Source organism: Carassius gibelio, chromosome B3, assembly GCF_023724105.1.
Source record: "Carassius gibelio isolate Cgi1373 ecotype wild population from Czech Republic chromosome B3, carGib1.2-hapl.c, whole genome shotgun sequence".
NCBI classification, from domain to species: Eukaryota; Metazoa; Chordata; class Actinopteri; order Cypriniformes; family Cyprinidae; genus Carassius; species Carassius gibelio.
In genome coordinates, this window is record NC_068398.1 from 11,617,951 (window position 1) to 11,820,714 (window position 202,764).

Below are 202,764 nucleotides of genomic sequence, written 5' to 3' on the forward strand. Positions count from 1 at the left end.
ATTGTAAATAGTAAAATAATGTGCATGTGCGTGAAGGACATGCACCGTCAGTTAGTATTGAAGCAGAAGTTTCAACGCCATATGCTTTGACAAACAGATTGATGTGTCTCAGAAAAGCCTGGGCAACTCTGGTTTGAACTCTACATTACTTTCAGCTCGGGGGAGGGGTCAGGAACCCTGACCTCACTTCCTGTAGTGACTTCACAAGCCGTGCATTGTGTGTGAGAATGTGACAGGGCTCCTGGGACTCCTCCACATCTGGCAGCTGTTTTGACCTCCCCCATCCATTTCCACCGCCTGGAAGATCTACGTATGTTCCTGGTACTCACCTCAGGAACTCCCCCAAAATAACTCCACAAGCCTGAGCTTCAGTCCCTTGCTGTTATGTACCTCACAGATGCTCAGTTAAGCTCTGACACATCTTATTTGGTCTGCCACAGTCTGGTTTCCACCGTCAGGTTTACCCAGAGTTCCGGTGGTTTTTTGCCAACGTCTTTTGCGTGTGTCTCAGCCCTCAGAGGGCATTGGTGGTCATTCTCTAAGATAAGGAGAACATGTTATTCAGAATCCTTTTCGTTGGTATTTCCCCATGCTTCAGGATTAATTAATTTGGAGTAGTCAGTCAATTATTTCAGCTTTTCAGAAATACCACATTTGTGTCAGAGTCTTTCTCACGGGGGCTTGACACGCATGCACTTCTGCTATAGGTGCTCAGAGAGCATGCTGCTAATTTTACACCGTGTCTTGTTGAAAAAGCCGTTGCATGTAACTTCCTGTTTTGCATTTGAATGTGATAGGATTAATATCCTCTGTCTTTCTGCACTAAAATATCGGACCTAATTCCATATATTTTTTAAAATGTAATTGATTAGTTTTTCTTTCTTCGCGAAACCTCGCTATGCAACTCTTTCATGTTAGGATGTACATTATGCTATTAATTATTTTCTACAGGGGTTCATAACTTTTTGATGAAAACCATCCCTAAATATGATCAACTTCTTGCGAGAGACCCCTTCCTAAAATATGAAGCTGTAATAATAATAAAAAGCTATATATTTATGTATTAAAAAAAGTTTATTCTGAGGAAAATATTATCTATATTATTAGTGATCTGACAACATTTTCTTCTAAAGTTAAATCATTTGCTTTTACATTACAATCTTAAAAGTAAAGGTGCTTAACGATACAATATAAGAACCTTTTTTGTCTAAATGGTTCGAAACGTTTAACATCTGAGGAACCTTTCTGTTTCACAAAAGGTTCTTTCTGGTGAAAGAAGATTCTTCAGATTATAAAAAGGTGAGATTGTTGCAGACTGTTAATATATTTTCTGTGAAACATTTTTTTCTTTTTTTTTAACTGACAGATCTAATACACATTAACCCATAGACATATGCTTGTATTGTCACAAACATACAATAAAGAAATAAAATTTGCTACATTATTTAATCCCATAATACTCAATTCTAATTGGTCAGTCACTGCATTCTGTGGTCAATGAATGATGGCTGTTACACTTTATAATTGACCATTGTGCCAACACTGTAAAAAGTCATAAATTGAACCAATTTAAGGCAACCAGTTTCAGCAGATTTTTGAGTTTGCTCAACTTAAAGGTCAATTAGTTGTACAAGCTTTTGTGCATGTGTAATCAATATAATATATTAAGCAAACTTTTAGTTAAACTTCCAACTTTGTGTTTAGTTGACTAGAAATATGGAGTTTTTATCATTTAGAAATATAAAAGTTTACAAAACCTGATAGTTGAAGTGACCATAAAAAATCAAAAGTTGAGAAAACTTCAAAATTTAATGAAACCAGCTTCAGACGGTTTTTGAGTTTTCTCAACTTCAGATTTTTTACAGTGCAGCTTCAGGACTTTCAGTTTTACTCAACCAGTTTTAAATTAATAAATGTAGTTTTAATAAATGTATTAAACACTACTCAGTACAACAACATTGGTCCTCAAAAAACAATATTTAAATGGACAGAACCACAACCTTTTTATTTAAGTAAAACTTCTATAGAATTGATTAAATTGGGAAAGCATCAAGTAAAAACTAATACAAAACTCAAATGCAATAATAACAGTGCAATAATAACAACAGGTCCAGTCCAAAATTTATTGGCCAAAGTTTTTTATATCTGTCCTTTCTTATCTATCACAAGCATCCCGATTAGGCATAGAACTACTTTCTCCTTCTAGAAGATACCTGTTAGTTTCTTGTGTCTTTTGGTTCTGCATTTTGTATAATGAAAGTCTGTAATGGAAAAGCTGCAATGTTTTTGACTTCTGTGACCACAGAATGACAAAATCAGACGTGTTTTAAAATCACACTGGCTTAAAGGGCACCTTACAGTTTCACAATTTCTTTAAATGGCTCCTAATATGTTTGAGGTAATCAGGTGTTTTTCAAATTTCTTAAAAGTCACACAATTCACAATTAAATGTTAAGTGACTCTCACGTGAAGATCTTGAAAAGTGAGACTTCAGTGGGTTTAAAAGAGCAGATGCAATCTGTGTAGAGACAGGGTCGTTGGCGGTTTCTTCCCTGGTAGTGGCGCAATCGATAATGTTTCAGAAGGACCTCCTGGGCAGGGTGTTCAAATCAGCATATCTTGCACTGCAATTGATTTAAATTTCTATTTGACTTGCTTTTCTATGTTATCTCAACTTGTTTCGTGTTAAAAAGTTGAATTAACTTTCAAAACTGAGTTTGTACTACAAAATATAAGTTGGATATTTTTTTTACAGTGAACTAAATAGCTTTGCTGTATTAGTCTCTTCTAGCATTGTGCGGTCGGTCTCTTGCCACATTATGAAATCGTTCAAACTCAAATCAATATTTCAAGTCCATTTGTGTATTTATAATGTATATGTTGTAATGTAATGTAATGTAATGTAGTTGGAAGTAAATAATGTACAGTCAGCAGGTCATTATCACAAAATAAACCCTGACAGGGTGATCAAGATGCAAAGTGGATCAGCTGATTGTGCATTAACCTTTGTTATATTCATATTGAAATATCAATTGTCACTGTAAACAGAAGTTAAACAGATTCTTAAGTACATATATAGTCAGAAGAAACCATATCCAGGCTTGAAATACAGAACTGCTTACATGTATTTCCTCTGCATAACAGAGCGAGAACACCTCTAGGATTGGCGGACTGACGTAGCCTTCCTCTTTTTCCATCTTCAAAACAGACTGTGTATATTTTTAGAACATCTGTCGATTCTCTTTTCTGTCATGTGCTCTGCAGTCCTGTGATCCAGTGAGTCTGATGCCTTGTGATGAGTCCACAGTCATAGTGGCACTCATCGATTTGTTCATTTCGCGTTGCATTGTTTGTTTGAGAAATCTTTGCCCTGTCAGGTTTGATGTGGCATTCTAAAGTGTGCAGCAAAACCACAATGTTTAAACATTTTAGAGAAATCAACCTTAGTTTCACTTTTTGAGGCCTGTCTTGCACCACACATGAAAGTAGCAAGCGAGAAGAACATATTCATGTCGACCCCCAGTGTTGCCAGGCTTGTGGTTTCCCCGCGCACTTGGGCTATTTTGAAAAACAGTCACGAAAGAAAGCAGAGCGCCTCTGGGCTTTTTTTAACAATGTATAGCAGCCACCAAAATATTCACTGTAGGCAAAGAAAAATAAAATATGTATTTTTCCTAAGGTGTGTTGATACTTGGAATGAATACCTAGCAACTTACAGTATAGACAGAGTGAGTAACATAAGTTACGTGAGTTTCACCCACGTCTGAAATTTTAGGGTTAATTTGTTTGGCATTTAGCAACAAGAAGATTATATAAAGTTATTGTAAGGAAATTAGTCCTTAAAAAAGATTTATAAGGTGAATGAACAACGTGTTTAAAAGCTAAAATTATTTTATAGACATTGCATTTTAATCGGTTTAAATCTGCTTAATCTTTGCTTAAATGCAAATATAAGGCATAAAGGTTTAAATAAATAGTAAACATTTAAGTCATGATATTCTTTAAAGCTGCCTGTAAATGATGTGTATTGTGAAAAGAGCTAAATAAATAGCCTTAATTTGACTTGAATTTTGTGGATGGTTATGTGACCGTGCCATTCATATTTACAGTTTACATCATGCAAAGTGCTGAAAATTCAAATCAAAGAATAAAAAAAGACCAAAATGGAAAGTGAATAACAGAATAATTAAACATGCACATAAACATGTCCAGCTAGCTCGACTCTGATTGGACAAGGGAAAAGGGGGGGCTAGTTAGTTTTCTTTCCTTTTGGGTGGGTTTTGAGTAAGCGTTGGACTGGAAAACATTTCTGTCCTGGCAACCACCCACATCAACACATTACAGTATCAACACCGAAACTTTGAAGACGGTGTACCGGAAGTGTCGTTTTGCACTTAGTGTCAAAACAGGCATCATAATACTCGCCTTACAGTCTAGCTGTTTTTAAACTAGTGCAAGTAACAACACCAAAATTATTCATATGTTTTCATGAATGGCTACTGTGGATTTTTAAGCTAAATGCTTAAACAGCACTTGGTAGGCCACAATCTTTGGTGGACAGGTTATGGCCATTCACACCAAGAAGGATAACTATAGCGTCCACAGCCATTCATGAGAACATTCTGTTTATTATAAGCACACGCAGCAGTTTTAGCATCTGCCTCTTTTAAATGCTCACTCCAGCTCTTAAAACTGAATTCTGATTGGCTGTGAATGTTATGAAAGGGATTTCAATGATATCACGCCTCTGTGTTGTTATCGCTGTGCTTTGGACTTCAGTATTCTCTTAGAACTAGAACGCTGTTAAAACGTCACATATTTAGAGGAATCATTACTGTATTGTCGTCAGTGTGTACAGCCTTTAGACACCATTTTGATTTTTGACATTTATCACACAGAAACATTCGATGGTGAGGTGTCTGTTCGTCCACTCCGTCCCTTTCAGACATTAGTGAAAGAGTAAATAATGGCACCTGGAGTCAGGATGGCTGATCTCTTTTCTCTCCTAATCATCCATTAGTGGATTAGTGGAACGCCCCCTCGCTCTAGCCTACCTTTTATCACCTGCTCATTTTCCTTTTTGAAAATCCCAGCTTTGTGGGGGACGGTGCTTATGCACCCTTAGTGGCTCGTTGCACAGCTGCATCCGTGACTTGTCCAGATTGTTTGTCGATGGGCGAATGAGCAAACTCATCTAGCAGGTGAAGACCTTACTTATCACCGATTTGCCGTGCTGTTTTGATTCAGATTTCAGCGACTGCATCCAAACCATTGTATATGATAATCACTAGTTTCATCTCCCCTCGATGATTTATTATTACAGCAGAGCACAGAAGTCAGTTCCCACGCTCCGATATGGGTGCTGTTTGTGTATGATGTTTACATTGGGTTTAATTATGTGAACATACTTGTTTGCGACTCAAGGCAGTTATATATACAGCTGTAATTGTACGCAAGACCCAAAAAAGTGCTCCACTAGAGTGGGGGCGTCAAGAGGGACGGGGGGAGGGTTGTGTGGCTTCCTGGAGATTAGGCCTTTATTTACAGAGGGGTACTCAAGTGTCTTTAACACAACACAATACTAATCCACAAGTCCATTTTTACGCTGTTCTTTATTAACTATATGACTGAGAAGACCATGTTTTCCCTAGGAGGGCTGGTCATTTGCATGGTAATACGAGTCCTATAATGTGATTTAGCGAGGATTTCGAAGTCCCAGCCAGTCAGGACCTGCAGTCGATTGTATCAGGGATTTAAAACGTGTGAAAAGTACAACAAGGCTGGTTTGTACTAGTTTGAGGAATCGGTAATACAACAATAGACATATGGGTTGGAAAAGAGACACCATCTTTCTGCCTATAGTTTATCTTCACTAATTCTGAAGGCAAAATCTGTTGTTTTGACCTGGAACCATATGGCTGTCATCAGGGCTGTGGCCCCTTTGGCTTGGAAACCCAGCACTGACAGACGTTCGGTATCACATTCATTATCTATCTTGTGCTGGATCAGAAGAAGGTACTTTAGTGTAGTTCCTGTTTTCTGCTTTGCTGAAAAGACTTGCATAGCTGGTCACCAGCATATGTTGTGTTCTGGATGCTGGTTTTCCCACCAAGCTTCGAGACTTCCTTGGACATCCCTATTCCCCAGAAATCCACGCTGCTGCACCAGCCAAGTTTTCAGTGACTGTGATTTTAAGTAGGATGTGATCCTGGATCAACCTCCTTGATGGTCCTAGAACAACATTCCTATTTTAGGGGTAGTTAATGGCTAGGGTTACGCCATGCTTTCACTGCACGCGAGCACTAAATCGCTCCCATTATAATTAGCAAAACTTTCTGCACTGAAAGCACCTGATAAAGCACACCACACTGCAAATAGCAGCTGAAACAGCCTTTTGGTTTTAGATGTGTTCCATAGCAACTCTAGCCATCTGTCTTAGTTCACTAAGTTAAATGATTTTTACCCTTTATTCATTATATTGCTACATCAAAGGAAGTTCTGATTTAAATGGTCTTTTGGTCAGCGCAAATAACTAAAATGTATCTGTTATGCTTTCCAAGGCTGCAGCTGCATATAATTTAGAAAATATTATTTTTTAATAATTTAAAATGTAGGCCTATTATTTCTGTGATGCAAAGCTGGATTTTCAGCAGGCATTGTTCCAGTCTTTAGTGTCACATGATCCTTCAGAAATTAATCTAATATACTGATTTGGTGCTCAATAAACTGTTGAAAAGAAAGAATTCAAAATGTGTGTGTGTATGTATAATATAGAGAAGCCTTTTACTGTTGTTGTAGTGTATCCTCGAGCACAGCAAATTTTACTTATTTTAATTCATGAGTTGGAATTTGATTTGAATTGGCCACATTCCAAAAGAATTTGAATCGGACTTGGAACAACAGGAAGTGCAGGAAGTGTAAAGAAATACAATTCAGAGATGCAACAGCTCTATTCATTTTATAGTTATTTTTTCTTTTCTTAGGTGAATTCCCTTTATCTCAATTCCAGGCATTTAAAAAGCTTTCTCAATTCCATTCTGTGGTTATTCACCATAGTAGCATGCCGTGCAGCTTCCCATTTCATGTACCGTATACACAACCTCAAGCCGCATGTGAAACAGTGACATGCCATGTTAATGTTAGAGTTACAAAATATTGCAAAACCACCACCAACCAACCACTAAAAACCAGAAGAAAAGACCTGGGACAACACTGATGCTGGTCTAAGTTGTTTATATTCAGCAGGATGCTTGTATATAGGTATTAGAGGAATCACAATATCTCCAGTCCATCCGTAAGGATTTGCACATCACTTGCTCTCCATAAGCCAAAGAGCCCAAGGGCGATTGAACGCCATGCAAGATCATGTTCACAGCGTGTACCTAACATATGGGGCACTCTTGACCCCTTTGATCTTCCAAACAAATGATCTATAACGGAGATTCTCATGTGGCCTCTCTACATGGATTACCATTAGAAATCACTTCAACAGAGACTTGTCTGCTAATCCAAAATACTCCCAATGGGACATGTTTTCACTCTTTTTTCAGAAGATAAAAAAGGTTCTAAAAGGTTCTTTGAGAAACTAATTTGGACAAACTGAACCCATATGCACCATGCATCTAATGTTTTGCTGTCTTGATGAAGCACAGCAGTATGCAAACTGAGGCATAACTGTAAAGCATTCATGCAAATTGACCCAGAACTCCAGAGAGGTCAGAGACAGAAAAAGAAGTAATGGAGGAGAGAATCAAAGAAGGTTGGGAAAGGAAATGAGGGAACAGCTGGACACAAGGTTGTGCATGTGCAGGCGGAGGAGGAAATGCAGTGATGTGGATCAGTAGAGGATGAAACAGGCTTTCATAGAGCAGGTCATGCACATAGCAGCAGAATCACAAGAACATCACAGAGATGTGTTTTCCATCATTCAGCTCTTGACGTTTTGTTTAAAAACACAGACATTCACATTTTACCCTTTGCTGGCCTTCACTCAAGTCGCCCCGAGGTCAAAGCTCAAAGTCAGAGGTCAATGTCAGGGGTCATCAGATAGCAGGAGGATATGACTCAGTCGCGTACAGGGGCTTTATTCTGTGCCTGTTGATGTAACCCATCTTCACTCTGTGCACCCAACTCCCACATACACACACCTGCCATTATGTCAAATCCAGCTTGATGTTAAATGGCACCATTATGGCAGAAGACTGTGGTTAAGAAAGTATAGCTTGATTGGCAAAGCAGTACAGAAAATATACACTTGACATACTTTGTGTGTTTAATGTGATTAAAAATTGACAACAAAACTAAGCAAATTGTTCAGTTCCTAAATAGTTTCAAGATCGATTCTTAATTATAATGCACCAAAGCATCATTTTCAAACTGAAACTGGGAAGTGCACTTTAGAGTCCAGATGAAATCAAAATGTTAGTTTTTTGGGTGTTAGTAGCAATTTGTTAGACTTAAGGTTATCTATAATGCAGTGTGGTCCAAAACAGTGACAAAAAAAATTCAAACTATCTCCAGAGCGGTATTCGAGGATTAGTGTATCCCATAATGCATCATGTTGTAGAAATAAATCATCAGACTTTTTGCCAAGATCGCAAGAGGTCAGGGAAACCTTTCCCTTGTAAGTGAAATACTGATAATAATTAGATATTACATATAATTCGGTAGTAAAACAAAGTGCTACTCGTTTTATTGCCACATAGATTTATTTTGTACAACATTTGAAACTGCTTTTTATCACTTAATTAGAAGCGCCAACAGTTAAATTGTCATGTTAAAGGGACTACTGAACAGACGTTTAGAAGTTGATTTTAGAATGCAAAGTATTTCAAATTAAAATAAAGCTATGTAAACATTTGCATTTCACTATAAGTGTGTCCCATCCGGTAATGAAAAGTTTGACAAACACAAAGACTACAAGAGTGGGTATTTGGACAAGGCTATAAATAATGCTGCATGTTTCAAGACACTTCAGGGGACCTTTAAATGCTAATTTATGTGTTTTCTGAGTGAAGGGAAATATTTGTCAGTGTTATATGTTTTAATTAGATCAGGAAAATAGTTTCTGTTGTGTTGGAGTGTTTGGGGTTACATTTGAACTTAAATGAGTGGAGCTTATGCTTAGGCTGTGGGTGGCTATATGGGGAAGTTGGTGTTAGTTGAGTCACTAACGTGAATGTGGTGAATGATCTTTGCTCACTTGATACTCCCATGCATTACATTTAGGAAAGAAAATCGTTAATGCATGCTATGTGACATTATAGCATATGTAACACTAGCTTTTTTTTACTGAAGCATTTAAAGTTAATCTGATCAACACTGAATGACTGAATCATTGAGTGAATTATGACTCACAGAATAATTCAAAAGGAAGTGAGATGAAAGTGAATCAAGACAAACTCAAATGTTTAAAAACAGGAAAGAAAAGATAGACCTGTCTAGTTATAAGGATAGTCCACTCAGATTGAAAATTATGGTTTCATTTATGTAAAATTCTTTAACCAAACAGTTGACTGTATAGCCATTAACTTCCATGGTATTTTTTTCCATGTTTGCTACCAGCAACTGTTTGGTTACCAACATTATTCAGCATATCTTCTTTTGTGCTCAACAGAATAAAATAAACTCATATGGGTTTGTGGGTGAGTAAATTATGACAGAATTTTCATTTATTTCACTCTCTTTAAATAGCTTCCTTGACTTCAAAATATGCTTTAATTTGGGACAAATGTACCGTCTACCACGATCTACCACAAAGAGTCCAAGTCCACGTCTAACATAAACAAAGATTTGTAGACCAAGCTGCAAAGTGTATCAAGTCTTCATATAAGAAAAGGCAAACCATTAAAACAGAGCTGATTCAAGCTGGCAATGATCTGCACAATTTGCACATCTTCAAATTCAAATTTAAATCAAATAACTTAAAGAAATAATACAGTTACAAATAACAGGACACTGAGTAATCAAGCTTTAAAAAATAATGCAAAAGCACCATAAAACAAACCTTTATAATTTTGCGTCCTTTTTTACTCTGAAATCATCAATCCTGCTGAGAAATCAGTTACCAACATTAGTATTTCTCCTTTTGTGTTCTAAAGAAGAGACTGTAGATGGTTCGCACTCTGAAAGACTAGGCCAAGTGTTCTAAAGAAGAAAGAAAATCAAACAGACCAGAAAAAATATGAGTGTTTGAAAATATGAGTGAGGTTTTGATTCTTAGAGAAACTATTCCTTTAATATTGATATCTCATCTGTGTGTATATGTGGGTGCAATTAAATTAAATATTTAGTAATGCTTTGTAAATGTAAACCCCCTGTTGAGCATACCAATAAAAGCTATTTGAGTCTTGCACAGACTAATGTAACTATCATAAAATAACAAAGGCACCAAAAAGAGGAGACAGCATGGTGTCTGGACTCTAAATGTCACACTATCCTTGACAGAGCTTCCAACAACTCTGTCTACACAATGAAGACCTCTTCGGGATCCAGAGAGAAATACAGAGATGTGAGTAATGCTTTGCTGCCAACTACATTCCCTGCAGTGTTTTAGTGCAGATACTTGAGAAAAGTTCTGTTGCACCAGTGGTTTTGGGCTCAGCATGCATTCGTTTTTACACAATAAGTATGATTGTGAAGGGTAAAAAAATGATATGAAGTATTGCCTAAGGGCATATGCACTTCCAGATAAGCAATGTCATCTTTATTTTTCACAGATCAGCATTCAGTTGTATCATACTTCTGCTTTTAGGGTTTTAGGGTATCCAAAAATACAACTTGTCAATGTGAATGTTGAAAGATCTTTGATCGCCGTTCATTTCAAAGACTTCAAAGACTTTTTGTATGAGTTCTGCATTTTGTGTTGCAGGGAGTGGACACAGCTCTGGAAAAAGTTTGCTGATGTTATTACAGCTGTACCCTAACTACAATATGACTTCACAGACCACAGCCAATCAAAACTAAAAGAACTCATTGGCCTGATCCAATCAACACTGCAATAACGCCAGCCATTGATGTCGAAATTATTGCCAGTGTTAGGGGGAAAGTTTAATATCTGAACATTTGGCAGTTAGGTTCCACATATAAAACTGAAACAGCAGAAAGCCACTAAGTCTAAGTGCATAACATCGGCTTTCATCAATGCCCTTTCCCCCATTAATATTTAGATTGTGGCAACATTCATCTTTGAAAAGATGACGATGGGTTAATGGTAGAGCCTTGATTAAATATGTGATTGGACCACAATGTCAACCTGAAATGACTATAGTCTATTATCAAGATCCCATGATGATTTACTTGCAAATCATTCCAAACTTTAAAGTTAAAAGCCATGTTGATTGCTATTGTTTGGGAAAACATAAAAAAGCCTTTATCTAAATCTATAGTCAAATTGCACGGATGCACTACACAATCTAAAGTGATCTAAATGACCTTGATAGAATCCCATGCATCAAACCCAGCTCTGGTTAAATGATAACCATTGTTGATGACTCAAAATGTGCAGGGAAAAGAGGCAAGTAGACTAATGGGAGTTTCCACATCTGGCAGGTCTTAGGAAGGCTGAAGTGAAAAACAAGGGATAACACCTAAAACAGCCCGGTCTGCTCAAGTCTTTGTTGAGTATCAGCCTTGTCATTCTTTTCTGTTGGCTAAATCTCTCTGTGTTTATGTGTCTGTGTGTGTCTTGTGTTTATATTATATCACAAGCTTCTTTGTGACCGTCTACTGATGAGTTGAGTAAATTCCAAAGTTTATCTGAAAGTTTGAGTTTGGCATGTTGCAGCTGCTGTTAAGAATGCTTCATAAACTGAGGAGCACCATCTCTTGTTGATAGCCCCACAGAAGACCACTTTAAATTATCTCGCACAGGAATCCTGACAGGGCTGTCTCAGCTGGTGCTAACTGAAAGCAGATTGATGCTTAGAGTCCGTGTTGAAACAGCAGAACGCCTTAGATTACTGACTGTGGGTGATTAAAAATGGGGGATTGTTATTTTGTTGCGTCATGCGTTGGCGTGAATGCTGACAATAATATTTTCTTCTTCTTCTTTTGCCTGAGATCTCAAAGGACGGGGCATAACACAAAGCGATTGGTCTTGCAAAAAAGTTCCGTGGTGGTTTCTATTTCCTTGATGCCATGTTCAAAAACCAATAAGGAATGTCCTTTGGTATTGTTTTCTAAGTCATTGTCACACAATTGCAAAGTGATCCCATTGCCAGGTCATGCTTCGTTGTATTCTTTGACGATGCACTCTTTGTCCTTCAAAAACATCTGACTCATCCTGCTCTTCCGTCTCAAGGGTGGCTGACTCCCTTGAAACAAATGATTCGAATTCAGAAGAATATAATGGTCAGTCTTTAAACAAGCAAACCTTTCACCACAAAGACCTTTACCTCGCCCTTTCTGGCCCTGCGCACTACTTTGGGTCACTGCCTGAGGCATGTTAGAGTTTACACTTAAGATCTCCAATCTCAAATGACAATCTCTTTGGCTCTTCAAGGCTTAACTCGGTGAGGGAAATGAATCCATCAGGGAAATGACTGGTATGTAACCCGAAAACAGTGGGCAAGAGGCTGTTGTGCACTCAGTAGGCCTCGGTAAACTTTCACGCATCTGGGAGCCAATTGATTTAACGGCCAAAAAAGAAATATGGCCTCCTTCTTTCTCCAGTGTGTGCTCACCCTTTGAGCCTCCCCACGCTCCTCCAAAAAGACTCTGGATTCCAGGAAAGCTGAAGTGGACTCTATAAATCAGCCTCCCCCTGTGACAGAGGAACTTGGGGTGAGACCGAGAGCCCTCCACCCCTATTTCAAGAAGGGAACGGGATGTCTTTTACACGCTCCCCGCCTGAATTGCCTTCTCAGGCTCTAGCGTGTCTAGTATCTTCAGTGTTACGGTCTGTAAAGCTTTTTATAGCCCTAGCCAAACTGCCACGCAGGTGTCAATGTCAAACCTCTTCAAAAACAGGCTATTCTTTTAGCCATTAGTGTCGGTCCATGGCCATGGTGCCGTTACTACTTTACTGCCTGTAATCAGCAGAGCTTCTTCTCCCTTTACCAGCTCTGGTATGCCTCACCGATGGGACAAAAAGGTGATGACAGCAGCTCCAGACGCAAGGGATGAAGAGGACTAGATGTGTTTGGAAGTCCAGGAAGGCTGAGGTTGATTTTAATGAGAGGTGATTGCATGATTAAATAAGGTGTGCATGTTTCCACAGGGATAATAGAGAAACTTCAACCGACACACTGCGGAAGCCAAGCCCATGTGAAGCGTAACTTGTCCTCACATGCAGATTCAATTTTGAGAAGGCGATTAGTAATGGGCAAGGTTCAACAAGTGAATGACACATCCATCAAAGCATGTGCACTCAATAACACAAGGCTGAAATTACATACATAACCAAAATTAAAAATCAGTGAACATCCATACACAGTTCTGAGGTCTTCTCGCAGTTCTTTTCTTACCAGGACATGGGGAAGGGTGGGTAGGGGGTGGTAGAGAAAGAGCATGAGACTTTGCAGCTGATTTTCTCTGTTACGTGGCCCAGTGGGGTGGAGCTGCTCTGGCCTGCCCCCTCTCTCCTATGGGACGTACTGACTGTGCAAACAAACCGACCCCCGGGCCTCTGGTCTAATGGGAACCAGACTTACCCCAGCACAAAGGCCCAGCAAACTCCCCTCGTTTTGCACACACAGGCATCATGAGCTCCAGCTGAGGGACGCAGTCCAATTATCCCAAACAGACCTGAAACTATTCCCCTCTCGTTTCCCACATAGCAGAGCACCATGGTGTTTCATCTTTTAAAGCCAATCACCCTTGTGACCGATCAACAAATGAATGCATGTACAGCCAGAGGCATCATGGCCATTCTGATCTGAGCCAAGACTATTTGCACAACTATCTATCTATCTATCTATCTATCTATCTATCTATCTATCTATCTATCTATCTATCTATCTATCTATCTATCTATCTATCTATCTATCTATCTATCTTCACTAAAAACAAGGGTTCAAGGGAGGAAACATTGTTCAAAAGATTGAGGTCTATGTGATTTTTTTTTAAAGAAATTAATATTTTTATTCAAGATGGTCACATCAATTTGGTAAGAAGTAACATATTTTTTTTTTTAGCTTTTACTGTACAAATCAGAATGATATTTCTCGATTATACTGTTTTTATGTATTTAGGTTTTTTAATCAAATAAATGCAGAATTGATTAGCATAAGAGACCTTTTTACAGACACCAACCAACTTGTGTGTGTGTATGTATATCTATATATATATATATATATATATATATATATATATGAAAATTGAGCTCAATGTACTGTGTTAATATGAAGGAATTGTCTGTATTTATTCTTCTCTGTTATTATTTTTTCTAACGGGGATTACTGCAAAAAGTTTTAGCAATAATAAAATGTCATGTTCATTTCTTTAGTCATTTCTTTTCTCACATATGAGTCAAGACCACCACTGCAGCCCCCTCAAAAAAACGAAGGTGCATGATGCCTCTACATAGAGTCGTCAATCTCTATCAGTCAGCTGTTCGAAACTTATCAAACTTATCAAACCTCCCATCTCCAGTCACACAAACACCATGTTCTTTCCTCCTTCTCTCCTTTTTTCTCTATTGATTCATCTCTCTCTAGTTCCTGTTTTCTTACTTTCTCCTTTTTCTTCAGCCATCTCTTTTTCCATCTCACTTTTTCTTCCCCTCCCCCCTACAGCTCTTTGGTCTCCTTCATCTTCCTCTCCCCTGTTTTTCCATCCACCACCCCCATGTTACAAAAATTCAGTTTCAGTTTTTATCACCCTGGTAAACTATCCAAAATGTGCACTATTGTGTTTGTCCTTGGCCCAGTGCTGCTCTTACTTTCCTGGTAAGATCATGGATTTGTGGAGGAGGCCTTGTGAGAGGGACTAAAAGACAGCAGCTGCAGAGTAATGAGCTGAGCAGCAATCTAATATCGAAAACATTTCACTAATTTCCAGTCTCCCTGGGCACAGGGTAGCACAGTCCATCATGATTTAAGATTGTTCACTGTTGGATGATACGAGCTGAATGATCTCATTGTGGGGTTATCTCAGAATGTTCAGCCAGATTTTGCACTGCTTTTTATTTGAATGGCCCATTTCGCAACTGACTGAATCACAGCACTGATGAAACTAAGTTGGAAAGTCCTCCACAACACAATAAGTCTCCACATACAGACAGAGGGTTTGTCCCTGTGTCTCATTAACAGAAAGTCTTTTATATATATTTTTTTTTTACACCAAAAATCGTTCTGCCGATCAAACATGCCACTCATACTGAATGCTTTCACTGGTTTTTGGTCTACAGCCCGCTTTTTGTACTCACTCTGTGTGTGGTACAGTTGTGGTGTGGTGTGCCAGATACGTATGTTCATATAAATGGTGTGTGTTTTCTAAGAATGAGTGTTGGATAACATTTAAAACATATTGAGGTTTTGAGGTACAATGAAATGTTTTAATGTCAATGAACTGTGAGATTATGTCTTTTCATTGAGTCCTCTGTATCAGACTTCAGACCAGTCCTGGCAAGCTCAGATAGATTTTTTTTCTTCTTTTGCTTTCTCTCTCTCAATTGGCGTGTTTTCTGGCAGGGTTTTTTTGTAAGCATGTAGGAGTGGTCTAGACCAGACTTACACGTCTGGGGAAGTGTGAATTCATATATTTGCATGTACGGTTTCTTGCAGTGTCAGTGGAAAGGCTGCATGCATGTAATCGTCACTACCTGGCTGTGATGAATTATCGAATAAAGGGCAGGTGTCTGCAAAATAACATGTGGCTTAGTGTGTTCATCTGAGCTGTGTCTCTAAGAAGGTAAAGTGTAACCTGAGGCTTTGGATACCAGTTGCCTTATTTATCTGTCTTGAAAGTATTATCATAATCTCCTTAAAGCATCTGGAAACTTGTTTGAGATCAATAAACTCCTTTGTCTCTTTCCTGTTTGTGATGCCTTTCCCTTACGAAAAAGAAGATTATTCAGGTGTGCTATTAGTATACTTTTTTTTTTTTTTACTAAAAATAGGAAAGTATGCTTTTTGTTTAGTTTTATTTTAGTTTACTTCTCAGAAATGGGCTTTGTGTACTTCTCAGAAATATACTTAAAATGACATTTAAGCAAACTTGACTTTTATGGATGCTATTATACATCTGTACAGAGTTTCCAGAAGAAGAAAAAAACACAAGAAGAAAACACATGTAACACAATCATCTGAAAGTACCAAAAGTACACTTTTATATACTAGAAAGTGGGCCAATTTAGTCCCAAGGAGTATTGAAACAGTAATCTTACAAGTATACTACTAGAACACTGATATTTGTATATTTGCTACAAAAAGTATACTTAAATATATACTTGAAGTATACTACTTTTTGTTAAAAATAAATCACATTTATTTTTATATAAACAATTAAGTACATTTTAAATAGTGTTTAATCACTGTAATGTAATGTTCACTTTAAAGAGAACTTTAAACTTGCAAAAAAATCAGTTTGGATGCTTAAAGACGAAATAGAGCTCAGGGGAGTGTTTAATAAAAGTTTAAGTTGGGGGTGTTTTCAATCTTCTCCAAACTGAGTTCCAATGAATCTGCCAAGAAAAGCTCTCATGCATGCAATGCATAAAATGTGCTTTGGTAAATAGTTTACATGTGTGTTTTTCTCTTTATCCAGTATTCTTTTTCTGCATGTATAATCCCATACTTGTCAGACTTTAGTGCATTTTAGCCTAAACCGATGCAACTAGGTCCATTTCGAATCAGTTTAACGCTCTAAAATGCAGAGACATTTCTGAGGCATGGACCCCTGGCAGGAACAAAAAAACAAAACACAAACAGTCTTGATCACCATCAGCAATAGGGAATGAAGCTCTAGAAATTCTGTTGATCTCATTAGGGTATTATTAGACCAGATGTGCTCCAATAGCACTCCGCGAATACACAGTATGATTTGTTCAGAAACGCGTCCGTCGAGAACACACCTTCATTACAACATGTCTTCTGGCCTTCCTTTGTCATTCTCCTCTTACACAGGCCTCTCTAGCTCTCACCACGTCTGCTGCCACGTTACCAGATGCTACAGAGCCCACTGTTGAAATTATTTTCTTTATGAGGTGAAGAAAAAGGAATTAGCATCCAACACTGACGATGTGGCAAAAGTGAGAAAATACAGAGTTGGGGCTTTCTAACACCCCCAAATTCATCTCCCAACGCTCTACTGGCCCCCACCACCACCAGATGAAATATTCAGGGAAGTGTGGGATTACTTTCACAAGGAGAACTTGAACCCCTTGACTTCCTGCCTGGTGATGAGGTCACTAGTCTCTGAGGGAGTGTCTGTTGAATGCCTCCCGCTCAATAACAGCCCGGCCAAGGCCAGAGAAGAGCGGGGGCTGGTATAGTCAGAGACTCTTGGGAAGGAGATGGAGGAGATGGGGGGAGGGGTTGGAGGAGTGACTGAACTGGGCTCAGCAGGGGGGTTTGGAGGTGACGGTGAGGACCGTATCGTCCAGGCTCTGGGCGTTCAGCCCAAACTCAGTGTGATTTCACATTATGGGGTGGAAATTTTCAGTAACACTGAGTGTGAGATCAAGTTGTGATCGTCCGCCATCGCAGATGGGTCCTCGAGCAACGTCTTACATGAGGGAGGGTCCATATTGCTGATAGATATATTGAAATAATGAACAGCACTGTAGTGTCTTCCCATCCACCCCTCAGGCTCAAGGTTTATTATGCAGATGGTGCGGGAGAGAATACTAAGCCTTTTGACAAATCCAAACCAGATGAAGGCCAAATTGCTTGCATGAATGTACTGTCTGTGCAATGTTCAATGAAATAAGCCCAGTTACAGATTCTGTGTGGGGCGTCCTGCCGCAGCTGGGCTGATGTCGCTGAGGATGAAGGCCGAGCACCTGCCAGGCCACTCCAGCGGGCGGCTTCCTTTAGGTGGAGGCGAGTCGAGCATACAAAGCCATCTTGTTTTAGCTCGTGGTCCAGATGGAAGAGCTCTGTTGCCAAGGATGCCCCTTTCCACTTCCTGCTCCAAAATAATAACTGCCAGTCCTTCGAACAAAGAGTCATACACAGACGCTTACATATCTCTTCATCTGTTTTGTACGCTAGCTGCCTCTCACGCACACACGTTTGACCACACACTATTTCAGACCCATGCTGCAGTGGAATAATGACGGGAGAGAGTCGCACTCTCCCCATGAGAAAGGCCTTCTCTCACAGCCCTGCATGGGCAATAATAGACTAATGTTTTCCAGATGCGCTCTTCAATGGCCGTACCCAGCATTGGAAGTACCCCTCTCGCGGGAGTCCTAACGATGCCCTGGGGGCCTTTGAGAGGGAAAGGTTTGAGTCTGTAGTCTCTTTCCCTTTTTACATACTGGTCTCCCACCACAATCACAAGCTGCTGATCCCCGATCGGCACGACTGAAGGTCAAAGGGACAGAGAGACAAATTCTTTTCTCAATCTGGTTCAGTTTGCATTCAGATTCCCATGCCATTTACACCACAAAGTGAACGAAAAGAGGTGTAGATCTGATTTTAAAAGGATGGCCATCTTTATTAATGGATTTTCAATGGGCCAGCTCTCTAATCGTCGGATAAACTCATGGGAATGTGACCTGACCACGTGACCTGTTTGTTTTATTAAGGCTCCGGGGAGGGCGATGAGAGGCTGGAAGGCAAGACATGGGTATCTGAGCTGTGCAAAGCATCCACTCAAATTTCAGGGCTCAAATGGTGTCCATTTGCCTCAAATTCCTCCAATTCCAAAGTCGACTGCTTTTGTAACATGCCCCGAGCTGATCTTTAGGTGATGCTGTTCTGGCTTTTCTCCTCCACCCATTTCCGTGAATTTTCTGAGGGCTGTATCTTCAGAGAAAAGTGCTGCATCTTCCCCGAGGGGGAATCCACAGCAACTCTCAAGTGCAGGTCCGCTTGACCTTACTTTCTCCCTCGGAGAGAGTGCAAGAGCTGTCTGAGACAGAGTGTTCTCACAGGAAGAAGAGAGGGTGGGATTTAGTCTGAGTCTGAGAAAAACAGGCCCGTTAGCTTTAATCTCTGCCTCAGCACAGGGCTGGAAAGGGCCACTGGGGAATGACCAAAGCCACGAAACCTTAGCCTGTTGGCGTACCATGGTAGTCCTTCTGATAAAAACCAGCACCTTTCATTCAATATTTATAGACATACATAACTTTGAAATGGTTGTAGAGAGGCATATCAATGAGTTTTCCTTAAAATAAGAGTTGGGCCTTATCTAACAAATGGCATTAAGATACTTTAAGGAATGTGGCAAAGTGAGGGTAAAAAAATAGCAACTCTGTGGCGTGAAAGTAAAACTCGTATTAACTGGATGGAGGGATTCTGTGAGAGTATGGCCATCTGCAGCACACATTGTGGAGCCCACCCAAAACAAACAAACAAAAGTTAAAGACACTCTCTCTGAATTTAAAATATACAGAATAAAAACAGTTCAACATGTTTAACATCCTGTGACAAAGTCCTCTTCGATAATAAGGCATTTGATTGCTATTTTGGTTAAACTTGTGAAAGTTATCTATGATATTTCCACTGGTAGATATAATCTGTTTGAACTAATGTGGGTGGTTGTGAGTACTGGAAACTGTTAAAACCTCTGCACGTAATCTCAGTAAGCCAACTGTAAATCAATCACAAGTCTGTTTTTTCAGAATGCTTACGAATTAGTCTATAAAACTTGCCCATAAAACCTGAAAATATTTGTCATGGCTGAATCACAAAAGTAGGTAAAGGGGGTTTTATGAGAAGTCTCTCAGATAGCTCATCAGTTCTCTGTATTGCTGAGGTAGAGCGTAAAAACTTTAAAGACATGAAAAACTCAAAGAGAAGACCTGAAGAAGTCTGTTTGACATCCTTAATCATGTCCTCATGAACCTAACCACACTTTCACAACCAGAATGGTTGTCTGAGGTTCTTGTGGTTGCCATTGCTGATCTTTCCTAAATCCTGGAGAAACACGAAACTGTTGGATGTTTGGATCACCCTATACTATTGGACAAACCGCCTGTTAGCAAACACCGAATTAACCAAATCACAAAAAGTTCAGCTTTCCGTGGAAAAAAAAAAAAAGTCGTAAATCTGCTACACGTGTATTGTGTTAGCATACTGGCGCCATCTTGTGTGTGGAAAATAATATCTTCTCTCTTTATTTGTAGCTTTCAGTTTTATCTACGTTTAAAGCCAAAATACAAACAAAATATTGCGTTTATTGCTAAGTTTAAGTTTGATTCAGCTGCTATATTAGTTATTGTTTTAGTGTACTGCACAGTATGCACACAATTTACTATATTTTCAAAGGAATTACAGCTCAAGGGAAGGTAACTAACTGAAAGTTTAATTAAAGGCCAACAAAATCTAAGCATGGCATTAAACTAAATGAAGGTATGAAAAAAATGACCCAAGTAAGGATCTAATATGAGCATTTTGGGGGGTAATTAAAATGAGCACACATTTAGCATTAGTAATTCCCCATCCGCTAAAAACTTAATTTAAAGGATCAAAACAATGTCCGTGTAGGTTTTGGTTGTATGCTATAAACAAAGAGTTTAGAAATACAGTTACAAAACTTTTAACATTTACATTTTTAACTGAAACAACTAGATGGCGCCATTGTTCTGGATATCATTGAAGAATGTTTTCATGAACTATTTATTCATGTGCTTTATATGAACTGCAGCTGTACAGTCCTTTTAAGGCAATGAGAGGTAGGGCTGGGATCATGTTTTGAGAAACTGAAAGATCACATTTAGCTGTAGCTGCTGGGTAGCATCTGACACAAGAAAAGTTAAACTCCTTTCAGAAAATCAACTATTGTAAATGAAGGTTGAACTATCAACTGCATGTGAACCTCTCAAGACAATGGTATCTTTCATGAATGTGAGTTTGAGGAAGATTCTCATTTACACTTAAAATTGTAAACATTTATACCATTTATTAATTAGAATATTTATTAGTCTAAACACTAATTTTGTCATTTACATTTTACTTTTTTTTTCATGAATTGTTTTGTATTAAATAATAATCAGTTGTACTTGCTTAAAAAGTGATATATATATATTTCCTGAGAAATATGCACTGGAATAAAATGTGTAAAATAATAAATAAATAAAAAGTCCCCAAAGTGCCATGATACTGCTTCAGGGACTTTCCCTATTTTTTCATAACAGACTAAAAGCACAAAAAATAATGCTTTAGATTTTAATAACATTTTAATCAAAATATAAAGCAAAAACACTTTCGTTTCGATCTGTATTTTAACAAATCTAATACAGCTCTTGAATATATGTAACCGTGTCTTTAACCTAAAACATATGAAAATGTAACTGAAACAATGTTTTTTTAAGACACTATTCTCAAAATTCATAAACAAATCAATGCATGTAATATTTCACATTTTCAAAAAATGTCCTTTGTTAACAATAAAATATGACAAATAAATTGAACAAATATTGTTACTACTGTAAAGCTGTAATAAATGAACATAATCTCCCTAACAGTGTTTCAGAATCTCATTTCTGTCATCACCACTGACCATCGCCTGTGTTGACGTCTTTTTCTTTGTTTGATGGCAAAAAAAAGAATTTCCTTCATTTGTGGAAGTCAAACCGGATTCTGCTTACAGTATAAAATGGAATCTATCTTCCATAACTTCATGTCATACATTTTTTCATTTCATTGTTATCGGTTTGACTCGTGAAAAAAGGTGAAGCATTACAATATGAAAGGGGATTTTGGCAGGATGGCCAAAGGGGTGGGCTGTGGGCTATTGAGTGAGCTTGAGTTCATATGGGAAATCACGTGACCTCCCAGCAAACCCCTTTTTTTTCTCAGCTTCTTTTTAATGCTTTAGAAGAAAAAGAAAAAGGGAAAGGGTGTAAACCTATAAATTAAAGGAATGTCCTGAAATGACACAGAAAATGAAATAACAACATCGGCTTAAATAGTTTTGTACATAATTTATTACTTCAAGGATCTTTGGCATTCACCATGGGGAGGAAATAAAACATCCTGTCACCTTAGACCTATTGCAATCTGTATGCAAACCATATTTTACAGCAGGTTTGACTGTATCCTTCTTTCCTCAGTAAATTCCATGGATGCAGTATGGAAAAAGTTGGACATTCCCAATGACATGCTGGTATGTGGAAACAGGACTTTTCCTGGAAATGATCAATTATGCTCTGGATGAATGAAAACAATTCTGTGTAAGACCTGAAATGTCCCCACCCAAGCTGATTAAAGATAAAGAATCATCGACAGCTAGCCAATATTAAAGAGCTTGGGTGTTTTAAACCCCTGAACTGTCACTCACATTTTTGAAGATAGACTTGAATGTGCATCATACAAACCTTCATTTTTATAATTCATGACTGAAAACATTTTGTAACATCATTTTGATGTGCCATTTACATGGTAATGCAATGTCTGATTTTAAAATGGGTTTTAAAGGATGAATTTTGAGATTTTATGTTTTCAAGTGATATAGAACTTCTGATGATTTCTAAAATGAAATTTTTGTTTTCCATCAGTCTTAGTACATGATGTAACCACAGAAAAGTCCAGTTTTAAATAGGAAAAATATCAAATTTCTTTGGTCATTTTTGAGCGAGATGCTAACGGTCTAATCAGACTCAACCATCTATGCTAAGCTAAGCTAAAGTGCTACCGCCAGACCTGGAGATCTGCTGAATGGATTCGAAAACATTAAAACTAAACTATTTAGGAGAGTTGGAAAATGAGCCCATTTTCAAAAATAGTGTAGTGTTCCTTCAACATTAATTTACTACCCTTATGAAAAATAAGTTTATTCAAGTGTGCTATTAGTATTCTTCTTTTAAACTAAAATAGGAAAGTATGCTTTTAGTTTACGTTATATGTACTTCTCAGAAATGGGCTTAATATACTCCTCAGAAATATAGGGGAAACCGGGGATGGTTGTAACACGGGGAGAGTTGTAACACTACCAATTCCATGAATCAGAGGCAAGATAGGAGTCATGTGACAATTTCAGTTTCATCAGGCTTCCTTTACAATCCCACATGGAGGTTTTCCAGTCTGTGTTGCTATCTCTCCTTAAGCTACAGCAGAAAATCTAATTCTATTCTAATAAAAATAACAAGATAATATAAGATAATATAAGATAATGTTGTATGAGTTATATCAGGTCAAACTGTAGTTTCTCTAGTAAAGAATGGTGTATCAACCTTCTGCCAATTTCAAAGCACCATGCTAATACAGCTTGCTAAACAGTGGGTGACAGTGAAGGGGTAGGTTGTAACACGTGTTTTGAAAGTGTTACAACCATCCCCTTACATACAACCAAGAACATTTTTGTGATTTTAACAATTCTACAGAATTACTAGAACTTGTGACTGGTAAAGAATGCATTTCATTTGTTCATTCTCTGGAGTGGGGATAAACATACGTCTGTTAATTTGCTCACACACACACACAAACACACACACACACACATTTTGTGAAAAGTGGGGACATCCCATAGTTGTAATGGTTTTTATACTGTGCAAACTGTATATTCTATGGCCCTTCACCAACCCTACACCTAACCCTAACCCTCACAGGAAACTTTGTGCATTTTTACTTTCTCAAAAAAACTCTTTCTGTGTGATTTATAAGTGTTTTGAAAAATGGAGACATGGGTTATGTCCTCATAAGTCACCCTCTTCTTGTAATACCTGTGTCATACCCATGTCATTATACAGAGTTGTGTCCTGATATGACACAAAAACAAGAACACACACACACACACACACACACACACACACACACACACACACACACACACACACACACACACACATCAATGTGCACGTACAGACATGCACACACACAAAGGCACACATGCACAAAAACACACAATATGCTCAAACACTCCCCATATTCACACATATTTATTGTTGCAGTCATTCATTTAAAATAAAACTGTTTTTGTGTCAAATCACTTGGAGTACCCTTAGTTTTTGTATATTTTGTCTACCTGTTACAACTTACCCCAGTATGTGTTACAACCTACCCCAGTAGTGGGGTAGGTTGTAACAAAGGACCACCTTGTATTTGTCATCATCTCACAAAGTCTGTGATATAGTTGAATACATTTAAATTGTTTCCATTTGTAGTATAAACATGTGGGTACTTTGCCTAGAAGTTTTAGACTTGTAGCCAAAAGAAAAAGGTAATTTTAGGCGTTGAAGAAAAAAGTGTTACAACCATCCCCGGTCTCCCCTACTTAAAATTACGTTGAAGTAAACTTGACTTATACATAAAAAAGTCTAAATATATTTGAGCTATACTCCGTGTTTTCATTATTATACTGTAAAGGGCGCTAGTACACATCTGCACAGAATTAAAAAAAAAAAAAAACAGAAGCGAAGAAGAAAAAAGAAACAATGGATGCTAACACTTGTAACACCATCATCCGACATGAAACAGCATAAAAATGTGACCCAAGCTTTTTGTTCAAAATGTTATTTATTTATTTTTTATGAAACTTACTCACATTAAAGTGTTTAAAAAAAGAATCCATGAACCTAGAATAAAAAAAAATGTTGTTTCTTTTTTGTTGTTTTTATTTGGATGTTTTGTATGTTCAGATATTCATATGACAAAATATATAAAAATTAAAACCTAAATAGGGAAATAGTAGAATACTTAAAGTATGATGTAAAGTTCACTTAAAGAAAACTTATGAGTATACCTGCAGTATAAAACTAGACTAGTAGTTTACTGAGACTATACTTTAAAGTGTACAAAGTATTTAATTAGCAAACTATCAGTAAACCTATAAGTTCACTTTTAGTATAATTGCAGTACAAACTACAAACATTGAGGTAAACTAGTGTACTCAAAGTTTGCTACTGTTATACTTACAGGATACTTAAAAGTATACTTTTATATACTACAAAGTGGGCCAATTTAGTCCCAATGAGTATTGAAACAGTAAACTTACAAGTATACTACTAGAACACTGATATTTGTATACTTGCTACATAAAGTATACTTAAAAATATACTTGAACTTTACTTAAGTATAATGAAATAAACTTGAAGTATACTACTTTTTGGTAAGGGTGAATATAAAGATCCATGAAATGTATAAAGTTGTGTGGGATGAATGCAGGTAAATGTTACATGGACTAAGCAAAAACAAACAAGAGCAGAGAAGCACACAGGGTGGTGGGGAAACAAAAATTCTGACCCTGATGGTGGCAGTTTTTATCTGAGAAGTACACTGTCACTTCTCTTCATCACTGCTACATCCTCATCGAATGACCTTCAAATGGCTTAAAAGGACATATTTGTTTTGGAATGAATAAGACTGTTGCCCAGGGTTTTGTGCTATTTTGTAGACTATGAATTTGACCAGTCTTTGAATTTTATGAAAATTCAAGTATGAATTTTTAAGAAATATTTTTTTTTTTACCTGTATTTTTAAGAATGTAGTGTAATAAAAATCTTTAGTCCATATTTGTTAATTCCCTTCATCTGTAGTTTTTTTGCTATGCAGGATAACACCTTAAAGCTGCAGTAGGTAACTTTAAAAATTATTTTTTTTTACATATTTGTTAAACCTGTCGTTATGTCCTGACAGTAGAATATGAGACAGATAATCTGTGAAAAGAATTAAGCTCCTCTGGCTCCTCCCAGTGGTCCTATTGCCATTTGCAGGAATACATCGCTCCCGTTAAGAAACAACCAATCAGAGCTGCGGTCCGTAACTTTTTTTATGTGTTCAAAATTTACAGAATGTATATAATAAGTGAGTACACCATGAATCCATTTTCCAAACCGTGTTTTTGGCTTGTCCTGAATCATTAGGGTACACCTATAATAAGTGTTTATATTCGGACTATTTTAGAGTGCTTCGGGAGCACCGCAGCGGAGTAACCCAGTACCTTTGTGATTCTTCATAGACATAAACAAAGATGTTTTCATGTGCAAGTCCTTGAATAATTAATTCAACATTTTTGTTCAAAATGCTGCGATATTGAACAGTTGATACTATTTTGAAGTAAGATGTAACTGTCAATATTATTTTCAAATGTAAGTCACTCTATTGTGTATTGAAATGTTGTAAAACAAACAAACAAACAAAACAAGCATTATCACACTAATAATCATGCTGTTGGTCTGAATATGTTAAAAGACCTCCTTTGCTGGTAAGCTGTTGCTAATGTAGAAACCATGTAGAAACTCAAGAGGAATTTTCTCTTGATCTGTGTTATCTATCCTGATGTCTCAATGCATTCCACCCATACCCCCACCCCACACCATTAAAACCCCCTCTTCCTGACATCAAATAAATAAAGCAAATTATGCTGTGAGATTTCTTATCCTGTTTGTTAAAATGGAAGTCTAATTATGAGTTGCCATTTTACTGACATTTTTTAACTTAAAGAAAAACTGTGACGTTTATAAAATAAAGTCTACTTTTGAGATGACTTGTTAGGTATTAAAGTTTGTAAAGCTATGGGTGTCTCAGTTTACTGAGAAGACACAGTGTACTCTGTTATTCAGTGAGAACTAAATACTCCAAAATGCACAATCTCAGAGACCTCAGTGCTTCCTGACTTCTTATCAGAATCAAACCAACTCAGCCCCAAATTTCCGGATTCCCATGGAACATATTTTTTCCTCCTGTAGGCTACCCATAGAAAATAACCAGAATCTACAGAAACATGTTTTGGAATTGCATGCCTTTATTAATTAATTTATTGACACAGAAAAAGCCGGCAATAAATCAGGACAAACTGCAGCAACTCTGTCTGCCCAACACTGATTTAAAGATCATTTCACATTCAGTATCCAGTTATGGACATCTTAAACATTTGTTAAAACTTGAACGAAAAAAGTTTTAACATTTCTGTATTGTCATAAAGTAGATCTAATAAATATGAAAGACCAGATAAGGGTTTTGTACTCCAGTGATTTTTTTTCCTATTTCTTGATAGTCATTTTCTCTATGCACTCACTTGTTTAAGCATTATTACAAAAGTATTATTTGGTTATAAAATGAACAAATGTTATACTTAATAGAGTTTTGAAATTAGGCTAGTGTTAGATAGTCTACCAACATACAAAACAGCCTTTTTTGTTTTTACTCACAGCCTACTAAAATCTAGCCCAAATCTAGCCCCAATCTCCCCTTTCTAATACAGTAACGTTACAAAAAAAAGTCTGGATCTCTCGGTAAATTCCCATGTGTCATAGTCATTAAGGGTCTATGTGAAAGTAGAAGTGGGAGTAAAGTTAAGTGGATTGTGAAGGAGAGTTTGATCGGATCTCTACTCAGGAAAGGGCTGGACAAACACGTGGTCATTCTCACATTTTTATCTCTCAGTGGGTTAAGAGTATCGCATTGCATATTTCCTGAGGGAGAAGGACATCTTGTTTCTGAAGCTCAGGAGTTTAACATTGTTTTAAAATGCAGAAAGGGACGTTTCCTCTCACCACATCTTTGCGGGTTACTTATATGCGACTTGTGGTACTCGGATTTTTTTTCTTGTGCTTCTCACTACTCACAGGTAAGGGTTTTCTAAATATTTCGTATGATTCGTCAACAAAATGTCGACAATAACTGCGCCACCCGCTTGTAAGTTCGCTTAGTACTGCATACGTAAATGTTCATTGACAATTAGTGCCTCTGAGAATGCCATACTATTTTAATGCTTTATGTCTGTCGAATTAAAAGTATTATCATTAAACAGTCAAACAACTAACGGTTGTGAAGTTGTGTCTGCCTGTTCAGTAACTTGAAAGCCTTATTAAGTGCCTTCTGTTCTGATCTTGCTCACATATAAGGGTGCGAACAGACGACTTTCAGAGGAGTCCGATTTATTAAAATAACTTTTACCGCCAATTAGTCTGAGTTACGTTCTAACGGTAAAGCTCGAACAACCTGTTGCTATAGTTACTTCTTCAGACGAACGCGTCTCTATTGTCTGGTGAAAACACGGGCTTGTCGGTTTTGTGGTTACTTTTAAGCGCAGTAAAAATATATAATTCGTATAAATACTTTAAAGACCGGGCTACTTTTGGTTTTGTTTACACCTAGAGTAGAGCAATTTATCTGCGTTTGTCAACAAGGACTGGCCGCTGGAGGCTGGCTGCAAAAGGGAGTCAATCCCATATAAGTTACTCCCCATGTTAGCCCAACTTTACAGCAGGGAAAAAAAAAACGTTTACAGCCTCGTTCAAAAATGATTTTGGTCTATATAGGTAATTTTGCCCTTCAGGTCAACTGTGATTTAAAAAAAAAATTTATCTGTTTAAATTATATTAAGCCTTAAAGTTCTGCATATTTAAGGGCGTGGCCACCTGAGTGACAGGTGAATTGCAGCTGCTGACAGTGCCGTTTAGCTAGGTGGGCGTGGCTTCAGCAACCAGCTCCCAACTTTTGCCCGTTTTCGATTATCTGGGAGTGACATACGGTGATGCGCTGCCAAGATGGACAGCCCGCTCCGCCCACTTTGAACTTCAAATACGCTCTTCAGAAATCTGCAGGTGACGTCACGGACACTACGTCCATGTTGTAATACAGTCTATGATTTTGACCCATACCAGAATTTGCAGAAGATCACCTGTAAATAGCTTAACGTTACCAGAGGAAGGCGCAATACACTGTTTCTAATCTCTTCAAATCGTGCATATTCAAAAGAAACAAAGGTGTTGTTTAATGATGCCACACTGACTGAGTGTAGAATCATGGGAGTTGTCGTCTTCATCCCCACAGCCGATGCAATCTGATGGGATTTGTGGAGAAATCATGTTCATGATGTATTAAAGATTTATTGATGTCGTAGTTCGAAGCAGGGTGAGGCTGAAAAGCCATTATAGTGAAACAAGGCAGCTGAATGAGTTTGACACATGGCTCAAAAGCAGTGGAGCTTTTATCATGGCACAGTCGACCACCGCTTCCGCTCCTTCTGGTCGTGTGTAGGTGGTGTAAAGCAGAGCAGTTTTATCATACTAGATACATTGGAAAGTTCTGTTAAAATGCTACACTCTGCGGTCGTCACATGTCTTATAAAACGCATAACTTAATAAAAGCGTCTTGATTTCTACAAATCAAAATCAACAGTGTATGACATCATTGGTGGGTGACGCAATGACCTGGGATGAGCTACTGGCTGCATCCGAAAACTCTCAAATGCTATCTTCGGAGGCAGCATTCCAAGGATGGAAGGCATCAAGGCACGTTCAAATCCAAATTCAGTTTTTCTTCCTGTCTCCGGAGGTACCTTCTTTAAATCGAATTTTGAAGGCAGCATAGATGTATCTATCCTTCGCTGGCTTTGATATCCCACAAGCCTGTGCATTCCATTCTGTGATGGTTGAGCTTGAGCTAAAAAAAAAAAGGCGGCATCTGAAAGTTGCGTTTGGTGGTCAGTTTGTGTGTATATGTATATTTATGACTAACTTTTTGCACTTTTGATTTTAGTTTTAGCGAGAAATCAGTATTATAGTCAATAAATATTAGTTTAGTTATCACAAAAACTCTATTTTGTTATAGATCATTAAACCCTAAGGTTGTGGGTTCGAGTCTCGGGCTGGCAATATCACGACTGAGGTGCCCTTGAGCAAGGCAATGAACCCCCAGCTGCTAATCACATGCCATAATAAAGTTTTTGTTTACATTATACATGTTTGTGCTTTGTGTATATTTATTATGTATATATAAATACACATACAGTATATATTTAGAAAATATTTATGTTTATACATTTATATATTCATATTATTATATTTTTAGATTATTATTATTAGATTAATCATTTGACAGCACTAATTGAAATTAAACTTAAATGAATACAAAAGGAAATTTACAAAATGAAGTGGTCAAAAATCTTTTCTACATTTTGTTTTACTTCCCATGGCCCGTCTCTTATGATGACCCTCTAGGTCACACCTGATCTATTTAAAAAAAAAAAAAAAAAAAAAAAAATATTTAACAAAAACTTGACTTCCTGAAAATATTTTGACATATATGGTAAAATCATTTTCTTTATTGGCTACAACATAAAGGTGTATTGCTTAAAGAAATCACACTGCCATGAGGTTTTTGTCAGTTGTCAATTGTCTCAATCTTACAAACAGATCCTTAAAATTAAGAGATATTTTGATTAATTTAGAGGGTGTGTCATTCCATGCAAATTACCATCTTTCTCAAAAGTTGTTAATTCGGCTTGATCAATACAAATTCTAATTTATAGTTCCTGTCTCCATTTCGGGGAATGTTTTGTCTTGGGCTGAGTTCTTAAGGAAACTTTTGCAAGAAGATCAGGGCAGATCAGCCAGAAAGCCTTTAGTTTGGTGTGTGTGTCTACCCTACATACTATGTATTTTCTAAGATGAGGTATTTATTTATTTATTTCAAGCAAATAGTGTGACAACAGAAGAATACACAATAATAATAATAATAATAACTTACACTTATGCTTCTTTTACTCTTAGTTCCTCCTTTCAGAATTTGATATCTTTGAATTGGCTATGTAATAGGTATAATACATATTTACCTGACTGATAATACTTTGTTACATTTTATTTTATTCTGTTTTACTCTGTAAGACTCTAGTAGATTATGTTATATCCTTGTTACCGCATTTCCTGCATCAGGTTAGTAACTGATTAAAATTCAGTTGAAATAGAGCATAGGGCACACCAACTGTAACTTTAGAGATCCAGCTAACACTTGGTATTAGTTCAAGTGTACTTAGATTGCAAGGGCTTATAGGGAATGTAAGTTTAGGTCAACTGGATGTTGTTCGACCAAAATAGGGTGAGCCTAACCTCTGTTTTATTGTAATTTTATTATAGTTAAGTGATGGGGAAACCATGGCATGACCTTACCAAAGCTACAATCAGGAAAAGTAATGTAGGTTGGCTTGCATATATAGTAGTGGTCATGACCTCTGACTAGAAATAACTTAGCTTTATTCAAGTATGTACAAATCTATTTGGGCTAATTAAAAGTACTTTTAAGAATGAGCAAGCATAGGAGCAGCCGTCTAAAGTATTAGCCAATTTCCTCTGTCTAATAACCAAGACTGACAAGAATGAGACCGTAAGATACGTAAGAACGACCGAAGTGATATCTTTGAGCAACATGAGCACCGAATGAACAAGTACAATAATATAAAAAGAATAAACCAAATAATCAGATGTCTAGATAAATTATCCTATAAATGATCAATAATAAATAGCATTCTAACTCAAATGCGAGGTTACAATAAAATGGAGTCCGATTAAAATTTAACTTAAATTAAATAACTTTGCTTTCCAAAAATACTGAACACATGGGAAAACTTCATCCACCATTTGTTACCTGCCTCCATTGGGACGATCGTGTGGACCTCACAGGATCATATCACTCCTGTCTTGGAGTCTTTACATTGGCTCCCTGTCAGATTCTGTGTTGAGTTTAAAATTATTTTTTATAAAGTTTTGAATGGTTTGGCCCCTCATTATCTCTGATCTTTTAGCCCCCTACACACCAGCATGTGTAAAGTTGACCTTTTGATCGTTCCATTTATTTTTATTTTCAAAATCTATCGAAACTTTGGATTTCTTTGCCTGCCGAGATTAGGCAAACAGTATTTTGTTTTAATTACTGTTTTAATCCCTTAGTATTTTTACATTTTCCCTTAAAGCTTATTATTTGGGGGTAACTTTTACCTGATTATTTTGTAATTGTCTTATTCTTTATTGTTAAACTTTTGATAGTCTGCATTTTATTTTTCTCTGTATTTCACTTTAATTAATGCATTTTGTATAATTGTGTGTCTTATTTGATCTTATTCTTGTGAAGCGCTTTGTTGATGTTTTGTTGAAAAGATGTTACTTTTAAAAGCACTATAAAAGTTTATTTTAAATAAGATAATTGATTTACCATTAAGATTAGTTGGATTAAATTAAAGTCAGATTTATAAAAACAAGCTTTGCAAATTTAAGTTTTATGTTAAGTGCGTTAAAAAGAAAATTCTAAGGCAATGACTTAAAGGCACTGTGTTTGTATACATGTATTGTGTAGTACATTGTGATTTTGTGTAGTTTGTCAAGTCAACTGAAAATATGTTGAAATATTTGGAGGAAAACATTTCTGGCATTTTTGCTGATGTGTTGTCCGATTACTAATGTGAATTTAGTTTATTATTACAGTATACGTGATTCAAATACTGTACATCACAGCCTACTCTTCAATGTGTTTAACAGGTGCAGAAGCTGAATGTCCTCTTCAGCTCGACCCACAGAGAGCTGTTGTGAGATACGGCGGTTCTGTTGCAGTTAATTGTAGCACTTCAGACCTTCTGCATAAAGGGATGGGATGGGAAATCAGTTTGCGAGAAGTGCTCAAGAACTACACACGGAGTCTGATCACATGGAGAGTGTCAGAACTGAAAGAATGGAACATAAATCCAATATTCTGCTACATAAACCTAAACTATACAAGAGGTGATAGTAGTCAGTGTCAAATAGAGCTCCCAGTCACTGTTTACAGTGAGTTTCTCTGTTACTGATATTTTTTCCTGTTCATTCTCAGAAATATCTAATAAATGTAGATTCATCACAGCAGATTTCAGAGTGTGTAAATCTTCCTCCACAGAGACTCCAGACAGTGTGTCCATCAGCACTGTGAATCACAGAGGACCAATGATAGAGGGACAGCAGTATGAGCTCCAGTGTGACGTTCATGATGTGGCTCCTGTTCAGAATCTCACTGTCAGATGGTACAAAAATCAGACTCTGCTGCATCAAACCACCTTCACTGACACCATCGAGACTCCAGTGAATAAAAATGTCACACTCCTGATCCGTCCAGACAGAGCTGATATTGGAGCTCAATACTGGTGTGAAGCAGAGCTGGATCTGGGAGCAGAAGGACCTCAACCTCCTCCTAAAAATTCATCAACACCTCTCAGCATTACTGTACATTGTACGTAAGATCTGTTAGCTTCTATGATTCATCTTTTTTAGAGTATGTTTTATCCAAACCGAGAAGACTTTTAGTGGTTTTAGCAATGACACAGTGTGTCAAGTTGTGTACTAATAGGGATCAGATGCAGCATGTGACTTTTTTTTATAGTGGGAAAAAAAAATTATTTGATCCCCTGCTAATATTGTAAGTCTGCCCCCTTACAAAAATCGGTCTGTAATTTTTATGATAGGTTTATTTTAATGAATAGAGACAGAATACCAACCAAAAAATCCAGAAAAAATACATTATGTAAAGGTTAGAAATTGATTTGCATTTCAGTGACTGAGTGAAGTAAGTATTTGATCCCCAAGCAAAGCATGACTTGGTACATGGTGCAGAAACCCTTGTTGGCAAGCACAGAGCTGAGACGTTTTTTGTAGTTGGTCACCAGTTTGCACACATCTCAGGAGGGATTTTGATCCACTCTTCTTTACAGATTATCTTTAAATCCTTAAGTTTTCTTGGCTGTTGTTTGGCAACTCGAAGTTTCAGCCTCTCCACATCCTTTTAATAGTATTGAGGTCTAGGCCCGTCCATGACCTTAATGTGCTTCTTCTTGAGTCACTCCTTTGTTGTCTTGGTGGTATGTTTTAGGTCATTGTCATGTTGGGAGACCCATCAATGAATCAAATTCAGTGTTCTGGCTGAGGGAAGGAGGTTTTCATCCAGATTTTACAGTACATGGCCCCGTCCATTTGCTCCTCAATTCTGTGAAGTCGTCCTGTACCCTTAGCAGAAAAACAACCCCAAAGCATACTGTTTGCATCTCCGTGCTTGACTGTAGGCATGGTGCTATTAGGGTCATAGTCAGCAGTTCTCTTCCTCCAAAAACAATGAGACGAGTTAATGCCAAAGAGCTTATCTCTCATCGGACTACATCACGTTCTCCCAAGCCTTCTCTGAATCATTTTGATGTTCTTTGGCAAACTTTAAACAAGCTTGTACATGTGTCTTCTTGAGGAGGGGGACCTTGCGGGTGCTACAAGATTTCAGTCCATTGTGGTGTAGTGTGTTACCAATGGTTTGCTTGGTGACTGTGGTCCAAACTGCCTTAAGATCATTAACAAGCTCCTCCTGTGTAGTTTTGGGCTGATATCTCACCTTTCTCATGATCATCCTTACACCATGAGGCTAGATCTTGCATTGAGCTCCAGACTGAGAACGATTTATGGTTATTTTGTATTTCTTCCATTTCCAAATAATCAGACCAACAGTTCTCTCCTCCTCACCAAGCTTCTTTTCTGATGGTCTTGTAGCCCATTCAAGCCTTGTGCAGATCTACAATCTTGTCTCTGACATCCTTTGACAGCTCTTTGGTCTTGCCCATGGTGGTGGGAAAGGTTGGAATGGAAGATACAGATTGTGTGCACAGGTGTCTTATACACCTAACGAGCTAACATAAGGAGTAACGTCTTAAAGTGACAGGACTAATCTGTGTTCCACAGGGGCACATAACCAGTCTGTGGGAGCCAGAACTCTTGGTGGTTGGTATGGGATCAAATACTTATTTCACTTACTGAAATTCAAATCAATCTCTAACCTTTATATATTGAGCTTTTCTGGGTTTTCTTTGGTTGGTATTTTGTCACTAGCCATTAAAATAAACCTACCATAAAAATTACAGACCCTTCATTTCTTTGTAAGCAGGCAAACTTACGTAATCAGCAGGGGATCAAATAAATATTTTCCCCACTGTAAATCTCTACATTTGATTAGTTTTGTTGAAAACAAATATGGATTAAAAAAAGGGAGATGCAGTGTGCAGATGCAAAAGCTCTTAACCTGTGTGTTTTTGGTTCCTTCCTGTAGATAAACCGATCATCAATGAGACCAAACTGCCCTCAGTAGTGCGTGTGTTTCGAGGCTATCCAGATGTGCTTGTTTGTGAAGCCGATGGAAACCCAAAACCAACAATCAGCTGGAGCCTCGGCACAAATGGCACAGAACATAACATATATAGTGAAAAACTTAATATAACAGAGTCAACACCTGAGAATGTGTACTGCATTGCAAACAATTCTGTTGGCAATACCACCAGACATGTAAAAGTGTCCATACAAGGTAACTATGCATTTGTGTCATTTTCCATTAACCAGGTTTCAGTTTAGTAATACTAACGGTAATACTACAGAAAGGAATTGTGTCTGTTTCACAGTTGTATATTTTGTATTTGTTAGTCTGATTTTAACAAAATATGTGTTGGTTAAATTAAATATGCCAATTATTTTGAAAAGACTATTTAATAGTATGTTGTCAGGATAGATTTTATGTGAGTTCGTTTGAAGTGCCTCTGTTAAAAATCACAGATTCATGTTTGATTCTTTTTTTTGTCTCTTACCATTTTGTCTTTGACTTATGCTAATTTAATTTTTCCTTATTAAATCAATTTACACACTTTCTGATTTCCACACAGCGTCTTTTGCGGTTAGTGCTTTGGTCTTTTACAACATATTTACGTTTTTGTAAGAAGCTTCTTGGTCTGTTGGTCTTGCTCTGCTTGCAGTGTTCGTGTCACTGTGATTACATTAGGGCTTATTTTATTTATGGCTTGTGCTGTTGTATTGCATGGGTTTTTCTAGGCTTATTTAGATTAGCATGCATGATGCCGGATACTGATCTATCCCTAGTTTTGCTTTCTTGGATTTAATTCACTAAGTTGCTGATTTACTCATATATTTGTTTTTATTTTTGACACAGAGAATTACATACCCATAATATTAGTCATTGTTGCTGTAGTGGTGGTCATCTTTGTCATCTGCATCTACATCTTCTTGACATACTACAAAAAAACCAGGATTCGCCGTTATGATGTGAAGAAGCCCAATGCACGTAAAGAACTCTTAGCGCAGCCAGAACAGTCCCCGTGAAGGAACTCTGTCAGAGAAATATCTCTGCTTTGGTTATGTTTCCCTAATTTTGGATCCATCTGCTGATCCTCACTGTCCGCAGTCAGATTAGTCGGATCAGATTGTGATGAGAAATCATATGGATCAGTGTTATTTAAATTTACTTTAAGATGCAGTGCTGTCAAGGGATTAATTGCATCCAAAATACATTTCTGTTTACATAATGTGTGTGTACTGTGTATATTTGTTTATATAAATATTAACACGTGCATGTATGTATGTATTTTAGATTTTTTTTATGTTTATGTATTAAATATATGTATATATAATAATATAAATATATTAATTTATATACATATAAAAATATTAATTTATATACATAGAAATATTTCCAAAATACATACTGTATGTGTATATTTATATATATATAGAGTACACACATTTAAACTTGTATTAAAACTTTTATTTTTGTTGCGATTAATCACGATTAATCATTTGACAGCACTATTATCTATATTGTATTACAACTATGTTGAGAAAGACACTCAAGTACTACAGGTTGTAATTTTGTGGTGACTTTGTGGTGTTTTCTTGTGCCTAAGCTGTATGATATTTTTGTGATCTGTCCATGTAAATTTCTCAGACCTTTCTGTAAAAAGAATCTATTTTTGTGTAGAATATAATCTTTATTTATTATACGGAATTCACATAGTCACCTGTCTTAATAGGAGCACAAGTGTAAACTAACATATGACATATAAATGCATTTTTTGAGAGTTTATTTTAAAGAAAATGTCACAGCATTTCTATTCACTCATTAATATGGTAAAATAAAATTGTAAAAACCGTACTAAGTACTATGACTACAGTAGTTATTAGCTAAATAAGCTACTTTTTTTTACTTTCAAAGACTGAATAGACTGCATCAAAACCTGGCTTATGTATTCCACATTTGCCAAAATATTGTTTCTGAAGTTTGCATGAGTATAGCATTGGTCAAAGCATGAAACTGGCTGCCAATTAACCAATGCATGTATTTTGGTTTATTTTTTGCTGGCTGATACATTGACATCTGTGCAAATGTAAATGTTATAGTTAAGTTGGCTTGAGAAAGCCAACTTAAATTCTTTTTAAACAACTTTTTAAACTATTTTTTTTTTAATTTATTTTTTTTTATATAAAACACAATTACCTTAAAGCATAAGTGCTGATAGAGCCTCTGAGGACCCGCGGAAAAACATGAGATTCATTTTAACCAATAAGAAATGGATTGCAGCTTGTACATTTCTATTTTTGTTTTCATAGTTCATTCGTGGCAGTTTTTGGCATTATTTAAAATGGCAAATGTCAAGAGTTTGTTATTGTAATACGAGAGGGCGCCAGCACGAATCCCTTGGCTTTCAACGGACTTGCTCTACCATATAGAGATCTTGGCTCTGCACTCCCTCAGATATTACATGTTGTGTGCCCTAAAACTTTGTCCAGTGTAAGTGAGCGAATAAGTGCTAATTGTCCAACACTCATAGAAAGAATGTACGTATTATTTGGTTACTAAATAATGTATTTGCAGGCCGTACATTTCACTTTGTAAGATAAATTTGAAGTAACTTCATCAAACGCACCAACAACCACCCTTAGTAGCTTAGCAACCGCATACCAACACTCTACCAACCACTTAAGGTATCCTAGCAACTGCACTAGCAACCACCTTGAGTACCCTAACAACTTCAAAGCAACACCTTAGCAACCACCCAAGTATTCAAGCAACGCATAGCAACAGACAAGCAACCACCCCAAGTACCCTAGCATCCACATAGCAACACCATAGCAACAACACTGAGTAAACTCACAACTGCATAACACCCCGGAAAACACCTAGAACACCATAGCAACCATCTAGCAACACCTTAGCAACTAAAGGTCGACGTTGTATCGGTTTTGCCGATTAATCTTCACCGATAGTTGATTGCTAGAACAATCGGTTATCTGCAAAAATCCATGCCGATAGTTTTCCAGGTTGCATCTGTTGCTGGACTGTCTGAGAAGGGTCTGTTTTCATTATAGAGTGTGAGAGCATCATATAGTGGCTGAAGTCACAGACAGCACATGCTGTGTGTTCAGACACGTGATGCTCCACGCTGAACAGAGCGAGACACTTCAGACCTGGATTTAAAGGCACCCGACAGGAAATCCTGTTGCGACTCAGAGCGCCAATTACGTAGTTATCCATTAAATGACATTATATTCGCCCCGAATCGTTGTTAATTCACATAATGAATTGTTTATTGAGCATTTCCATCGAAACGTTTGTCTTTCTGTGGCTCTTATAAAGTCTGTATGCTTAATTTATAGAGCTATAATGTAAAGATCACTCTTTCCGTTTGCTCCATTTTTTTTAAACAGTGAATTTCAAACTTATCTTTTCCTCATTGTTCATTCTTGAAGTAAACTTGTGTTCATTTGGTGAATAAATAAACTGTTTTTGACCGCTTCTCGAGTTGAACGCGACACGTCCAGAGTGTGTGTGATACCGGTGAGTTCTCCTATCAGCGCTGCTCTTTTATTTTGATTAGATAATCATTAAGTGTTCAAGAATAGAAGCAGTTAAAGTGTGAGAGTATACATTGTGGAAAAAAAAACAGAATGCAGAAAAATTCAAATGGAAATAACAGAATTTGTAAAATAAATAAACAAACTGAATTTAGGAAAAAATAAAACAGATTTTGTGGTAATTTCAACATTTACTATTACTATTATTATTACTACTACTAATATGATTCAGTACTGTTTTTTTTTTAAATAAAGCACTATTTTAGTTTTTGTTCAGTATCCATTTTTAAAACTATCGGTTAATTAATTGGTAATCGGCCAGTGTGGTCCAACCTAACTATCGGTATCGGCAAAATCCCCTATTGGTCGACCTCTTTTAGCAACCTCACAAAACACTCTTGCAACCACATAGCAAGACCCTAGCAACCACTCTGAGTTCCCTATCAACTGCATAGCAACACCCTAGTAACCCAGCTAACAATTTTTGGTTCCCATAATATTCCAGGAATGTTAGTTTTTGGTTCCCAGAACATTATTCTAACGTTAATCTAATATTTGTATAAGCCTACCCAGATTTTACATTCCTTCAGCACCAAATAAAAATTACTTCAATTGTATGGTTAATAAAATATGACATTTATACAATTAATATTATATATATTAATAATTTTAGTATTTTTTTTTTTTTTTTTTCTGTGGCTGAGGTGGTAGAGCATTGAGTTAGCAGTGCAAGATTGTACAGTTTGTGCTTTGATTAATCATTTAAATTTGCTTGTTTGCTTCTGATATGAAAAGTATTGTTTTTTCTGCAATATTAGCACTTGTCTGTTTAGACATCGTTGTTGTTGTTGTTGTTGTTTTGTGTCTGATCTTTTGGTGTGCTTTATTTCTCTTGACACAGAGGATTACCTGCCCTTGATAGCAGGACTTATTGCAGTCATTGTGGTGTTCATCATATTCATCTTCAGCTTCATCTACACAGTCTACTACAAAAAAGCCAAGATGGGCCATTATAGCCTGAAGAATGCCAAGCCTAGTGCACAAAATGGAAACATAACACAGAATGGCAAACAAAACCCTATTCCTATGAAGAAACTCCCTCAGAGCAGTTTTCTTGCTTAGATAATGAAATCCTTGGGTTTTGAGCATCTAGACCCAGTGTCCACAAAATGATTTGTCACACTGGAAGCCTCTAGCCATCTACTTTGTGGAGTTTTTGTTTCTTTATGGATTAATTATTTTTTATTTTATGGAGCACCTATTCATTCACTCCTCGCCACTCACAAAATAACCTTTTTAGTTTTCAGCAATCTAATGGACCAGAAGAAAATATGTGACAAACAGATGACAAAGAAATGCTAAATGATTTTTGAATGAATGGACATGATGTCTGCAGTGGATGTTTTCAGAAATCTACCATCTTGATATAAGTGAATGTTCATTAACTACAAAGTGGCATTGTTTTATTGAGTTATACTAGCTTTGTTTGTCATTGAAGGGAAGGCTCTTGTTAAATTGTGTAACAAGACTGTTCCTCTGTCTATGGCACATTGGCCAGTTTAAATATTTGTGTTTTGTCAAAAGTTGTACATTATGTAGAAATGAGAAATGATGCTGTATTAACAAAGTTTAAGAGGAGCACGTTGAGATAATCAACCAGTCAAGCATGGTAGTAAATATATAAAGCCAACTTGTGTTTCATGACAGATTTCAGGCCCCTGTCCTCCGCCCCAACACCTCACTCCCATCTATTCCTAATCCCAGTTTGGGATATGGGGAAGTTCTCTGGGAGCTCGGCTCCCTCCCTTCAGACATCAGGTTTCTAATGCTGAACCTGTGCGGAAATATTTGGATGAATTTCTGAAAATTCTCTCAGGCCTCATAGTTATTATGCTCAACCTATGCTCAACATTAAATAGGAGAGCCAGTTTTATGGTTCAAGCTGTATAATGATGTTAAAAGCATAGTTTAACCAAAAACGACAGTTCTGTCATCATTTACTCACCCTCATGTTCTTCTAAAGGCTTTTTATGAATCATAAAGGTAGCACATATAACTATATGTTCTGAAGCAGTATGGATGTTTGTCTGTTTTTGGTTTGATATGTGTGTAAAGATGATTTTAAAACACTTAAAGTCACACAAGTTTGGAATGGCATGAGAATGAAAAAATGGTGACAGGATTCTTGAATGATTGATCTAATTAAACATATTTAAGGGCTTTGTATAGGTCGTTACACATTCATATCTGCAACGTTTTCAATGGAAAGATAGTTTTATAGGGTCATAAAAATAACCTGAGAATAACCATAAGGGAATGTTCTGTATAAATTATTTTAGGTTATTTAAAACTAACCACCCTGCAACGTTCTGGGAATGTTATTCCCCCAAAAATAACCAAATGCGAACCAAAAACCAGCGTTAGGGGAACGATCTGTGTTTTCTGGGAATGACCCTGAATTACTAGCAACTGCAAAGCAACACCATACCAATCACAAAGACTATCATAGCAACCTCAAAGACTACCCAAGCAACTGCATCGCAACACCCTAGAAACCACCCTGGAACATTATCAGTCTATCTGTCTCTCCTGTTTTTTATTTAGATTTCAGACTTATACATATTTAATTATTATAAAAAATAAAAATAAAAAATAAATAACACTAGCTTTTCTAATCTTTTTGCATTATATCTATTTAGCCCTATTCAGACGGGACTAGTTTTCTAAACTGTATATCTGGACAGCACAAAGATCACGTGCTCTGTGTGTGTGCATTGTGTATAGATATTCGGATTGTTTATTATTAGTATTATCACACAAATACTACAGTGAAGCGAAATGACTAGTACAGCAAAACCATGTTAATGTCTGTTTTTTTATTCGTAGTAAACCCATGTTTAATTTTTATAAAGGTACATCTGTAATTAAAATATTATGTAATAGAGTGCAGAAATGAACAGAAATGTAAGTAATCTTACCTGAAGTCGAACAGTTTACGTGATCTGACTCTTGATTTTATTATTATTATTACATATATTTTTTTAATTATTTTTATACGTTGCCGGGAAGCAAACATATCAAACATGCATGCGGTAAGAGCATACAGTAATTCACGTTGGCCAAAACACAAAAAAGAAACTTGTTGTAAAAAAAAAAAATTGCCGCAATCAAAGACATTCGCATTAGGATGGGATTCATTTTCTCAGAGGATCACTGAGTTTACTGAATGTAAATATATACTGTTGTTTATTCAAACTTCAAACTCATTCAGCTTAACACCTTGAAATAACATGTTTTAAAACCACTTCATACAGGTCAAACTTTCTCAAGCCAACATCAAAGTTTGTTCACTAACTGTACTTGTCTAGTTACTGTTGTCATATGAATGGCCTTCTTTACAGCTGTATGTTTCACTCTTGCTCATTCTGACACTGAAACTGTTAAAAAGTTACCAAGATATTAAAAAGAGCGTAATTGTGTGGTTTTAAAATGGTGGCAAACTTGTGGACCATTCCTGTCGCCAATAAAACAACTCTGTTTTCATTGCATGTGGATGTACATCATTTCAAACTTATCAGAAGTACTTTTCATTAGCCTACTTTAGCTGGTGAGTGTCTTCTTGTGCACTTGTTTGATTCTATAGCTTCATTATTTGTAAGGCACGTTCCTGAAGAACACTACTGAATGCCCTATTCAGCTCGACCCGCTGAGGGTTACATTCTGGTACAACAGATCTGTTTGATAACTGCTACAATTCAGTCACAAGGACATTATGTGTGTTTGAATCTCATGTATTCAGACTTTTCTGCATACTGTATAGTATGCATCAGTCATGATCATGTCTGTGGGAGTCCAAAATGAGTCATTCTGACCCAGAAAGCGTTGTGGGAAGTGATATGAAACCGCATGTTTTTATATAGACCCACCCCTATTTATATCCGAGCTCGAGGTTTGACAATGAAGGGCTGATGTAAAGAGCTGTGGGGTTTTCAAAGGTGGCCTTTAAACACTCAATGCGATTTTCAAAACAACTTTGCCCTTATCTAAATTCTTAAGATAGGTGATTGGGTTCCCTCTATGTCCAGTCCCGGTTTTGTCGTGACAGGGTACAAATGAATAAAGTTGCAACGTGCACTTTTTTTTTTTAGAGAGATGTGTGGGGGAGGGATACCACTATACTTGGCAGCTGAGCGGTGGCAGACTGGGCAGTGGTGCCCTGCGATAAATGAAATATTCGAGACCGTGTGTTGTGTTAATGCGTGATCTATTTAATACCGTTAGCTGGTTAGAAACGGTTAGAGCGCAGCTAACAACTGAAAATGACGGCGGCACGGAGGGATCGGATTCTCTTCACGTGTCTCGTGATGGATCTACTGTCGCTGCGGTATGCGTTTAATGGTAGGACATTTATATAACGACTGTTGTATTTTTACAATCCGGCAGAAAAATTAAAAATTTCCAGGACAATTTTCCGTGTTAAACTGAAGAAAGGTGATTTAAATAAGCTAAAGAGTGATTGTAAGGCCCCGGTGTTTTATTTCCTCCGCTGTGACTCGCTTCTGAAAATACTTTTGACTAGGTAACGTTAACACTGTTTAAATAGTGATAGGATAACGTTGTCAAACAAGATAAATATACCGTGTTTGTTATCATTAAAAGCTGCATTTAGCAGTTTAACCACAGCCAGTCATAAAAGTAGCTGTCAGCAAATGCAAATATACTGTAGAGTTAAATTAACTGTAACGTTAGTTCCGTTAGATAAGTTAGGGGTCAGCAAGTTAACTGTGATTACTCCCATACGAAAATTAACCATGGTTTTACTGTAGCAAAAGTGTAATAACCATGTTTTTTATGTTGTTGTATTGATTATGCCCACAATTTGTCTTACCACAGTTTTACTACAAATGGTTAAACTATAGCTAGTATAGCATAACTTGGTTAATTTGTGGTTACCAGGATTTAACTATAGTAACCATGTTTTTTTTTTTTTTTTGGTTTTATTTGTAGTAAAACCAGCTAGTGTAGGCTGGTTGAAAAGTTCTTTTAGAAGGGTTGCATAGAATGATGTGATTAGAATTAATTTAATTATTTTGATTACACATGGACACTTGCTATGATTAATCATTTAAATTTGCTTGTTTGCTTCTGATACGGAAAATCATGAAGTATATTCATGTGCAATTTTAGCACTTGTCTGTTTAGACAGTGTTGTTGTTGTTTTGTGTCTGATCTTTTGGTGTGATTTATTTCTCTTGACACAGAGGATTATCTGCCCTTGATAGCAGGACTTATTGCAGTCATTGTGGCATTCATCTCAGTCATCTTCATCTTCATCTTCTTGATCTACTACAAAACAGCAAAGATGGGCCATTATAACCTGAAGAATGCCAAGCCTAGTGCACAAAATGGAAACATAGCACAGAATGGAAAACACAACACTTTTCCTATGAAGAAACTCTCTCAGAGCAGTATCCTTGCTTAAGTTATGATATCCCTGGGTTTTGTGCATCTACAGAGACCCAGTGTCCACAAAATGATTTTTCAAACTGGAAGTCTCTAGCCATCTACTTTGTGGCTTTTTTGTCTCTTCATGGCTTCATTATTTGTATTTTATGGAGCACCTGTTCATTCACTCCTCTCCTAGATCCAGTTTCTATCAACTGTTAATTATATCACAAAATAACATTTTTAGTTTTCAGCAATCTAATGGATTAGAAGAAAATATGTGACTAAACGGATGACAAAGAAATGCTGAATGATTTTTAAATGAATGGACCTGATGTCTGCAGTGGATGTTTTCAGGAATCTACCATCTTGATATAAGTGAAAGTTCATTAGCTACAAAGTGACATTGCTTGATTGAGTAATACTAGCTTTGTACGCCATTGAAGGGAAGGCTCTTGTTAATTGTGTAACAAGACTGTTCTTCTGTCTCTGGCACTTTGGCCAGTTTGAATATTTGTGTTTTGTCAAAGCTATACAGTATGTAGAAATGAGAAATTATGTTGTATTAACATAGTTCAGGAGGAGCACGTTCAAATAATCAACCAGTTTCAGTCATGGCCAAATATATCGGCACCCTTGGTAAATTGTTAATCCTTTTGATCTTTTATAAAAAAAAAAAAAACACAAAAATCGTTGAATTGGATAATGAGAATTTAAAATGGAGGGACGTATCATCATGAAATACATGTTTTTCTCTAATACTCATTGTCCCCAATTAAAAGCACCCTTTTATTCAATACTTTTTGAAACCTCCATTTGCCAGTCTAACGGCTCTAAATTTTTTCCTATAATGCCTGATGAGGTTAGAGAACACCTCACAAGAGATCAGAGTCCATTCCTTCATCAGAATCTCTAAACCCTTCAGATTCCCAGCTCCATGTTGGTGCTTCTCCTCTTCAGTTCTCCACACTCCTTGTCTATAGGGTTTAGTCCAGAGGACTAGAATGGCTATAGCAGAAATTTGGCTTTGTGCTCAGTGATCCATTTTTGTGTTGTTTTTGAGGTTTGTGTTCGGGTTATTGTACAGCTGGGAGATCTAAACATGGCCCATTAAAAGATTTCTAACAGTCAGTCACTTTTTTTCAGTCAGATTTTTTATCTGTTGGTATTTGATAGAATCCATGATGCCATATATCTAAACAAGATGTCCAGGACCTCCAGCAGAAATATAGGCCCACGACATTAAAAATGCAGCTAAAAATGCAGCTGTATAAAGTATTTAATTGTACACATGGGGTACTTTTTATCCCTGTGTGCACCAAACCCATTTTGAGTGTCTGCTGCCAAAAAGCTCTTTTTTAGTTTCAGCTGACCATAGAAGCCAGTCACATTTAAAGTTCCAGTCATGTCTGATATCTGTACATCCTGGGAGTTTTTTTTTTTTTTTTTTTTTTTTTTGGATGGGCAAGGACCTTTCGAAACCTTTCGAAACAACATGAGGCAATTTTTTAAGGTTTTCTGACCCCAAGACTCAACTATTTTCTGCAATTCTCCAGCTGTGATCCTTGGAGAGTCTTTAACCACTCAGACTCTCCTCCTCACAGTGCATTAAAACGATATAGACACGCGTCCTCTTCCAGGCAGATTCGTAACATTTTATGTCGATTGGAAATTCTTAATTATTGCCCTGATGGTGGAAATTGGAATTTTCACTGCTCAAGCTCTTTTCTTTAAGCCACTTTACTAATTTGTGAATCTCAATTATCCTTTGCTGTACATCAGAAATAAATTATTTTGTGTTTCTCATTGTGATGAATGATTAGGGGGATTTAGGCTTTGTTTTCCCTCCTATTTATATTTATGTGAAACAGGAAACCATTGCTGGATAATTTCATATTCATAATCAACCTGGATTGCTCAAAATTGTGAACATGAATGGGAATATACTTTAGAGATATTTTACTCATAAGAATTTCTAGGGGTGCCAATAATTGTGTCCAACATGTATTTGAGAAAGACATTTATTTCATAATGATATTTCCCCCCATTTTAAATTATTATTATCCAATGAAAGGTTAGATTTTTGTGATTTTTTTTTTTTTTAAATAAAAGATCAAAAGGATTAACAACACAGATTAATTTTCACAGCCGCCATTGATTATATTTACCAAAGGTGCCGATATTTTTGGCCATGACTGTAAGCTTGATAGTAAATATATATATAGCCAACTTGTGTTTCATGACAGATTTCAGGCCTCTGTCCACCGCCCCAACACCTCTCTCCCATCTATTCCTAATCCCAGTTTGGGATATGGGGAAGTTCTCTGGGAGCTCGGCTCCCTCCCTTCAGACAGCATGTCAAATAGACACACTATTTGCTCAGTCTGATTATATGTAAGCACGACTTGAAAGAAACTATGATTGAGTGTATTACTATTCCTTTGGTAAAATCCACCCTTCATAGGGTGAAAATTTAGCACACGGTGACTGTGAAGAAGTGAAAGCTTGTGTATGAGGTTTCTAATGCTGAACCTGTGTGGAAATATTTGGATGAATTTCTGACAGTTCTCTTAGGCCTCATAGTTATTATGCTCAACCTATGCTCAACATTAAATAGGAGAGCCAGTTTTATGGTTCAAGCTGTATAATGATGTTAAAAGCATAGTTTAACCAAAAATGAAAGTTCTGTCATCATTTACTTGCCCTCATGTTCTTCTAAAGGCTTTTTATAAATCATCATAAAGGTAAAAAAAAAAATCACCTTTTCAGTTTAACAAAACACTTAAAAGTCACATAAATTTGGAATGTGAGGATGTGGACATGAACGTGGACATGAGGATGAAAAAATTATGACTGAATTTCAATCTTTTTAATTTAGGCACTGGATCTATGTGTTTAATTTCAAATTCTTTATTCAGCGTTTAATTTTGAATGTGATCTCACCCATATTCTGGTGGGTTTTAAATTTTGTATGGAATTTATATCATCTGTCCTTTTAAGCACATGACATTTGAATTTGATGATTTGAATTTGTAAATTAATTTGTTGTTTAAAAGAAATGTATAGTAAAATAAATATTCTTTTCACAGAATCTTTTCAGCCTTTGGCAAATTTTATAGTATTGAACAGAAGTCGGTTAAACACAGTTCTGTTGTGTATAACTATATGGCATAATTAATAAACAACAACTACATTATTTTAATTTACCTGAGGTGCTTTTCTATTTGGTGTTTTCTTTTCTTTTATTATTTTCATTTTTATAATAGTTTTTTACAACAGTAAATCGAGCAGGTTTTTTTTAAAACAGATACTCCCTTGATTGTCTTTCACGCTTAGCATTTTTAATCTTTACGACCCGGCTCAAAGTCACAACATAAAGAGGACACTTAGACAAAAGTAGGTTTCAATACAGTTATAAATTTATTTCAAATTAATCAAATAATGTCTAGGGTCAAAGTATTAAAGAATAACCAATAAATCAAATCAAATAGCTGTTAGAAATTGGGTTTGTGGAGTTGTGGAAAACAAATGTGAACACAAAATATCAACCCACTCTTCAAACAAACAAACCAAAAATGAGAGAGAGTGATCACAGCTCCATGAGCCTCTTAAATAGGGTGCCACAGGTGCCAATAATTAACACTGGAATCCCGCCTATCCAGGAGGAACCTGCAACCTTAACCAAAATAAGAGAAAAATAGGCAGGGCTGTAACACCTCAATCAACAAAATGTTAAATAACCTAAAGTATTTAACACAATAAATTTAACAAATAATAAAATAAACAAATATGTCAAAACATTTACAAAAAAAAACAGGAGTATAGAATGTCATACACGAGACAGTGCATCGGCTAAAACATTCTCCTTTCCTTTGATGTGATGAATTTGTAAAGGAAAAGACTGCAAAAAGAGACTCCATCTCATCAACCGCTGGTTAGAGTTGCGACTTCGCTGCAAAAAAACTAGTGGATTATGATCAGTCAACACTTCAATTGGGTTGCCACTACTCAAATAAACCTCAAAATGTTGAACTGCTAAAATCATTGCCAAGGCTTCCTTCTCAATTACAGAATAATTTCTTTGGTGGGAATTAAACTTTTTAGAAAAGAAGCAGACTGGGTGTTCAATACCTTGATCATCGTCCTGCAAAAGAACTGCCCCTGCCCCATTTTCACATGCATCTACTGCCAGTTTGAAAGCATTTTTAAAATTTGGCGCTGCCAAGATAGGGGCATTAACCAACAGGGCCTTGGCATTATCAAATGCCTGCTGGCAACTGTCTGTCCACACAAAATCAATTTTTGGACTTAACAAGTCTGCAAGAGAACTCACTACACTAGCGAAATTGGGACAAAAGGCACGCTCACGCTCCCTTTCCTGGCCCTCCAATTTCCTCAACTCAAGTTCTCTGTGCAACTCCTTTTCTTTCAAAGCTATTCTATCATGTTCTAAGCGACACTTCACTGTCTCCAATTCTAACTCCTTTTCTCGTAACACCATCTCTTTTAGCTTTACTTCTGTCACGGTTTTACGCTGCCTGAAGGAATACGGAGTCGAGGATAAACGGAATAAGGTTTTTAATATATCCAACACAGGGGATATCCAACATGGAGCACAGAGGTAGACACACGTAAGTAGCAAGTGATCACAAGTGAGTAGCAAATGGTAATGCAAGTGAGAAGACCCGACCAAACAGAACTGAAGGGACAAGGCTTATGAACAACAGATAATTGGGGAAACACAGGTGGATGGAATCATTAACTTAACAGGGACATGGAACACATGAGGAAGATAATGGACACACCTGGGAACTAATCAAACACGGAAAGACAGAAACTGGGTCACGGGCAAAAACACATTAAATGAGTCCAGGTGTGTGACAGTACTCCCCCCTCCCGGTAGGTGCGTCCTCGCACCGTAGAAACAACAGGGGGAGGCGTAGGTGGGAACTTGGGAGGAGGTTCCGGTGGAGGACGGACTTCCAGGAGGGGGCCAGCAGACAGGGACCACAGAAGGAGGAGCCAGGGAGGAGACGGAGGAAGGAGCCAGGGAGGAGACAGGAGCAGGAAGAGCCAGATGGTCCACCAGAGACCAGCCAGGACGGAGATCCAAGGTGGAGTCGACGGCGGGAGGAGCCATGGTGAAGGAAGGGTCGACGACACCAGGGGGCCGACAGGCGGAGACTGCACCGGTGGGTGAGGAGCCCAAGATGGAGCAGCACAGCCGCAGACCCAGGGTGACGACGAGGTTCCGGAGGGCCTAGGTGGAGCAGAAGGCTCAGGCGACCAAGGCGGAGGCGGGGTCCTGGCAGACCGCTGTGGAGCCGGAGTGACCGAGGATGGAGGTGGAACCGGAGGGAAGGAGGAGCCTGACAGAGCCGGAGGGATGGAGTGACGAGGTGGAACCAGAGGAGTGGGGTCCCGAGGCGGCGGATGGTCGACGACTGACCAAGGTGGAGCCGGAGGGACGAGGGAGCCCGGTGGAGCAGGTGGGATGACAGGCCACGGTGGAGACGAGGGAGCTAAGAGCCAAGGCGGAGCCGCTGGGTCGAAGGACCGAGGAGGAGTCCAGGGCTCGGAGGCTGGGGGCGGAGACAGGGCCTCAACGCGCCAAGGCGAAGCTGGAGACTGGCAGTCCAGCGGCGAACCATCGCGCCCCGATGGCGCGGACTGAGGGTGAGCTGCGGGACTGACTGGCACCAGCAGGGATGACGAGGAACTGGCTGGTCTAGGAGGAGGAGAGAGGAGAAGGATGGGAGGAAGGACAGGAGGATCAGGACTGGACGGAACCAGCGAAAGAGGAGTAGAGGGACCAGCAGGTTTGGGAGGAGGCGGGAGAGGGAGGCTGGGAGGGAATACAGGAGACATAGAAGATTCAGGGCTGGGCGGAACCAGCGGAGACACAGAAGATTCATGGCTGGGCAGAACCAGCGGAGACACAGAAGATTCAGAGCTGGGCGGAACCAGCGGAGACACAGAAGATTCAGAGCTGGGCTGACCCAGCGGAGACACAGAAGATTCAGAGCTGGGTGGAACCAGCGGAGACACAGAAGATTCAGAGCTGGGCGGAACCAGCGGAGACACAGAAGATTCAGAGCTGGGCGGAACCAGCGGAGAAACAGAAAATTCAGGGCTGGGCGGAACCAGCGGAGAAACAGAAGATTCAGAGCTGGGCGGAACCAGCGGAGAAACAGAAGATTAAGAGCTGGGCGGAACCAGCGGAGAAACAGAAGATTCAGAGCTGGGCGGAGCCAGCGGAGATACAGGAAACTCAGGGCTGGGCGGAACCAGCGGAGAAACAGAAAACTCAGGGCTGGGCGTAACCAGCGGAGAAACAGAAAACTCAGGGCTGGGCGTAACCAGCGGAGAAACAGAAAACTCAGGGCTGGGCGTAACCAGCGGAGAAACAGAAAACTCAGGGCTGGGCGTAACCAGCGGAGAAACAGAAAACTCAGGGCTGGGCGGAACCAGCGGAGAAACAGAAAACTCAGGGCTGGGCGGAACCAGCGGGGAAACAGGAAAATTAGGGATTACCTCCATAGACCAGTCCATCAGATCCAGAACTTGCTCCATATGACCTTCAGAGACTGTATACAGCTCACCCTCAGTCGCAGGAGTGTGGGCAGGGCTTTCCTCCACGCCCTCGATCTCCACGAGGACTCCCACGATGCACGGTGTTGCCGGCTCACACACCTGGTCAGTCGCGCTCTCGAGATCCTGTTCCCTGTCAGTGGATGGCTCGGGCTCTGCGGCTGCGGTGGGCTCTGGCTCCGTGCGGCGTGATGGTGGCTGGCTGGTCTCTGGGTCGGGAGTGGAGCTGGCGAGGTCCTCTATGGTGCAGATGGTGAGAGATGACCCATTTCTCGCCAGAGTCCACTCCACAAATGTGGCGAAATCCTCTCGAGGACCATCTTCGGACGACAACGCTCTGCATTTGGAGTTCAGGCTGGTGTTGTAGAAGGTGCAGAGCGCGCCGTCCGGGTAGCTGGTGGCATTAGCTAATAGGAAAAACTGTCTGGTATGGTCCTCGAGAGAACGTCCTTCCTGCTTCAGCAGGAGGATGAGGAATTCGGGACGATAGAGGGGATCCATAGACACTAAGAAAAGAAAAGACTGTGAAAAAACAAAAGCAAAATGGAGGGAAGAACACGCAGTTTTCTAGTTTCTCTTTTGGGGTCGGGTCTTCTGTCACGGTTTTACGCTGCCTGAAGGAATACGGAGTCGAGGATAAACGGAATAAGGTTTTTAATATATCCAACACAGGGGATATCCAACATGGAGCACAGAGGTAGACACACGTAAGTAGCAAGTGATCACAAGTGAGTAGCAAATGGTAATGCAAGTGAGAAGACCCGACCAAACAGAACTGAAGGGACAAGGCTTATGAACAACAGATAATTGGGGAAACACAGGTGGATGGAATCATTAACTTAACAGGGACATGGAACACATGAGGAAGATAATGGACACACCTGGGAACTAATCAAACACGGAAAGACAGAAACTGGGTCACGGGCAAAAACACATTAAATGAGTCCAGGTGTGTGACAACTTCACTGTCAACGTTACTTGGAACATGTAACTTTGCAACTAGAACTCCTTCTTCCTCTAAAGTGCCCCTCAAGTTCTTTAAGATAGACTCCTTAAGTTTTTTATCACTTTTAGTGAGCTCTATATTATAATGAGCAGCAACCAACAAAAGCTGCTCTTTAGTGCACTTCTCAAGTGCTTCCTCTGAAGGTTCTTTTAGAAATTCTTCCACATTGGAAGCCATTGCTAAAAACCTCTAAGTTTTCAAACAAGTAGCCACTTTAGGAGTTCACACGAATCAGAACAATATCCTTTAAATATACTCCACCAAAAAAAAAAAAATTTACCTTATACACAACTCCATTTCCACAAAGTTACTTAATGGTAATTTAATCTACACCAACAAATCAGATTAACAAATCAGAATCAGTCCCCTTATCTTCTCTATGGAGAACGAATACAAAGGTTTAACAAAACCCTCTCCGCAAGTAGCATGCCAACAATATAATACTCTTACAAAAAGAGATTAATTCATAAGTCACGCAATCACTCCTGAACTGCTGACAATATTCAACAAGGTAGCTACCACGAAACTGCATGTTAATTAGTATATTGACTCCCTACGTTTGTTATTGGTGTAAAATTACTTACCAATTTGAAGAAAGTGGGGATGAAAAAAAATGCTCTCTCAAAAGCAAACAAACAAAATAACTTTCACAAGTTCCCAACACTAGCCATTGATTCAAAGTACCACACCAATTGGCATGGATACTAGAGAACCACTCCGGTAAAACACTACACAAACAACAAAAAAAAACAAACCTCTCTAATCTTCAAAGGCTTACCAGGCTCGGGGCCACTTTAAACGCTGAACTTCATGTCACCTGGTAAAAACCAGGCCCTGAATAGCGCACCCCCAACAGAGATTAAATCTCCACCCGGGATACCTTCAAAAATAACAAACTAACAAAACAAACTAACAAAACAAACAGTGCTCCGTTGGAAGGATTGACTAGCAACCCAGCTGGACCACTCTACCTAACCGGAGTCCTCTATTAATCCAATAACTATGAACCTTTTCCATGCTCCACTCTCAAAAAACTTGAAAAACAAGTCACAAAACCCCAACTTCAAACAAGAATTTGATCCCGGACGAGCCCCCAATTTATGTTACGACCCGGCTCAAAGTCACAACATAAAGAGGACACTTAGACAAAAGTAGGTTTCAATACAGTTATAAATTTATTTCAAATTAATCAAATAATGTCTAGGGTCAAAGTATTAAAGAATAACCAATAAATCAAATCAAATAGCTGTTAGAAATTGGGTTTGTGGAGTTGTGGAAAACAAATGTGAACACAAAATATCAACCCACTCTTCAAACAAACAAACCAAAAATGAGAGAGAGTGATCACAGCTCCATGAGCCTCTTAAATAGGGTGCCACAGGTGCCAATAATTAACACTGGAATCCCGCCTATCCAGGAGGAACCTGCAACCTTAACCAAAATAAGAGAAAAATAGGCAGGGCTGTAACAGTCATATCTCAGACATTTGAAACACACACATTATGGCCAGTGATTACGATTTTATTCTTATGTTGAATAAACATTATTAACATTATATCTAATATCTATATATGATAGGTAAACATTTCTAGCCTGAATGCACTGTAAGTCACTTTGGATAAAAGCATCTGCTAAATGCATACATTTAATATCTGAAGCATCGCTGCACAGCAGGGATGATGCATCAACTGTTCCAACATGGAGATTTTTTATTTCAATTAAATAACTTTCTGATGTGATTACCAAATAGTCAATTTTTCCACATTTTCCTGTTGAACGAACCAATTTAAACCAGCCCAAGCTTCAAGCCTTGCTGTAGCTGGTTTAGCATGGTTTTAGAGGGATTTTGACCACTTTTTGCTGTCCAGGCTGGGAGACCAATTGACCATTGTCAACTATTGTTGTTTTTTCAGCAGGTGAAAGTGTCTCTGTGCCTACTGAGAAACAAACAATAAAACGTAACACAGAAAACTGTAATGTTTTCCACTAAATATAGCAATTACAAACGTTACAAACCACCAACATTTAACCATTAAAACCATTAAAAATAGTTGTCTGTAGTGTGTTTTGGAACATCTTCCAGGATTTATTGGTTTTATCAAGACACTAATAGAATGCAACAAATGACCAGTAGAGACCAACAGGGTCCATGACAGTTTCCAGTAAAACCAATACAAGTCCCATTGTAACCAGTTAAACCATTACACATTTTGTAATGGTGTCCAATTTTTTTTTCTCAGCTGGGTCGGTAAGAAAGTTTGTATCCCTTTAAAATGTGTCATGTTCAGAGATATTGGAAAATGTTTAGGAATTAGTTTACCTCAGAAACTTGCGCACATGTTTTTCAATGTGAACTGTATAAATGGTGTCATTTCTGTAGCCACTCGTGATTTTGGGTGGGGTTTCGCTGGAGGAGCTTCTGGACAGTTCTGAAGGCAGACGCAGAGGCGACCCGTTTATTTATTCGCACGCCTCAAACGCGCTTTTGTCTGCTCGATGGTGACGGTTACCCTCAAACACTTACAATATGCTGCAGTGTTTTTATGGACTTGTTTATCTCTCGGCAGTTTTGGCGTTTGCGACTCTCAGTGGTTTGTATTCACTTGTTTCCCTGTTATTCTTTCTCGAAAACAATAATTATCTAGTAGCATACGGCAATGAATGTGTTTTGAACATTTACTTTCATGTGAGAGATTCCGGGCGTCGTTGACTTTTATTGTCTCTGCATTAAAATGTTGATTTAATTCATTACTGTACACCAGGCGTTCTCAAAGTCTACATTAAAATGTCCGGATTGGAACAATTGGTTATTACAGAACTTGTTTTTATTAAACATATATAACATGCAAAACAAGCATTATTTAAAAATAAATAAAGCCCCCTTTTCATTCCAAATGCATTAATAACAAGTGCAAGTGTGCAAGTAGGCTACTCAAGATTTTTAGTGCTGGCAAACTCTTCAGCAGTTCATGCAACCTGTGGATTGGTATAGATATGTCCTATCTATTAAGGTAGGAGAATTAGTAGTTTTACAGTTCATGTAACCTAAGGTGACCATACTCTTTCCTAGACATGTCTTCTTTTTGGACCTAAAAATGCTTTTCTAAATCGCCCAAATCGGCTTTGTATTTTACAGTCGCCCTTCATTGTGTGAGTTTTTGATCTCGCGCACCCGGGATTTTTGTATCCAGTGCTCCCGCAAACATTTTAATATTGCATCAGGGAGCCGCCATCAATATCGCGGAGAATTTGATCATCTTCTGAATGAGCAGCTGTTGTTCACTTTTTTACTTTCGCTTTCGCGATCACGTGTGCTCTGTGTAAAAGAAGATCAGATATTTGTCAAGAGCTCAGGATCAAATCCTCCATCATGATCTGTCAGCCATCTCTCCTCTCAACCAGTGATCAGTGAAATTTGACGGTTTTTTTTTTTTCATGGAATTTGTCTAATTTTAAACTGTTGCTATGGCTTGATATTCCCTCATGGGTTAAATGTTTGAAATGTTGCATAAATAACATTTGACTGAAATGCTTGTATTGAAACACTTTGCATTCTACCTATGAGAAAACTGTACTAGATGTTAAATTTTGTGAAGGAAGCCCACCTGTAGGAAGCTTTTTAGCTGTGTTTATGATCAGTATGCATATGTCATAACATTTATCTTAAAAATGTTAATTGTAATTATATTAATACAAGTGTGTTATGATGAAAACAGGGTTGACACAACCCATGGAAAATATTTTTTTTTATAAAATATTTTTTTTTCTGAATTATGAAAAAATGTTTATTTCCTGTGAAAACATGTTCTTGATTGCTAAAACAGAAAGGTTGAGAAGGCGGGGCCAGGACAGAAAAAATATTTATGGAGAAAATACTGAAATAAAATGAAAATTTAAAATTAATGATTTTTCTTTGTCGTCTTTAGAAAAGTCAATAGCACATGGTAAAAGGTTATGCCCACACTGACACACACTGTGTGAGGGACATGATTTAGAATGACCCTGCTGCGTCAGTGAATTTCTTAGTTTAATTTCCCAGATGGTAAGAACCGATGAACCTCTTGTTTTAAAAGAGTCATGGACTGTCATAGTCCATAATACAACAGCATTTTTTTTTTTTTTTGCAGTTTGTATTTTTTGTTTGATGCAGTTGGTCAATAAACTCCAACAAATCCTCAATAAAAAAAAGAAAAAAAAAAAGAACAACAAGTCTTAATAGGTGAAACTTTGTTCAGTCTTTCAGGTAATAAATGCAATTACTCTGTTCTTCAATGTGTTTAACAGGTGCAGAAGCTGAATGTCCTCTTAAGCTCAACCCACAGAGAGTTGTTGTGAGATACGGCGGTTCTGTTGCAGTTAACTGTAAAACATCAGTCGTGCATAAAGGGATGGGATGGGAAGCCAGTGAGGGAGCAGTGCCTATGACCAAAAACCAGAGTCTGATCACATGGAAAGTGTCAGAACTGACACAATGGGACATGAGTGTACAATGCTTCATAAATCCAGTTGATGGTGCACAGTGTCTAGTAAATCTCACAGTCACTGTTTACAGTGAGTTTCTCTGTTACTGATATTTTTTCTGTTAATTCTCAGAAATATCTAATAAATGTAGATTCATCACAGCAGATTTCAGAGTGTGTAAATCTTCCTCCACAGAGAGTCCAGACAGTGTGTCCATCAGCACTGTGAATGGAACAATGAAAGAGGGACAGCAGTATGAGCTCCAGTGTGACGTTCATGATGTGGCTCCTGTTCAGAATCTCACTGTCAAATGGTACAAAAATCAGACTCTGCTGCATCAAACCAACTTCAGTGACACTGACAAGACTCCAGTAAATAAAACTGTCACACTCCTGATCCGTCCAGACAGAGCTGATATTGGAGCTCAATACTGGTGTGAAGCAGAGCTGGATCTGGGAGCAGAAGGACCTCAACCTCTTCTTACAAGTTCATCAGAACCTCTTAATGTCGAAGTATACTGTAAGTTTAGTATTGCTAAGCTAGCCATATAATTCAGTTTATATTTTCTGTGTGAAGGATGTGCAACTGTCATATTTCAGACAGTGATTTGCATATTAATTGAAATTATTTTATCAAATATTAGATATGAATTGAATGAACCCAGATAAAAAGTTTTCAGTTGTATTTTTAGTGATCTGTTATTAACAGCTGCTCATCGTTATGCTGTTGTGCTGAGAAATGTATCTCTGTCCTCCTCAGATAAACCACGACACTCCAGATCAACAGAGACCATCATTAAAGATGTGAAGGTCATGCTAAATTGTACAGTGAAGTCAAACCCGGCTCCTGACTACACATGGTCCTCAGATGATCTGAAGGAGAAGATCAGCTCCTCAGTGCTCAAGTCCTCAGAACTCAGTCCAGGAAACTACACGTGCAACGCCACAAACATCCTGGGAAGTGACAGCAAAGTGTTCATCCTCAAATCTAAAGGTCAGTTTTGATCAAATAAACATTAATGACACCTTGCCTCAGATTTTCTCTCAATATCAGTTTGAAATTTGATTTAGTGTTTTTTACATCCTACAGGATGTTTTCCCATTTCACTTGACTACACTTTCATGTCTTTCTATGTCAGTGTGATACAGCTTTTGAAGCATCTTGCATGACATGGTGTTCAGAAAAGCTTAAGAGAAGTTTAACTTTTAAAAAACGCATCTCAAGACCTTGCAATTCTTCCCGTTCCAATGCCTACATCTCATCTGGAAAATATTCAAAGCCAAAATCTGTTCTGTGTGACCTAGCCCTTACTGTTCAATATATTTCTGCAGTAATCATGAACCCATGGTTCCTTTGAGAAAAAACACAGTAGAATTTCCCATGGAATTTCGATTATTACAGAAAATATATTTGTTCATCATGATAACCTTCTCAAATGAAAATACTATTCTATAAACACTATGATTCTGATGACTTTTAGTCTTTTCATAAAACATTTTCCCTATATAAAGTTTAAGTTAGACTAGTGTGCAAGAGTGCAATTATTAAACACAATGAGGCTGTAAAAGTGGACTAGTTATTATTATTAGTCCTTCTTAATGTTAAATGTCCCTGCAAACCTCTTATGTCTTTTAGCCGCTTGTTATTACATTAATTTTTTAGGTTGTAGAATAACATGAATATCTTAAATTTAAACATGAAAATATTTTGATCTTGTGTTAAACACAGATCTAATTTCAGGCATTTTAACCAAAAGAACCAGAAGTGCAAACCTTTTCGTATTTTTGCATTTTGGGCTAATGACTTCTGATAAAGGGTGTATCAGGGTGTAGTCTATTCCAGGAAGGAAACATGCATGTGTTTGTGACATTCAGTCACACAAGTCGATTATGTTAATCTCACAGTATTGACCGCTTTATATGTTTTTGTGGTCTTGAATAAGCTTGAAATTTGCATTAAATTATTCATCAGGCAGTTTTATGCGAAATGAGGAATAGTGCCACAATAGTCTCTTGTAGTCTCTGGTACACTGGTGTTGTGTTCCTGCCAGGTCGCGCCAGGACTGCTGCACTGCTGCTGGCTGTGTGTGTGTTGTACAACCAACAGAGACATGCTTCTGTTGCTGAAGCTGTTAACTGATTTCTCTGTTTGTAATATCATTGTTGTCTTTTCTCCCACAGAGAAGACCACATTCTGGGCTATTGTTTTAGTCGGCGTGGTGGTGGCAGTGGCGTTAATCTTCGCTTATCTGATTTTCAAGTGTAAGTTTTCCAAGAATTCTCTCATTTGATGGACAAGAGATGACCTTAAAGTGAGACATTCTCCTCAGGGAGATCATAAAAAACTTTATTATTATGGGTTGTTTTTAAAGGAATAGTTCACCCTCAGGCCATCTAAGATGTAGATGAGTTTGTTTCTTCATCAGAATATATTTGAAGAAATTTTGCATTGCATCACTTGCTCACCAGTGGATCCTGTGCAGTGAATGGGTGCCATCAGAATGAGAGTCAAAATAGCTAATAAACACATCAAAGTAATCCACAAGTAATCCAGTCCATCTATTAATGTCTTTTTGCATCTTTAAGGCTTTAAATTCTAATCCACCGCTTCTGGCCATATTCTATAACAACACTTCCTCCAGTGAAAAAGTCTGTCCGCTGTTGTTCTCTCACATCACAATACACCAACACATGTGTTTAGAACCATTTGGACAGTTTTGTAGATTTTTATTATCAGGGGAACTATGCCTTTAATGAATTGTTGTGATTTTGCATGTCTTGGGGTGTTGCAGTACTGGGAACTGTTATGGCACTTTTTTTTTTTTTTATCGCCATATTCAACTTGTGTGTCTAATTATTCTGGTCCTCATAGGAAAAAATCACGTCTCATAATTGGCATTTAATATAACCCCTTTTTTTTGTGAAAATCCCATTACTGTACAACGTACATTATTTTTCCATTATTACATGCTACACATGTAATAACAACAACAATATTAATGTTAAATTAGTCTGTTCCACAAAATGTCTTTTTTTGTCTTCCCAAATTGTATTATCCTCAGTGTAAAGCTTAACTTACATGTTTTTACCCATTAACGGCTTCATCTATCCACCATATTTTATACCTAAAGTGAATTTATTTGTTATACAACCTCACATTATTTTTATACAGAGGTTGGGACATTTTTGATGAATAGGCGTATTGCTATTAAATGTACAGCATGCTTTTTTCGATGTATTTTTGTAAAATATAAGGATTGATTAATTTTGTTTTTATTTTGTGGTGTATTAGCGATCAAGAGCATGTTATGAATGTAACCTTACTACCTTACTACATAAAAAGTGTTAGCCAAATGAACGTAGTAACTGCAGGCTAATGCATTAACATGAACAGGAATCCAGTTGTTGAGAGCGAAGAAGCAACAAAGATTGCTGCATTGAGAAAATGAATATTGATGTCAGTAGCCAACAACTTTCATCACAAAGACTGCACAGATTCTCCATAATGCTGATGAAATAAAAGAAAAATGTGTTACCTCAAATAATAGTAGGTACTAACCAAGGGTGTTATACATCCTTCACTGTGGTCTTCATATATTGGTATGCAAGCATATGAAAAGTTTTGATACTGAAAGTAGAGTTCATTTCCTTTTCTCTTTTCCTCTTCAGCTAATGGCATGATGAGGTCAGTGGAAAAACAATGATCATGTGCTTATTTTTCACTCTATAATTGCTCATAGCTATGATACTTTGTATGGAACATATAAAACTGAAGTTGTTGATTAAAACTTCACAGTGTTGGTAATATCGCTTTGAACACTACAAGCAAGTGAACGCAAAAGCAATAATATGACAATGTTAAAAAAGTACGGGACCTTACTGTAAAGTCTTACTGACATTTTTCATGCTCTCTGACTACTTTAACACGTCTGAATGTCTTTGAATAATGTGGTAGGACACGTACTGACAAGATGCAGTAAACCTCAACGTTTCTTCCTCTGAATGTATGGTAGCTTTTTCATGTTTGTTTGTGTGCTATTTTAATAAAACAGAATTTGTTTAAAAACCATTGCCTCAAATATCCATTTTCCTTGCTTATTTGTCAGAAAAACTAGTTTCTGCATGACTAACCATGACAACTAGTATTACAAAACCTCTTAATCTAAATTCTTTGTCCTGGTGAGGTTTTGCTAACTTGTTAGTCATTTTGCACAATGCAAGCACAAGTTGCTTAATTTCAGTTTAAATGAGATCATTTGAATCACTCAAATGGTATCTGGCTCTACATTGTTTAGTACATGTAGAGCTGCCCCTCAGAAAAACAATCCGAAACCATGACTTATGTGTCAAATGAGCTGTATTTTGTGCAGCCCTGTGTTTTACACAATGACCTGAATGGGTTTGACTGCCAAAGTATGTGTGAGAATAGTGTTGCTGTGCGACCGCTCTTAGGACGAGTTTAGAGCTGAGAGCAGGACTTCACAAACACATCTCATGCAGAAGTAAACATGGATTCAACAGTATAGTATTAAGAGTGAGGAGGCTGAATTTCTCGAAATAGTTAAGTCCAAGACAAACTAAAATACAATACATAGGAAATAAATGTGAGTCAGTAAAAAACCCCATGAATCATAGAATTTAGTATCCGCTACCTCACATTCAAGACAGCACATGTTCACATTAATGGACTAAGTTAGAATTGATATTTGTGAGGTAGCCTATGCACTGTACGCAGGAAGACCCGCTAGCATAACTGTGTAATGATGCAATGATTAATTTGGGATTATACATGTGACCAGTGAACAAACTGAAACAAGGCTGAAACCTGAAACCTGAAACCACAAGGATACTTTCTAAATGTGGCCAGACAGACTTTGTCCCTCAGGGTAGAGTATTTATATTGAGTAAAATATACACAAGGACTGCCACTGACGTTTTATAATTGGAAAATCACGTTGATACCATCAGAAGCAATTTTGTTTATATCCTGTCGAGGCAAATATAACTATTGTAGTGGTCCAAGATAAGATAAAACGAGTAACAGAAGGATCACATAGGCTACAACAATCTACATGAAATCAGAAGGAAAGTTTTGTGGGTTTAACACCAATATGCTAGTGAACTCCTAAATGTTGATGCCGTTGATTTTTTGCAGACTAGCAAGCAAATGTCCATTGCTGTTGCATCCAATTGTATCTTTTAAAAATGTCCTGCCATAATTTTATTTATTTTAAACGTTAAATATACCAAAGAACAAAATGCAACAGTCTAATTATTCCTCAAGTAATTCATTCTTTGTGTGTCCAAAGTTTGCTAAATAACGGATCTTAAAAGGGAGTTTCTTGTGACATTCAAAAATGTTAAACGCAGAAAACGCAAAAACAAACACTTTTGCGACCTCCACTGGTCATGAATGAAAATTAATAACAGCTGAATATTGAGCCACAGAATAGCATAAACAAATATATGCTAGTTTTATTATATGATAATATATTTGTTATTTATGTTTTTTTTTCGGTCATTGTGTACCTGACTCATGTGTCCTAATTTTTGTGCTCATAATAGCCCATTAATTTGTCTAGGTAACTCTCTTGGATTTGATCCCAGTCCGGAGAAATAGATTTCATAAGCCCAAGTCAAGCATTCTCAAGATAATATAATTGTTTTCAAAGTTTTTATATATGTGTTCATTATTTGGTTGTTGTGTTTCAAATCATGTTTTATGTTTCAGCTTCGGATGACCTTGACTCACATTTTGATCACACAGCTGCCAGTTCAACATTTCCTGTTTTCTTGTTAGTGCGCTATAAATATAGCAAGAGAGCGCAGTCCAAAATAAATCAATAAATAAAACTGAAATACTCCATTGTTTTCTCTCAGACAAGTTTGAAAACATTCAAGAATCAAAAACTGTGCTTCTGCTAGATGTATTTTGATTTCATACAAAAATTTTAAACAGCATTTTCAATATTGCTGTGCATTTTTTATAGCATTAAACTTTAACTTCCCAGTTTAACTAAACACACACACACATTAGGTCTTTTTATTATTAGGTCTTTCGACATATTTGATATATGTTTGACCAAATAAAAAGGACAGCATTTTTATCCCACTATTTGATGTGAGCATAAGTATTGGAACAGTTGAATTTAAGGCAGATTTAAAAGATTAAAAGCTAGTATTTAGTTTTTAGATTCCTTGCATGCAATCAGAGCAGTGAGTCTGCAACCCATAGACATCACCAGACTCTTGGTCTTATGCTTTGAAATGCTTTTCTCCAGCCTTTAATGCAGCCAATTCCAGCTGTTGTTTGTTTTGGGGAGTTTCTGTCTTTAGTCTCCTCTTTATTCCAAAACTCTGGCTCACATGTGTGAAGAATTTTGTCTTTCTATTGTTGGTGTTCAGAGGTTTGCATCTTGCTGTGTAGCTTCTGTAATTCTGTGTCCAGTTCTCCTGCGGACTGTAGATTGACAGAACATAACCCCAGCTTTCTGGAGGACATGTTTTTTAGAGTTCATTTTCACAGCTTTTATGATTTGTCTGTCATCAACTGCTGTTGTTTTTCTCAGCCGATCAGGGCGTTGTTGGTTGCTGATGTCACCGGTAGTTTCCAAACTCTTGATTTCTCCATGTCCTTTGTTTTTCCTATAATTCTAACTGACTTCCTCTTTTCTTTCAGCATCCAAATTGCTTGCTTTTTTTCAGAGTTGGCTTCCTCGTCTTCATCCTGGTTTTGTGTGTCATAATTGAATTCAAGACTTAGAATGCAGAAGCGATGGACATAACTGATAAGACACATTCCCTGCTTTTAATATCTGAAGAATGAATGCAACAGGACACACCTGAACATATTAGAAACACCTGTGAGGCAACTGTTCCAATACTTCTGCTCACATCAGATACAGAGAGGAAACTCTTCTTAACTGGTAAAACATCTTTGTGTTGAATCACCCAATAATAAAATGTGACATTCTGTAGTTTGGTCTCATATTCATCTTTTAAACATAATTACAGATTTCTTGACTCCACAGCAAACAAAACAACTTTGTCTTAACTGTGCCAATACTTGGAGGGCGCTAAATATATATATATTTATTCACTGCAACAGTAATCTGCCAAGTGTCTTTATAAAAAAATAAAAAAAACAGGCTTAAGTGACAAAACATTCAAGATTTATAACAGCTAAAGTTAGACATTTCTTTTTTAGTTGTTTCAAAGGTTGTGTATATATATATATATATATTAGATAAGATTCAACTTTGTCACTTCACATGTAAGGTACAAGGCAATGAAATGCAGTTTGCATCTACCCAGAAGTGCAATAAGCAGTAAGTACAGAATATACAAGGTCTACAATATGTAGAATAACTATACAGAGAAGTATTATGAACATAATTTACAGATTTTAAATATTCTCAGCATGATATACAGATAGGTATACTATGACAATACTATACAGATGGATCATGTAAAAGTGTAGTACACTATAGGCAGAACTATGAACATCATTTACACTATTGCAATGGTCAGTAAAGAGCATAGAAAATATTACAGTCTGCAAATGGGTTACTCAGTGTTTTTGGATGAACAGACAGTAATGCAAGTTATAACAAGTTTACTGTTTTTTTTTTTTTTTTTTTTTTGCTTGTTGTAAATAAATAAATCAGTCAGATGTAGTGATGAAGAGGGGTGAGGAGTCTGTGTGTATGGTGTGTGTGTGGGGGGAGTGGGGTGTCAGAGGGCAGAGTTCAGCAAGGAGACAGCTTTAGGGAAAAAGCTGTTCCTGAATCTTGTGGTCCTTGTCCGGAGGCTCCTGAAGCGCCTCCCAGAGGGCAGGAGGTTAAACAGCCTGTGGCCAGGGAGAGAGGAGTCCTTGAGAATGCTGCGCGCTCATCATAGACAGCGTTTCCTCTGGATGTCCTCCATAGCAGGAAGTGGTGTCCCTGTGATGCGTTGGGCGTTTTCACCACCTTCTGCAGTGCCCTGTGGTCAACAACTGAGCAGTTCCCATAACAGACTGTGATGCAACTGGTCAGGATGCTCTCGATTGCACACCAGTAAACGTTCACCAGGATGGCTCAAGACAGCTGGTTCTTCTTCAGTCAGTGTCCTGAGGAATAAGAGGCGCTGGTAAGCCTTCTTAACCAGGCTGGAGGTGTTTGTGGTCCAGGACAGGTCCAATATATATATAAACTATCTTGTGGTATACTTAACAACTTTAAATATATCATACATTTATCATACACAAAACATACTTAAACTCAGCATTATGAAATTATACTTGTATGTATATTGTAATAAACATATGTATATTTTGAACTCAAATATATAAAAATGAGAGCTCAACATCAGTGTAATTATGTTCAATGTATGTAACTTTAGCTTGATCAGTGTGGGTCCATGTAATCATTTACCATGGTATAACAGGATACGAAGTTCAGGTGTACATACATTGACCCTAACTACACTGGAAGGGAAAAAAATCATCAATATTTTACTAAACAAACAGGAACTACTCCACCAAGCATTTTGCAATATATATATATTTATTTAAAAACACAGCAAATAGGAAATAATAACCATCACATAGTCCACAAATATTGTGGAGGCAGTGTGAACACAGTTACAGGAAGATGATCGGTGAAAATAAATCGGAGGAATATATTCTTGCTTAATATATTTAAATAGGGATTTGAGATAAAACAAAGTGTCCTCTGAGTGCTGAGCAGAACCACAGAGTGCAATATTCTGGGTATAAAAACTTCTTATACCATTATTTTAATATAAAATGCCAATGTAGTTCATTACAAAGCCATAAAGAAGTCAAAAATGACAGACCAGTCCAAAAGATCCATCATCGTTTACTCACCCTCATGTCCTTCCAAACATGTATGACTTTCTTTTCTCTGTGGAACGTTAAAGAAGATATTCTGAAGATGTATTTTGTCCATAAAATGAATGACATGACGGTGAGTAACTAATAGACCCACTGCAGGTGTTTAGTACACAGTGCAAAATCCAGTATTCACCGTTAGTTGAGAACTGACAGTATTGCAAAACACATTCATTTGTCTGAGGTTTTCTGTGACTATGCTACTCATTCTGTCCATCTTTTTTGGTTATTGCCAAAAGAAAAGTAATTTTAAGAGTCCCAGATCTCCTGTGAGCTCAGAGAAGAGGCCACACTTTGCTCCAGCACACTTCACTGCAACCCAGCGCTCTCGCCGCCACCGCCGAAGTCTTCAGGAGGAAGCTCCATCCTCCTCTTCCTGTAAGGTGTGATGGCTTGTTAAAGCAGTCTCTATCTCTCGGCCTCCATGATGAAACTAGCATGCTCGGCAGAGGCTTGTTGAGTCACGGCCGCCGGCCAGCCCGGTGAGGGGGTTTGGGGCATGAGCTGACCTGGAGTCCATCGCCCCTGATGACCGGGGGTTGCCGGAGGGCTCATGGCCCAGTTGGTGTGAGGACCTGGTGACGTGGCCATAGAAGCGATGGGACTGCTGTTGCCGAAGCTCTCGGAGGCTTTAAGATGAGAGAACATGACTAGGGCGTCTGGGAAGTTGGGTGGTGTTGCTGGTGTGTTGGCTGGAGTGCACATCTGGAAACAAAGAGAGAACAGATTTGATTCTGGCATGGGTTTCACCCACAACCCTGTTTCACAAAGCAGACTTTTTTTTAAAACCATGCACACTGAATGAAGAATTTGCAGAATTCCAGCAACAGAGTCACTTTCAGAAACAAGGAATTCAGGAAGTTCTTGAAATTATTGGCCACAGCTCCTTAATAAACACCACAAATTTTGCTAAAGCAACGTTCAGTCTTTCAGACGCCAGCTTTAAGAAGATAAGTGAAAAACAACACCTATGACGTCTTTTGTGACATGTTGTGCTCCTGTTGATAAAAAACAAATTAGAAAGCATTTATAGAATCTAAGAGCTGTTTTTATACGATTGGTCAATCGCAACACTGTATTCAAATATTGTTTGATAACGAATGCAAACCTGTATACATTTTTACTTTTATTCAGCAAGGATGTGTTAAATTGATCCAAAGTGATAGTGAAAACATCCATGTTATGAAAAATTTCTGTTTGAAAATGCTGTTCTTCTGAACTTTGTTCATCAAAGAGTCCTGAACAAAAAAAAACCAAACAGTTTTAACACCGATAATAGTCAAAATGTTTATTGATCATCAGATCATCATATTAGAATGATTTCTGAAGGATTATAAGACTCTGAAGACGGGAGTGATGGTGCCTAAAATTCAGCTTTGCATAACAGGAATAAGTAAAACTTTTAAATATAATTGACACAGCCATTCAGAATTGTAATCAAATTATTAAAATATTACAGATTTTCCTGTATTGTGTTTAAATAATGTCTGCTTGAACATAAGAGACTTTCAAACATATTTAAAAGAATAATAAAATCGTACGATTTGATCAGTACTATAACTGATTATTTTGGGAAGCTGATTTCCTGAATACATGGGCTAGCCAGAATGACATAAAAAGATAAAATCATTTAATTAATGTTTCAAGTCAAGAACATTTATTTAGTAAATAGTTCTGTAAAAAGTTAATTGTTAAATCCATTTTAAGCAGTTATTTCACTCAGCAGCTCTGAGGGCTTTCATAAATACTGACTAGGGTTTGGTTTACCAATGCACAGGCAAAAATTAGATTTGTCCTTTGACAGTAATTTAAAAGTAGCCATGTCTGAATCACAAGTATATCATTATATTCTAGCAGTGGATCAAGGATCAGCTGGTTTATCAGCAATCAAGTTCCATCAACTGAAACGAAAACCCCTCACACACTCTGGGACATGCTTTCTGTTGAACTTTGAGAATAATAATGTAACCCTGAAACTGAAAGCTGCATGAGTAAAGGCTTTTCTTGAGAAGAGCTCAAACAATACGCTGTCATTCGAAAGTGTAATTTGTCTCTGCTTTCCAGTCAGAAGTCACACACGGATCATTCTTGCAGTATAAATCACCCGTCTTCTCATACTCTCAGGGGGCCAAACATTTTAAAGGAGTCATATGATGCAATTTCAAGGTTTCCTTTCTCTTTGGAGTGTTACAAGCTGACTGTGCATAGATAAGATCCCTGAAGTTGCAAAGACTAAAGTCTCAAATCCAAAGAGATATTCTTTATCAAAGTCAAGACTCTACTACTCCCTCCTAAAACGGCTCATTCAAACACACCCCCACATGACTACTTCACGATGTGGAAATATTTGCGTAATGCTGCCCAAATATTTACGCAAAGAAAGCAGTCGTGGTTTCTGTAACCATAGTTAGTGTTGAAGCAGCCATGTCAGGGAGATGCTGTGTGTATCTAGGCGAAGGAAAAGCACTTTATTTGGCCTTCTGAAAGTAGATGCAATTTTTGAGTTTACTTACAACAGAACAGCAACGCATTTTATGGACGGCCGTTTCATGAATCTAGGAGAGGAGGTCATTCTGACTTTGCTACGACAGTCTGGCGCTTCTAAATCAGATAGTGTAAGTATGATTTGTTATTAAAGTATTTGCTATTGAATGTTCAAATGTGGAGTTTAGCGCATTGTGTGTGTGTGTGTGTGTGTATGTGTAACACATACGAGCTTCATCACTGTGTCTGTCACGTGTCTCTGTTCCTCATTCAGGCTTGAACTGATGGTAAATCTTAGGACATCATTAACAGTCTTTACATTTATTCTGAAAGATGAAGCTCATGATTATGGAAACGGGAGTTACATTTCCAACCAGTGCTTGTGGTGTTCGGCCAATCACAATGCACTATATCAGTTGGCCAATCAGAGCAGACAGCGCTTGTCTGAAGGAGGGACTTTGTAGAAAACAACGCGTTTGAGAGTCAATGTCAACATATTCTGTTCCACCAAATACAAAAAATAATGATCTAAAAAAAAAAAAAAAAAGTCATATGGCCACTTTAGGCAAATATATTTCTAGAATAATAATCTAAAATTAAAATTTTTGATGTAGATGTACTGTAAGACACTGGCAATATATGAATGAAATGTATTATTACACCTGTTGTCAGTCGCTAATTTAAAAAAAGTCAATCGCGTGGCGCTGGTGACGTCACTATAGCAGCGCCCCAGTCCCTAAAGAATAAAACACCCTTTCCTAAAATACTGATATGAGTAAGTCTCATGTGGGTGTACTGTACCTCATTTAAATATTGCATCATTTTAGCGATGCTCATTTTATGAAGTAAACCTTCTTACTTATCAAACTAGTATATAAGTAAGTGAGACGCAAATGAGGTGCTTTCCAAGGGTTAACTAAATTTGATTCGCTTTGCATGTGACCGGTAGTGTTAAAACTTCTGAGTAATTCCAAACAGATTCCTTTCATTTCAAATATCTGCTAAATAATTACAAATGTGGGTATTTAAGCCAGTGTGGTTTTGAACATGGTACACTGCGTTCCTATCGTCTCGATCAGCGGGGTCAAGTTGGTTTTGTTTTCGATATTCGTGACACATTCAGCGGTAAACGCCAATAATTCCAAAACGAATTGCCCTAAAGAAATCTAAGCAGTGTGACCGCCAAAAGGGCAAAGCTGATCATGTTTCACATCCTTCTTTTTCTATATTTTCCCTCGATATAATAAGCACGGCCCCGTGCAAGCCGTGGCAATGTGCAAAAAGCCGGGAGAGAACGCTCTCAGCAGAGCCTTCAGTTAGGGACCGTGGGGAAAGTGCAAACTTTCTTCGTTTTTTGCTATAGCTCAGTAGGTGTTTTTGTAATAGCTTTTTAGATAAAGGGCATATAGACATGAAACCAGTGTCAATCAATAGTGGGGGACAGTGGACATTTTTAACAACCTTTCTTTTTAACGCTACTGGTAGAAAAGGGAATTGCATGTCCATAATTAACCTTCTTTTTGTAATAACTTTCTACAGAAGGAAGATAGAGAGATGAAACCAGTGTCAATCAATAGAGGGAAAGAGTGGACATTTTTCACATCCTTTCATTTTACCCCAAGTGGCTGATAAGGGAATTGCATGTCCAAATTTAACCAACTTTTTGTAATAACTTTCTACAGCAGGGACACAGAGACATGAAACCAGTGTCAATGAATAGAGGGCGACAGTTGTCATTTTTCACAACCTTTCATTTTACCCCTACTGGTAAAAACGGTAATTGCATGTCCAAAATTAACCTTCGTTTTGTAATAACTTTCTACAGCAAAGAGACAGATACATGAAACGAGTTTCAATCAATAGTGGGAGACAGTGGACATTTTTCACAACCTTTCTTTTTACCCCTACTGGTAAAAAAGGGAATTGCATGTCCAAAATGAACCTTCTTTTTGTAATAACTTTCTACAGCAGGGAGACAGAGACATGAAACCACTGTCAATCAATAGAGGGGGACAGTGGACATTTTTCACAACCTTTTTTTTTTACCCCCTACTGGTAAAAAAGGGAATTGCATGTCCAAAATTAACCTTCTTTTTGTAATAACTTTCTACAGCAGGGAGACAGAGACATAAAACCACTGTCAATCAATAGAGGGGGAGAGTTGACATTTTTCACAACCTTTCTTTTTACCCCTACTGGTAAAAAAGGGAATTGCATGTCCAAAATAAACCTTCTTTTTGTAATAACTTTCTACAGCAGTGAGACAGACACATGAAACCAGTGTCAATCAGTAGAGGGAGAGAGTGGACATTTTTCACAACCCTGAATTTTACCCCTACTGGTAGAAAAGGGAATTCCATGTCCAAAATTAACCTTCTATTTGTAATAACTTTCTACAGCAGGGAGACAGAGACATGAAACCAGTGTCAATCAGTAGAGAGAGAGAGTGGACATTTTTCACAACCTTTCTTTTTACCCCTACTGGTAAAAAAGGGAATTGCATGTCCAAAATTAGCCTCCTTTTTGTAATAACTTTCTACAGCAGTGAGACAGAGACATGAAACCAGTGTCAATCAATAGAGGGGGACAGTGGACATTTTTCACAACCTTTCTTTTTACCCCTACTGGTAGAAAAGGGAATTGCATGTCCAAAATTGACATTCTTTTTGTAATAACTTTCTACAGCAGGGAGACATAGACATGAAACCAGTGTCAATCAATAGAGGGAGAGGGTGGACATTTTTCACAACCTTTAATTTTACCCCAAGTGGCTGATTAGGGAACTGCATGTCCAAAATTAACTTTCTATTTGTAATAACTTTCTATAGCAGTGAGACAGAGACATGAAACCAGTGTCAATCAATAGAGGGGGACAGTGGACATTTTTCACAACCTTTCTTTTTACCCCTACTGGTAGAAAAGGGAATTGCATGTCCAAAATTAACATTCTTTTTGTAATAACTTTCTACAGCGGGGAGATATAGACACGAAACCAGTGTCAATCAATAGAGGGGGAGAGTGGACATTTTTCACAACCTTTCGTTTTACCCCAAGTGGCTTATTAGGGAATTGCATGTCCAAAATTATTCTTATTTTTGTAATAACTTTCTACAGCAGGGAGACAGAGACATGAAACCACTGTCAATCAATAGAGGGAGAGAGTGGACATTTTTCACAACCTTTAATTTTACCCCTAGTGGCTGATTAGGGTATTGTATGTCCAAAATTAACCTTCTTTTTGTAATAACTTTCTACAGCAGTGAGACAGATACATGAAACCAGTGTCAATCAGTAGAGAGAGAGAGTGGACATTTTTTCACAACCTTTCATTTTACCCCAAGTGGCTGATTAGGGAACTGCATGTCTAAAATTTACCTTTTTCTAATAACTTTCTAAAGAAGTGAGACAGAGACATGAAACCAGTGTCAATCAATAGAGAGGGACAGTGGACATCTTTCACAACCTTTCTTTTTACCCCTACTGGTAGAAAAGGGAATTGCATGTCCAAAATTGACTTTCTTTTTGTAATAACTTTCTACAGCAGCGAGACAGAGACATGAAACCAGTGTCAATCAGTAGAGAGAGAGAGTGGACATTTTTCAAAACCTTTCTTTTTACCCCTACTGGTAAAAAAGGGAATTGCATGTCCAAATTTAGCCTCCTTTTTGTAATAACTTTCTACAGCAGGGAGACAGAGACATGAAACCAGTGTCAATCAGTAGAGAGACAGAGTGGACATTTTTCACAACCTTTCATTTTACCCCAAGTGGCTGATTAGGGAACTGCATGTCTAAAATTTACCTTTTTCTAATAACTTTCTAAAGCAGTGAGACAGAGACATGAAACCATTGTCAATCAATATAGGGGGACAGTGGACATTTTTCACAACCTTTCTTTTTACCCCTACTGGTAAAAAAAGGAATTGCATGTCCGAAATGAACCTTCTTTTTGTAATAACTTTCTACAGCAGGGGGTCAGAGACATGAAACCACTGTCAATCAATAGAGGGGCAAAGTGGACATTTTTCACAACCTTTCTTTTTACCCCTACTGGTAAAAAAAGGAATTGCATGTCCAAAATGAACCTTCTTTTTGTAATAACTTTCTACAGCAGGGAGACATAGACATGAAACCAGTGTCAATCAATAGAGGGAGAGAGTGGACATTTTTCACAACCTTTAATTTTACCCCTAGTGGCTGATTAGGGAATTGTATGTCCAAAATTTACCTTCTTTTTGTAATAACTTTCTACAGCAGTGAGACAGATACACGAAACCAGTGTCAATCAGTAGAGAGAGAGAGTGGACATTTTTCACAACCTTTAATTTTACCCCTACTGGTAGAAAAGGGAATTGCATGTCCAAAATTAACCTTCTATTTGTAATAACTTTCTACAGCAGGGAGACAGAGACATGAAACCAGTGTCAATCAGTAGAGAGAGAGAGTGGACATTTTTCACAACCTTTCTTTTTACCCCTACTGGTAAAAAAGGGAATTGCATGTCCAAAATTAGCCTCTTTTTTGTAATAACTTTCTACAGCAGTGAGACAGAGACATGAAACCAGTGTCAATCAATAGAGGGGGACAGTGGACATTTTTCACAACCTTTCTTTTTACCCCTACTGGTAGAAAAGGGAATTGCATGTCCAAAATTGACATTCTTTTTGTAATAACTTTCTACAGCAGGGAGACATAGACATGAAACCAGTGTCAATCAATAGAGGGAGAGGGTGGACATTTTTCACAACCTTTAATTTTACCCCAAGTGGCTGATTAGGGAACTGCATGTCCAAAATTAACCTTCTATTTGTAATAACTTTCTACAGCAGTGAGACAGAGACATGAAACCAGTGTCAATCAATAGAGGGGGACAGTGGACATTTTTCACAACCTTTCTTTTTACCCCTACTGGTAGAAAAGGGAATTGCATGTCCAAAATTTACATTATTTTTGTAATAACTTTCTACAGCGGGGAGATATAGACACGAAACCAGTGTCAATCAATAGAGGGGGAGAGTGGACATTTTTCACAACCTTTCGTTTTACCCCAAGTGGCTTATTAGGGAATTGCATGTCCAAAATTATTCTTATTTTTGTAATAACTTTCTACAGCACGGAGACAGAGACATGAAACCACTGTCAATCAATAGAGGGAGAGAGTGGACATTTTTCACAACCTTTAATTTTACCCCTAGTGGCTGATTAGGGAATTGTATGTCCAAAATTAACCTTCTTTTTGTAATAACTTTCTACAGCAGTGAGACAGATACATGAAACCAGTGTCAATCAGTAGAGAGAGAGAGTGGACATTTTTTCACAACCTTTCATTTTACCCCAAGTGGCTGATTAGGGAACTGCATGTCTAAAATTTACCTTTTTCTAATAACTTTCTAAAGAAGTGAGACAGAGACATGAAACCAGTGTCAATCAATAGAGAGGGACAGTGGACATCTTTCACAACCTTTCTTTTTACCCCTACTGGTAGAAAAGGGAATTGCATGTCCAAAATTGACTTTCTTTTTGTAATAACTTTCTACAGCAGCGAGACAGAGACATGAAACCAGTGTCAATCAGTAGAGAGAGAGAGTGGACATTTTTCAAAACCTTTCTTTTTACCCCTACTGGTAAAAAAGGGAATTGCATGTCCAAATTTAGCCTCCTTTTTGTAATAACTTTCTACAGCAGGGAGACAGAGACATGAAACCAGTGTCAATCAGTAGAGAGACAGAGTGGACATTTTTCACAACCTTTCATTTTACCCCAAGTGGCTGATTAGGGAACTGCATGTCTAAAATTTACCTTTTTCTAATAACTTTCTAAAGCAGTGAGACAGAGACATGAAACCATTGTCAATCAATATAGGGGGACAGTGGACATTTTTCACAACCTTTCTTTTTACCCCTACTGGTAAAAAAAGGAATTGCATGTCCGAAATGAACCTTCTTTTTGTAATAACTTTCTACAGCAGGGGGTCAGAGACATGAAACCACTGTCAATCAATAGAGGGGGAAAGTGGACATTTTTCACAACCTTTCTTTTTACCCCTACTGGTAAAAAAAGGAATTGCATGTCCAAAATGAACTTTCTTTTTGTAATAACTTTCTACAGCAGGGAGACATAGACATGAAACCAGTGTCAATCAATAGAGGGAGAGAGTGGACATTTTTCACAACCTTTAATTTTACCCCTAGTGGCTGATTAGGGAATTGTATGTCCAAAATTTACCTTCTTTTTGTAATAACTTTCTACAGCAGTGAGACAGATACACGAAACCAGTGTCAATCAGTAGAGAGAGAGAGTGGACATTTTTCACAACCTTTAATTTTACCCCTACTGGTAGAAAAGGGAATTGCATGTCCAAAATTAACCTTCTATTTGTAATAACTTTCTACAGCAGGGAGACAGAGACATGAAACCACTGTCAATCAATAGAGGGGGACAGTGGACATTTTTCACAACCTTTCTTTTTACCCCTACTGGTAGAAAAGGGAATTGCATGTCCAAAATTGACATTCTTTTTGTAATAACTTTCTACAGCAGGGAGACATAGACACGAAACCAGTGTCAATCAATAGAGGGGGAGAGTGGACATTTTTCACAACCTTTCATTTTACCCCAAGTGGCTAATTAGGGAATTGCATGTCCAAAATTATCCTTATTTTTGTAATAACTTTCTACAGCAGGGAGACAGGTACATGAAACCACTGTCAATCAATAGAGGGGGAGAGTGGACATTTTTCACAACCTTTCTTTTTACCCCTACTGGTAAAAAAGGGAATTGCATGTCCAAAATAAACCTTCTTTTTGTAATAACTTTCTACAGCAGGGAGACAGAGACATGAAACCAGTGTCAATGAATAGAGGGGGACAGTGGACATTTTTCACAACCTTTATTTTTACCCCTTAATGACTTTTCAACATACTGGTTGATCAAAACATACTTTAACATTACGACAGAAATTTTTATTTAGTTATATTCATTAACTTTCAGTAGTTTTTTTTTTTTTTTGCAACACATTATTTGCATTTATTAATTTATTATCTGGAAAATTGAATTTGTGTGTATGTGTGTGTGTGTGTGTGTGTATGTATATGATAAGATTTTTTTATGTATATGTTTTAAGATTTTCAAATCATGTGCCTCAAACTTATGGGACATATCTAATCAAAATGTAGCTATGTAAGAGAGAGGGACACATTAATATTTCCTGTTCATAAATGTAGGGGTGTAGTTCAAATCAATCTCGGCCAATACAGCAAAAATTTTGCAAATTTACAAATAAAATATAAAAGATAAACACACACGCACACACATATTTATATATATTTGAACATCACTATTAAAAGAAAAAAATACAAAATTTGTTTTTAAAATAAAACATTAATTAACATTTAACATTTATTTTATCACATGAAATTTAGAGGTAACGGTTCGGGGTAGCCACCAGCCATTGGAAAGTACCCAAAAAATTATAATTATGATACAGTTTTAAGCTTACTAATATTTTACATTTTATGGGGGGTTTAAATAAATAACACAAGGATCTTGGTAAATATCTAATGTTTGAATACTTAAATGCATTTTTCAATAGTTTTTTGGTTGTGGGACATTACTTGGCACCAATTCTGTGCTGCTCATATTCATATCAGACATTTTAGTTGACAGATGAAGGCTGTGATACTGTAGGTGTTCACTAGATGGATAGGATAAGAAATGTGAGCAAGGTCCTGCTAAATTCAAGAAGATACAATGACCAACAAATACATAAATTATGTTAGTATGTACTGTAAGTATATTATTATTTCTGCACTACTAGATCATTAAATTAATTTAATAATGTTTTTACATAATTACAAGTTTTGGTAGTATTTTAAAAATAGGTCTAATTTGTTAACACTATTTAAGTACTGTTAACAATTTTTTGGTACTGTCCACTTTTTTGGAAATAGGCTCATTCTCAAACTCCCAGTTTATACCATTTTTGAATCCATTCAGCCAGTATCAGGTTTTGAGACCAGCAGCATGGCATTCAGAAATGACCAAAGAGTATGGGTATTTTTCCTATTTAAAACTTTCCTCTTTTGTAGTTATATTTTGTACTAAGACCGGTGGAAAATGTAAAGTTGTGATTTTCTAGGGCTGTAAGTATAGTGATATCACTGCAGTAAAACTCAACTTATTAACTCTGGGGGAGTTGGAGAATGAGCATATTTCCAAAAAAGGGGAGTGTTCCTTTAAACCTTATTGTAAACCATTATCAAAGGTTTATATTTTGTTGTCTGTGTGCATGGTGTTTAACCATTTCATTGTTGTAACCCTTAAAACCAGACTGCCAAACGCTTAATTTCAATGCATGCACACCTCTTTCCCAATGACACTAGAGGATGGTGGTTGCACTAGTGACTTGGGCTCGTCATTGCAGCTTGAAGCATTTTGTACTTTAATTTAGTAATGGCATTTTCCACCAGGGAGATGTAAAAGCAGTGTCAGTTAATAGAGGGAGACAGTGATCAACTTAGACAACCTCACATTTAATCCTTACTGTTGCACAAGGTAGTTGCATTTACAAATTGTACCTTATTTACATCCTGACAATTACGAAATTTATGTAATGCAGAATGATCCTGTTAATACTGTAAACTAATTTGAAACGACAACAGCCAACAGTACAATAGCCTTTTTGACTGAACTGGTATTTATACACTGATCAGAAATTTATACTGATTTTAAAATTCACTGATTTTAACATTTATAAGGAGCTGATCAAAACAAAAAACAACAACAACAAAAAAAAACATTCAAGAGTAAACAATATATTTTAACACCTACACTTGTAAAGTACTTTTTACTTATAGAAAACACACAATCACTTTCTCGTCTTCCATTTTTGTACCTCTTTTTTAATCATTCCGAGACAGACAGAGTGGTACCATTTTTCACAGTTGCTGCACTGAATCTAGTGGAAATAAAAATTGTCACAAGTAAACTTAATTTTTAATTATATTGAACATATGTTACGTTTGGGAACCCAGGGAAACACAGGAGACGAGAGATCCAAACGCACTGTGAGTTTAATGGGTAATCCAAATTCAGAATCCAACAAGCAGGGGTCAAAACCAAAAATCCATCCAAACAAACAAACAGGAATAGGAATAGGAACAGGAATAGAACTTGAAACTCGTAAGGCGAGGAAACTGGGTGACGGAAAGAAAGGACTCCATGAAAACAAACAGAAACAGACCGGTTAATATAGGCAGGGTAATGACTATCAAGTGAAGACACCTGAGTGCAATTAACAGGAGTGCAATTACTGTGATGAAGGGACAAGGCTTTGTGGGAATTGTAGTGCCTGCGGTGAGGTGCCTATGGGGAAGTGAGACCACTAGTGGAGACTCAAGGAAACAGAGACCAGACAGCCTGACAACATATTAAGTTAAAAATAAACTGTAATTCATTCTTTTATTACTCCATTATTAAGATATTAATAGTAATTTCAGCTTAAAATCATCAAATTGAAATATAGACAATTGGACAAACAGTAAAAAAAAAATAAAACTTTTTGATCTGTATTGACCTAATACAAAATACTACTTAATATTTGATGTAAAGTCATTTCTGTATTAACTGCATACTAATTATCGGCATAATAATTATCTATTTAGTTGAAATAATTTAACATTTCAGCTCTACAGATTGTATAATACCTCATCTTCATGGGGAAGTTGTGGCCTAGTCCCAACTGCTCCCCGGGCGCTGCAGCATAAATGGCTGCCCACTGCTCCGGTGTGTGTTCATGGTTTGTGTGTGTGCACCTTGGATGGGTTAAATGCAGAGCACAAATTCTGAGTATGGGTCACCATACTTGGCTGAATGTCATGTCACTTTACTAATTACTAATTTCTCAATGAAGGAGCCATGCTTACAACTGGACACTCTTTTCCACACAGGGAGCAATGCTGTTCGGGTTGAATACTGAAAATACAATATCACAAATCAAAGTTTTATTTTAACCATTTGGTCAGACAGACAGACAGACCGACCAGTGTATCGACAAACAGATAGACAGACAGACAGACACTAACCTAAAGGATTATTAGGAACACCATACTAATAATGTGTTTGACCCCCTTTCATCTTCAGAACTGCCTTAATTCTATGTGGCATTGATTCAATAAGGTGCTGAAAGCTGAAATTCTGACTCTACCATCTGAATGTCTCAACAGAAATCGAGACTCATTAGATCAGGCAACATTTTTCCAGTCTTCAACTGTTTAATTTTGGTGAGCTCGTGCAAATTGTAGCCTATTTTTTCTATTTGTAGTGAACGTGAAAATCCCAGTAACTGAGCAGATTGTGAAATACTCAGACTGGCCCGTCTGACACCAACAACCATGCCACGCTCAAAATTGCTTAAATCACCTTTCTTTCCCATTCTGACATTCAGTTTGGAGTTCAGGAGATTGTCTTGACCAGGACCACACCCCTAAATGCATTGAAGCAACTGCCATGTGTTTGGTGATTGGATTGTACGCTGAAATTTTCTACTGACGGCTACAGATAAAGACATACTGTAGATTACCGTCTTTAAACAATTTAAAGCTTCTGACAATTATAGTGTTCTAATAATTTTTTCCACCACTGTATAGATGAGCGTATGATTACAGTAAGAGAGGTAGATGGATAGGTTTACTAGCAGGAAGATCATAATTCATAAAAAAATGTGCACAGACAGTCAGGTGCAAAAATACATCTTTGATCTCAGACAAATACTTTTTTTTAGGTTCTTATAGACCGTTCATTCATTAATCTGTCATGAGAAAATAATTATTAAAACAATGTAGAATTTTAAGCATCAGGAAGTTGCTAGTTAATCAAATGGCGATGCGGGATTGCAAGTTCCAGGCTTTTAAACATACACCAAAAAACACCACAGTTCTGCCAAAAAGGGAGTGCTAAAAAAATAAAAAAATAAATCACTGTAATTTTGCTTCAGTATGATCCATGAACTTTGCAATTATGTCCGCATGAATGCATCTTTTCATCAAACTGAAATGGCCATTAATGACAAGAATACAAAGATTGTCATATCATGATCAAAATAATATCAATAATAAGCTATTTCTTGTCATATATTCTATACCCAGTACTTGAGGAAATAAAATTTAGTAAATAATTGTAATAAGACAATACAGTAATATAGTGATTCGAAATCAATTGCAATATTTAATTTATGATAAAATAGTATCTTAACTGTTTATACGTTAAAAGTGTTCATACAAATAGTGCACAGCAAATCAAAATAGTTCAATTAGGTGATATGTAAAGACAAAAACAATGTTTTGTTTACTTTAACAACTTTTATAATTACACATTTCCCTGTACATTAGGTCATGGAGAACTATAGAAATTACTTATAGTTTATATATATATATATATATATATATATATATATATATATATATATATATATATATATATATATATATATATATATTTATATATATATATTTATATATATATATAAAGTAGATATATCTTGACATACAGCACGATCTAAGTTAGGTTATGGTTAAGTAGTACTGTTATTTTTAATCTCTACATTGTTAATACATCAAATAAATGTATGCATATATACTTACAGTACAGACCAAAAGTTTGGACACACCTTCTCATTAGAAGAGTTTTCTTTATTTTCATGACTATGAAAATTGTAGAGTCACACTGAAGGCATCAAGGGCTATTTGACCAAGAAGGAGAGTGATGGGGTGCTGCTCCAGATGACCTGGCCCCCACAGTCACCGGACCTGAACCCAATCCAGATGGTTTAGGGGTGAGCTGGACCGCAGACAGAAGGCAAAAGGCCAACAAGTGCTAAGCATCTATCGGGGAACTCCTTCAAGACTGTTGGAAGACCATTTCAGGTGACTACCTCTTGAAGCTCATCAAGAGAATGCCAAGAGTGTGCAAAGCAGTAATCAAAGCAAAAGGTGGCTACTTTGAAGAACCTACAATATGACATATTTTCAGTTTTTTTCACAATATTTTGTTATGTATATAATTCCATATATAATTCCACATTTGTTAATTCATAGTTTTGATGCCTTCAGTGTGAATCTTCAATTATCATGAAAATAAAGAAAACTCTTTGAATGAGAAGGTGTGTCCAAACTTTTGGTCTGTACTGTACATTAAATAGATATAAAAATAAATATAAAATAGGTAAATATAAATAGTGTTCTTTATAAGTGGATAGCATGTTCTATCCACTAAATCAGAAAGATGTATTTTAATGTTGTCTCATAACATTTTTTTTTTCAGGTACCTTTATTTGTAATTGCATAGACATAAAACCATACATTGTTGACAAGGATTGTGCTATATGTAGTGAAGTGAAGTAAAGCAACATGATGGTGAAGTATAATAATAACAAATACTTGGAATTTGTGGAGTTTATCCCATCCACATGCACCTGGCATATACTTTGTATATTTACACATTACTCCTGTCATTGGGTCAACAGTGTATGGTTTATGTCTATCCTTTATGTTTTTGTAAGCATAATGAACTCTTAACTCTACTTATCACAATTTTGTTAGTTTGGACTTAGTCTGTCTTTCATACTTTGTCATTTGACCTATATTTTGTCTCACATTTTGATTACATAAGTTCACCTGTGGTGTTGCTAATTATTTCATTTGTTCTGTCTACGTTACGTTCTTGTCCTTTTAGTTTGACTTTGTCGGGAAATGTTTTAGACCTCATGACTGCTATCTGTGGATACCCTTTTCCTATTTCATGTGGAATAAATACCTTCTGAATCTTCTCCTATGTGCACCTTTTTCTACAACCTAGCTTCAGTGTGAAACTACAAAATATAAGGTTCTTTAAAAGTTTAAGATCTTAAGAACTACCATCACCATGTTTCAAGTAAAACACTTTATTAGTAATATGTAGTAACCAAACCACAATAAAATAAAATAACTATTCACTCATGCAAATTAAATACATGTAATTAATTGAAATAATTAGTAACACTATATTTCAGAGTCTATTAATTAACTAGTTGCTTATAAGTATGCATATTTATAGAATATTAGCCATTTATTAGTAGTAAGCACATATTAACAGAGGTGTAAAATACTTGAGTAATTTTACTTGAGGCAGCAAAAGTTGCGTTTCCCCCGCAAAAAAAAAAAGTTTATTTCTTTATTTTTTCTGTTTTGATAGAGCCATTAGCTATGATAAACTGAATGCACAAAATAGTGCAAATAAAATCTGTGATTAAAATTTAAATACTATTAATATTTTTGTGGGACTTTTTTCTCATGAATGTAATTAGTCACAAATAACAATTTATCAATATTTGCTAGGAAAAAACTATAAATGCCCAAAATAAAAATTGAAAAGATTAATTGTCCTTTTAGACAGTGACGCTGAATAGACAACACAAATAAAATGGACTTTAAAAACGTTAACGTTGTTTGTATTAATTCTATGACTCTACTCATTAATTGAACACATTCTAGTATTCTGTTTCGAATATATTTCTAGCCTCTCCATCACATCTTGCTCATCTGTCACAGTCTTATGTCTTTCTGTCACTTTCTTCTGTGAGTGTTGTGTTTGTTTGGTGCCATGTGCTCTCTCCTGTCTTTTTCTGATCCCACCCACCTTGTTACCTCATTATTGTTTAGTTGCTCCACCTGTGTTTCTCAATTGCTCCCGGACTCATTACCTTCACTCCGCACAGCTGTTTCATCCACTCACACACTTACACAAACACACCTGGTGCCCATTGTCAATGAGTATATATTCTCCACTCTCTAACCACTCTGTCAGGCTGTATTAATTGTGAAATGTAAATTGTGATTTGTAAGTGTTCCTGATTACTCGTGTTTTTGCATCTTGGCTGCGTCTGCTCTTGTCTCCGTGATTTGTTTCTGTTTTGTTTTGCCTTGTTGGCCTTTTTGTTCTCATTTATTAAAAAGTAATTTATTCCCTGCACTTGGACCCAGACCCTGTTTTTCTCCACTGCTCCGTTTCTACCACGCCCTGACATCTTCAAAGGGATAGTTCATCCATAAATGAAAATTCTATCACCATTTACTGACCTCTGTCATCTCAGATGCTTATGACTTTCTTTCTTCACATGAACACAAGCAAATAATTTTTATTTTTATTTTGGACATTCAATTCCCTAATAAGCCACTTGGGGTAAAACGAAAGGTTGTGAAAAATGTCCACTGTCCCCTTCTATTGATTGACAGTGGTTTCATGTCTCTGTCTCCCTGCTGTAGAAAGTTATTACAAAAAGAAGGTTAATTTTGGACATGCAATTCCCTTTTCTACCAGTAGGGATAAAAAGAAAGGTTGTGAAAAATGTCCACTGTCCCCTTCTATTGATTGACAGTGGTTTCATGTCTCTGTCTCCCTGCTGTAGAAAGTTATTACAAAAAGAAGGTTAATTTTGGACATGCAATTCCCTTTTCTACCAGTAGGGGTAAAATTCAGGGTTGTGAAAAATGTCCACTCTCTCCCTCTACTGATTGACAGTGGTTTCATGTCTCTGTCTCCCTGCTGTAGAAAGTTATTACAAAAAGAAGGTTAATTTTGGACATGCAATTCCCTTTTTTACCAGTAGGGGTAAAAAGAAAGGATGTGAAAAATGTCCACTGTCCCCCTCTATTGCTTGACACTGGTTTCATGTCTCTGTCTCACTGCTGTATAAAGTTATCACAAAAAGAAGGTTCATTTTGGACATGCAGTTCCCTAATCAGCCACTTGGGGTAAAATTAAAGCTTGTGAAAAATGTCCACTCTCTCTCTCTACTAATTGACACTGGTTTCATGTATCTGTCTCAGTGCTGTAGAAAGTTATTACAAAAAGAAGTTTAATTTTGGACATGCAATTCCCTAATAAGCCACTTGGGGTAAAACGAAAGGTTGTGAAAAATGTCCACTCTCCCCCTCTATTGATTGACACTTGTTTCGTGTCTATGTCTCCCTGCTGTAGAAAGTTATTACAAAAAGAATGTCAATTTTGGACATGCAATTCCCTTTTCTACCAGTAGGGGTAAGAAGAAAGGTTGTGAAAAATGTCCACTGTCCCCTTCTATTGATTGACAGTGGTTTCATGTCTCTGTCTCCCTGCTGTAGAAAGTTATTACAAAAAGAAGGTTAATTTTGGACATGCAATTCCCTTTTCTACCAGTAGGGGTAAAAAGAAAGGTTGTGAAAAATGTCCACTGTCCCCTTCTATTGATTGACAGTGGTGTCATGTCTCTTTCTCCCTGCTGTAGAAAGTTATTACAAAAAGAATGATAATTTTGGACATGCAGTTCCCTAATCAGCCACTTGGAGTAAAATGAAAGGTTGTGAAAAATGTCCACTCTCTCCCGCTATTGATTGACACTGGTTTCATGTCTCTGTCTCCCTGCTGTAGAAAGTTATTACAAAAATAAGGATAATTTTGGACATGCAATTCCCTAATAAGCCACTTGGGGTATAACGAAAGGTTGTGAATAATGTCCACTCTCCCCCTCTATTGATTGACATTGGTTTCGTGTCTATGTCTCCCTGCTGTAGAAAGTTATTACAAAAAGAATGTCAATTTTGGACATGCAATTCCCTTTTCTACCAGTAGGGGTAAAATGAAAGGTTGTGAAAAATGTCCACTGTCCCCATCTATTGATTGACACTGGTTTCATGTCTCTGTCTCACTGCTGTAGAAAGTTATTACAAATACAAGGTTAATTTTGGACATGCAGTTCCCTAATCAGCCACTTGGGGTAAAATTAAAGGTTGTGAAAAATGTCCACTCTCTCCCTCTATTGATTGACACTGGTTTCATGTCTATGTCTCCCTGTTGTAGAAAGTTATTACAAAAAGAATGTCAATTTTGGACATGCAATTCCCTTTTCTACCAGTAGGGGTAAAAAGAAAGGTTGTGAAAAATGTCCACTGTCCCCTTCTATTGATTGACACTGGTTTCATGTCTCTGTCTCACTGCTGTAGAAAGTTATTACAAAAAGAATGATAATTTTGGACATGCAGTTCCCTAATCAGCCACTTGGGGTAAAATTAAAGGTTGTGAAAAATGTCCACTCTCTCCCTCTATTGATTGACACTGGTTTCATGTCTATGTCTCCCTGCTGTAGAAAGTTATTACAAAAAGAAGGTTAATTTTGGACATGCAATTCCCTTTTCTACCAGAAGGGGGAAAATTCAGGGTTGTGAAAAATGTCCACTCTCTTCCTCTACTGATTGACACTGGTTTCATGTACCTGTCTCACTGCTGTAGAAAGTTATTACAAAAAGAAGGTTTATTTTGGACATGCAATTCCCTTTTTTACCAGTAGGGCTAAAAAGAAAGGTTGTGAAAAATGTCCACTCTCCCCCTCTATTGATTGACACTGGTTTCATGTCTCTGTCTCACTGATGTAGAAAGTTATTACCAAAAGAATGATAATTTTGGACATGCAGTTCCCTAATCAGCCAGTTCGGGTAAAATTAAAGGTTGTGAAAAATGTCCACTCTCTCCCGCTATTGATTGACACTGGTTTCATGTCTATGTCTCCCTGCTGTAGAAAGTTATTACAAAAAGAAGGTTAATTTTGGACATGCAATTCCCTAATAAGCCACTCGCAGTAAAACGAAAGGTTGTGAAAAATGTCCACTGTCCCCTTCTATTGATTGACACTGGTTTCATGTCTCTGTCTCCCTGCTGTAGAAAGTTATTACAAAAAGAATGTCAATTTTGGACATGCAATTCCCTTTTCTACCAGTAGGGGTAAAAAGAAAGGTTGTGAAAAATGTCCACTGTCCCCCTCTATTGATTGACAGTGGTTTCATGTCTCTGTCTCACTGCTGTAGAAAGTTATTACAAATAGAAGGTTAATTTTGGACATGCAGTTCCTTAATCAGCCACTTGGGGTAAAATTAAAGGTTGTGAAAAATGTCCACCCTCTCCCTCTATTGATTGACACTGGTTTCATGTCTATGTCTCCCTGCTGTAGAAAGTTATTACAAAAAGAATGTCAATTTTGGACATGCAATTCCCTTTTCTACCAGTAGGGGTAAAAAGAAAGGTTGTGAAAAATGTCCACTGTCCCCCTCTATTGATTGACACTGGTTTCATGTCTCTGTCTCCCTGCTGTAGAAAGTTATTACAAAAATAAGGATAATTTTGGACATGCAATTCCCTAATAAGCCACTTGGGGTATAACGAAAGGTTGTGAATAATGTCCACTCTCCCCCTCTATTGATTGACATTGGTTTCGTGTCTATGTCTCCCTGCTGTAGAAAGTTATTACAAAAAGAATGTCAATTTTGGACATGCAATTCCCTTTTCTACCAGTAGGGGTAAAATGAAAGGTTGTGAAAAATGTCCACTGTCCCCATCTATTGATTGACACTGGTTTCATGTCTCTGTCTCACTGCTGTAGAAAGTTATTACAAATACAAGGTTAATTTTGGACATGCAGTTCCCTAATCAGCCACTTGGGGTAAAATTAAAGGTTGTGAAAAATGTCCACTCTCTCCCTCTATTGATTGACACTGGTTTCATGTCTATGTCTCCCTGTTGTAGAAAGTTATTACAAAAAGAATGTCAATTTTGGACATGCAATTCCCTTTTCTACCAGTAGGGGTAAAAAGAAAGGTTGTGAAAAATGTCCACTGTCCCCTTCTATTGATTGACACTGGTTTCATGTCTCTGTCTCACTGTTGTAGAAAGTTATTACAAAAAGAATGATAATTTTGGACATGCAGTTCCCTAATCAGCCACTTGGGGTAAAATTAAAGGTTGTGAAAAATGTCCACTCTCTCCCTCTATTGATTGACACTGGTTTCATGTCTATGTCTCCCTGCTGTAGAAAGTTATTACAAAAAGAATGTCAATTTTGGACATGCAATTCCCTTTTCTACCAGTAGGGGTAAAAAGAAAGGTTGTGAAAAATGTCCACTGTCCCCTTCTATTGATTGACACTGGTTTCATGTCTCTGTCTTACTGCTGTAGAAAGTTATTACAAAAAGAATGATAATTTTGGACATGCAGTTCCCTAATCAGCCACTTGGGGTAAATATAAAGGTTGTGAAAAATGTCCACTCTCTCCCTCTATTGATTGACAGTGGTTTCATGTCTATGTCTCCCTACTGTAGAAAGTTATTACAAAAAGAATGTCAATTTTGGACATGCAATTCCCTTTTCTACCAGTAGGGGTAAAAAGAAAGGTTGTGAAAAATGTCTACTCTCTCCCGCTATTGATTGACACTGGTTTCATGTCTCTGTCTCCCTGCTGTAGAAAGTTATTACAAAAATAAGGATAATTTTGGACATGCAATACCCTAATAAGCCACTTGGGGTAAAACGAAAGGTTGTGAAAAATGTCCACTCTCCCCCTCTATTGATTGACACTGGTTTCGTGTCTATGTCTCCCTGCTGTAGAAAGTTATTACAAAAAGAATGTCAATTTTGGACATGCAATTCCCTTTTCTACCAGTAGGGGTAAAAAGAAAGGTTGTGAAAAATGTCCACTGTCCCCTTCTATTGATTGACACTGGTTTCATGTCTCTGTCTCACTGCTGTAGAAAGTTATTACAAAAAGAATGATAATTTTGGACATGCAGTTCCCTAATCAGCCACTTGGGGTAAAATTAAAGGTTGTGAAAAATGTCCACTCTCTCCCTCTATTGATTGACACTGGTTTCATGTCTATGTCTCCCTGCTGTAGAAAGTTATTACAAAAAGAATGTCAATTTTGGACATGCAATTCCCTTTTCTACCAGTAGGGGTAAAAAGAAAGGTTGTGAAAAATGTCCACTCTCTCCCGCTATTAATTGACACTGGTTTCATGTCTCTGTCTCCCTGCTGTAGAAAGTTATTACAAAAATAAGGATCATTTTGGACATGCAATACCCTAATAAGCCACTTGGGGTAAAACGAAAGGTTGTGAAAAATGTCCACTCTCCCCCTCTATTGATTGACACTGGTTTCGTGTCTATGTCTCCCTGCTGTAGAAAGTTATTACAAAAAGAATGTCAATTTTGGACATGCAATTCCCTTTTCTACCAGTAGGGGTAAAAAGAAAGGTTGTGAAAAATGTCCACTGTCCCCCTCTATTGATTGACACTGGTTTCATGTCTCTGTCTCACTGCTGTAGAAAGTTATTACAAAAAGAATGATAATTTTGGACATGCAGTTCCCTAATCAGCCACTTGGGGTAAAATTTAAGGTTGTGAAAAATGTCCACTCTCTCCCTCTATTGATTGACACTGGTTTCATGTCTATGTCTCCCTGCTGTAGAAAGTTATTACAAATAAATGTCAATTTTGGACATGCAATTCCCTTTTCTACCAGTAGGGGTAAAAAGAAAGGTTGTGAAAAATGTCCACTGTCCCCTTCTATTGATTGACAGTGGTTTCATGTCTCTGTCTCCCTGCTGTAGAAAGTTATTACAAAAAGAAGGTTAATTTTGAACATGCAATTCCCTAATAAGCCACTTGGGGTAAAACGAAAGGTTGTGAAAAATGTCCACTCTCTCCCTCTACTGATTGACTCTGGTTTCATGTGTCTGTCTCACTGCTGTAGAAAGTTATTACAAAAAGAAGGTTTATTTTGGACATGCAATTCCCTTTTTTACCAGTAGGGGTAAAAAGAAAGGTTGTGAAAAATGTCAACTCTCCCCCTCTATTGATTGACAGTGGTTTTATGTCTCTGTCTCCCAGCTGTAGAAAGTTATTACAAAAAGAATGATAATTTTGGACATGCAGTTCCCTAATCAGCCACTTGGGGTAAAATGAAAGGTTGTGAAAAATGTCCACTCTCTCCCTCTATTGATTGACACTGGTTTCATGTCTCTGTCTCCCTGCTGTAGAAAGTTATTACAAAAAGGAGGTTAATTTTGGACATGCAATTCCCTTTTTTACCAGTAGGGGGTAAAAGAAAAGGATGTGAAAAATGTCCACTGTCCCCCTCTATGGATAGACAGTGGTTTCATGTCTCTGTCTCCCTGCTGTAGAAAGTTATTACAAAAAGAAGGTTCGTTTTGGACATGCAATTCCCTTTTTTTTACCAGTAGGGGTAAAAAGAAAGGTTGTGAAAAATGTCCACTGTCTCCCACTATTGATTGACACTGGTTTCATGTATCTGTCTCTTTGCTGTAGAAAGTTATTACAAAACGAAGGTTAATTTTGGACATGCAATTACCTTTTTTACCAGTAGGGGTAAAATGAAAGGTTGTGAAAAATGACAACTGTCGCCCTCTATTCATTGACACTGGTTTCATGTCTCTGTGTCCCTGCTGTAGAAAGTTATTACAAAAAGGTGGTTAAATTTGGACATGCAATTCCCTTATCAGCCACTTGGGGTAAAATGAAAGGATGTGAAAAATGTCCACTCTCTCCCTCTATTGATTGACACTGGTTTCATCTCTCTATCTTCCTTCTGTAGAAAGTTATTACAAAAAGAAGGTTAATTTTGGACATGCAATTCCTTTTTCTACCAGTAGTGTTAAAAAGAAAGGTTGTTAAAAATGTCCACTGTCCCCCACTATTGATTGACACTGGTTTCATGTCTATATGCCCTTTATCTAAAAAGCTATTACAAAAACACCTACTGAGCTATAGCAAAAAACGAAGAAAGTTTGCACTTTCCCCACGGTCCCTAACTGAAGGCTCTGCTGAGAGCGTTCTCTCCCGGCTTTTTGCACATTGCCACGGCTTGCACGGGGCCGTGCTTATTATATCGAGGGAAAATATAGAAAAAGAAGGATGTGAAACATGATCAGCTTTGCCCTTTTGGCGGTCACACTGCTTAGATTTTTTTAGGGCAATTCGTTTTGGATTTATTGGCGTTTACCGCTGAATGTGTCACGAATATCGAAAACAAAACCAACTTGACCCCGCTTCCCGATCTGATTGTTTTAGTGCCAGTGTGCCAAGTCAAGCGCGTGCGCTCTCTCTCTCTTTCCTGGAATCGCCCTCCCCCCCCCCCCCCCCACAACTTTGGACACGTTTGCAAAAGCGCAAGTCCCATGAGTCCAGATTATTATATCATCTTAAATATTAACATATTTAATCAACTACCTACGGGAGACTATCTGTGCTTAAACGACAAAGTTACGGATTTTAAATGACATAATTGTAGCCTTCACTAGAAACATATCAGCCTGTGTTTATTTTTGTCTGACTCGTGCTCTCAAACATGGCGGAAGTCATAATAACAGATATGAAAAACTATCAATTAACGACAAGAAAAATAAAAAAAAAACATACTCACCATTTGATGGCTGTAAGGAATATTAGCCTCTTGGAAAAATGTACTGAGAGCAGTCTGCAACACCATAATAAAAGAGTTAGAAGAACATTAATTCAGTCATTCTCGAGGAAGTAGGCAAATGTGCATTGGTGGGTTTTGAACATAAAATTAAACATAACTTTCACTGAAGCCACCATTTTAAATCACTTTTAAAATAATTTATAATTGTAACAATATTTATTTTCAATGTCTAATATATAAAGACAATGCTGTCTGGTGCTTGTCTTGCATTATTATAAATTATGTCTATATATAAATGAACTAAAAATTAATAATAGTGATTTATGCTATTTTTCTGCTGTGCCACAAGACAAGTTTGATGTTCCTTGACAAACAAGCAAGCATACCTCAAACTGCCAGTGTGAAGCTTGTAGAAGCCGCTTTGCTTGATCTGCCGCACATCCGGCTGTAAGAACAAACTGATTTATCATAACCTGATGCCTTAGCTCGTCCATATTTAGTTAAGAAACCTGTATGATTTCGTCGGCTTCAAAGTTTCAGCTTGCAGTTTTCAAGCCGCACTCAAACATCAACTTGTCGACTGGAAACAAAAACAAAAAAATGTTATGAGTTCAGTTGAGCCGTCCCACTCATGAGTGACAGAGAGGAACTCTGGGATTTGTAGTCAAGTAATGAAAGCTTGTTAAATACAGGACAGACATTTGGTTTGCATGCATATTAAATTTATGTTAAATTTAAACAGACTTTACATCAAGGTCTCACCACTCACTGCTGGGATTCATATATATATTATATATATTATCGTTTTAATAATTGTTATTATTATTATTAATATTATGTCTGACTAACTGGTTGTAATATACTATTCACCAAAAATCAATTCATTTTCACAAATTGTGAATATACAATAATTTGTAAGTATTTTATTTATTGATCTGTATTTTATTTTACTTATTTTCAGATTCTTGATGTTTGGTGGGTTTGGGGGGGGGGGGGTAATAGTTGTTAGACACATTTTCTCGATTTTTGTAACATATATGCTATTTTTTTTTAAAAACTAAAAACAAAATTACAAATAATAATAATAAAAATAATAACAATAGTGAAACCCACATCTTACAAAAATGTGTTGTCCCCTGTTGTTTATTCATAGATAATAATAAATATGATTTCAATTATATTTTGACCATTGAACAAGGAAATGTTCCTTCATTTCATAAATTTGGATTTATATATATTTTGCATACAGTTACAGTTAATTTACATTTAGTCATTTAGCAGACATTTTGACAAATGAGCATAATAAAGAAATCATTATCAACAAAAGAGCAATAATATGCAAGAGCTGTGATAAGTCCAGTTAGCCTAACGCAGTACGCAAGGTTTTTATACAATAAATACAATAAATAAAAAGAAAACAAGTAGATAGAATAGAAAAAGAATAGAGAATGCTAGTGTTAGAGAGTCTTTTTTTAAATAAACAAAAAGGTTAAAAAAAAAGAGAAAAATAATTGAGAATGCTAATGTTAGAGGGTAATTTTTAATAACAAATAAAAAGAAAACAAGCAGTTGGAATAAAAAATAGAATAGAGAGCGCATAATTATAGATCTTACAGATATTTAGGCCACAAAATATACTGTACATTATCGTCCGTGTCTCAGCGAGATGACAACTGAAGCTTGTGTTCTCTTGACTAGATGAAAACAGAGCTCTCATGGTCAGCTCAGCCAATCGCAGAAGCTTGAGCTCTTTTGATTGGACGAGTATTCGCTTCACGTGAAGAGCTCAGCCAATCACGTGGCGATATGCTACAACCCTCTCGGGGTCGCCTCGCAACAACCATTTCCTTGTGTTGTGTTTTCACGAAGAAAACACAGCGTCTGTAATATTTGAGACGAAACACCAGGGACAGAATTATCTGCAAGTCTTTTATAATTGATTTTTGTGTGTTTATATGCCTGTTCGCATCTTGTTTTAGTGGGTACCAGTTCGTGACAGGCGAACGAACTAACGTTAGCTAGGTGCTGGCTTGCTAGTCAGTTAGCCACAGAGTGTCTAGTCTGATCCAGCGGACTGAACTGAACATCACATAAAACGACTGTACGAGACACATCTGATCCGACTCAGAGGAACAGAGATGCCGTTCAGACACATGTCATGTTAATTTGAGCGCTTTCTCGATTCGGAGCCGTTGTTGTTATCACGCGGCTAATGTTAGCTGGTTAGCTGACTTCTTGTTGTGCGCATTTAATAACCACTAACGTCACTTTGATCTGATCGGACTGTGTTGGAGAAATGGGTTCAATTCTCAGTCGAAGAATCGCTGGTGTTGAGGACATCGACATCCAGGCCAATTCTGCATACAGATATCCTCCGAAATCAGGTAAGACTGACTGTTGTGATAGAAGGCTCTCGTCTTATATGCACTTAACTTGATTTCATGAGCTCAGATAAGCCCATTAATCTAATAACGATGTAGTTAAAGATCTATATGAAAAAGGTTCACTTTGTGCAAGTTTCACTGCCAGTGTAAACGATGACAAAGGATGCCTTCATGGTTTCTTCACATATAACTCTTCCAAGTGTAATTGTCTACCTAGCCTATTTATAGCCACGTTTTCAATGCTTTCCTTAATATATAGACAAATTTAGGTCATTTAAGGGAAGTAACACAGCCATTAAGAAAGGTATTAAGTACCAAACAACTACAATATTACACATGAGCATGCCAAAAACTGTTTATTTGATCTGAGGACCTAATGCAAAATGCAACTTATTATAGTCCTTTTGGATGCTGTGAAGAATGTCGAAAAGATGAAAACTATTGATAAATCCCAGCAGTGGAGACCTTGATGTAAAGTCTGTAAGAATTTACCATAAATTTAATATGATGCATCAGATTATATAATTACTGTTTTCTTTCTCCAAGGAAACTATTTTGCCAGCCATTTTTTCATGGGAGGAGAGAAGTTTGACACCCCTCATCCAGAGGGTTACCTGTTTGGAGAAAACATGGATCTCAACTTCCTTGGTAACCGCCCAGTGCAGGTACATCTGAAGTCTGAAGGTTTTCTGACTTGGGTTTGTGGTGTTTCCACTGTCGTGGTCTCTTTTTCATGTTTTAATTTTTTCATTACCTGCCACAGTTTCCCTATGTTACTCCAGCGCCCCATGAGCCGGTCAAGACATTGAGAAGTCTTGTCAATATCAGAAAAGACTCATTACGATTGGTCAGGTACTGATTCAGGATTGCTATATGAAATATAATCAATCATATCTTGATAACAAATGATCTCAGTTTGGTGGTGTATGAAGTCACTTCTATTTTTATTGACACACTTGCTATTAAGTAATGTTGCATTGTTGTTGTCAATTTTGTAGGTATAAAGATGATGCTGATAGTCCTACTGATGATGAAGGTGCAAAACCAAGGGCCTTGTATGGAGTGGAGTTCACCTTTGACTCTGATGCACGAGTGGCCATCACTATCTACTGTCAGGCTTTTGAGGAGTTCTCTAATGGGATGGCAATGTAAGGATAGTTACTAATAGTTTTAATTAAACATTACGAGGTCAGAAATAAAAAAGAGAAGAAAAGAATACAGCAACTTGCTTTTAGTGTAAGAATAGCAATTTGTAAAGATTTGGATTACATAATCCTTTGAGTAACTCCTTTATGCAGTTGTTCTTGTTCTGCTTTAAAAGTTAATTTGTAAAGCTGTGCATGTACTAAAGCTTAGTAATTGCAATCAATCACTGGAGCCCCTGAGCCAAAGAGAATTTACATTTAAATATGGAAAATCTCTGTAAATGTATTGAATATTATCTGAAGTACCTTAATGGCATTATTATGAAAATGTGTTTATGATATTTGTGCACTAACAGTATATTTCTCTTCTTAAGATACAACCCCAAAACTCCTGCACTGGTCTCGGAAACCGTATATTACAAAAGAGGGGTTAGCCAGCAGTTTACCCTTCCATCCTTCAAGATCGATTTATCTGAATGGAAGGAAGAAGATGTAAGTGTCTTCAGTCTATCTCAGTGCTGTCTCTCTCCTCTGATGCTCAAATCCAAACTGGCTTCTAAGATATTGATTTGACCTCTGCATTATTAGTTTGCACATAATCAAAGGCAAGATCAAGCAAATCCAATAAAATGAAAATGACTTGCGTTGGAAGATGTCAATTATTTGACCTCAGTTATGCATTTCTCTTCTTTTTTTTTTTTTTAGCTCAACTTTGATTTAGACAGAGGTGTTTTTCCCATGGTGATCCAGGCTGTGGTTGATGAAGGAGATGGTATGTTTACAGGACAATTATAGTAGAATAGATTATAAATTATTAAATTGGTTTGCTCTAACAGTCAACACTTTTAACATGTTGTGTCTACACAGCGCAGTATTTCCTGAATATTTAAAAACAGAACCAATCAGTGTGTTTACTTAGCGCTGTTAGAAATGTGCATTTTAATTGTAATCATTTATTTCAGATTGTTTTGGACATGCCCATGTACTGCTGGCAGCATTTGAAAGAGTGAGTTGACTGATGTCATATGCACACTTTTGTAAGCAGTTGTGTATTTGTCGATCATGTTTTTTCTTTTTTACATTTACAGCATGTTGATGGCAGTTTCTCGGTCAAACCTTTGAAACAGAAACAAATAGTGAGTCTTAATTTCCATATTGTCCTGTTTGTAGCATTACTCCACCAATTACCAGTTAGCGATGGTATGTGTTCATAATATTTTTGTTCCCTAATATCTGCTTGTACACCACAGGTGGACCGTGTCAGCTACTTGTTACAGGAGATTTATGGAATTGAGAACAAGAACAATCAAGAGACAAAGGTGAAAAGATGATCAATTTAAGTTCATTACATTTGTCTTAATCGCATCCAAATTAAACTTTTTTGTTTACATAAAATATGCATTTGTGGTTTGTATATTTATGTATATATAAATACAAGCACATGCATGTGTATATATTTCAGAAAAATATGTTAGGTTTTTATATTAAATATATTTATATACAGTATAAATTGTACGAATATAAATACATGTAAATATTTTCTAAATATTTGCTGTATGTGTGTGCATTTATATATACATAAATGTACACAGTATATGTAAATATTTTGGATGCAATTAATCAATTACAGCACTAATTTATAAAGGTCCCTGTAATAATGGAATATCTCATTGTGATTTTTCTCCCCAGCCGTCTGATGATGAGAACAGTGACAACAGCAACGAGTGTGTGGTGTGTCTGTCAGATCTGCGGGACACCCTGATTTTGCCCTGTAGGCACTTGTGCCTGTGTAACTCCTGCGCTGATACTCTGCGCTACCAGGCCAACAACTGCCCGATCTGCCGACTGCGTATGTAACTGCTTTTAAAGGGATAGCACACTTAAAAATCTAAATCCTGTTGCCATTTACTTCTATGGAACACAAAAGAAGATATTTTGAAGAATGTTGATAACAAAATGGTTTCAGTTCCCATTGACTTAAAGCATATTTCTTCCTTACAATGACAGTCAATGGGAACCGAAACTACTGTATTTTCTGACCATATAGTGGAAGTCAGTGGGAACTGAAACCCTTTCGTTACCCACATTCTTCAAAATATATTATTTTCTGCTACACCGAAGGAAACATGACACGATTTGTATTTTTGGTTGAACTATCAGTTTAACAGACCCACGGTTGTGTATCATTTGAGTAACATCCCAAATATGATGTCAATAAATTCAGCCTTTTTTGTCTGTCTCCAGCGTTTCGAGCTCTTCTTCAGATTCGAGCTGTAAGAAAGAAGCCTGGAGCGCTTTCTCCTGTTTCCTTCAGCCCTGTGCTGGCTCAGAGCATGGATCATGATGAGCACTCGGTATGACACACATCCATCTGTGTTGTCTCTATACAAAACAACAAGGCATCACTCTCTGATTCTTATTGTTTTATCTCAGAGCTCAGACTCTGTTCCGCCTGGGTTTGAGCCCATCTCGCTCCTGGAGGCTTTGAACGGTCTTGGTGCCGTGTCCCCTGGCCTTCCGTCTGCTCCTCTGTATGATGAGATCAACTTCTCTGGGAGCCTGAGTGGAGAGAGCAGGCAGCTCAGCTCACCTGACCACTCTGGAGACAGCGGCGGACAGAAGAGCAAAGTCAGCAAGTCACCGGACAGGTAAACCTGACCCACTGCATGTTTTTTTTTGGGCTATGACAGAGAAAAGCAATTGGGCCTAACAACATTGTGTGGATATGTACTGTACACTATTACTTCAGTCTACAGTGTCACATGATCATTCAGAAATGATTCCTTTGATTCACTTCTGGGGAAACATGATCAGCGTCGACAGTAGTGCTGATTCATGTTTTTGTGGAAACCATGATACTTTTTTTTTTTTCTGGATTCAAAAAGAACAGTATTTATTTTTGGAAATAAATATTTTGTAACATTATACATTTCCTTAATATAACTTGATTAATATAAAACATCCTTAATTTCTTCAAATCTCTGACTTTTTGAATGTTAGTGTATCTTTTAAAAACAGTCAGGTGAACAAGTCAAGTTTCTCTTTCCTTTGAACTCATTCTGCACCGCACAGATGTTTTACTAGGAAACAGGAAATATTTAATAGTGCCCCTATTATGGGTTAGGAAAGGTTCATATTTTTGTCCTGGGAATCCCTACAACAGGTCAAAAAACGCATTCATTGTCTTATAATATGCATTTATCTTTTATCCTACCTGCTCAATGACTCCCAAACAATTCACTCAATGATTCATTTTTCCAAACCCCTCCTTTGCATGAGCCTAATCTGCAGTGATTGGTCTGATTGGTCTCATTTTCATTTCATCATGAGCCTGTAACCCTGATAAAGCAGCGTTTGTGAGCGCAGTGCTGCTTTGTGTACAGTGTTACTGGCAAACCGGTCCAAAAGCGGCAACTAGTGGCAAAAAAAATTGATTTGCATTTTCATTCAGAGCAACCTGAAGACCACCAAATGGGCGGGCAATATGCTAATGTTCAATGTTGACGTCAACATGAAATGGCTTGGGATTCATTTTCGAAAACGACTAGTTTTTATAAATTAGAGACGACTTGTTTTTTATAATTTTCTTTTTTGGGTGGGGACAAACTTTATACACTGCACTTTCAGATTTAAAACATTGCAGGATGTTTTCATTCACTTATTGCTGTTACACACTGCATGAAAGGTCATTTTCAAAAAGCCATAATGGGGGCACAGGAATAAAAATAGCACTTATCAAACTATTTAAAGGACTTTGTAACACTACTTTCAAAAATGAAATAATGTTTTTGGCTGATCTCAAGTGAGACTGTTTGGTAAATAAATTCTCGTGACAGTGTAATAATAGGTGACCTATGGCAGCTTGAGCTTGAACTTCCTGCTTTAGGCTGGCTGTGTGTCAGCGCAAGAGGTCATAAGCTTCTTCTTTCCATGAATCAGAACAATGACTCGGCTTGCCCTTTTCAGTACATCCTGTTGACATATTGGCAATAAGGAAAATGTGTTCAATATCTTAGGAAGCAGGCTTTTTTTTTTTTTACTCATTGTCCATCTTCCTGTTTTAACCTAAGGTCACGGCCAAAAGTTTTGCAAGTGACAAATTTTGTGTTCTGCGAAGTTTGCTGCTTCAGTATTTGTAGATTAAAAAAAATATATATATAATATATAAAAAAAATGTATAATGTGTCAGTATTTACAGCAGTGACCCTTGTTCTTCATAACCTCTGCAGTTCGCTCTGGTATGCTGGATATTAGCTTGTGAGCCAAATCCTGACTGATGGAGATCCATTCTTGTCTTATTAGTTCACAGAGATGATCACAATTTGTGGGCTTCTGCTCGCCCACTCCTGCCTTTTGAAGACTGATCACAGGTTCTCTGTGGGATTGAGATCCGAGGAGTTGTCTGGCCACGGATCCAAAATTTCAATATAATTATCTTTGAGCCAATTCTTTATCAATCTTGCTTTGTGGCATAGTGCTCCATCATGCTGGAAAATGCACGGATCGTTGGAAGAAGTCACTCTTGCAGGGCATCCCATTCTTTATTTCTGACAGTGTTTTTGGGCAGAATTATGAGAAAGTCCACTCCTTTGGTTGAAAAACAACCCCACACATGGATGGTTTCAGGATGCTTCACTGTTGGCTCAACAAAAAAAATCATGGAAGTGTTCACCTTGTCTTCTCCGGACCGTTGATTTTCCAGATGTCCCAAACAGTCGGAAGGGAGCTTCAGAGAAAATAACTTTGGCACCAGTCCTCTACTGTCCAGTCCTTGTACTTCCTGCAGTATTTCAATCTGTCCATGACGTTTTTCTTGAAGAGAAGTGGCGTCTTTGCTGCCCTTCTTGACACCAGGCTTTTGACCAAAAGTCTTGACTTCACTGTGCGTGCAGATGCTCTCACGCAAACCTGCTGCCCTTCCTGAGCAAGATCTGCACTGCTGGAGACACGATTCCAGATGAGTCCTCAGGAGGAGACGTCCTGGCGCTTGATGGACACTCTGGGACATTTAGAAGACTACTACTTCACTACAATCAAACCTATTCTTGTAGCAATTTCCTTGCATGTGAGGACATTATGATGCAAAGCATTGATCAATTATTTCAACTACATCTGATCAATCTACACAATTATCTAGAAACAATGTGAATGAACATCACAACAGAGTAAGCTGCAAACATTGCAAAACACAACATTTATGTCACTGCCAAAAAAATGTTGTCTTGACTCGTCTTCTCTGAGAAGTGTCCATGTTTGTTTATAGTAGTTTGTGTTCTCTTTCCATCTTACAGATCCCCTTCCTGTGGGGCGCGGTCACTAGCAATATCCAAATATAAAGATTAGAATCAAAACACTTTGTACTTCATCACCGCTCATCACCTAGTGTCACATGTCCACAGCGCCACCTAGTGCATCACATTTTAATAGTGAGATGAAATATAAAAGAGATTTTATAGTTTCCTGTGATCAGGATAACAAAGGCACAATCATCTTATAGTGTTTGTACTTGTAGACTAAATTAGTGCATCATTGCTAGTCCTGACAGTCTGTGTGTTTGCAGCACTCTACGCTCTCCATCGTCACCCATTCAGGAGGAGGATGAAGAAAAACTGTCAGAGATGTCGGATGCACAAGCTCACATGCTGCTGTCTAGCAGTCCTGCCCCCACTGAGGTCAGCAGCACAGCTCTTATAGCATCTTACACACGACCTGCACTTTTCTCATGTTCTTCTGTGTTTGTGTTGTCAGGGTACGGCAGGAGAGGACGCCCCCGATTCACTGTCTCCTGAAGATGGTGAGTGACTCTCACTAGAAATAGGAAAATAAAACAAATGCTATAGTATGTGAATGCTATTCTTCGTGTGTTAAATGGTCTTATCAATAATGTCTTGAAAGCAAACATTTCAAAGTCATATCGTTTGCCACGTTGGCTACAAAAAGTTTTACTAAATGTCCAAATAGGAGGATTTAAAAATTAGTTAAAGTTATTTCCCAAAATATTTTATTCTCCGTAATGTTGCATTTATTTGATCCAAAAATTAGTTATGCTATTTTGAATGTCTTTACTGTTACTTTTGATCAGTTGAATGTGTCCTCACTGAACTGAAGTATTAATAACCCCAAGCTGATGAAGGGAGGTGCTTATTACAAATATTTTGAAAGCAAGCGGAGAAGATAGAATCCAGAAACTGCTAGTGTCCTGTATGCATTAATATCAGACATTTCTCCTAACAAAAGAAGAGTCTATTGTGCAATTACAGCTTTTGTTTGTACCGTTTGTGAATCTCTTCAGAGGATCGATTAAATTTGGAGGAAGAGGCGATGAATGACTGCAGTAGTGAGCACAGCAGCTTTACCAAAACTGAAAGTGACATGCCTGGAGACCTGTCCCTCCCCGGTGAGCGCACATCCGGACACAAGAGCCCATTGCGCATTCTTTAAGTGTTTCCTTTACAGAAAGATTATTGTCTTGAGCTTGTGTGCATTCCTCCAACAACACTGTTTGTTCCTACTCTCTTGCAAGTTGACAGACGCTATGTTTCTGGCTCTCGGTCATTCAGCTTATCTAACCTGTGTGCTATTTATTCCTTGACTTCCTTTGCCTGCCTTCTCTCGTGCTCTTGCTCTGGGCAGCTCTAGGTCCTGATTCCTGCTCTATTGGTTTGGAAGAGTAATGGGTATGTAGGCCTCTGTGTGCTTCTCTCGGCTCTTCCTCCATGTTCTTATCCTCAGTGCTGTGCAAACCTATACAGCACAAAAAGTTCTTCAGTTTCAAGTTTGTCTGGTTTAAACGATCATTAAATAGTTGCTTTGATACCTTATGTTATACTTTAAAATAGCTGTTTCTAAAATATGGCATGTGATTTTATGATATTAGTGCTGAGTAGTTTTTTAACTGCACTGTTGGTCATTTCTGTAGGGTTATCTGGCTCAATGGAGAGTCTGAACACTCAGAGTACCTGGTGCTCCAGCCAGCCGCTCCTGGGTCCCTCAAGCCTTTTGCACATGGACTATGATGAACTGGATGTTTAACCCTGCCCATCTCCTTCTTTGTACAGCCCAATATGTCTTCACATTGCAGTTCGATGCACTCTCATTCCAGTATCCCACTTTGAATATGAATGACTCTTGTTCCAGGCCTTTTGTTTTTGAACATTAACTGGCTAAGGCTGATGAGTTTGTTCTGGTGGTCTGTTATATTTCTTGTGCTTGGTTTTAGGGCTTTATTTGATCAAGTTGCTTCACCCAAAATCACCTTTACATTATTCAAACTCTGCATTATTATCTTTCTTCCATTAAATCACTAAAGTTGATTATAAAGTACTTGTCGGGCTCCAAAACCAGTCAAATGAAATGATTAGTCTTTACTACATATATCAAGTAATCAAGTTTTCAGAAGCCATATGAAATGAAATTAAATGAATGAGATGAATGAAAAAGATTAGTGAAATGGTAGATGGTTGTTGCAGATGAAATTCCTGCTGATTTGTGGAGAAACTTAAAAATAAAGTTTTTTTTTTTTTTTATTAGCATCTGTTGGGAAGAACTTTGAACATCCAAGGAAACCTGCCATTGCACAAAAGTTTATCTAGACGATTAAATATTATTCACGCTAAGAAAAACATTGTTTAATGAACTGTTTGCTGAAAGGTTCTTTGAGGAACTTGTGTGTATTGTTAAGAGTGCAGTTGATGGTGATTGGTTATGTAATGCTGGATATAGAGCTTTGACCCAGGACTTGATTATAACGGTAATAAACATACAGCAGCTTTTTACAATTAATAGACAAAGCACATTTCAATAAAACTCATTTCAGGATATATGTACGAGTAACCGTAGAACTTAACAAATGATCATCTGTTGAACTAATGAGTGAATAATACAGAAATAGAATTGTAACTGTGCATTTGAAATGTTTTAGTAAGTGCTTAAATATCCTGAACTTATTTGTGTGTGTGCTAACTGAAAATGCAAATAACAGAAAAGCACTTCTGAATATATGTATATCCCTGATTTCAAATGTAATATTCATAGTGATCAAATACTGTCGGAAATGGTGGACTTGTTGTCAGTTTATGACCAAATATTGTGCGGTCTAACAGTGCTTTAAATGTGTTTGCTTGTTCAGCTATTTATGCTCTAAAACTAAAAGGACTAAAAAAAAGCCATGGTGCACTCTCTTTACATAATTATTTGCTTATGAATATTGTAATATGATTTTTAAATACTTAAACATGTGAAGGCATTCCTTTCATGTGTTGGTTCGGATGTTATTGAATTGTTTTAGAGTGACGACTTTGTGAATAATTGACTGCCTGGTTGTATTTCTTCACAGCTGGACCCTGTATTTCTAAGAAAGAAAAAAGCTCAGTGAACAAGTCCCAAGAAGCATGAAATCTCATTGTTCTCAAACATGCAGATCTGCAGTGTCTTGTAGCATTATGCATATGCAGGTTTAGGTGCCTTTAAAGAACAAAGCAAGTGTTGCTACAGCTTTTGCTCCTAGCCGTGCTGTTCTTGTGCTCATCGGCTGCAACCTTTAGCCTTGACTATGTTTATGCTTTAGATGTGTGGCTGATGTTCTTGTTTGTAATGATCATTTTAATCTGATATTCTGTAGGTTGGAAGGTATTGCTTATACAAATTTTATGCTATAATAACACGATTTATGTTGTATCTTCTGTTAATATCTATTAAGCTGCTCTGTTTATGTATTTTAATCAAATGATTTAATTGCTTACAGCTCTGCATGGTAATGTCAATGTAAGATGTACAGTATCACTGCTCTGGAATATGCATATTATTTATTTCCTCAAATAATGTGCCATTTCAATTAAATATTCCACTGTGCCTTCTTGTTCCTCACTTATGCATTAAAAGTCATTTAAAGCACACGTTCAGTGATTATGAAAGCAATGTATATTATTATTATTATGGAACAACTTGTTGTATATTAATTACATGAATGTTAAATCCTTAATGTAAGAAGTTGAACCTTCAAGTGCTTATTGACTTATTTTAGCGGCACTTAAGCAAAATGGGGTTTTGTCACTTATAATACGCCATTTCTGCATGTACTTTGGTCAGGTGCACTGAAAATAAAAAGTAGAACTGAAATTTAGACAAATATTCTACTGCTGCAGTGCTTTACTGTGTGCTGATACTACAGAGGCTTCAGTACTCTTCAAAACACTTTCTAAAATTACTTGATTAAAAATTTATTTTCCTAGATTTATTTATTTATTAAAACCTTACAGATCCACAAAAAAAAAAAAAAAATCTATAAATTTTTTTGGTGATTTTTCTGACCTATTGTAATAAATGCACCATCTTTTATGGCAAATTCTTTAATAAACATGTTTAATTAGAATAATGTTGGGTAAGTTAGTCAAAAAAAATATTAATAGATACTAATTACATCTTCAACCACGTACTTACATTACTGTAGTCCAACTAATACTCTTTCTAGATAGTGAATTACAGGTGCATTTCAATAAATTACAATGTCTTGGAAAAGTTCATTTATTTCAGTATTTCAACTCAAATTGTGAAACTTATGTATTAAATAAATTAAGTGCACACAGACAGAATAAAGTTTAATTATTTGGTTCTTTTAATTGTGATAATTTTGGCTCACATTTAACAAAAGCCCACCAATTCACAATCTCAACAAATTACAGACCTACTTTTAATAAGACCTACTTTTTTAAGTAAATTGTTGGCATTCTGGAAAGTATGTTCATTTACTGAACATGTATTCAATACTTGGTAGGGGCTCCTTTTGCTTTAATTACTGCCTCAATTCAGTGTGCAATGAAACGGGTGCAGTGACTGATTTTCAAAAAACACAATGGACCAACACCAGTAGATGACATTGCACCCAAAAGTTACATTTACATTTAATCATTTAGCAGACGATTTTATCCAAAGCACCAAACAAATCATCACAGACTGTGGAAACTTAACACTGGACTCCAAGAAACTTGAGCTTCTCCACCCTCCCTCCAGACTCTAGGACCTTGGTTTCCAAATGAAATACAAAACTTGCTCTCATCTGAAAAGAGGACTTTGGACCACTGGGCAACAGTACAGTTCTTTTTTTTCAGCAAATTCCTTGGCACGTCTGTGTGTTGTGGCTCTTGATGCCTTGACTCCAGCCTCAGTCCATTCCTTGTGATTCACTCAAATTCTTGAATTGATTTTGCTTGAAAATCCTCATAAGGCTGCGGTTCTCTCGGTTGGTTGAGCATCTTTTTCTTCCACACTTTTTCCTTCCACTCAACGTTCTGTTAAAATGCTTTGATACAGCACTCTGTGAACAGACAGCTTTATTAAATGCACAAGTTTCACAATTTGAGTAAAATTACTGAAATAAATTAACTTTTCCACAACATTCTAATTTTTTTAGCTTCACTTGTACTTATTTCTACTTTTTAAATCCTCTATCAACCTTAACCAGCTGACACATACCATGGGTCGACATATGTACACGACGTCTACTGTCTATGAAGCAACGTAGAGAAACATGGCATCTCTCTGTGCACACCTGCTTTAAAAAACATGCAAGTTAGTCATAAAATAAACCACAGACCCTGTTATCATTGTCTGAGCATGCTATTGGATCACCACAGAAATAATCAGTCACAGTTAAGGCTCAAACGACAAACAAATAGAAGAATGCAACAGTGTTTGAGTCAGCTTGTGTTGGCCCTGAATGACTCATACATTTGTCTCATAATAGTTGTTAGCCTATATTTTACTGGTCAGCAAGTTATTTATTATCTATAATCACAACTTCTGTGAAACATGGTTGCAGTAATATATATCAACTAACGGCTTAACTATAATGATATAATTATAAATAACCATATATGGAGATTTCAACGCCTAGTTTTACTATGCATAACCTCATCTGCATATCATTTACATGCATAGTCCCATCTACGTGCCACCAAGTTTAACACCGATACATAAAGAAATATGATATGGGGACGATATTCGTGCGACACACATTCATTTTTATTGCTAAAAATTATCCAGTATCCTTGTTATGTTTTAGAATAAATATATGAAAATAACCACAAAAACAAAATGGTTTAAAGTTATTTTCAGATATATTTTAGATATAGATATATTTTACACTGGCAAAATAGTATTTCAATTGTTTTAAACAATTCATTACAAATTAAATGTATGCCGTTTTGCTGATGAACATCTTTTCGGCTCGTCACTGACAAAGTATTTTAAAAGGAAACGTGCAAATCTTACCGTTTTCTCCTAGTTATATCCGTCAGACATGATATTTTTCATTATGTTAGATGCCTTCACACGGTATCAACACCTCCGTGCAGCTGCGGTTGTATAGTAAGCTATTAGCCCATCATTGGTCCTATAACAGACAATGGACCTCTGAATCCAGAAGTGTCCCCCATAATTTCGAAGTGCGCATCACTGATCATTGTTCTCGCTAAAATATTTCTCATTACATGTGATCTGTAGTTTATTTAAAAGATTAATTATTGCGCACCCAGCACTGCTTGCTGTAATCAAAACATAGCATACACAGGGAAATTATAATGTATTTTTGTAAAATTATGTAATTTCAGTGTTTATATCCATTAATATGAGTAAAATATTTAATTTAAATGTGTATATCGACAGGAAAACAAGGTTTAAAATCGTTGGTTACCTTATTTCTTTTTTCACTATGAAAAAGAGTTTGTGCATGCATGGTTTATAATGTCCGTACAGTGCGTACATTTACGCCAGGTTTATTTTTTATAAATCACGATATGTGCGTGGAAAATTGTGTATGCATATATTATGCCCATTTTGTGCGTACCCGACGTTTATAAATGAGAAACATGGTGATTGGATTTACTCTGAGGAGTCGTTGAAGGTCAAGTCATCTTAAAATTAATTAGCTCCTTCTATGACGTCATCAGAGGTCCGGCTTTATCCCAGAGCAGCTTCCTCTCGCTGAGTCTGATGCGTCTGGAAGAAAAGAGCTGGATTCATCGGGCTTCAGCCAATTATTGAACTAAGTCAGTGGACTAGATATATTTAGTTTGTCTGATGTCATTCTAAAACCTTAAAGTACAAGTCTGAAAGCTCCTTAAACTGTGTAGATTTGAAAAGGAAGAAGTCATAGGATGACAATGAACAACATTGTGTAAAAAAAATAAAAAAATAAAATTGTTTTATATATATATATATATATATATATATATATACATATATATATATATATATATATATATATATATATATATATATATATATATATATATATATTCAGTATGTGTGTGTGTGAGTGTGGAAATATTTAAGTTGCATGTTAATATTTAAGGACAAAACACAAACTTCACATTCTACATACTAGGTCATTTAATTTCCTTTTTGGTGTTGCTAAAAAAAAACAATAATAAATAAATAAATAAATAAATAAATAAATAAAAAGAAGAAAAAGGTGGGTCACACAAAAACTTCCTAAAAATGATACACTACTATTTGGCTAGAAAGTATACAAAAATAATTAGTCTTTTTTAGAGTTGCCGACTGATTCACACTTGATATGGCGAGTTGAGCAGATGTTAAAGACATCTAATTAAAGTTTAATTAGATGTTCAACCCTTTGTGTGATGTGAAAAATATCAATTATTTCATTAATATAAATAAATATAATTAATATAAATAAATGACGAAACATACCCTATTTTTCAAACATCTGGAGTCAGGAATTTTTTTAAAAAGGAAATTAATACTTTTATATTATTGATCAAAGGTGTTAGTTAAAGGGGGGGGGGGGGGGTTAATCTTGAGTACCTATAGAGTAGTACTGCATCCTTCATAACTCCAAAAAGTCTTTAGTTGTATTATATTCATAAGAGAAAGATAGTCTGTAGCGATTTTTCCCGGAAAAACACGACCGGCTGGAGGCGTGACGTGTGGGCGGAGCTAAAGAATCACGAGCGCGAGTAGGCTTTTTGCATTCAGAGCATGTGGAAACTGTGACATTAAACGGAAAAACCATCATCCAAAACAAACCATGGCTTACAGTCAGATTCAGCCGTTTATTTATGAATCAGATCCCGAGGCTGAAACTGAACGAGAGCAGCAGCAGCAACGACTCGCTCCGAGCGGGGCTTGAACCCGGGTCTCCGATGGGAGGCGGACGCACTAACAAGGAGGCAGAGATATTTGAAGCAGTTTTACTCACTGCCTGTGGTTCCAACACACGATTGTGACCCTTTTTCGTTGGGATTGCATCATCCTTAAGAAATAAATTATGTGCAAATCCGGCGTCAAACTGGGCCTTGTTGTTAAAACAAGTATCTTCGAAATGCAGGGAACAAACAAAAACACTTGCACAACTCCGTTGATGCTCTGTAAAAATAAACTCCATCCACTGGTCCCTTAATGCTGTTTTTTTTGGTAATCTGTGCAGGGTTGTCTTGCCCTGGCAACCAAAAACAAACTTCTTTGTGACTTTTCGCGACGCTCTCGCTCTGATCAGTGAAGTCTGTTGTGCTCTCAGTGCTCTGCTATACGGGAGCGTCATTTTATAAGATATTACAGTAGAAAATGGTAAATTCAAATTACAACAATATTTCATAATTTTACTATTTTGTAAATACAACCTCTGTGAGCATTTACTTTAGCAAGCATAAAAAAATCTTAAAACCCACCCATTTAATAGTTTTTGTCATAGTCTGTAAAATAAATTGTTTACAACTATTAATTTTATAAAATTACAATTGGTGCCACATACTGTAAATACTTTAAAAAACACACCAACACATATGGATAGGTAAAAAAATAAATAAACAGTTTTACTTATACCTTGTTACATTGTGATGACTTTGATTTTGGTTAAGGATAGTTCATACCAGTTAAAACTATATTTTTGATCAAATAAATGCAGTTGAATGGTAGTGTAATGTTCATTATGCCTTGACAAACTGACGATAACCCTAAGATTTGTTACAGGAGTGATGATACACCACTTCTGTTCATCGGCCCTGTGGGCGTATTTATCAGCTTTGTTCTCTTTTTAAGCAAGAATGTGGTAACACCAAATACGTAACTAGCTACCGGGGCTGGCGTAAACACTCCAAAGCTTTCTTTGGCTGTACAAACAGTTTCTGGGTGAGCACTGGGAGCTGCGCTGTGAGTAGGCTATTAGCACACAGACTCTTAGGAGATTGCTACAGCTTCACCTGGCACGTGTGCACATCACTATCCCCTCTAAAGACGGGACGCTTTAGCAGATCGGGGCGGGCCGTGACAAAGAGAGGGACGGGGCCCGAGGTCCGGGGGAGGGTTAAAGAGGAGGAGGTAGTGTGATAGGACTCAAGACCGTAGAAGAGAGCGGCCGGACACATCCACTGAGGGAAAGACAGCAGTGTCCTAAAACTCTGAAGTGAGGGGAAACTAAGAGCTGAAGAGGCTTGGTTAGTATTTCAGACCGCGCTGTCCTCCAGCCGTCAGCAGTGTGCGTGTGTCAGACCATGGCACCGCAGGTCATCAGCTCACCCTTCCTGAAGCAATTCTTTCTCAAGACACCGCTAAGTGTTGCCAGTCCTCGACACCAGCGACGACACACTTTACCTGCCAGCGAGTTTCGAAATCTCACCCCACAGGACGCCATTAGTGTGTTTGAGATAGAGAGAGAAGGTAAGATGGTTCACACACATGCTGGGGTTATACTGGGGTGCCACAAAAGAGATTTACTAAAACACAGTGGCAGGATTATCTATTGATTGCGCCGTCAGTGTTAATCTTTTTTCCTTTTTTTTGTGTTAGTTGTCCTGAGTGAGTGAATATAGTTTAAGAAGGTCTTACACACTTGATCCCCGCTGAAGGCATTTCACTAGGAAATGTGCTGGTTGGGTTGCTTCATTATTTCACTTTTTTAGTTATCTATCTACTTTCTTATTTTTATTTCATTTTCTATGTTTTGCCAAATTGTGCTAAAATACACAAGCTTTTTGGGGGTCAGTAAAAAAAAAATGTTTCATCAAGGATGCATTAATTACAGTATAGACATTTATAATATTACAAAAGAGTTATATTTTAAATACATGTTGTACTTTCTAACTTTCTTATCATGAAAGAAGTCAGAAGAAATGTGACTGTTTTCCACAAAAATATTGAGCAGCACAACTGTTTTCAACATTGATAATAATAAGAAATGTTTCTTGAGCAGCAAATGATATTAACAGCATATTAGATTAATAAATGATAGCTCATGTGACACTGAAGACTGCAGTAATGATGCTGAAAATTCAGCTTTTCCATTACTGAAATAAATACAATTTAAAAATATATCTTAGTAGAAAACACTTAATATTAAAAATAAATAATAAGTAATATTTAAAAATATTAATACAATTTAAAATAAGTCAGAATTTTAAATTGTAAAAAAATAAAAATAAATAATAATATTTAAAATTTTGCAAATCCCCAAATGTTTGATTGAAAGGGGTATGTATGTCATACCAATAAAGCAAAATGGTTATTGGACATTTTACAATTAGTGTCCCATAGATTACTGTAAAACACAACACACATCTGGATAGGCAACAATGGTTTTACATATTATTTTGGTTAAGGGCAGTTAATAATTCCTACCTGTTAAAAAAAATCCCCTCAACTCTTTAAGAACTTCCCTAGTTCTAGAAAACTAGAAAGCTCTAGTTAACATGCTGATCTGATTGTGATAAACCTGATCATCTGCCGATAAGCTCTTGTTTGCATTGGTATAACAGTGTTGACTCACCCGTGTATTTTCCCCTCTGCAGCGTTTATCTCTGTTTCCGGTGAATGTCCACTCACACTTGATGAGGTGCTTAGTTTCCTGGGCCAGTGTCCTGAGCTCTCGATGGGATGGTTTGAAGAGGGTCAGCTGGTGGCCTTCATCATTGGATCTGGCTGGGACAAAGAGAAACTAGAACAGGTGAGAAACATGGTTCTTTAAATAAACCTGTTATCATGTAGCTTGGGAACTTCACTTTGAGTTTACATTTAATTCTCATCTGATCCAGGAAGCGATGAGAAAACACGTCCCAGACTCTCCCACGGTTCACATCCACGTGTTGTCTGTGCACCGCCAATGTCGACAGCAGGGCAAAGGCTCCATCGTGCTTTGGCGATATCTGCAGTACCTGCGCTGTCTCCCCGGGCTCCGCCGGGCCCTGCTGGTCTGTGAGGAGTTCCTGGTGCCCTTCTACCAGAAGGCTGGCTTTAAGGCGAAGGGGCCCTCAGCCGTCACTGTGGGTGCTTTGACCTTCACAGAGATGGAGTATCAGCTCGGAGGCCTGGCTTATGCACGACGAAACAGCGGTTGTTAGTTTCTTTAGCTCATTCAATCCCGATTCAGGACACCATGCGTAGATTCTGGACAGCTGTCGGCAATCACTGGCTCAAAGCCCTACTTCCACCTGAGCAAGAACCAGAGACTACCTATGCACTCCTTTTAAAGAGATCGAAGCCGTTTGGGGTATTTGAAGGTTAAAGCTGTCGGCTGTTTTTTCTCATGTACTGCCCAATATATACTGCACACTTTACTGGTCAAAAAACAGTGGTTGTATTTAATAATTAATTTTGTATTTTTTTTGGAAAACCATATTCACCATATTCATAAATAAATAAACTATTGGTTTGATCAATTAAAAAACATAATCTTTAATTTTAATAACATTTAACATTAACATTATTCTGGTAAAAAGAAAGCCATTCAAATTGGTAGGTCGGAAAAAGAATAAAATAATTATTTAAAATCTGAGAATTTTATTTTTCATAATTGTTCCCAACACTTCCCAACAGATTGCAAGTGCATAATAAAATATTGATAATATTTTTGTAGAATAAAATTGTCCTTATATATTACTGCTTTTGTCACAATCTGCTTTGGGAATGCCACTACGTATACAGCGTATGAACTGATGTAAACTTTAATTAGAGTGTCCATAAAACGTTCTCTGTGGCATTAGTCATACTATCATGTGTATCTAATCAATAAAAATACAAATCTAACAACAAAGCTATATTTTTGTCATTTGTATTTTCTATGCACAGTGGTGAGAAAGCATTTCAGTAACACTTTACAATAAAGTCAGATGCAACTGATTTATACAACTGATGTAACTGACAATACTGACTGGTACAACGTTTGATTTTAATTATGTATTAGTAAATTTTTTAAATTAGCTATTTAATGCTTCTCATTTTTGCTGTAGTTCATATAGTCTACAAGTGTTACCAGCAATTTGGGTTTATGGATACATTTTGTTACTATCCTTGGTACCATCTTATGTTTTGTTCCAAAACTAGTCAGAGTGGTTTAGTATAGAAATCTATTTTCACCTCAGAGTAAAAAAAATAAAAAATAAAGTGAGGAAATTGGAAATAATAAAGTCACGCTGTGAGATTTAAAGACAGTTGTGAGATATGAAGTCATAATTATGAGAAATAAAGTCACCTTGCTACTTATAAAGTCACAATTGCATAATATTAAGTCATTGTGAGATATGAAGTCACAATTTTGATCCAGTCACAATTGGAAGGTGTAAAGTCGCAAATTACAAGAAAAAAGGTTACAACTCTGAGATATTAAGTCATATTGTGATATACTTATATTGCGAGACGTAAGGTCACGATTATGAAAAATAATCATATCATGAGAAAAAAATGGTCAATTATGGGAAATAAAGTCACCTTGCTACTTACTGTATAAATTCACAATGATTTAAATTCATGATATTAAGTCACTGTGAGATAAACTCATATTGCGAGGTGTAACTTGTGTAAAACTGAGATAAAGTCTCAATTATGGGAAATAAAGTCACAATTTTGAGAAGTCACTGAGATGAGTTGCAATTATGAGAAATAGTCACATTGCAAGATCTAACATTGCAATTGCGAGAAACAATATAACAATTGTGAGATGTAATGTTTTAAAAGAAAGTTAGTGGAAATGGGCTTCCATAATTCAGTGTTAGTTTAAGGTCTCGTAGACAAGAAAAACAGACAAACTTCAGAGGTGCAGGTTGTTTTAGCTGTATTCTGTAACAAGTGAGTAAATTGGGTAGCTAAAACACTACCCTTTCATAATCAACCATTACTCCATTAGAAGTAACACACAAATAAAAGAATATCATTTGAGTGCTCAACGTGTAACGAAAATATGGCAGTAGTAGGTACATTTATCAAGGCACCAAAGGTACAGAGTTTTTCGTCCCTGGATTCTGAGGTCGACTAAACAAAGACAAACCTACCCCTGACATGCTAAAACATAAAAAAGTACAACAATCAAATTGGAGAAGACGTGTTCTCCGTTTGGTGTACCAGTGCTTTTATTATGACACTGCCTTCTGAGACTGTAGTGTGAAGAAAGTTTTCGGGCGAGGGTGACCCTGTTTTCATATGATTATCAGACACCCTTATCAATAGACTACATAAAACTTTAGGGTATGTTAAAAAGCTAATTTCATTCCTAAAATGGTCAAAGTGGAGATCCAACTTACACTTGAGTATAAAACAACAACAACACAAGCATACTGTCCAAGTTCACAGAAAGGGCTTCATTTGGGGCGAGACGAAGTGCAACTGGATGAACACTGACAGATTGCAGACCAACGACCAATCAGATCCCTCTCCCCCCGAAGCCCCGCCTCTCCCTCAATGGAGGTGCGCATTGAGGTCGTACTTCTCACAGAACTTGTCGGTGAAAGGAATGCAGGTGAGCAGCTCGCACCACTCACACTTGATGGGATACACGTAGAAGAGCACCACGAGTCCCGCGAACAGGCCCAAGAACACCACCAGGAAGATGATGATCTGGCAGCGCTTGCGGTACATGTCCAGACGGCCGAAGCTGATGTATGGGAGGAAGGCGAAGGAGAGGAAGAAGCCCGAGATGAATCCGCCGATGTGGGCGAAGTTATCAATCCAGGGCAGCAGGCCGAAGGCGAACAGAAAGAGCACCACACACAGTAGTTTAGTGAAGGCCCTCCACGGCTGAGCCAGAATCTGCCAGCTCTGAATCAGCTCCACAAACAGACAGGCCAGGATGCCGAACTGAGAGCCAGCTGGACCCACCTAAGAGACGCATGGAGACAGTAAAGGAAGGTCAAGCTCAGTGCCAGAGATACATGAGTAAAACACCTTTCCCACCAAGATTGTGCTGGTTCTCTTAAAGGGATAGTTCACCAGAAAACTAAAATCCTGTCATGAATTACTCAGCCTCATGTCATTCTAAACCTGTAAGACCTCTTCATCTTCAGAACACAATTTAAGATATTTTGGCGAGTATCACATAAGTAAACAAAGTATTCTGTTCTGTGTCAGCAGCACTTTACGCAGATATTCTCGTCACTTTGTCAAATAATGGTTGAACTACTAATGGCAGATTGGGTTATTTTAACAATCTCCTTGTTTCTGAGCCTTTATCGTAAAAGGATCCTAGCTGTCTATGTGAGGGACAGAGAGCTCTTGGAATGCATTAGAAATATCTTAATTTGTGTTCTGAAGATGAACGAAGGTCTTATGGGTTTGGAACAACATGAGGGTGGTTAATTAATGACAGAATTAAAATATTTTGGGTGACCTATCCCTTTAAGCCCAAAGTATACTTCACTTTTTCCATGTATGCGAAGTTAAACGTAAAGTGCGCATGACGCAGATTTCGTCATCAGTATGGTATACTGTATGCGCACCATCTGATATTTGTTACCAGCGTGCATACTACGTATGCATACAGTATTGTTCAAAATAATAGCAGTACAATGTGACTAACCAGAATAATCAAGGTTTTTAGTATATTTTTTATTGCTACGTGGCAAACAAGTTACCAGTAGGTTCAGTATATTCTCAGAAAACAAACAAGACCCAGCATTCATGATATGCACGCTCTTAAGGCTGTGCAATTGGGCAATTAGTTGAAAGGGGTGTGTTCAAAAAAATAGCAGTGTCTACCTTTGACTGTACAAACTCAAAACTATTTTGTACAAACATTTTTTTTTCTGGGATTTAGCAATCCTGTGAATCACTAAACTAATATTTAGTTGTATGACCACAGTTTTTTAAAACTGCTTGACATCTGTGTGGCATGGAGTCAACCAACTTGTGGCACCTCTCAGCTGTTATTCCACTCCATGATTCTTTAACAACATTCCACAATTCATTCACATTTCTTGGTTTTGCTTCAGAAACAGCATTTTTGATATCACCCCACAAGTTCTCAATTGGATTAAGGTCTGGAGATTGGGCTGGCCACTCCATAACATTCATTTTGTTGGTTTGGAACCAAGACTTTGTCCGTTTACTAGTGTGTTTTGGGTCATTGTCTTGTTGAAACAACCATTTCAAGGGCATGTCCTCTTCAGCATAGGGCAACATGACCTCTTCAAGTATTTTAACATATGCAAACTGATCCATGATCCCTGGTATGCGATAAATAGGCCCAACACCATAGTAGGAGAAACATGCCCATATCATGATGCTTGCACCTCCATGCTTCACTGTCTTCACTGTGTACTGTGGCTTGAATTCAGAGTTTGGGGGTCGTCTCACAAACTGCCTGTGGCCCTTGGACCCAAAAAGAACAATTTTACTCTCATCAGTCCACAAAATGTTCCTCCATTTCTCTTTAGGCCAGTTGATGTGTTCTTTGGCAAATTGTAACCTCTTCTGCACATGCCTTTTTTTTAACAGAGGGACTTTGCGGGGGATTCTTGAAAATAGATTAGCTTCACACAGACGTCTTCTAACTGTCACAGTACTTACAGGTAACTCCAGACTGTCTTTGATCATCCTGGAGGTGATCATTGGCTGAGCATTTGCCATTCTGGTTATTCTTCTATCCATTTTGATGGTTGTCTTCCGTTTTCTTCCACGTCTCTCTGGTTTTGCTCTCCATTTTAAGGCATTGGAGATCATTTTAGCTGAACAGCCTATCATTTTTTGCACCTCTTTATAGGTTTTCCCCTCTCTAATCAAGTTTTTAATCAAAGTACGCTGTTCTTCTGAACAATGTCTTGAACGACCCATTTTCCTCAGCTTTCAAATGCATGTTCAACAAGTGTTGGCTTCATCCTTAAATAGGGGCCACCTGATTCACACCTGTTTCTTCACAAAATTGATGACCTCAGTGATTGAATGCCACACTGCTATTTTTTTGAACACACCCCTTTCAACTAATTCAACTAATTGCCCAATTGCACAGCCTTAAGAGCGTGCATATCATGAATGCTGGGTCTCATTTGTTTTCTGAGAATCTACTGAACCTACTGGTAACTTGTTTGCCACGTAGCAATAAAAAAATATACGAAAAACCTTGATTATTCTGGTTAGTCACATTGTACTGCTATTATTTTGAACAATACTGTAGGTTGCACATGAGCATTAATTGGTTTTGCAAAGAGAGCAACAACATTTTAATTGGTAATAACTTCTAGAAGAAAAACAGAGTGATGGACTAAGATGAAGCTTTCTTGAGAATGTGTCGATCGCCGGCATTTGTGCACGCTATCAAATGGAGTATAATTTGAAATACACAAAAAAAACTTGGTGCATTAGCCCAAGGTTTTCTTAAACTCGGGTGCACAAACCCCCTGGTGGTTCATGAACTGCAGGGGGTTTGTAAGTGGGAAAAAAATCATAGAAATGTACAATTAAAATAAATAAATGTAAAATAAAAACTTAAAAGATGGAATTTTCTGTCACCAATCATCAAGTGACCATTAGCCAACACACTGAAAATGTACTAGAAATTTATAAATGAAAATTGTGTTTACATCAGTTTTCTTTTTAGTGTATCAAAGAACCTTTAAATGTGAATGTATTGTTAAATTATTGAAAAATAAACTTAAAATCTTTTAAATTCAAATGTTTTGGTTGTCTTAGCTGCTCCCAAACAATGGCATAACTGTCTAAAATAAATAGATTTATAAATAAATAATACAAAAATTGGTGTTTTTTTTTTTTTTACATTTTCTAGTAAATGTCCATAAATAATTATGGAGAAACAGTAAGTAACACATTGAATTAAGCAGGAAATTGTAGCCAAAAAATATTCAAATTATTATGTATAAAAATAAAAACAGTATTTTTTAATCAATTATTAGAGCCAGCCAAAGGTTTGTCACAAATTAATAACATTCATAAAAATAAATTTGATCACAGGATATTTATAAATACAATTATTTATTTTTAAGCTTGAAAAATAAAGCAGCTGTAGCCACTGTGCAACACAAAATAAACAGGATATCCTCAAGTCATTGTGTCGCATCGAGTTTAGATAGCGTCACTGATTAAGAGATGGGTGATCCTGTTTTCTGTATGTCTAATATTAGTGATTTCTATTTCTAGACCAGAAGGTTTTAGGGGCCAGTTGTAGCACCCTAAGGGGTAGAAAAGAGGTCAAAATGCATGAAGTGGTGCTCACCTCAGCTCTGTAGGGGAGGAAGATGGCACTAGCCAGGTTTCCTGTGATGCCACTCAGGATATAAATGATAGATATTCGTAGCCACCCAGCCAACTTCTCTAAGTCTCGAAGAATTGTCATCTGAAAACAGACCGACACCAGGCAATGCAGAATCCTGTTTTCAACAGAAGGGGAACAGAGAGAACATTTCAAGCATGTTGTTTATAAGCTGCAATGACATCTTTATGGATCTGAATGCACCACAAACATTCTGACATAAACATTCCCTTCATACAAGATATGATCCCACTCTAAATGATGTCCAAGCAGACCACTGCCTGTGTCATAATTACACATCTGTCAGCTGTCTCATAAAAATGTGGCAAAGGCATGTCACAACAAGAGTCTCCACAAATGCTGTTATTATGAAATGCAATATGCAATGGCCACCAAACATGAACAAATACGCAACCGTAACCACACAGATCCTAAAACCTCAGCAGGTTCAAGGACGTTTGAGAGAGTGATGATAAAGGTGTGTGACGGTGGCACGTGCACAAGCGTTAATCTACTGAGCCGTCTTAAGGAAGGCAAAGAGCCAAAGTGCAGCTCAGTGAAGCACTCTTTTTGATTACTACTACAGATCACGCCATACTAAATAGCAGCATCTTCTCCAAGTGTCAGCTGTTTCTTACAGCAGATAATCTGATCGTATGCGTCAGCTTTTAGAGCATCTGAGATAAACAGTGCAGCATGGGATATGGTGCTTATGGGTAAAACATTCCAGCATGTGTACATAATTAAAACCCAGAGGGATTTTTTTTATAGCTTATGGGTTGTTCCTTCATTGCTCAAAAGATTTCACTGTTTCATTTGAGTATGAACTATCAACTGAAGGAATAAAAACAGAAACTCCCGAGACAATTGTTGACACTGTATGCATGAGTTGTGAGCTCTAATAATTTGGTCTGTGAGGATTTGATGAGAAATTTAGTCAATGTATCTGAATTGTCATTGCAGACTGTATTTTGGCAGTCTGAGCAGAGTTTATTAAACCTCTTCTGAAATTCTAGAGGAGATAGTGTACCAGTATCTGTATTGTTGCATTAAATGTAAAAATACTAATGGTCTTGGTTTGAATGTCTGCAATGTTTAGCTATGTGTAGCTCTTTGCCTTTTCGTTTAGCTGTTGTTGTGAATAGATGTTTTATAGGTTGTCATCTTGTTCTTGGTCTGAACTTACCTTTCATTTGAAAAGTTAAAACTTTATTTTGTTTTTGGTGTGACCAGTCTGTCACCACTTTGTCTTTGATGTTTGTTTTTTCATTTCAGCTTTGTCAGCTTGTCATTTTGTTTTAATCTGGGGTTAACAGACATTTTGTCTGCAATGTCCTAAGTTTGTAAATGTTTGAATCTCTGTTGGTGTCAACAGACATTTTGTTTTGCAAATTTGTGCCTTTTCGTTTGAAAAGATTGGTCATACGCCTTTGATGTTTTTCTTGATCTGAACAGACCTTCTATTTGCATAGTTTCACTTCTTTGTTTCGCTTTTGGTGTGACAAAATTGTCTTGTGATATTTAGCTACTTTGTTTTCATTTCGTCTACATTTGTATTGTTTTACTTAGTTGCTTTGCTGTAGTCATGAATGTGTATTTGTGAATTTCTGTTTTACTTTTGATGTATATACATGTTTTATTTGCAGTTTTCAATTTCCTTTTGGTGTGACTAGACCTGTCAAATGCTTTTCATGTTGTTATTTGTCTAAATGGACCTTTCATTTGCATAGCAGGTTTCATTGCAAGTTTTTTGTTTCGCTCTTTGTTTGACCTCTTCACGACCACGCAGTGATATTTAGCTTTTTCATTTTGTTTCGTTTCACTTATGTCTTTGCCCTATGTATGACTGAATGTTTATTTTTATGGTGATTTGAATAGACAATTTGTTTGGCAGTTTCTGCCTCTTTATTTGGCTGTTGGTTTGAATAGACCTGTCATATGCTTTTGTATTTCTCTTGATCTTAACGGACCTTTCGTTTGCATAGTTTCACTTTTTTGTTTCACTGTTGTTGTGACCAGTCCATGACCAGGCTGCCTGTGATATTTTTCCTTCTCATTTCACTTTTTTGTTATTTCGCTCTAGGTGTGAATGGAGCATTCATCTGCAGTGAGTGTTTAGTTTTATTGATGTGGACAGGGCTTCAGTCGCTCACCCAGCGTGCAGAAACAGTGAGAGCCAAAGGCGGTAGAACTGATCTGGGACCTCAGGGTTCAGGAAAGGAAGGAGGCCACACACATCATCCATACAGTGCACCTGAAAAGGATAGAGTAGTGCGTTTCTTTAAATTACAAAAATAGAAACATCCTGAAATTTTGCCAATAATAAATTAAATTGCATTTTCAGGTTTAAGACATTAGACAGTATTTAACACACTTTTAGCACTAAGTCTTAAGTTAACACCTGAAGCTGGCATATGCTTCAGACCCAGCCAAATCATGGTGTGCCCTTTCAGAGGACAACAGATTTTGCCAATGCAGAGGAGATTAGCTTGGCAACCTTCATGGTGATTATAGTGCACTAAGCATAAGGTAGATTTACCTTCCGTTCTTATTCACATTGCCTTATTAGTCTAGTGGGTGAGTACTGACAAGAGGTGAAACGTTCAGGGCTTTACGCTCGCTTGTGACCTGAACTGATCACAAAGAGTCACTGTTGAAAAGTTTGGGGTCAGTATGTTTTTTTTTTGTTGAAAAAAATGTATGCTTTTATTCAGCAAGAATGCATTAAACTGATCAAATGTGACAGTTATTTTGTAATGTCACAAAAGTTTTCTATTTCAATTAAAAAATCTGTTCTTTTTATCTTTCTTATTAAAGAATCCTGAAAAAAAAATCTAGCAAGGTCTTAAAAAGAAAATGTTTTTAACATTGCTAATAATAATAAACATTTCTTGAGCAGAAAATCAACAAATTACATTTTTTAAAATAAAGGTGCTTCACAATTCCACAGAAGAATTCCACATCTTTGTTTAAATGATTCCATAAAGAACCTTCAACATCTGAAGAACCTTTCTGTTTCACCAAAGGTTTTTTGTGACGAAAAATGGTTCTTCAGATTATAAAAAGGTAAGAAAGAGACGGTTCTTTAACAAACCTTTGAATAAATGGTTCTTTGTGGAACCAAAATGTTTTTTTTCTATGGCATTGCTGTGAAGAACCTTTATTTATAAGACTGTAGAATAATTTCTGAAGGATCATGGGACAATGAAAACTGGAGTATGATGCTAAAAATTTAGCTTTGCCATCATAGGAATAAATTACATTTTCAAATATATTCAAATATAAAAGTTATTTTACATTATAGTAATATTTCACAGTATTACAGTTTACCTATTTTTGATAAATAAAATGCATCATTGGTGAATATTAGAGAGTGTCAAATACGTGATTTTTTTTTTTTCTTTACCAAACCCAAACTTTTGAACAATAGTGCAGTTTTATAAAGACCTGCCAAACAATTCAATTTGCTTTGACTATTACTTAACAATTATTTATCAACTCAGACTTAATTTTTAGCAGTATTTGCTAAAATCGACTCATCGACTATAATTTAATTTTGTGATATACATCGCCGTTTCATAAGAAGTAATCATCAAATGTAGTTCAATATCTCTTATGGCACATATTTGACTGTGCTTTGCTGGTTAAGTCTTACTTGGGAGCAGAGGGTCGCCTCCTCATGGAAGTATCCCTTCATGAAGTCACAGTACTCCCTAGATGTGATTTCACACCTGCAAAGCAACACACCAGACCTTTCAAAACCCCACATAGCCACTAAGCAAAAACCCATGTCCACTAAACAAATGCATCAGCGCTGATCATGCAGTGTGAGAGTCAGTAGCAGCAGATGTCCTCACCTCCCTTTAGTGCCGATGCAACAGGGCCGGCCGGTGATAGTACAGTCAATATGAGGCAGATTGGTGTGGTTCCCAGAATTATATTTGGTGCAGATCTGTAATGCATAGGTTAGGATAATGTATAGCCAACCAACTCTTGCAACAAAGTACTTTAGCGACATGACTGGTTTTGTGGTTGACAGGGTCCTAAATGCTATTTTTGCTGCAATACTTACCGGCCATTTGGTGATATCATCAGGCCACTCATGAGGAGCTACTGAGGCCGGCTCTATACACGTCCTGCCAAAAACACAGCACAGTCTTGTGTTTGAGATGTCTCTGTGAAAAGTGTCAACTGAAGTACGGAGTGATGCCATGTTCCCTCACCTGGGGTCCTGATGACACACAGAGCCGTACTCCCGGTTCTTCCCCTCCAGCTGAGGAGTGCTGGGATGCTGAGGCCACTTCACCCACACAGCCAAAGTGCTCTGAAACAGAAAGAGGAAGACGTCAATGGCCTGACAGCTTCTCAGTCAGGTGAACAAACGTATAATCTAGAGAGTCTGCAGCTCCTGTACTCACAGAGCATTCCTCCTCTAAGGACTGCAGACAGCCAGAGCGGTCATTGCGCACGCAGCAAGCCGAATTTCGCTCCAGTTCTCGCTTTTTTTTAATCAGTTCGTGTACCTGGTTGTCCTGCCGCATACAAGGGGAGAATTTGGCTCCCAGATGAATCAAGGCTTCCTGATAAGAATTTTAAATGAATACGTTAGGAAAATGATTTGTTTGACCATAATCAGAGTTGCACTTTTGAGAGCTGAAGACACATCTGAAAATGCAATGCAAATTTAAAAGTATGTTTTAATGTTTTAAAATAAAAGACACAAAGACTGCATTTATTTGATCAAAAATATTATTGTGAAATATTATTACAGTGTAAATTCACTAAATTCACATGACACTTCAGAAATCATACTTATATGATGATTTTCAATGTTGAAAACACTTGTGTTGCTCAATATTTTTGTGGAAACCAGGATGCAATTTTAAAAGATTCTTTGATGAATAGCAAAAGAATTAAAAAGCAGCATTTCTTTGAAATCTAAATGTCTTTTCTCTTACTCAATCATATCAACTGAAAGCATTTTCTGCATTCTTGCTGAATAAAAGTATTAATATCTTTAAAGATAAATTAATTAATAATAAATAAAAAATGTAGTGGTAGTGTATAACAGAAAAAAGTGATTTAATACAGACTTTTGATACACATCATCAAAGTATTTAGGAAGTAACCACAAAAACTGGAAAGTTCAGCAATCAGCTTTCAGGTTCGTGATACATGATGTTTTTGTGGATACTTTCTAAATACTCTGACCTGAGAAAACTGATCATCAAGATCGTTTTTTAGACAGAACTTCAGATCAGATATGTGTTCAATGATAACTTAAGCTCCTGCTCATTGACTTTAGAGAGGGATGACTCACCGAACTCGGTCCAATCCAGAAGTTCTCTTGTTGCACAAATTTAACGTTTTCATAAACGCCTTTATTTCTTAGGACCTTTGTGGGGGGAGAATCAGAAGTGTTGACAAACACCAGATTGAGGTAAGAAACAGGAATAGAGCGTCAAACATGCTGGACCTTTTGAAAACGTAGCAGCACTCACCGAATCGACGGTTTCATGCTGGGAGAAGCCCACTGGTGCAATGCCATAAATACACACTGCCAAAATGGTGATGAGTATGTGAACAAATGTCATCCAATATGTAAAGAAAGGCCTGAAAAACAAAATAGAAACCACCTCACATTATAAGCATCTCTAAAAGTCTAATAGAAGAGTTTGAGCTGAACTCAGTTCTCAAACCTGTGGTCATCCATGTCCTCTATCTGTTGTTTCACGTAGCTGTCGATGCGCTTGCGATATGTTCGATTTGTCAGCTTTCCCACCATGCCCAATCCATATGGCCTCTTCTCTCGTGCGAAGAGCTTCTTGACTGGCACGGCTATCCGTTGTCCTCTCCGCTGACCTTTCACACTCACTACCTCCTGCTTCAGGCGCACTTTAGGGGGCGCAGATGTTCCCTCTTTAGCCTTCCGCCAGCCGCGCTCTAGAGGCCTGTTTGAAGAACAGGACAGAATTATAGAGCTTTTATATTTTACGTTAACGTTTATGTATTTAGGAAACGCTTTTATCCAAAGCGACTTACAGTGCATTCAGGCTATACATTTTATTACCAATATGTGTGTTCCATGGGAATCGAACCCACAACCTTTTGCGCTGCTAATGCAGTGCTCTACCACTTATTATTACATTATTATATAGTCATAAAACAATACCTAAATCAGATTAATTCATATTTTATTTATTTTAAGATCTTATTATGCCAATAAATAGTCATCAAATAGGATGATTAATCTCCTGTGAGGAATTAACTGCATCCGAAAACTGCTTTTTCTATGCTTTCACTACTCTTAAATACACTTAGCAATTTTTGTTATAATTAATATATTTTTAATTTTATTATTACTTTTCATTATATTATTAAGATATTAAATATGAATATGAATTAATCATATTTAAGTAGCACAGGTGTATTTGTAGCAATAGTCAACAACACACTGTATGGGTCAAAATTATAGATTTTTCTTTTATGCTAAAAATCATTAGGATATTAGGTAAAGATAAAGTTTCATGAAGATATTTTGTACATTTCCTACTGTAAATAAATCAAAACTTATTTTTTTGTTTACTAATATGTATTGCTGAGAACTTAATTTGGACAATTTTAAAAGCATTTTATATATATATATATATATATATATACACATCTCGGCCAAATTTTGTCCTTATCCTAACAAACCATACATCAATGGAAAGCTTATTTTTTCAGATGATGTACAAATGTAAATAAATAAAAAATACTTTTATCTCTGGTTTTGTGGTCCAGGGTCACAAATATGTTTTCACTTCTCATATATACAATTTTATAAACGAATACAGTATATTTAAAAATGTACTTTTAATATTATTTTATTAGTATTCTTAAAATATGAAATATTATTCTTAATTAATTGCATATTAAAATATTATAATAATAAAAAATATATATAATTTTGAATTATTAATATGACATATATCTGTAATTAAATGATATCGCATACTTAAAAAAAGTATTTTAAACAAAGTTAAACTCTCTAAATTTCTCTGCAATTAATAATCGTCTACTATACGTCTTGATATAGCAACACGATCACTGTGGGAGGGAAAAGGACATCATATAAATGCTTTGTGAATCTCACAGCATCAAGTGACTCCTCTCTAACTCGCTTTTATCCAGCGCGCTGCCCGTCAGCTCCGACTCGTCCAGCTGTTTGCTGTCCACGTCTTTCATGGTGGAGTCTGATGGAGACTCAAACACCTCATCGTGAAAGGTGGACATCTCCTCGTGCATCAGGGCGTCCTGAGGCCAGACACACCATAAACACACACACTCCAAAAAGTCTCCAAAGAGCAAATGCATGTGCCATTTTTCCGGTCTGCTTACCCTGGCGAAGAACGATGTGTCGAGTTCATCTGGAAAGTCCACAACATCTTCCTCAATAAAGCTGGCAGGTGTGAAGCTGCGCCTGTGAGCTCGTCTTAGTGTGCCCTCACGCAGCGAACGACCCTTAAAACACACACAAACAGAAACTTTATCAGCATAGTTTACTACACAGTAGAGAACGTACTTGCTATAAATACCTTAGACTATACACTAAGAAAAAAATCAATACAATGTGACTGAGACTGTGTTGTGAGACCTTTGAACTGTATATTCTGCTTCATGTTACTGGTCATTTATTTTTAAGAATGAATGCACACATTTGATTTATCTGAAGTGTCCTCATGAACTCAAACGACCTCAGATGACCCTTCGCTAAGCCCCACCTTACAAATGTAACTAAACAATCCTGCTTAGCAGCTGTTCTCATTCGACGTTATCAGACAAGCTTCTGCTCTGCTCTAATGTAGGTCTGTGTTCACTTATAGTGAACCAAGAAGCTGAGACAGGATGTAGATAAACCTGCATATAAATCTGGAAGGTCATGCTGTGAATTAAAGATGTGTTAACTATGTCTGGACACAAACATTTGCTCCAAGGTCAGCAGGGAATAGTGACCATTCACTGGCCATTGGAAAACCTCTATTGGTTATTTGCAGTCATTTCATTTTAAATTTTTAAAACAGTGGGTCTCATTCGCTAACCGAAAAACTGTATATGAATGATTCATCAAAAACTTTAGTACTAAAATTTGTTCTAGATATATGAAGGAATTTAGGAACAACTGAAACCACACAAACACAATAATCACATGCTCTGGATGGCTTTATAAACATAAACATTTAATCTTAAATATGTTTCATCATATAAAGAGAAAGTATGAGATGAAAAGTTGCACTGTAGAGACCCTTATATGAAGATGTTTTCAATGTTCACCAAATTCATTAGCATTAGAATGAGATTAATAACAAATGTCTGTGAGTATGCGTTGTCAAATTAGGTAGAATTGTTTTTTATGTGTTAGAGAGTTTGACTCCTAATCCTAAGGTTGTGGGTTCGAGTCTCGGGTCGACAACAGCATGACTGAGGTGCCCTTGAGCAAGGCACTGAACCCCAACTGCTCCCCGGGCGCCGCAGAATAAATGATGCCCACTGCTCCGGGTGTGTGTTCACAGTGTGTGTGTGTGTGTTCACTGCTCTGTGTGTGTGCACTTAAGATAAGTTAAATGCAGAGCACAAATTCTGAGTATGGGTCACCATACTTGGCTGAATATCACGTCACTTTCACTTTCATATGAATATTTCATGCAGTTATTAGCGAATGAGACCTATTGTTCTAGAATTATTTAACAATTTCTTCTAAGCTAAAACCGCAGATTTAAATCCGCAGATCCATAAATGACAAAATCTTGAATTATTTCTGTGGGATGTTTTAAAACATGTCAAACATGAATTAGCAAAGGGTTAATAGACCATTAATCAGGTTAGATGCCATACTGAATTTAACACAGCTGAAAACGAGGCTGTTACAGTCTTTACAGTGTCACACACTGTCTGTATAAAGAGCTTAGATCACATAATTTGCACATAATTTGTTTTGGTCTACTAAAGTTAAACTACAGTACAGTCATTTTAACACAGTGTACTTCAGTCCCTCACAGCCTCGTTTTCATTCCTGTCAAAAATTAAAGTTGGCACTAACCCGACTATGGTCAATTATTTTATGACTTTTTTGTTTATTTTGTCACAAAATGTAACTACATTATTGTCCAGATCTTATATTACATTTGGACATAACGGAGAGAGGGGCTCAATGTAACACCTTTTGACTTCCTCAGTTTGTGTAATTCCACATGGGGTTGAGAGCATAATTTTTTTTATCCACAATAATTGTATCCTTGTTTAGTACAAATACGTCGCTTTGTTTCATATTTACAGTGTGTAATTATTTTTATGTTTTCCCTCAAAAATGGAAGTTAAATGTGACAACATGCCCCATAGGTGGGGTACATTGTAACATCTGAGGGGCATGTTGTAACATCTAAAATGTAGAATCTTATTTTGGGGTTTGACAATGAACACATGGCAACCATGCTTGGGACGTTTCTTGAAAATAATAACTTCTGAACACTAAACATTGACCGTCAGTCTTTATTCACCTGTTTCTCGTGGTTTCTCATCTAAACTGATAAATAACAGATTGGAGATTAAAATAACAGCAGATTTGAGTCATTTTAAATGAATACTAACACCTGAGATGAAAAATGTACTTAAGCCGGAAATGTACTTTTACTATAGTAAAATAAATGTTCAGTGATATCTGTAATATCTCTTCATAGTGTTGATATGGCAACTAGTAAATAACACAAAATGTGTTTTGCTGTGGAAATATTAACCATGTGTGTTACAACAAAACAAACTAAATCTGACTAAGAAGGCATGAAGATATTAAGATGTTATAGACATTAACATCATGATATTTTGCAAAGCTCATCTGAAACAATGTGTGTTTTGAAAAGCGCTACACAAATGTCTTGACCTCTGACCCAAACCAGACCAGAAACTAGTCTAGTTATTTCCAGAACATTTCCAAATGTACAAAGTCCCCCGTAACACAGGGTCTGATGATGCTCACCTTGACCAGAGCCGCTGCCGCCCTGAAGCTCATCTTGGCCACAGACTCGCGCTTGCGTCTGCGTGGGATGCGGTTCAGGCCCGAGCGGGAGCTGTTGAAGGACCAGAGGGACGCCGCGCCGGGGGTCATGGGAGTTTGAGGCACACTGAAGCCATCTACCTCCTCCACCATGCGAAACGCACGTCCTCGTGCCAACGGGTCCACAATCTGAACCAAGAGAGCATCGTTAAAAAGAACAACAGGTACACACAAAGCACTCCAGTGATGACTTCTGCTACTGTACCTTCTGCATGCCATGCTGAGATGAGGGCACATACAGAGGCGGAGGGGTTTCTGTGCTGGTCAGGGAGATGTTGTCCTGGCTGGGCAGCTCCATCTCACGGATCACCTGAGGCTTCAGCTTGCCGTAGCGCATGCTGCAGTGTCGCAGACTCTTCCTCTGCCATTTCTGCGTGGCGTCGCCGTCCTTACTGACCCCGAACCAGTCCGCCGTGCCCCTGAGAGCGATCGACACAACCCTTGTTCAGCTTGAGCTCGCTCATCCCCAGATCACATGTGATCCCTGACTCTCTCGTGTTTCCCTGCACCTGTGCACTAAAGCATGTTCTTGCACAATATCTGGACACCGCAATGGTAGTTTCCACAAATGTGTGTCACACTGTCTCCTCCTGATTATGTACAAATGGAATCAAGGAAATTTGGGTGAGGTAACTCTAACAAACTTTTAAGGAAATAGAGATGGGGCATGCCCGGGCATGCTTCAGAGTAAAGTCCTGTCACACAAATGAACCCATGCGCACATACACACTGAGGAACATTAGGCTGGAGTCTGACCCGTCTGCACAGCTGCTTGGCTGTCATTAAAAAAACTAAAAAACTAGGGAAACATCTGTTTCATAATGTCTAAAGGTTGACATGTTTTCAGCTATGACTTGTGTTTCAGTCAAACTGATCAAATGATATAAACCAGTATAAAATAAGAATAGAAAGTTCAGCTGTCCAGCACTGCAGCCTCACCCACAAAATGAATCACATTTTATGAAATGAAAATACTCTGGGGTGGTCCATTACAAAAACACACCATGGTAACTATTACAACAACTGGAGTTGAGGAATTATAAATAGATTTTTATATTTTCTGAAGAACAGGGGTGGTTTCGAGATACAGAATGAATCACAAACAAAAAAAAAAATATTAACCATAAATTGTATGTGCATTAGATTTAAAGAACAGGCAGAATAAATGAAGGAAACTAATTGCAACTATTATTAATATTATTATTATTAATAATAATAACAATAATAATAATTATTATTATTATATTTTATCTATTTTTATATCATGACTACTATTAATACTACTGTATTATTATTGTTTACTAAAATAACAAAAAAGAAACATATAAATAAAGAAATTATCAATATACTGCTTTGACATAATAATAATAATAATTATTAATTGATAATAATTAATATGGGAGGCCATTCAGTGTCTGAAATTTTCTATCATTATGTTTTATTTATTTATTTATTTTTCAGATTTCAGTTGTATTTATTTTATATATATATATATATATATATATATATATATATATATATATATATATATATATATATATATATATATATATATATATATATATAAATGATTATGATATCTCAGCAGAAACTATGGTTAACAGAGTACTTTTTGTGTGTGGTAAAGTTGTAATTGAGAAGTCTAGGAAGTTACACATTTTAGCCAACATTGTATGGGTCAAAGTGATCATGTTTTCTTTTATGTCAAAAATCATCAGGATATTAAGTAAAGATCATGTTCCATGAAGATATTTTTTAAATTTCCCACTGTAAATATATCAAAACTTTATTTTTAATTCGTAATATGCATTGCTAAAAACTTAATTAGTAAAAATGTAACTGCAATTTTATATTTTATATTTTTAACTGTTTAGTTACTTAAATATAAGTAGTTTTATTTTTATTTCTTGCATATGATCTGATTTTCTAACTATTTTTATTTTTTTCTAAGATTTTCAAATAGTTGTATCTTGGCTAAATATCGCTCTAACAAACCATACATCAAGCTTATTTATTCAGCTTTCAGATGAAATCTATCTAGATTAAAAAACTGCCCCATTTAAGTCCAGGGTCACATACCTGATTGTAAAATTTTAATAAATACTATAATGGTATAATAATAAAAATAAAACAACACTGGTTTGTATATCCATTGTTGTCCAGTATGAACTACACTGGCTGTCTATAAATAGGACACGGTTCACTAGAACACCTGGATCAGCATCACACACACACAGAGTAATCTAATCTCATCTTTCTGACTCACAGGGGATGGCAACAAACATGGCTCAAATTGAGGCTTATTCTGTTTCATCTGAAAGAGTCTGGGCACACCGCACAAGAAACCTGAAGATGAATGTGTCGTGGGCTCATATAGCGGTATGAAGTATTGGAATGTTTTCTGTGATAAGCTCAATTCAGTTTTGGCAACAATGTGCCGTGCTGAACTCATAACGGTCAGAGACAGTGAAAGCATGTGGTGATAAGAAACCTCATTTGTCCCTGACAAAAGACCGAAGTCATGAAAGACATTGACAACTGCTGAGAATCACAACCATGTGAAAACATATTCAGTGATTTCAGCCAAAATCATTCCTGATGTAACATGCACTGAGGGAGAATGTAGTTCTCCAATAGTGGTGTAGTGAATACAGTTTTGGACAGAAAGATTATAGACTCAAACACCACAATGGATGACCTCTGGCTGGACGTCTGTGAGGCATTAAACCAGAAAGTGACCAGTAAACAAGGCTGTATTATATGTGCCAGCCATTGCTGTCTCTTTTAGCTAATGTTTACCGTAGCTCTGACCAAGCATGCTTACAATACTTGCACATTTTCATAGTCATACTATATTTAATTACAAGCCTAGACCCAAAGAAAACCTCAAGACATACAAAAACGGTCATAAACTAGTCTGAGTTTGTGTCAGGGTTCCCAGTGTAGCATATTGCTAAGCTAACAAACCTATACTTAAGCAGTAAAAATACACAGCGTACACATTTTATAATCTGCCGTTCAGAATCTAGGCGTCAATGCAATTTTTTCTTTCTTTTTTTAAAATAAGATGTGAAATATCAATTTAAAATAATAGTTTTGTATTTGATTACATTTTTAAACATAATTCAATATAAAGATATTTTCAGCATCATTACTTCAGTCTTCATTGTCACTTCCTCCAGAAATCATTCTAATATGATGATTTGAAGCTCAGGAAACTTTTTAAAAGTATTATTATTAGTGTTGAAAACAGTTGTGCTGCTTAATATATCACGGAAACCGTGATTTATAAAAGCATTTTTTAGGATTCTTTAATGAATGGAAAGTTCAAAAGGACAGCATTTATTCATCATGCAAATATATTTTTACATCATACATGTCTTAAATGTGTTTTAGTCAATTAAATGCATCCTTGTGGAATAAAGGTATCAATAAAAAAATAAAAAAATAAATAAACCCAATCTTTTAAACATATAGTGTACATAACCTTAAACTGCTTTAACCGTCAATTTTAATGTTTGCTTTGGAATCAAACACATTTCCAAAATGTTTTAATTACTTTTCCTGTGATTTGTAAATACAGAACACATTTTGTTTTTTTCAGATTGCACTGCATTCACAAACAGCTTTTTCATAACTAGGAAAAAAAATATCCACTATGGGAATTTCCATTATTTTCCAACAACTTCTGTTGTGGGAAACCCTTAATGATGCATATTAGTAATATGAAGCTACACATTGTTTTACACTTTTACTACCTAAAGTGTATATATTAGTAGTTAAATAGCGTATAGGATTAGTTAGTGGCAGCCTGTGTGCCTTATGTTCCTGTGAGTATGTATTGTAAATGGCAATGGATGGTGTTTTACATGGGAACAACTACTATTATAACTGTAACACTGAAGATGACTGACGAGAGATGGTACAGTGCCACGTGAACAGGTTCCCCCTGTGTGTGTGTTGTGTGTGAGAGCTCCCTCGCCAGGCCTCCTGCGCTCCTCTGTACCTGAGCAGGGTTCTGGAGAGGGACTGGTGCCGTCTGAAACTGTGCCGCCCTGCACGGTGACCCTTAATGGGCACAGTGTTAATCCTCTCAAAGTGCACCCTCCTGCTGCTGTGGACGGCCCGAGAGGACGGAGGGCAGGAGGAGAGGAAGAACAGGACGAGGAAAAGAAGCAGAAGAGAAAAAGAAAAGAGTGAAGGAGAAGAACTGGAAAGCAGATCAACAAGAGCCAGAGAGCAAGATTAGCAAGATGAGCAGAAGCAGAGTATTCAGCAGGAGGGTTATTATCAGTGAACTAGTGTGCACGAGTTAATGAGTAGCATATGAGGGAGAGACATGTGCTAGTCACACATACACACAAGGATGCACAGAAATACACAAAACAAGGCTGACAACTGGTGTCGTCCACATAGAAACCATGTAAACAGGCCCACAAACACTAGTTCTTTTCAGATTTGGTTTATCACTCATGAAATGGAGCCATGAAATGAGGAATTTCAAAGCCTCCGGCACAGGAATCACATGCACATTCCTATCACATCTCAACTCAAAACAATCTCAGCAAACAAACCATAAAAAAGCCTGGCAACATTGGCTTGCAACCAGAGAGGTGCTACAATGCTGACTGCAGAATCACACTCGATTCACAGATGCAAGATCAAGAACAAATGATGCATTATCATAGGAAACATTAATGCGCATTCATGCAATTATAACTCCTACAACAAGATTAATACACCATGAAATGAATGCTGGTGTGGTCATTTAGCTTTGTTCCAAAATGCAGTGAGCTGCATTCTAAAGAATTGGTTACATTCACCGCAGTTTGATGAATTTTCACATTCGAAATCTAGCCATTTAGATGTGTGTTATGGGGAATTTCATTTTTTTGCTAATGTATCTTAAAGGGATAGTTCACCCAAAAATAAATTCTGTAATTATTTTCTCAACCTCACGTCGTTCCAAACACGATATAGTTGATCAAATTCGAGAACTTGCATAGACAGCAACACAACTGATACGTTCAAGGTCCAGAAAGGTAGTAAGTACATCATTATAATAGTCCATTTCAAATCAGGTGTCCTGCCATAAATTTATGAAGATACGAGAATACTTTTTTTGTGAACAAAGAACTGTCAAATACATGCGTCAAAGACACATAAATGAAAAAAATGTTGAATAAATTGTTATTGTTTTTTTCTTTGCACACAAATAATATTCTTGTAGATTCGTAAAATTAAGGTTTAATCAATGATGTCACATGGACTATTTTACCAATGTCCTTGACCGTGGTAGTTGTGTTGCTGTCTATGCAGGGTCATAAAGCTCTTGGATTTCATCAAAAATCTCTTAATTTGTGTTCGGAAGATAAACAAAGATTTTACGGGTTTTTGGGTGAGCTAATCCTTGAAAGTAGCATCCTAACTCAAATAGAAGCCATGGTTAATTTTCGTAAGGGGTGTCACTCTAAAAGCCTAAACATAATAGCAGACAAATATTAGGGAAAAAAACAGTTTTCTGTGAAATAATTGCGTTAATCATATATAAAATGGCATTTTTCTCACTCATGTTATGTGACTGACTTCTCAAAGGACACACACAATGCCGCCAAAACCGTTTGTACCAGTCTTGCTATAAAACGTCTATTGAGGCAGCTTACTAGGTTTTGGAACAGAGTTCGACCTTTGGAAAGGATGTGAATCTCAAACCTAACGGCTTCTGTAAGAGCAGATGTGAGTAACAGCCACATGTAATGCCTCTCCTACCTCTTGATGGTTTGTGTGATTGAAGACTGACGCTGGAAGGCAGCTCGCCGGGGGTCGAAGAGGTCACGAGGAGGAGAGGGGAGATGAGACGTTTCCACAGGCATACTGACGCTGCGATGGAAATTATGCCTCTTCAAGGGCTGTAAAAGAGAGATATGGACAGGTTTGGAAACCAGAGGTACACTATGCACTGAAGATGAGGTAGATACCGGTGCTTGTACCTGAACAAAAGCTGGAGCTTCGTCCACGGACACCTGAGCGGTGGGAATGTCCAGTTTTAGCCATGGCGGCTTCTTGCGCTGCAGGCTGCTGGTGCTGTCTCGTCTGGGTTCAGCCATGCTGCCTGCCTCTCCCTAAACCTGCCAGCTACACAGAGAGAGAGAGAAAACCAGATGAAGAGAGAGGTGGCTTTTCAAAAGACCTGCACAGTCTGTCAGTAAATCCCAAATTCAAACAGTTACTCTTCAAAGTTGAGGCTCTGTCGTGCTGATAAGGTTCATGACTAATGTAGGGATTGCTCACATTGCTCACTGCACAACATCTGCTGTATACTGCCTCAGGGCTCAACAATCATTTTCAACCATTTTCTCTTGCCAATATTGTCATGAGCTCCATACAACAACTAAGGCTATTTTTAGTAACACATTTCTATACATGTCACATAAAGATGTACATTTAATAAGTCAGTAAGATCAAGCCTGCTTAAAAAGAATTTGTTTTAAATCACTATATTTAGATTTAAATGTATTGTAATTATTCGTAATATAAACCATACACTTTTGTATTTAGAAGAAGTATATTATGCTGCATTTATTTAATAAAAATACAGTAAAATTTGTAATATTGTGAAATCTTATTATAATTTGAAATAAGCTGTTTTGTATTTGAATATATTTTCAAATGTAATTTATTTATGTGAGGCAAAACTGAATTTTCAGCAGCATTACTTGTGACACTTCAGAAATAAGTCTTACAGTATATGTTATATCATGAATATTTACTCTTAAAAATTGTTGTGCTGTGTAATAAAGTAAGGAAAGTGAAGTGTTTTTATTTTTTTATTTTTCTGATGGACAAAGTTTGAAGGACAAATTAAATACAACTTTTAAATAGTCGTTTAGCTCCAATGACAGTCATAAATTTATAAACGCACTTTTGAATACAAACATGTTTGTTCAGTAGAAATGCAGTACATTACTGCTGCATACTATGCACAATATATTATGCCATTCTTAACATATCTAATGTCTAATTAAATGTCCTTGCTAAGCCACAAGATGGCAGTCTAAAATCACCACAAGATGTGTGAGAGCCCCAAAAGCCAGTAAACCCTCCTGCTGCTGAGGAAACCACGAAATGTAAATAAATAACCGTTTTCTCATATGTCTGCATTCACAGAGCCACTTAACTGACTAATAAACATTTGTACTGTGGGGGTGGAAAAGTTTATTGTCAATAGATTAAGCCTAAACCAGTGGCTTTACACTACCCTCTCATTAAAAGTGCTGCTTTCTGGCGAAGCAGGAATTCAGTGAGAGGCCATCATTAGTGTGTCGTCCCGCTGCATGTTCCCACACAGCCCGAGCAGAGTGTTTTCCACATCACTGCTGCATGCGACCAGCAGCTGAAGAGCACTAAAGAGACACTCTTTCTGCTTTCTTCACTTCTCTGAATACTGCTTGTCAAGATGTCAGTTCAGCGCAGCCTGCTTTTCTACAGAATAGAGATCTGCTGTCCAACCTAAGACTGTTTGTGTGTTTTTGGGGCCGAGTTCAGCTCGGGTCTTCATGCTATCGGTTTTTTATACCCACTTGAGGTTTGTTATTGAAGAAAAACTAGTTTTTGTCTCATTTAAGTGATCTGGTTTGGGCTTTATCTTAATGCCTGAGCTTTTCTACTACAGTTCAGTTGATGTAAGTTACTTTCTATAAAAGTATCCGCCTAATGTGGAAATGTAAAGTGAAACATAATTTAATATGACTTAAGATATTTATTGTTTATATACTATATATATATATATATATATACTGTATACAGTACAGACCAAAAGTTTGGAAACATTACTATTTTTAATGTTTTTGAAAGAAGTTTCTTCTGTTCATCAAGCCTGCATTTATTTGATCAAAAATACAGAAAAACTGTAATATTGTGAAATATTATTGCAACTTAAAATAACAGTTTTCTATTTGAATATACTTTACAAAAATAATTTATTCCTGTGATGCAAAGCTCAATTACTCCAGCCTTCAGTGTCACATGTAACATCCAGTCTAAAATAAAATGTAAAATAATTGTTTTTAAATGTATTATACTTTAAACTATCATTTATTTCTGTGATGCAAAGCTGAATTATTATCACATGATCCTTTAGAAATCATTCTTATATTCTGATTTATTATGAGTGTTTGAAACAGTTCTGCTGTCTAATACATTTGATGAATAAAAGGTTAAAAAGAACTGCATTTATTCAAAATTAATAAAAATTCTAATAATATATATTCTAATAATATATTTTCTTTACTATCATTTTTTTTATCCATTTAACACATCCTTGCTGAAAAAAAGTATTGATTTTATTTAAAAAAAAGAAAGAAAAAAAAATTACTGACCCCAAATTACAGACCAGTAGTGTATATTGTCATTACAAAATATTTGTATTTAAAAAAAATAGCCTCTTTTTTTTAATTCATCAAAGTATCCTAAAAAAGTATAACATGTTCTGAAAAAAATATTAAGCAGCAGAAACGTTTCCAACTTTGATAATGAATCATCATATTAGAATGATTTCTAAAGGATCATGTGATAATGATCTAAGAATTCAGCTTTGCATCACAGAAATAAATGATCATTTAAAGTATAATACATTTAAAAACAATTATTTTAAATTGTAATAATATATCACAATATTAAAAAAAAATCTGTATTTTTGATCAAATAAGTGCAGGCTTGATGAGCAGAAGAAACTTCTTTCAAAAACATTAAAAATAGTAATGTTTCCAAACTTTTGGTCTGTACTGTATATCTATATATATATAATTTTTTTTTTTTTTTTTACTACACATTGTCATATACAGTAAACATCCAGTCATAAATGAGTCAGATGTTAAATCAATAACTGCTCGAATAGACTTAACAAGTAATTCATGAGTAAGACTGACTAACTTGTCAGTTTGTGGGAGTAATAACTCATAAGAGTCCATTATGCATGACTACAATGGTCCATCTATGTTTTAGCTTTCGCATGCATCCAGTGGAGACAAAACAATAGAAAGACAAGTGTATTGTCTTTGCATTATTTCACATATCTCATCATCTTCAATTCAGACTTCAAACTCATCAATCAGATGAAAATTTCATTTCTTTTGCTTTGGTGCAGTAGATTCAGCAGAGGCAGAGTTACGAACACTCAGTATTCTCCTGCAACCCATTTTTTATTTAAAAAGCCCTTGCTCTGTCTAGGGAGTGACATGGAGGCAAAGGTAGTCATTCTCGGATATATATTCACCCCTCGGGAAGGCCTCCAGATCTGTTCTTGGTTATTCTTAACAAAACAGATTTAACACAGCACACACCACTCTGTTAAGCTCCCATGATGGAGTGATGATGGACGCTACTGGGAAAGATACAAATCACAGAAACACACAGTCAAACAGAAATACATCAATCTCGACTCTAGCAAAACCTGAGTGAAAGTTTAAACTTTAAACTCATCAAAATAGTTATTTATCAGCAGCCCCAGACAAGAAAGCGCCCGGCGTCTGCAGCTCATGGTTGAAAGTGAAACACTCTCTTTGTCCATGAGAAACTCTCTGCCCGCTGAAGAGGAATGTGGACTGATATCATCACTGGCCTCTCAGTATGTGTGCCGTGTGATGACTGTGAGATTACAGGGCAGACAGGAGCAAAGCCCCAGCTTTGAGGACACCCCTGTCGGGCCATGCCAATGGTTTTCCACCACAGACAAGGGCTAGGTCAAAATTGAATCAGTCTCAAAATTTTGTGACAAGAAAAAAATGAACAGAACAGTTTGCATAAATCTTTTTGAGTTATGACAACTTCTAATGCAATTATGTCCAAACAACAACCAAGTAAATTCCTGTAACACTAACAAATCCTCATTTTGTTCTAATTTGTGTGACATCCTATGTCATCCGCTGGAACGCCATGAACATGCATTCAACAGTTAGAAGCTGCACTGTAAACCCTGATAAGTTCACAGAACTCAAAAAATATTTTGTAACAGATTACACAAAAACATTTAAGTGATGTTTTTAAATGTTTTAAGTTTACATAAACTTACAAATTATAATTCCAGTTGCCTTAAATTATCTCAGTGTTATCTTAAATAATTATATTTCTGAACTTATAATTAGGGAGTAATTCACTCATAATTTTATCTATTTTTCAACTCCTATAATGTGGGAAATACACTCAAATTTAGTCTTTTGCTGTCCATCCTCAGCCTAACCACAGGCTCTACTCTTCACCACAACGGTAACACTACAAAAACATTTATGTATTAACTTATGTCCCTCTATGTTAATCTTGTGTAAAAACACACAAAATAACACTTAATTTCTAAAAAAAATTTCGTTGTTTTCTGATGCAAAGCATGCTGGGAACTAGAAAACACAATCATTTTAAGTTCACTTTACTATAACAAATTTTTGAGTTTACAGAACTTATTTAAATTAAGTCCAATGAACTTTCGTTATTATTTGAGTGCAATTAACTAATTTCATTTGATTAATTTCACTGTTCGGTTTTACAGTGTGGAAATTACAGTTTGTAAAGTTTTAAATATGAATATTTTCTTACACAAATATATCGATTCGCTTCAGAAGGTCTTTATTCCCCAGAGCTGTGTGGAGCACTTTTTATGATGGATGGACGCACTTTTTTGGGCTTCAAAATCTTGGCCCCTGTTCACTGCCTTTATAAAGCTTGGAAGAACTTATAAAGCTTTTTTTCTGATTGTTTTATATAATATATAGCAATAAACACCAACACATTAAAGGATTGTAAAATGCCACAGAGACTTTCGTCATCCACAATTTTAATGATGATGCAAACGAATATCTGTTTTGAACTTACTGAAACAATGTAAAAAGTGATTTTTCAAAAAGTATATATTACAAGAAATATAAATTTAGTCTACTTTAAAATGTAATGTTTTAATTAGTGTGTTAATTGCCATACCTTTGTAATTATTTAACAGCAATTTTGGAGTAAAAACTTTCACCACCCATTTTTTTTGTTCAGTGTAGCTGCATGAAAACTTGCCAAGAATATAGTCTATAAATTTCTTCCATAAACTTCTTCCATATTTCCTTCCGTATTGTAATGAACATGTAATGACTTATGCAGAGTTATGGTAGTATCCGTAGGTCGTTGATTGGATTTTCAGATGTGGACGCTGCAATTAATAATGGAGGCACATCTCAATGAAAATTCATAAAAAGATCATTGAAATGCATTTAGAGAATAGATGGTAAATGTTAATTTCATGCCAACTTTAGTATTTTTTCATACTAAAAACTGCATTAAGATCGTTGCCATATTCACATTTTTTTGATTAAATTAAGTCAAAAACTTCGCAAATATTCCACAAATGATTTGCTATATATATTGACCGACCCTACCACAGAAAGGAACCATCGGTCAGGTTCAGTATCCGAACAGACCCATTCCAGACATCCAATCCTGACATTCAAGCATGTCAGAAACCAAATTATCTAATTCTGAAAGGCAGCGATTATGTTTGACGCAGGAGTCAGAAATGAGAAGACGCAGTTGTGCTGTGTGAAAGACCGCTGGAGAGGCCTGAGGGGACACACATGAAAGCTTCCCATCAGCCCTTGAGCCAGAACAGACCACCGTGACTGCTTAATGTCTGTATCAGTATCCACCATCATCTCATTAATCTAGCCACTAAATCACACGACAGGCTGATTACCAACTGCACGAGAGCCATCAGCCCTGGGTCTGCACACTGCATTGTGGGATTGTGGTAATTATCTTCTACACCCCCGTCATTTGACTCCAACCCCTGCAGCAGTGCTTCCTGAGAAGCTAATATGTAGCATGTGCCACAGCCTGGGTTTATGTTGCAGATGCCTAAGGTTAGTTTAAAAGTGCACTGATGTTACATCCTCAGCAATTACTTCCCTTCAGCTTTACTGTCGCATTATAGCACCTGTCAATCACTGAAGCATGTTTTGGGGTGAGACTTCATGCTGGTTTCTCTAGGGCTAGGCTGTGCATGTGAGGACACTGCACAAGGCTGCACATGCCGGATATCCCCAGGAGAACCCTGGGAAGAAAAGCAAAAGGCCAGCTGTGTGTTGTGCAGCATTTCATAAACTGCCAGCATGTGTTTAAGAAGCTGGACAGCTGTAGTTCAATGCATAATGTAGATGTGATGAGATATTTACAGTTATATTATTTACAGTCATATTCTATTAACACTTTTAACTAAAGTACACAGAACACAGTACACAGAACTCTGAAGTAAGTTCAGACTCACAAAAAAAAATTATATATATATATATATATATATATATATATATATATATATATATATATATATATATATATAATTTTTTTTTTTGTGACGTCACCTTAACGTCACTTTAAACAAATGTTTGTATTTTTTTGTGTGTGTGAAATGCAAAAAGAGTTATCGTTAAAACTTTATACTTTTTAATTTGCACAACTTGCAAAAAATACAGTACCATTCAAAAGTTATTATTATTATTTTTTTTAGAAATTCATATTTTTATTAAGCAAGTATGTATTACATTTATCAGAAGAGACAGTAAAGACATTTGTAATTTTACCAAAAAAATAATATTTATAAAATAAATATAAGTTATATTGTATTTTTGAGATTTTTATCAAAGAATCCTGAGCAGTAGGTATTACAATTTCCACTAGCAAAAATATTGAGCAGAATAACTGTTCAACATTGATAGTAACAGTAATAATTAATGTTTCTTGAGCAGCAAATCATCAAATTAGAATGATTTATGAATGATTTACCACAAAGCCAGTCATAAGGCTCAATTTCTTTAAACTGAGATTTATACATCATCTGAAAGCTGAATAAATAAGCTTTCCATTGATGTATGGACAATCTTTGGCCGAGATACAACTATTTGAACATCTGGAAACTGAAGGATCATGTGACGCTGAAGACTGGAGTAATGATGCTGAAAATGTTCAGGTAGCTTTGCATCACAGGGGTAAAGGAATATATGTTAAATTATATGACGAAACAGAAAACAACGTTGAAATATCACTGAAGCGATATTACTATATTTTTGATCAAGTAAATACAGCCTTGGTGAGCATAAGTGGCTTAAATTATCAACAACCAAGATTAATAAAGGTTGTAAATGTATTTTCCATTGTTATTTCATGTTAGTTATCGTATTACCTAATGTAAACAAACATACAGTACCTGAATGTGAAGTGATTTAACAAAATGTCCATGCTGCTCTTTTCCATTCAATAAAAGTTGATAGGGACCACTGGAATCATAAAAGTGGTCCGCATGATACTAAAGTCTTTTGTATTTTGAAGCCATGCGATAGCCTTGTATGATGAACAGATCTAAACGTAATCTTGAGTGAAATGATATTTTTGAACCTTTGAACCATCTCTTTACGTGCCCTGTTCAAAGTCACCGTGCTGATAGACAGTTCACGTGAGGTTTGGAAATACAACCTTACAGTCAGCAGCCCAGATCCTGACACATCCGCATCACACAAAGTTATTAATTAGGAAATTTTAGGAAGGATTTTTTAATATCCTCTACCATCGGAGGAGACAGTTTGGCAGGTCATGGGAAGGATATCCTTCAGGAGGGATGACACAGATTGAATTCTGCACATGGCTGCCATCCAAAGGATATGAGACTTCTTTAATGGTCTTCATTCAGATTTATGCTTCCACACAGAAAAGGATGCCGCCCCTCTCAAGGGCTTCATAGAGATCACTTGTATCAAAGTTACGATGCAAGTCAATAGTGCCATGTTCAGATGTCAAACATACTTTTAAGGAAAACTTGTGGGACGAAAACTTCTATTTTAAGACAGTTTGTGCTAATGGGACGAAATCAGCGTTGTAGCATTCGCTCTTCCTGGCTGCTCTATATGTGGCGACACTAAATATTTTTCTTTAAAATCCAAGCTCTTTATGTAGCCATGTAGTGATTTGTTTCGACTGTCCGATTAGATCAAGAGGAAGAAAATCTTGGCTTTCATCATGACGTTACATTGTTCTCGATTAGCTTCCTGCCCTTGTGTTACCCCAGGCAAAAGCCTGCCACGAGCTAAAACTTCCTGTTTTAAGACATAATCCATCAGATACATTGAAACTAACGGCTGGTGTTTACAAAAAAATAAAGTGCAGGTGCAATGTTTAAAACAGGGAGTTCAAGATATAGAATATCATGTAAACAGACTGGCTGTTGCGTTTTCTCTTGCTGAGACACAACAGTCTTTTGTATACTGGCTTTACTCTCCCTTTTCTGTCATTTCTATGATCTGTTCACACCAAAACCGAATACAATTACTTGAATGAGTGCTAGTCATGCATGACAGGTTGTGTAGTAACGGATAGAGCTACTGTTAGAGCGGGTGAGGGTTTAGATGCTGTGTGTGTGTGCGTGTGTGTGTTTTGGCGGTGAGCCGTTTCCACCTCTTAAGCAACTCAGGACAGACCCTCGCCACCAGCAAACCAAATGGAAACTTCCTGTCTGAGTTTTTCCACCATTTGAGCCTAATATAGAACAACCTGGCGAGCAAGATACGATTGTTTTTGGAGACATCTATCTGATTGGACGAGATGCCACCTTCCATTTGTTAGTCAGAAAAGTAAAACTTGTAAAATTAGATATTAAAATCCTTGCCCTATCCCAGTTTAATATGCAGTCTATGATAAGTATGACACTATTGTCTAAACAGGGATTTTCTGTTTTGTTTAACCAACGGCAGACGGGTTGTTCCTTGTTAAAAACAGTGGCTGTATCCAAAATCACAGACTATATATAGTATCCCAAAAAAAAAAGAAGGAAAAAGTATGTCTAAATTCACAGTATTTATAAAACTGTAAAATCTAAAAATATATATATATATATATATATATACAAATAAATTACCTTCTATTTCTGGCAAGATTTTGAAGGGTGTATCCAGTGGATGCTTTACTATCTCATGAGGTCATGGGAGAGGATTTGGGGATGAGTACATTATCAGGAAATGTTTATTCTGAAAGTGAACTAATCCTGTAACAGACACAAATAGTAGTGAACTGACCCCCCCGACTGAGCCTGGTTTCTCCCAAGGTTTTTTCTCCATTCGGTCACCGATGGAGTTTTGGTTCCTTGCCGCTGTCGCCTCCGGCTTGCTTAGCATTACATTACATTATTAATAAAATAAAATAAAATAATGAGTCTGCTTCTCACAAAAAGCTGTCTATCTGTGCGTTTTTTTTAATTGACTAACATTCCGCATTAATTTTCATTTTATAGAAAAGATCAGCTTGGACATTCAGCAAAAAGTCTTATTTAGTGTTTACCAGAGGATTGGAACAACATAAGGTTGAGCTGTGTGAATCTTTCATGAGAACATTCCCTCTCGAAAGCACTTCAGACTCATGTGAAGAGGAGAGCACTGAGTTCAAGCCAACCCAATCTTATGAGAAAAACATAACTATTTTATGAACTGATTTCTTATGAATTTGTATGATGAACACTGACGACTTGCAAGTGTGTGCTGGTTCAAGCAGTATACTGTAGATTGACACTGTGTTGTGTGCAGGGTGTTAAGTCTTGCATGTGTTTGTATTTATTAGGGGTAACAGGGCTTGATGAAAGAGCCCCGGGCCAGAAGGAAGAGGTTTAATGAGTGGGGTAGAAAACACAGTGATGGATGACCTCATTTATTTGTGTGTTTGAAACTCTGGTCACTTCCTTCCTCAAGGCTGAACATCCTGGCCTTCAGGAAGGCTTCACTCTCTTTCTCTTTCTGTCTCGCTCCACACAGTTTCTTGGACCCATAGTTCTCGTACACACAAGTGGCCGCTCTGCTTGCAGCATTTGTAATGTGATGTCTTTATTTCTCAGTCACAGAGAGTTTAAACTCCACAGTTGCACACATACCACAAAGCAGCCAACACTGTTATTTCCGCCCATGCCAAACTGACTCCTCCTATCCTCTCGTACACTACCAGCAGTGTGCCGAGAGGATCTGCTCAGTCTCAACAAATCAGCCTGAAAGGAATTCCCCCTTTACTCCCAAACATGGAAAGACTGACAGTTGGACTTTAAACTGTAGCATTGTGTAACTATTCTATCCAGACACTGTGCAAATCAATGGTCGTGATTTAAAAGATACACATGTGGGAAGTGTGCACAATCAGTGTGATCGTTATTTAAAAAAATCGAACAGTTGATGGTAGCCATTGACTTCCACAGTATTTTTTTTTTCATAGTATGGAGGTCAATGGCTACCGTCAACTGTTGGGTTATCAACATTCAAAATATCTTATTTTATGAGCAACAGAGGAAAGAAACTCATTCAGGGTTGAGGTAAATGATGACAGAATTTACACAGTGAAAAATGTTATATTTTATGTATTCTGACTATGTATGCATTCTGTTAAAGTGATATTGCCATAAACTAATTTTTATTTTCCTAGAAATCATTGTTGCTAAGAATATCTACTGTCAGTGAAATTATGAGATATTACAAGGCAGATGTGAAATTGTAAAATTTTTAAGAAGAGGAGACAGATTTGTGACACTACCATACACTGAATAACATTTATTTAGAAATAAAACAGCAAGAGTGAAGATCTCCAATATTTTTCGAAGTACTAGAAGAAACATTATATTTCATGGTGAAGCGTGTAATTTTTTGCACTACAAGAGTTACCAAAAAATAAATAAATAATCCAATAAATACAAAATATTTTTATAAAAATACATCAAAGGGAATACAGAATGCACTGTTTTGCAGTGTGGTTGGCCAAACAGAAAATGTTCAGCCAATGCTGTGTGTCAGGCTGGATGATGAGGTCTCTGTGGATGGAATATGAGAAAGCAGATTTACAAAAATATCTGCAAAAATACAAACATTATTAGTAGTTATTTAGCAAATAAAACATCTCAGAACTCCATTATCTCCAGCTCTACACAAGATCAACCTCAGAGCAATATGATATTTCTCTAGGTGTGTGTTCTGTGTGTAACTATAGCTCATCTTCAGTCTGTCTATCAGTGCATAAAGTATAGATTCAGTCTTTTTTTTTTTTCAATCTTTTTATAGCTCACCAATTATGACGCTGACAACAGCAGGGGAGCTGCTCAAGCTTGGTGGATGATCCCAACTTTTGAAACAGATTAGTCTAAAAATAAAGCCCATCATCTAGGAGGAGAGAGAGCCAGGTGACTGTGCTGCTACTGCACACTGCTGCCAGAATGACATAACGCTCACGCTTGCCTCTCCTCGTGCTTCATCTTCTTTTATTAAGGACAAGCCGATATGACAATTAACCATACTTAAGCAGAAATAAAAAGTTCAGAAAATCGCCTTCCTTACCTTCAGCATGACATGACATCTTAAAAATTCAGTGCTCATGTGCGAAATGCTGCAAAACGGTAAATTTTCACATCGTGAAACGTACTAATGCCACGTTCCATGCAACCCGTTGCATCGTGTTTTTCCAACCTTTTACCCATGAAAGTGCACTGGTACAGCAGTCAAACCCGTGACTTCCCATCCGTGAACTCGTACTAGATAGATGTACTCCGAGTTCTGAGCTCTGACGTCACATAGCCCACCAAACAACGGTAATATTGCCTATGAATGCAGTGTTTATGCAAGTGGTACACGTTGAAAAAACTATTTCAGGACAATGTAACGTTGCAATAAAATTCATAATGTAGCTACAATTCCTTGCGCTCAGGAGGTTTGGCGTGACTTGCCTGGAACGCTACAAAATTGTGAGTCGTGGTTTGAAGTCATGACTTACGAGCTCAAAAACCTTCCTGGAATGCAGCATAACTAGCACATTATCAGGAAAGGCAATTTGAAAAGATGATTCGCGTGAAGATAGATGCATTTAGGTCGATTGGGGGGTGGATTCCCTTCAAAAACAAATGTAATCCAATGTGTCTTCAGCGGTTTAGATGTCAGTAGTAAATGACTACTGCTATGTTTATTACCCTTATAGTAAAACAGATATATTAAATATTGTTGTTCAGTATGAGAAAAAGGTCGCAATATTGATGTGCGCATGCGCAGTAAACCCTGGTAGGACAATCTGACAGGTAGGATAAAATGTCAGGACACCGGCATCGAAACAATGGCGGACTGATGACAACTCCCTCAGGGTGGGTCTAAGGTAAAACACTAGTGTCAATCAACATGGTTGTGGGAGGGGCCTGGGTCTGTGTGACATCACACACACAAGAAGCTGAGAATGGCTTGATTTGAGAAAGGGGTAATGATTTTAGTAGATAAAAAAAAAAAAAACACTGGGTGGATTTTTATCATTATAGGGTGGTTGTGTACACACACTGCCAACACACACTTTTGATCAAACAACATATTAAAGTGCATTTTGCATTCAATGACCCCTTTAAAATAAGCATTTCAAAAATACCTTTATGGTGTAAATTCGAAGTGCAGTAAAGCCATTAATTGGAGTAATAATAATAATAATAACAAGCTGCTTGATAAAATCAAGTCCCAACTTACATTATTTCCAGCTGTACAATCTGTCTCACTCACATTACCGAAGTTAAATGCATTCTGTGTCATGTTGTCTTTAAAGGAGATGGGGGAGGGTCGGTGGTCTGCGCAGCAGGCCTTACATTCAGCATTCCTTTTAATCAGACGGAAATACTCCACATAGTCGCCCATCAGACCCCACACTCCCGAGCTGCTCGAGACCATTACGTTCCTGAGTGCAGACCGACACTGTGAGTTGTGACAGTCTATCACCCCGAACCATTTCATCTGACATTAAAAAACAAACATGCACACACACACACAGGAATACCCTTTGCAGCTGACTCTCTGATCATGTGTCAGGGCAGCAGTGGCCCAGGACCGGCTCTGTCTCAGTAGTGGGCGGCGCTTCTGCCCATGTTTGCTCAGCATGCCTCTACAGCACACCAGGGTCTTTGCAGGTGAAAATAAACACTTCAAAAGTGACCCATTACAATCTATGAAGTGAGTGCGCAACATGTGTTTTCTGTTTAAAGTGACAGTTCATCTGAAATCGAAAATTCCTGATGTTTCACATCTGTATGACTTTAATTCTTGCATGGGACACAAAAGATATCTACTCTTTTCCCCAAAATCATGCTTTCTAATGCAGCTAGTCATTATGGAGATGAGGCATTTAAACTTCAAAAAAAGATGCAAAAGTACCATAAATAATATATAAAGCTGTCCATATGAATGCACTATTATATGTAGGCATGCAAATAGCTTGTGAGGAACAGACTTATGTCATAGTTATTAACAGAGTTTTTCAATGAAAAATTTCCTCTTCAATATGCTGTTAGCTGTTGTGACTGAATCACTGGATGAATCAAATCAGCAGCATTGATTTAAGGAATAATTTATATCCGTTGGAATGGACAAGCCGATTCCCTGAGACTCAAAAGAACAATTCAGTTAAAGGAATAGTTCACCCAAAAATGAAAATCTGTTGAAACTGTATGGACCCTCAGGCCATCCAAGATGTAGATGCTTTTGTTTCTTTACCAGAATGGAGTTGGAGAAATTTAGAAATTAAATCACTTAAACCACTATTTTTTAAAATAGGCTAGAAACTCACAACTTAAAATTTTCCGTCAGTCTTAGTACACAATATAACTACGGGAGAGTCAAGTTTTAAATAGGAAAAATATCGAAACTCTTTGATCATTTTTGAGCGAGATGCTAACGGTGTAATCAGATTCAATCATCTATGCTAAGCTAAGCTAAAAGTGCTATCGCCATACCCGGAGATCGGCTGAATGGATTCGAAAACGGTAAAACTCGACTGTTTAACTCTAGGGGAGTTGGAAAATGAGCCTATTTAAAAAAAAAAAAATAGTGGAGTGTTCCTTTAACGTCTTGAACAGCAAAGTTGAATGTTTGCAAAAAACAAATCCATCATTAAGGAGGTTCAAATTTAAAAAGAGTTGCTTCTGGCCAATATCTGTCTATAATTATGCATCTCCTGTATTTTTCTCATTCTGTACCAGTACCCATTGACTTCCACAGAAAAGAAAGTCATACAGGCTTAAAGCAACATGACTGAGAGTAAATAATGATAGAATCTTCATTTTTGGAGGAAATATCCCTTTAACCTTCTTCAAAGTGACAGCAGAGTGCATACTCTTAAAGGGAACACGAACTAAAACACTGAATACCAGGCAGTCGATCCAGCACATAATCATCTGCATTCAAACACCCTCATTCTCCCTCTATATCTCACGGTCCACTGCAGCGCTGTCTCTGGCTGCATGAAGCCGTGTGGAGGACTGATTTAATTATCACAAGCAAATTACTCCGTATCATCAGCTGTTTCTCACTATGATCCAGAGGCCGAGGAATCCAGCTCTGAGTCACGGCTGAATCAACCTCCCCTGGTTTTGTAAGAAGTGAGGCCTCACGCACTGTATTGTTCACTGACCTTTAGCTGCTCACAGTATTGTGCAGACTAACAGTTCTCAACCCTGCCTTCCAGAAATAGCCTCATATATATTTAACAATCACTCGGGGGCCTTAAACTGCAGTAACAGGCATGACTCCCTTCATAAGTGCCACTCAACACTTCATGCTGCTCAGCTACACCTCAAAACCACATAGAAATGTCACAACACTTTAGTATTTCACATAAAAGTCTCCAGTGGACCATTGGAATTTGCATGAATTTACAAATTAACTTTTGTTATTTAAACATGACAGGTAGATTTTTTTGTCCATACATTGCAAGTCAATGCACTCCGATGTTTTCGGCTCCCTATGTTCTTCAAAATATCTTCTTTTATGTTCCACGGAAGAAAGAAAGTCTTGCAGGTTTGGACTGATGTAAGGGAGAGTAAACAATGACAGAACTGTCCTTTATTGGTACACAATCTCTTTAACTGTGGTTAAATGTTTAGTTTTTTATGTAGTTGGTCTAAAAGTACTGCAGGGCCGAATAATCCAAATTTATCAATTATTTAGAAATGCAACATCCTTGAATAATTCACCACCTTTTTTTCTTTTTGAAAGATCTATAAACAAGTCTCTCTTGTGCCAAACTATATGAGCAGAGAGCGGTCATAGAGTTTCTCTGGAAACCTGCAGGACAACACTTCACTTTATATCCATTCAACTTGCAAAATAAAATAAAAAATTCCAGTGTGACTGATGAAAATCACAAGGTGTTTATTTATTAACATACACAAACAAAAGCAGAAGTTAAATGAAGAAATACAGAGGAAGAGAACAATATATCTCCTTTTTTTAATAGGAGTTATTACAAGAAGTGGCTCTGCTTGTGGTCACGAGTGTTCGCAGAAGAGGTGTGTCTTCAGCTATTCATTTAAAGTTGTGTTGGCCACAGCAGATCACATGCCAGAAAACCACAAGTGGAATTTTTCATTTTGCTTTTTTCTGATTTGAGGTGTTACATTAGAAATGATATTAGAGATATTGAGAAAAAAGTTGCTCAGAAAAATGAACATGAATTTCAGAATGTCAGCATGTTTTTTTTTCTTCTGCTGAGCTGCTGGAACTTCATAAGCTTGGGTTAACTTGATGTTCATGTTTTGAAAATGATCCAAAGAGCATTTTGATTTATTATTAATAATGAACCATAATTAAAAATAATGACTTAACTATTCGATTAATGACTCTTTTGAACTTCAGTACTGCGTCAGACTCTTGACCTCACTATATATTTAAATTAAAAGCATATTCATATCAAATGACAAACTATGTATACATTTCGATTTTACTGACTCTATGATCCCAAAATAATAATTACAAACTTACAGTATGTACGTAAATGCAGAGAGGTGATTCAAGGTGGATATTTCAAAAGCGTAAGCTTCTATTTATTTATCTATGTTGTTTTACTATAGAGTGGGTGTACTTAACTAAAGAGGGTCTAAAGCGTGTATATGAGCTCCATCAAGAGCCTGTTCAATGTGTCTGGAGAAAATAAAATAGAGCAGGAGGCTTATATTGTAGTGAGACCAAAATCACATGCCACGCAGTTACAATATGCAGTCTGAAACACCATAGTGTGTTTTTACACATCCTTTTTCACAAAATTAAAATGTGCTGAAAATGTGCCTCAGCCATCCAAGATGTGGATTAGTTAGTTTTTTCATTAGAAAAAGATTTGGAGTCCAAACAGGTGATAAAACATCACTATGATCCATAAGTAATCAACACGACTCCAATCCAACAATTAATGGCTGGTCAGGCAGAAAGTTGCAGGTTTGTAAGAAATAAATCCATTTAGGCGTTTAACTTCAAACCAATGCTTCCAGCTAAAATGCATAATATTTCAGTTATGTATTTAAAAAAATGTACATAGTATTTTAGCTACAGTATGTATGGTAAAATTCGTACAAAATCCATAAATTCATAAATCCTTTTCCTATAGTGAAAACTTCCTCCTCTCACATCAAAGTCTACCAACATATTTGTCTAGAGCTGTTTTGGAATATTTTTGTTCGTAAATATTGTTTGATCTGCATGTATTTTCTCTCTTGACATTTTCCCTGGAAAAAAAGATTCAAGATTCAATAACTTCATTGTCATATATACTAGTAAATAAGTCAAATTAAATTATTTGTTTACTCCTCTCGAGAATGACAGAGTAGAATGGGAACAAATATAACTTACACAGGCAATACAAAATACGTACAAAATATAGAATATACAGTAAAGTAAGTGAAAATATAAATGACAATTGCTTAAAAAAGCTATTACAAAGCAGTATTATGAATATCAATAGAGGACTGGTATTTTAGCCAGAAGCAACTGTAATTTGTCTCTTATGAACAAGCAGCTTTTCACTTTGTTAAAGATGTTAATTGATGGACTGTTAGTGTATTATTGTGATGTTTCTATCAGCTGTTTGGACTCTTTTTCGGACGGCACCCATTCACTGCAGAGGATCCATTGCTGAGCAAGTGAGGTAATGCTAAATTTCTCCCAATCTGTTCAGATGAGGAACTTAACTCATCTACATCTTGGATGACCTGAGGATGCGTAAATCGTCAGCAAATGTTAATTTCTGGGTGAATCTTTGATTACAAATGAATTGTTAAAATATTTTTCACACCAGCATATACAGTGATTTTAAGTCATGCAGTGCATTGAATATATGCGCTGCTCTGATATGAAACTACACATACCAACAAAAATCAGTGAATTTAAATTTCCCTATAGCCAATACTAACTAGAGTGGACAAACAGGAGAAAAACAGTGAGAAAAGTTCTTGTTCAAATGATCGTAACTGAAGAACATGTGTTTTGCATTCACAAGCAGCAGGTGAGAGCAACATTTCTCAATCACAGCAGTGCACATTATTTTAAAGTGCTAACACATCCTGTGTAACCCAATTTCCTTGATATTTTACAATAAAAGAGCTTGATGTACTATGAAAATGTACTACAACTGTCAATGCTCAAAACTTCCTCCTCAGTCCAAAAAGAACATCCATTGAAACTAAGCTGCAAAAATGACTCACGTTCTTCAGCAACTCAAAATGTCACAAAGATTAATGCATCAACACATTAACCATCTACATTTATGCATTTATAGTGACGCCCACCAGAAACCCCATGTCACTAAATCAAAACTATTTTCATTATGACTAAACGTGGTGGTTGCAAACAAAATCATGTCATTGGGTAATCTCCTCTAAATGCTGTGGTTTATTAAATGCGTAAACAACATATGAATAGTTTAGAGCTGTGTTTGCATATTAAACTGGGATAGAAGAAAAATGTTTTAAAGAAAAAATACACACTTCAGCATTAAATCCACACAAACAGACTGAACAACAACAATGAATCAAGGCAGAATGTCTCTGCAACTCTATGGAAGTGAAGGCAACTCTCACCACAGATGTCAAAAGGATCAATAATGTCAACATTTCAGTTTGTGGCAGCATTTTTGACAGGACATTTGACCTCTTTTCATTCCAACTGACTCTCGCTGTGCTGAGTTTCCTCTCAGGAGAGCAGCTTTACAGAGAAACAACCCGTATTTTAAGCAGCTCCCTGACAGAGAGGCTCTAAGCTGCATCTCCAACCTGCTAAACAAGTGACTGATTGTCTTCTGGAGGTCAGACGTTTTCCTGTTAAGCGAGCTAAGAGCGGACTCAGTCACAGCGTGCCCAAAACCATGTGATCCCCATCTAAATAGTTTCCAGCATGATATCAGCCTGAATCAGGCCATAGAAGCTCTTATTGTGCTCTTGGTAAGAGCCTGATGAGCATCAAGCAGAACAGAAGGTCAGCAGATGGGCCTGTCATCGCAAGGAAACACTTTTTGAAAAGATTCATCCAAAAATTGCATTGGTCATCATCTGTAATGCTAATCTCTTTTTAAAAAAAAATATAACTATACTACAAGGTACTAACATAAAGTAGCTCACTACACTGAATCTATATGAAATGTCTGTAAAAATACAATCTGATGTGCTGTGTTGAATTTTCACATGTTATTTACCTGTGTATTGATTCACACATTGCATTGCATTTTGTTTCATGGTTAAGAGGTAATATCTGTAAACATAACAGGAAAGGTAATGTTTCTAGGTCATATTCATGTTTTTTTTCCTTTTTTATTTTTTTGGAGGGTGATATAGAACTCTAATATTTCTTAGATAATACATCAGATAATATAATTCATTTTTGAACTGAATACAGCTAAAAAAAAGTAGAACCCCACCAATATATATGTATTGAAGACACTATGACGAAATCTAGCATTTAAAGCTGCAGTAGGTAACTTTTGTAAATATATATTTTCTTCATATTTGTTAAACCTGTCATTATGTCCTGACAGTAGAATATGAGACAGATAATCTGTGAAAAAAATCAAGCTCCTCTGGCTCCTCCCAGTGGCCCTATTGCCATTTGCAGAAACTCCATCGCTCCCGGTAAGAAATAACCAATCAGAGCTGCGGTCCGTAACTTTGTTTGTGTTCAAAATGTAGAAAAATGTATATAATAAGCGAGTACACCATGAATCCATTTTCCAAACCGTGTTTTTAGCTTGTCCTGAATCACTAGGGAGCACCTATACTAAGTGTTTATATTCGGACTATTTTAGATTGCTTCAGGGGTACCGCGGCGGAGTAACCCAGTACCTTTGTGATTCTTCATAGACATAAACAGAGAGAAGTAGCTCAGGCTATGATGTTCTTCCGCAAGACGCAAGCAGTTCTGTTTATTAACCGCTAGAGCGTCAAAAGTTCCCTACCGCAGCTTTAAATAAATATTTTACAACATCTAAACATATTTATAAACCCCAGAGAGTGCTTTAATCATTCTGAACAGACTAATCAAAACTCTTTTTATTATATTATATTATATTATATTATATTAATCCATCCATAATATTAAAAATAAACATTTTTCTGAGCTTATATCATTGTGCTAAAAATAAACAAAGAAGACTCTGGACTATATTAGCCTCTGAACTTCAGAGTTCATTTTATCTGCCTCCAAAAAGACAACAAACCCAACAATAGTCCTCAAAGGACAGCGAAGATTCCATCACATCACATCCGCCTCGGGTGAGGCAAAGGTCAAAGGTCAGGGGTCTGCTTATTTGAGGAGCCAGGGAAGGAAGTGCAGAGCAGAAGAGCTGATGAGATTCAAATGGAAGAAGGAAACACACTCTTCTCTGCTTCCGTTAGCCACATTTACGGAAAAAACACCAGTCATATTTGATATGTCACTGATAAGACTGTGATGCTGCTGTATGTGATTAACCAGCCACAATGGCACCTGTCTACACATAACACACAAAATAAGTCTTGTTATCAGTAATACAAGCGATGCTCAGTAAACATTAAGGAAAGCACCTTTACTTCACATCCTGCCATCAACACAGCTCACACAAAAACTAAAATTTAATTAAAATGAACACTGACATAACAAAATTAGTTAAACCTTGTAGTAGCTAATATACTTAGGTTTATTATTTAAAATAAATAAATAAATAAAAATTGACAAAACAAAAAATTACTAAAAATGTAAATGAATTTGAAACCAAAAAATCTATAAAAAATAAAAATACTAAAATAACAGTGTGATAAACTGTGCTAAAAATGGAAAGCTTCCTCTGAAATATCTGGTTGAACAGGATTCTGTCAGGTTTAAACGGCAAACAGAGCTGGCTGTGTTTGGTGTGATCATCAGAGGGTGTTAGCCCAGTGCCCTGTCGAAGCAAGTTTAAAAAAAAAATTAATTCATAAAGGGAAGTGTTAGGGTTGGGTTTGACTTTGCCCTCACGCCCTCACATGACTTCAGTGTGGCAGCACTCAACTCCTGCCCAGGACTTCACTCTATCAAAAACTGTGTGCATATCTCTACACAAACTACTGTCGGGAAACATTTGTGAATTGAGACACATGGATACTGGGATTTCTTTATGCTTGATCATATTTTCTGACATGTTGTTTGCACATCTGGTTTTGCAGGAATCCCTTCCCCCCCGAATGCAGAGATCATGAGAAAGGAAATGATCTTATCACACAAGGCCCGTCCCTTTCATGTGCACGTTGCAAATGCAAACAGTGATAAGTGTGCATGACTCCTGCGCAGGTGAAACTCGTTGTCATGAAAATGAAACTCTGGGAAGTAGGCAACAGGGTTGAGGTGCAGATCTGGTTTTGTGGTTTCGAAAGTTGGTTTAACCCGGGGCACAAGAATGTGGGATGATGACACAGTTTCACTGTCGACCACAGTGACAGTTGAATGGAATTAATCTCACTCCTCAAGTCGTTACAAACCTACATGACTTTCTGTCCTCTGAGCACAAAAAGGTCATTTTTATAGAATATTCTGAACTCTTATGAGGAATGTGGTAGATAATAAAAAGAAAGCACAATTTTTTGTATTCTGAAAACAGCATCTCAGAACTCATGCACTACACATGTACAATGACAATTTAAAATACTTACAGACTTGAATCACATGATCTAGTAAACAAACTGTTTAAATAATTTATTCAGCGAAGCAATCCTGGCTAATCACCTTCTGAACCTAAACCTAACTCTGCTTAATATTAATAAAAAAAAAAAAAAGGCACCAAACAGTTGCTAGCATCCATTGAATTCCACAGTATTTTTTGCGTACTATGTAAGTCAATGGCTACCAGCAACTGTTTGGTAACCAACATTCTTCAAAATATCTTCTTTTATGTTCCACAGAAGAAAGAAGCTCAGATTTGGAACGACTTCAGGGTGAGCAAATGTTAACAACATTTTCACTTTTGGGCGAACCATCGATTTAAGCAGTATATCACATAACAATGTTTGTTAACAATTTATTGTTAAGCGTTAAAGTGCGTTCAAGTGAACATATTATTGAAAAAGAAAAAAATGTAAGGTGTGTAAAAGAGAAATGATTTTTAAATAAAATTACTCTGTAAAAAGATATTAATAAAACATGCATGAATGAATTTTTCACAATACGATCAAAACATGAGTTTTGGAAATAGATGTTAAATTCATTCCAACTAACAATATTATTCAAACTGCACATATACTGCCTCAAATGGTGAAGGTTTTGCACATGAATATTCATATTCTGATGTCTGAACAGTGGTGTGTGTCAGCCATAAGTTACTGGACATTTCCAGAAAGTTTCCAACCAACAATTAAATTTTGCATCGAGGCATACACAAAAGAAGTGTTTTTATGACTAGAACCGAACACAATGCAGGGGTCTTTTTAAAGAGCCATTTTAAAAATGACACGCTCATGGCGTAAGATGCTAAAAAGAAATGACACACTCGCACCACTGCACCCAAATCATTTCCACATTTGCACATTTCAAATTGCGATTGAAAGACTTGCACTGAGTGCTCCAAGTAAGTGTGCGATTTTCTTGAGCAACAGACCATAACAATTTCTTGCAGAATACTACAGGAGCCACGCGACCCCCATTAAGCCGGTGATCTCTGTTATGCTCATAGAGTTTTGCTAGCTGTTGCTAGCTTGGCAAGGCTGTACATTTTCAGTCTCCACAGTCGAGAGGTCTAAGCAAGCGGGCCACTTCCATTCACACGTCAGAATCATTTTCTGATGCTTTTGTGAGCGCTCACGCTGGAGAGCTGGGAGTGACCTTGAGAGCGGTTGACAACACGCAATTACAGCACAGGGTTGGGAGAGAAAGAAGGAAAAAGAAAACAGCAGGAGGAGAGCAGCAGGCCTCTTACAAACAGGGAAAAACAGCGATTCCAAGCAGGCAGGCTTGGTTTCCTTCCTTCAGACACTGCACACACACCAGAGCAGGAGCATGTGTGAGTGTGACATACTTGCTTACCATGGCTGTGGACAGACAAGACAAGAACAGAACGAAAGTGCTCTCGTCAGCGCTCCACATGGCCGTGATGAGTCTGCAGTTGTGCGTGCCATGCTTGTGCAAGAGTGTGTGTGAAAATCTGGGCTGCATCCCAGAGCAGCGATCTAAGAGCTTCTATTATTGCTTTGTGTTTATCATGATGCTCGCCGTCAACATGGCAAGCGCTCGTTTGTTCTCTTTTTCCTGTGTTAGTCTTCCAAAAGAAGAGGCCTTGCGCTTGATCTAACTCCTGCATATTTGAAAGAGTTGACATAATTTGGCGGGCACACAACCATGCCAAGTTATGACTAATGGAAGGGAGAGTAGGCTGGATGGCATCCACATAGTTTCATGCTAGGTATGCTGCACGCCCAGAACGACACATCTGGTGACAGAATGTTCAATAGAACACAGATTTTCAGTTCGAATCTTTTATAAAGCTCTTCTCAAACCATGGAAGCTTGTACAGTGTTGTTTACACTGAACTGACGGGGATCTTCTTGTCAGTTATTATTAGTCATCATCATGGATTCACCTACTCCCAAAAGCCCATCGAAGGCCAAGTCACACAGCCGACGCAAAACACACCCTCGTTTCTCGGTTTGAAGTCTAGACTAGTTTGATTCTATCCAGACTGCACATGACTTCAAGTAGACAGAAAGGGTGGGCAGCCTCCTCAGACTCATGCCACACTGTATGCTAAAGATAGAGACAGGCGAGCTGGCCGACCTATTTAAAAGCGACCCTTCATCCTCACTGCAATAATATTAGCACATAGGCATAACTACAAATGAGACAAAACAACAGCCATGGAATCAGTATAAACGACTGCCTTCTGCATTATGCAGTCAGTGGTGATATTCAGTGGTGCTGTCTAAAATAGCCACTTTTACATTGCAAAGGAAAAAGAACTAAATCCGGCAAATTTATGTGCAGACAGTGGTGGGGAGGGAATTTTGTGAGCTGCTTGAAAAGATTTACCTGCTAGGGCATGATAAGCTGCATTGAAGTCCTTCTGGGAAGTTGCTACTTACAAAATATGATACGATGTGGTTTGGATCAGGGTTAGGGAAATTGACTTTTTCATTTACTGTATATCTTCCTCTCATTTTGCTCAGTAAACAGTACGTTTCCACAACGATTCTTTAATTGAAAAACCCCAAACTTACAATACCTGAGCTTAAAGAAGGGATGAAATTAAAATTTTCCTAAAACCTTGTTGATTTTGTAAATACATGTTATAGATCTTCTCATGAGTGATTCATTAATGTTTCCTTTGTTTTGATCTCGTAATGTTTCATCAAAATGTCACCATTAATTAAATCTTCAGGTGAAAATGACAAACTTCTCTCTGGTGTTGTACGCAGGATGTCTCCAATCATTAAGTCTGTTAAAACCCTGCTCTACTACAATCAACTTCAAGCTCACATTCATTGCAAACACATTCTAATCAATTTCCTATAGCTAAAAGGAAGTCTTCACCCTATTTTTTTTCTTCAATAATCTGAACTCAGATGTATATCACAATATCTCTCAATTTTCTCTACTTCATTTCATTGTGACTTTAAAAGAAAGTATTCTTATGTTAATTGCATTCATGTGTGCTCAACCTATAAATAAAACCACTTGAACATTACTTTAGTGCACCATTAGAGTTGGCAAAATCTATGTATTCACTGTATGATGAGCTTTTTTCTAGGGATGCACCGAAATTTCGGCCACCGAAAATTTTCGGCCGAAAATGGCCTTTTCGGTTTTCGGCCGATAGACTTTTATCACCGAAACAACACGGCCGAAATGTTGTGATGACGCAAACAGAAACCGCGACCTGCACGTGCACCTGCATAGCAAAGACCACGAGCTCCCCGCGACATACACTTAACACCAGTGAGAACATTGTCTCTCTTCGTATTCCTTTATTCGCAGCACTAAAGGGTCTCCTAACAAAGAGATTAAGACGGACCACGAAGTAAAAACAAAGAAAAGTACTCTTATAGAGTCTGTTAGCACACGTCTCACTGAGATCTTTTCGGATCCTCTGCACTTCATCGCGAATGTGCTTGATCCGCGTTATAATGACCATTACTTAGATGCGGAAATAAGGCAGCGCGCACGAGAAATGATCCAGGCCGCGCTGGATGCAGAGAACCCGCGTGGAGACGGAGAAGCGCCAAGCGCAGGAGACAGATCAGAGCGCAGAAAAAAGACTGGTCCCTGCACCAGATGAGTGGCATGCACCATCGTTGTCTGATATGTTCAGTGGAATTCTGCAAGAAAGTGCCTCAAATAATAATAATACGTTGGCTATTTTGTTCTTATACACACACACAAACATACATACATAATATCAGATTGTAGCCATATTTATGCTAGATTTTCTGCTAGATTTCTGCTTTAATTTGTTAAAAATGTTTATTTATGCCCTGGCCCTATTTAAATACACTCTCTCAAATATTTCTCAAATGTCAGGCAGATGACAAGCTCAACTGCTCAACAGCTAGATGGTTAACTGTCTGAAGTCCCCATCCCCAGAAGTGATAACAGTCTTGCCAACTGGAGTAATGCACTTTCTAGTCCTACATAGAAAAATTTCAAATGCACTTCACCTAAATGCACTTTGTTTTTATGAGAGAACTGTTCATTTTAAAACCTTTCTGCAGGCCAGTAGGCCTGTACATTATTATTAAATATACACATGAGTGGGATACATTTTTAGTTTGAATTTTATTTTATACTGTGCATTGTTGCAATGTGCTTAATAAATATTTGCATCATTTGTAATTATGTATTTTTATGTATTTTTTTTTAATAAGTTATGTAATTGTAATTATCTTTGAAACTTTAATATTAAATTATGCAATTGCAATGTCTTAATTTTAGTAAAGTTAGTACACGGTCATAGCAATAAATGCAATGGTACTAATAATTGGCATAATTTATTTCGGTGTTTCGGTTTCGGTTTTCGGCCTTGGTTTTCTCTTTTTCGGTTTTCGGTTTCGGCCAAGAATTTTCATTTCGGTGCATCCCTACTTTTTTCCTTTGTTTATTTACTTTGCATCTAAATTTGGCTTGGCTATCAAGCCCACAAGTTGACCGGCACACCAGGAAACTCCCAAATGGTCACTCCATCCATCCTGATGATCGCACCGGATTATGAGAGCAAAGCAACAAGGTCAGGAAGACGTGTTTCATATGAAAAACACAACACAGTAACACACAATGCAAAAGTGTATAAAAGAAAAGCAAATAACGGATAGAAGCAGCTGTGTAAAAGTAAAACAGCTTGATACGTAAGAGAGTAATTCGTAATCTCATTGGAGGGAAAACCTCAATGCAAGATGCTACCGATCAAAGTCCTTCCTGAGGAAACACCCACAACATTACCAAAGCCTTCAAACATGACACACTCACACATTGTTTCACACTACCAGCACTGCTTCTGGACTTAATAAACCCTCACCCTCATATTCAGAAACTCGTTTTGCTCATTAAAGCCATGTCGATTAGTCAAAGAAACCGTAGTTACTCAATTATGCCTGTAACTGTGCACAGGACAGGACTGACAGCAGATTTAAAAGCATCTCTACTGAATATCACTGATCTAAAGAGTTACAACAGCCCTGCAGCATTACATCATAGTTACAGGAATAGTGTTCAAAAGCATGCCACAATCTGCCAGATCAAGCCAAATCAAACAACACCTGAAATTGACAAGACACATAAAAGTATAACATTTTCAAAGTAAATGATTTATGCTCCAAAACATATGCAAAGTATACATAAAAGGACACAACATGTTTCCACCCAGCAAAGGCATTTGACTATAATTCAGAGCTTTTTTATTTTTGCCTTTAAAAGCACATAAAAAATGTGCTAAAATATACAACAAAGGTGTGAAACACAGCTGCGCTTTGTGCACATCAGTGCCTTTATAAATACAGCACAGCCTCTTCATGCCTTACTGTTTATCCATGCTACAATGCTCTATGAATTTATGATTATTTATTCACAGAATGACGATACTTTTCTGAGTTTACCTTCTGTGCTGCCACATTTATAAAAAAAAATTAAGATAACATTAATATTAGTATTAGTGCCTGATTAAATATGAGGAAACGCTTCCAATGAAAATGCTGAGTTCATCGTTGCTTTTAAGATAAGCTAAACAAGTCAGTGAAATCAGCAACTAAAATGAAACCACAAGAGATCATATGACTATTAATATATCCTCTGGCACAGAGTTGCAGTTTTGAATTTTTTTTTTTTTTTTTTTTTAAGTTAGGCTTAAATTAACTTATTCCAGAACCAAATAGGGACTGTATTTTTCTAAAAAAAAAAAACATCCAAAAAAAATCTATGTGAGTTATTAATATGTAAAATTAAGTGCACAAGGTGATGAGTTTTCTCTTTTTTTAACTTAACAAGCTACACTGAAGACATTTTTATTGTAGGTATGTCTTTTGTGTTTTTTCCCCCTCAGTCTACTACTGAAAAGGGAGGTGTGCTTGTGGGCCGCCCCAAGAGCTCTGACACAGTTTGAATACTGCTTCTTTGAAAACATGAAACATGAGGCATTCGAGCTGTGGGGAAAATGACTGATCCATTTTAAGCTACTTTAAGTGACAACCAAGTCTTTTCCTTCAAAAGTTGTCAAACAAGTCAGTTAACATGTCTTTTTTGTAAGCGATACTGTTACTTTGAATTTTCTTTTCAATGTAATGTGTCCATTTTACAACAGGAAGAACTGGGTTATATAACAGGGCAGCTTTATTTAAATACACTTCCCTTCAAATTCCCTTCAAACCTTACTCATTGAAACCTTACAAGACCATCGGTGTACTACAGAAATGGTTAATGGTTCGCTAGGTTTCTTGTGTGTGTGGTGACAAAGAAAGGCCTTGGTAACTTCACAACTTGTGCTAAATCTACAGGACGCTATTCAGAACTCAAATGAGCTCTTTCTGACTCACAAGGAACTGGTAAAAAATATTCTTATCTTATTCTTGTCCGTAAAGCTCAAACAGATGTATTTTCATCCTACAAAAAGAGTCACACCTTTGAGTTTGCAATAAAACCATATAACATTAGTAGATAGTGAATAAATTGCTGGAGATCACCAAGCTCTATGCATTTTATTATGTTTGCTTCACTGCTTTCCCAATAAATGGTAAACTTTCATTAACTATGTTTACATGCAACCAAATAACCAATTACTAATTGGACTGATGGCTCAGAATAAATAGCCTTAATGAAAACACTGCAACTGCAATTTGAATGAGCCCAATTCACATTAAATTTTGATCTGATTAGAAGGGGTAATGTAGACCAATCAACAGGAAAAAATAAGCACTTGAATCTTTTTTCTCAGTTAGATTTCAAAAATATGTGATGCATATGTTTTCAAATGTTTTACCAGTAACAAATGGCTTTGGCGTGACCGGTGTCTGAAGTATATATGTAAGCACGACAACGACACTGGCTGGTGACAACCTATGTCATTACCGGTGCAAGCACTGTATAAAAATGTGCCGGGAGAACACGTCGTCCTCTTCTTCATCTTCACTGACAGTTTGTTTATGTTAGTGATAAGCTAAGCTAAGCGCAACTAGGAGTGCATGTTATCTCACCAGAGGCTTTGTTCTGATACTCGCAGTTTCACACGGCTTGCGCGTTGTGGTGTTTGCATGAGTGTGTTTGCCTCTTGCGAGAATAGTGATGCATTCGCAGCAGTGGTTTCCATTCTCACGTGATTCCGAGGTAATTTACTGCATGGGCAGGGCATGTTTAGTTCCCACGGGAGCTGAACATTTTCTGCCCATTGCCTATGATTCACAGTTGATGGGCAGAACATGGAAAGAACCTGTCTGATCCCCTATCAGTATTTGCTTATTTGCTTCTGTTTATACAGGAATTGTATAACATGAATATCTGTCTGCAGTTGTTGGAAAGATGATTTATATCATAAAGCCACATTAGGGGCCGTTCACATATCGCGCCTAAAAATGCGTGCTAAAATGCTAAAAATGCGCCTAAAAATTTCTCCTTCTTTCCAAAGCGCTCGGGCAGTTGCGCCCCTGAGCCGTCTGCCATACATGTTGCTGCTCTTCAGCAAAGGATAAATGGATTTGCAGCACTAAAAATTTCTTGCAGTAGCTCTGCTACTAAATTTATTTAAAAATGGCAATCCATATACAGCTATGATCAGCTATTCCTTCATCTTGGCTGAGCTTTCAACGTTGTTACGGGAAAGGATGAAGCTGATTGGTTAGTTCTTGTCACATGACCCACGGTGCACTTGCGGCATTCTGAAAAGTTGAGATGTTTTTAACTTGATGCGGTGCAGACGCACCTGGAAAAAACGAGCGCGACGCAACGCATGCTCGTCGCGACTGCATCGCTTCCATTATGAGCGTGCATACCGCGCGCCTACATTGGAAATAATGAACTTGAGCGCACAAAAGACGCGATATGTGAACGGCCCTTTACGCTGTACAACAGGAGCCATTTCTGAAACCTTTATTTTCAGATTGTAGCCGTGGTTGGTGAATAACATCGATTTTAAGTACTCTATTGCTAGTTTTGTGTGAATTCACTAACTAGCTTTCCTCCGCCGCACTAATTGGACTTGTCTTCTTTTACTGACTTGTTTTAGGGTTAGGACCTCTGTGAGCACCTCCCCTGCTGAAGTCAGAACCTATTGCTGTTGACCAATTGTGGTGAAGGTAGCTCAATCATTGGTACTGGATCCAGGCTAGATGATAGCCCTAAATATTCAGCTTCATGCTTACTGAACCATGTAACCAAGTTGCTGAACTTCTGCGAGAGCAACCTAACCATCAGGACCCCAGTATAACGCTGCAACCTCAGGATCCGCGGGTTTGAGCATTTTTTGAGTGTAATGCTTCATGACGTGCTCCCTGATGTCCTGGCTGGGTGTTTACTTCGAGAAGCTGCCCCGGCTAGGACGCACTACTCATGTCTCCTGAAACTTGAGTCATCCTCTCGACCATCATGCACAATTTCTGAGCTAGAGCTCATCTCGCTGAGGCACTGAGTGGCTTCACACTCCTTACTCCTCTCTGCAGTTCTATAGACGGTCAGGCCCACAGGACCTCCCTGTCACACTGCCCTTAAGATCGAACCAGTGAATCGCCCCTCCTTGTGGGCTTGAGTACACGGCGTTCCCCTGAGGTATGAGTGAGATGAGTTTCTGTGGAAACCCTTCCTGAGAGCGAAATCAGGTAATTTGGCCACATAATGTCTCCCCTAGTTGCCCCAATTTAGTCAAGCCTAGAATTGCTCCCCTCACCTTGAAGGGGTTATCCTTGAGCATGCCGCTCCCAACTGAGCGTCTGAGGCCTCCTTTCATCAGATCATCCTCTCTTGGAGTCCCATAGAGCAGCAGCCTCTGGTTTTTAGGCCTCTCTCTGCTTCCCTATAATGTTGCTCTCTTTGTTGGTTGAGCTCAGCAGTGCTCTCCTCACCTTAGAGGATTACCTTTGAGTACGCCGATCCCAACTGAGCATCTAAGGTCTCCTCTCATCGGGTTATCCACTTCTTGGAGCTCCATTGAGCAGCTATTAGGCCCTTTCTGGCTCCCTGATAGACTGCTGTTGTAGGTAAGCCTAACAGTGCTCCCCTCGTTCTTGAGGGTCATCTTTAAGCATGCTACTCCCAAATGAGTGTCTGAGTGTCTCTCTCAATCCTGGGAATCAGGCACTCCGTTTTCTGGAGCTTTATACAACAACCGCGTCAGGTAGCTAGGCTACCTTCTGCCTCCTTGGAGAGCTGCTCTTATGGTTGAGCTTAACAGAGCTCCCCTCTCGGATGGTGAATCCTCCACTTTTAGTGTTTAGTCTAAATTCAATTTTTATTATAAGTGCAAACTCTAGTTCTCTGTGCACTTCTCTAAAATTCATATTCATGGTAGATGTGGATTCTAAGCCTCTTGCACATCTTTCTAAAATACTTTATGGTAAGGGTGGTGCGATGCTGGCGTTGTCCCCTTTCTCTGAGTTGGCTCAGGCCCCACACTTCTTACCTGGGTCCCACTCTACTGACGTATCTTTTATGATACCTATATGGTTGAGCTTGGTAGTGTACCCCTTGTTCATGAGGGTTTTCTATGAGCACACCACTGAGCGCATGTATTGCCCTCTCTTTTGAGTATCGAGGACCTGTAATATAGCCTCATTAGGTTGTTAGGCCACTCTTGCCTCCCTATTAGGCTCCTCCAAATGGTGAGGTGGTGGTGCTCCCCTTCCCCTGAAGTGTGCCTGTGAGCACTTTGTTCCCAAGTCAAAAGCTCTCTTCGAGAAATTAAAGTGTGCATGATTATCTGGAGCTCTGCTCTCGTGACTGCTGGACTCAGGTCAGGGAGGCTCACCTCAGCTAGAGGTTTCATATGATGCACCACTTTCAGGTCCACAGGCGCTGAGCTTGGTATCCTTCTACTCCTGAGTGGTCTCATTCACTTCCAGTCTCTGGCTCATTGTGACTATGTGACCTTTTAGTAATGGAATTTCTAAAATCCATATTTATGGTAAGTACACACCTTAGTTCTCTGTTCACTTCTCTAAAATCCATATTAACTGTAGGTGTGCATGCTTAACCTTTTGTGCTCTTTTTAAAAAACCCTTTATGGTACAGGTGACGTGATGCTAGCCCTGTCCCCTTTCTCTGAGTTGTCTCAGGCCCTGATTTTTACCATGGGCCCCTCTCTTTGTGTGTATCCTTTTTGATACATTTTAAGCAGGGTGTTGCTACTAAGTTCCCAGAGTATCCTGTGATCCTCGGGCAGCTCATTCTAAGAGCAGAAGGTAGCACCCTGGGTGACATGCCAAGATATGGGTTCATGTCAGCCATTTTACTCTGCCGTATCCCTTTAAAGGAATGCTTTTATTCCGATTCTAAGCCTTGAGCTTTGCCCTGGGCTCAATCTTCTTCAAGCCAGCCCCTTACAGATAAGTTCTTTGGTGCGTCCTAGGGGCAACTCCCTTGACTTGGTCGAAATTGGTACTTGGTGCTCACCATAGCATTGGCATGCACTTCCCTCAGCACCTCAGCATGGCAGTGTGGATCCCTAAAGCAACCTCTAGAGGAAGCAGTTTGAAGTTCCCTCAGAAGGGAAACGTCTCAGGTTTAGTATGTAGCCATGGTTCCCTGAGAAAGAAAACACTGCGTCCTCTAGTTTCCTCACCATGCTTTGAATGTAAACTTCAGGTGAAAAAGCACATGACAAGTTTTCCCAGTGCCCTTTTAGATTGTGTTCGTGCCGGTAATGATGCCATAGGCTGTCCACCGGCCAATGTTATTGTCATGTTAAGATGCTGGAAAACAAATAATGCACCTATATGAGAATATAATTGCCATTCAGATTGATGAAAAATAGTGCATGTGCACAAATTTTAACTGGTCATTGCAAACTAATGTCACTGTGAAATTGCCCCTTTAAAACTCTCCAGACTTCCACTGAGAAGATCAAACAGGTTGATCATGCCACTGGTTGAGCCAGTGTTGTTTTATCCAAAACAGTCGGGGCATTACAAAAAACAGACTGCAATTTGGCATCAATGAATTTACCAACTTTAATAAACAGTTTATCTGCCAGAAATGTATTTTAAATAGGGAACCTTGATAGAAAGCAAAACCACATTTAATGAAAGCGATCCACTCTTGGCAAGACAGGCGGACAGTCAGACAGACACACATTGGCGTGTGACTCATACACACATGATCACGCTTCTCCATTACTTACAGCCACCTGCGGTGTCAACCTAGTCCAGCACTATCCTACTGTTTTCCCTTCCACTACTGTGCCGACCTAGAGCCCAGTTGGAGCACACCTGCAACACATAATGACGACAGTCGATCGAGACCCTGCTTAATCGGGCTTGTTACATCACCATGAATGATGATCCCCTGAATGAGATAATGTTTCGAAAGCATTGCAGGATGCGGCAATGGGCCAGGGATGCCTCATGCAACTGCATTCAGCACAAACTTCAGAACAGAATTTCTCACTCTCCAAATAAAATAATTGGCTGTACACTTGACTGTCCCTTGTGTATATGCATGCAAAACATCACAGATTATGTTTCACAGGGGTACTGATTTAGATGCAGGCCAGTAAATGCCTCTTCTAAACACATAAGCCTGGCCTGAAGCGACAAACACCCCCTAAAAGGCTAGCATGCAGGCTGTGTTTTAAAAACCTGAAAAACTCACAGGAAGTATGGCATAGAGATGCATCTCAGTTTATATTGCACACATTATATATTCACTTAGCTGTGTCAATGGTTTCCTTGAAACTGGTTTAGAATTAGATCATTACATATGACATTATGTTGCCTGTAAAGCCTGTCTGAAGAAACTTTATGAAAACGGCATCTGTGTATGACGTTCCATTTGGGCCAGAAACGAGTCAACTGCTTTGTTCTATACATTTGTCCATGTCTACACTCAATGAATAATTATTCAGAAAAATTTGTAAATGTCGAAGTGCCTTCTTTTCTTATGTCTTCCTGTCCTTTTGTCCTTCGTGTCATCTCATTCTGTTGTTTATAAAAGGCTGTTTCCGAAAAAATAATGGCATTCTGTTTGTCGCAAAAAAGTTTTAGTGTGAACACCCTACTCACAGTATTTATGCTACAAAACAGCTTAACAGTGTATGAGTATGCAAATTGAGACCCATAGACAAACGTAATAAACTAAAGCATTCAATATTTCAACATTTTTGGGGCCAGATGAAACCTATGTAGTCTGTGTAGCTGCATTCACACATTCAGTGTTTGGAACTGACAACCACATTTAATAACAGATGGGACTTTTAAATTGTCCTGTTCATACTATACAGTATATGTGTGCTTCAAATACAACTGTAAAGGTACAGAAACTTAGCAAGGAAATCTGTAAAATAGCCATTATGGTAGGAGTAATCATGACGCATGCGCCTGCTGACGCATCATGTAAACGATGCATGTGCCTGCTGATGCATGTGCACGTTACATAAACAGTGGCACCATGCACATGCATTGTTTACATGATGTGGAAGCAAGCGCATGCGTTGTGATACTGTCTTCATAATGGCAGCACACCTCAGCAGATGAAGAGGAGAAGAATTGTTGAATAAGTCATTATAATTGTTTTCTTTGTGCACAAAAAGTATTCCCATAGTTTCATAAAATTATGGTTGAACCCCTTTTGTCACTTGGATTCTTTTACTGATGTCCTTGCTACGTTTCTGGACGTATGAACATTACAGTTACGTTGCGGTCTACTGAGGGTCAGAGAGCTCTCGGATTTGATCAAAAGAAATTTCTTAATTTGTGCTCCGAAGATGAACAAAGGTCTTAAGCCCAAAACCCACTGCATGGTTTTAGCAATCCAATAGCAATTCAAAGTTCATGGCATGTCAAACTTTCATTGCATGACCTTATAAACTTGTCACATTTTTATTGTTTGGTCAGTAAATGTGGATCATAGCACCAAACACACTGTGCGATGATCATGCTGTATTGTAGACTATCTTTAGTTTCAAGAACGTGACAATGGCCGTCTTTGAACCTCTCTCACTGTACGACACAGGACCACCGATTAGGAGCCATGATCACAGAAATCGCCAAGATTGACTTAAGATGCCAATCTTTCGTCTGGGACAGCAGATAAATCGTGCAGTGTGTTTAGGGCATTACGGGTTTGGAACAACATGAGGGTGAATAATTAATGACAGAATTTTCCTCTTTGGGTAAACTATCCCTATAAGTCAAGGAGACAAGATAAATTAAGCCTGTAACCATCTTCACAGCAAAATAAAAATAAAAAATGAAACAAATTAAAGCTGCGGTAGGTAACTTTTGATGCTCTAGCGGTTAATAAACAGAACTGCTTGCGTCTTGCGGAAGAACATCGTAGCCGGAACTACTTCTCTCTGTTTATGTCTATGAGGAATCACAAAGGTACTGGGTTACTCCGCCGCGGTGCCCCCGAAGCAATCTAAAATAGTCTGAATATAAACTCTTATTATAGGTGCACCCTAGTGATTCAGTACAAGCTAAAAACACGGTTTGGAAAATGGATTCATGGTGTACTCGCTCATTATATACATTTTTCTACATTTTGAACACAAACAAAGTTACGGACCGCAGCTCTGATTGGTTATTTCTTACCGGGAGCGGATGTATTTCTGCAAATAGCAATAGGACCACTGGGAGGAGCCAGAGGAATTTGATTTTTTCACAGATTATCCGTCTCATATTCTACTGTCAGGACTTAATGACAGGTTTAACAAATATATAAAAAATATATTTTTACAAAAGTTACCTACTGCAGCTTTAATTGCGTGAGCTTTTCTATGAAATAATAATTAACAGGTTTTTTTTATTTTATTTGTAGTAGCTAATTAACGAAGCAGCAGTGTTTTATTTAATTATTATTTTCGAATTATTAATTGTTATTTTAACTCAGAGTTTGAAAAAGCACACACACGAGTTGTGCTCAGAGCAAACTGGAAGGCCATTTGGTCTTTGAACACAATGCATATCTTTAACACAGATAATCAGAAATCATCTGACAAGAATCACTAGTTGGAGGCGGGGCATCGACATAGACAGTAAAAGAAATGGACACAGCGACCCCATTGGAACTCAGTTGAGACAAATGAAGCCCAGTTTTAGCGTTTTTTAGCACTTCCGTTTCTGACGCGCAGACTCAAACGAAGCTTGACGACGTCAGCAACCTGTCTGCCAGATGTAAATCTTCTAAGTGGCTGTGCGTGCAAACTGCCATCGTTAATCTTGCAGAGACGGCGAGCTTGAGCGGGGAGTTCTTTGTCGTGAGTGAGCAGGAGTAAGTATTTTGATTAATTATTTTGTATAGTATTTTAAAATGTAACGCCAGTACGCCATATTAAGTTAATTGCCTGCGAGCTTCTCCACCTGTCTGTACGGTAATGCGACAGAGAGCCGAGTGGTTATGACGCAATCGTTAGCCTATTTTTTACAAAAACTGTTTATACGGGGCCATAATGTAACATAGAAGGTAATGGAGCCCTTTATACATTGTCGTGTATCTTTAGAAATAAATAATGGACAAACAGAGTCTTTAAACGCCTCAGATGTAAAGTTATTCGCTGTCAAAGTGACGCCAAAATGAATGGGAGTCAATGGGAATGCTAACGCAAGTGAAGTTCTGCTAAAAGATGGCAGCCCCCACCCGACTTCAACATCCGGTCGAGTTCCTTGCCCCTTGGGCATCGATAACCGTTGAACTGACGTCATCACATTACCGAGGACAGTGTAGGAAATAAAGTGAATTGCTATTAGCCTACTTAAGTATGCATAAAGAACACACAAACACTATGTAACGCTCTATATGGATATTATGGACAGTCATATCAGACCTGCACAGGCAGAAAGAGGTTAGTAATATAACTGGATACAGCGATGAAGCATATATCAAGTAAACTGGACCGCATATGGCTATGTGTAGGCAGAAGTCATAAACACGGAACAGCACACGCGCCTCCGCGACACGCCAACGTCTCGTGATTTAAAAAACACTCCTTTAACGTAAACTTCAAGTTAGGGTATTTAAACATCACACACCCTTAAAACCATCCACAGTTGAAATAGACAAGCATATTTCAATGAGACAGTCAGAAACGTGTAGCCTATATATTCTTTAAAACTGTAGGATGCGTTATAATATCACATAGATGCATCGATTTGAGCTCACGACTCGCCGGCGTATATTAACCTACACAGCAAAAACAGAAAATTAGACGTTACAAAATGACCACCTACCCTTTTACGATTCAGGAAAAACGTTAACAGCGGAAATCTCCAGATCCCTGTAAAATACCAATGGTTGTATAGCCTATGTTTATTTCATTTCGGCCAACGTGCGCAAATGAATAAACAGCTGCAGATGTCAAAGTCTCTCTGTCTTGAAGCTGTCGGTGATAAAAATCCAATGCTAAGACATTGTAGAGCAGTGGATATGATTGTTCCCACGCAGCAGCGAGTACATTCCCACGCACGCACGCACGCGCGACACACGGAGAGCAGCGATCAGCTCTGGTAAGTTTAGTTTTGGTCTGCCGGTAATTCAGTTTCATAGACCTGGAGCCCCGCCTGCGTCGACCGAGACTCACACACACACTGGGAGGAGCAGAGTACAGTGTGTGTATGTTCAACCATGACTAAGCAGGGAAGTCTAAAGCAGGGTCTGTTGAAGACCCAGACACCGAGTGTGTGTTATGAATTTCTCTCAGCTGTTATTACAGTCGTGAGATATTGTTGGGGACTAGTTGTTTAGTTACTGTATGGGTTTAATGTCAACATACAGCCTGCTGTGTTGACTGCACTCCTTTAGATAAGGAGATGTGCATGAGCGCATGATCAGAACTTCAGACCTCATGACACACTTGTGAAATTACACACAGTATTCTTTCTTTCTTTCTACAGGCTATTTTATTTATTTGTATAAACTATTACTATACTAATATGATACTATTTTAGCTATTTTTCATTATATAAACTTAAAAGTAAAAACACATTGATAAATTTAGTAATACTATTAGTCTGTTACTCTGAGATGCTTTATGGTTAATTCTGATGTTGAACGTTTGAAGAGACCCTTTAAAGAGAGAGTGATTGAACATTTGCATACTGCCTGTGTTGGGAAGGTTACTTTGGAAATGTGATAGGTTACAGATTACAAGTTACCCTATTTAAAATGTAATAATAACTAGTGTAATTATTTCACTTACTTTATTATCAGAAAAAAATCAAATGTAACCCCCTTTGTTTGTAATCATTAACATTTTCATAACTGTAATTTAATTCAATTTAATTTAACTGATTACAATTATTTTGCCATTTGATTACATAATTTAGTCACATGTAACTAGTTACTTCTCAACACTGTGTACTGCTTCATGTACATTTTTTTAGCTTTCATTTAATATTACAAAATAGCCATTTCTCCCCTGAGACAGGCCTGTACTGTTTCTTTCAGGCACCCATCCAGACTCATTTACAAGTCTATTGTTTCTGCAGTGTATTGGCATGTTACACACCTCATTTCACTAGGAGTTTCACAAATTACTTGCAGTACTGTGAAAGTAAATGTAACAACTTTGACAGCCCTAACTACCAACTTTGAAACTTGCTCAGAAATATAAAATTGGAAAAGAGTATATATATATATAAAAAAAAGAAGTATGAGCTGGATTTAAAAAGATGTAGAAATATGAAGCTACATACACTAGCCACAAAGTATCTTCACTGAATGTTTTAGTAAATTATTAATCAGGGGAGCATTACTAAAATACACAGACTCACCCTGGTTACCATAAATTTGTCAAATATTCAAGTACTGAAACACGAAACCATAACAAGTCCATGATCAAGTTGCCTTGATGTGTCCATTTGGAAAAGATCCATTCTGATGCCAGTTCCATCTTGGTTCTCAAACAGAAAAATGAGGCAGAGATGGCATTAACTGTGGACAACAGGTTCCTCCTCAAGTACAGAGTTCAAACTCAAGACAAAGAGACTGCATTGACATGCATAGCATTCCATTTTCTCATTCGACATTGTTCAGATTCTTCCCATATTTGCCTTCGGGGACTTTCCAGGGTGGCTGCAAGGCTTGTGTGTTCAGTTATTCACATGGCCTGTGACCTGATTGTCTGTCCACATAAAATCAAGAAGAATATGATTGTAAAGTACATTTCAAATTTGCATCTTGATATGATTAGTGGCTACTTCAACTTTGCTTAGGGTTCAGTTCATTTATAATTCTGTACAGGAGTGATTTTCATCAATTTATTCAGAAAACAAAATCAGGTTTTGTTGCACATTAGTGCTTTTGGAGTATGTAATACCAAATTACAACAGTAGGACTAAATAATTGTAAGCCATTAGTTGTTTTCTTTATGGTGTACAACTGGAAAGGTTTAGTTGCTGAAAGGCTCTGGATTCAAACGGTGATGACAAGTGCAGATTCCAGGTAGGTTTCTCAGGAAATTGCAGTTTGGCATGATTTTCTGTTCTGCTCCTGGACGAAGAAGATGCTCTCATGATGACTTTGTCATTTTTCTGCCAGACTGTGCCTTTATTCTATACCACAGGGTATGTGGCTATAGCCATTTTCTCACAAACATCTATGATTTGGCTTTAGATGACTTGTATATAATTTTTTTTTTCTTTTGAACTTGGTAGTGTAAATCACTTTCCTTTTTTTAATGGAAAAGCGCAGCTTGGACATTCAGCTAAAAATCTCCTTTTGTGTTTTAGGGTGAATGATGACAGAGTTTTCTTATTTGGACTAAACTAAATCTTCCTGAACAAAAATAACAGAGACAGAACCAGAATCCATGAGCCCAAAACACTCATTGTGATGTAGGAGGCCCATGGGGAACATCTGATTGCTCTACCATGGGCCAGTAGTAACAAATAGATTCTGAAATACTCCTGTGTGTCACAGAAGAGGCAGAGGGAAGGCTGGGCCCAGGGCATGGCCTCCGATTAGACTGCAGGAGTGAAGCTGGGAGAGCACTCAAGCTCTGCTGAAACCCCATCAATCAGTCCCAGATAAAAGACCTGAGCGCAAGACCTGTGTTCAACAGAGAACCAGAGAGTCAGACGAGCCATAAAGGATTTCCTCTGGTGTTAACCATCCAGAAAATTGCAGGAGCAAATCTCAGTTCTGAAGTGTTCAAAAAGGTTACGGTTGTTCCTGGGTTACCAAGGGCAGAAAGAAAGGAGGTATGGAGAGGGACAACTCGATATTCTTTAGACATCCACACAATACTACAGGGAGTGAAAAAAGGGCAGATGTGTTTGAGAAAAGCAGACTGGGAGTGTCTGGCAGACTTTTTATTAGCAGAACACAAAATAAAAAGCACAAAACATGAACTCCCTTTTCTCATTTTCCCTCTTCTTTTTGCCAAGCACATCATAATAATCAATTATTCTATTTAATCAACATAATTGAGACCGCAAATCTTGACTTAAATACAAAAATCACCATCAGGACTCCGGCTCATTATTAAAAATGTTTATATTTTGACAGTCTGATGTCAGTTTGCATGCTAATTCTGTTATAACATTGACCACGCAAACCAATCTTGACAATCTGTATCTGGTCACTGTAAGTGTAAGAAGAAAAATAATAAGTAGTTTATTTCAGGACACTGGGAGTCTTGCTTTTCTTCATCAGACAGCCCTGCAGTCCCTCAGAAACTCTGCTGATGCAACATCCTCTGGTCAGCCTTCAGTCACGTTACTTCCCTCACACCACTGGCAGAAAAACATGTCATTATGGTAAAGCTGCAATCAAACACAATAACAGCCATTTGTCTAACCAAACCTCAAAATCTTTTTCATTTTTTGAATATGAACTCATCATGAATGTTATGGCCAGCAAATGTGTATTTTGTTTCTTTAAAAACAAGCAGCTCACTCCAAAGATGATGTCATTATTTATTCACCCTATTTATTTAGTAGAAACCAATGGTTTTTTTTTTTTAGCTGTTTTTGCCCATGGAGCACAAAACATTTTGCCATGGACCACTGACTTTCACTGTGAACAAAATCACTGAGACATTGTTTGTTTCCAAAAATATCTACGCAAAAGAAAAACGTACACAGGATTTGGACACTATGAGGGTATAATGACATTAGCCTCATCTTAGCCTCTTGGTATTAAAAAAAAATCTGCACATGCGTTGCACTGTGCTATTTGAACAACAGGTTAAAGATGGAGGTGGGGGAAATTTGTCAGTTAAACAGACCTCCTCTTTCTTCGGTGAGATAAGAAGAGGATCGGTAAAGCCTAGACTGCTCTGTCTTCCGGCTTAATTGCAGATGTCTTATAGCAGAGCTTCAGACTGCGGTCAAGGAGGCTGTTATCAGAAGCATAACACAGCATGGCCAGAAAGAGAGGCCTTTTTGTGTCAAGGCACATTCTGTGGTCAATCAATACAGTGTGTAAATAATCTTCTACAGCAGCATGTTAGAAGAGTCCAGGAGTAGGAAAATAAATTTGTTCAGCTCAGAAATAAAACAATTTGTCAATATTGATTCAGCTTTATCATGTTCCAACCCACATGATGTACATTTTATGAAGAGCATAAAACACTTTAAAAGTAATACAAAAATAGACTGTATCTCAAAAATCAGGAGTGTTTTTGAAGTGTTTCCAGGAAAAAAAGTGAACCTTTCATGGAACAGTTCTTATGCCTGTCATGCAACTCTAGATGGCACAGTCTGATGGGTTGTTAATGAAAATTGATAATATTCACAGTGCTAAGCTACTTGACACAAGCTGATTGGTTCATGTCGCATACACAGCAAAAGAGCTAACTGCTGTACATTTAAAAGACTGGTTAGTATTTACTAGCAGTTCACAGCATTCTTTTAGAGTTTCTCTGAAAACTTCCACCTCCCCAGCTCCACCTGTATATATCTGTCATATAGAAATTTTCCATGAATATTAAAAACCATCCAGTTTACTGTAGCTCTCTTTTTTCCATCAAACTAGCACATTGTGTTTAGTTATGACATGAAATAAACAGTGATGTTTGTTTTGCAATGTGAAACTAAGCACAATACATAAAGGCACCATTTCTGAATCTTAATGTGATTTCTGAGCTAAAATGGTTTGAAGTTTGGTCTGTTTCTCACATAATGTTATTGAATGGTTTCAGAAGTCAGAACATTGAGAGCAAATCATAATCCACGTGACTTTAATGAGCTTGCACATTTAAAGTGGCAGATGAAATAACTGTAGCATGAACTTATATATCTATAAATTATGTATAATAAACAGAATGTTACTGTGCTTTGGTGTAGTCACTAGTTAATGTTCTCTCTATAGCTATAATTCCTGGTGTGAACAGGCCTATTTTGGAAATGTATAGAAGAATGAGGCTTCACTTTGCATTTAAAAATATCCCCACAGGGATATAAAAATTTCCATCTGAGGAAATAATAACAAAATTTACATTTCTGAATGAATGGTGAACTGTTTAAAGAATTAAAACAGACATCATAAGATAAGGAATGCCGTTTTTCTCCTTTCTGGTCATGTTCACCTCATATCTCTGCACATAATGTTTGACCCCACATTCTTGAAATAGCTTTTATCCCCTTTCCATTAGGAGCCCCCCTGCAGATGAATGAATAAACATGCGTGTGTCTTCCAGCTGTTTGGCTTTCAGAGCGCTACCACATGAGCTGCGAAACCCACCCTCAGAGTATCCTGAGTAATCCCGCCTTCTCCCTACCGCAGAGTCCCATGCCCAACAGCTGACACCTTCCCACACAACACCACCAGGGTCCCTTTAAACATTAATGAGATTTAAATTACGACAGGTTTAATTAAAGAAATTGAGTTTGATTGGGGAGAGATATTTCCCTGGAGGGACCTTTCATCCCTCTTCCTTAACAGGCTTTCAGTGAAAAGCATTTGCCAAGTACAGTTATCCCACAATGCCAGGTGGTGAGAGCGAGAAAGAATAAACACTATCTTTTGGCATGATGACCTGGAATAAAGCGGGAATATTATGGCAGTGTACACTATCAATACAGATCCTAATTTTGTCTGCTTTTTATTACAGCTTAAAAAATACAGCAGCAATAAAGAGGCTGGGAGCATAACTGAAGAAAACTGCTGTGTTCTAATCTTGAAAGCCACAGAAATTTCACACCTACTCCATCAGTGTGGAGAGCAGATCCTTTATCAGTATGAGCCTTTGGAAACCACACCAGGCTCTTATAAGACTGAAGTGTGCAATTATTGTGTCACAAGTAGCTCTAAATGGATTTGCAAAAGTAATGATTGTTCCAAACAGGTTTCCCAAAAGCTTCTAAAGGAAGGAAGCAAAGGTTTGGTGTATTTTTCCATATTTTTTTTTCTCTTCAATACAGTATTTGTATTCAGTGTTTGAAATAATAGGAATACACTGCCTGACACAAACGTTTGCCGTTTTGATTTTAAAAGTTAATACTTAAGATTTTAGGATTTAATATGTATATATTTTTGCTGTGATTAATATGTTACTGGAAAGCTGTATGTTTTGAAACAATTCATTTAACCCTAACTGAACTGTGGAGCTTTTCATTTCTTAAAAAAAAAATGTTGGAAGACCTACACATGGATGACAATGTCAGGATTCACTGTACCCAAATTGTGAAATAATGGTTCAGTGAACATGAGGAACCATTTTTATGTAGAACTAGCCACCACAGAGTCCTGGCCTTAACCTCAATGAAAGGTTTTAGAATGTGAAGGAGTCGAATTAACGCAGTGCTACATTTCCTACAAGTGCCTGCACTTCAACATCCGTATATTTATCGCTGTTCATCATACTTGCGAAAATAAGTTGACACAATATTAACAGTATGTTAACACTGTGTTTTAAATCATGGCGGGTGAGGGTGTTTTCCAAGGCGTCTGGCCAGTCAGTGTCTACTTCCGTCTTCTTACGTCAGTGTCTAGTTACGTCATGGTTAGTCCCTTTGTTTGCACTGAGGTTAAAATGGCATGTTCAGATTTGTGACTACTTTTTCTGTAATATTACAAAATTAAACACTGCTTTTTAGTTTCAAAAGTTGTAAAGATGCTTTTCCCAGAACAAATTTAAAATGTATTTGCTGGCTATGACATTTTCAGTTTTATATATATAGTATGCATTCTGCTTTCTACTTTTCTAATTGTGATTCAGCAGACCGAGTTACTGTTTACTGTTAATTTGGTAAGAGGCGCCAATGGAAAGCATTCTAAGCACAATTTTGAATAATTTGTAGAGAAGCAAAATCACCCAATCGACGTAAAAAAAAAATCCTATTACAATCATGGTAAGGGGTTGGATTGTACTTTTTTGTATGACCGACCCAACTTGGATTTCACCATCTTATAGAAATTAGGGCAACTTGGCCAGGTGGTCATGTGCCATTTGTCTAAAGTCAGCAAGTTGCAAAAGTATTAAAGATATTTAATAAAAAAAATTGAAATCATTTTTGCAGCATAGCTAAAATCTGACAATACTGAACAAATTTCTTCTGCTGCATTGTTTATGTCCCCATTTCCCTTGTGAAGTAACAGAGACGCTCAACCAAGAAGAAGATATATTAGACAGAGTATTATTTCAGGAGTCTGTGACACAGAAAACACTGCATCTTTTGAACTTTTTCAATAAGAAATGAGCTTTTGGAAAGGGAACGCAAAACAAAATGTGATGAGTTAGAGAGCGAAACATGAGTAAGACGGCGAGCAGGTGGCAGAGGGAGAGACAGAAGGAGAGGGAACACTGTATGAAGGAAAAGTGCCAAAGAAACTATGGAGGCTCTGATTAGTAACGCCTGGATCCACATGTCAGCTGACAAAGATATCAGGTTAAATTTAGCAGAGGTTCTCTGAGGCAAACAGAGTATGCCAGAGAAAACAACACTCCCACCGTCTCCATTATCCGACCTCATATTTCAACCAGAATTCGTTTGAACTTATTTAGCCAGAGACTGGAGTAGCTTTCCTACACTGCTTAACGTTGAAAAACCATTTACATTTGACAAAAAAAAGGAAGATTTGGCCCAAAGGAAATAACGTCTGTTGGATGCACATATCTTCCTTTATAAGCAGGATGTCAAGTCTTTTGTTTCACTGAGGCTCAACAGAAGCTTTTTTCACTCTCATCCATTTATTTTCCCTTTATTAAATTGCAGCTCACAAGACATTTGTACATTCCCTGTCCACTGTCAGTAGTAAATGTTTTCCCTTAAAGGCATAAAAATGTCAATTCTGTCATCATTTACTCATCCTCGTGTCATTCCAAGCCTGTATATCATTCTTTCTTCCACTGAATAATGAATTATTTTCAATGCACAAAGTCTTTCAAACTTTAAAAAGGTGCATATATGAAAAAATTAGATTCACCAATAATCTTCCCCTCCAGTGAGCTGTTAACCGAGTCAGTGAGACGAGATGAAACAGATCATACAGATTTGTGAAAGAATCATTAACTAACAAATTCATTGAAAAGTTCTGACTCAAAAGAACAATTCATTACTGATTTAGAGAAAATTTTGGCAGAGAAAATTTATAAGAGACATGCCACTTCCTCAATCCTCAATACAACTATATAGGGAAAACCCATAATGGCAAAGATGGCGGTTGTATGCACATGTCCCGCCCCTCTCGCTGGAAAAGCCAATAATCTGCTTTTAACACTCAAGCCGGGAAACATTTAAACCTATCGTCTGGTTCCACTGACGTATGCGCACAGTTGACGAGCACAGTTTTCAGCAATTTTTAACATTTTTTACTGATGTTTCTGTATATGCAGTTTTTATGTCCCGGCAACCAGTGAAAGTGCAGTTCAGATTCTCTGCCCATTCATTTAGATAGGAGCTGGTCTTGTTAGTCTGAAATAGCTGCCCGGAGGCGTTGCCAATATGGCGGCGGAGTGGCACGACTTGCCTAAAAGGACTTTGACTTTGGTCATGAATGATTTAAGCAGAGGTTAGATTTGCTTAAACTTCTCGTGTTTTATTTCACAGAGCTAATAGTTTTGGGTGACCTACATCTTGGCCGGCTGCAGGATGGCACACAGAACAACGAGGCAGATACGGATGCAAGCCATGCATGATTTAGAAGTAACACTAAAAATGATTTCCCGCTGCCCCCCTGTGAACACAGTGCTACACAGATGCTGCTGTGAAACTGGAGAGGGGAAGATCTGCTTCTTTAAATATTAACTAGGAAATCTGCATATAATTACCACATGAATGTCACATAAACAGACACCTGCAAGTTCAAGTTTTCCTTTCCTAATAATATATACAAAGAAATTAAAAATTATCTGAACAGCTTCTTTTTTTATTGAACTATTCATTAAAGTTTGGTAGACCCTATTTTTAATTACATACAATTCAATAAAAACAACAAAAACTTTCTTAGATTTGCCTACTAGAATGAAAATTTGGGGTGTAATAATCGGTAAAAGTAGGCTATTTATTTTATTGCTAATATTTTTCTTCGTCAAGGATGCACATGCATTCTAACAGTCAGTTTATAAAGATATTCAGCTGAAGATTCACTTCCCACATTTGTTCGTAGGGCATTTCCCACTTATCATATAAACCATCCACATTTATTCTTGTGAATCAAAGCTGAATTTTCAGATTCATGATTGCTGCAGTCCTCAGGGTCAAAGAATCCTTCAGAAATCATTCTAATATGTTGAAAAAAGACTTATCCTCTATGTTGAAAATAGTTCTTTCAATAAATAAGTAAATATAGTAAAATAATAAAATAATTTAGAATAGTGTATGTGCTAACTGAACTTTTATTGGTCCTTTACTTTTGGCATATTTAACAATTTATAGATGCCTGTACAGTCTTGACAACCCTACAATCCATGCTTTCCTAAACCTTCAGTGCTAAGAGTTTTACAGCCTTGCGAGTGCTGGAATTTCCTTCAGGAAATGCAAATCTGGTTTTCCCTGCGCTGCCGTAAAAACCCTTTGCTGTTGTAGGATAGTATCATATTGCAAATAAATCTCACTGCTTCAGTTCGTACTGAAAATAAATGGACAAGTGGATGGACTCCACTTGAAATGCTATCCATTCAATAAATATATTTTCCCGTACATTTAATCTGCACTTACTGGATTTCCTTCTGTTTGTGCAGATCAGCAGCAGCAGTGCACTCTAGTTTAGAAACTCAAGCCTATTTAGAGCAGTGTAAAAAGACAGGAAAATAAGTCTTTCTACCTGCTTCTTAAAATGACGGCTCAGTGTGGAGGGGCTGATGACTCATACTGCAGTAATAAGCAGCGAGTTTCATTGAAGCGTGACGGTGGAGAGCATCCATCTGCGTGTTACAGGCATGTCCTGCTGCCGTCGCTGATGAGCTGGGGCTGAGCTGTCCATGCCAGTCATCTCATCACTTGGTGATGATGGAAGTCTTTGCCAGATCACCTCATGACATGTCCGCGAGACCACAGCCAAAGCATCCCAACAATGGGTTCAGCCAAAGCACCGAATACATAACAACTATCGTTAAAGCATCCCTGTCAAGCCACTTTGCATCTCTGGCCCCTGCTTTGGCTCATCAGACAGACGTGATCATGATGCCAACTAGCCCTCGGAGCACAGACGCTTTGATCAGCAGACAACAAGCATCCCAGTGCAACACTTCAGCACATACTGAGATACTGTTACACATATGCTCGTCATTGTTCTCGAAATAGATCAATGTGCAATATGCTACATCATAACTTTTGGCATCAGTGACATGCTCTTGAAAAGCTATGCATCATTCTCACATGCAGTGCTGTTCAAAAGTTTGGGGTCAGTAAGTTTGTTGATGTTGTTTTAAGAATTGAATACTTCTATCCAGAAATGATAGTTGAGCAAAACAATTTAATAATAATTCTTAAAAAATAAGTTCAGTTACACTTTATTTTAAGGTGTATTTATACATTTAAGTACAGAGTATTATTAAACTACATGTTCTATATGGTTAGGCTTTGGCTTAGGGTTAATTGCATTTAACTATGTGTCATTTATTGTTATTAAAATAGTAAGAACATGTCATGTGTAACAAGGACACCTTAAAATAAAGTTATTTTGAACATTTAAAAATACAGTCAAAACTGTTTAAAATAGTTGGTTTGTCTTTTTTATTAAAATAGATATAAGTTTTTTCTGTGATAGTCATTTAATTCATTTTTAGCATCACATTTACTAGTCAATTAAACATTAAATGTGTTAAATTAATCCATTCATGCAGATTATTCAACACAAAATGTTTATTAGTAAACTCTAAACTGTAACATATCTGTGATTTGCTGCTTGAGAAACTTTTTATTATTAGCACAGTTGCAAATGATGGCACTGCTTAATGGAGTGTGGAAAGGCAATACAGTGTCTTTTTTTCTGTCAATACAGAAGATCTTTTTCAATTGCTGCCTTGCAGAACCTTCAGTATACTTTCTTTTTTTTTTAGAACTTTTGCTTTGTTGAAAGAACAGTTGTCTTGAAAGAAGAAAGCAAACTGGATTTAAGGAGCACAAACTGTGTGGAAGGTCCAGATTCACAACAAGATAATTAGTATATAAGATCACATGTGATCAGAGACCCTGGGCATCTTTCTTCTAGTGTTTCAGAAAAGTCTCTTTAACATATTTCTTTTAATGTCATCTACTTATAACTGTGTCTTTAATTGCTTGGCATCTTTAAGGATTATTTCACATGTGCAGTTGCAATAACTCTTTATGGTTTGTTTAAAAAGCATGAAAAATGTTTTTTTTTTTTCTTTTCTTTACAGAATTGTTCTTAAAACGCAGTATCCGGAAAAAGGGACGTTTCTTTTTTGGTGAGTTTATATGGGAAGTGAGAAGTGGCCTACATGATGACACTGACAGCTAGAAAGCACAGATGAATGCATGCTTGGTGAAGAAAAATGTCAACACTAAAATAAATACTATTCAAAAATATAAACGTCACTGACTCCTAACTGAGCTAAAAACATTATGCAGATTCATTATAAAGAGTGCAAATCACAATCCTGTATGAGATCCTGGAGGTGCAGCTTCTGGCAGATTGCCACAGCACCATAAAAATGTGCCATGAGCGTATTTCACCTTGGAATGTTTATAGCATTCTTGAATTACTTAAACATATTGATTTACACACTGGCAGCTAACAGTGTGCCGCTTTCTATTTCTGCAGTCATTACGCACCAGAGCAGCAATTTGTGAGCATGCAGATCTCAGTGACTTTCAGACCTGTGACCTGCTGGGAGACTTACCTAACCACACAAGCAGGCAACCCTAGTGCACACACTCAAACACATACATCAGCCTTACGTGCAGGTTGTGACCACTAATTAGACTCTGATGAATTGACTTTGGATACCACATCAAGCAAGGAGGTTCTCCTGCTTATGCAATGGTCACGTTGTCAGCAATGACAAGTTAAAGCTTTCATTTATGTTTTTGCAGCGCTAAATTTGACTGGAAGGCTCTCTGAAATGATGCCTTAGGAATAGTTCACTCAAAAATGAAAATTTACTCACCCTCAGGCATCCAAGATGTAGAATGAAGCAACAGTTTAAAGTTAAAACCTCTTAAGGATGGATTTATTTCTTACAAACACATTAAATGATGGACTGGAGTGCTGTGGATTACTTGTGGATTATTGTGATGTTTTTAACAGCTGTTTGGATTCTGACGGCACCCATTCACTGCAGAGATCCACTGCTTAGCAAATGATGTAATACTAAATTTTCACAAATCTGTTCTGATGAAGAAACTATCTCAACTACATCTTGGATGGCCTGAGGGTGATTAAATTTTCATCTAATTTTTATTTTTGGGTGAACGGTTCCTTTAAAATATTTGTCTTGTTTGAACTATACAGGGTTAAAGTTCTTGAAAAATCCTAAAGCCAGGATTTAAGCAATAGTAGTGATACTTAGCAAATACCACTAATAATAATGTAACCTCTCTGCACTCTGCTCTGCTTCACCTAAGTACAGTAACATATTGCAAGCACTTCAAAGACTTTGGAGGGGCTTCAGAGGAGTCAGATGGGAGGCCTGGGACAGGCTTTTGTCCATCCTGTCGTCTGTTCTTCAGTCTCACCGAACTTTACAGCTGGTGGTTGAGTCCTCTGGGAGCGTCCACATGCGAGCAGCCAGGTGTTCAGGAGTCGGCCTGCTGCGACCGATGACAGACATGCTGGGAGCGTGGAGAGTGGCTCAGTTAGTGCCCGAATCTGTTAGTGCCATTAAAGCCACTGCGTGTCACGCTGTCCCTTTAAAATCATGCCAACTCTCAACATGTGCTTGTGTAACCTTTTAGAAAAATTTGTTATAAGAATACATCTAAGATCTCAGCCATAAAAATCAGCAGAAATAGTGCAGTCACATTTTATGCAAGAAAGAAATGCTCCTGGATAGTTGCTGGAACATTCCTAAAAAAAATCATAGACCAAATCATGGTTTCTTTAAAACCAGAGGCAAAAGGTTGGTTGATAATAATGTTATTAAAGAGCCATACAGCCTAAACTTACATCTAACCTTAAACCAAACCCCAAAATCTGATCGGCTGATATCCCCATGCCGTTCTCCATGAGACGTTTCTGAGCATTTCTTCACCACAAACAGTCACTCCCATGAGATCTCACAAATATCAGCCATTCTTGTGGAATGGAGAGTATGAAAGGTATTTTTAAAGAATGAGTACGCTAAACCACAACTATTTTATGATCATATTCCAGTTCTAAAACCAGTTTTTTTGTTGAGTTATTATTAATAGACACTACTGACTGTAGAAATAACCCTCTTGAGTTCAAAATATTGGCATCAGCTGGTGTGATGGATAACTACTCTTATTGTTGTATAGTAGTAAGTAGTAGTGTAATATGTAGGAACATCTCAGATATTTAAAGGGGCACAAAGTAATTCTGTTTTATATATATTTTTATCTTTCTTAAAATACACAATACACAATAGCAGCATCAGCCTCTGCTGTTTCTAATTCATTGGAAAATGTTAGAGTTTATTGATAGTTACCTTTAATTGTAAGAAACAACTGGTCATGTGATCTCAACATGGCGGCCACGTAAACACTTTTTTCTGAAAAGCACGTAAATAACATCAGCCTTGAAGTTAACCCAAAAATGAAAACACCACTGATCTATTCTATATAAATGACTCTCGTGTCATTCCAACCCCATAAGATTTACACATATGGATTTCTTATGCAATCTTTTCATGAACGTATTGAAGCATCAGATGGTTTGGTTGTGCAGACGTTCAGTGGAGGGACAGGAATCTCTCAGGTTTCATTAAAAATATCTTCATTGTGTGAACAAAAGTCTCATGGGTTTGGAATCACATTCGTTTTGAGCCAACTGTATATTTAAAATCTTTTCATGCCACAGCTCAGGATAGTCTCTAATGGATGTGGCAATGTTTTTGTTCTTCAGTCACGATATAATTGTATAGATCGCCTCAGGTTAGAGCTGAAGATCTTTGCCCGAACCCGACGGGATCCGTCGGGACCCGACGGGTTCGGTCGGGTTCGGGCTTAATTTCTATCATCTTACGCGGGCTCGGGCTTGCGCTCGGGCTTGCGCTCCGGTTTGCGAGGTAGACGAGCGGTCATGTGATGTGTTTCGATTAGCGCGAGAAAGATGCGAAAATGAATGCTGAGCAGGTGTAACGGAGGCTTGCCTCTGCTCTGGTGATTACGTTTTGGTTGCACCAGCAACTAAAGAAAAGTCTGAGGTGTGGAAAAGTTTTGACCATGCTTATAATGAGAATAATGAGTGAATAATGACGCACCATCGGTGAGCGAAGGAACGCGCTGAAGACATCTACAGTGGATTCAATCATTTTCCTCCACAAAAACATGTAGACCTAGCCTAATCTCTGTGAGTAAAGGTTTTTCAAATGATAGGCTAACTAAATATTCATTGAGTCTTAAATGCATAATGTTGACAGACTATTTACGCTAATGTTGGCATTATTCTTTTATTAAATAAAGCAAATCCGACGGAGCCTTTATCTTAATTTCGTTATTGCCAAATACCCATCTTAATTTAAAATTTATCTTAATTTAATTTTTTTAAATGACTCGTTTTTATTGGTGCGTTGGTCTATTTATAGGTTAAATGAGCCTATGTCTAGAATGCTGAGATGTTTCGAATGTGACACAGGACTTATTTTATTTATTTATTCCAACTTCCAAGTGGTCTAGTCTACGTTAGTTATGAGTAAATTATGTTAAAACATGAATAAATTGCTCATTGTTGGCAAAAGGCAAAAGAGCTATGTGCGTGCGCACATTTGAATAATGTCGGGCTGTAAACGGGTTCGGGCTTTTAAAAAAGCTGTCAATCAAAATGTACTTGTCGGGCTCTGGCTGAAACCTGTCGGGCTCGGGTCCAGTCGGGCCTAACTTTTAAGGCCCGATTACAGCTCTACCTCAGGTGGCAAGGAAATGGAGGACATGTAGCTACGTGTGCATAATTTTAAAGACTTCCAAAGTTCTTCTCATTTCTTCACATGCAAAACTTTTTTGGGAGAAATGGGAGATTAGTGCACCTTATTTCAACTGAAGATCAATTAAAACAACTGAAAACCAACAACCTTGCTGTACTACACCGGCCCTTTAAGATCGTGTCCCAGAATACTTTGCGTTTGCCAAAAATAAACAAACCTGGGCTACTGAAACTGAAGCTAAAGTGTGAATCAGCTCCTGCTACTCCGTGTTCAATACACATCAACTAAATACAAGACACACAGCACAAGCGTTTAATTGCTTTTATTTCCTCAAGACTGCAGGCGACTCATCAGCACTTACAGAAAACATGTAACGTTAGCATCTTGCTAAATATCCACCGTGCATTCATGATCTCCATGCATATACAACATGAATAGCACATGATACATTTATGAGCATATATGACCGTAATCGAATTGCATGCTTTTTAGACTTACTTTATTTAACTTAACCAGCCATTTGAAACATATTGCATTGTGCTGAAACAGAAAGTCCATAACAAGCCCCCAATATTCTGTAACGTTCATAATGACAACACGGAAAAGGAAGAAATCATTGTTAACGTTACCTCAGTCCGAGTGTGCCAGCGATCAGACTGATGGTGAACCTCTCAAGAGACCCAGTCAGTGTCAATCTGACAAGATAGCTGTGCTTCAGCATCTCAGCCCTTACTTCTCAGTGAGAGAGTCTGTCAGACTGAGTTACAGCTTCTTCAATCAGCCCTGCGAAGATCTGGCAAAGGCCTTTCTCGGCAAGGTAAGATCACTCTGATTTCATATTAGAAGATTTCTGCTAAATTCAGAAATCAGATGTTCAGATGAGTCAGGCATCCGCCACTGTTAACTAAAGTTACTAAAACTGAAATAAAAATAAACGAACGCCATATGTAAAATATGTATAAAATATATAAAAACATTTGAATTATGCTTTAAACAGAGTTAAATCCTTAAAAATGAGTATTTGTGACTTGGGGATGCAGTTTAGACACAAATTGCACCTTTCTTGTCAACAATTCCTGCATGATTTGTTTAACAAACGGTTAAAACTGGCATCATTTTCTATTAAGGTTGTCTTCGAAGGAAAGGGTTAAGAGTGTAATCCAAAGCCAGTCAAAACTGTCTGCTGTCAAAAATGCCCAAAGCCTGTAAAATATTATTTACAGGAACTGTGTTGAAATCATGAAGTAACACCCAGAAATGAGTAACACTCCCAAGCACATACTCACTGCTTGGCAATAAAGTCAGTGTTCAGAAGCCCAGTACTGACTTCATGGAAAAAAATGCTTCTTTAAAGCCACAAAATTGTTGAAGCTAGTGTAGTGATGTTTATAAAATGTGTTGCTTTTAGATATAAAGTGGGCAGTCACTTTGGAGTCTAAGCTCCCTATTTTGAATGCAGGCAGCATATCAGCCGTGCTACACTGATTTATTCAGCAGTGTGAACACGTGAAATACATCTTAACCCCATGGAACCGCTTGAATGGCGGAGTTAAACCCAGGAAGTCTTTGAATCCAGAGCACAGAATAGGACACAGAGAGGCATAATTTGCATTTTAATAAGGTTTAAGATGGAAAGAAGGCTTGCTGAAAACATTAAGGCTGTACTAAAATACCCAAATATGTTCTCACTCCCAATTCGTCACATATTGATGCTTGGTCAGAACCCCTTGGCGTCACTTTTAGACGCACAGGGTACCCCTTTACTGTCATTTTTCGACATGCAGAGTCATCCGTTTCTTTACATAAGAAACCCTTAGCGTAACTTTTCAGACGGGACAAGGTATTGGTAATTTTATCGTCACTATGATTAAGTTAAATATTGGGTAAGAAAATTTCCATTATTGCATATATGTTTGGGTGTGATTTTTCTATATAAACAGTCATGGCAGTTTTATTTATATTACACTATTTACACATTTATGAGCACATCTCCCTTGGTCAGTTCACCACGGGGCCTGGTGCAATTGCACCAGCTTCATCCCCCGCATTTTTTAAGCTTTTTTTTAGAGTTATTTCAGGGTTTTGATCTCTCAACTGAGAGAACACATCCTTTTTATTATATTATAATGAATATTTAATATTACATTTAAACTTTGACTATAGCCTAGACATGTTGCATATTAATTGTACTATTTATTAACCTCAGAGCATATGTTTTGAATTTTGTGTTACTCCATAATAATCTCTATTTGAGGTCATTTGTAGAGTAGGTATAGGGCCCAAACATAACCTCAAGCCCAGGGAACTATTGAGCTCCTACCTCAGAGCAGGGTCTAAAGAGTTCTTCAGGTTCTACCAGTGATGTAAGTGCACACCGATTGGCCGAATGCCTACGAAACACCGGCTACCCGGCATTCTTAAAACGCCATGAAAAATACTTAATCCATTATCATGGAAAAACAGTGAGAACAGAATTTACAGTTTGTTGTGTTCTTTTCTCAGCCTCAATATGTAGAAATACAGGAGATTAAGTCTATTAGCCCAACTTTTAGCTTTTTCAGTTGCGTAATTGTGCATTTGCATTCCATCTCCCACATGACGCTTACCATTTACGGTTGTTGATGTTTGTAAATGCTGCGAATGCAACCAGGAAAATGGCCTGAGGGAGAAATTGGTTGACTAGGAACCACCTGCTGACTAGTTTTAGAACTAAGTTCCTGGAACTATGTGATGCGAAAGCCCCTGTGACGAGTTCAGAACGAGGTGTTGCCAGAAAATTAGTGTAAAATGACAGTGCATTTCCGTTTCAGGGTCAGTTAACCAGCACAAAATATCTCCTCGTTTGTTTTCAGTTTACCCGTGTGTAAATAGAAAGGGTTTAATGAGCAGCATGATAAGTCATTATCATGTTTGTAGGGCATCCGGTCTGACTCATAACAGGTTGTTTGGTGTGACCAAGCACTCTGCACTCTGCAGCAGCCTGGAGAAGGTGACACTTGTGGCTTTCACACTCTGTTGAGCTCACTACACAAACACTGTTCACAGCGGCCTTGTGTTCGCTCAAGCTCCCTGCACGACTGGCTGTAGCATCTTCTAGCACCTTTTAAGCAGCCGTTTAATGGATAAGTGGACCAGATGAACCCACTTTGAATAAACAAAGACTTCAGCCAGGATGGGATCCATTTGCATGCTGTCCTGAACCGTCACATGATGCTATATCCTCTTTTTTTTTTTTCTCTCCATGTTTGTGCAAGTTGGTTTACTACGTAAAATTGTTTTAGTGGAAGTTTTGCGATTATTATTGAAAGTAAACAAGGAAGGATTTTTGTTAATATATATATTTAAATTATAATAAAAGTTGATGCAAAGATGCAAAAGTACAGCGTCAGTAAGAGTTCTTTTGGAAATGAATGAATGGTGACAGTAAAAACATTTATAATGTCACAAAATATTTCTATTAGAAATAAATGCTCTTCTTTTAAATTTTCTGTTCATCAAAGATTCCTGAAAAATGTATCAGGTTTTTCACAAAAATACTAAACGGCACAAATGTTTTCAACATTAATAAGAAGAAATGATTTTTGAGCAGCAAACCAGTATATTAAAATTATTTCTGAAAGATCATTTGACACTGAAGACTGGAGTAATGATGCTGAAAATTCAGCTTTGCTTCACAGGAATAAATAAAATGTTCAAATTTAGTGAAATATAATTATTTTTAATTTCAATAATATATCATAATTTTACTGTTTTTATGATCAAATAAATCTTACCGACCCCAAACATTAGAACAGTAGTGTATGCAAGTTTTTGGCTGATTTATCAACGGATTTTCATCAGAAATCCAATAACCTAGAAAAAAAGTGGCACATCTTTACTGCCTCACCACAGGATTTGAGATCTCATTAGCAAGCACCACTAGCTAGCTACTAACATTTGTTTTCTAATGAATCTTAGTCAATATAATTTAGACAGATCTGCGCCACCTGCTGGATGTACAGTAAGATGCCTGTGGGAAGCCTCAGTGTGTGGGAAGTTTTGGAAAGAGAGTGACATCTGGTTTCTGTGTGAATTAGGTGTTGGTGAGGAAGCTAACTGATGGCACTGAGCTCAGAGGACGGGTTGTGGAAACCGAAGCATATTTGGGTGGGGAGGACAAAGCGTCCCACTCAGCAGGAGGGAAACGAACGGAGAGAAACACTGCCATGTTCATGAAGCCTGGGACCATCTACGTCTATCCCATCTATGGCATCTACCTCTGCATGAACGTCTCCAGCCAAGGTGAGGCTCCAAAAACCGCTGTAATTGACCACACGCACATATTATTAGGAGTATCGCTTCACAGGAGATGGAGCCGGAAGGCTGTAACCACAGATCCCTCACCGCTAGTTATGCAAGAAACAAGTGTTTGTTTTGCTGCTGCTCTGCTTCTCTCCAACTGTTTCTCATTATAGGTCAATTTGGCACATTACATAAACCTAGGGAAAGGTTGGAGCGAACGCACACAGACACAAGCCAACAGGAAGGAGACGGCATGGAGCCGCACTAACTACTCTACTCTGTGTGTGTGCAGGGGAGGGGGCGGCGGTGCTTGTGCGCTCGCTGGAGCCTCTGAGCGCTCAGGACGTCATGAGGGGCCTGCGAGCAGCCAAACGCAAGGCAGGAGCCAAAATCCTTAAGGAGAAAGAGTTCTGCAATGGGCCGTCAAAGCTGTGTCAAGCACTAGATATACAGCGCTGCTTCGACCGCAGGGATCTGGCCACTGACACAGAGGTGTGGCTTGAGAGGGACCCAGAACGAGAGGCCGTCTGCGCGGGAGAGGTGGTGTCAGCGCCCCGGATAGGAGTCGAGTCTCACGGTGAATGGGCAACCAAACCGCTTCGCTTCTACTTGAGAGGACACCCGTGTGTGAGCGTGCTGAACAGAGACGCAGAGCGCCAGATGCAGTCCTCCACTGATCTTCATAACACTGAGATGGACAGGACAGTCTGATGAAATGTTGTTTAGTCACAAAATCACTCTTTTAAAGGAGTGTTTGCTTAAAAATTAATCATTTACTCACTATCATGTCGCTCTAAATCTGTGTGGTGTTTTTTGGTACCCTACTGAACACCAAAGGAGATGTTTAGCAGAATGTCCAAGCTGCTTTTATCTTATCCATTTAATTCTAGTTAATGCTGACTAGGGACTGGCAAGGTTAAAAAAAAATGTTGAAGAGCACTCTACAAGTATCATGGCTTGTTCTCTATAGTCTCTGTAAGTCTTCTAACTCATCCAAAAAAAAAGGTTTACGTCATTATTCAGCGATAATCTTCTCATTTTTCCTCACAAAGCTTTCCAAATTGAGAAGAATATAAAACACAAATCTGCTACTGTGCTTGTTTTGTCCATTTTGGAGCTTGAAGACCCCTGGTGACTAATCATTTTCAAGGTATTGAGACATTTTTGCATTTTTGAGAACATTTTCACATTTTTGAGTCAACTAATCTTTTGAGTTTGAGTCTCGTAACAGCATGTTTCTTTATTGCATATTCTTGTTATTCCTGGTGCTGTATTGATTTTACAGATGTTTGGAAAACCATTTGCACTTCAAGGTAATTACAACCCCCTTTTCTCTTTCTGTTTCTCCACACTCAGTCTCAATGGCATGCGGTCTTATGGTCTGGAATTACCATCTTGGCATGTGTTTTGGGTCTTGTTTGCTTGAGGAGATGATTTATGACATCAGGAAGTGATCTCCAAATAGGAGATGCTTGCTTAAGCGATAAATTTTTTCCCTGTCCAAGGATGAATCACGCATCACAACCCCAGAACTGTTTATTAAAATAAACAGCATATGAGGTAAAATCATGACAACATAAAAATCTTTGGTCAGTACAGTTACATACACAATAGATTATGTGAGTCTCACTTCGTAATCCACTTGTGAATCTCAGCATTTCGCTTATTTAAGCCACTGTTGATGAGCAATCACGTCACAGCGTCGTCAGACTCACAGTAAGTTGAAGTTTAGTCTGGTGGACACTGGAACAGAGAGATGATGGGGTCCTCGTGGTTGGTTATCACTAAGACACTGCGAAACTTATCGTATAAAGTTTTCAGCTGCGAGCGACGCATGTTCTCATTGTACATGATCTCTTCCAAGTGATGATGGCCTCTGAAATAATGCAGCAGCCTAAAGAAAGACAACAAGATGCTAATTTACATGCACCCAAATCATCTGTTTATAATCAGACTGAAAAGCCCGATCAGTCTGACTGAGTTCAATCCAAATGAAATTTTGATTATTAGGATTATTGAAAAAGAAATTAAGCATGTAAACACTTTCAAAAATGCTAAAGCACAGGGCTGTCACATTTATATTTTGATACATTTTACATCTTATGAACGTGCCTATGTTAATCTAGGCATGTCTCTTTCATTTATGTTTATTCTGTCTGTATGTCTCGTGTCTTAAAGTGATAGTTCACCCAAAAAATGAAAATTCTGTCATTAATTACTCGCCCTCAAATCTTTCAAACCCCTAAGACCTTAGTTCATCTTTGTAACACAAATTAAGATATTTTTGATGAAATCCGAGAGCTTTTTGACCCTGTATGAATAAAGTTGTAATTTTTTTTTTTTTTTTTTATAGCCTCATAAAATTGTGATTTAACCACTGATGTCACATGGACTATGTTTCTGGGTCTTGAATGTTTGTTTTTTCGAAGATCTTAGGGGTTTGGAACGAAATGAGTGTGAGTAATTAATAACAGGATTTGGGTTTTTGGGTGAACTATCCCTTTAAAACCTGGTCAGTGGATGAGACTGAATATTTACTAAATATCTGCTGAAAGCTGGACTGAATTCATTACGATTTATGAAAATTAGTGCATGTAAACCTACTCACTGTTCTGTACAAAACTAGGTTTGAGATTGTAAAAACAAGCTCTAAAAGACATTCTGTCACCTGGCGAACAAGCGCAGGTCCTCTGGGTTCTGCGCTGCTGGGACACGGAGGATGGTCTGCCGCTCATGTTCGGTCAGGCTGGCCAGGAGCGTTTCGGTCATTCTTTTATTGAGAGGGGAGTCTCCTCCCGTCTGGAGCTCAGCGCTGGAGTTATCCATACTGGGACTCGTGAGGGTCATGTCATCGCTACTTGCTGCAGAGGGAAAATCAGAGAAACTACTGAGACTTTATTTGATCATAAGAGTATATTTCAAGTGCTAAGTTGGAGCTGACTGGGTCACATACTGGGAGAGCCGAAACTGAGGGCGCTGGGTGTGCTCAGACTCCGGCCTGTAACACGTGTGACTAGGGGTGGCTCCTCCTCCTGAAGACCAGGCTCCTCCTCAATGGGCGGGACCAGCAGACAAACATACGTGTGGAGCTGAAACAGCAGCCGGTGCTGCAGCATCCAGACCACCATCTGAATGAGCTGGGCCTGCTCAGATAGTTACATCATCTTTTAACATTCACATATCATTGTTGCACTTCGCTGCCTTCACATATCATGGTTGCATTTTGCTGTCTACGGACAGTTTCAAACTGTTTGCAAATCATCCATTACTCCGTATTTCACCATGGTATGAATGTATCCACACAAAACAAATGATCTGCAAAATATATCTGAAGGAAAAAAAATTGGTTTTCTAAGACTATTAAATGCAAACATAATTATACAATTATTTAAATAATTATTTAGATACTTATATAAATGTACATAATTATTTTTATTTTATTTAATTATTTTATTCTTGAATGCACTGTAAGTTGCTTTGGATAAAAGCGTCTACTAAATGCATAAATGTATTTAATTTAATTTTAATTTTATTTATAGAATTATTTCATACATAATTCTTCATACTTTTGATTACAATGCATTACAAATGGTCACATATGATTTTTAGCCGCAAAAATTAACGCTCAGATTGGATCTTAAATTCTGCATGCCCCCATGCATAACTTCATAATGCCCCTGTACTTCTTTCCATTGGAAATGAATGACTTCCTCTCTGATGTTTGTGATAGATAGTGAAAAGATGACCTTAGACTCTTACCTCGTGCACAGGGGCATCCAGTGGATTCCTGGACTCAGACAGAGACACCGGAAGTGAGAACTTTGCTAACATCGAGGGCAGGTCATGACCGGGAAATTGGAGGGCAAACTGCTCAGCCAGAGGAGAGTAGCTGGGGGAGGGAGACACAAAACAATGAATTATGTTTGCCTTGAGATTTTTAAAGGAATTACAGCTTTTTTGTTAAAAACTGAGAATATTTTACAGTCTGTGCAACAGACAATACATGCAAATTTAAAGGTTTACATTTATTTTAGTTTTTTAAGAATATACTTACATGCAGATGTTTGCGTGGGGAGACAGCATATACACGTTGTTCTCACAGAGAGGATAGATAATGATAGCTTTACCCCAGTATACCAGATGAGCAGCTATCTGGAAGACCTGTGGGAAGCAATGTAACATTTAAGATCAGTAATATTCCACAACTAGGGACCCGAGCAAACCTCCAAGGGGACTCAAGACACAACAAGATTTAAAATAAGTGAAAACAACTAAATATATATATATATATATATATATTTATTTGAATTCAACCTCTCAACAATTATTTCATTTTTCTTTAAGAACCAATATTATCGCATTCTTAAAAACCTCACTATTATAATTTTTTTTTTTAACTGCATGTGCATTTTTATAATGATTTGACACTTTTTGGGTTATGCCAGGCCCTAAAATATTTTATCAGGTAGAAATTGTTCTTAAAAATTCATAGTATTAATTGTAATCCAGTAAACCACGAATAACGAAAAGTAAATTCAAATCATTCATTTGTTCACAAACAGGAGTTCCAGGCTTATTAATATTGTGAACAATACAGAGCCTCTGAGTCATAAAGGTTGACAATCACTTTTTCACTTTTGAATGAATTCATTTTTTAGATTAAAAATAATCGATCTGTATCCAAAACATTAGACATAACGTTATCACAACATAACTGTTTTGCGTTGTCTGTCCACTAGGTGGCAGTATAAGACTTATTACAACAACAACAAAACAACTCAGTGACTGATAGTGTAACTTTCCATTTTACTCTCTAACCCAGCATCAGTTTTTCACCAAGAGTAAACCTGCAGCTCCTTTTTGTCAAACCATTGGAACATTTCAATACGTCAGACATGGAGGAGGACAAGGCTGTTTGACCTGCAGGAGAGCCAGGTCAGTGTCCTGGGCCAGCTGCTGCAGGTTCTTGACGGCTGAGCAGGTTTTGATGAGCCGCACTAGAGCAGGAGAGCAGTCCAGAGGGAGCTGAGCTAGCAAGGCCTTCTCGTTGTCCAGCAGCAGCAGTGCGTGATACGGCCTGCAGGGGGCACAGCATCACAACACAGCAGTTCAAATCACACTCAGGTCTTAATAGCAAGTGCACTTGATCATGCAGAAGAGACTAAGGCCGTGTTCAGAATTTCATATAACCTTACTGGTCACAATATTTTAATACTCACTTGCTGGAGTAAATCTTCATACTGTGCACTAAGAATACATGGATAACCTACTACTATTTTTGCCAAAAAATGAGGTGTATTGCATGCCATAGTTCAGTGTGATCAAACTAAAGAGTATTGGAAGAAGCAAATTAGCCATTTCCATTTTCCAGAAAACAACTGGATGCAATTTGCTGAATTGCAGCTTGATAAATAAACTGAACATAAACTGTAACTCACCGAATGGCCTTTAGGCTGCGCTCAAGAGCTTCTGGTGGGATGTGTTTCCCTCCCACATGGTGGATTTTGTGTGGCAGGCAGAAACTGACCTCAAGCCAGTTATTAACGTGAAGCCGGACAACTCCAGTTGTGCAGAGGCTGAAAACAATACACAATATCATCACGACAAAAATGACAAGAGCTTTTCTTTTAGTGCAGATCATGAACAAAAGCAAATAGCTGTTTGTCAGCAACATATTTAGGTTTATGAGTTTCATGCTCAACGATTTAAGTTCAAGCATCAATAACAATCCTGAAACACGACTGCAATCAAACATAACATGATGCATGATTTAGCCTGAACAGGACATAAGGGAGTGCAATATCTTTCAATAACATCATAATTGTTGTTTTAATGATGTGGAAGCTGGAATTATCACTCACCATGCAAAAACGAACAAAAATATAACTTTCAAAACGGTTGAGCATCTCTGAAAAAAACAGTGTGGTGTTTAATTCCTGAATGGAATTCTAAGTGTGAATTTGATTTGCTTGGTAATAGCCTACAATGTCTTACTATTCTAATAGAATTGATTAATTAATTGTAAGAATTTAATATGAAAGATGATGCACACATCTAACAAGGTAAGGAAAAAAAAAAATTAAAGCTGCCCCTGAAAATCATTTATGTGGCAAATACTGACTAATGAAAAAGTTCATATTTATCACTGCAGTGAACTGACCACCACACACAATATGAAGAATATGAAAAGCTAAACCAGCTAAGGTACAAACACCAAAAGATCTTCAGCAAAATATCATCTAATTATTGTTTTAGACATTGTTTTTTTTTTTGGTAAACCTCACACAATCCTTCAAAACCATTACAGCTCTAACTAACCGACTAGATGACAGGAGTGTTTGGGTAAATGTTGTTCAATATAAACCAACTCACCTGTCATAAGCCTCTTTTAGGTCTCTTGCTAATTTACACTTGGGAAGGATTTGGCGAAACGGCGACTGTGGAGTGCTGTCCGCTGTAATGACAGGTAAACAGCGCGGTGAAAATGACGCAGCACCTTCAGTAACTGTGAGTGCAGGACAAACACTAGAGATGTCTCACTCTCGGTCATGGTGGTGACCTCGTCCTGCACTGCCAGCATGAGCTTGGCCTCTCTGGTGAGGTACTGACACCTGCGCTCCTCGTGCTGCAGGGCGATGGCGATGCGACGGGACAGGTTATGCATGCAGTTGATGACCGAGGCGTCTGCATTGGCCTGTAGACGGCAGAAAATCCAGATGGAAGATGGTTATTGTTCAGCTGATCATTTATTGCTCTTAACTATTAATTCATTAAACATCATTAAAAATGCAATGATTGATGCATACACCTCTTCTATGATAACCATGTTTTAATTTGTATGTACACTAATTTTGATATTTCGCGGGGACTTACAGTAAAACATTTCAAACTGTCCTGAAATCATAATGAAAACGGACTCTTTAAAAATATGAAACATTATGAAGTTCAGCATACTCTTCTAAAGAGGGATACATAAATAAATAAATAAATATAAATATGTAAAAAATACAATTTCAAATTCTAACTCAAGCTCATTGCTTAATGTACTATTTGTATTTCCCTTTCCTGGACACAGTTCTTTGTCTCTGACAATAAAATAGAATAAAGTTCTTTGTTTTTTTGCTTCTAACTTGTTTGTCTTGTTTGACTTCACAATGCCTGAAATTTTATTTTCAGACATGGATCCATCGTGCATGTGCAAAGCGCCACAGTTACATGATTATTAAATATTTATGTAAATTAATCTTTATTAAACATATCAAAGAACTATTATAATCTGACATTTATATAATCAAATAAAGAGTATAATCTAACCTAATTAACAATACAATAAGCTATTCAGTTAAAAGTGTCTTTCAGAGTTACATGCATTATTCCACAAGTTACTGAAAAATCAAAAATGTATATTCTCTAAGTATTTGATGAGTCGGTCATGGAAGTCATGCAACTTTTTGTCTATGTCTATTCATTTATTTCAAAATTAAAAATGCAGTAACTCATGACTTGAATACACACCCCTTCTATGATAAACAATATCTGTATTAAAACAGATTGGTAACACTTAGAAACCTTTCTGTTTAATGCATTAAAACAGGTTATTAAAGGGTATAATGCATTACTACTAGTCATAATGTGTATATTTAAGAGGGGGCATAAAGTACAACCTAATATTTTATTGAATATTCTCTTGAATCAGATGGTAAATTTGCAGATTAATGGTGGGCACAGTGACAGAGGGAGTGGGCATGCTGGAGAACTGATAGGAGTGTGAGTTTGCGTTTTCTGCAGCTGGAGCTGTGCCTCAGGCCTCTGCCGTGTCGAGTCATGGTTGCTCAGGGGTGGGTCTGGTCGTGTGCAGTCTGATTGTGCAGGGAACAGAGTCCCGCCTCCCTGTCAGTCTGCCTGATAGACAGCACTCTGGAGGTTTATCACAACCCACACCCTTTCTGAGAAGCCAGAACTAAACACTTGACCTCAGACAGCTTCACAAACAGCTGATTCACTATACAGTGCCTCCACCAAGTACTTAGACAATGAGGTCAATATTCTAATAGTATACATTTTATTGCAATGTGAGTCAAACCGTGATCAAACCTAATAATGAAAGTCTTCAGATACTGTACATCTTGCACCTTAATTTAGAACAAAGGACTGTTGGTTTATACTGCATATGTGTGATTGTGTATTTCGTTAAAATGCATTGCATTTGGTGAGATATTTTATATATTTAATGTCATGATAATCATATTTTAAGTTTATTTTAATATTTTTGTTGCATTTCATGATAGTATATTAAATGACAAACTTTTAAACTGACAAAAATGTCAGTTTATACATTCAAATGCATATATTTTTATTTCAGTATATAAAAAAATCATGAGCAATCATCCTATCATGAATTTAAATTGAACTATTTTGCACATCACTGTTTAAAATACAGTGGGCAACAAAAATATTAAAATTAACTTAAAATGTGTGATTATTATGTTTATCATATTTATATGAAATATATAAAATATCTAACCAAATGCAATGCATTTTAACGAAAAAAACACAACATGTTGTTTTATTCTATGTAACTTACTGCATAACAAACTTGTGCTTGAAATTTGTGCTTGTGCGCTTTCTTTAAAATAACTTGGTTTGATATTTTCTATATCTAATGTCATGACAGTCACACCTTTTTAGGTGTCTCAATACTTTTGTCAAAAAAAATGTTTCACTTGAATTCATTATAGTATATTAATTTCTAAACTTTTCACATAGAAAAGTCTTAATAGATTTGTGTTCAAGAGTTTAAATGTATTGTTTTCTTACCCTTAATGCAAAAACGACACTGAACAGGATCATGGTGGGCAGATCTCTTTTGGGCGAGGGGTCAGTTTTGGAGACCTGGTGAAATAACAATTAATAAACGGATTTACATTAAGCTCATTTTATTATTAAGCTTATATTTCAAGGAGAAATGAGCAATGATAAATAATGTTTTTTTTTCCCTTTAAGCGTTGCATCGTAACAGTACGTTAACTGAATGTTGCATAAAGAGTACTGTAGTTCAGTAGTCTTTTAAGAAACTACTAATTATTTTTTACATTTGAGAAATAAATGTGAACTTTTAAGTATGTGTATGTAGATTATACCTTCACTGTGCATGTGTGCAAGTTAGTGTAACTGATGCAATTTATGACGCAGCATAGATAACAGACAAAGTGATCTTTTAATAATCAGAATCAATACTGAATTTACTTGTAGCTTGAATTTATTTATTATGAATCTTAGCTGTTAAATTATGCTCAAATTTGTGTTCAACAAATGCAAAGTGTTTGTTTGCAGGAGAAGCACTTCTTTCTACAGTGGACTCCTCCTAACATATATTTTCTGTCAAACAGAAGGTGGAGCTCTTAGCCTGTGTTCATGCTAGTCACCGGTGCATTCATACACCACACATAGTTTCCTGATGACTTAAACATGAGATGTTTATGTGAAGAATAAATGGTTACTAAACTGCACAGTTCAAAATAATTTCCTTCACTCTCAGACTATGAAATATAATAACAGCAATATAACATTCAAAGGTTTGCGGTCAGCATGTTTTTATTTATTATGTTATTATTTAACAATTAAAAGAACGAAAGACTTAAACTACTTCAGTCTGTGTGCATTACATTTATTTAATACACAAGTTTTACAATTTGAGTTGAATTACTGAAAAAAATAAACTTTTCCATGACATTCAAATTCATTGAGATGCACCTGTTTGTATTTATTCGTAATTTTATTTTGAAGAAATAATTAATACTTTTATTTGCAAGGATGCACATTGAGCAAAAGTGCCGGTCAAGACATGTATAATGTTACAAAACATTATTTTTCAAATAAATCCTCTTCTGTAGCACTTTCTACTTTGGTTTCCAGAGAAATATTAGCAGCACAACTCTTTTCAACATCGATGATAATAATAATAAATGTTTCTTGATCAGCATATTAGAATGATTTCTGAAGGATCATGTGTCACTGAAGACTGGAGCAATGATGCTGAAAATACAGCTTTGCGACACAGGAATAAATGGCATTTTAAAACAAAATAAAATACAAAAGACTCATTTTAAATTGTAATATTATTCCACAACTTTACTGTATTTTTAATCAAATTGCAAAATCTTAAGAGACCCCAAACTTTTGAATGATATCCTATGTCTTTTAATAACTGGCCTGAAATCTTTCATATAGAGATTTAGCTCGTCTCACCTGAATTGTATGTGGAGGCTGTAATAAGGTTGGATGTCCGACGAAGCGCACATTGTCTATTTTTAGCTCAAACTTCTTGCCGCACATATCAGACTTGGTGGCCAGGATGGTGGCGAGAATAACATCAGAAAACCTTTAAAAGGAGAGGAGTAGAAAGAAGAATAAAGGACAGTGATCAGAACAAGTGCGACTAAAATCAGTGCAATTAAAGTGGAGGGTCCGATTGGCTTTCAAGCTCTAATCTACTCAGCACTGAGAATTACACAGTCTGAGCTATATTTCTAGGGGATTCACAAGGGAAGGATGATTGGACAAGTGATTTGGTGATCTGGACTCTTTTTCCTGATCTAAATACACCACTAACCTCTAAACTGTGTGAATGTTTGGTGACTAAATCAATCTTGCAGAGCCCTGTTTATAGTTCATCCATTCAGACAAGGCTTCATAGAGAGGATTAAACCCCAAGAATGCCAAAATGAATTGGTCTGATTTATACATTTAATCACTTTCTTGTGAGGAAGAAAAATGAAAGGAAGACAGGTCTTTAAGTGTACTGAGTTCATGAACATTGCATTAATGCAGGCCCACCACCTATACAACTTTTGGCTGAATGACATTTCTAGATTGCAAGATTAACCCACATGATTTATTATTATGGGATAATGTCTTTTAAAACAAAATTATAACATTGCAACTTTTTTCAGATATCTTACTGCGACCCAAGTTGATACTATGAGCTTAGATTACATAAATAGTAAATAACACACAATTACTCACAATTTCCCAGATTACATTTGCCATTGAATGCATACATATGTGATCTAGAAATATACATAATATGCCAGACAAATTATAAGGGAGAAAGTGTGAACAAAGGTGGGGTGCTCTGGAGAAAGGAGAGGTGGTTCAGAATGGTGGTTCAATCTTACCCTTCTACCAACTGTTCATCAGTTAGTGGAGTTTGTTCACTGAAATGGGAATAGGGCCATAAAGAAAGGAAGAAGAAAAAAAAGGAAAAATGCAGCAGACAAGTCGGCAGGATGCATGACATAAGGGTGACAAAAACAAACCAAATTTTAAGATTGGTCAACCAGGACAGCAAGTTTTTTTTCTTCAAAAAAATTGTGATAACTTTTTTTTTAATTTTTGCATTTTAAACTTTGAATTGTTATCTACTTTTAACTAAGTTCTCTTCTGGATCAAATATTGTGTTTCTTAAAGGAATAGTTCACCCGAAAATGAACATTTGCTGAATATCCACTCACCCAAGACCATCCAAGATGTAGATGGGTTGTGTCTTCTTTAAAACGGATATGGAAACAATTTACTTTGCAACAAATGCTCACCATTGGATCCTTTGCAGTGAATGGGTGCCGTCAGAATGAGAGTCCAAATAGCTCATAAAAACCACAATAATCCACATGACTCCAGGCCATCAGTAAATGTCTTGTTTATCACAAACGTGCAGTTTTTCACTTCACAAATCCATCAAGGCATCTGTTTTGCACTGTTTTTGCTTGTAAATGTTTTCGATTGGTGCATATTTATCTACTGATTCAAAATATTTTTGTTGTTGTTGTTGGTTGTGTTTTACTGGAGAAAGAAATATTATGAATCAATGGTTTGGAAGCAACGGTTTAAAGTTAAACCACCTTAATGATGGATTTGCCTATTACAAAGACACAGCATTTCACTTCACAAGACATTAATCGAGGGACTGGAATCTTGTGGATTTTTGTGAAGTTTCTATCTGCTGTTCGGACTATCATTCTGACGGCACCCATTCACTGCAGAGGTGAGTGAGTGATGTAATGCTACATGTTCTGATGAAGAAACAAACTCATCTAGCCTGGCCAGAGGGTGAGCACATTTACATTTGTGCTTGAGCTATTCCTTTAAGTACTCACTAATGACCATCTATAATATCCAGAAAGCAATCTAAAATCAACCATCACAAAAACATATGACACAAAAGAACATGAAGAACAAATGGTGGCACAGGTGATCTCTTAACATGCCACCAGGGATTACTGCATGCAGAAAATGCAGAATGAAATGAAAACACAACTCTAGTATTATTTTACAACAACATGCATAGTTATAAAGGAACTTAGAAAAGGAAAAATAAACCCTTAATTCTGGTCTTTGCATAATACCTTGAATCACCATCCTGGTCCTCTATAGAGTCACCTGAGGTATTCAAGACATACGGACTCCGCTGTTTTGCTTTGATGAAAGAGAATACACACCTTGAAAAGGACAATTCTTTATATGTATAGTGTAAAGTGATATGACTGAGTGTGTTATAGCAGTGTGAACGTGTCTGATTGATACTCAAATGTGTGACCCTGGAGCCCAAAAGCACTCTTAAGTAGCAAGGATATATTTGTAGCAATAATGAACAATACACTATATGGGTCAAAATTATTAATTTTTCTTTTATGCTAAAAATCACTAGGATATTAAGTAAAGATCTTGTTCCATGAAGATATTTTGTAAATTTCCTACCGTAAATATATCAAAACGTACATTTTGATTAGTAATATGCATTGCTAAAAACTTCATTTGGATTTGAACTTTTTCAATATTTAGATTTAGATTAGTTGTATCTCAGGCAAATATTGTCCTATCCTAAAAAACTATACTTCCAAGGAATGCTTATTTAAAAATGAACCCTTATATTTTGTGGTCCATGGTCACATACACAACGTAAATATCATCTACAGTCTCCAGTACAGAGGGCAGCATTACATGCAGAAGAAGAGGAAGCAGGAACACTTACACGTTGCTGATGAAGTGTTTTCAGATACCCTCTGAAACGGGTATCGGAAGAGCAGTTTATTTCCTCTACTGCCAGAGCTCACTAGTATAACACTTATGGGACTTGTCTTTTCTCCATTTGGCTGCAGGCTGGATTCAGACTGTTTCCACATCAGCTCAGCATCTGCATTTATATCTTCAGACCACTGCTTGTACATCCTGATGCGTTTTCTTAAGTAATATTATAAGTATATATCTCTTAAGTATAATCTCAAGCGAACTCAGTTTACAGCTGGAGCTAAAAACGTGCAATGTAGTATTTACTTTACAGTTTTGGACAAGTGTGGACAACTAAATGCTGGCACTGCATGATAATTTAACTGAAAGTGTATAAAACATTCGGTGCATTTGTTCAAATGCATCTCAAATAACATGGAAAACTAACACAATTGACCTGAAATTGAGGTAATAGCAGCATGACAAATTGCTCATGACCTGCTCGCTAGCCAAAACCAAATGAACGCAAATCAGTCACAAAATCAAAATATTTTATCCATCAGTCACCTCCTGGAGCCATGTGAATATATGAAACTAATCTAACAGGTAAGTTTATCAATGAAAGCTTGATAAATGTTATACTTAACTGAAACACACAGCATTACAGTAGATCAGTGTTTGGTGTTGCACAAGGTGCGCCGTGCAAATACAGATGACTGGATGCAAAGGTTCCGCCTATATCCCTATCGTATTTAATGAATTAATGTTTGTTTTACACGTTTTAAACTTTTTTCTGCTTGAAGCACTTCCGATGTTTACATTTTTATTAACTGACAAGTTGAAAAAGGTAAAAAATAAATATAGCCTAATTTAGTTATATTAGTTGCATTGTCTTTTCTAATTTACCCTTTAATCATGATGTAGCCTACTGTCTTATGCCGCTCACTTTATACTTCTAAGATTTGATCAACCCTGTACAAGTGAGATGATGTAGCCTAAATGTGTGGATTTTAGGAAACATGAAATGGTAGCTATAAAATAGCCTAAATGAGCCACTTAAATTCAGGGGTAAAATAAATAGATAAATAAACTTACAAAATGAGAAAAATTTTCCTCTGGTAGCCTACGTGCATTTTTAATAAATAAACAAATAAATACAATTATAATTATGAAATGAAAGTAAAAGTCGTGACATCTGACAAGTATGGTAATTAAACCATACTCGGAATTGGTGCTCCCATCCAAGTACACGCACACACACACACACACACACACACACACATGTATCTGTGAATTGTGGAGACTTTCCAAAATCTTCTATTACTTTTATACTGAGCAAACAATATAATATTTTCTATCCGCTAACCCAGCCCTAACCCTAAACTTACTCATAACAGAAAACCTGTTCGCATTGTTAGCCTTTCGTGATAAACATAATTTACTATTTTTAATCATATTTTACCCTCTTGGGGACTTGAGGATAACCCATTTTTTGCAGCAATCCAAACCCAGTGGACTAAAACTGTTATTAAGGGAACTGATTCTGGATCAGCTTGCAGCATCTGGCTCACTGTCCATTCTAACAAACCCTAATAACTCCTCTGTTCCTGTTGAACTATGAGCTGAGGCGACACATGCTGCTGTGACTTAAACTGAAGATTAGATCAAATTTTGAAAAATTTATGCAGAATTCTTGGTAAAATCACTGACTATTCAGTCATCCCATGTTTGAATTTAGACAATCCATTGTTGTCTTATCTGCATGTTTGCAGATTTATATAATTAAAATATCCCCTTGTATATAATATTGTGTGTACACTTATGCACTTTTACTCTCCACTCAATTTGAATCAGTTCTTTAATGCTAAATAACAGGAAAACTCTCAAAATATGGACATAAAACACAATAAAGATGTATCAAGAAATCTGAATTAAAGGAGAGGGACACAAAAGTTTCCTTATATCTTTAATTTGCCATTACCTAATGTGCCAGAACTCTGAAATCCAGATCCATCCTTGTAGTCTAATAATGTCTATATAATGCACATATATCTGCATATCTCCAAGTCTGCAACCACTGCTAATGCTGAATGTAGAGGTGGAACCTCTGGATTATTCTGATGGACCTTTGAAATCTGGTGACTCCGGTAAGAGAGTACAGGGCTCAGAGAGTCACATCCAAGAAAGCTTTAATGAGTTGGGTTAATACAAACCACGATGGTGAGCATTAAGGTATAAAGGCAAAAGGTATTGAGTATTTGTGGTGTGTATGTGTGGTCTGAAATAGAGGAAATTTGTGGAAATTAGCTATTACAGTCTTTCTATTAACTTACTACAGATGTTAAATATTTACATTCTGAACATAAAAAGATAAATAATCATCAGTGGTCTGAAAATCACTTACAAATTAACAATTATGATAGTGTAGCATCTCAAATTATCTTAAAATGGCTAACAGATCAAGATGTTAAAATAGCAACTGCACTATTGCACGTGAAACTAGTATGTTAGCTTCCCAACGCAGATTAACAAATAAAATATTACCGTGCAAATATGGGCTTACAAGATTAACATAACATCATCACAATAACATCATCATTATGAACACGCATGTTTCTGCTAGAGAATGCAAAATAACTTTCTTTTCTGCATGAACGCACACAACATCTCATCTTGATCAGGAAGGGCAGCAGGTTTGCGTGTGAGCATCTGCACGCACAGTGAGGCCAAGACTTTTGGACAACAGCCTGGTGTCAAGAAGGGCAGCAAAGACACCACTTCTCTTTAAGAAAACTGTCATGGACAGATTGAAATACTGCAGGAAGTACAAGGACTGGACAGCAGAGGACTGGTGCCAAAGTTATTTTCTCTGAAGCTCCCTTCCGACTGTTTGGGACATCTGGAAAATCAACGGTTTGGAGAAGACAAGGTGAACACATCCATGATTCTTTTTGTTGAGCCAACAGTGAAGCATCCTGAAACCATCCATGTGTGGGGTTGTTTTTCAACCAAGGGAGTGGACTCTCTCATAATTCTGCCCAAAAACACTGTCAGAAATAAAGAATGGAATGTCCTGCAAGAGTGACTTCTTCCAACGATCCGTGCATCATGCCACAAAGCAAGATTGATAAAGAATTGGCTCAAAGATAATTATATTGAAATTTTGGATCCGTGGCCAGACAACTCCTCGGATCTCAATCCCACAGAGAACCTGTGATCAGTCCTCAAAAGGCAGGAGTGGACGAGCAGAAGCCCACAAATTGTGATCATCTCTGTGAACTAATAAGACAAAAATGGATCTCCATCAGTCAGGATTTGGCTCACAAGCTAAAATCCAGCATACCAGAGCGAACTGCAAAGGTGATGAAGT

At 37.4% G+C, this 202,764-nt stretch overlaps 7 protein-coding genes across 16 annotated transcripts; 4 read left to right on the top strand and 3 right to left on the bottom strand.

Moving 5' to 3' along the window:
• The first annotated feature begins 27,322 nt into the window (after positions 1–27,322).
• Positions 27,323–60,005, top strand: LOC127953313 (intercellular adhesion molecule 1-like). 6 transcript variants are annotated; one of them, XM_052552456.1, is made up of 5 exons: positions 27,323–27,618; positions 55,791–56,057; positions 56,163–56,486; positions 56,727–56,960; positions 58,148–60,005. In XM_052552456.1, the coding sequence occupies exons 1-5, from the start codon at positions 27,519–27,521 to the stop codon at positions 58,255–58,257; spliced, it is 1,035 nt and encodes a 344-aa protein (XP_052408416.1). In that variant the 5' UTR covers positions 27,323–27,518; the 3' UTR covers positions 58,258–60,005. The 6 variants fall into 6 exon arrangements, with proteins under 6 accessions (XP_052408416.1, XP_052408414.1, XP_052408415.1 ...); XM_052552454.1 differs by lacking the exons at positions 55,791–56,057; positions 56,163–56,486; positions 56,727–56,960; positions 58,148–60,005 and adding exons at positions 32,306–32,590; positions 32,697–33,026; positions 34,878–35,129; positions 39,366–42,012 and having other exon boundaries at positions 27,348–27,618; XM_052552455.1 differs by lacking the exons at positions 55,791–56,057; positions 56,163–56,486; positions 56,727–56,960; positions 58,148–60,005 and adding exons at positions 32,306–32,590; positions 32,697–33,026; positions 34,878–35,129; positions 35,766–36,769 and having other exon boundaries at positions 27,354–27,618.
• Positions 60,006–64,493: 4,488 nt separating this feature from the next.
• Positions 64,494–89,272, bottom strand: ubald1b (UBA-like domain containing 1b). Its single transcript, XM_052552476.1, has 3 exons — positions 89,006–89,272; positions 88,620–88,673; positions 64,494–65,564 (listed from the first exon to the last, which is right to left on the bottom strand). Exons 1-3 carry the CDS (start codon positions 89,111–89,113, stop codon positions 65,268–65,270), a joined length of 459 nt encoding a protein of 152 aa, XP_052408436.1. The 5' UTR covers positions 89,114–89,272; the 3' UTR covers positions 64,494–65,267.
• Positions 89,273–90,326: 1,054 nt separating this feature from the next.
• Positions 90,327–101,042, top strand: mgrn1b (mahogunin, ring finger 1b). Of its 2 annotated transcripts, XM_052552447.1 has the most exons (17): positions 90,327–91,003; positions 91,550–91,668; positions 91,767–91,855; positions 92,002–92,151; positions 92,523–92,640; positions 92,854–92,920; positions 93,111–93,154; positions 93,237–93,284; positions 93,399–93,467; positions 93,838–93,997; positions 94,393–94,502; positions 94,582–94,796; positions 97,709–97,820; positions 97,897–97,942; positions 98,441–98,545; positions 98,782–98,825; positions 99,068–101,042. In XM_052552447.1, the coding sequence occupies exons 1-16, from the start codon at positions 90,916–90,918 to the stop codon at positions 98,820–98,822; spliced, it is 1,581 nt and encodes a 526-aa protein (XP_052408407.1). In that variant the 5' UTR covers positions 90,327–90,915; the 3' UTR covers positions 98,823–98,825; positions 99,068–101,042. The 2 variants fall into 2 exon arrangements, with proteins under 2 accessions (XP_052408407.1, XP_052408406.1); XM_052552446.1 differs by lacking the exon at positions 98,782–98,825 and having other exon boundaries at positions 90,407–91,003.
• A 5,263-nt stretch (positions 101,043–106,305) lies between these two features.
• Positions 106,306–109,196, top strand: aanat2 (arylalkylamine N-acetyltransferase 2). Its single transcript, XM_052552474.1, has 3 exons — positions 106,306–106,824; positions 107,952–108,106; positions 108,195–109,196. Exons 1-3 carry the CDS (start codon positions 106,659–106,661, stop codon positions 108,498–108,500), a joined length of 627 nt encoding a protein of 208 aa, XP_052408434.1. The 5' UTR covers positions 106,306–106,658; the 3' UTR covers positions 108,501–109,196.
• Positions 109,197–110,192: 996 nt separating this feature from the next.
• Positions 110,193–167,213, bottom strand: LOC127953303 (inactive rhomboid protein 1). 3 transcript variants are annotated; one of them, XM_052552436.1, is made up of 20 exons: positions 166,888–167,213; positions 162,843–162,930; positions 130,712–130,856; positions 130,491–130,630; positions 128,728–128,835; positions 124,927–125,140; positions 124,644–124,850; positions 122,012–122,134; positions 121,767–121,927; positions 120,331–120,582; positions 120,133–120,244; positions 119,952–120,026; positions 119,050–119,211; positions 118,855–118,955; positions 118,704–118,767; positions 118,489–118,583; positions 118,287–118,362; positions 116,785–116,885; positions 114,596–114,749; positions 110,193–111,249 (listed from the first exon to the last, which is right to left on the bottom strand). In XM_052552436.1, exons 3-20 carry the CDS (start codon positions 130,826–130,828, stop codon positions 110,830–110,832), a joined length of 2,682 nt encoding a protein of 893 aa, XP_052408396.1. In that variant the 5' UTR covers positions 130,829–130,856; positions 162,843–162,930; positions 166,888–167,213; the 3' UTR covers positions 110,193–110,829. The 3 variants fall into 3 exon arrangements, with proteins under 3 accessions (XP_052408396.1, XP_052408395.1, XP_052408397.1); XM_052552435.1 differs by lacking the exon at positions 162,843–162,930 and having other exon boundaries at positions 166,888–167,212; XM_052552437.1 differs by lacking the exons at positions 128,728–128,835; positions 162,843–162,930 and having other exon boundaries at positions 166,888–167,210.
• Positions 167,214–182,295: 15,082 nt separating this feature from the next.
• mpg (N-methylpurine DNA glycosylase) lies at positions 182,296–187,726 on the top strand. Its single transcript, XM_052552473.1, has 3 exons — positions 182,296–182,925; positions 186,185–186,389; positions 186,682–187,726. Exons 1-3 carry the CDS (start codon positions 182,698–182,700, stop codon positions 187,098–187,100), a joined length of 852 nt encoding a protein of 283 aa, XP_052408433.1. The 5' UTR covers positions 182,296–182,697; the 3' UTR covers positions 187,101–187,726.
• A 185-nt stretch (positions 187,727–187,911) lies between these two features.
• Positions 187,912–200,123, bottom strand: LOC127953307 (GATOR complex protein NPRL3). 2 transcript variants are annotated; one of them, XM_052552441.1, is made up of 15 exons: positions 200,042–200,123; positions 199,420–199,628; positions 198,794–198,863; positions 197,567–197,605; positions 196,638–196,770; positions 195,207–195,281; positions 192,930–193,083; positions 192,762–192,843; positions 191,828–191,965; positions 191,310–191,466; positions 190,444–190,550; positions 190,149–190,278; positions 189,343–189,532; positions 189,058–189,250; positions 187,912–188,283 (listed from the first exon to the last, which is right to left on the bottom strand). In XM_052552441.1, the coding sequence occupies exons 2-15, from the start codon at positions 199,613–199,615 to the stop codon at positions 188,118–188,120; spliced, it is 1,830 nt and encodes a 609-aa protein (XP_052408401.1). In that variant the 5' UTR covers positions 199,616–199,628; positions 200,042–200,123; the 3' UTR covers positions 187,912–188,117. The 2 variants fall into 2 exon arrangements, with proteins under 2 accessions (XP_052408401.1, XP_052408403.1); XM_052552443.1 differs by lacking the exon at positions 197,567–197,605 and having other exon boundaries at positions 199,420–200,098.
• Positions 200,124–202,764: the final 2,641 nt, after the last annotated feature.

Excerpts from the sequence above, each read along its gene's own strand:
- LOC127953313 (XM_052552454.1), top strand. The coding sequence starts at position 27,519 with ATGCAGAAAGGGACGTTTCCTCTCACCACATCTTTGCGGGTTACTTAT. Across the intron at positions 27,619-32,305 it reads GTGCTTCTCACTACTCACAG|GTGCAGAAGCTGAATGTCCT; the intron begins GTAAGGGTTTTC and ends TGTGTTTAACAG. Across the intron at positions 35,130-39,365 it reads TGTAAAAGTGTCCATACAAG|AGGATTACCTGCCCTTGATA; the intron begins GTAACTATGCAT and ends CTCTTGACACAG.
- ubald1b (XM_052552476.1), bottom strand. The coding sequence starts at position 89,113 with ATGGACGAGCTAAGGCATCAGGTTATGATAAATCAGTTTGTTCTTACA. Across the intron at positions 88,674-89,005 it reads CTTCACACTGGCAGTTTGAG|ACTGCTCTCAGTACATTTTT; the intron begins GTATGCTTGCTT and ends ATGGTGTTGCAG. Across the intron at positions 65,565-88,619 it reads TTCCTTACAGCCATCAAATG|ATGTGCACTCCAGCCAACAC; the intron begins GTGAGTATGTTT and ends CTTTGTTTCCAG.
- mgrn1b (XM_052552446.1), top strand. The coding sequence starts at position 90,916 with ATGGGTTCAATTCTCAGTCGAAGAATCGCTGGTGTTGAGGACATCGAC. Across the intron at positions 91,004-91,549 it reads CAGATATCCTCCGAAATCAG|GAAACTATTTTGCCAGCCAT; the intron begins GTAAGACTGACT and ends TCTTTCTCCAAG. Across the intron at positions 91,856-92,001 it reads GACTCATTACGATTGGTCAG|GTATAAAGATGATGCTGATA; the intron begins GTACTGATTCAG and ends TCAATTTTGTAG.
- aanat2 (XM_052552474.1), top strand. The coding sequence starts at position 106,659 with ATGGCACCGCAGGTCATCAGCTCACCCTTCCTGAAGCAATTCTTTCTC. Across the intron at positions 106,825-107,951 it reads GTTTGAGATAGAGAGAGAAG|CGTTTATCTCTGTTTCCGGT; the intron begins GTAAGATGGTTC and ends TCCCCTCTGCAG. Across the intron at positions 108,107-108,194 it reads ACAAAGAGAAACTAGAACAG|GAAGCGATGAGAAAACACGT; the intron begins GTGAGAAACATG and ends CATCTGATCCAG.
- LOC127953303 (XM_052552436.1), bottom strand. The coding sequence starts at position 130,828 with ATGGCTGAACCCAGACGAGACAGCACCAGCAGCCTGCAGCGCAAGAAG. Across the intron at positions 125,141-128,727 it reads CTCTCCAGAACCCTGCTCAG|GGGCACGGCGGACTGGTTCG; the intron begins GTACAGAGGAGC and ends GATCGCTCTCAG. Across the intron at positions 124,851-124,926 it reads CTCAGCATGGCATGCAGAAG|ATTGTGGACCCGTTGGCACG; the intron begins GTACAGTAGCAG and ends CTCTTGGTTCAG.
- mpg (XM_052552473.1), top strand. The coding sequence starts at position 182,698 with ATGACAACACGGAAAAGGAAGAAATCATTGTTAACGTTACCTCAGTCC. Across the intron at positions 182,926-186,184 it reads CAAAGGCCTTTCTCGGCAAG|GTGTTGGTGAGGAAGCTAAC; the intron begins GTAAGATCACTC and ends TGTGTGAATTAG. Across the intron at positions 186,390-186,681 it reads CATGAACGTCTCCAGCCAAG|GGGAGGGGGCGGCGGTGCTT; the intron begins GTGAGGCTCCAA and ends GTGTGTGTGCAG.
- LOC127953307 (XM_052552441.1), bottom strand. The coding sequence starts at position 199,615 with ATGTACAAGCAGTGGTCTGAAGATATAAATGCAGATGCTGAGCTGATG. Across the intron at positions 198,864-199,419 it reads AAACACTTCATCAGCAACGT|CAAAACAGCGGAGTCCGTAT; the intron begins GTAAGTGTTCCT and ends CTTTCATCAAAG. Across the intron at positions 193,084-195,206 it reads GTGTCGTTTTTGCATTAAGG|GCCAATGCAGACGCCTCGGT; the intron begins GTAAGAAAACAA and ends TGCCGTCTACAG.